At 41.4% G+C, this 288,358-nt stretch overlaps 9 protein-coding genes across 19 annotated transcripts in view; 7 read left to right on the forward strand and 2 right to left on the reverse strand.

Annotated features, from left to right (window-relative positions):
* Positions 1 to 27,422, forward strand: part of LOC128894947 (discoidin domain-containing receptor 2-like) — a 232,764-nt gene extending 205,342 nt beyond the window's left edge. Inside the window, exons 14-21 of the mRNA XM_054157062.1 lie at positions 2,801 to 2,924; positions 6,189 to 6,340; positions 8,670 to 8,983; positions 11,614 to 11,805; positions 14,941 to 15,033; positions 18,345 to 18,486; positions 24,795 to 24,944; positions 25,605 to 27,422. Coding sequence (XP_054013037.1) covers positions 2,801 to 2,924; positions 6,189 to 6,340; positions 8,670 to 8,983; positions 11,614 to 11,805; positions 14,941 to 15,033; positions 18,345 to 18,486; positions 24,795 to 24,944; positions 25,605 to 25,766 — 1,329 coding nt within the window. The 3' untranslated portion in view covers positions 25,767 to 27,422. The remainder of the gene's footprint in view (positions 1 to 2,800; positions 2,925 to 6,188; positions 6,341 to 8,669; positions 8,984 to 11,613; positions 11,806 to 14,940; positions 15,034 to 18,344; positions 18,487 to 24,794; positions 24,945 to 25,604) is intronic.
* A 61,923-nt stretch (positions 27,423 to 89,345) lies between these two features.
* LOC128894948 (discoidin domain-containing receptor tyrosine kinase B-like) lies at positions 89,346 to 209,021 on the forward strand. 2 transcript variants are annotated; one of them, XM_054157063.1, is made up of 17 exons: positions 89,346 to 89,808; positions 141,997 to 142,131; positions 177,063 to 177,165; positions 181,121 to 181,352; positions 183,115 to 183,262; positions 189,771 to 189,935; positions 190,619 to 190,752; positions 192,483 to 192,690; positions 194,169 to 194,264; positions 199,791 to 199,966; positions 200,682 to 200,853; positions 201,697 to 201,953; positions 202,657 to 202,794; positions 203,885 to 204,192; positions 205,189 to 205,423; positions 205,553 to 205,702; positions 206,248 to 209,021. In XM_054157063.1, exons 2-17 carry the CDS (start codon positions 142,041 to 142,043, stop codon positions 206,395 to 206,397), a joined length of 2,763 nt encoding a protein of 920 aa, XP_054013038.1. In that variant the 5' UTR covers positions 89,346 to 89,808; positions 141,997 to 142,040; the 3' UTR covers positions 206,398 to 209,021. The 2 variants fall into 2 exon arrangements, with proteins under 2 accessions (XP_054013038.1, XP_054013039.1); XM_054157064.1 differs by having other exon boundaries at positions 199,797 to 199,966.
* A 2,120-nt stretch (positions 209,022 to 211,141) lies between these two features.
* LOC128894946 (uncharacterized) lies at positions 211,142 to 215,011 on the forward strand. The gene is made up of 3 exons (XM_054157061.1): positions 211,142 to 211,441; positions 212,410 to 212,526; positions 213,721 to 215,011. Exons 1-3 carry the CDS (start codon positions 211,366 to 211,368, stop codon positions 213,843 to 213,845), a joined length of 318 nt encoding a protein of 105 aa, XP_054013036.1. The 5' UTR covers positions 211,142 to 211,365; the 3' UTR covers positions 213,846 to 215,011.
* A 15,686-nt stretch (positions 215,012 to 230,697) lies between these two features.
* LOC128894869 (BTB/POZ domain-containing protein Tiwaz) lies at positions 230,698 to 267,045 on the forward strand. Of its 2 annotated transcripts, none has more exons than XM_054156900.1 (5): positions 230,698 to 230,927; positions 251,550 to 251,633; positions 252,007 to 252,210; positions 264,847 to 265,052; positions 266,143 to 267,045. In XM_054156900.1, the coding sequence occupies exons 2-5, from the start codon at positions 251,605 to 251,607 to the stop codon at positions 266,652 to 266,654; spliced, it is 951 nt and encodes a 316-aa protein (XP_054012875.1). In that variant the 5' UTR covers positions 230,698 to 230,927; positions 251,550 to 251,604; the 3' UTR covers positions 266,655 to 267,045. The 2 variants fall into 2 exon arrangements, with proteins under 2 accessions (XP_054012875.1, XP_054012876.1); XM_054156901.1 differs by lacking the exon at positions 230,698 to 230,927 and adding an exon at positions 251,037 to 251,094.
* An 8,039-nt stretch (positions 267,046 to 275,084) lies between these two features.
* Positions 275,085 to 276,954, forward strand: LOC128894827 (uncharacterized). The gene is made up of 3 exons (XM_054156839.1): positions 275,085 to 275,709; positions 276,422 to 276,644; positions 276,708 to 276,954. The coding sequence occupies exons 1-3, from the start codon at positions 275,706 to 275,708 to the stop codon at positions 276,952 to 276,954; spliced, it is 474 nt and encodes a 157-aa protein (XP_054012814.1). The 5' UTR covers positions 275,085 to 275,705.
* Positions 276,893 to 278,629, forward strand: LOC128894828 (uncharacterized). The gene is made up of 5 exons (XM_054156840.1): positions 276,893 to 277,766; positions 277,846 to 277,942; positions 278,010 to 278,094; positions 278,162 to 278,314; positions 278,408 to 278,629. The coding sequence occupies exons 1-5, from the start codon at positions 277,436 to 277,438 to the stop codon at positions 278,627 to 278,629; spliced, it is 888 nt and encodes a 295-aa protein (XP_054012815.1). The 5' UTR covers positions 276,893 to 277,435.
* Positions 278,630 to 279,120: 491 nt separating this feature from the next.
* LOC128894505 (uncharacterized) lies at positions 279,121 to 282,072 on the forward strand. 2 transcript variants are annotated; one of them, XM_054156270.1, is made up of 6 exons: positions 279,121 to 279,787; positions 280,147 to 280,701; positions 280,779 to 280,965; positions 281,047 to 281,444; positions 281,584 to 281,794; positions 281,861 to 282,072. In XM_054156270.1, exons 1-5 carry the CDS (start codon positions 279,246 to 279,248, stop codon positions 281,786 to 281,788), a joined length of 1,887 nt encoding a protein of 628 aa, XP_054012245.1. In that variant the 5' UTR covers positions 279,121 to 279,245; the 3' UTR covers positions 281,789 to 281,794; positions 281,861 to 282,072. The 2 variants fall into 2 exon arrangements, with proteins under 2 accessions (XP_054012245.1, XP_054012246.1); XM_054156271.1 differs by having other exon boundaries at positions 281,864 to 282,072.
* A 113-nt stretch (positions 282,073 to 282,185) lies between these two features.
* LOC128894506 (uncharacterized) lies at positions 282,186 to 286,550 on the reverse strand. 2 transcript variants are annotated; one of them, XM_054156272.1, is made up of 6 exons: positions 285,549 to 286,550; positions 284,255 to 284,470; positions 284,103 to 284,182; positions 283,608 to 283,700; positions 282,543 to 282,782; positions 282,186 to 282,460 (listed from the first exon to the last, which is right to left on the reverse strand). In XM_054156272.1, the coding sequence occupies exons 1-6, from the start codon at positions 286,008 to 286,010 to the stop codon at positions 282,202 to 282,204; spliced, it is 1,350 nt and encodes a 449-aa protein (XP_054012247.1). In that variant the 5' UTR covers positions 286,011 to 286,550; the 3' UTR covers positions 282,186 to 282,201. The 2 variants fall into 2 exon arrangements, with proteins under 2 accessions (XP_054012247.1, XP_054012248.1); XM_054156273.1 differs by lacking the exon at positions 283,608 to 283,700.
* A 244-nt stretch (positions 286,551 to 286,794) lies between these two features.
* The window catches only part of LOC128894507 (peroxisomal membrane protein PMP34), a 4,212-nt gene continuing 2,648 nt past the window's right edge, over positions 286,795 to 288,358 (reverse strand). For all 7 annotated transcript variants that reach the window (XM_054156280.1, XM_054156277.1, XM_054156275.1 and 4 more), the window contains 4 exons: positions 288,073 to 288,186; positions 287,510 to 287,757; positions 287,326 to 287,393; positions 286,795 to 287,250 (listed from right to left, as the gene is read on the reverse strand). In XM_054156280.1, the coding sequence (XP_054012255.1) occupies positions 287,106 to 287,250; positions 287,326 to 287,393; positions 287,510 to 287,757; positions 288,073 to 288,186 (575 nt within the window). In that variant the 3' untranslated portion in view covers positions 286,795 to 287,105. The remainder of the gene's footprint in view (positions 287,251 to 287,325; positions 287,394 to 287,509; positions 287,758 to 288,072; positions 288,187 to 288,358) is intronic.

The raw sequence follows: 288,358 nt of genomic DNA on the forward strand, positions 1-288,358 counted from the left end.
TCGCGCATTAAATTATTCGCCCCGTTGCGCGTCGATCACCGAAACACGTTCGGTCTGGCCGAAGATTTCCATACTACCAATTACGAACGTTTCACTGCGATTTTCACTAGGCTCGGGCATCGAACAAACAAGGTCGCAGCCGAAATTAACAACGTGCAACGAACTCTACACTCTTGTCTGGGTCACGGTTCGCACTTTGTCTCGGGTCATTCCAGAACATAACAGATCGATCTGCCTATTGATCTCCTCGTCGGGAAAACCTCACACTGCTGTTGCAGGACTTTATGAATATTGTAGGAGTCTAACCGAAAAATAAGGCACGGGGATTCGAACCCACGATCCTCAAATCCACAGTCGACCGCTTTACCTACGCGACCAATCCCGTACCCCACGTTTCGTGTTATTTGACTCCTTATTGTTGGGTATGGGAGGCGCGGACACTACAATATTGAGCCGATTTAGTTGCAATCTTTGATGCAACGTTTGTGGATTGAATTGTCTTCTGAGGAAGGTAACAAATGACCTTCGCTCTAAACGATAGTATCAGTAATTTTTAAATTTTGTGTCTTTAATTGTGGACACCAGGTCTGAAAGGGTTAAATAAAGCTGCTGGTACTATACAAAAAAACATTTCTTATCTAACACCCCGAAACGATACATTTCACATAAAATTAACTTTGAACCGATGTTCTGATCACCACCGTACAAACACTCCGGGTTAGAGAATTATACGTTTCCAATATATTCAGTTCTACCACAGTACGTTCATGTTACGCGACACCCACCCTCTCCTCGGAGCAGCTCCCGGGATACTAATTTTTCGCGAGAGGAACGGTACACGATCGCAAATGAAATCAACGCGATCCGTGATGCAACAGCCATAATACCTGGCAGGCGAGTGAACTCGACGAGAAAGGGTTGATCGAGCCATCAGCGGGAACGAGCAGCCGACGTTGCTTTGAATACCCGGCAGTAAGGGCGGAGGAAGTCGCGACAGGACTCCAGATAGCCCTAATGGCGAAAGAGAGGCGTCGGATGGAAACCCAGATGACAGGAAGACGAGCAACGTACCAGAAACGGTGGGCGATCAAAGAAAAAGGTGGAGAGGAAGAGGGCGAGGAAAGACGGCGTGAACGGGTGGGAATCGGGCAAAGAGATTCGAGTAGAATCCCAATGGCTAAGTGGTTATCTTATCTTAACGGCGGCGGTGCAGCATCTCGCCCAGTGAGTCACCCCTAACGCTTCCTAAACGGAAATTAACACCCCTCTACCCTCTGGTGCCCTTCCAGCCGAACCGTCTACGACATTCGAGCAGTGGGCAAGGCGAAAATCAATGGATATTATGTCGCGACCGTGGAGACTCGCGCCCTCGACACGATCTCGTTTATCGATTGATAAAAAGAACGGGGGTGTGAGATCCCGCTTCCGACAGCGAATTGTTTGTTACAACAGGAGTCTTAATTTCCTGAGCTGACGATCCTTGACCGGGGCGTTCTTTTTTAGTCGCGTTGGCCACGACACACGGTCTTCCGAGGGAAAGCTGCGGTCGATAAAAACCGGCCACGCTGTAAGCACGAAACTATCCCCTTCGACAACTTTGAAGATGATAAAAAAGAATGTACAGATCACTTTCAATGTTACGATTGTAATCTCTATGCAGATCCACCTTTAGAAATAAGGACTTTTTGCGTCCTTGTGTGTTGTATAATTAATATATACGAAAAGAATCAGTTCAGACTTAATGATACGGAATTTATCTTGAAATTCATCTTCGAGACTCGAGCAGTACGAAGCTTCTATTGCTAGTATTCAATAAACTATCTAAACTTCGAGTCTTGTCACTGAACTTGGCCTTCGTTAGAAACCTGCAGCCAGCCAAGCGAAATTAGAAAAATAGTCGACTGTTTACTTAATTAGTCGAAGTTGTTTCTCGAGGACGAGCTGTCGTGACCAGACCCGGTTACTGAACAAATACAAACGCGATCGCAACCTGGATACCCAGCTCCGACCTTCTATTTTTGGGAGCACGACACACGGTGCTCGAGATGTGGAACAAGGTTGCATAAATTCTGGATACTTTTTATCATTCTTCCCGTGGATTAGAGCTATCGATTCAGATATTGGACCGAACGTTAATTATTGACGAAAGAGCGTGGGCCAATGTGTGATCCAATTTCCCTGACTGTTAGAGCGAGCCGCAACTAATAATTACTCGATGATATGATAAATTTTATTCGCGGGGAATTACCGTAGCCTCCGTTGAATGCATATCGATGCGTTGCGCAGACAATTAAGCCGCGTGAAATTATCAGCAACGGTTCCGCGGTTTCGTGGCTAGTTTGACGCGATCATTTCTGGTGTCATTTCTTCCCGCGACGAAAATATGTTTCACTGAATAAATACGGTACACGATCCCTCTACTTTTTCTTCTAAACTTTATTATTATACAAAAATCATTGGCAAAAGTGCACTGAATCTGTTGGTGTTTATTTTGATGGACAAAATTAATTTGTAATAAAAATACATGTGTTTAAATCTTCTTTACAAAATCGGACGTTTCGTATGCAACAACCTAATATTTTCTCTGTTATGACAGAAAAAGTTTGTTTAATGATAAATGAAAAATTTAGTTGGGAAGGTCGCGAGTATTGAAAAGGAGGTAGAATGGGATGGGGGGTGGGTGAGACAAAGTGACGGAAAGTTCTGGGGGTAGCATATCGCTTTTACCGCGCGATATACACGCGCGGCGTGTGCATAAATGTCAGGTGCATTAACGGCAACGTTCAATATTCGGCCGCAGGTCTCCGTGCAGGAGGAGGGTGAGGACAAGGGACCAATTTGCCCTCCGCTTCCGGCGCAGTACCACGCGGCTGCCTACACCACGACGACACCGCAACTACACAAAACTATCACGGATTACAGCGGTTGGTAGCGACGTTAAGTGCGATACTTAAGCCTTTCGAACTCTGCCTGTGCATGCACGGTTAGGCCGATTTAAATTAATTCAAACAGAGGTTGCTCGAGTTGCGCGATTATCAACGCCACACATCGTAAATTATTGCCCGGAAATTATAACGCGATATAGCGTTGCAAACGATTTCGTGTATTCAATTTTTTCGAAGCTTTCGAATGTCGGAAGTAATCGAGTGCTTTGATCTTTTTTTATTCTATTTGTTTAATTTAATTCGGAGACGGTTCGAATTTGATAGTTATCAGACGTGATATATTATTGCAAGTTGTTGATTGCTGCAAAGCTATAGACCATCGAATGCGAAACAAAAGTATTGTGTAAATGTTTGTTATTTATATATTCGTAAATTGACAGAATTTTCTTGATCAACATTACAAATGTTGTTTTTGTTGTGTTCTCCAGCAAGCAGATTGCGCGATAGAGGGTTCATTGGTCATGCATGGATAGTTGGATTAATTTAATTCAAACAGAGATAGTGGAGATTCATATTTGTCAATATTTAGCGTAATATTAATTACTACAGAACTACGGACAATTGAATACATTAAATCCGGTGTTATCGCCTATCGAGCATTAACGGGTGCTTAAGTTATTTTTAATTATATTTACGTTTAATCCGATTCAAACTAATTAAGGGATAGTGGAAATTTGCTGACTATTATAAACCTGGTAATACAGGTGTAAATTTTAATTACCATAGAACTACTGCTGGATATATTGAATTCGGAGTTTGTCTGCTCAAAGTAAATAAATGTCTGAAATTGGTTCATCTCGGTTTGCTACTTAAGATTGATTGAAATTAAACTATTGGGTTGGTGCATAATTAACCGCCGTCCTTTTTAAATTTTATTATGAAAAAATGATCATGAAAATTCGTAGACTCGTGAACTCGATAATTTATAGCGTCCAACTATTTCGTTCTTGACTCAAAGTTGAACGACAAGTCCGAGGACAAAGTGTTGTAAATTCCAGGCGAACAATTGCTATGACGAATCGGACACCGCGTTGGCAAGTAATACAACGAACGATTTTAATCCCCCCTGTACCAGTTGTGCGTTGAGCCTTTTGCACTCCACCCCCGCATGCACCGTTAATCCGGTTTAAATTAATTCAAACAGAGACAATTGCAGTCTAACGATTATTAGCGCTACAATTTCCAAATATTGTTGAAAATTATTGCTCGTCATAGAGCTGTCTATAGGCAATTTCAGCGAAATATCAAATTCGTTATTAGTCTCGACAACGCTCAATGGCACTCGATATTCGTTAGAATGTTGCGTGTTTTAATTAAATAACGGGAAAACACGGAACGAGTGGCTTTCCGTCGCGGCGCATTATCGAGTTTGCGTTCCAACTAAAATTATATAAAATCGCGAGCAGACTATAGGTATTGGTCGCGACGATAAACGCGCAACACCTACCGTGATATGCAAGCATGCAGCGTTCGAATTAAATTACTGGCTAATGATCGACACATTATTATGGAGTTCGTGGTACTTAAGCCAATACTTACACGTGCGCCAAATCATTATAATGTTCAACGTGATTTATCGTACCTCGGCACCGCAACGGTACGATTACGATCCACTTTAACTTTTGCGCAACATTTTTCGTTGCGAATTCTGAAATTTGTCCGACATCTAGACGCGGTAGAGAGATTAACGATCTCACTGTACTGATCGATCCTCGAATGAAGGTTTTGCAAGTTCCAGGTCAGAGTTGGGCAATGATTACCTTTGCAATAATCGCTTAAAATTGCTAGGTTAATCGGTAATCAGAAACTCCATTCGTAATCTGCAGTCGTTAATCGGTACTTCGTAATCTTCCAATGGCTATCGTACCTAGACTAATCATTAATCGTGATTACCGATCGATTACTCGTAGATCACATTTTCCTTTAACGTCATTCCAGAAGAAATCGTACTCTGGTCGCATAATCGCAAACACCGTGACTACGGTGTTGAAATTCCAGAAAACAAGTTTTGATGACCGACGCGTTTCCGAGACTCTGTTCTTAGCTTTACCGGCGTCGACATAGTTTTCTCCTCGTACTTGCCGCAGTCTGTCGAGCAAAACGCCGAGCAAAATTAATTCGGAACTAACCGCTCCAATTAAAACTTAATTTCATTCGTTTAATAGTAACTCGGAATATTAACGGTTGAAGACGTTATAACGTAAAGCTGAACATCCGAAATTCAGATAACTACGTCGATTCCGGTCAACGAATCCTCAGCATACAAAGTGTCCTTCAATTACTGGCACTAGTGGAAAAAGTAGGTCTCCAATAAAATATTAAAAACATTTGTAATTTAAAAATATTGATAGATGCAAAACTTTGTCATTGAATGACTATTGGTTGCTGAATTTGTTAAATAAATTGCGTAATAGATATTAGTCACGTTTGTGTGGCATACGAAGGTAATAATTTATCAAACTGTGACTAATGAGTTCAGGAAAGCAATAACTCCTCGTTGGTGGCGGGAGCAAAATAGAACAAAGATTTATTAATTCCCACGTTTTGGATTGTGATGCAAACATTCTCCAGGACTTATTCAAAATTTAACATCACTATAATTGACTTTATTAGTATAAAGTAACACGAACAGACTTTGTGGGATTGATGATGGAAAAATATTTATTGAATTAATATATTAAATTGCAAAATGTATCATTACTATCGTAGTCTGACGAATTATTACATTATTACATTCCTATCAAAGCCTAGAAAATTCGATATCATCCATGGTCCAAATATTTAATAATTCGTAAACCCAACTAGCTCTGCAAAATAAATTTTCTTCAAACCAAAACCCCCGCGCAAAGGGTGATTCTCCAGATGCACTGTTACAGGACACCCTGTAGAGTCTACCAAGGATACAGAACGGGTTCTCCACAGTTTCACGTGAGAAAAAGATTTAATTGCAAAAATCGCCAGCTCTCGAGACCGATCCGATCGGACCTTCGTCCCAGAAAGATAAGGGAAACCCAACGCGTCGCGGCGGACACGGCACGTCCGCGTGTCGGAATAAAACGACTCCGATAATAGAAAAGAAAATGACGGAAACGCTTGTTGGAAAGTTTCCCCGCGGAGCACGCAAACGCGTACAGTTTAAACCGTTCGCTTGGTAATTTCTTCGCGTGCGCGTTCGCCGTCGTGTCTCTCTAACCTTGTCAAAAAATTCTTTTTTCCTTTCCGCTCGCCGGTATCACCGAGCAGGGATCACGGAGGCGCAGCCGGTTATTCCGCTCTTGCTGAACACGGCGATCAATCTTGCCAGGCCAATTCCGCCGGTTCAAGAATATCCATCTAATCCGCCACCCATACCACCGCCGCCGGAAAAGTATTACGCCAGTACGGAGATCTGCAAGGTGAGTATCAAAAATGTACGGCAGACATGCGATCCGTGACGATTAGTCCTTCTGCGAGAAGGTGGAGTGAAGGTGGAGGAAGAGGGGGCATTAATGCGGGCCACTTGGGGGCACGGAACTGTGTCAAACGCCTCGGCTTCGTGACTCCTGGATCTTAGGAAGCGATCGCGGCACGCGGCCAGCCGCTTGAATCGTTTCCCTTTCGAGGGTTGCCGGCCCCGCGAACTTCTCCAGGTTCCTCTTAATTTCTTGTTGTTTCGCCGCGATGCTCTTCCGTACCCCTCATTAATTCGATTCTGTTCGACTTTGCCTCTGTACGTCTACGGTGGCGATCCTCATCGAAGCTTTAAATTGTTCGCGTTATTAACTTGTGTTGATCGTAATGAATAAATGACGTACCAGGAATCTGGGATAAACCCGTGTAGAATCTCTTAAATGAAATTCAATGTTTGCGTTGTTCTATTTTGTACAGATTGATGCGTTACACACGGTCGATCCTTTCAGACCTGGCGTCCATAGTTGAGGACACAATATTTAAAAATCACCGACATTATACATAGTTTAGGGCGAATGTCTTTATTTGTGCACATGAAGGAAGACCAGTTTTCTGCGATAACTACACTATTAGAATTTTTTTCTTTATTTTTTTCATACTAATTTTAGTCCACGTTAACCCTAAAATTTAAATTACATTTGTACAAGAAAGAAAAACAATTCAGGTCCGAAAGAGCTGAAGCAGGTACATATAACTGTGTTAATCCCAATTTTGATACAGAATAGTACAAGCCTGAAGTATAGCTTGGCCCAGTTACCAGATTCACCTAAGCGTTCAGTTCAAGGTGACCAGCCCTAAGTGTTTCCAGCTCGCCGAAAGAGCTCGCCGAAAGAGAGCGATCAATGGTCTCGCGTTCAGAATATGCTACGTTAAAACACTTCGCGCGGAGAATAATGAGGCTTAATGGATGAAAAACAAGGCAACCGCGGGAGGAGGGGGGGAGGGACACTATCAATCATAACTAATGCGAGACGTCCGAGGGAAACGTCTTTCGTGGGCATACACTGATTACCGAGCGATAATGTAAAGGGTGTGGTTATTGATTACTCAAGTTCCCCGTGGCTTTACGCTTATTTTCATCTGATTATGCCGGTCGTTCCCCGTGGTGGTCCCGCACGATGAATAATGTTATTCGTCGGCGTATTTACCCAAGAAATATTGACCATGATTTTTATAAATTTGCCACCTAATTGCGCCCTCAGATTAAGGATAACGTAAGAGCGGTGGAACAGAGGGGTCGATTCGCAGAAAGAAATATTAATGGCGAATGCTTGGTCATGAACATGAATAATGCAGGGTCGTAATTAAATACTTAAGGGATTCGCTGGGGTAACCTATCGAGGCGATCGGAGGGACTAATCGTACTACAATAGACTGGGCTGCACGCAGAATTCATACGTGTAAAGGGTGCAGTGGTAATGTTAAATGGCAATCGAAGATGATTACGAAGGGATGATGTTTATTTAAAGATACTATTTAAATCTAAATTCTCTTTGAAGCAAGGCCATAATAAAAGCCCTTAAAACTGTTAGAAAAAATAATATACAACATACATACAATATATAATATACAAAATGTAAGAAAGTAAAATAATAGTATCGAGGGGTATGGTCGAAAAATTACTCTCATGGACATATGAAGGTAATTTGATATTTGGAAATGCCAGATAATCCCATAAATATTCGTACCCTCTATGTCTATTGAAGAAGTTGGACTAAAGTAAATAATAGTTTCGATATTACCAAATGAATGTTTCATTATAAATATGCATATGAATAAGCTTACATACGTATATATTTATATACACATGTATTTATACAAACATACACATTCGAAAATATCAAACCTGCCATTTAATTTAAACAAATTTCTTTAATAGACATAGCGAGTACGAATATTTATGGGATTGACTGTATATCATAAATAAAGTCTAAAGATTCCAATGTGCATTGAATTAGTAACAACTGAACAAATTTTTCAAATGAATTGCAAAAGAATCGAACATTCTTACCACGCACGCTTCTCAATTAACATTAATCCGTGCACTGAACCCACCTCTGAGAGCCCGCTCACGCTTTCAAATGTTTTCTTTCAATTACACCTTTCGACAAGCCGTGTGAATTGAAATGAAAGATACGCAAACCACAAGGTCGCGCGCTCGCTGCAGAAATAATACCGCGTTTATTCCGGATTTTCGTTGTTTCCCGCATATTGCCCCGTAAATACCCCCGACCCCCTTTTCTTTTCATTGCGACACTTTGCGTTTCATTGCAGAATTCCCTGCCGCCGTTGCCGCCGTCGCCGACACCCAGCACGCCACCGCCAATGAGCGCGAAAGCCTCCAGTAGCATGACAAGCTACAGTCCCGAGGATATGCTTACAGAAGAGGAAGACGAGGTGCCCGAGTGCATCTTAGACTTCCCCAGGGAGAAGCTCAACATCGTTGAAAACCTCGGCTGCGGATACTTCGGCGACGTTCACATTTGCGAGGTCGACAGGTTTCCCGGATACGACGAAGTTTTCCGGAACACCAGCAGCGACCTCGTGATCGTTAAGTCCCTGAGACCTGGATCCTCGGATGCGCTTAGGTAAGGATCGCGTATTATCATCAACTGCCTCCCAGCCGGTGTATTAACCCCGAAATTCGCCGGCACTAAGCAAATAATCGCGGAAGTCGAGGGAGTTACTCCGGCTCCGGGATTCCGCGACGCTCGAGTGCGTCGCATACTCGATGGAGTATCGCTGATGCACCGGGATCGAAGACTATGTTAATTATTTCCACGTCATTTCTGTCTTTCGATATTTTAGCGAGCGCAAAGTACCATCGTTACCACTCGTTGCATATTTAACTCGCAAGAATTGAAGCAGCGCATTAGAAACTGCCATTGACAAACGAGCAAACGGAGATTAGCGTTCCCGTGCACTTTTCAATGAAAACACGCAACAACGTATTTACCAAAGTAATCGAGGTTACTCGGTATATTTCCTTCGCACGAAACTAATATTTCACCGTCGAACGTGTCTTACGGTTCCAATGCAAATCATGTTCGAGCCCATGTGTGCCATGGATTCGCTGGCTGTCTAGGCGAGTGCCACGTGCTCGCTAAATTCGATATCAGCTTTCGGTACACACCTGTACTCGAGGAACAACGCGGTACAATTGGGAACCGATAAAGGAGCGTCCATAATTAAATTCGCCAATGGAAATGAATCGGACAACACGTTATTGGAACATTCGTTTAAGTTACTAAATACAGTGGCCCAGGGACTATTGAGCGTGCGATATTTTACGACGGAGGAAAATATGGGCGGTATAGGATAACGTTGGAAAATTATCCGGGTCGATTATAGAGTGCTACTCTGATTCATTTATTATTATCTAGCGGGAGGGGCGCGGCTCGTACGAGGAAAATAATGGAAATATAGGACATCGATAGAAAATTATCTCAATCGATTATATCTAGAGCGGCACGTTAAACCGGTAATTTGATAACGGGGACGCAAAGTGATTTTCGAATATAATAACACGGTCCACGTATTAAGTTGGCGCGACGCCGATAATGCGAAAGGTGTTTAAACGGTCACCGACTGACGCTTAAACGGATAACTTGTTCGCTAGTGTTTTCCGCGACTCGCGGCACAGGCACCTACGATTGACAGAGGCCCCCTAATTAACTTTGTCAAACTTCACCTGACTATCCTTTGAGGCCGGCTGCGCTACCCAGGAAATTATTTGAACTTTGTCGAGCGGTTTACAGTGCCCTTTTCACCAGACTGCGACGAATTTGAGTGGTTAGAGGAAGATTAACGTCGTGTCGTCTGTTTTAAAGCTTCTTAGAAAACGGTCAGGTTGTTTGTAAGTCGACTCAAGCATATTATGTACAGTCAATCTCATAAATATTCGAATCTTCTATGTCTATTAAAGAAATCTGTCTAAATTATATGATAGGTGCTGGTATTTTCAAATAAATGTTTTATTATAAATATGTACATAAATAAACTTCACACTTGTATGTATCGGTAATGAAATATTTGTTTGGAAACAATAAACCTATTATTTAATTTAGACTTTATTTGATAGTCATAGAGGGCACGGATATTTATGGAACTGACTGTATATTATTTCAGAGAGAGAAGAATCACGACAACGAGCTGCAAAGCGGAAAAGGAAGAGAAGGAGTGTTTTGTTGATATATCCGACAATGTTGCTATCTATGGTTTTTTGACAGTAGCCAAACATTGACGCGATATTCCTTTACCTTTATTACATTTTTCTCGCTATACTGTGGGGCATGCTAGTTAACTCGCACGAAAATTCGATGGTAATCTTGCCGCAAAAGGTACATGGGAAACGAGCGGTTTTCGAGCATGCGAAAACCGTGTGTTCTAGAAGCTTATGCATCCTGCCGTTTATTCGCGATAATTGTGCCCACAATTAATTGATATTACGCTCGCGGAGGTTTCAGGCGAAATCTAGTCCGAGCATCGCTCGTCGTTGCTGGGAAAATACTATTGCGAGTCGTTTCGCGTAGAATCAAAAATGTCATGGAGCGCTATCTTGGATTTTGCTGAAACGTAGGATTTTTCAACGCGTGGAAAAGCATTCGTGGAACAATGGTACTTTAAAAGAATGTTTGACCATGTACTTGGCATGTTCAGGTGTAAAGAAACGTGTTTACTTAATTATAGATAAATGTCGTAGCTTGTTTTCTCGAGTAGACAAGCAATTCGAGAAAACACCAGAAATGATCCCTTTCTACAGTACAAGAGACTGTGTACACCTTGGAAAGTGCCTCAGCGCAAACAATCGATTTCCGAAGAGCACGGCTCAGAAATAAGCGGCCCTCGAAGGGCTTCTTCTCATCCAGATCATAAATATTAGACAACCGAAATACAAGCGGAAAGCTCTATTAAACATGAAGCTCACAAGCGTCCTCGAAACGATAATCTCGGTAGTAGCCGTTATCCCAGGCTCGGTGTTACGTAGCTTCTGCCAGCTACAATCCCTCTTTCATTCTTCCGTTGTTTTCCCAGAGTCTCCGTTCCTCTCGCTGCCCTCCTCTCCCGTGGGAGGGCGAGCCACGGGACAACGACACGGTGCCCAGACAGAATACTCGCATTATTTCCAGTATATCCGCGTGTCCGTATTCAATACATCCCCGTTAGAGCATCCGGCTATAAAGATATTACTTCCGAGTGCCCCCCCTGTATTTTCCAGGATAGAATTTCAACAGGAGGCAAAAAGAGCGGCACGTTTGACCGATCGGAATGTCGCGCGGCTACTAGGCGCCAGCCTCGAAGACGACCCCATGTGCATCGTATTGGAAAACGGCGAGTACGGGGATTTGAATCAATATTTGCAGAGCCACATCGCTGAAACGTCCACCGTGCACACTGCCAAGACACTCAGGTACGACTAATTACCAGCGCTCGAGCGACGAAACAGTTTTGCCCAGTTGACAGAGTAATCCTGCGATTAAATCGAGCGGAACAGGGCTCCCCACTTTGGACTCTTGCAGGTATTGTTGGAAGTAATTCATTGGTGGACTTTACCAAGCAAACTTGTACCGATAAGGCCTTCCGTATTTTTTAGACCACTGCATGTGGTTCATTTTGGACGTGGAAGTAAGGATGCTTTTAATTTGAATTTTTGTATTATGATGACTGATAGGCTGTGAAGCGTTTCATGGATTTTTATTACGTTGTATGTATCGAGAATATTTGAATTCTATTAGTATAAAACTCTGGGGTCACAGATTTCATGAATCATAAGAAATTCGTAGAATTGCGGGTCTTCTGGGTTGTACAATAAGTGTCGCGGAATTTAATATGTGAGGACAGCTTAACCCTCTCTTGCATAATGTGCTTGATAAGAACTGCTAGGAACAGAATCTCTGTAATGTTCGTTGAGGAAATTTTCAAGTATTCGTGATGTTTTCATTACTCAGTTTTCAGCTTCGATCTTCCTCGAATGATAAAATAAAATTAATCAACGTGAGCGTCGTACTACTAAATATCATTGTAAAAAGAAACCACATTGGAATATCCCTGTGATGTTCAATATCAGTTGGTTCTGTGTCAACGAAAAAGTTCAAATTTCCACCAAACAGCAGTTTCACCGATAATGGTCGCAGGATTACTTGCAAATGGACGTTTCATACGTTACGAAGCGGAGATTAATTAGCTTCGTATATTACAGCGCGCCGGTCGAGCTTACAGTCGAAAACGTTGTTTGATTTTTCAATCACCGAGGGGGAGGATGCAGCGTTCGCGTTCCGAGCTGCGCGTGTGTCGAAATCGAAATTGAAACAACGACGATTTTTCTTGTCGTTGAATTCGTGTGCGTGACGAATGATATTTCAGTTAACGATGACGCCCGTCGGAGAACAATGAACCCAATTTTTCGATTTTATCGTTGCGAGAACCGTCAGTTCCAATCACGTTCGAGGCGCGTGTGGAAATGCGGCATGTCCGCGAATCAGTCGAAAGTGCTCGAAATACGAGAAATCGGCTGAAAATGAGAGGTGAACGACAGAGAAGATCCAACGGTGCACGTGACAGCTGTCGGTGGACCGTGTTTTTCCCGTGCCGTTCGCTTCCTGGTGGTCGTTGCAAGCGGAACCACCGATGAAATCGTTCTTCCTTTTTATCTTGGCCCGAACGGTCTTCAAAGCAACCAAATCTAAAGATCAGTGGCGATTGGAGCATGACGAATAGTAAAAGTTGAATCACGATTAACGTTCAACCCTGGGAGCACTCTTTAGTCTCAATTCTCAGAATAAATTGCAATAATAATCTATTGAAAAGTAGATGTCACGATAATTTCATGTTAACGAAGGAATTATTGTAGTCTTTAAGACTTTTATTAAATATTTAATAAAATTTCACCATCGCGTCTAAGAAGTTACGCTTCAAACGCGCGGCATTCTATGTATTCACTTTTTTTTATTATATATTTCCTTAGGTCTATTTTATTGAACGCGTCGTTCGTCAGAATGACCGTTAAATCGATGTACAAGAATCCAAGCGTAACAAATCAATCCTGTAACTGACGGAATTAGGAACCTATACGCCGGTCAAAGCTACTTGATCCTGTTAATTAAACTCACGACACAAACGAAACTATTTTCATTCGCTCCGTAAACCGGCGTTTCAGGCGCTGCCAGTTGCCGTACTCGCTAAACGGTTCATTCTGCGCTAAATCAATCACTTCTTGCGCTCGATGTCAGGGGTTTTGGTGAAATTGCAATATGGCGTAACCCACGTGAAATTAGCGAGAGTTCGAGTCATCGTTTCGCTCGTTTCCAATGCGTTCAAATACAACGCAAGGTGGATCTTCGTTATTTTGAGAAAAAATGTAGCGTGGAAATATGTAGATATTACGAGAGATGACCATGAATATCCAGATATTTTGCTTTTCTGATCGTTCGTCCTGTGCTTTTTTATCAAACTCTAAACCAGCAAAATGATCGAACTCTCTATAATTTAATACGGAATACATGGTATTTCAATTCCATCAAAATCCCTAGCACCTCAAAATGTGACGGATCCAGAGTGGCATGAACGAAATACAGTTAACTAAAATTGTTTCAAACTCTATCGTCACCCATCACGCTGGATCGAACTATCGAAACACCTTCGAGGCTGCAATCGAACAGTTTAACAGTCGGTGAAATTCAAATTCGATCAGCCCCGTAAACATTTTTCGCTGCATAACCGATACATAACCGGCAGCTAATTGAAATTTCGTGTTATTTACAGAACTCGGCTCGCGAAAACGCGTCTCGCAAACATCACGACGGAGAAATAATGAAAACTCGCTCGATGTATTTTTCGGAAGCGAACTAGCTGGTGAATCCGAATGAAATATATCGTTTCTCGTCATGAACACGCGCATTCGACGATATTCACCCAAGTTCCATTGGCGTTGGTCATCCCGCGAACAAATAAATCTGCTCCACCGCGTAATCCGCTTGTAAAAAAGTTAGCCGAAAAATAGTCGACCCTATTATTCGAACAAACGCATGTACTCGTTCACTCTTTGTCGCCTATTCGAACACTTATTGGATCCAGTCGTGGACTGTAGAAGATTAGACTGACTGTAGAAGAAACTACGTCCTACGTAGATCAAAGCATAAGATTCTCGATTATATTCCACGTCGAAGAAATAAAACCTCATAACTGCTCAATCGCGAATAAATCGCTACACTGTGTTAAACATCGATGATGGAGAACGTGCCACTCGCGTCTCGAATGAAAGTAGCGAGATAAGTAAAGAAAAAAAAAGCGCGGAGCTCGTTTGTACGTCGGGCAGAACGGAACGCAGGAAACGATCGATCCGTCGAGGCTTTTGTTGTTAATGCAAATGGTCAGTCGGCGTGCGTCTGACTGTACTTTAAACCGTCGTCATTTGCGGTATTGCCGACCGATGGAAACGACTGTTCGTGTACATAACGCGATACGTACGTATCGGGGGACGTACACATTGATAGAGTTTCGAGGAGTAAACTTCACGATGGAAACGTCCTCGTTCTTCGTGTTGCAGTTTCGGCACGTTGGTTTACATGGCCACGCAAATAGCATCCGGTATGAAACACCTCGAGGAAATGGACTTCGTGCATCGGGATCTCGCCACAAGGTAACGACAGTCTCTCATGGATTACTTTACGACAAACTTTGGCGATCAGTCACTCGTTCGACGATACCCCCTGCTCTTTACTTTGCGTAAACGCGTTTTCACGTTGATGAGAGCAACCGCCAACCACGGAGGAACTTTCGCTCCGAGAGTGTATAACTATGGCTGCTATCGAGCCTCGATCCTAAATTTGCCAGTAATCTTTCTAAAATATTTCTTAAATTATAATTGCTCTTCGAAGCTCAACGTTATGAATTCTTTTTTAACAATGATAAATTTACAAGAATCTCACAAGTAGTAATGTATGAAATCTCTCTATTATGGAATATAATAAAGAGTTTTAATAAAGATTTTTAATAAAGAGATTTCCACATACAATTACGAGATTTACTTCAACTCCTATACATCAATACAGGAGGTATCGATTCATGGAATTCCTTTATTATACAACATACAGTATAATAAAGGAATTACACGCAACGAGATTGCCATGAATTTATTAATAAAGAAGAATAAACCTTCTCATTATAAAAAAACCAATCCAACGTTTAACTTCGAAACATAGTAATTAGCGTCTAATTGCAAGGCACCAGAGTGTTGTTATATCATCATAGATGTCGACAGATTTCATAATTAGTACGCCCCCGATTTACACGCTCGAGTTTCTTCTCCAACTGCGCGTCGAAGTACACATAAATCGCTCGAGCGAATTATGTCAGCAGTTCACCGTTACGAGAGCGCCCCTGTTTAAGGACGAAGTTTCCCAACCCTTTCTGTTACGATTTCGCCCAGGTCTCCAGCCAAGGTCCTCCTACCCTACCGCAGCTTCGATTTAGAAACTCCCCGGCGTCGACACCGCTGGCAACTCAACGGGACGTTCAACGTGGCGGGGCCATTAAAACTGAACAGGCTGGGAGAAGGCCGGGGGATGGTCGGGGTCACGTATTCGAATTATTAACTCTAATCATAAACTTTAATTATAATGCCCCTCGGCGCAAGCGCCGGCGTCGCATAAACGTTGGAACACGCTCGACGCGACGCGGCTGAAATTAATTGCCTGTTGATTTATAGAAACGAGTGTTGAGGCCAAACGGCCCAATAACCGACCACCCACTGGCGAATAAAACGATGGATATATGAAACGCTTGCCAGTCCTTTGAACCGTCCCGATTAAACGAACAATTCGCCAGGCATTGTCGCGTTTAGCGCAACAGCGAAAGGCACCCTTCCGGAAACCTTTGACGTTCGCGTTATTAAGAGAACACGGGAGTTACACGAGCGTGGTTTAGATTATTCTCTAAAATACGAGAGGTTACACGAGCCGCGCGCTTCTGTTCGCGTATGGTTAAAGGCTGCTGGGCATTGCGAAGCTTTATGTTCGTTTTCGAGTACTATGCGAGAGCGGACATGTATCTCGCATGTTGGGATGTTATGAGCTGGGTGGACTTAAGATTTGAGATATACTCGACTGTCATTGTACGTTACTGTGCATTTTCGGTAGATGTTAGATTTCAATAACAGCATTTTCAGCCTCATCAAGGTAATCGAAATTAAATGGCCCTACCAAATAAATTATTCCAGAGTGTACGGTAGATATGTTGAATTGTTTGGGAAGTCCATATCAATTTTTGGTAGGTGCTACAGGTCTGAATAAATCATAATGCTTGACAACAAATAGCATGCACAGATTTCTTAAAAGGTGGAAAGGTTGTGAACAAAATGGTACCTATGTTATTTAATAAATGTATATTAAAATTCAAATGTGCCTTTGAAGTTTTCTTAAACATTGACACGAACTTTCCGGACAACCGAATACATTGTGTAGTATTTTTTATCAACGAGAATATCAACAAAAAATCTCTTCTATATTATACAACGCGTTTGAATAACACCAGCGGCCATATTGCCCCCAATTCCATTATAAACGGGGACGCGTTGGATTCTTTAAAATATTTTAATCGTACCATGCTCGTTACCGCTCGTAATAGATATGGTTGGACGCTATTAATACTGACAACAAAATATACTACGGTGCCTGCAAGTGCCGTTATTTTGCCGCGTAATCGAATGCGGAAACCGCACTTCCCTGCTGCGTCCTGCTGCAACAGGGGAGATTACTTAAACCGCGTAATACAATTTTTAATCGCCCCCGCCACACGTGTCACGTAGCGTTGTTTAACCAACGGCGTGAAAAGTCGCTGGTGAAACTACCAGAAGGCTCGCAGATGTCTCGATCAGCCACGGACGCCAAGGGCACTTCGCGACGCACGTAAAATAAAAGCGTCGCGGCAGTTAGTAAACCGTTCCGCGATAAACGCCTGGTTTTACGTGCAAATCAGCGCGAAACTTTGGTCAGCCATCTCTTTCGACGTGCTTGGGAACCTTTCTGCCATAGGCTGCTTAAAAGCGCGGCTCCCTTTCCCTCGAAACACTCTTCAGGAATCCATCGCTGGCGAGACGATGCTTTAAAGCGCGTGGAAAGTCGAGGAGCACTGAAAGTATTCCCTTCAGGGATGGAAACTGTTTCAACTCTTATGAGAAAGCTTCTAATGTTTCTCCATGTGTCTAGTTCTAGAATTAATTTCAATAAATTGTATAAGGACGAGAATAAATCAGAAGTAATCAACAAATTAAAGAGAATATAAAGAATATAAAGAAGTTTTTTTTTATTTAAATATATGGCATTTATTATTTGACCAGTTTTCTCTTTCATCCAGGTCCACCGTGGACCCAGAATCCTTCCAGATGTAATTTTTCTGTCAGAATGGATCGAAGCGCATCGAACCAGCACTAACAGTCGGAGAATATTCTTTCTTGAGCTTACGCTGATCCCGCTCGAGGGTCGCGAACCGTGCTTTAAGCGCGTTTCGTAGCAATTCACTCTACGTGTCCGAGTGACAGAACAGGGGAGACCGAACTAATCCGCTCGACCTCGAAGACGGATTATCTCGTGAGGTCTGCTGTACTTTCTTGCAGCACGGAAGTTGTATCGTAAATACCAAGGGTCGTAGGCTCGGGACAGAGGGTTCAGGACGAGTGACGAGAGAGCCAAATGGAAAAAGACTTAACTGCCGACAAATGGATTGAAAGCTTTTTTCATTTGTCGTTAACATAATGCAGTATAACCGTGTTCTAAATAAAATAAACAGTACGAGAGGTTTTGGCTAGCGACGGTCTAGTTTGATATTACCTTTGGAGAGGAGTAAAAGAGAATTTAAGAAAATTACATCATGGGACATTAAGTTTTACACATTATTTTTATAAGAAAATGACACAGGGACTAATCTAAGGGTGGGTGGGTGGGGTTGTTGCAGAAACTGCTTGGTGAGCCGTGGTTACACGGTGAAGGTATCGGATCTGGGTTCTGGAAGAAGCGCCTACGCAGCTGACTACTTTCGAGTCGATGGTCGACCACCACTGCCAATTCGATGGATGGCCTGGGAATCCATGCTGATGGTGAGTGGTTAATCAAGGTTGCAGGCCAAGAGTAAGATAATAATTCACCACGGTACTAAATTTATTTAAAAATTCAGCTTCTTCAAGTCAAACTCATATTGGATCTCATAAATACAGGGTGTCCCGTAACTGATAGTACAAGCGAGTAGGTGGTGAAATTTTTTTCCTGGAAATCTATTCATCGATCTATTGACAACGTTCACGAACAAGAATAGAGGTGATATACAATGAAATTCGTCGAGTTGAAGCTGATCCAAGTGCACGCGAACTCGACAAATTTTGAAACTTATTTGTTTCGAAAATGAAGGGCCATATAAAAACAAAATATTCTACATTTTCGATTCAATTTTTCACGTAAAATCACCCCCTACTCGCTTGTACAACGAGTTACGGGTCACCCGATATAATCTATTTATCTTATTCACGAATTCCAAGCATTTTATTAGTCACGTTTCCCCACTGTTCTAATAACGCGTAAGATGAAATGCCACACGTTATTTTCAAGTAATTCTTCGACAATTAATCGAACAGCGCGAACTGCGAATGTCCCGTATATCGTGTTCGTTTTCAACCCAGTTTTGTGGCCTAGACAAGCTTAAAACGAATGGACCGAATTTTGTCCCTCTTTGTTCTACAATTTTCACAGGTGGGTAAAAATGTTTCACCCGACGCTAGTTCCGATTCAACAAACCATACGATACCTATCGCGCGACTCTGCGACTCGAAATGTCCCCAATTGCAGTCGTTCCGCAGCGCGAGGACCGAATTAGGTTTCGTCGCAGTAGACGCCGCGAGATAAATTGTAAACGATTTTCGTCCAGCGGTCGAGGGTTTGGGAGGCAAAAAAAAAGCGAGCACGATCGAACGGTTTTATATCGTGCCGCTTCGGTCAGTGATGTTTAAATGGACCGTGGCTGCGCATCCACGCGATGAAACTCGGTTTGGTTTTCGTGAATACTCGCTCGTCCGTTGTTTAGCCTGTCCGAAATCAAAGTCCCCCGCGCCCCCCACGATTTCGCGCTCGTGTCGACAGGCGATCAATTTTTTCGTCCAATATTTACCTTTAAGATTCGTTGAACACACCGTTTTGGTAAGTTGAAACAATAGCGATCATTGTTTAATGGATGGCTTTCGCGAGCCTCGACCCGTTTTGACTTCGAATCTGCCTCGATCCGCCTGGAGGGAGGGATCCATTTTAACTCTCATCCGTGTTCAGAAACCCATCCGCGCTGATCCACGCGGATCCCCAGAACTCGAAGTGGATTCGAGGAGTCGAAGCTCTAGGCTCAGACTAGAGCGTGCAGATTAGGGAGCATTTAGATGGCTAATAACCCGAAACATTCACTTTTTAATGGTACTGTCTAACTATCCTCGAAATCAGGGAAATTTGTTTGTTTTGTTTTGAGTCTCCTGTTTCACGTGAACGATTTAAGGAATATGCACATCCAGAAAAATTAAAAGGTTGATCATCTCTGAAGGTAGATCACTGGTACGAAATAAAAATTTATGATTCATCCGTATCACTGCCAAATGAAGCAAAATTTGATTTAAATCACTCAAGACATAGAAAATGCTAGAGAATAAATTAAAAGTAATTTCAAATTAGTTGCGGGCTCAAACAAAACCAAAAGCATACTGATATTTCCTGGCATTTCCCTCTGTCTCTCTTTCACAGCATAATTTTCTAATTTTTAGTACCCTACAACTTATACTTCGGTCTATTCATTTCTAATTTTCTCCTTCATTTCCTCTGCATTTCGTTCTTCCAATCGTTTCGCTTCTTTTTAAACGGTTATTCGGCGTTCCGACGTATCTAAAGAGTCCCCTATGCAATAAATAAAACGGTTACCGTGGGCACGGGTTAACAATTTTTCCGCCACATTATCCCCCGCTAGAGAGGGGGAGGGACGATAGTTATCGCGTCGTTCTCCCAAAGAAATATGAAACGGTTAGTATCCACGGCCTCGTTCGCTGGGAATGAAGTCGCGAGAGTACGTATTCCACGTAGAACCTCGCCGCGGTCACGGTGAATTTATTGGCAGCGCACGTTATGCCAGTATATCAGTGTAACGAATGGGGGTTGCGCTTCTACGTTCGGTGACGTATTTTATTCGGTAGCATCCTGTTTTTAATTTCTCGTACGTAGCCGTCGATATCGTCCTGTCGATCTGCGAAACCGCGAAGCGTCAGTCAGTACTGTCTGCGGTCGGCCGGCATTAGCGAGTCGAACTTGCTCGCCAATACAATGCTCTAACTTTCGGAGTTCGTGTTTGATGTCAAACGAATTTTTCCTGCTTCGCGAAAATATATGAATATGTCCTCATTTTCGAACTGATTTTTTTCGCAGGAAAACGACCAGCGCGAATAATACTCAATTTTATATATTGGATTCTACAGAATGTTTTTTACACTTTGACATTTTTTGAATATTCAGGATACGAGCGCGCTTTGTCTGCAAAATTCGGTGAAGTATATTTGAAAATAACAATTTCAATGAAAAGAATGTAGTGTTTTAGAAGCTGTTAAAATTTCGAGATAATATACTGGTTACTTTTGAAAATATCTCTTCTGTCAGTGCATTATTCTTCAAGCCATTTTGAAACAGACCATATTCCCATTACGATCATTAAAAAAACGATAAAGTGTAGCAAATATACTCTACAATATTCCATTAAAACTTCAAAATATTCTCGCAGGTAGCTTTCCCGCAAAAATTCTAGTAAGACCATCTGATTTTTCCCCTCGTGAGTGGGAATAGTCTCAACGTTCCATTCGGCGAGTAAAGCGTGAATCCCAACAATTTCACGAATATTCGGTAGAGGGAACGACGAGGACGTCCATGTTTACTCTTCAGGTACCCCTGGGAACGCGAGTCATGCCTCTGGGAAAAGACTGGGGGCTTCTGACAATGGGGATTTTTCGGTGTTTCGTGGTCGCGTGCGCGACAAGTGGAATAAGCCCGTGCGTGATCAGACGTGACGCGGCAAGCTTCGAATCCAATTCCTCGCGCATCAGTAACCGAGATCGCGATTATTGGGTAAAACACGATCTGTGTGAGAATCAGGCACACCGAGAGGGAGATATTCACTTCGGATACGTACTTCAAAACGATTACAATATTTCAGGAATAAAGTAGATCAGAAATTCAAACGTGAAGAATTCACTAGAATGAAAGATGCAGTCATAAAATTAAATACAGTTTGAACTAAATATAATCTAAATATATTCATTTGGAACTTTTACAAAGTATCCAACGTGTGCTTATCGTATGATGTCCAAATCATAGTTCAGATTTCAGTAATTAAATCTTTCAGAAATTACCTACAATTACTGTGAGCTAGTAGGGCAGCCTGTATAGTTTCACAATTACCGCTGATTGGTCGCTAACGATGGAAAGGAATTCTAAGGGTTTCTTCATTACGTTCGCGTTGGTCACGCGTTGCGTCTTAATATCAAAGGTTCGAGTCGACTTTCTCGCGAAGTTTACGACACCTGACCGCGGGACATTAGTTCACGCAGGCGTTGAACTTAATAAAGTCGAACGTTAAATCATTAAATCGACGCTAATTCCGAATAATTCTTGGAACGACGTTTCACGCTGAACCAGGGCTCATTTCATTAACGGGACACAATGGCGGAGGTCAGATAAACGATGGCAATAATGAAACATTAACGACGCAGTCAATTCGAAATGACTACGTGAACGACCGGCAAAATACTATATCGCCCGCTCGTTTCCCATTTAGTCGAATTACCATTTAGCTATCAATTTGCCGCTGCACGGATTTCATTCATACGCGATTTCCGATGCTAATGGCCCCACGTCGGTAAGTCGATCGACGCTTCGATTCTCAGAATCAACGAATCTGGGCCGTGAGGAATCGAACCAGGCTGTTTGCCGTGCAGCGAGTTACATCACATGCAATTTACAAGCACCTAGATCGTCCGTGGTATTCCGAGTGTTGAGTTTGTCATCCAAACGCTTTTAATTTCGTAAAAGGCAATATTTTTAAACTCCCAGGGAATTAACATATGTATTTCATTTGATCACTGATCCGAACCAGAACAGAGAAAAATTGATGATTCGTTCCAATTAATAGCGAAGACGGTTTAGAGGTACGATTTAGATGATTGGTAGGCATTAGGCAACTCTCTTCTAATTGGAAAGCGGATTCGCACGCACGTGTGAGTGTTCGAGTGTGGCAGTCGAGTACGTTTATAAGGTTCTCGTAACACGCGTGATCCGTAAACTCGCTGCCTGCGCATACAGTCTTCGCCCAGGATGGAGTAGTTGCTTGAAATTACGTAACTAAAGCACTTAACTTGGAGTAATTTCTCGTCAAGCAACGATACTACCTGCCGCGCCTCGTCGTCCCCGTAAATCGGTTTCAACTTCGAATGGTACCTGAGCGACGAAAGTGACGAGAAAATCGTCTCCTGCTCCCCTCGCCCTCTCGTTTTGACCTCTTTATCCGTCCATTTTTTCGCCCGTGGATCGACGATAATGAAAAATTGACTCCATTACCGGAACAATTTCGCTGCCACGGAAATGGAACGTTTTATTTACGACTTTTATCGTATTTTAACTCGGACTCGTTGATTGATTGTACGCGGGAAAACGGGAATCAATTAACCACGGATAGAACGCTTCGTTTCTCGATGAATTCGAGGTACGACGCTTAGGTACCGCTCGAAATTCGCCAACATTTTCCAAGCCGTTTCCCACCGGTTTTTCTCGGAACGGAGAAATGCGTCCCAATCGAGGAAACCGTAAGACACTGCCAATTCCAAAGAAATTGCGGAATTGCTGCGACAAAGAAAAGAGTCGATTTTTAACAGAAATGCCTTGGGTGCGCTATATAGAAGTATAAAACTATAGAAATTTTCGACATAAAAATAATTCTGTTTTGCGTGGAGTAGGTATGGTAGGTCCGTGTAATATTGACACAAGTATTTACTACACGCATTTCTACACGACTTTACGTGTTACAGGTGAGACACGCGTACGCGTATACATGAAGGCTCTAATTTATATCTGCATCGTATACTTCTCCTCTCTACGCGATTAGTTTTAAAAAGTCTCGTTTCCAAGTGAGTAGTCTCAAAAAATTGTTAATCGTGGCTGGAAGGGAACGCGAGGAACGGCGACTGCTCGCGAAATACCGCAGCGTTTTCCGCGCCGTTTCCCCGTCGGTTGGTTTTTCGTGCTTAGGAGAAATACGCGCGTGCCAGCCGAGGGAACCGCAAGACGCGTCACTGCCGATGCGAAGGAAAGGGTAAAGACGTGTAACCGTTTCACGGTGGTGCTTTCTCGTCTGAACTTCGTCGAACTCGACGGCGCGCACAGTTTCCATAAATTACTCCTAGCTACAGTCGGGACTTAAGTTTCCACGTTGCGCCCAGATCTTCGCGCCGGTTTCCCCCACGAAAGGTTTTTCTCTAGCGACAGCTAACCCATTGATCGTTATTCCACGTTTTACGCTTGTCTTGTTAGCCGACTCTTACCCAGTAGCTGTGGCAAAGCGTCTCCAAAGAAACGGAATCCTTTTGTTTCCGTGGAACAACGCGCGATCGCGGGAATATCGTTTGTCCCGGGAAATTCTGAATATTTTTCTCTCTGTGTTGTCATTTCGCAGCGGTACTGGATCCCGTAAATATTGGCCTCCTCGAAAATAGGTCAATATGAAAATGGTGTTCGTGTTGGCCACTCTGTTTGCCTTTTGTGAGGTTTCGAACGTTTCGACTTCACGCTTTGCGAATTAAATTTTACTATTTTATAGAATGCAGAGATGTATTTATAGCGATAATCATCAAGTTACAAAGGGTAATTGTAACATAGAAGATGGAACGACAAAAAGGTGAAAAGAACGTTGTCGCGAGTTCGTTCTTTTTAACTTTTTGCCGTTCTACCCTTTATGTTACAATTACCCTTTGTAACTTTATTATTATCGCCATAAATAGCCACGTTTGTTCCCAACGATAGGCAAGAAGTACGTGATATTAACAATAGCAATATTGTATTTTATTGGAGACAATTGTTCTTTCTCGAGTACTTTTGCGCTATTCTAGTTTTTCACTCGTCGTTAAAAGCCCCTCTCCTACACAAAGACAATCTTTTACACTTCAATTTAAAATACTGTTTTTATTACTTATAATTGAAAAAAACAGTCGAGACATAACTTACCCTTAGCCTTACATAACATCCAATGAACTACTGTTTCGCAAGCGTATGTCGATCGTTGCTAAATTGCCAACGGATGACGCAGGTACGTAAACGTTTGACAAATTATTGGTTTTAATGCCATCAGGGAAGACACACGTCGAAAAGCGACGTTTGGGCTTTCGCGGTGACGCTCTGGGAAATTCTAACATTCGCGCGGGAGCAACCGTTCGAGGAGCTCCCCGACCATCGCATCGTCGAGAACGCGACTTATTTTTACCAAGAGGACGAGAGGAGGGTAAGTATTCTTCCCTATCTTTCGTTCATTGTGCTCGCATATACTCAATCTAATGTGCGCGATAAGTACCTCGCGTTAAATGCCCTCTAAACCTTTCACCGCGGTGAATGACGCCATTCGCATCCTCTTTCAGACTCTCGATTACACTTGGCTGGCTCTTACAACTCGCTCGAACAATCTCGCATTAGACTCGGGTCTTTTGAATTTCCTCTAATTTTCAGAAACGGCAAATGGGAGGTTTTAAAATAAAAATTAATTCCAAATGGTTGAGTTTCGGACATCTAAATCTTTCCCAAGGCATATTTATCGTTTGATTTAAAAATAACTTCATCTTTAGTCTCTTCCTTAACCCTTTTGTGTTTAAGAGTAACTGAAAGTGTACATATCTTAAAGTCGAAAACTCTGTCACTTGTAATACACACATTCCCATATCAGTGGAATTTTCTTTCATGCTCATAACAGACTACAGTTGAAAACAGTCTTGTCATCTAAAATACTTTATTCGGTCCTTGCAATTTATTACGTTTTCAACTGTACAAGTATCAAAATGGGTCCAAAAATGAAACTATTTGAAATATATTCGTATCGAATACCTTTGAATGTATGAACCAAATAGATACATTGTGTATAATCTGTTCTGGTTCCACCTGCTTGTCGCAGATCATCCTCCCGTTGCCCAAGAACTGTCCCAAGGACGTCTACGACCTGATGCGCGAGTGTTGGCAACGTAACGACGTGGATCGACCGAATTTCCGCGAGATCCACCTGTTCCTTCAACGAAAGAATCTCGCTTATAAGCATAGCGACACGAACGACACCTGATACAGAGAACTAGAAGGCTGGAACCTCATCCGGCTTTCTATGATCGGCGAGCTGAATGGAAATTGGTGGCACAGCCCTTCGACGACCAAGTTACACCAAGTCAGACCAAGTTAGTACCTAGGGTGGCCCACCGTTCGAGATGACGATCGATGAATCGTCTTGGATTGAAAGGTAAATCGTCGGTAAATTGGTCACGTTCATCCATCAACGCGGAGACTGATCGAGTCGTTCTCCGTTTTGGAAACGTATCCGAGAACCGATCCTTGACGTTGAGCGCTATCATAGTATACGTTGGCGTATATACCATGATAGATCTTCTATTCCGTGGTGCCACTCGTGGTGAAATTTTCAGCAGTCAGCATACTAATTCCATATCGATGTCTCACTTTCACGACTGTATCGTGATTCGATCGGTCGATCCAGGAGAATCGTGTCTCAAACATTTGTAAATCGTGTTCCTTCGAACGTTCGTTGCGTACTTTTCGATCACTGGGTACGCGGAGGGAATCGTCTAGATCAGTGTTTCCCGAATTTGTACATGGAACGCTGGTGTTCCATGAAAAAGCGTAGATAACGTTTAAGAAAATAAGGTAAAATAAATTTTGCATACTTGCAGCGTATAGCACTTTCATATTGTTGTAGTATTTAATATTATTTTCTTTTCAATTATTAATGTACTAACATATTAATCGTAACGAAGAGGTAACAGTGTATCGATGTATGGTTACTACAAGAAAAATGTACAAAGTAGTGACATTCATTATTATTAATTAAAAATCATCGTTATGCAAACATAGCTTGAATTTTCAACGGATTTGATCGTTTTCATGTATGTATTTTTATTTTGATGTTACTTTCGAAGATGAAATTTATTAGTTTCGTGATTCTCACATCGAGAAATGAGTGCAAACGTACTGTAAATAGATTGCGAGATGTAAAGTGTCCCCGTGGCAAAAAAGTTTGGTAAACGCTGATCTGCACGATGATTTCGTGTCACGACGTCCGGCACGAAATGGAACGTTCCTATCGTGGGCCAATAGATAGAGAGCACGTTCGATAAATCGCACATACGCTATCCTGAAATTGATACTGTCGGCAAACAAGCTTATGATACCCACCACAACGGCACTCGCGTCACGTTCAGAATACACGCGGTCAGGACTTTGAAAATTGTCGAAGACGCATCCTTTTCTTCGCCCAGAGATGGGTCAAATTCTCACGTATTAAACGAATAAACATAATATTCGACCTGTCGTTTGTTCGATACAAATCACAAACTGAAATTATAGATGGAATCAAATTACGTGTCACATTGAACAAACAACAGCTTGTCTGGATACAGTCGAATAAATGTTGCGAGTAATTCGCTACTTAGAGCCTTTATTCGCTCGTTTATCGTTCGAATAAAATTCTGCGCATCTCTGTCCACGCAAAGTCTACACTTCGCTTCTTTACCTCGAGAAACGCGGGTGTTCGAGAACTGAAAGGAAGCAATTTCTAAATGGTAATAACAAGACTAACAATTTGTTCGATAAATCGGTGATAAGCTATCTGTTGGTTGATCCTTCTTGAAACTAGTGATGTTAATGTACGTTTCTAACGAATCGAGTTGAAAGATAATTCAGTGCGACGGTAAGACACCCGAGGGTATTTGTAGTTCGTTAAAGTGTCGAGAACGAAACACGGGCCGAGTGCCGGCGCGCGCTCTATTTTTTATCTCCTACCTTCTTTTTTTTTTACGCGAGACTTTAATTAACCGCCGCTGACGAAGGAAAAACTGGCGGACGCACGCAGATTTTGTATCGTGGGTAGTTCAGGGCGCATTGGAACTTGAGATTGCCGATTATGTTCGACGGAGGGTGCGCCAGCGGAACGGACCAGTGTCCCGTGACTGGGCTGGTTTATCGAAAAAGAGGGGAAAAAGTGGACGATGGGGAGGAATTCCTCGGGCCACGGGCTTGCGTTAAGTTCCCTGAATCCAGAGATGGGCGTCATCCAGATGAAAACGAAATTATTTAAATACAAACTCGCGTGAAGGTACTTTACGTTTAACTTGACGAATAACTTACGAATACGGACATTTTTGTTCTATTTCACAAGGTTCATTTACAAACATACAAAGTTGGAAATCTTACTCTAAGTTGAAGACGAATCAATCTATCCGTCGTTCACCAAATAAAGACGACTTCAGTTACTTTTTTTTTCGACGACTAATGGATAAATATCACTTGAATTTTTTATTTCGAGAGAGATCCTGTCCATCTCTGAAACTACTAAATAAGCTTAAGATGCGCTTAGCCGAAGTGCATGAATGTTTGACAATACCACTAGAGGTTGCAGTATAAAATTCGTATATATATAAATATATAAATATATATAGCGTGTAAAGAATGTTAACGGATTAACCGATAGTATAAAATTATTAGAGAACGTCGATTTTAAGGCTTCGCATTCCCCTCGGCGGTGTGGCGACCGTTTTGCGCTCGTTAACCCGGTATATCGATTCGCAAAACTTGGTCGCCGTCCCGAGAACCGAATCCAGCAAAACCACGGAGTCGAATGCATCGTGATTCCTGGGAGCGGAGATAGGGGATGGGTTGGATGGGGACGTAGGAAGGAGAAGCTCTCGTGTGACCTGAAGTTAAGTTTATAGGAAGGAATAGACACGGTCCATTTACCCGATGGATATTCCCGCTCGTTTCTTGGACGTATTTTTGCCGATCTGTCGAAGATCGACGAGAGCTTCGACGATACGTAGCTTCGCGGCCAATAAAACGTCGATTTTTGTTTCCATTAGGATGTCCCGGAAAGTATTGCGCGTTGTGCTCGCTTCACTTCGCCTCTGAGATATTTTTAAATCTTTTATCGAATCGAGGTGTGTGCGTTCATACATTGCTGGAAAACTGTTTTTAAATATAAAATACCAGAAAGTATAAGAAATTTATCATCTCGCTTTGCTCCGTTTCTTCGGCAATTTGGCAAAATGATCTTTTTAGTATCTTTGGTTCTCAGAGAAGGAAGTTGGTTTGTATTCGTACTGTTCATGAATAATGCAAAGTTAGAAACGAAAACCAAAGAAATTCCAAATCGATTTTCTTTTTCCTCCAATGTAATATGTTTATCGGGTACAGGACCGTGGTCAGCGCGGAACAAGGAAAAACTTAATAATTGTTAGAGGACGTTAGATCGCAAGGCGTATCGATGCGTTGTTCTGGAATTTATAACGTTACTGAACAGTCACACTCATGATCTGTAAAATATGAATCACCGTAGAAAACATAAGTGATAAATGTGCACGCGGTTGAAAATAGTTGTGCGAAAGGACCAACGCCCTCTTGAACATTTCTAGCTAATTTACGTCATATAAAAAAACGTAACTGAAATAATCAGATATTTGCTCGATGCAAGATTATCAATACATAAATCCTCTCCAAGCATTTCATCGAAAACCTAATCCAGACCATTGATGTTTCCGGTCCTTGTCAATAATAGAACTTTTCTTTTCGCTCATGAATGTTTAGTTTACACATACGACATAAGAGATTTCATAGAATAAAGACCTACCGAACAAATAAAAAATGAATGAAAAATATCAGAGTCCTTTCGCAGGATTAGGTTCGCCGTGAAACTAATCGAGAGGTATCATTTTGATTATGAAAATTCTACGATATTGTCTATGACACGACGTTGGTAATTTAATATGATATAAAACTAAGACCGATAACAGTGAGGAATACTGCCACTCTATTAGGGAACGTATAATATATCCAGCGACACCTAAGTCGCGGAATTTCATTTGTGACCTTCCTTCGTCGAAACAATGAAGGAAAACGATAAAACGAGAACGGGTATTATGCTCGGTCGTGCAGGACTAGTCTAGTTGTGTCGCAGGGGATCGATGTACATATCCACTTTGATGAGCTTAATGAAATATATTGATGGCAATTTTGGCCGACTTTGTGGACGTTTTCTGCACGATCGAATGAACGAGAAGGCGTGCATGCAGTCCTTCCTACAAATTGAAATGAAAAACGAAAGAGAGTGGTTTCCACATTAAAGTTTAATGACGTTTCGTTTAGGTATCAATGCTCTCGTTAAAGCCATTATATTCACGATGGAAGTATACGTGATATGTTTTTCTTCTGCATAACGAAGCAACAAATTAATATAATTTATTTGAAACAAACCAGTGAATGCTCGTTTTTTAACGTGGCATATCATGTCCTATACAAGGGAGAACAAAACGAACGCCGAGTTGCATCGAATTTTGGACACGTGTAATATTCGAGTACTAACGAGACCATTATCTTTGGAATTCCAGTGGAACGTATTCCTTTTCATTAACCATTTTTTTGTACAAATTTATTGGAATTTATAGCACTTCCTATACGTTTCACGTTCGATCAATGGGATTGTAACGTAACGAGATTTTTTCGTCTAATTAAATATCGAGATGTAAAATGATTAAATTGGGTGGAGCCAGTGTTGTTAATTAAGTACATAATATCGTGCCATCGACATATCATTTGTTTGGGCGAAGAAAAAATTAGACGTGACGAATGCGTGGATCTCGATACAGAAATAAAACACAAACAATTGTACGCGGAGGAATTTGATTGTATTGTATATATCGTGAAATTGAACATATCTTGCTCTGCTCGTTCCTGATTGTTCATGGCGAAACGTTTCTTTTTGTAGGAAGAATTCCTATCGTGTGAGCCGAGTGTTTGAGAGTGAGAGTGGAAGAGAGAGAAGTAAACATACGCAGGATGTCTCACTCGTTACTGAAAACCTAATTATTTTCTTGTGAGGATGTGAACAAATGTTTTGTATATAAGTTTCGTAGTTTTGACGAGTGGATTCCTACAGAAGAATAATTTTACTTTCAACGTGATCTGTTTCAGAAGTTTTAAAGCCACAGATGTAAGTATTTTTTAATTCTCTCTTGCATATCGTACTTATATTCCAGAACTTAGTATCAACTTAGAAAGATCTTGTGGATAGTCATCTGACTTGTTTCGAGTCAGACACCCTGTATATGTATACACACATATACACGTTGAAAATCGTCGAGGATTCATCGACGATGAGAATTCATTGAACTAATCGTTTCCACTGTAGCGATAATCTTACGAAGCGTGAGAAACACTTTGTACAGTTTGTAATAACAAAACCGCGAGTATATGCGGCACATTTCACTCATCCGCTGAGAAAATGCGTTACTTAATGTTCCCACGATGCGTTTTAATTTTCAAAGGCGAAGACGGGATCGACGAACGAACGATTACGTTTAGAAACTCACCAGAGACGGGTAAAATTTGACTCGATAACGAGTAAAACAACTTCATAAATATTATACTTTCAATTATAAAACGAAATGATATTTTATCTTGAACAAAGATGACTGTATCGTGCATTCATTCGTCATCTGTTATCGGAATCAAATTTTGCTAGTCTCTGAAATGCACTTGGTTGTTGCATGGATGATTGTATACAATGTTTCATTCATACTTCGACGTGTGATAAGTGAATATTTATATCGTCTGAGCATTAAATATTTCGGGAGCAGGGTGTCTCCTGTGGAACGAAGTTCCAGCAACATTCAATTGACCGTTCAATGTTCAAAGTCACCGTAGAACCACCCACCATTCCACTAGGATCCTAAAAACCTGCAAACACATTTCTTTATCTTCTATTCACGAAGTGGTTTTCTATTTACAATGGTGGAAGAAATCTTTAGCGACCAGTTATCATCCAGTTACATTAGGCAAATATAATGTTCTAGTTTTGTAGAGATCCCACGATATTTCCTGTTACAATTCAACGCTTCCTCATATCGGATTTCGTTTTCGGCCGATCCGCTACGTAATAATTAACAAACTCGGTTCGCGCGTTCCGGTAACGTTCCCGTATATTTAGAGAACTATTTCTTCATTTCGAAATTAACCGCTCCGAGGATGAATTACTTCGCTGAAATTAAACATAAACTAAAATTGAAACTGACCCGCATAACACAGCCATTAATCGTGCAACGATACTATTACCACGTACGATTGGAAGATTTAATTACGAATATTCGTTTGGAATTTCAGTGCTACACGCCTTGTCATCGGAACATTTCTCGAATGTCTGTAATTCGATTATGCGACGTTTTGGTTGATGTGATAAAGATAGATTAAATATAGACTCGTGAATTGATCTGACAGAGGCCATCATGCTTTTATCTTTAATTTCTACTCATGACATTTCCTTCATCTGAATTTTAAATTTTCCTCACTTACAAAATATTCTCCGTCTTTCCCTTCCATATAATATTAAAAATCGCCAAAATACTCAAACTATTCCAAGAAGTAATTCAATTTTCTCTCTGGAAGGAGTAGGTAATCGTATCGCAAAGGGGTTGGAGGTTGTCGAGGGCTCGAATTCGCGTTTATTATCCAGGAACCGGAGCTGGTTCCTTTGGCATCAAGCGAATCGTTCTTTCGTCCTCGAACATCGGTGGTTCCCTCCTCCCGTCTCGCCTTTGTAAACGAGCCTTGTTTTCCCGCGCATATTTACGCAATGGAAGCGTTCGGTTTTCGTCGCGAGCCACGGGCCGGCGGTCACAAACAAAAGTCGGATCACGGAAGTGCCGCGTACACGGGAATTCACGTTTGCCGATGGAATTTAATATCCGCTGCCTTCGTTATGAAACACGATCGCGCTTTTTCTCCCCTTTCACCGGCCGCCCGCGAGCTTTCGTTTTTGCAGCCCCGATAGCGGTGCAACATCGAATCGATAGCCAAGCTCGAGTCGCCTCGACGGATTTCGACAAACACCGATAAACCGACTATCCCTCTGATGTGCGAATTCTTCCTTCTCGCAAAACCACGACAGAACTAACGCAGCCTGGTCATTCGAGTGTCCTTCGTTTCTAAAGCAAATTTCGTTTCGTGAAACGTCGAACACGAGCCTGGCCGCGTCAACGTTTCACGTTTGTTCTCGCTTGTTCGTTGAGGTTTGGCTATAAACACCAGCAAACGTTTCGTTGGAGGGTGAAACACTCTGACGTTTTCGGTTGCAAAGTTTTTTTCTGGGAATACTTGATTGGCTCATCCTGGTCCTTCAGATTTAATCTTTGAATACTGTGCGTGACTCATAAGAGTATTTAAAGAGTAAATTTGAAAAGGGGGGAAAGTGTATAGGGCCTCAAAAAGGTAAAAGTTTGACAAGTGCCTGACTGTGTCGATGAAATCAGTGGATATTATTCGATGAATTAATCGCGTCTCCTTAATATTATTTGCAATCTTCGAAACTCTCGTGAATATACGAAAAACTGGAAGCTAGTGGAAGGGCAAATCCCAGGGTTCGTCCCTAATGATTGTTTGGTCGGAATCCGCTCGGGGAGGCGACGAGACGCTACAGCAAATGAGTGTCGCTGATTGGTGGGTTCGCAGCGATGTCGACGTACCTGCCAATCTCCGCGTGTAAATATAAACGGCGAAATGGGTTGTAAATAAGCTGGCCGCGCGCGGTCGCGGGTACAAGGCCAGTTATCTATTGTTATCGGCGAGCGTATTGACTATCGTGCGTGGTAAACACTCGAACACCTTCCACCTTTCCCTGTATAAATGTGTCAGTCACCCTGTATTTAATACGTTTGTACATAGCGATTCGTTTTCAATAAATACTCAGCGCTTCGACTTTTATCACACCCGTTTGTGCCTTCCCTCGTGATTGTACCACAGTGTGTCGTCGGCCGTCTTACGGGCAAGGTATCTCGACACGTCTTGTCCGGGAATTCCGAGACAGTGTAATACGGTTAGTGGTCCACGATTCTATTTCACCTGTTTTCGTTTTCTTTCGTTTGTTTTGTGCAATTTGGCGGATTACACGAGAGGAATTTCCAGCGCTGGAATTTCCACGAAGAATTCTCCCGGAGGATCGTGATGCCTGGAAGGTACGTCCGAATTCTGCTATTTGTTTCCCGACAATTTATTGCTTCGAACCATACGTGTAGATCGTATAATAATTGCAATAATTAAAAGTTCCTTAGCTATCCTACATGACATTTTCTGAGAAAATTACAGATCGTTTATAGTCCTTTGATTTTATTAGCGACTACCATCATCAAGTGTCAATTCTGAAAGTGCAGAGTGTTGTTTTAAATTTTGCTAGCGTAATATTAATCTAGTTTATTTTATCACAAATTCGTGCTACCACAGTAAGCGTTCTCTTAGATTCTCTTAAAATAGTATATCTTTTCGAATTCTCCAATAACACGTTCAAATGATAAACTGAAATATTGAGGATTACTTTTTAATTCATCTTAATCCCTGGTAGCTTTTCCGTGGAACTTTCTATCGAATATAAATTCTCTAAATTTTATTTGCGTAATACGTTTCCGATTTTCGCGTGCACGTTGGAAGCGGCAGGCGTCAACATTCAAACGACATCGAATCGGTTAATAGCTGAAATAAAACCCCCGATTTCCGTTGGAGAAAAATTGATTTTAAATCAAATCCATCCAGGCAAATAGGAATCAAGTAATCCGAAATCCGCTTACAAGCGAATCAAATATAGCTGATTCGCTGGTTTATCAAACTGAAACTTGTTTTTGGAAGAGTTTAACAGCAGTACGCGTTGGAAAAATATTTCATTTCCGTATGCCCTCGTTTTTTCAATGCGGAGATTCCTCGAAATTCTTCCAAACCGATCGGCTCAGGCAGCAATTCTTTTTTTAATCGCACTGGAAAATCGAAAGATAAATTCTGTGGTACTTCGACGCTATCTGTATATAAAATAAAACGAAATATATTCAAATTTAATCCGTGCGAGGGTAATTAATTGCTTATGCAGAGCCTGAGTGTATATTAAGATTAAACATTATTAAACATCGCTGACTCTTGATATTCTTAATGTGTTATTCACATTTGAAAACGATTTTCATTTTCACCTGACTGGCCAATTACTTTATTCAATTTTCTTCGATTTATACACAACGAAAGAGTAATAATTTGTATAAATTCGACCAAGAATGCCAAAACTATCTATTTAAAATCTTTAATTTACCACATCTTCTACTTATTAAATTGATCATTTCTGTGAATTATACTACGATATCAAATAGTGTATCTTCAATAAAATTGTCCGATCGCTATCCTATTTCCGCTACAATTCTAAAAGAGTCTTCAAAGAGAACTCAAGCTCAACTTAACTCCTCGTCGCGCAATTTCCACGTGCGTCGGCTGACATTTCCCAGTCGTCGTCGAGCCCTGTTCCTCGATGCGTGAAAACACGACCACCGTGGCTAGACCTTCGTACGATCGCTATCGTGGCGCTATCGCGATGGATTTGCAGGATGTGACCGACCATCTGATAAAGCAACGACGGACAGGGTGTGTGACATAGGTATCGAGAGAAACGGAGAGGAAACGTAGGAAAAGAGCGTAGTATCGCGTGTTCTTCGTGACCAGACTGCGTGAAAACAACCCAAAAGGTGAGATGTGGGAGAGTTAGAGTCACGACTGCGACGTTAATCCGATATGAAACGCTCTCGTGCCCACTACCACTCAAATTTTCCGCTGGATCACCTTCAATGTTGCGTATTATTTCGGGCTACGTTATCGGCCTCTTTCCCGTGGTTATGTTTACGCGATGCAATAAATATCGTGGTCTCAGGCTTGATAAATTTTTATGTGATAATCTAGACAAACAAATAAAATGTTTTCTCTTCAAAAGTTCAGTGACCGTTTCAAAAGTATTTAACACATAATGATTGGAATGGCAGGTAGTATTGCAAAAATATGCCTAGTTTGACTTTCAATTTTTAATTTTAAATACGGGCAAGAGATATAGGGTAGTAGTTGGAGAAATAGGAAGTAAAAATATTTTGTTTAACGAAGGGAACATCCGAAATTGTCGATTTGCATTTTAAATGAAGTCTGTGTCAACACATTCGCGAATTTGGCGCGAAGAAAGTTAGAGGGTTAAGTGTGACGAGGGTTGAATTCGGGTATAACACGTTAATCCTCCAGGACACGTTTCACGGTATCCTACCTAATCCTTCTATCGAAAGGAATTAGCCTTCCCGAGTATGTGCACGGTACATCGAGAAGAACGGTGTCTAATTTTTTTGCACGGTTTACGTCCTATGAAAACCTCAGGGATCAAAATGAAAGGGCTGTAATTCCGTATTTCTGTACCAACTTTTCCAAACTTAATATTTTAAACATGTTCTCGAGGAAGATTGCAATTCATAATTCGTCTGAGCTTTGGAAGCTTCGAAGCATAAGATTATCTACGTTAAACGTCACTGGATGTAATATTACATTAGTTAAAATCAATATCCTGTAGAGGTTTAACTGGAAAATTTGTAATCTGAAAATTAGCATTAAAGTTCTGAATTTCGTGTAAATGAAACTTCCGAAGCCTCGATATTGATATCGGCAACAAATTTGTTCAATTATCGAGCCAGCATGCACGAGTAATATTAATATATAATCGATACCGATGCGATTTTGTAACATGGAATTTCGATTGGCATTTATATTTATTTGCTGGCAACAACGACGAGAGAGCTGAAAATTCTATTTCCCCGATAATCGATCGTCTTCCCGGACATTTGAATAAAACACCCTGTAACAGGATACAAAATGAAAAATACGTAGAAGGTGTACTTGCAAAATACGAGTAACATGAAACGAGCACGCGAACAAAAATACGGTCACGGGCTGTTTTCGTTAAGTTTCCGTCTCGCGTGGAATGCCGCTTTAATTCAGCTCGAAACGCGTAGAAAACATTTCATCGGATTACAGAAATCGAGAGGCAAACAATTTTGTTAACGTTCGCTCGTTATTAACCAATCAATATTTTTTTCTGAAGAGTTGCGGCCGCGACGAGTTTTATTTTAGCGATAGAAATAATTAATGGTTTCTAGGAAATATAGACGAATGATTTATTCATCAGACGCGAAAGTATTTTCCATTTTTAATTAAGGCAAAAAGTATTGGAAAACGTGTGTAGTTTGTGTGTTAATGGAATATAAAATATTTTATTGTCCCAGAATTTAAATATAGTATAAAGATTGTAATAGAAATCGAAAATTTATGTCTCAAACCAGGACAGTTCTATAGCATTAAAAATTAGTTAAATCGTTAAAAATTACAATTACAGTCATTTACTCAGGTGAAAATTTCGAACGACCTACGAACAATCGCACGATTTCGTATGCGGAATAAACATGAAAAGTTTGTATTGTGGAATGAAATATTAACGTGTCGCGTTTCTATAAAATACAGAAGAGCGATTTATATATCGGGAATGAAAGAAATATTTTCCACGTCACGGTGAACAAGTGAAAACATGACTGCTCGTTTGAATAAAGATCGTAAATAAATCGCAATACGTTGGTCTGTTTCGTTATTTATTAATTTTGCTCCGTCATGATCCACTACAAAATAAAATAATTCAACTAAAATTGTCGATCCAACGATTTTAAATTTCAGTTTCTTTTATTACAAATACGAGAACGAGAACGAGAACTCGTGGAAACGGGGATCGACTGTATATCTCTCTGGTGGCGTGGGTGGTAGATGCCGCTACGGACGGAATAATTTACAAACTTATCCACAGATAGTTTACGTCTGGAGGTAGTCTGTTTGCTAGACTCTGACACTTTCTCTTGCGAACGCTAGTTTATTCATACAAATACTTGGCCTCCCTGATTTGTGAATCTGGTGGTCTTGAAGGGTTGCGGATCCCAGTGGTTTCGTATTAGGATTCTAACTCTGTTATATTTGCTCTGTGATCCTTAGAACCTTAACTTCTAGCGATATTAACTTTCATAATCGAGCACATTTCTAGATCTAATACTTATAGAAGTTCATTTGTATGAGGGAGTTTTAAAAATATAAAAGAAAGGTAGGAGGTTCTCTCTGACCCGATCCATTTGCGATAGATAAATTATTATCGATCCCTTAACAAGAAAAATTACAGGGGTAGTCATAGTTACGTGGTTTACCCTGCACGGTGCATAAATACAGTTGCGACAGCGACCGACATAAATTCGAGTACGGGCCACCCCTTAGTTTTCTTTTCGGTGAATATACGGGGCACATTTCGACGGGCACCAGTAGATCCCTAACTAAATTAATCCTTTTAATATGAAAGTAACAACGCCCAGTTCTGCCGCTTACACCTGGTGCTTTGTAGAGCGCGCAGAGCGACGAGAAAGAGGGAACAAAAGCAAAGGGAAGAAATTATTTATCGCGTGTGGTGGTTTGCCTTCCGTTTAAAATAGCCACCGCCCCTACCCCTCGCGTGCTAATGCCCGAGAAACCGTGGAATAATTAAAACTGACTTCAGGCAAGTTTCAACGTCGTTTGATCCGTAACTTCCATGTGACAAAAATCGTCCTTCTCTCGCTATTAATTTTTCATGACGTTTTAAGCACGTTTCGATGTTGAATCCGCGAGTAGCGCCAAATATAATTTTCGGAGTGCAGCGACTGTGTCTGTATTATCTGAAATTAGTTAGTTGGAACACGGAGCTTCTCCAAATTTTTGTATAAATGATTCAGTGGATTTTCTATATCTGTATCTCGTTAATTTTCATATTCAATCTAGCTACGGATATGAAATCAGATCAGGAATACATTTAATAGGATATATTAATCACGTATGTGGTCAGATACCTGCTACTTTGATTCAATGTGTTATAAGACATTTTAAACGTATTACTTGTGAAATTAATAAACGTTATTTATTGGTCATTAGAAATATACCCATGTTAGACGATATGGTTCAGAGGAAATTTCTATTAATATTGCCTCCTGTCAATTTACGATATTTGGTGTATACAACTATAGTAATTTGTATTCTGTGTAATAAAAGCCTTCGAAGTCGTTTTGTCGAAATTTCACAGCCGTCATTCTTGCGTTAGATCAATGAATAAACCAAGGAAAAATCGTTATTGATCGGATCTACATGCGCACGGGGTCTAAATAATAATCGAGAGGGCGCGCGATGGCTCACTTCGTTGTTCGTCAAATAGAAGAAACTAATCAATCAATAGTCAATTTATGGATAGACCGGGGCACTCACGTGATTAACCAGCTCGCATTGTTACATTTCCATGGCGTACGCAAATTGTTTATACCGGTTCGAAGTTAATGGAGAGAGCGATTCGTGCGGCTCGACGTCCCGCGACCCTTTTATTTCGAATAAATTCCAATGATTGTTTTTCGCTGCCGAGGAGAACGGGAATTTTTCTCGTCGTCGTGGAAAATACGCGTTAATCCGAACAATTCCGCGCGCGTGCACGTCGGGGCATATAAAAAAACATGAGCATAACAAAAATATATCAAGTTGCAAACGTGCGATCAGAACTGAAATTCTTTGAACGAAATAATTTTAATTTTTGTTAATGCTTTCGCGCCGCCATTCGCGCTCGGAGAACATTAATTGCGACTGTTTGGGTTTCTCATTATGTTCTAACCATATCGATGCGGTCAAATAGAAAAAACTCGCATTCCATGTTAGCTCTTCAATTATTGATACAACAAGTTTCTAATTAAAAAAGACCCTTGCACCATGCAAGCAGTTCAACATTAAACAGAGAAGAAAATGTCGAACCTATCGCTCTCGTAAACTCCTACACGCTTGTCCAAGATGGTCGTACTCGAACGCGGTCCTTCTATCTTAAGGAAGATCCACGCGGGGAATTCAATAACCGCCGACATTGTTTGTCTGCGAGTGTTACTCGTTATTATTATTTCTCTGAAAACGAAGAATAACGTCCCGGTAACATTCGCGGAGCGTTTCACTCGCTTAACGCACTAACGAAAAGGAATGGTACAATTTTTTCGCGTCGAGGTGGATAATCATCCGGGACGTTCTTCGGCGTCCCTATTAGAAAGTGGCAAGGTCCGCTTCGTCGGGAGTAATTGAGTCCCGCGAATCCGCCTTAACCGTAACGCCTTGGCCCACGGAAAGAAGCACGAACAGAATTATTGGATGTTTGCTCGTCGAGGGAGTAGCTTAACGGATGAGGACGTGAGCGGACTTTCGACGGCCAGGAAATAAGCGAAAGACCCGAAATGTTCTTGCTCTCCGTGTCCCCCTGCTGGCTATATTTCACCAACTTTAGAGGACCTGACGCTGGGAGAGCGATCAGTGACTTCGACTGGATCACCTAAATGTGGTCTTCAATTTTCTCTCTTTCACTCGTATTACTATAACAGCTCAATAATATTTGGTGTCCACGCATCCTTGTGATCATCACATCCTATTACAACTCTATAGAACTCAATAGAACTCTCTACAATTTTATAGAACTCAATAGAACTCTCTGCAACTTTATAGAAGAGTTCTCAAGTCCTTGCCTTGACTGTTATAACTGCCAATTATTCCATGTCTCATATATTTTGTATTCGAAATTTCACCTCAGCTAATTTTATATTTTATATTTGATCTAATGCTTGACGTGCCCGCAAATTCAATTCCAACGCGATCCATCAGGCAAATATAATGATGACCGGAGAGCAATTGATTAAACACCCTCGTTCCATAGATAGAAGGTATGGGTTGTCAATGGAATAATACCAATCGGACGTTCCCAGTACGGCAGAAGTAGTATCGGACTCGAAATAGGTCCCGATAAAAGCCACGATGACGTTGACGTTGACGTGAGCTCTCCACTAACGAGTCGGAAAAGAGCAGGACAGGAAAAGGCACGCGTCGAAAAATACCACGTCGAAAGGGACGAAAGATTTTTCGAAGCGTGGATACTGATCGTTACGATAGTTCCGCCAATTTACGCGATTCCATGGCATCACCATCGAACGTAACAATTTTCCAGAAACGTTGGAGTAGGGTTTCTGTTGCCGTACAAATTCCAATTAAATTCATAGCCAACGAGTAGACATTACACGATCGTTTTAATCCACTCGGAACGCAGGACGGAGGGCGGGGTGTAGCTTTCGCGTATCCTTTTACGAAGAGTTATTTTTCACCGATTCACCATTATCAATGGCTATTCAATTAAATTAATCGACTTGCGACCCAATGCGACCCGCGGACCTTTTTCGCTGACAAAAAATAAACCGCGTAGTCCGGTTTTTCCATTCACAATTCGCGATACTTCGGTCCCTTGAACACTTCGAAGGGAGCATCATGCATTATTGATCGAGTCTGGTATAAATGCCGCAAGTTGGCCGAACCGGCTGCAAGAAATTCATGCCCTCGACTCCATCGAAGACGCCCCTAGCTCCTACCTACGCGATTCTGGTCGAAGCTGAAGATTTTGGCTGTTCGGTATCCTCTCGTGAATTGTTTCAATCGTTAAAACAAATAACAAGTGGACAAACAAACAGATAGCACTTGGATACTTAAGGTTGGAGTTTATATACTTTGTGGAGTTGAAATATTAATGTTTCTTTTATATTAATGGAAAAAAGATAGACAAATTGCATAAGAATAATAGCATATTGCCCAGGATGCCCAAATTTTGAACGTTCACTACTTTCTGCCTTGAGAGTAGTAGGTATCTAGTGGAAACATTCTAAATAAGTCAGACCACCGTACGACCGCCAAGAGTAGAGGTCTTAATAAACTCATACTAGCGTTTGGAATAACGTCACTTTAAATAATATATAGAATGTATTATAAACTGAGACGAGGCACATATTTATAGGAGTCTTTTTATAGTTACATGATAAATTCATATAAATATAAATTCGTAGGTCCACATTTTACGATGGAGTCGACATGTAGTATAACACACTTACAAGGTTCCTCCAGTACAGAAATTCGAAAAATCATCCAAGTTTCATTTCTTAGAAACATCTTCCCGAAGTAGTAGATTCAACGGTAATATTTCTTTGGAATCTCAAGAACATTTTTATATCAAAACGATATCGACCGAAGTCTCGACCATTCGGGTTTTCTTCAACCTTTCACGTAAATGAACTCCCTGTGAAATTTTCTTAGATAATTTTACGAGATTTAGACAGCTTATGTTTTCTTATAGGGACTAAGTCAGATGGAATAATAACTCTATAGATAACCGCAGTGGAGGGTTAAGAGTCTGGTTATGTTAAATCGATCCAAAACTCATCGAAATCGAGTTTCTATTAGTCCAGCGATCGAGTGACTTTTCGAAACTCTGCACAACCGCACGTTTCCGAACATTCTAATAGACCAGTGGATTTGGAATGACAGATTATCGATGAAGGGGAGCACGCATTGTCGCGGGACCGAGCCTGATCGAGGAAAAAACGGAAGACTCGTCTGTTATCCTCGGTGAATCGAAAGAAACATTCTTCAGCGAAGCATGCCGCGATGTTACTGCTCGCATGATGGATGCGACGGAGATTACATCCTAAGGATGCAGCGTTCTTCACGTTGCTGGTAACGTTGGGAATAATTGAAAGCGGGGATGCTTGTTGTTGAGGCAGATCAGCGGTTCTCAATCACTTTTTTGCTCCTGTGCACCCTTTTCACCGGATTTCAGAATGACATTTCCTTCTCTCATATTGCCTGACTCTAAAGATACATTCTGAATAATATGCACGTAATATTTTATATTTTTGTGAGGTAGTAGATACATGGACAAAGATTTAGTATAATTCATATCCTGCTAATAAAGAATAAGCGTAGATCAATATTAAATAGAGATAGGAATCTTCCACAGTTACTAGGTAATATTAAATTTAGAATTTAATTCAATCTGTGCTACTCGAGAAATTGTATTAAATGTCAGCGATTGAATTAAAAGCGAACAACAGTTGCACAAATGATACAGAATCCACAGGATATCATTGTTGAATAGTGTTCCCAACCCCGAAGCCTCGGAAACCCTAAACTTCTTTTTTGGTTGAGAGCCTCTGAAATGGATGATACCTAATGCACTGGAATAGATTGCGCGATAAAGGCGAGGGGCAGATTCGGTACGAGTTCATTTTGGTCGAAATAATATTGTTCGCATTACAAAGTAATAGTAATCACGTTGAACGAATTATTGACGGTTGGTTAACGTTGAAATTAAAATCACCCGGTACATGAAGATAATTACGTTGTACTGAAATACTATACAACATAATAATAATGGTAATATCACAACCTGTTAATTCGCCACATCGGTTTTTACATTTCGTATTACTCGTGTCGGAATTTATTGAATGTTATGAATAAACCCTAGCAAATCATCCAGATGTGCTTCTCTTCTAAATTTATGCGGGATCTCTGTGCAAATATTAAATGATACATATACATTTATTATAACCAACGTACATTCTCTTTCTCTTATCTTTATACAATTTTATTCATAATCACGACTCCCACTCGTGTTTGTGTTTACTTTCATTCTTCTTTTCTGAAAGTGTCAACTAGCGATATACTGTGTCCAACTGCCACCTCTACCTTGGATTAAATCTCGTAGCATCTTACCCAAAGGAACTTCAATACACCAAACGCGCCACTTTTGATCGAATTAACATTTTGCGACGGCGAACGCATTGTTCCCCTCGCGAAGCATTCACCGAATCGAATACGAGCGCGTTCGCCGTTGAAACTCGACGGAGAAACTTAACGGAGAAACTTTACCGACGCGATACCGAGTATTTTATCCTGGTGTGTTAGGTAATTTATTCGCGTAGCCATCGTCGTAAGTTTAAAGTCGCTGGAGATGAGTGCGCGGTACATATCGAATTTACGGTAGAGCATTTACGAGCGTCGTCGCGGAATGCGTCCGTTTCAGTTTCCCTTTATTACGGGGCACCTCGAATTAAATTCGCGCAAGGACGTTCAATCACTTTATGCATATAACGTGTAATAACCGTGTTCGTTTCGATGCCCACGCTAAACGCGACGCGAACGATCCGGCGAAATGTGTCCGCGAAATTTCATCAGCCGCTGTAATAAAATTAAGGGGGTGAAGGAAGGGGCGAAAAAGTACGCCCGACGCGTAACGAATTTCCATATCGAAAACACAGCCGCACGGGTCGTCGACTTTCAATTTACGATGACTCGTGGTACCAGTGTCGCGTAAATTTTGAAAAATTCTGATGAGAAATATCGAAATCGATTAAAATTCAAGGAAAAATGGATATGTGTCTTTTTTGCAGATTAGGAAGTGATTGCAGCGGTGCTTTTTTTAGTGCGTTAGACTGAGATGTGGAGCAAATATAACTGTAATTGGTTTGAAATCTACGTGTCATGACAATATTCGAAGAATTTTTATGTGTTCCTTTTGATTTCATTTAATGCATTTATTACACGTACATAAAAGGTAGACCTACATAGCTAATTCATGTCATAGAATTTAAATTAATTCTATACCGTGTGAATTCTATATCGTTTGAATGAAATGTACAGCATTCAATGGAATTTCGATTAATATTACTTCGACGGATTGTATAACGTTTTAGTTAATTTCGCAATATTCAATTCAATTCTATACATTGAAATTAACTTTCTGGTATTTGACAGTTTTTCAACTAATTTCATGATGTCTAAATGTATTTTTGATTGCTGAATTTCATACTCTTATTACAATGGATTATTGATTGCAAGGACGGAATCAATACTGGATTGTCCATAGTGGAAAATGATTAAACAATTACTCATTTTCCATAATGTAAACTTGCCTGTGCATATCGACAGTATGTTACCTGTCGCCTTAGTTTGTTGATTTAAAACAAACCATAGTTTAAATTAGACACGAGGACACGTGCAACCAGCTCGTTTACTCTTGGGCTAATGGTTACTCTTGGTTCCCATTCATCCAACTATGATAATGCGTCTCTTCGAACGCATTTTGGACCACGACTCGCAAAAGAATTACCCTAATAGTGGTCATTGAATTTAAATTAAACGGAAGAAAGAAATGCTTGAATTTTTGAGCTCGTTTCTCGCGTCGTCGAAAAGAGGAAAAAGATACTTTAAATTGCTCTTCTAATTTTAAACGGTTCACCTTCGAAGTTCCACTAAATTTCGTTCCCTACCTTGGTAACGAAATTTACGAGAATACGGGAATTATCTCTATGAAAGAATGGACCGAATTTTGCTATGACCTGTGAAAAATATAAGAGATGTTTAAAACAGTAAATTTTACATAAAAGCAATGTTATCTGAAATTAGATACAAACATGACGTCGAATAGTTGAATAAATTTAATAATTGCTGTCACGTTTCTGATTTTAACAAATGACAATGAAAACCTGAGTCTGGCACGATCAAGTTATTATTCACAAATTTCATTTTTATTTTCGAGGCTTCTTCAGATCGAAAAAGACTAAAATATAGACAAGAGTAAAATCACTTGAAATTGGCCAATACAAAAAGAAAGTAATAAAGATGGTTTGATCCAATGTCTTATGACGTCACTTCCTGACCATTTTGCACTAACTAATATCCGTGAAACTGGCGCAATTTCTTTTCCAACCGCATTATTAACTTCTTTAACGAGCAGCGCGATGTTGAATAACCCAATTCCGCCAGTCGCATCTAATTTATTCAACGCATTTTTAATGCAAATATACCGCGTGCCGAGTGTACTTGCCGCAATAACGGGCGGTCTGTATTCGTTTATATACGGTGGACCTCCAGGGAAATTATTTCAAGTACAGTTTTCTTGGCCTTGCTTAAGAAGCTGTCGGTCAGGAGAGCACACCAGTCGGACCAACGATTGCTCTTTAAAGTGAAACTTTAATCGCATAAGTGGCCCGTCGCGCGACAAGACGAAACAAGAACAACAAAACGAACGATCCAGCCAAGAAAAAGAAGGGAAGGAGTTCAGTTATCTTTGTCTTTGCTGTGAAATGCTTCCCTTTGTAAGAAACAGCGCGAAGTATGCAAATGGGACAAAAGAACTTAAGAGATGGATAACACCCAACCTGTCGCGAATTCTAACAATGTTAATTTGGTAACTGAGACATAAAGATATATAATGATTTCATTAGATGGATGAATTCATGACAACATAGTTCAGAAAAATATAACTAGATCTTTGTATACTACAACCGTGAAAATTAAATTTACTAAATTAATCACATAAGGTCATTTGTAAAATTTGACGTTGAAGAAGGCTAGTTTCCTTTTGCGCTCCGATGAAAAATGAGTGTGCAGAAGTTCTACCGATAAACTGACCTGGATCCACGGTGTGTGTAATTTTAATTGACCGAAACAGTTAACCATCAAAATGTTTTTGCGTGGCAGGGAAAGCTTGAGGGCTATTCGCGTGATGGTGTGCCTTAAAGAACGAGGGAAATGTATGTGTGGAAATTAATCAAAGTCATATGGGGTCGAATAAGTTTTGCTCGATTAAGCTCGAAATATTTTCCGTGGTTTTAGAGATAAAGTCAGTTACTCGATCTAAAAGATATAATAAATGTAGTTAAATGAGATGGACTGAAATGTAATAATGAGAAATAATCAAGCAAACCACCCATTAATTTTTTCCAGGTTTATGTAACCGGCATCTACTACTAGGTTCAGTAGGTAGAATGAGATTTTCAAGTTTCATAGCGCTTCAATATATCCCAAGGAGTTCACTGTATTGCTTCCATCAACTACACCTTATGGTATTGACACATTTCGAATGCGGTAACCTGGAGGTAAAGGTTGAATCCATGAAAATAGTTACTTTCCTCGTGCTCGAAAAGACGAACGACTCGAAAATGTTGCACTAAAGAAACTCCACTTTGTATAAACTTAACCACTATTGAAACGAACCACTCCCTAAGTCCTGTTATGATTTCATACACTAGTGTATCGAGGAGCTTTCCTTCTGCAAACAAAAACAATTGAGTTTCTTTTTCTCACATTTTCATAAAGTTCAGAACTTCAAAAGCACAATTTTCAAATAGCGAGTTCAAATTTTCGAGAAGGGTGCTTTGAAATATTTATTGTTTAGTAACAAAATGTGTGTCTCGTTGAGTAGTCGTGGTATATAATAATTAAACATCGTCTTCCACGTTCACTTCCATACAAAATACAAAATTTGCTTCGAGAAATGAATCCAACAATAATGATTCATTATTGCGGTACAGTCAAAGACCGTTCAGTTGCGACCTCGAATCTCCTCTTAGTTCGTCTAATAGGGCATAACCTTTTAAAGGTAAAGAGGTTTACGAGTCGGTGATCTCGATGCCTCGTGACCGCAGGTCGATCGATGTCTCGAACGAACGTGACTAAACGTTTTCTTTTTTTTCTTTCTTTCCTCTGGCTAGGGTGAGAAACGAGACGCTGGCATTAGCGTCCCTTCGGCGCCTCTCATAGTATGGGTTGCAGGTGCGAAAATTCCATTTCCTTCCGCTTGTCACACGGCTCGGCCACAATTTTCGTTTTTGGCGTACGTGCGCCAACCCTGCCTTTAAATGTTCCACGAGAGGGGTGAGATCCTTGGAGTCCCTGGTGTAGAACGTCCTCCGGAGCCTTTTACGCCTCCCTACCCTTCCCTCTTCTCCCATCGTTCGACGTAGAGACGCGATCGGAAAACCTTACCGGCAACGTGCTCGAGATCAATGACGAATTTACTCGACGCGTGTCAGCCGACGCCGTGAAGTGTTTCCTTCGCGCAGCCAGGGGGTATATCGCTACAAAATGCCGCTATTTCGATGAAATTCAAAGGAGCGCTGTGTACGTTACGCTGCGAAATTCGTCGATTCGCTCGATTCATTCCCTCCAGACAGTGTGGAATATTAGCGAGAGGGGAGAACAATTTTTTACCCTTGCAGCAACAAACAGAAACAAATTTTTTACTACTCGAGGGTTGGAACCCTTTGGATTAAATTTTGATGGTAAGATAGTTTGTTGGGACTGATACATCGTTGATTAATTGTTTACCTGGCTCCAAGAATATTTTTTTTCTGTCAAATACTACCTGGAAAAACCTGGGAAAATTTTTCACAAGAATCTTGCTTTCCTCTATAAAATCTTTTTAGCATACACACAGTCAAGTAACAAAGTAGTGCTCTGAATATTCCCCTGAATTTCTTATCACTTCCAAAAACCAAAAAAAAGAACGTTCCCTAAAAAGTCATACTTTCAATTTTACCTATGCTTAAGTCCCAAATTCTGAAATATCCCTAACATATACTCCTACCTACATACAGACAGTCCCTTAAATATTCGTATCTTCTACATATATGTCTATTAAAGAAATCTCTCTAAATTAAATGATAGGTGTTGATATTTTCGAATAAATGTTTCATAATAAATATGTACATGAGTAAACTTTACACTTGTATGTATTAATTATGAAATATTTATTTGAAAATATCAAACCTATCATTTAAGTTAGACATATTTCTTTAATAGACATTGAAGATACGAATGTTTATGGGACCGACTGTAGATCGTAGAAATAAATCATCCAGCACTTTGTCGAGAATTTATTCGCGTTACACGTCAAACGACACGCAATTACCTCCGCCGGTTCATTCCGCATTGATGTGTATCGTGGGCTGACGTGCTGTCTACTTGTCTTCAGTTTCTCGTTTCCTGGCGGTTTATCTTCACGGTACATTTGCCTTTACTTTCCCCCCCTGGACAACCTACGATTTGCTTGCACCACTTCAAAGTCGCTTACATTTTCCTCGCAAACGGCACCGATGCGATGTCTGGCCAGACAAGTGGAATAAGATCGTTCCCCGACAGACAAACGGCACGCGACGACTCCCTGACCGGGCAAGTAGAATAAGGCCGGCCCATGGTCAGACAAGCGGAAGGAGATATATTCTTGGGCGGACGAGTACAATGAGCTCGATTCCTGGTGGAATAGACGTTGGAAAATCAAACATACGTGCATATTTTGACAGACTAGTGGAATAGGAATAGGAACAAGAGAATGGAAAATTAATCTTATAATTATGGAATATTTATTCGAATTGGTGGTAGCATAAGACTCTATAGGGCACGTAGTTTACGTAGATCTTGCAGAACTATCTTTTTAATATAACTTTTGATTGTCCCTTGATAATGTACCTGATTGGAAACCTAATACCAACAGCCCTTGTAATAATTTTACAGGTCTCAGCTAGTTATTGTTCAATATTAGTAGTAGTTAACTCGTGGTATAGATAATACAGACAATATTTCTGGTTTAGTGAACAAAACATGACTTAAAATTTGAAGGAAAGGAGTATCTTCTAATATGCCGGTTTTCTTATCATAGAGAAAGTTCAAAATATCACTTACAAACACGAGTGGTTATTATCAATCTTGTCCAAACAAGTGAACAAGTACAAATTTCGTACCTTGTTCGAACACTTGTTCGTGCATATTAATACAAATAGGTAATATATTGTGCCAGCTATAGTTTCTATACACAGCCACCATATTATTGCAAGAGAGAGCTTCTAATCAACATTCCTATTCACCTAACATTTCAACAGGCACGCTAACTACGGAATTCAAGACCCATCGCACAGCGTCGGTACTCATCAGGTGTCTGACTAATCACCCTCCTACACTACCCTCCCCCACGCCCGGCCACGTATTGATTTATACTCCTTAGCAGGCGAAATTGCCGCCACGGTCGTCGTTCTTCCGACGCTGGACGACCGCGAATGGCTTTCACATTGATCACGTTACGCGTGACTCGTCACGACGCACACGTACTCGCGTGATTCGCGCATACTCGTGCACGGATGCCTTAAATCACGAGGTCGCGTAGAAACGCACGCAGCTCGCACATTGTCGACGTCCTTTCAGAGATACGCTGGGTCAGATTAAGCAGTAATATGTTTTTGCGAAATTTATTCAAAAGATTTCCTTTGTAACTTTGTCGAGCAGAAAGCTGGCGACCGAGAGTTACTTCTCGAGTGCAAAGAATTTATACAAGCAAAAAGCAGGAGGATATTTATAGCCAAATGAATTAATTTAGTTTTTTGAAGTTACATCAGGATCTGCAACCAACATCCTATTTACTTTCAACATTCCCGAAGACCAATCAATTGTTTAAAAGTGCCTACATACCCTTAACATTTTCACGACCACTCGTTCAGGTTTCAGGACCCATTCACGACAGGACAGCATAAAGATACACGTGCACGCGCCAGCCGTGAATTTATGAACGCTGGGGCGCCGCCTTAATTTTGAAATTGCTTGGCACGCGCAACACGCTCGCTTTTCTATGATTACGTAGAGGATCCACGTGGGCGCGGTTGCTAAACGACACGTATCGCAATTCGAGTCGTAAGTGATAGAACGCAGCATACAATAATAACAGTGGGGTGACGCGTAACGTTATCATGTCCCGAAATGAATTTCTCCCCCGTCGCCGTGGGAAAAAAGTCGCTTAAATGGATCGTGGATCGAGGATTATTAGCGATGGCACGAATCCTGCGTCACGTTGTAATTAATTCCACGTTAAGCCCGTGTCCACGAGCTACTACATCGGCTGGTGAATATTTTTATACCCAACCTTCGCCGCGTGCGGCGCGTAAAATATGTTCGCCTTTAATCCCGCGAACTCTGTATGAAATTTTTGATTGATGGATTACATTTGTTAGGATGTAAAATGTTGAGTGTGGTTTGGGTGGGACGCGATATTTTACAGGCGTCAGGCGCCAGATTGATTTCGTGTAACCGCTGAGTGAAGGTGATTTGTGGCTTTGCATTCGAAGCTACTGCTTTAAATCAATTTATAACAAAAAGGAGAAAAAGGAAGGCGAGCGACGATGCATGGGGAAGGCATTCTTTGAAAACTCGTTTGAGTGAGGAATGGTGGGGTGTCAATCATCCTGAGATTCCATATGTTTGGCCTTTGTACTTTTAGCAATATGCATGAGAAAAAATACAAGAGGTTTAGCACAGAATGTTCGTAGCACAGAGTGGAGAAACTATGAACTGTTTATTGATGGACCTCGTCGGGAGATATAAAATTAACAAAGTAAATCAAAATAAAACTCTGAAAGTTTCCCAGAAATAATTAGTCAAATAATTCCTCACTGTGCCCCAAGTCCATCGTTATGATTTGCAACCTTCCAGTGCCATGCTTTACGTATCGAGATAAGTATGTACGTATGTACGTGTCGAGATAAGTGGAGGGACTGCCACGAATGCGGACTCTCGTTCCAAACACAACTAATTAGTAAGAAATCTGGTCTCGGTTAGCGTTACATTATGTTGATGTCACAGCAAAGTGATTACAATACTCTTTCTTCATTCACGACGCTTTGCGGGCGGCACACTCGAGCTCCCTGCTCACGGGTAATACGCTACTAAGTGTGTACTTACACGAGGCTATTAAATTTCTGAGTGCACAGCGACCACGATACACCACTGCTTTAATTTTAAACTCTCGCCCCTCCTCCTCGCTCTCTCGTTCCCAGGCTGTCGTTGCCTAGAACTTTAAATTCTCCACGAATCTGCGACAGTATAACGGAACGACCGACGATGTATACGCATCGCTGATTCGCTGGAGAAATACGAAAGAAGGTATAAGCCGTGCACCGTATAAAAGCGACTACATATTTCAGCTTTCAGGATCAGCCCGATACCCTTCCACGAGCGGAGGGACACGGTCTATAGAAATTATCGTCACGACAATTCCCTAAAAAACCGTCGCTCGCGAGTTTCTTCGCGAAGAGCCCCTTGGAAATTCGAAGAGTTCCATTTGGAAGCGGTAGGACGATGATTCCTACCCTTGAAAAGTAAGGGATGAAGAAAGCCTCCGAACGGTCAGCATTCATGCTCGGTATCTGGGAGTTGAAAGAAGCTCGAGTGGTGCGCCGAAGTATCTTGATCCGTGCGTTTGGGGAATGCTGCGTTTAGCTTCTTCTAAGAATCCACGATGGATGTGCTTTACCTCGAGAAAAATTATTAAGTTGAGAGGTTTGAATATAATCTAATACCAGGAATGATTTCTTCCTCTAATTAAAACAGCAGCAATTACGAAACAAAACAGAGAGCTTACTTTGGATCCCATACAAATTTTCACCAAAATCAGCGACTGAAAAATACTGTCGCGACATTTTCAATTCGAATTGTTACCTGTACGCCCAGTCGCCGTGCTTACTCTGAAATTCGCAACGTAATTTTATTCGTCTCTGAGCAGAGGTATACCCCGACAACGTGGAGTTGAAAGCACTAGGTCAGACTCCCGGTATACGTGATAGCTGTCCAATAATCCCAAGAACTTTGTAACGTTATCGTATGTAAAACATTACCAGTTTAGCGCTGCCGGTGACACCGTAGCCACGGTATATTTAATTTTCACAGTAGTACGCAGTCAGGATTCTCAACAATGGTTCCCGTTTTCTATTACAGAGTCACCCAGTTTTCCTGCGCCGCGCCAGTTGTTACTGTTTATCTCTTTTCGCCCGCACGTAGCAAACGTTTCACCGTCCCTTTGAGTTGTAGCAACCGACCCTCCGCACCGTGTAGGTGCATCGTGAATGATTAAGCGTACGGATGTTTTAGGGTTTAGGGTCAAAAATTGACGGTGCTCGGCGTCGTGAGCACCTTTGAAAGATGGTCGACACCAACGTACGCGAATACATATGTGGCAGGTTTGCGATGGCTCGATTAAAGCTCGGCGAGTCGTGGGACGGCCTTTTATCGCTGTGAGGGCTGTGGAAAAAATGTAAAAACACGAGGAGAGAGTAGTTGCGTGCGAAAATCAACTGGATTCTCGCTATTATTCGTCCACTCCATGCATAGGATGCAAGGTATTCGGTTAATTTCAAGGGTGAGGTAATCAGATGTAATTTTATTGGATAGAAACGAATTAATGCATTAATGAAAGTTACTTCTCGATAATATTCCTACAGTTCTATTCACAGAAGGAAGAACCTACATAGTTTTCGTTTAGTTTAGACGTCGTAAATTTAATTTTAAATGTAATGTAAATAGTCTACCCTCGAGCACTCTTCGAAAATGATCTTAAACCAAGAATCCGAAGTGTTCGAAGCGTGGAATAAACGCTGAAAATTTCACGAGGGAAAAATTTGCGCCACGTTCACTTAGAGCGCCGAGTATTACGGAGTTTCGAAATGGCGGTCGGAATTATTCAAGCGTGAAAGGTCAAATGCTCGAGCGTGTGTAATTCATTAACGAATACACGAAAATTTCACGTAGGGCAAACGAGACGGCCACTGGCGTTGGCGACGTGAACCCTCGAGCTGTGGCGGAAACAGCGTTACACCTAACGACGATACCGGGGCCAACGCTATACTAAATTCAATTTTCAGTATCTTTCCATCAGAATTCCTTCCAAGCATACGTTACACTCGGCGAAACGAAGCCGTCGTCCATTGTCAAGGACGATATCCGAGCAGCTTTGCGCTGAGGACGTTGCTTGGCACGGGAATCCCGATACACGCACAAACCTGGCTCGCTCAATCAGAATTTAGTACCGTGCATGAACAGACACGAATTCCATCCGCGATCGTACGCGATAACGCGTGTCCGCGGAAGAAACATTCGAGGAATCTGTTAATAGTCTCGAGTCACTGAACAACGGCCTTGTCAAATCATAAGCGTCGCGTGCCTTCGAACTCATTTTCAAAGGAACGATAGGCCAAGGGGTCGTGCACGTGATCTCGAATTTCAGAACGTCGCAGCGGTTGAACAAGCTCTAAATATTGGTGCTCTTCCTCCCTCACTTTCGAAAATATTTTGACCAACTCACGTGTTTCTTTATATTTTATTTCCGCTACGTAGATTACCCTTTTGCTTTCTTAAAACAATATCATTCTAATAAAAAGATGAGCCAGGTTCCGAGTAAATATTCACTAACTAGAAAAGTAATTAAATTCACTTAAAAATGAATAAGTTCATTCTATATCCATTCTCTGAAACCTTCAAGTTACAAGAAACTCGATGCAGACGATCTACATAGCAAACTGCGCACAGCAGCGGGGTAAATTAAAAGCAATACCTAACCCAGAAATTAAAAGCACACTCGATCCACACGTGGAACTAAAAAAAAAGAAATTCATTTTTCCCCGGAGGTTCTTTCGAATCGTGTGATCGAGACGGTCGCTGGTAAATCTCTCCAGCAACGAGAACTTACGCAGCAACTGTGCTGCTCGGTTGGCCATTACAAATCTGGCTGGTTCGCTTGTTCAACTATTCTGTATTTACTCGGAATAGATGGAATCGATGCTCATCCTGCACGGTGCCGCTATTTGGGCACGTTTCTCTACGTTCTGAACTTCGTGGTACGCACGGTACACGCGGTGACCTATTTTAATTTATGTGGAGATGTGATAGAGCGATCCAAAAAATATTTTAGGGCATCATTCGTTGAGAAGTGATCACTACAAAACTAAGTTTCAAGCATGATAATATAAAGATCAATCATTTCGCTCACCAGTCCAGAGGATTTCATCGTATAAGGAGAATGAGACTGTGCGTGATCAGACAACCGGAATAAGCGTGGTTTATGGTCAGAGTAGGTTGACTTGACTAGGACTGTTCCTGTGCAGGCTAGTAGAATATTCTGGTCTGGTCAGACTGGTAGAATATGCATTGTTGTAACCAGAGTAGGAGACATACGCGATTTTAGTCAGACAAACAGAACACGGACATGAAATCTTATTTTCGAGATTGGATAACGCTAATTGAAGTAAGTTCTCCCAGTCCACGTCAGATAACATTCTTTTACAGACAAGATAACGACTAGTTTACCAACTATATCACTATACTACATACAAAACTGTTATACCTGTTTTTTTTTGTCTTATTACAAATGAACTTACAGTGTACAATAGAAGGTTAACGAGGGTATAGAACATAAACTTAATAAGGGAAAACAGATTTTCCCAATTGGATACCAAGAATCGAAACGGGTATTCTCTGACTGCACCAGGAAATGCACTTTTACGGCCAAGATAATAACCCAATCAGTTATTTAAACGATAATGCGACTACACTATGCAGCAAAATCGTTACACTCGATTATATGAGACATTTTATAAATGAGCTGGAAGTATGTGCGCCGCATGTATCGGGGGTGTAACGGTGGAACGTATTATAATGTTTCTTGGAAGCTGGCCAGAATGCAAGTATTCATACCAGCGTCGGTTGCCAAGCGCACAGAAACGTCTAAACGTTTCCCGTGTAACCTATACTTTTTCTTACGTACCCAGTCGCTCGAATATTCAATTGAACTATCATCGTTACCGGGACGATCGAAATGTCATTGGGCAAACCCGTGGAACGTTATGTGCAACGAGCTGGATCGCGAAACGCGCACCAGCGTATCCTTAAGTTTCTCATCCCATTCGTGAGATACTTGTATCTTTTTCAATATCGAAATATTGGAAAGACATTATAGTGTCAAAGGCCGAATCACTGGATATTTACCTGTCCACGTTCGATTATTAGTTAACAGTAAAATCGTTAACCCTTTGTACACTCGTGTGAGTTTAAAGTGGAAGTGCCATGTAACGTCACCATTCTGGCTGATTTCATTTCATAACCACTGGACCATGGATGTTTGTGCATTTATAGCACCAAGTGCTTATGTAGGAATTATATAAGAAAATGTGTGAGGAATTCAATGCAAATATATATAATATGTGTGTAATAAAAATAAATCACACTGTTTAGGAGCGATTTAAATCTCAATTCATTTTCTGAATATATAAAAATATGAATTTGCATTGTCGTCTATAAATACCTATTAATATTTCCACGCCACAGCATCGATGTTATCTTTTTGTATCCTGAACAGAAATTGTTGCCTGCCTGTGACAAGAGAACAAACGAAAGAGTAAAAAGAAAGAACGACCTAATTCACTATTTTCGAGGAGAGAACTTGAAGAGAAAAATAAAAGACCAGCTGTAGAGATGCCAGAAAAATATATAAGAAAAGGGGTTGGTCGATTGGTCGACGTTTTTACATCGTAGTGCTAAGGTGTTCCTGAAATAAAATGCTCGAAAATGCGGTGTACACCTTTGTTTAACTTCAAATGCAAACTGCTTCGTGGATTTCCATACGTAGCAGAGATATGTGCATGACATGTGTGCATGTGCGGCACACATTTTCTCATTCCAACTTCCACGGAGTTACGAGCCATTTTATTTCAAACGAATTTATTTGTACATTGAAATTTAGGTATTAATTTATATTCCACAATAAATGTTTACTACCGAGTTGTATCATGATACAGCATGACACAGCAGACTACGTTACATAATGAACAAGACAACGCACATTTATAAGATAGCGACCCGCCAATATTTCCATATCGTACCACTTTTTCTCAAATGCTCTAAAAAAATTGGGTTACAGAGGGTTTAAATGCGTCATGGTGGGGTAAACATCGACAGCGTTGTTCCAAGGCCTCGAAGTTGAACTTTTACCGAGGAAAGAGTCGCGAACTCGTATGAACTACTTTTTCCTCGTTGTGAAAGTTGTTTTCCCGTACACGCGTTATTCAAATTTCCATACAGACACGCGCGAAATCGGCAGCCACCTCCCAAATGGATGCCTATTCGATTTTCTCCCTTCCCACATTTCTCTATACGTCGAGAAATCTTTTTTCCACGCCTTGCGCGGCACAAACTGAGTCACAACTATGACGCGTACGTTCCATCCACAACGCTCATTTGTATGCGAGTACACGCTTTCGCCGCGAGACGGGGCGAACACATATCTCGACCAGGCGTGCTGCAAAACGACGTATATACTATCGAGCTGACGACTCGGCTGTACCGAACTGTTTCGCCGAGTATGTGCTAGATACGCTATTATATTGTGCCGCTAGTAGCTCACGTTCGCCGATAAGGTATCTCCCCGCGCCGTCTTTTAAGTCTCTCGAATTTCTCTTGGCCCATTTTCGAGCCTGCGATAGGACGTTAGCTTCTATTGAAATTGTACTGACCGTATCGGTCTGACATATCTCTAGGAGGGGGGGGGGGGGGGGGGGGAGGAGGAGGAGTTACGTGGTTTACGCTATTTTTTAGCTCGATAGTAAATTATATCAAAGTAACCGTAATAAGATCAATTTTGACAACTTAAAAACACCTGACCCAGACCTATCCCAGCACTATGCGATATTTTATGGGTCACCATAATGATTAGAAAGAGTATTGTTTGTGTTTGAAAAGGGGAACTTTCAAGTAGAAACTTGTAAGTAGAATCAGTCCGTCAAGTGTCAGACAGTACAGTAACAGTTGTACTGTAATTCGAACTGGTAAAAGAAGACACCCAGCGACCTGCGCGATACATTTGTTGGATTTGGAAGTCCTCTAATTATTTTGAACAGTAACTGACGTATCGGTGTTTAGATAATTCTGCGCAAATGAGGCTCCTGACCGTAATTGTTAATTGTTGGAGGCACCAGCATGTTTAGGTATCATCAGTGTTGTTATTATTTGCGATATCTGGCTATAATGGACATTAATTAAAATTCAATTGTATTTTGATTGTTTTTATCAATCAAAAGAATTATTTAACGGTAAACGGATTTATGCATAATACTGCAATTTAAGACGTTGATTAAACAAACGACTTTTAATTATGTAGTAGAGAGGAACTAGTTTGGTAAGCAAAGATTGCACAACGGTGCATGTAATTTACCCTTTGCCTTCGCTTGTTGTGCTTTCGGTATTGTTTAGGAACATCGTCGGAGAGTGTTTGTTGTCTGGCCTTTAGGGTACATTTGGAAACAGCTGAATACGCTTAATCGAGTTTGATATTGAATCACAGTCTGGTAGAGATGAAAACTGATCTCGCTATCGCTGAACGTTAACAGGCGAACGAGCAGCGGTGAATTTTCGAATGAGGGAATAGCTGAAATATCGAGGAACCGTGAATTACGTCCGTAATATATTGTAGTTTCGGTAATAAATTATTTGGTACATTTTACATTCTCGATAATCGCGGGATAATTAATAAAAATCTACGAGAAGGTAGGATATATTTTCAAAACATATTTTCAAAAGGTGTCCGGAATGTATTTGGTTCTTCCATAATTATTTGTCCTTTACATCGAAACCGCAATATTTTGTAGCAATTCCTTTTATAGCATTATACTCGTAGATATTCATTCATAGAATTATACTCGTATTATTCATTGTTTATTTTCATCTTCCAATTCGCGCATACACGTCCTGCGCCGACGGACTAAAAATGAATTCCGGTGATTATTGAATATCGCGCGCTGTCCTCGATAAATTTATTATTCGAATTTAATTAAAAATAACAAATAATTACGGTGGGCAACAGCCAAGTTCGTCGGAGCAATCAATGCACAAACGAACAATATTTTATTGTCCCCGGGTATTATTTTTATGATATCGTTCCTCGACGCAGAAACGTCGCTGGAATGCGATTGTTCGACGGACCACCGAGCGCTAAAAACGCCCCTTAAATAAATAATAAACGTTGATGCATCGATGCAAGTAGCGCTATTCCGCTGGCGGCTCGGAGAGTGCGCTGTCCTGCGTCGCCTCGATCGATGATATTAACGTTTAAATGGAAAATGCACGCCGCGGTAAAACGGCAGTTATTTGGGTCAGACACGGATATTCAACGCGTTGATCGCGATAACATTATTACTCGATGAATAAGACCGATCGCGGCGGAACGCCTAGGAACCTGCGCGAACCATAAGCGTTCCTTTCCACGGACCAAGAATTCCGGAATTTTTGCGAAATAGCCACTCCGTAGGAGATTCGATATTGTAGAATTTCATGGAATATCCGCGAGAGGAACCTCCGTGTTCCAGCTTCTCTGGCTTCGCCCACGGAAACTGGATGCCTCTTTTCGACCAAACCCTCTCCCTCGTGACGTTTCTCTTTTGTGACCTCATCCCATTTAACCACGACACCTGCCACGTTCCATCTTCGTGAAATTACGAGATTGGATGATGAGAATCGAACCGATCACGAGACGAGCGTGCTAGTTCTTTGGCGGGCTCGATTTGGATAGAGTGGAATTTGTTTTTATTTTGCAAGACTACAAAGTATTTTAATACCTGATATAATATTCACTCGCCTTTGGAAAAGATTTACAAATATATGGATTCAACATTTTGTGAATTGGATCTTCTTCAACAATTTTAACACGTTTGCGGAATTAGGGATCCTTGTGACAGCACAATCACAAAGTGATAAACACTTGAAAAACAACATATTCTGATTGGGCACTATAGCGACAAGTGTGATTATTAAGCATCGGCATCAAATTAATCCTAACTTCGCTTCCAATTATTTCTCATTAGTACACTACCTTCGGAATAATATTTTTCACGAAAACTACACAGGTACAAAATTCAAGTTTGAATGATCACGACCGAGTTCGTTAAATCTGTTTATTACGTTGAATAAATTATGTGTCGCTTGTAAGTGTAGGGGGTGAATATGGATGCCGCGAGGACAGGGTTACGTTGAAATGACGTCGGAGTTCCGGAGGATGGAATCTTCCAGCTCGTCATGTCTGGGCTTCTCCTTAAATCTTCATTTCTATAAATCCGTTTTCTCGTCCCGCGGCTCGAACACAATGGCGGAGGGAGCTCCGGTCTCGGGCCAAGCCTGGGATTCGTATTAATGATCCTTTCATTCCGAAACCCGGCGCTGGGTTCATCCAGCGGGGAGAATGTACCGCTGGGAACGGCGGGGAATTAATATCGTGAAAAATTCGTCAGTCATAGCCTTCCGCGGTTGAAACAGTCTCCCAAGTGGCCAGCTCGTGATTTTGTAACGGGCCATCGCATTTTCCCCAGTCGCGAATCGATTAAATCTGTTTATCGTCGTGCTCGAGGTCTAACTTATTCATTTTTTCATTTCGTTCCATTTGGTGACACGTCGTATTATAGAAAACAGGAATGGAATGAAGATAAATATTTGAATAAAGGGAAGAATTTTTATTATCGAATGATCGCTAGAATAAAGTCAAGTTTGGATGATATCCGTGGTCTAGTGACATATCCAAATTTGAAATTTGTTCACAAAGAGTGTCACTTTTATTATTTTGCAATGCTTATTGCTTATTCATACATTTATTTCGATTGTTCTAAAAATGACGCTAGACTGTTGATACGTTAAAAGCTATTTAATCAAGACTGTGCAAACTTGTTCTTCTCAATGTGATAATTATTTGTGAAACAATTGTATTTAATTTTGGAAGCTTTTAACCCAGATACGGGTTCGCGTGTTTGTCTTCAATTGCCATAGAATATTACATGTTTACGAAAATACAGAAAGGCTCAGCTGGAATAGGAAAACGGAAATGAAAAATTCCCGGTCCGGTGATACAAACGTCTGCGTAAATTTGACAGGAAATGCTTGAAATATGCGGACTGCTTAGAGTTTAATAGAGCGGAATGGTCTTGGACTCGTACTTTATATCCAAGTGGCGAAGAACTATTCTGGGTGACGTTTTATGCTTCGAGTCGGTAGTATTTCCTTTTGACGAGTTCATGAGAAAGTAACGTCGAAGTTCGAGAAGCATCGCGGCAATTTTCAGAAAGCATTGCATTTTCAGTAGTAATATTCCTCGAACGATTATTCTAGCGTGTACAGAATGCATTCTTTGTTCATCTCCACTTTAAAAATACTAATAAATAAATCGATACCCATTCTGTCATCACTTTATGCTTCCCATGCTCTTTAGTATAAAAAAGACAGCCACGGTGACGTTGCCTTAGCTCTGCTTCAATAATCCGTGCTGAAAAACGAAAGACCCAGGGTTTCTTCACAATACTAAAACGCTTTATCCTGCGGAAGGGTCCGCGAGTATATCCGTTCCAGGTTTCGCGAGCATCAGCTGATCCATCAAACGCTCAGCTGCCGCGAGACGGTGTTCTTTGTGTCCCCGCCGAGAGTATCGAATCTTTTTGCTGAGAGAAGGCTTGCAAAAGTTCCATTGACAAGCTTCACCGCGCCTACAGGTGTAAACCCATAAGCGGGGATCACCGATCTTAGATTTCGCTTAAGATTTACGAGGGTTTTCGCATCGAACCCCGTTTCGTTCCCTCATAGTTCTGGTTTCTCCTTCGCCTCGTTCGTGTATCTTCGTAACCGAAGGAGCAGCTCTCTCAGCGCGGCCACGCAAATTTATACGGCAAATAGTAATCCCTTTCCATCGTTCGGAATAAATCTACCGAGGCTGAGACACACCATAGACGTAAACCCCTCGTCGTTCTCCGAGTGCGAGGACGTGCTTGAAATATCGCGTCATTTCTGTCTCGTTCGCCTCCGCTCGTTGTTTCGGCTTTTATTCACCTCCTGACACGCTTCTCTCGCGTTCAGAATCTACTTTACCCAATGGAAATCGAAGGGAAATAGGTATTCTCGGGCAGTGGACACTGTCTTCACGTCTACGAGGGTCGGGTGACATGAAATAATACTTTAGATCAAGTCTTAGGTTCTGGATGTAAAACAATTTATTTCTGTAAATTGCACCAAATTTATTTCTGTTTGGTGCAATTTTTTAGAGAAATTCTCAACCTGGCATAGCGAGTTGCAGAACATTTTTAATTATCCTTAAAATTCTCAGGAGTTGTTGAAATTTGTTCAGATTACAATTAAATTTACGTTCTGTCTATTTTTGTCGACATTAATTGCAAGACTATACGCTAATTGTAATGAAATAATAGTCACCAAATTGTTTCACGGGATAAGAATCTAATTTTATCTCTCAAAGGACTGTACTTTATTCCTGGATTATATGTCTAATTTTACTTTGATAATGTTTACGTTGCTTTGTACACAATTAAGAACGCATCATTATCCAGATTAAATAAAACGCAAAGGTTTCACTGGCATGATGGAAAACACTGGCTTAGCGCTAAGACTGCATATAGATCTAATAATACTTCCTATTAGCCTTCATATTACATTGCATAAGTTTCGTAAATGAACCAGCTCGTTAACTCGAGCATCTCGCGTCGCGAAACTTCTTTCGGTATTACGTTTCCACTCTTCCAGGCCGAGACGCCTCGGAACACGGAACACGATCCTCCGGTGAAAATCTTTTTTAATACTCGGACAGTGTGCAAGAAAAATAAGTTGGCATCGAAGACAATAGAAGCAACGCATTAAAAGAACGTTCACGAAGAGAATATAAGTACTTATAGGTCCTTGAAGGCAAGAAAATGAATTTGAAAGCTGAGGACAAAGAACAAAGTGTAAGGGAGTATTTAAAAATGTACGACAGGGGAAAGATAACAATATTTTCACGACAATGTTTGGAAACAACAAAGTAAAGATTTCTTGGAGGGAACTGCAATCAAATTTGGAACTTTCCAGCCTCCTTTACGCGATGTTTGTGATATCTAGTGAAAATCACGTGGAATGATCGGACATTGCGACGGAATAATAAACTGATCCTGAGCAACAAAGGAAATGGGAGCGACAAGGATACTTGATGATATATATTTCAAGGTTCCACGGGTGCTATTCAATTTTTATTCCCAAAACAGATACGTTCTGGCGTTTCGAAGTAGATAAACACGATATATGATTCCGTATGGGCTCAATTTACAGTTCCCGCACGTTGTCGTTTCCATCCTGTTCGAGAATAATTTCGTCTTTACCGTATCTACGCCTTTATGTCGGCTTCCATTTCATACAGTGTTATATATCCTTTCAATTCATCGAGAATAATATTTCTCAAATGGGGAAATTCTGAAAATTAAAAAGGAGTTTATTATTTAAGTATTAGATTACTAACAATTTAATTAATACTTTGCATGCTTGCTTCCAGTCTTTATTAAACATTTTACGTAGTTAGACAGCTTCTTAACAGGCTTGGACACGTATAATTAAATATTTTCACCTTCGTACTTTTGATTAAATTCGCTATAAGTTTCCCCTTTGTTCTGAAAATGATGTTCACCAGTTAAGACCTATCAAATTCAGAGGAACTTTCTTTGATATACGGTTGCCAATACAGTTCTTAGACTAAACGTTTACCAATACAAGATGTGTGAAGTATTAATAAAATGAGGTTAATTTTAATTCATACAATATCTATTTATACGCGTCTTGCACCTAGACGAAAGAATCGTCTGAATTCAGAAACTAAATATTCCCAGGATACGTACTGATTCCAGCCAATAACCGTCGTCTTGCAATTTCCTGCACAAGTCGAGTGCATCGCGTCATTCAAGGCGTTCCGAAGCGAAGTGGCAAATATGAAACTTCAAATGCCAAAATTTCCTCAATTTCACCAGCAATCGAATCGTACTAATTTGGCTACGTCTATATTTGGGCTCTCCAGATATTCCTTTAGCCCACATACAGCGACTAAATTGCTGTCTCACAAATTCATCTCAACGGATCGATTAGTGTGCCTATCGAGTTTCAAATTCGTTAATTGGAAATGGGCAGGTCGGATTTAATGGCGAAAACGTAAACTGCAAGTGTACTTAAAGATATGTCGCACTTAATCGAGCGAGAAGTGATTAAATTGTCAGATTAAATCCACTATCACGTGTTTGGTCCCAACTTTTCGATGTGTGCTACGTTTCCTTCATTTCGCCAGCGGTTAACTGTCGACAAACACGGAACGAATTTCGCGCTTCAAGGAAATAATTAAATCCGATCCGTTGAATAAATTTTCATTGTAATGTCGCCGCAGCGGGAACGTATCGAATTTAAATCACTTTCGCTCCACGTAAAATTCATCTGCGCGAAATATGAATTCGTTGAACGACCATTTTCAATTTGGAAAAAAAGAGGGCGCCGCGCTTCGTTGCTCGCCCGGTCGCCTGTGTGCGCGCAGCAAATCGAAATTCGCTCGGTCCGCGAAATGGCTTTTTACCTTGAATCGCACCCCACATTAGCTTTTTGTTTCGAAAAAGCAATGTTCCTTGCTTGCCCATATTTAAAGCAAAGCGAGTTTGCCGCGCGCTCGAGCTATGTGTCATGTTTCATCGTCGTTCTACTGACTCAGATGTAACATGGAATAAAAAACATTCGATGAAGAATTTATAGGAAAGAATACAAATTTTGTCAATGAAACAAGAGCGTGTACAAAAGGAAAAAACATTATTGGATGGACACAAATGTTTAGAAAGTGTTAAAAATTTATGTATGAAAAATGAGAGACATCTATATGAAAAAAATATATTCTCGGCAATAACAAGCTACTATAGAAAGAAAGAATAATTGATCACTTATAAAATAACACCTGGAAGATAATAACCGACATCTATGAAAAAAGGTGTATTTATGTATAAAAGTTGCAAAGTGAATTTTATTTCACAGCACTTTTATTTATTTTATCTTCGAATCTCAGGAGGATTTTCAGATCGAAAGTGCGTACACAGCGTGCAATCACTAGCGACGGCAATGGGCCACCGTGCGCCGGTTTATCGGCATCAATGACCCGTAATTATAATTAAACGTTAATCACGTAGAGCCAGATTCCGCGTGTGTCCGTCGAAACGCGATTGCATCGTGTTAAGAGAGAGTGCTCGGGCGTTGCAGTACGGAAAGCTCGTTGCTGGTCAACATACACGTATTTTACAGTCGTTACGCCGACGGTCCTTGTAGAATTGCTTTCGTGGCACGACTCGGTTGGTTCGGGGACGCGTTTACCAGGAATAATACCGGAACACTCGATAGGAACGTTGTTTTTCTAGGTCGCGGCGGAAAGGTGCGAAAATACTAGCGTGGAAAACACCTCGAATATCTTTGGTAAGCAAATTCTTTCATTTTAAGCGAAAAAAATGACCTGGTGGTGTGTTACGACTCAGTATACACTTGATGCTTCGGAATTCGTAACTAAAGATCGTCTTTCTCAATACAATGATTTTTTTGTCTGGTGGTGCTAAATCCAGTTTATATCCAAGTATATTTAAGCAAATTTTTCTATTCTCACCGATATTAATTTTATAAATATGAAACCTATCGACGTTTTAATCTAACAGTACCTGTGATAAACCAAAAGATAGTAATCATTCCCCACGTGTAGTTTGAAGATAAATGAAACTGTCGTACTCGAAGAATCTTGGAACAAACCGAACGAGGTGGGCCAGTAATGAATTTAGTAGGGACAAAGGACAAGACATTAAAAAAAAAACGTACGACACGGTGCCGGTAAAAATACTTGCACGACAACGTCTGAGAACAACAAAGTAAGCAAAGATTTCTCGCGAAGAAGTTGCAAACAAATCTTCAACTTACCAGCCACCTTTCGCTTATCTGTATTCGGTGGTCGTTCAAAATTTTACTTGGTATTCCATGCTGCGAGGCAACTTTGAATCGTGTTTTCTGAAAACTCGGTTATTTCTACTCGCGCCCGTTGCACAATGAACAACGAACATCTGTCACACACTGAACAACGCGTGATACAAAATTTTCATTAAAGTTTTAATTAAACATCCCCGTTGCCGGAACGCGAAAGAAGCGATTATTTCGAAGGACCGAACAAGTGTCTGATAATATTATGTAAGACTGTTGTTGGATCTAACGACGATATTAAAATCCGAAATTTCTCGGAAAACGCAACACCTGTGCACAAACGCGACAAAGACGACACTGTATATAATTACAGATTTTCTACGCAGGGATTCGTCGTTGCTTCTGACGGTTTTAATCTCGAGTAACGTGTTAGTTGTTTGAATACATATTTTTTCATACTTCTTGTGATTCCCATACACGTGTGTCTCTCAAAGTACGTATGACGAATGAAAAGTCATTTCTCGTTGTGAATGTTAAAACAGAAGCGAGGGTAAATAACAGTTTCTCGGTTTGAATTCGGTGGAAATGTAAATAAATTTCCACCAGCGGACGAGTACAAGGGAATTAAATATTACTTAGCATGAATAATTTTGTTTAGTTTTATGTTTCGAGTGGGTTACATATTACTTTCGCGTTTCGACGAGGCAGTTGTGTCTACAGTGCTTTACGTTCATTACCCTCTCACTGGCAACGGTCAGAAACTTTTCGAAACCGCGGCACTGCGACGTTGATTTTTCCGTCACCGTCGATCGATGTCGGTAAAATTTCACGGCAACTGTCTTCTTGTAAATTGCACGCCCGCGTTATGAATTCGGAATGTTACCCCGACGATATTTCCCGCGATAAAGATGTACGGAATGATTTATAGGATCGCTTCGTCCACGAAAGTGGAATTGGATACGTAATATTACGTATGCTCACTTTTATTACTGTGTATATAATTTAACGACTTGCACGTTTTAGTGGCTAAGCCCAGATCGTGATTGCATTGCATTTCTGAAGGCGTCACTCTCTACTCACTACTCATTATTTTGTATTCTCTATTCTCCGCTCATTGCATTATTCATTGATCTTCTTTGTATCTTGTACCTTGCTTCACAGCAAAAACCACAGAAATAGCACCACCTTTGAAATTCCAATATTTCTCTTACAATTACCGCATTATCAGTAATCATCAACAATATTTAACATGAAATTTTGACTTCCTCTAGAGAAAGCATAATTTTCCCCAACGAAATAATTTAATCTCCTACGATTCCAATACGTTCACACATTCGACATATTTGTAAGAAAGAGCGTCACTCTCAGCTCGCGTAAAGTTCATTAACGTTATTGGAGGAGTCTATTCATCTCAGCAATTATGGAAAACGATCGTCCACGCATCTCCACGCGTGGACACGTCCAGGCGTCGGATTCACCTGACGCAATAATCTCGAATGATGTACTTTCGCGGCGAGTGGCTGGGAGTAAACCGATTACCGAGCTGCCTGAAAGAGGGTGGGCGCAGGGTGCAGAGGGTCGAATCAAATAAACTTATTCACGCGAGCAGTCGAGAATACCGGCCAGGAATCGCTCGTTGCATTCCATGGACGGGTGTACGCTCGAGACGTGTTTTCGAGTGTGCCGACTCCAACGACGCAATTCTTTCTTTGTCATGAATAGTCGTCAGATAAATCTTTCTCTGTGTCGCTTCGCGTGGATTCGAGAATCTCTCGTTCAATTGTTTCATGCTGACATTTGAATGTGGAAATAATGAGTATCATGTTCGATTCAGAGAACTAAGTGGTGACTAATGAGAATTTCGGGATATATTTGATTGAGATCGTTGGAAGCAGATTGAAAGGATCTACGGGGACAAAGGAAACGTCAAAGGATTGTTTAACAGTTCGTGGCTTCTCTGAGTCATGAAAGAGTCCGCGGTATCCTTTGCCAAAAATTTATAGAATACTTTGCTCAAAGGAATTTACTATTGTCTGGCCATAGACGACCGCGGTCTACTTAGTCAGCCATAGTTTTCGAACGTAGTTCGTGTCTGGAATAGAATGTAACATAGCCCCGTTTCACTCGTTTGATCGTAGTCGATTCCACTCTTAATCCAAGGTCTTATTCTACTTGTCTGACTCTCGGCGCACCTATTCTACTTGTTCAACCTCCGACCGTTCCAATTCTACTTAAGTCGGTATAAATTATATTTCTGACACTCGACGCCTCGATTTATGGTTTTAGAGGCTCAGTAGCTATTTTTTTTTTTTTTTTTAAATTTTAGACGAATTATTATCTATTTATTTATTGTCGCATTAGTTTGTAAGCCATTAGCGACCATTATGAATTCCATGGTCAACAATTATATACATATGTGGGTCATAATATGTATAATTAAAATAAGTACGAAATGACTTACGGTTAGAATATCTAATTCTTACATCTAACAATAATTATAAATACTGTTTAGCATTAAACATATATTTTAGAAGGTTGTAATTTCTAGTTAATTCTTGTTTATATTTCTTTGGAAACTTTTGAACGAAATGTATTGCTGTATTCGCCTTTCCGAAAATAAAGACACTACTGCAGTGAAGATGTAATCGTAAGAGTAGTATGAAAAGGACAATCATCTACTCCACTTTCAATAAAGCAATACCTATTCAAATATGCAAACGATAGCAAAGCACTTTCAACGAACACCTATACTCTATTCTATCTATTAATTATTCATGTCGATTAATTCCTGAGTCACGAAATTCATTTTCTCGGGTCCTCCCTGTCAATGAAAATGATCGAATCCTCAAATCGTCGTCAATATGGTCCCCAGAGCTACTGAATGACGTCGGTCTCCGAGCCGTCCGCCTCCTAATTCTAGTCGCGAGGACATGATGGAAATTTTGTACGCGTCTGGGAGAAGCGTGGCGCACGTACGGAAACGTTGCACGCGTAGCAGGATATTCTAGGAGGTGGGTGAGTCCTCGATGCCAGGATGGTCAGTTAGACCACGCATGCATATGATGTCCCGCGGGCCAGGAGCGGGCTTCTCCGAATGCTCTCACGTCACCCAATTCGGATTCCTACGTACCACGAGGAAACGAGTCGGTTTTCCACGGGCGATACCCGTTACTCCAGGCTTCCAATAAAATGGAAATGTCTCTGCTGCTGACACCGTGGGACGGGGATCAGGAGATTCGGTTAGGAGCCGCGGGACTACTTTATTGTCCCGTGGCGAGGTAAGCAGCATGTTGGCACGCGTAACATATATGGAAATAAACCGTGGAACAGGCACGTCCGATGTGGGACACAACGCCATCCATCCCTTCCTTTTTCGCGCCATTCGATGGAACGCATTGAGTGCTTTTCATGGGAGCAGACCTGTCGGCAGCGCCGTTTACGTTGCCGCTGTATCCCCGCAAACAATTGAACTGGGACGTCACGAGGATCGGGATACGTGTATCTAACGTTTGGAATGCGACGTTTTTCTGCCAGGTCGCGTCGATACTCCTCCAATAAGAATCCCTTTTCGACGGAATTCCATGGGAACGCGATGGAAACATGTCGAGGTCCATAGATACACCTTGCGTCTTTTTTTTTTTGTCTTATTTGTCTTGATGCGAGAGAATAAAGTAGTTAGTGTTAACGATCATTTTTTAATGGTTAAATCGTGAATATTATTTCTGTTAAGTTTTCTGAGTTGAGAAAGTGGCAGATAAGAAATATGAAGAATGCTTGAGAGATAAATAATAATTAATAATAAGGTGTTGGAGAAAAACATATTTGTACGACGGTCTTTAACGTTTTCGATCTTCATTAGAAGTATGACACTATGATTTGATATTTTACGAATCTTTAAATGAAGGTTTTCCTTTATCTTCATATAATATTTATATCGTATGTCGTCCGACCACAGGACTTCGATCATATATATATATATATATAAATTACCAAACTAAAATTTCCATCATCTCCATATATAAATTATGTATTGTATTTCCGTCCAAGCTTTGTATTGCCATCATATTTCGTAAATCTTCAATGAAGAATTTCTATTATACTCACATTAAAATCATATGTCATTACGTCGGGATAAAACGAAATTACAAAAATATTTGCCCGGGTATTTAGTAACGCGGGATAACGGGCTATTCTGCTTCAATTTGAGTGAGCCACAAAAAGCAACAGAGCCTCCAATAGAAGCCGATATTTTCGGGTGAATATTGCATTCGGCCGAATGGGATTATCGCGGCTGTTTTCAATTCAATGTGGTTGATCTTTATATCGAATGTTGTTAATTAGCGATTATATCTTGGCACGATGGTTGTTTTCATTCGACGATACCTTTCAATGAATCGGTAGGTGCTACGGTTACGAGCGCGTAATGAAAACACTCTCGGTTTGGCCTTGCCAATGGGAACGTTGGACGTTGTGAGGTGCGGTGATTAAAACGCTTAATTACTTCACGTCTGGATTTCCACTAACGAGATGTGTTTCGTTATTTAATTTCGTAAATGCGCAGTTATTCCTACTCCTGTTTTGATCTGGCTAATGCGCGTTGATATGCATAAGAAATTACGGTACGAAATGGCGTTCTGTTTGAGAACATAATAAATCCCTCTCCCCCCATGCACGACGCGTAATCGTAACGCGACATGACCATGTTAAAATAATAACGCGTATATGTAGCGTATAAATACGGTACTCGTACAGTAAGTCTTATTGACGTTCGTTTGATTTCAAAACGATTACTCGAAACATTACAACATTCGTTACATTTGTTTAGTTACGCTCAAATACATTGTCAAAAGAAAGGGTTTTCCTAAGTGAAAATAAAAACGAAGTAAAACACTACATATAAATTATACAGTGTATATAAAAATGATGTTAACAGTTTCTTGGTACCTTTACATAGAATTTGTCCATTCAATTGTTACAACTTCGTGTACACCCAGGTTCCATGGACGCCAAATACTTCCGAACGCCAGCGTATATCGCGAGAAACCCGCTTTCTGCAAACAACGACAAATATTTATTTGCTTTCTCTTGCTCCGCAGACGCGTTAGGTTTACGATTATTGTGCAAACGAGGTGAAAGACTGAGAGAACGGTAGAACGTGGGAGGAAGGGCGCAGAGGATGCTGTTATCTGACACATATGTCTCCGTGAGAGATGTGAACTCTCCATTTGTGTTGGGCTGCGTTAATGCGTTTCCAATAGCAATCTGTTCCAGCTCCAGCGTGTTTGCTTTGAATAATTAGTTGCGCGATATTCGATGAAAAACTTACTACTTGGAAATTTCTTGTACTACGATCGACGGATCTGGAGTATGAAGCAAGCACGCATCATGTACGTACACAAATTATCTCTAGTTCTTATGGCTTTTTAAAATAAGCTGCAAAGTCATTCATCCTACCTTGTTATACTTAACAAATTGGCATTTATTAATCTCCTAGCTACCTAAGTTTTACATTTCATGTTTCATTTCATGTTTACGTACGTTACTCCATTTAATAGTCTCTTCAAATCCTGTGTATAGGGTACAGTATATGCAATTGAATAATACTTAATAATACAAAATTATGCACTTGTTAACCTGTGCTTAATTATGTGTAGGTTCAGCTGCCCAAAAGTATGACATTGGTTCAACATGGTGAATCATTGAGAGGATCTTACAGGTAAGAATATTTAGAACAATATTTTTATTTTATAGCACGAGATCTAACACGTTCGTTTTATAAAGAGTAAAATAACGAAGTTTAAAGGTATTTCTTCGTTCGCATCGAATTGAATATGTTTTATCGGACAAGTTATGCTTGATGGAGATTAAACAGGAGCAATTGTCTGGACACGGGGGCGCGCAAGTCTTGCGCGCAGACAATAATAACGGTTTAATTGAATTACATCGACCGCAACACTGAGGCGCGTCCGAAGGGACGCGTCAAGTGCTTTTCATGAGACGCGACGGTGTCTAGTCTACCGTAATTATTGTCCCAAACTGTGGCCCCCTCGATCCCTTTGCAGCGACATGCCGAGTTAATATGCGTCCTCGAGAACGTCACGTTTTTAATTGAAGTCGAAGGTTCGCCAGGTTGAGTGAAGAAGGGAAACAAGATTTCGATCCTCTTCGTTGATTTTTAAAATGTTTGTCTAACCACAAAAGGTATCATAATATTTTACAATTCTAGAAGAGAGAAGATGAAAACTTCTTTGCTCCATAACAATTAATTGATGGATGGAACAAGTTGGTTATAAAATGAACATGACCACAACAAAAAATATTGATACATGCTGAAAACATGAAATAAAATACAAGCGCAAAGGGGTGCTACCAAAAACCTTAAATGTAACACCAAAGATAAAACAAGAAACTAATCCTGTTGCTTGAAAATGAGTGCACTGAAAAGAAATACACCGAGGTTCCGACGAGTTTCGCGAAAAATCGTCGATGTAAAGCCGTGTTTCGAGAATGGACAAGCCGTTAACTGTCGATTCAATTCTTGTTATTGTAAACGCGGTAACGAATAATGTTATTGAGAGCACGAAATCACATCAGTTACGTTTGATAGGTCGTATCAAGGGCTTTTCGTCAGACAAAGCTGTCCGTGTCCACTAGTTTTGTCACGGACTCCCCGTTACCCAAGGGGGCTGCAAAAGGATTACGGGGTGACACGATGGACCACACATTCCGCACATGTGCGACGTATCCGATCCTTTCACGTTGCTGTCACTGCTTTGATAAATCGGAATTAAACCGCCCCCCCCCCCCCGTAGATACAGCGCGCGCTGTTCGTGTGGGCGATCGCGTCTGTGTGCGGAGAATGTGTTCCGCGAGATACAAAAGAGCCTCTCGCGGACACGGAATTTCGATAAACGTACCAGAGAGTACCAAAGGGCGCGAGAAAAATTGATGGGAACATAATTACTAAAAATTGATTTCTAGCCAGCAGTATGATATCGACAGCATTTCGCACTCCCATCGACAAATTTCTCTGAAAGGTATACACTGATTAATAGAAACGATTTACTAGTAATTTTGGTTGCTTATCATTTTAATAGATGCTACAGTTAGATCTTAGTTATTGCACTGTATTTACGTGACTTTCTGTAGCAATTAAATGTGATATAACGTATACTAGATTAACTTCGTCAATTAATATTCCACGTAAAATTGAAATTACGATACTTTGTTTTTATATATCTAATCAAGCACCGAATTCTACGTGTTTGTCGCTGAACGGTCGATACCTCCTTGTCTGAGCAACGGTTAACCTATTCCACTCGTCTGACCATGAATGTCAACCATACTGCTTGTCCGGCCACTGATGGGGTTATACTACTTGTATCACTCGTGTGAGAACAATACTGGTATCAGTTATAACTCTGCAGCTAGAGTAATTGATAAACTTAAAAAAAAAACAGTTATTGCTCCACAAATTCTAAGTTTCTTTGGATCAACTGCCCTACTACCAACACTAATTCGCGAACAAAGATACAACACAGAAGTACCTACTTTGCCTACTTTGCCTCGCGAACAAAGATACAACACAGAAGTACCTACTTTGCCTATAAATAAAGTAAACCATGTATTTGGTAGTTAACGTACCCTCTCGGCAAATAAAAAATTCTGATTCGAATCTGCATGCAGCAATTTCGGTTTATATTAAGTCACAAGCAACGAAAATGAACCGTGTCGTGTCAGCGTCCGCTTTGATAAATTTCATCCCCTGAAGTCGGCCAAACACAGTGGCGCCGGTCTATTCCCGTAACTTCTATAATTCCATTCGAGCATCGGTGACGGCTCCGCTCCGGATATAAGAAACACATTCACAGTCGAAACGGTTAATTCCTGCGACTGCGAAGCAAAGGAAACTTTCAATCCCGCGCGACGCGGGCGAGACATATTCGAGCAGCGACGTCTGTATTTATAGAGCGTCGAAATTACTCATGCATATGCATCGTTCCGTGGTGGAGACCGTTTGCTAGAAGGAAAAAGAAGGAAGGACGAAATGCTGCGCTCCGACTGGGAAACCAGGACCGCGTTTAAGCGTGGCGTTACGGGGTACGAGCCCCTGGAGATTAAACGAAAAGTTGTTTCACTTACGAATAGTAAATCAAAGCACGAGTAGGGATAGATTACCTATTCGCAATTTACTGAGATTGGTGTTTATACGGTATATTTACGATTATGCAGTGCCATCATACTACGCGAGTACTCGAGTATTCAATATATTAACACTTGTGACTGGTGTAGTGTTGAGTTGTGGAAATTATATTGAACAATAATTAATAATTGAACATAAAACAAAATTCTACGAAGACAAACTACTTCCAACACAGCTTTAAGAAATTGATTTCCAAGAAATTTCCTCGTTTTTTCACATGAAGTTCACTTAGAACTTTCCTTTCGTGCACAAAGTTCAATGACATTCATTTCAATGTTCCATGACAAATCAATAACTTGCATTTTGTCAATGTATCGATAAGAACCACCCTCCCTCAACCCTTTCACATTATGAAGGATGCACACTATTACGAAGAGCGTACACCTTCAAAAAGTGGACTTTCTTTTCGTGAAAATATTAAATCTTCCACCGCAGTAAAAGTCCAGGGTCCCATAAAATCTTAATCCAGCTCTGAGGGGAAGATGCATTTATTTCCGTGTACACGGACGAACGCGCGTTCCCCACCGCCGCGAACGTTTGCGCCGGGCAAATAACGCGTGCGCGCACTTATTTGCCACCCGGCGAGATTATTAATCTACTTAATTGTGTTTGCCCGCACTCGTTCCTGTTTTCTGCTCATACCGATCGCGGCCAAGCGTTTCGGACGTTTATTCGCCCGATATTTATTCGGTGGCGGCTAAACGCCGACGTGTTTACCTCTCGGCCGCGAATAAATGTTGCCGTAATTGATTATAATTAATACGCGATCGCACGGAATTAAATTAACGGCCGGCTTTCGATTACACCTGGACAATATTAACCACTTAGTGTCTGCACCTAAACACAGCGAACAGTATTTCATTTTCTGGCCGTTGATTGAACGTCGAACACAAGGAAATTAGATTTAATTCGCGTGTTTGACCATGACTGGTTGTTTCTCCTTGATGTTGCCACGAGGAATCAAGTACTGTAATAGCATCCAAACTCCCTTTGAATTGACTCGAAATGAATAAACATATATATTCAAAGGTTTAATCCTTTGCATTCGAGGACTCTTTTTCTGGTATTTACCAGCAACTCGAAATGCTTTCTTAACATTCTATTGACGCGAATGCTAAGCTTAGCAAAATTGACTTTGAAAATGAAATCTTTAATCTGAGATTTGAGAACCTGGTCACCTTGTCTCACAGTGAAGTCCCGAAATAGACAGAGAGCACAAAGTGCATCCCTCTCCCGCCTCCAAAATTAAATTCGCGATAAAAGTTCCCACCGCGGAAATGGATCCAGCGAAGATGTATCGTTGACGTTCGGCCCTTTGGATTCCCATCGGGACGACGAGTCGAGCAATCGCGAGTCGAACGTTTAAAATCTCGATGTCGTTTCGCGGGTTGATACCGATGGTCGCGTCAACTGCGATGCGGCTGCAGCTGCACGCCTGGTTACACGCCGTTTATCGCGTCGCTGAAAAAGTTATGATTCCGGGTTAAAGAGACGTGCGTAAAATAAAACCAAACGAACGAGTGCACAGGGAAAGGGCGCAGGGTGGCCAGTGGAAGGGGGAGGATCACCGGGGAAAAAATAAACAAAACGAGAGAAAACGCAACGACCAATGGGGGGAGAGAGGAGCGTCTCGCAGCTATGTGCAATTTCGCGGTCGGTCGTGCGTGTGTATTGTGTCACTGGCGTGTCAGGAGGAGAGGATGTAAAATGCGGAAGAATCGCTCGTTGGGAAAGGGAGATCGAAGGGGAACGAGGTCGAGGAAAAACAAATTGAACCCGCGGGATTTCATTGGCGCGAGCACACCGGCGCTACCTATCCCCGTGCCACGGTCAGTTTCCGTCGAGTTATTTGCTCGCGGGCTACGGATGAAAATCGCGGATAGGTCCGGGATCGGGGGAAATTTGTTTCCCTGCGAGAGTGAAAGTGATGGGAAAAGCGACCCCCGATCGAGGCCAATTCGAACACTACGATAAGGATAAGAGCGAATTCATGAGTCGAATTAAGTTTAGTTGAATGCAAGAATATATTTTCCGATTATAAATGATGGTTAGTAATTGAAATCAATTATTTTATTTACTTTCAGAGGCAATAAACGAAGGGAGGTTACAATTGTTCAATTGTCCCAGATTAATAATTATGCGTGAAAATTAAATGGAATAAAATATTAATGGAGTTAAGGAGTAAAGTAAATTTTACATAGATTAAATATATGTTAACACCCTTCCATTTTTCTAGAGTAAACCTCACTGTAATAAATTGAATCCCGTAATGTGTATTCCATATCAGTGGAATTAACTCCTTCGGTGAGGTATATCAAATATTTCCACTTCAAAAAAAAATTGTCCCTTCTACAAACCAGACTGGTCAGAACAAACCACGAGTTGTGTGTGTACCGCAATTTGTAAATTTCAGAAGGTTGATGATGGTTCGAGCGATAGTCGAGCCGTCTAGCCAAGACGTCTGTGACTTCGCGAGATTTAATTATTCGAGTTTCGCTAGACTATAACGATTTCGCATGGTTGTAACAGGAATCGCGTGCTCGTGTTTTTCAGTTGTTCGGGGGGAGAAAGAGTAAAAGGAACCGCGTCTTACGTGGCAACATAGTTTAAAAGACCATCGATCACGCCAATGCGTCAAACGAAACACGACAATTTGCGGCGGTTTCCAAACAACGTGCCCCGTTCCCGTTTCCGAACTCCGCACAGGCGACGAGGAACAATTTCCACGCGAATTTGTTGCCTATTCACCGTCGCCGTCTCTGTTTTCGGAATTTTTCCCCCCGGTTTGGAATTTTGATAAATTCTGGACCTCTTGGAAACCTCGTTGAATACTAACGAAAATAATAACAGCAAACGTGACACTGAAAAATAAAACGGACGATGGCTCCGTGAAAGGTTACATGCAATTTCTCTTGAAACTATACGACGATAAGTAGACCTTCGGAAAGAACAAAGCGAATTATTCGAAAGATATTCTCTCTTGTTTCTCTTGACCAGCAGAATATTGGCGGATGTGCTCTTTGTATAATTATCTATTCTATTTCTGCATGTTCTGTAGTTTGATGTATAAATTGATTCACTTTCAACGAACGAACGAAATGCCTCAAAGGACCATTTTCGAATTAATTTTTGAACGACCCATCTGCAAATATTAATATGCGAGATACATGAATCGCCATTAGGAAGAGTCACTTTGCCAGAAAATGGGTTTCACGAGCGCCAGGACCTTGAAAAGGGAACGGACAGCGTAATTCCGAGACAAACACGCGTCACGATAGCGTTCGAAGTTGGATAAGCCCCGCGAGGAAGGGAAAAGATCGAATAGAGGAGAGGCTGGATCTCGGACGATACGGAGCGAGATCGTTTAAAGTCGCGAACAGCAACGTGGTAAAAAGTCACGCTAGCTCGGTCGAGTTGCCAATATCTTCGTACGGATTTGTGGGTACGGTGGGGCCCCTTCTTCTTCGCCATTCGTACCACTTCGGCCGAGATATCACGGTAAGTTTTCAGCGGGCGTAGCTGCCGGCGATAAATAACGCGAGGCCGCGTTATACGCAGTCGCCTGAGCCATCTAAATCGGGGGCTGGATCGAATAGAATTCCTCGAGAATCTGCGCGAAATGGGCTCCCCCAGTTTCCGTAACAATTTTCGAAATTTATCGGGAACGGGACTTCCATTGTCGCGTAAATACGAGTGCGATCTGCGATCGTCCCGTATTTTTTTCAGATTGAAAATTAATATTCGTGGGTTTCTTCTTTTGGTGGAAAGTACTCCGACGTCGATATTAAGGAAGACATCTTCCATGGTCGGTAGGAAGGTAGATCATGAATAAAGATAAAAATATAAAGTTGGTGTCACAAGAGAATCGATTCCAAGAAGATAGAAACTCTAAGTAATACCTGATTGACTCCTTCAACTTAGTCTTCCAATCCTTAAGTATCGCCATGCTTTTTGTCGACACATTTATTGGTTGAATATAACATCGATAAATCACTATTGTACAATACAATACATCTCCGTGGAGGTAGCGAGGTAAAGTATATGAATTATTTCTCCATCGCAATCGCCGTTAAGTACACTTCCTAATCGATAAAAGACGGGGCTGGAGGGCCAGGGCTAACCCTAAGAGTTAATAGAGATCCGGTGTTAACTAAGCGCCGTAATCCCGAAGGCCGCAAATGGTCTAAGGGCCGCAGAATTCCTCGGTGACCCCTTCGGTCATATAACCCGGCATTTATTACGAAAGATTTTGGAAATCCATCGAGCGCTCAGGAGCGTCGTAGCACGGGCAGGAGGGTAACACAGTGGTTACCCGTGAACCGTACGAGGGGCATCCATTAACTAAGCTCGTAATCCCTTCAGTTAAGTTAGCACATGGTGCGGCCGGCAGTCCATCGTTCGTGCACCAACACATAAGCGTAGCCCTTACCCTCCGGTTGATCTTCCTCTCCCTTTACCTTCATCATCCTGTCTCTGTCTCTCTGTCCCGAATCCATCTTCCCATACGAGAAACCGACTACCACACCCCCTCACAGTCTTCAATTTTTCCCTTAACTCTAGCTCGGCGCCGAGGCGCCATTAGGACGCTCGAGGATTTCGCGATTTATTAAAGAAACGAATGTACATTCTCGATGAATTCGAATGTGAATCTGTTGCATTATTATTTAAAATCAACCGAGCCCTCAAGAACTGTACACTTGCGAGTAAATGTAAGAAGAAAGAGAAGGTCAAGAATATATAGGAAAATAAAGAATAGCAACCCGAAAATAGATCATCGATCCGCGTTATTGAAAAATTTAAGTCTGCACGACTGAAAAATAATATCAAATTGGAAACTGTACGCTTGAAAGCGCATCGTGGGAATGCGGTGGTTGGTCATTGAATAGGAACGATCAACTTCGTCTCGATCCATTCGTGGATCCGACGTTTTCAGTCTTCCAGATTAAACGGCGAAAGAAGCTTCCTTGTTGTTTAAGCGTTTCGGAGAGGCAACAGACACCATGACCAATGACCGCGTTCAACTTTGAATAATGAAGAGACGCTCGTCTACTTACACGGATCCTGCCTTACGAGCGACTGTACGTCAACCGCTCCACCTGCTCCTTTGCGCGAAGTGGAATGGAATCCAGGATAAAGGAGTAGTTGTTTGGGCTTCAGAGACTACCAGTGTAGGATACGTGGAACAAATTTGGTTCGTTAAATGGTGATGCTGGAGGACAGGCAGAGAAAAGAGGAAATGTGCTGGAAACTGTACACTGAGGCTGATGAATAAATCGATTTTTTTATATCGACACTGCGAGTGGTATTGAGCATTATTTAGTCTCAGCAGACCTATGATTGAGCTATGGATTCATACAAATTTTTTTAGAATTGGTAGATTCGATTAAAACATATTCATGATATGATGTATCTTGGCGCGAAAATAGTACGGTGTTTAAATTCTGTTTTTAAGCTTGAGGAAATGTTTAAATTCATGGCAGAAATTGCATTTTGAATTTATTTGAATTTGGCTACCCCTGCGGAGAGCATTTTAAATTAAATTTTACAAAATATCAAGTGAACTGCATGACCAACAACAGTTACTCGACATTTTTATGACATAAATATCGTCTTTAAATATGAGATATCTTTCTGAATTTCTGCTCGTACACGCAAATTGTTCGCGATACTGTTTCCCCCTCATCACGTAGAATTACAATGTCGTTATTAATATCGTATGTACATTTTATCCGATATCCTGCTTGATACCAGAGTATGACTTAATGACGCGTGGTCTCCTTAATGACCTAGTATTGTGTTCCCTGCTAATGTAGCGGCGACAGAGAAGACCAGACCAGCAGAGAAATTGATCGTGGAACTATGCTGTTGCGAGACATGTGCGATCATAGTAAACTGGCGGCTTAATCAGTAGATAGACGTAGTTCGTTTCCCTAACAATTCACCCTCTTCTTTTTTTATTGCAAATATGCACAATATAGTACTTAACTAAAACCACTCGAAATATTTTATAAATATTACACTTTCCACTCTAAATGGAACTCGTAATCTATACTAATCGTAATCTATACTAATATTATAAAGAGGTGAAGTTTGTTTGTTTGTATGGAATATGACTATGGATGCATTATCATATTGAATTGTGACTATACTTAATCGATTCAGTTAGGTATTGTACGATCAAGTTATATATAAACTGTGTGATCATAGAATCTCTAATAATACTCCAAGTTTTTAAAGGTTATTCCTAAAATTCTGTGTAATTAAGTATAACAAAAGTATACAACCTCTCCAGATCAATTACTCAAGTATATAGAAACCGAAAAGTCATGTACCATTTTTTAATTCGATCATTCGTTATAGAGATAGAAGCTATTGGAGTGTACTATTGAGATTAAATTTGTAATATCGTCTTAATTTTACTATGTAGGGTAGTAACAAAAATTTATAACCTCGTTACGTGAATTGCTCATACATATAGAAATCAAAAAGTTCTTTACCATTTTTTAATTCGATCATTCGTTACTGAGATAGAAGCGATTAAAGTGTACCATGTTGGGACTCTCGACGCGGCCCGCTCGGAGCTGGGCTTTGTTTACATCTGGGTGCGCGCGCGTGCCGTTGCACATGATACATGCGCTCGCGCGCTCGCAGTCACGAGACTATGCGTTCGCGTCCACACAGGACAGGGTTCAGTACTAGCATCCACGCAGTACAGGGTTCAGCGCTTCCGCGCACATGGTCCACGCGTTTGCTCGAGCGTAGAAACTTTAACTCCCAATATCTCCGTAACGAAAAGTCGGATTGAAAAATGGAAAAGGACCTTTCGATTCGCATTGACACTAGGAATTCATCTTTCAGAAGTATTCGACATTTTTACTAACAACTGCTCATATTTTTATATAACAAAAGCACGGATGAAAAACTGAAAAAGAACTTTTACTTTCACTTTTAATTCTGAATATATATATTTAATATATACATATATAGAAAAACTATATCTTCTTTCTTAGATTATCTGTAAATGCTACAATAGACTCGTGATGACAAAAGCATTGTACCACAAGGATACAACTGTGAAAAGAATTAATAAAATATCACCATTGTGTCTAAGAAGTTACGCTTGTAAGACGCGGCATTCCACGCACTCACTTTTTATGTATAACGATCTTATTACAAGTTTGCAGCCATTAGCTTGATATTACTTGCGACGAAGGACTGTTCATCCAGACTTTGAGTCGTTGAATCCATCCAGAAAATAATTCGAGAAAAATTAATATTACAGTAAAATCATATTTCCCACAATTGCGTCAACAAGTATTGTTAATAATTAATTTAACTATTGTCAGAAATTAATTTTTAGTTATTCTAGTTAATCTATATAAATATATGGACAAATTTCTCAGGATTAATGTCTCGAATGAATACTTCTTGTGAACTGTGATTGTTATTAATATTTAAGGGAAGTATATGAAAATATTAGTCAGACTAATATTTCGTCCAGATATTTTAACTACATAACCATGTGTGTACAGTAAGGGTTTCTTTCTGTCCCTAAATTACATTACAGTTTTATTTTTCATTGGTACTGTTTTACATCCGTATCCTAGTTACAAATGAACAACGTGGAATCCGGAAATATCAAATATCCGAATTTCGTTAACAACAGGATTTCGTCGTGTAACGTTACACGTCGTTGCTCTGGGAAAATATTTCGTGTATTCTGAATCGATGCATTGGTACGTTGAAAAATATTTTAACGAAAACTCCTCTCTCGAAAGTGGTGTTTTTGACTGATGAATAACAACTTTGTTCGGCAGACAATTAACTTCATGACAGATTTTTGAAATTCATTTTCTGGAATCTTCGTAACCATTCTTTCTATTGTCAGGTATCTTTAACAGGAAATTATTACTACGAATATAAAATATCTAAAATAATCCTTTGCCGCGATTTTTTTTTCAATAGAACATTTCTTAATTTTCGTGAAATAAATTGTTTAATTGACAGCTGGAGCAAAGCCAGTATTATTTCGCTCTATTTCTCTTCCGTGAAATTAGTATGAAATGTAGTAAGAAATTTCATTATTCACTAAATAAAAAGCATTCGCATTTTTGTTCCCGGAAAAAAGGCAAACAATGTAGCAAATATCCCCGACAATCTATTTGGATTACGTATCTAAAAACATAACCAGCTAGGAAGAATTAATCACGACCCGCACAATGAAACGGATATGTATTCATATCTGACCATATTTTCAAACAATATCACGCGGCCAGTTAAACGTTGCCGTTAGGTGTGATTTTCAATAATGCTATCGTTAATCGAAACTTTTATGAAAACGTTGCCGAGTTCCATTGAAAAATTATTCGCCGTTGTTTCATTTAACACTCGTTTTCGTGAAACATTGACCCCGCTTGCGTTTAAAAGAGCCGATGCGTTGTACGTTTCAGATCGGAATCGAATCGAATTCAAATCGGACGATTGGATTTTTAACCATCCCCATTAATTGTAGCGCAATTAGTGCAAATAGGTGCCAAAGTAACAAGTTCCTTGGATTTTCAGGATTATTTTTAGATTCTTACTTGTTGGGGATGCTTAAAACGACAACATCAGGGATAAACGTTTTTAATTCCAGTTCGTAATTATTAGTGTTTCTCATCCATCGAAGAACTCGAGAACCCCAAGTCTCGGTGCGCCTGCGGTTCCGCTAAATCGTGACGCAAACCAACGCTCAATTGCGTGGTAAAGCATTTACCTCGTGCTCCGAGCAGGCCACTGGTATTACATACAATTTTCTTCGCATTACGTCTAATTGACCGTCTGATGTCAGTGCCGGCCCATCTCTTTCCGCTGGGTGTATCGATCCTCGAATTACACGGTGATTACACGGTGCGCCTATACCGTGCATGATTTATTTCTGCGCCTCGTTCTCTTCATTTTACACGGAACCGTAATTGCAGGCCTAATGAAAATCATTCTTTCCATTCGATTTGAAGCGTGCAGTATCATTCCCATTGATATTCGAGGTAGTTGTGTCGACGAGTGGAGGAGAGCTCTAGGAGAATATTTTGTTTATGTTTTGATTATTTTATATTTAAATTTCCTAGAAAGACTGTTTTCAGTACAGGGTTGATATTGAGTGGAAGGGGTCGATATTTAACAATTTTTTCTATCAATACTAAATACCTGATATTAACGTCTTATACATAAGTGTATTACTCAAACATACTTCGAGCAACATTTCTGCCAATTTTCATTTAACAATATCAGTCTAGACAGTAATCATAATTATCCTCGTACCAGGCTACCAAATGCTTGAAAATTCTACGTTCCCAATACTCAGAATGAAATTAAAACCCCTAAAAAATCCAATCTCGTTATCATTCTACCTACCAATTTAACGAAATAATGATCCCTCGAGAATGGTAATACCTCACCCCAGGAAAGAGGTTCAAACCAGAGGGAATCAATGTTTCATGGTCGAAGTTCGTTTCCAGGCCGCGAGGCACGATTATGCGTGCGTTTAGCGACGATAATTGATCAGGGAAGGGCGACCAGTTCCGCGTATTAAGTTGTTTGCGTTCGAAATGACGCGAAATTCACGATCACGGATTTTCATGTCCGTCTTTATTCCAGGCAGGTATCGCGTGTTTATCGACGATTTATCGTGTCTGACTTTCGACGGCAAACATACTAATTCGCTTTCTACGGAAATAATTAAGGCGCGGCCGTGTCCCAGCGATGTCAGACGGCGAAGTATAACGAGGGTATCGGCAACACGATAATCTTGAGACGGCCGAGCTGACAGTATTTCGATCGGGAACTTTCCACGAAGCTCTTTGTGTTCGTCGACGCGAATTGTAAGAAAAACTCTAAGAAACGGCCGACAAAGACGCGACACGAGACACTCACTTGAATTAATGGAGGGCAGTTGATTTTTAATCCGCAAACGCTTTTGTCGAGGGGGCGATGTGGAAACGATAATAAATCTGAAAGTTGATTTGCAATATCCCTTTGCGCAAGGCTCTCTAATTTTATTAAGAAATAGAGGACTTTGCGTATTATTTTTCCTTTGAGTCAAAGAAACGTCCTGGTTCGATTCAATTTTATGAGAATTGCGTCAATTTTCATCTTGGCAACGATTGGAGGATAAGTGAAAGCGTCGAAGATTGTGATCTTGATCCTGGTTTGATGAAAGCACAGTTTGGAGATGGAGTAAAATCGATCTACATAGGTAGTAGAAACGTCGGTGGAATAGAAATTTCTCTCGCCACTGTATGATCGATAGTCATTTAACGACATGTGTTAGTCAGATACCTCAATATTAAAACAAAGTAAAAGATTTTTAATTTGGCCAAGAGGGCCAAAATAAAATAACAATAAACGTTTCATACAGTGAAAGAATTTCAGCATGAGAAAGTAAATCCTCGAAAGTAATCATTTTTATAATATTCCCTCCGAAAGATATAAAAATTACTTCTCTACATTAACTCTAAGAAACTCACTCTTTGAACACCAGTAATGAGTTTCTGAAACAGTGATTTCGGCAGCCCCATTTCATCGGAGCCTGAGGCACGCGTCTTTTTTGGCTATATGATAATGCACCATTGGCAACAGGATGACGTTAACGTCATCCGGGACAGTTCCGAAGTATGGAAAGCAAGAAGAATGTCAGCAAGCCGTTGTCGGAGCAGTCCAGCCCTTTCACACGCCTAACGAGGTATATATCCACGGCGTTATATGACGAATATTTAGTACAGCGTGCCGTCGACGGCAGTGGGAGGGCGTCGGGACGCTCGGACGGCGCCTGATATTTGTCTAGAAGCGAGCGAGCCTGTAAGCTTAATTGGAACCGGCCGACTGTGCCAGTCCTTTTTACGAAAATCCCAACGTTCCGCCGCGATATCGTACTCCTGCGGGTCCTCTTAACGAATTTATGCACACGCCCGTAATAACATGGTCACAGTCGTCCCCCCTCTCAACTGGCCCTACTACAGGGTGGTGCGTTTTGGATCACCTGGGTAGGGTAGCAAAGTGTGTCTCAGGTAGAAACTCTTCTAGTTGTCGATTTGACTATAGAATGGTCTCCAACACTTCTTAGGAGACATCCTCCATTAAAAGTAAAAATGGATTTTTGTCCCTAAATCACGTGATTTAGTGCATTCAAAATTATGTTGTTTCTTTTGTTTTCTATTCTATCAAAGTCTTATAAAACGACTACGTAGTCACAAGATTCTGCTTTATGTCCTTTATATCTTATTTTATTCTTAAATACAAATACTATATTTGTATTGGGTATATCGTACCCAATAAATGTAGTAAATCTAGAATGATCGAAAGCAACATGTCAGAAGTATTCTGAACATTCCAAAGCTGTGCACTATGTCTCGAGTATAGCCTGAAGACCACCGCCTCTTTCTTTCCCATTAGTAAAAATGAAGGATTTATTCAGGCGACCGGTCCTAAATGCCCCACCCTGTATATCGCGATGGAAGAAACTGCACGTGAGGCGTAACGTCCCCCTGCTTTCACCCCAATAACACGGTCAATTTATGCTCCGCGGGGATGCCGATGTTTAAGTGAGTTAATGAAAGCACTTCCGGGATTCGTTACATCGCTCCCTCGTTGTTCTCTGTTATTTACAATTATATCCTATTCTGGGTACACGACGCCTGCACATGTGGCGAAGGTATAGTACATACACGACTCATTTTCTCGCGTGCACTCGCGCTCTCGCCGGACAAATTAAGGGGGTATTCTCATCGGCGAGAGGAACCCGTTCTTTGTAAACTTTTCTTGCGAGAAAAGTGTGGGCAAAAATGAATTCTGATTTTAATATAAGATTCTAGAGTGCAGCGATTTGCGTTGTTCCTTGGAATGAGTAGCTAAATGGTTTCATTGTGATAAATTATATTTTTTTGAGGGCTGACGAGGATCACTTAATCCATGATGGATATTTAATTGATAGAAATGAATATTATGACTTCAACTGTAACTTCTTTGCATTAGTAATCGTTTCTTCTGTATCCTCCAGAATCTTAAAAAAAAAAAATAGTACAAATTTATGGATCGACCAGATATTAGTTAGACGAGGTGTGCATTACATCCATTCCTCTTGGCATACTTGATCCGTTTAATTCAACTTTTACCTCGTAAAACCGACTCCATTTGACCAATTAACCACGATAACGTAGTCGAGGAAGATTTCCTTCGAGCAGCGAACGAAGGAAGCGGAAACTACAATTTTGGTACAGATTTTTCCTCTCTTCTTAACGAACGCCGCGAAAGTGGAGAAGGAAATTTCGCAGAGCAGCTCACGATTATATACGGAACACCGTTCTCTTATTTCGCGCGAAGGTATTTCCATTATAATCGCTCCCTACGGAGCAAACGGTTAACGTTCGGCGGGAAACTGCAAAATTGGCTCAGTATCTCCCGTCGATATGCGTGTATCCAGTGTCAGCGCCAAGCAATAGAAGCGCAGAATGAAATTCAACCGTTAAAATTCACCGACGATCGATTTGATGAAAAAATATTTGAAAAAAAAAAAGAACAAAATTCACATAGATCGCTCACGGGCGACCTGAATTGCATCTCTGGAATTTCCAGATATTTCTACTAAGAAAGTTGCAGTTAATGTTGATTTCTCAAAGCGCAAATATTTATTCAAGCAGGCTCTGTTGTTCGTGTTAAATAAATTAGACTGGCCCGAGTAGCTCGTGATTGAAAATAAACGAATTTCCAGCCTGGTCAGGGTTACGACACGACGAAATGGTTTCGTGGTCGTTGTGATTTCAGAGACAGCGTGGTAACGTTTGCAAACGGATTGACGAATCACGGACAACCGCTGTTTGCCTTTGTCGACCACGCGTAACGTTGAATCCGTCGTTGATCGACGATTATCGTCGGCGACGTGCGTCGATCCACAATCGCAGCCGACGAACTCCGGCATTAGCGAACCATTCAACGCGACGCGTGCTCCTTCTCTATCAATCCACGATTTCTCCAGCGAGCATTTGCAATGAAAGTTGGAAAATTCGGTGTTCATTGATCTTCGGGACAATCTTTAATTCGGTGTATTTTTCAGATAAAAAGTACACTAGATTGCGTGTTAATAGATGCAAGAAATAAAAGGACGAAGGGATAATGTATCAGCATTTGAAAAGAGAAGCTTGGGAATCGATCGTTAAATAATGACGAACCTTTAGACTCATGTGCAAAGTTTATTAGGTTTCATGCTTCGACGTTTTGATTTTCAGTCAACTTCAGAATCTGCACTTATTACTATCGAATTTACTGACATATTTGATCAATTCATTCTTATTATAGTTTTTCGATTGAAAATTAAAGAAATCTACCATACGAAAAAACGTAGTTACATATTATTGTTCGACTACTCACAGTAATACTAATGGGGGGAAGCACTGTTGCTCTTCGTGACACTCGTAGACGTCGCATCAGCATCGAAGCTCTGTTTAGTGTACTGTCATGGCAACGACATATTCGTGACACGGTGCAGTAGCTCGAAAATGATCTCCGTTGTCGAAGCTATTCAAGAAGGTAATGATAGTTGTTGGTTTCTTTGAGGAACGTTGTATCGTTCACGCTAAGAGAGTTACCGTGCCGAGGTGTTTGCCCCTGAGGAGTATACTTATCGAAACAAAACTTGCCCATACTACCACAGACGTACGTATGTACGGCTTCTCAACTCCCAATTGGTAGAACACACGTCACTGATGTCGTTCTATCAATAGAAAGCCTAGTACCTCCCTCTGTGCGTTTGTGGTAGTATGGGCAAGTTTCGTGCAACGAATGTACTCCTCAGGGGCAAACATCTCAGCTTGGCACGGTATGTTTTGGAACAGTGGTTGCCAACCTTGAAAGGTGTTGTATAAATTCTACAATTCTCGTAGAGCTTCCGGGGAAATCTTAAAGTTGAGCATAAGAATTCGAGGTAAATTATCGATCACTATCAAATTCATTGCTGTAATGGACTGGCTGACGACCAATGTCCTGAAGGATAAGAGACCTAAAAATATACTTCCGACAAGAAGAAATGATATTAAAAATGATATTATTCGACCAGAGTGTGCGTGTGATTAAATAATTTTGCAGCAGACATTTGGGAAAGCTGAGGAAAATCGGTGAATGGTTTCTACGCTTCTGGTCTGTGTGCTGCGTACCTTACAGTCTAGACTTTCCGGTCTAGCACGCACGGCAATGGCTCCCGGGATTTTAGTCCCCCATCTGCTATTCGAGAATCGTCAATAAGGTAGTGAAAGAGGATAGAATGTATTGTAAAGACCAGGAAGAGAGGAGTTAAAGGGAAAGGAATAAATTTTAGACTATTTCTATCTCTATTAATATCAGTTGAATGTTAATACTTGTTCATTTGATTAAATTCCACACCAATCTTCAAAACAAAAATTCAAAATGCTATCCCATTTTGCAATCAGCCTCCTTTGATCGTAACACTTATTCTAGGCTATAGGATTTGTCGTTGGAATTATGTTTACATTGGCAATTGAAATACCTACAGAAATGTAGGTGCTTGCAAACGACAGTGGGCACTGGCTACACGCTGCGACAGCATCCTGACAATGAGACTGTTTTGAATTGCTAACGACTGATTGGTGTCCAACTGCGTTCTTTGATTGGTGAATGCGATCTTGCCGATGAGTCACCGTTCTCCGTCTGTGGCGAGTCAATGTGTTCTTAATGGTAACTCCAGACCTTAACCGTTGGCAATTTTATACACTGATGGTGGTGCTATATTCAATTGGAAAATATACGTCGCAGTGGGGATATCGAGTTGTGGTATGAAAGAAATCTTGATTCTTTCATCTGAAAGCTATTTCTGTCCACTGCGTGATTCCTAACTTCCTGACTTCGAGTAAATAATGTTTATTTCAATGCAATTAGAGTCATCATTTGTCAAATTTTATTTAGGGACGAGAATTTTTTTTCCATGCGGTCATCTTAGGAATTAGAATACCCTAATCACCGCGAGACAAGAAGAAACGTCACGCAAAGTTAGTCACAGCTGTTTGACAAAATCACACCATTGACAAATAATCGTTTTATCGGTTAAAAAAAGATGTCCTACCTCGCTGTCACCGGAAGAGAACACCGTCGACCCTTCGCCAAACGAGATTCACTCAAAATCCCTCGTCGATAATGCAATCGCAGGGAGGCCAATATTGGCGGGAAAAGGAGAATCGGGAACGACGGGGACACGCGTACGGATTAAGGTCGAACAAGACAAAAGGACAAACTAGTCGCTGAGCTGGAGGACCATCCCGGATTCGGTTCAAATCGGTGCCTATTCGAGCATGGAGTTGGCCTGGTTGAAAATCCCGCAAAACTGGCCGAATGTATTTTTTTGTTCAACATCAAAATCCAATCTTCGAAATAACCTAAAGCAATATCCGTAAGCGTCCAATCGTGTGAACTTCTGCACTCGATTTTCATTATTTCTAATATCTTTCACTCTTTGATCTACAAGGAAACGAGGTCAAGGAAATGCAGAAAATAATTAATGCCCGAATAACAAGTTTTTAGATTTCCTAATTTGATAACTTCCTCTATATGTTTCGATTGTTAGAGAAAAAAATATTGTTTGTCGTTACATATTCTTATGGATAGATAGATTTGAGTTATTATGTTACATTTCAGTAATTGGATTTTCGAAGACATCTAATAAGATGAAAGTAATACTTACCTGAGGTAGAGACTAGCACCCTACAACTCGTTCAAGAAGTAACCTGCTACCTAGTGCACCTAACATGGAGAATTTTCTAAAGGTGTACATTCGAGAACATCCCGTTCAAATAAATAAAAAAGTAATATTAAATCGAAGTGAAATACGAGCTGTGGTAAGAAAAATATGTTTTCTGTTAATCATGGGAAAGCTCATATCTAACCAAGACCAAACCCATACCTTCTCATGAAAATTATATTTTTTAATTTTCGTTATTAATACTAAGTAGGATACTATATTTCTTCGTCATTTAAATTATGATAACCTCGATAAATTAAATGTTCTGTACCGTCAAGAAATATAAAAAAAACAGCATGTCTGATACAGTGGTACTTTGATAGATTTCAGGTATCTTTAACAATCGAAATAGAAGTCCATGAGACACGCGGGTAGACCGACTGCTCCTCTCGTAGTGCCTCATCCGGTCTCGTCCCTTGCGCCCTCGTTGCGTCGCCCTCCCACCGCGTACTCGACTCCCCCTCCCTGCCGCTCAGCCCGTAGTCCTTTCCCCCTCCATCGAAATCGATGCTACTCGCGGATCGCGAGTTCAGTCTGCGACTAGCCACCGCGTGTGCAACTTCGCTCCCTCTTTATCGCATTGTTTTGCCTTTACCTTTCGTCGCCCCGCTCAATCCACCCCCTTCTCGCGCGACGTTACGCGTACACAACGGGCCGATCGGCGTTCTCGCGACGATCGTCGTCTACAACGCGCGATAACGGGTGTCCGTTGCGAGATCAAGGATCGTCGATCACGTGTGACGTCCCGCGATCGTGGAAGTTTGAAACTCGTACACGTACACACGAGAGAACGACAGCTGGTAACCGGTAAAGAAATCCTGGTGGAGGACCATCGGAATGGGTATGGTCGTCGAGATGCAGAGGAAGATATTTCCTCCGAGACAAGTCTGGAGAACGATCCAGCGACGATCGGATGTGTAACGAGGCGCTATCGTCGAGGATAACAACCAGGCAGCTCCGGCTGTCCCCGTGCAAAAAGGGATTCTTCATTGGGTGAGTGGATGAGAATTTCAAGGAACTATTTTTACCGCGAGCATTGGAACCTTTGTGTCTGGTGTCCACGAAAGCGTGGTTTCTTTTCAGAGGTATAATATAGGATTAACAAGAGAATGTTCACGCAGTGAATAGAGAATGTAGAAAGCTTTAATTACTGAAAATATTGAAGCTTCCTGGTACACCCTAGTGACCCTTGGACGCTCCCTTCTCTGAAAGAGGGTATACCATGAAGAATAATATTTAGAATGTATTAATTTGCGAAATTAATTAATAATTCGATGTTTGTCCCGACTCATGCGTCATGTTACGCGAGCACTGCGTCGGGATAGACAAGCTCGTAATTAACGCGTAACGAATGCGAACATTCGCCCAGGAGTCCTGCATAGTTGAATGATCCCCAGTTTCGGCCGATCCAGGTCATCGCGAAAATATTTCAAAACCATTGATGTAAAACCGTAACGCCAGCCGACAGCTCGTATATACGCTTTGAAACGAATAGAGGAGTTTACCGTTGGATCAGCCACCGGCCAAGTTTATCATGGACGACATTCGTTCTTCCATTATTTACGTTGGCGAAATTCGTGTCCTCCGATCATGGTTGGTTACAAACGTGGAGAAAAATGCTCGATGGACGTCGAGTTAGGATAGATTCCGCGGGACAGGCGAAATTGAAATACGTCGTTGGGAAATAAATTTAATATCGCGTCGCTTGTAGCGCACGGCTCTTTAGGTAAACTTAACCTGTAAATTACATAAACATTGCATGCAAATTGGGCTGATTCACCCTGCGAGGGAAACCATAGAGGCAAGTTCGCGTGTTTTCACACTAGGGAAGCTTAGTGCCGACACAGACGAAACGCGGGAAAGCCTCACCCGTCACGTACACCCACGCATTTTAAGTCCTCCTTAGACAATGCAATTTCTATTCATTCCCGTTAAGAAACCAGGATTAGAGGCCGCAACCCTCGTCACTGGGACGCAAGAAATTAACGACTCGGAAGAGCTGGAAAGTTCACCGCCCGGGGTACGTGCGCTCGAGTGAAGTAGAAGAGCGTACGATAGGTCGGACGGTCGGGTTTATCGTGACGTTTCCATTAACCCCGCGATACTCTGGTTAAAAATTTTAACACGGTCGTTTCGATAGTCTATCTCGCCGCGAGAGCAACGTAGGTAAATACAGGTGGTGTGCGTTCTTTTTTTGTGGATTTCTCTGAAATTGAATCACTGTTTAGTGCTGGGTCTACGAAGTGTTTCTATTCGACACGTTCTACGTTATTAATATTTTTATTTATATTTGGCGAATTGAATGCTTCGAGGCTTTTACCATTCATTTTCAATATTTCTATAATTAACCAAAATATTTTCTCTGGATCCATATCAAGAATAATATCCATATTCTCTAACCATGGCAACAGGGAAACAGCCAGTAACTCCGTGACGATGAAATCGATGTTTACCGAAAGAATGGGCTAGCACTAAAAATCAACAATCTATATAATCATCTGGTGATCCCCAATCGCGTAAATTATAATAATCAAAATATTTCGAATATTGTCAAAATGGGTGGCGATTCAAAAACAACTACTCCCTATAAAGTACACTTATCTACCTCCAACGAAATAAAATTAATTTTTCCTCCTTCCTACCCCCTCGTTCGCTTCCTTCGACCACCCCAATCTTAATATTGCGACGATCGTACGTGACCCCCGCGAAAGTTTGTTAATTAATCGCTTTGGAAATATAATCCGCGTCGAGTGTAACTAATCAGGGAGAAACTCGGTCGGACGTTGACGGGCATGTTTGCTGCACCTATCACGTAGGGGGATGGAAATGTAATTTGCCGGGATAGAGTTAGCGCCGTTGAATGCCGTGGCCGAGCTTCGCCCGCCTGTTCTGCCCATCAGCCCCAATCTCCTCGCGGCGCGCCACCCATTGATCGCCACTACGGATTTTGCATGTAAGGATCCCCGTGAGTGCAACCGGGGCTACTGGGGGGTTGGCGGAGACTTTGGGCATCGCGTGGATAACGTTTGCGTGGAATTTCACGGGGGCGCGGCGTTGCGATGCAGGAAACTCGTTGGAGGTTCGTTCTCCAGCGAAAACGCGATGAAATTTGTGTTCCTTGATCGTGATGGCGGTGGTTTAATTTCGCAGTGGAGGAGGGTTATTTCGACCCTCCAAGGTCGATTTATTAATTTTCTTGGCTGGTTTTTAAATGAACTCCAATTTTATACTATTCGAGAAAAGATAAATTTGTTGTTTGTACAATTGAGAATTATTTAGTATTTGAATTAAATTCTATGTGAGTCCATTATGAGCAATCTTGTAAAATTTCCTCACATAACTTTTTAAAGGGTTGGTTTTATCTTTCTCCCAGCTGAGAAATGAGGACCTTTCCAATAGAGGATTGATGAAATCGATTGTTCTGTCAACTGGATATCGTTGACCCATCTAGGTAGTAAATGAAACTGAATACTTTCTGTAAATTTTTGTCTAAAGTAATAATATTTTGAAAAATCTATAACACGATACGCCGCTGACTGGTCAGGTTGCTCTACGCAAAATCATGGAACATGTCTGAAGAGGTGAATCATTAAAATGAATAGAACGAATTTTTTTATCCGGGGAGGGGTTAATGAACGAACGTAAATGTACGCGTGTTTGTGTGAGTGAGTTATGAATGATCGACGAGTGCAATTAGTGTTCGAGAATTGAAGACTAACGAGCGGAGTTCGAGCCAGAGAGCTGTAGAATGAAGAGTCGGATCAGTATGAGGGCGTAGAATTAATATAGTCTCATAGTGCAAAATGAGGGAGTTCTATAATGTAGAATTATCATTCCAAATCCAAATTTATTTTAAATTCATCATTAACGAGAAAAAATGCAATATCACTAATTTTGTGGTAATTTCTGCTATAATAATTTTTGCTATTATTTTTGTTATCTATATTTCTCGTATCTCAATTTTTTTTCCACTCAACTTACGTCGACTAATAATACAAAAATTGGAGCAACTCCTCCTACATGGAAACGGTTTCATTGTCGTACTCGTCGGCGAATTCGCTAGGTGGTTAAGCTTGCAGTTACGATTAAAAGCACGATGCATCGGGCTCGCTATCTATTTGCATATAGGAAGCTCAGTATAAATTCGGTGGTTACACTGCGTCAGATGCAATAACGTAGGACGACGCATTGCACGTTAACACGTGTGCAATTGCGAAACGGTTACGTACGATTGAACATACGACGTGAAACGATTGATCATGGTCGATTATATTCGTGGACTGGCGTTGATCATCTTTTTCATGTCCTTGCGTCGATCCAATGCAGGTGATTTAGCAGGTACTCACTTTTATTAACACTGTAAGAAATTACATAAAAAATATTGCACAATGTTCAGGAATCAAAAAGTAATGTCCATAAATATTGGAATTTAGTAAACGTCAACAGTACCTGAAAAATATTTTAGTAGGAATAATTATCACATTTTAAATATTCGAAATTGAAATTGAATAAAATAAGTCTATAAAATCAGTAACATTCGCGTGCACCTGTCTTGAGTTTCCACTGAACAGATCTACAAGTATAAATTACTGTCTCTATGTACTTAGTATTTTCATTGCAATTGTAATTTGCAGATGCATTGTTGCATCAGCGATAAAAATGCGGTCGTGGAAAAATAGAGGTTGGTAGCCTCCTTAAGTTCAAGTGTAGTCCAAATTGATTCACATAAGTTTTTATGCCTTATAACAGTTGAAAATTGACCGAAGGTCGTCAATTGGGTGGAAAAATCATGGACCACGGGCCGCGTGAAACCACGGTGATAAAATCACGCTCAGGAAGGCGCGTAGGCCTAACATTAGCGTGCGGTATGCGCTACCGTTGCGGTGCAACAATACAAATAGGGGCTGCTTCCGGGCGGGACGCCGGCACGGCATGGGTTCACGCATCGCTTACTCATTGCTGAACATCCGGTCGGAGTTGGTACCGCTTTTCAAAGCCGCGAAATTTGCTTTAGCTACCGGGCGCGACTTTAAAGCGCCGTTTTCGGACTACCAGCGGGCAAACAAGGTTTGATTTCGTGTCGAGCGACAAGTAACGGTTCCCGGCCGCCGACGGTGCACACGTACAAATCCGTCGTAATGACATTGTCGCGTGATGGAATGCGCGAGCTTTCGAGAGTGTTTCGTACGAAACGTGTTGTTTTGTTTCGACGAGAAATTCACGTCAGTGGCAGCTTGACAGGAAATTTTCAATGGGTTTTATTATGAAAGTCTCAGATCTAATTTATGTACTTACAATATAATTATAACGATAGGAGTTATGGAACATTAATGGGGGAATAGGAAATGTATGGACTATTTCAAAGTTTCTTGATAATGGAGTTTCAGTTGGAGTTTATTAAAACTCATTTCTTTATTTAAGAAAGCACTCTAACTTCAGCTCTCTTCAGTAAGAAACCATCTAGAATAATAATAGAATTTAAATAATTCATACACAAGTATTGGAATTGCCTGGTACTTTAAAACTATGTACAGTAAGCTAAATTCTTGAAATTCAAGGTAAATATTTTAAGATAACAAATATTTAATTTTCCATCGCCCAATAAAACATTGAATTTCCAAAATTTGGATTTAACGATTAAAACATTTATTCGCCTTTGAGGTACAGAATTGAAAGGTCATTCATCGTTCTGCTTTCAAACGCAATTTAGACAGAAATGGTCCATATTTGTTTGGAACAATGAACTTACTTTCCAATTTACTTTCGTTTTGTAACCTTAGTTCTGAATCTTGTCTATTAAACAACAAAGCAAAAGCTGTTTAACAGTCGTTAATCGAGTACCTTCAACAGAAACAGAGATCAAAACAGGGAAATATCGAACGTGGATGACAAAAGGGGTGCGTGATAGTTTGTTAAAAATGGAACACGCAATTTCATGAAAATTCGGAAACACGACAAGCCATAAAATAGGAATAAATCTTTGATAATTGTTTCCACCTACATATCTCGCGCAAGTTTCGCGTCCCAGCAGAATTCCTAATGCTTCTTTAACTTTGAATCCAATTTCGCCGAAAACTCGGCGAATCCAGCGTGTTCCTCTTGGCTTTCGCGCGGCTCCGTTGAAACGGTTAGAACATTATCGTAACAACGTGACGAAGTTTGATAAAATTCATCGGTCCCCTCGTCTTCCGTTGAAATTGTTGCCACCCCTCGAGTGATCCACGTGTTTCAATGGAGCGCAGGAACAATTGATACATAAATCACGCGCTACGCGTTCGCGGGTTATAGGGTGGGGATGATTTATCAAAAAACGCGCTGTTTTACGAAAAATAAAACGAACCGGCGTCGAAAAAGTCGCGCTTTTTTCACGATTAATCACGCTTGTTTACGTATGACCAGCCGAGGTCAATATTACCTTGGGTAACGTGTTAAAAAAATTATTGCACACATTGTTCATTCTTTCTCTATTCTCTCTGTTTTATTTACTGAAAAGTAATACCAGAATCAGAATTGTTTGCTTCCATTCCTATCGATTTACTTTCTATTGACAGAATTATTATATTTATATTTCCATCCTGGTATAGATAATATAAATTTACTATTTTTAAGGAGGCTGTATCTTTAATTAATAAGCAATCCGATTTGATCACAGAACAGTAAAATTATCAATGATCGAAAGCTTTGAAGTAAAGAGAGTACGATCATCGGTCCTATACCAGTACAATAATTAGTATGAATTCATTATCGCTTTCCAGCGTCAACAAGTAAGGTTAACCTTCCCTATAAGCGCATAAGAAGTCTGGCTGGAAGCTCGTCGAAACGGAACGTGAAATAATTTTATTCCCTTCTTCGTTCGTTTCTTCTATTTGTTGCGAGATCGCGAAAAATACGCGGTTAATCACGGCGCTATTCATCGCATCAGAATTTATCGCGACGGAAACTTTTTCGACATTGTTCATCGGCGGGATACGCGTTTTCGTTGACGGTTATTTACGCGGGAGCGAGAACGAGGCCAGGAATCGCGCGTAATTAATACCCGACTCACGCGTAATTAGTCATTGAAAAACAATGTTCAACGGTACAATGACAGCGACGCGTTCCTTCGATGCGTGTAATCGGGTTTAATTAAAATTTATTGTTTAACACGGATTAAACGTCGGTGGGAAAATAATGCACAACGAGTTGATATCATTCATTAACGAGCTTTTGAGAGTGTTTCGAAAGAGAGAGAACACGTTCGAACGTCGAATAATTGCCAAACACGAAAGCAATTAAAGAATAGATGAAACGCGTGCGATTAAACTTGAAACGACGAGGGGGAGGGGGCTGGATTCGCGTGTTCGAAAAGAGAAAATGGGAAGCGCTAGAACAAATTGCAACTTACATTAAATAATGGTGCTTTAAAGATTATCTCTCATTTTATGAAACTAAGCTTTTTGGAATATTACGTATTAATGGATAGGATTATGTGCTAGCCTTTTTCCTCTTAGGTATACAGTATAAATAATTGAGAAAACGTGTGGTACGATTTATCTAAGTTCTTCATCTTTTAAAGGTAGGGTTTACGAATGTTACACGTTAATAAAGAAGGTTATTACAATTGTTAATACTCAATTCTCCCTAACACTTTTCTCCACCAAAACAAAAATTAATAGAAACATGTTTTCATCGCCGGCACATGCAGAACCCATACAATATGTATTTCATAAAACAATTAATTTCGCATACATTCAACCCTCTATTCGCACATTCATATATGCCGCAACTCCATAAAGTCCTCGATCAACCCTCGAACACCTAATTTCAACCGCGAACCAAATAATCGTTTTTCCCCAAATCATATTTCCTAATTTTATTAGACAGTGAGAGGGGTTAAATAATTTGGGTGGAACAGGCGCCGGTTTACGAGTCTGGGGTGGCGATAGTTTATCGTGGAAGCGTTATTCGATTACTTGGAGGGAGTTATAGGAGCGTGCGTGCGTGTATCGCGCGCATAGGCGCGTTCCCGCGTGTCAGGTGTGCTCACTTTCGGTCGAGAAACGCCATCTGTTGCGTCCATCGATTTACAATGCCTCGCGATCGTTATTGACGGCGAATTTATCGGGCCGTAAATAAAATTTACCGTCGGCAAGACGCACGGAATGGTGTTCAGGGCGCCGGCTGCAATCGATACACTGCGAACGATGTTTGACGAATTTGCGGTATCCATCAGCTCCGACGTCAACCCCCTCGACATTGTCGTTTATTTTATTCCTTTTTTTTCTGCCAGACGAAAGGAACAGCAAATAGGGTTCGCGTTTCTTTGCTTACCGGGAAATTTCCTCATTTTTAAACCAAACATCCGACATAAAAATGTGTGGATCGTTGGTGGTACGTTGAAAGAGTAGTGCATCTTCGAAAAGCATAAATTGTATATTAACGTAGTTGTTGGTTTTTAAAAAAATTGTGAAGTGAATGCTTGGAATGTATAAATGAAAAGAAAGCATTAATGAGCTTCTCGATAAATCAGAAATAAAGGAGATATAGATTTGCATTTATTTTTTATTTATTAAAACATGATGTGTTTATCCATTTATGTATGTATTCTTCTATAAGTGATGACACGAATGTTTACAATACATTAATTAAAACGTTCCAGATTTGGAATATCAACCAAAAGTCTTTGTAATTAATCAGACTGCAATATCAAACATTTCTCTTTAATACCCGAAATGGGAAATAAAATTGCATCTTGTTTCAGCGATTCCCCAATCCATTTTCTCGATCACCCCGTACACTGCGTCAAAGAAAACTGTTTCCATAAAAGTACGTCTCCTTGAAAATTCGTCACGTTCCGAAGGGCTCCGTTTCCATAATACTCTTATGTATCATAAAATACATTTCTCCATTGTCTGATCGTGGCTGTCCTTACCCACTTCGTAGTTACGGCGTAACTCCCGCGACTGGCACGGTGTACTCCACATTCTCACTTTATCATCGGCAATACAAACGTCGTGAAGGAACGAAACTATCGCAATATTATTCATTCGTTATCGTTGAGACGCCACGTTGCATTTTACAGCGACGTTTTCAAACGTGTCACGTTTCCCTTGGTAAGCGGTGGATGAGGAACGCGGTTAGAAAGAAAACGCTGTCGTAAGGCTCGTGGATTATCGGAGTCGCAGCTAATTAGCCACGTTCGTTCTAAATTTGTTTTCTAACCCCGCCCAGTGACGGACCATCGATCAATGAGACGACGATGATTAGTTCGACTCGCGTGTCATTAGAACGCTCCAGAAGCAATAAGTCGACGGGGCTTTTTCATTATTCGCGACACGTAGCCGGAGTGCTCAGTTGAGTTTTCATTTCTCACGTGCTATATCCTCTTCTCTCACCTCTCGAGGTAGCTACAACAAGTGACTATTAAGCGAATGGCAGTTGACTAGTTAAGTATTTATTATCGCTACTAATATACCTTTCGTAATAGGAGTTTTGATGAAATGAATAACATTCGTCGAATTTGTAATTAGATTGTGTTTGATTGCATCGGTCGAGTGTAATTGTTTAGATATTTTGAATTGAAATTATCTCGTCCCATGTTTGCGGTCTACCTTTCTTGGTCATTTTGAACTGATGTAACATTGCAACAACCTCGTGCACCTCGTCACGTAAAATATAAAATCTCTAGATCGAGAACAATTGAGTCAAATAGAGAAATACATTTATATAAATAAAACTGAATAATTCTTACACTGATCATATAAGTGAAATTTCTCACTCCTACGAGCAATCTGAAAAGATTCTCATGTTCCAAATTACTTTTCATTCAATTACGAATTCTCGTTCGCGTTAATGTTACTCATATTTCCTAAGTGTACCGTGCTCGTGCAGATAAATTCGCGCAAACTTCCACACGAGCGTGACACGTGATATTATAAAAGCCTTTCTCATCCTCGAACGCAATAACCAGATGCTCGAGCGGGAAAATACGGATCCACGGCGCGCAACCAAAATAGGGCGTTTCATATGTGACATGTTTTTTCGACTTTAACGAAGTAATTGAGTCGCAGTTCTCTCTGCGGAACATTTCGCAAAATTAGTTTCATCCACCCGCAAAGATAAACATCCCCGCGCCGAGGCATATTACACATACCTGGACAAATTCTGTTCGCGAAGGAATCACTGGAATGTGTCAAACGACGATTATTCCAACGATGAAAATATTCCGCGAGAAATAATATTTGCCGGGGGGGAAATATCCGAACGAGGTTTTCCGCGAATAAAAAATTTTTCATAAAAAAATTGAGCTTTTTACATTCATTAAACACGATTCATGTTTATTAATTGAATGATTGGGCTCCTTTTTGTACGTTCCATGTAATAGTAGAGATATTTCGGAAATATTTGAGGGATATCGATGTGGACTGAAAATTAGTATCGAAACTGAAAATTACTGTTACTTCGAAAGTAGACACACTCAGTTGAAACGAAAAAACAATATGGAGAATGTGAAATTTGTTAGTTTTTGTGTTAAATGATGGAATAATTAATTTCGTGTTGAAAGCATTTGGATAATTCATACAATGAAAAGGGGGCACGCGCAGCGACAAGAGAAATTACTTTATCGTTGATTAACAGGGATTGCTGTGGCGCGAGATGAAAAAGATGAAGTTTCATTTATTGGCAGCAGTTCGTTGAGTACCTGGTTAAATTTTCCGTCGTCGTGGAACAGTGAGATCACGAACAAACCCGACCGCAGGTATCAGATGGTTTTTACCATCCGGAAATAGCCGGTTTCTCCTCATTAAGGGAATTTAGCTCAATCCAGAACGGCGTTGCTCGGCGGGACTATTCAGAGAAAGGACGCCCCAGCTCGCTAGGGATAGTGGCTGAGCAAGGGATCTATAGATCGAACACTGATATGCTGAGCTCACTTGTGGAATTACTCGCATTCGTCTGACCCAGAGTTTCACGCACGGCGTACAGAGAATAATCCTGTATCTCGTTCGTCGCTTCACGATCCGATTCCCAGCGATGTTGATGCTCTGCTGTTCGTACCAATCTCCGACTATTTCTCTTTGTCTCTATCTCTCTCTCTCTGTGTCCCCACTTCCCGTTACACGGAATTGAATACGAAAGGATTAGCGGACTCCGGAGTAACACTTGCTTCCCGATTACTTCTACCCTGTTCAATTCTCTTTGGAACGTGTCTGAACCACGACCTCCGACTTGGAAACGTACAATATCTCGCGAAACTCTTAGGCCACATTAATGGCGCGAACTTATCGGAATTTAGTTTCTGGGAAGAAGAGCTGGATGTACTTGGTACAAGAGTTCCTTTGAATGTTCAGTTAGCGGAGATAGAGGAGTTAGAGGATATTCAACGTCGAGGGGCAAATAGTTTATTTGGTCAAGCTAGGAAGTCAGTGTTACAATAAAAGTAATGGGAGCCTAGTCAGAAAGCTTCGAATAACAATACAGAAAACGTTAAGCATTTGCACTCGAAGCAATCCTCACACGGACTAAAAAATCTTGCTGTTTAATACCAAATTGGTATAATTTAGAGTTAGATTTCAGTCGCATGCGATCAGCACACACAATAAGCGTCAATATTCCTCAGTACTTTATAATTTCTTTCTAAAGCAATTTAAAGAATCCCAGAGTACAATAACACAGAACTTCTAATGGATCTGTCCAAAACTCGGTATCCCCGAATATTTAACAGCACAAAATCATCAATTTAAAAAGTTGATTGGATATGCCATCGTTAATGGTTTACGTTTGGCAATTGACGTCTAAGGTAGTAAAACGATTCCTTAAACAACGTTCAGGGGGTGACCCTCGCGCAATGGGGCAATTAGCACGACGCAAATACCCACGCATCGCTAATATCTGAATAGTTGAAATGCTATATAGATGCACAAATGTGCATTAGCAACGCGCACCGCAGGATATTACGCGATGCTTTACGAGAGGCAAAAGCCCAGAAACCAATATCCTTAATAATGCACAACTGCGGCGCGGATAGGCGGTAAATTAAAGTCGGATATCGCGAGGATCGCGAAATGAATTTCGAAATCAGTTGGATTTCCCCGTGTTACCGTTCCTACAGTCGAATAGGTGGGAGCTGGGAATGCTTTGTTCGGGCACGATCAGATTTTGAAAAGCCATTATAGCCGGGCCTGGCCCTACGCTGCCAACTAAGGCTTTCAGAATCCCCTTTGGGCTCGCTGGGGAATGCTGAACTTCTGGCGAACTGATGGCGCCTGATTGGCTCGTTAAAACTGATCCGCGATGCTCCATTCGGATATAATAAATTTTGATCGAAATATCGAACCTGCAACGGAATTGCTAAATACTTGGCTCTCGAACGTCTGTTTCCTTTGGCTACATGTTTTTAGAATTTTCTAAAACGTTTGAATACCTCCAACCAATCGAAATCGAGTAGTTAAAGAATCAAAGATAATCGAGTTAAAGGAAAAAGAAGTACGAAATTATATCAACTTTTATCTCGAAAACTTCAAAATTCTACAAAATACATACATAAAATAATATTGATGCATTATTAAATCGAATTGATGGTGTATTATAAATGTAAATGGAATAAATGAATTAAAATTCAATAAGCGTAATATCCACAACAAAATATAAATGCTCGTTAAAATCTGCTCCCGACAGTTTATATAATGTAAAAGTATCCTACTGGAATTTCGGTTTGCCTCGTGGATCGATCGATCGTGCAAGGGAAGACGCAAATTATCGGAATTCATGATTGCTTGTTAATTGTTATTGGACGACGCTGAGAGGCGTAGAGGCGTCATTCGAAGGATCAGGCTCGTGGAGTACGTATCATTACGTCGCGCATCGGTTAATGACTGCTTAAGATGGACTTCGAGTGCACTCGAGGATACCGAAATTTCCTCCTGTCGAGCAGGAACTGCTCGTCTGCCTCGTTAAGATCGTTCAATGATACGTTAAGATCCACTTACGCTAAGTCTAGTCGAAACATTATAACTACAATACGGGCTACGATTGCTGGTACATGCAGCTACAATTGTTAGATGGAGCGTAATTAATGCTTTGTACATAAACGGGTAACAATTTAGTACTTCGTGGCGTCACCCGAGAATGAATGAGAGGGATTCGTTGTTGAACTGGTCGCTCGTAATACGAGTCTTGAAAATAGAGGTACACTTGCAAGAAAAGTCTTATGAATACAGACGAAAAAGGAATGCAATTAATTCTGAATTGAGAGGATTCAGGAGGCAAATGAAACATAAAGATCGATTATAAACTGCATATCTGTATATTAATTGACTCAGAATGGTAATAACAAAACAATTACATACAATAATTCAACCATCGTCGCAATATAATTGCACTTACTGTCTTGTGGTCCCTAATTGAATTAAAAATAATCATTGTTGGAGAAACGAAATATGGAAAGGGAAAAAGCTGAGGGATCAAAATATTGACTGAATTTGTCTGGTGTTTTGAACGAACAAGAGATAAACAATTTTTTATCAGTTACCGGTTGCATAAAAAACAAAACCTGAAATATAGAATGAAATATTTCACGGTGAACAAATAGAGATAGCTGTTCAATCGGATAAACGTCATAAATAAATTGCCATACGTCGGGATTTATCGTTATCTATTATTGCAATAAAATTTTTCTCGTGTCTAAAGTATGTTAAACATAGAGACTAAATCACCATACGTCGAAGAGAGGTACGGGACGAGATAAATTAGAAATACCAACGGTAAATTAGGCGGAATATTTCGAGATGTCCAGATAAATTCCACGCTGATAGAGGAATTTGATGCCCAAATATAAAAGCAGCAGAACATCGAATCCGCATACTTTGCGAATTCAGGAAGAGATAATTAGAAGCTCTAATATGCTAAAAATATTAATTGTATAGCCGTTAAAAGTTCGTATAATAATATCGACGTTATGAAAATTCTTGCGTCTAAAATTATTATCCACGTATTAATGTTCAACGCTACTCGCCCTGTCAATGAGTATTTCTTTCGCAAATTAACAAATCCTCCTGTACAAATACAATTTAATCAACTTAGCATCGTGTCGCCACACTTTGACTTCGTTAACGTCTCAGCCAGTCAATCTTGGGCTCCACACACTTCGTGTCCGCAGAGTCGTTTGAACGGGACTCGATCCCTCGGGCAGGTTCAATTACAGCCAACCAGACTGACCATAAATCCATCAACCATTACACTCAGTCAACACTGTCGTCGTAATCGAACGTTTGGAAAGGCAGACTGTAACTGTTTCGCATAACAACGCTCGGGTCACGAAGAATTCTTGGATTGTGTCTCCTGAGATTTATGGGAAAGCAAATCGACGAGGAGAGGGTCAATAATGGAAAACATAGGCTACATTCTGAGAATATTGCTTCAATTGTTAAACGAATTACTCGACAGTATATAACGATTCCTTGGGTCTCTATTGTTGCTACAGGTAAAGGATCTAACAGACACTGAAGAGGCCAAAAACGTCAAGCTTAAATGCTCCGAGATCTCCAAAATATTGTTACTCCCGATGCAACAATATACGTCCACCAGCACAACAAAGACGCCGCCAATAATGATAATACTTCGCCCTCAGGAGGATCCTTCGACTTCACCGAAGGAGCAGCTGGCCCTTGAGTGGTCAAGCTCTCGAAGTCCAGAGCCGCCGTTGATACGCATCCGTTAATAACGGCTTAAAACCGACTTTCGAGTCCACTCGAGAATGTCGAAGTTGGCTCCTTCTGTTGGGCTCGTCCGCCTCGTTAAAGCTATGGCGGATAGAGGGGGGCCAGCTAGACGGTATCCAAGCTCTGTTGAGCGGGGGCAGCCGTCGCTACTTGGAAAGGTAGCGGACGGGAGAGTAGATTGAACGCTAGCTGCCGCCAAATTGCTTTCGGGATTATTCGCATCCACCTGACTGTTTCCAGCCTGGGACGCCGTGAGAGGACATAAAGGATTGCTCGCCGGAGACGTGTACGCGGGATATGCTCGCCTCACGACTCGTCAGCGCAATCTGGCCAACGGCCAACGCCCGACGGCACTTTTGACTCGTACGACGTGTTAGCCCCTGAGCGATTCCGTGTCGGGACTAATGCGAGCCGTGGCGTCGATACGGATAGCGGGGGACCGTTGTGATTAAACGTAGCTGCTCTGGAAAAGGACTTTCGTCATTTCCGCCAGCCTGACGTGCCAACTCATCCTGTCGGCGTTTCTGGAGCTTCGGTGGGGGAGACGTCGAGCGTCGACAGCCCTTCGCTGGACGAAACGTGTTTAATTCACAAACTCGGCGGACTGTGTACAATTGGTGGAAATTGAGCTGGTTTCAGGCGACGAGCTGCTTAACACTCGTGACTGATAATGCGCTGTTGCTTGAGACCTGGAGTTTGCGAAGCTTTGATGTATTCGCGTGCATGTCCTTTGGTGCACGTCTTGAGACGAGGGAGCGTCGACCTTCTTCCGGGTAGGGACCTTGTCGGTGGATGCTGAGCTGCGTTCATCTGCGGTATGTGTAAATGAAGATGGTAATGGTAAATCATAGTTTAGTAGAGCTGTGATTTCGCTATGTGTCAAATAATAGATGGAGTCGTCGGAGCGATCGATGCAATACTTCTGAAAGAAATTTTAAATTTTAAATTGGACAAACTCGAAAAATGATTGAGGTACACGTTAAACGTTACTAACAGATGGTGCTTTTAACACCCGGAGAAATTCAGCTCCTGAACTTAGCAAACAGTAGCAAACAGTGATTGCAATTACGTAATATTTTAGATGTTAAAGATGAGTCGAACCGCTAGCTGAATAAAATACGTTATATTTAGTGAAACGTTTTCAGTGGAACGATTCGGTATAATAAATACAAAATAAATTACACGAAACGCGTAAATATTAAATTTGTTTTTGGTTCATCGAACCGGAGAGAAACGGGCGAATACAAAATTTATTTTAGATTTATTGTACCGCAGAGGAATCATGTAAACATAAAATTAATTTTAAATCGTACCAAAGAGTGCTGAAAAATCAAACGAAAATGCTTCGTGAAGCATGATAATTTTTCTTTGACATTCAAGGTGAACGGTGTAGAAATGTGTAAAATATTGTGCTCGTTCTTGTTAAGTATTATTATTTAATAAGACTGAATTTGAATTTAACGAAGGCATGCTCGGACTAACGACACGTTCAATTTCCTTCGCCAAACAGTCGCTCGTAAAAGTCATTTTAAAGTACCCCCGATCTTGACATGTAGACGCGCACTAGAGGGCATAAGATTGGGGTTTTTCGGTTAACGTAGTGACGGTGAAATTCCTCCCCGACGTCCACAGTTTTATTGGGAATAATGGAATATAAGCAGCCATAGAAGGGAAATGGATCGAGTGGTGAAGTTATTACTACGTTACGACAGCAAACTGCACGAGGCGAGGATTGTTGGGGACTTATCGCATGAAATTCAACGAAAGCACCGTGGGCTTATATGAACCCGAGCGAGCGGCAAGATTTCTCGACGAGGGAAAAGAATTTTTATCAAACTGGGGCTCTCGAGCCTCGCCTGGAAAGGGGAATTGTATTCAACTAAGAGAAACATACGTCGCGGAATAAAAAGTAATTTTATTATCCAATTGCGCTCGTACGATCGCAACAATAATGCCAGTGCCAGGACGAGCAATCTTCCGAAAACACCCGTAAGAAAACGGGATGCGTAAAAGACAACAGATGAGAAAGGGAGATGGAGAAGGAAGGATTTGGGAAATATTATCCAAGGCATCTCGCTCGCTAAAGAGAATTTTCTGCCCTGATTTGACGTATTCGCATATCGTATTCATGCATCAATACACCGGCGTGGGCGAGGTCAGAATTTATGAAGAATGATGCATATCGGAAAAGCAGTGCTCTATCTTACGATCGAACAACGATATTTCCGCCGGGGCGCATAAAGCCTCGGAACGATATCGTTATATCACTCTGCTCGTGCCTTGGAATCCACCTCCCACTAGGGACACTGGATAAATAATTTTTTTTTCTCCGCTGAGGGAGAAAGTTTTAACATTCTATATGACGAACGAAGTTTTCCAACTTCTGATTAGTACTGGTGATTTTCGTGTTCATGATCTGGAGAAAGAAAAGGAACATTTTAACGATACTATGAAAATTGTTTCGTTCTTTATTGTACTGCACATTTTCGGGATACAATACGTTTATATTATTAATATCTTGGATCAAAATGAAAAATAAATTGAATTTAAATTAAAAGAAAATTCTAGAAAGGAGTAATAAATTATTTTCTATCATATGGTTCTATGTCTGCGAAGAATAATTGTCCACGGTTTGGTCCTGATATTATTTTCGAAAATATTCAAGTAATCACCGTTCACAAATTGCTACCGAAACTGATCCGATACTAGAAACCTTCGACGCACACCAAAATGGAGCTCACGTCACCACAGCTAATTGTTCCCTCCGTTTGGCATTCGATAAAACGAGGGCTTCAGGTTAAAAAATAACAAAAAAGAAAGGATGATCGATAGAACAAAGAAATCCATTAAATTTCAATTATATCGGTTCGATTACGGCAGCTACAAACTCGCGCGAGAATGTCTGATAAATAAACCGACGACCCTCAGGTATCCAACTAATGGAGGCCTCTTCCAGCGTCGCGATAATTCCAATTTCGACCGGAAGTTTCTATTTATTCGGGCCGGTATCGGTATTCGATTAATAACTATCGGCCGTGAAATAATGGGATAACTGAACCGTCGAAGGAGGGTACAAGCGAACGGAAGATAAAAGCCCTTCCGTAAGTCTAATGGGCAATGACGCGCGATAAGATTATCGGAATAATGTAACGTGAAATTGCATTAAATTTAACTCGATATCAATCGCGCTGAAAAATGCTGAAATCGTAACGGCGGAATCGGGCCGCTCGCGAGCGTTAATGCCTCGCGATTTTCCACGTTTTATTTTTTTTCCCCCACCTTTCCTTTCTGCCTTTTTCGTCTGTACTTCATTCTCGACGAGGACTCTCGAGCCGAGAGGGGAATATTTCACGGTTGACGCCGAACTATTGGTCGGGCGGGGACCTAATTTTGTTAGCGATCTAGCATTCGCCGCGACTGGCAGGCAATCAGCTCGCGAGGACCCTTGAAATCGGTCCATAAAGGGGAATTGGTCAATTTGTATCAACCGATTCTCGCTGTTATCGATGCTTGGGACTGGAAACACGACGGTGTATGCTTCTCTCTTATAGTTTTTTAAATATGAAAACGACGCTTGAACGGCGACGATGTTGGCGACGTAGTCGATAATTGAATCACAAGTTTGAAGACACATAGGTGGATGATAGGTACACGATAGTCATTCTTGGTTTGGTCGAAACAAAATTCTCACTGGAGATTAGGGACTGTACTGTTAAATATTTTCGATGTTTATAGATGTCTTATATATGGGGTTGCTCCTCGTCTAATGAGACTACATATGATGGTGAATTTATTTGCTCCTTCGAACTATTACGTATTTGTAAGACGCAGGAACCTTCTCAAAACATATTGCACAGAATGGTACATAATTAAGTGTTGAACATTATATAAAATAATAAAACATTGCAAATTAGACAAAAAGATAAAAATATGTCAAAAATATTTTCTCAGCCCAAGGAATATAAAGAATGAATTTCTTGAAGTCAGTTTCGAGACAAAATTGTACATCCCACGAGTAATACTGCATGAAAGTAACGATGAAATGATCAAGAATATCTAATGTCTGTGTGTGAAAGAGTGAAGCACCTAGTCGATAGAAGAAAATTGGATCGAGAGCGATGTTTAGCAGGACGAATTGAAGGCCGAGGCTCGTCTGGACATCCTCTTTGAATTTCGACCGAAAAGAGACTCCTTGGACGAAAAGTGTCTTGCGAGTTAGTGCATTTAATAGAATACGCTCAGGAGGGGTGGGAGCTATACGTGGTCTGTGGCTCTTGAAAACGGTATCAGTCGTTAGTGGATTACTCGGCTCCGTGAAAAGAGCTCTTCCGTCCTTTTTGACCGGACGCTTTGAGGGGTTGTTTGAAGAATTCAGACTTCCATGTATTTTGTGCGCTCGCATTGAACCGCGCTTATCCGTCGGATGAACTATTTAAATGCAAATCCGAAAGGTTGACGGGGCGAAAGGCATTAGGAATTATTTTCCATTAATCGCGGGCAACCACGGTGTATTCAGTCGATTATGGACAAAAGACGCGCGCGATATCTTGTTGAAATTGAATTGAGGCCTTTCAAAACGTCCGCGGCGTGGTTTTTCGATCATCCGAGATTTCACTTCGAAAGACCAAGAAACGGCTTTGAAAATAAGAAAATTGTGAAAGCAGAAATTTACTAGATATATCCGCGCATGAAACCCGATATCCCGTGGAGTTCTTTCTGCGCTGCGAGGGTGAAATTATCTCTCGGGTATTTATATGTTCGCGAGTTAATTAATATTTGAGCTGGATAATAAGCGAATGAAAGTCTCTAATAAAATGCTTGGCGTGGCATCGTGTAACTGTTATTTCTTTCGTGTTTCGCTTAGTATTTCATTTCGTTTTCATATAAAAGTTTGATACTGGTTTAATTACCTTTTATCATAATTAAAATAAAGTCACTACCAATTGGACTTCTCGTATTTTTGCACGTTTAAACATCGCTTTTCCAATACCTTGTATATTTTTTGAAGAAGTATGAAGTATCAATAATTTCTTAAATGTTTTGCTGTTTTCGAGATAGTGTTCCATCCTCCACGCTTTGTCACCAGCGAAATCACAGCGTACTCGAAAGCTCGAGCAAACACCGGTGGAACGAACCGCAGACAGAGAAACACCTGGTGGTGTCTCCTCCGCTGATTGTGCTTGCTCTTTCCTGTTTTCCACGTTCCAAGGAGAAGATAGATCCGATATCTTCGCAGAACAATCACGACGCGGCACGAAGTCGGCAGCTGTTTTATCGGCGCCGAGATCTAACTTTGGCCACGAAAGAATCAGAATCGTCCGGTCGGATCGATTCACGGGCCGCTTCCGTCGGAAACAAACTGATAAGGGTGATAAGGGTTGAATCGAGGGGTGGAAAAAATTCTCGCCTAGCTGAAAATTTCAAATACCGAATAAAAGAAACATTAGTTTGTTGCTCGTTAAATAAAAATTAGAATCAATGATTTACGATACCGCATGAACATGAAAAATTCAAGTGTACATTTAAAACAAGTAAACCTTAAACTTTGCTCCCAGGTTCCATCACAGGTTTGCTTTTGCCAAAGCGATCTGAAAAAGCATGAATTTTGAAAAAAAAAACTGTTATAGGCCATCAGGTTGTCAGGGGGCATGCGTGTTATTTTCGCGTGTGTATACAGCCGCAAAGAATGAAATGAGCACACACAGGAGGTAAAAATTGCACGAGGTTGTAAACCCAAACGGTAATTGAAGTATCCGGATTCAGGCACGTCGCTCTTAATCGGTTTTACGTTTTAACTGTGTTACGTTTAAACGATTTCTCGTAAAAACAAGCTCACTGTCCGATGGCAGGACGTTTATTTCAACTGTTTTGCGAATCGCAGCCTGTTAGCTTCATCGGATTAAAGAGAAGCTATTGCTGCGAATGAATCAGACGGGAAAAGGGTGACGCGAGCGTGTTTACTATGCGATGACAGCGGAAATATGTGGTTTCGTTCGCCGAGCCGAGGATTTGGAAGACAAACAATCGGACAATGAATCGGATAAGATGGATCCCTTCGAATATACGCATTGTAGCCCAATGAAACGCTGGAGACGAGGTGTCACCTAATCCTCACTGTAACCTCGTGCGATCTTTCAAATTAAACGCGAATATCGGTGTGTTATTACCAATTTTGTCTATTTCTAGACCAAACATTTTCTTAAATACATATAGAATTATTTCGATATGCTAATTAGTGTTTAAAAACGAATACAGAGCGTTTTCGACCTCTATTCGTATTCAGTAATTCAGAATGGATTTTATCTTCTCCAATTTTGTAACCTAGCGAAGTATATTAAAAGCCTTGAACGATGTTATTACGTTAAATTTCTCCAGGCATCGCGGTTGATAAAGAGTTTAATTTCCAACTATGAAGAGTGTGAATCCTTTTTTTCTGACGTGCTCGCTGATAAAATAAATTGGATAGCTGCTTCGCAAAAGAAAATTCCGTAGCGACTTGAAATTTTCATTATGGAACCGTCAATCGTAGACTACAAGGAACTTTCCTCGAATTTAGGAAAAAGAAGATCTCTCATTAATCGTTATCTTGTAAATTTTGCTCGAATAACTTGGCACGAAATAATCAGGTCACGCGTTGCTCTCGCGGATGGAAGTTCGACCCCGCGTGGCTTTGACGAAATTTAGCCGCGCGAGCAGGGAAGCGTTCGCGGAAAGAAGTTGACGGAAAAGTCCGGGCGCGATGCGCCCGTTTCGTTAATGGAAAATTCGAAATATATTTAGAGGGAAGAAAGTTGCACGACGATCGAGCGACGCTCCATTTCGTTGATGTAAATTCAATTTAGGTGCCCTGTGACGAATTTATTCTCAACAGAAACGTGCTCTGCGAGAAACATTTCTTTGAAGAAAACCGGGTCGTTGTAAAATTGGGAGAAGTTGCTTGTTCCAGAAATTTTACAGGCTCGCGGATTTCCAATCGCGTTATCTCGCCGGTGTTAAATTGTCTCCACGAGCCAAGTATCGTTCCGGAGCTGGTTTTTAAGTTTGGCAGTATGAAATATGTAAATTTCGCGAACTTGGAAGGGGGATCATTGGGGAGAACGACGGTGGAGCATTCTCGCTGCAATAAATGCGGAATGCGGGCCAGTTGTTATTTTAAGGCACGAAATAAAAGTCGATAATTGGACTCGATCCAATGCTCCGTGCTGGGAAACTGACTGCACGACGCTAGGCATCGAGTCAACGAAACGACCTCAAAATAAGCGCTGTCTAGGCAAACTTAGACTCTCCGAGAGAAGTGGAAGGCGATCCGTCAAAACTTTAAACTCGATATTCGCGAGTGGTGCTCTTTCCGTTAAAAATCTTCTATCGATAGTTTCCGTCTGGAAGTTGGAAGTAATATTTTGACCGTTTAATTTCTAGTATCGCGCTCTGTAGGCGATGTGCGAAAATCTTCCATCCGTGATATAAGTACGTTTTAAAACCAAAGTTCACTTTATTGAATAGGGAATAGCTTCTTCAAAAGAACCGTTTTTCTTTTTTTTTTTACATCATTAATTTTACTTCATTTTGTTGTACTTCACTTTTATGTACCAGACACCTTACATCTTTTAAATTTTATATAAATTACATTGACACATACACTTTCATACCTTATCATGTGCCTTTCATACACTTCAATATTATATTCAATCACAATCTCCCGAAAATCTCTCGTACATTTATTTATTAAATTCAAGTGTAGCATTCAAGTGTTAGCATTTCCGATGACAAACCAAAGAATCGTAGCGTGGAATATTTCTAAAAATCTTCCTGAAGTGAAGATCATCCCTCATTGATAAAAGAATTAAGAAAGATAATCTCTGAATCACACCCGATGCACAAGAAGCTCCACTCCACGTTATTGTCCTGGAATAAAGCGAGTTCGAAGGTGCCGGCGTTGTCCCGACCCCCTGGCATGCATAATTCGCGGTAAGCTTTCAATTACTTAACTCCTCCTTTCATTAAATTCCACAGTCACGCTACTCAGACTTGAGCCGCGAAACTATTCTAATTCGATGTCTGGTACCCCGCCCAGGTAGACGCAGCCAGGGGAGTAAGAAGACGCAGAGGGGCGCGAGTTTACAACGCTGTAACCAGAACTTTCGGGACGACACCGAATCAATTAAAAGGCAGCCGACTCGTGCATCGTGAAATTTGTCGGTTCCCGCGGATACCCGTGACGGAGACAACTGGAACGCCGGCGTTGGGGTATTTATCAGACCGCGAAACACGTGACGCGGAAACTGTCGTAGCGTTAATTCGATGTTTCGCGGCGGCTCTAATCTGACGGAAGGAAGGAGCCATCGCATCTTCCGGGAGTTAAACGCTAGTTAGACGGACTTAATATCCGTGGGAGGACACGTCGAAACTTTAAACTCGATTCGTTCGCCCGACATTCGTCGTGGAATTCGTTTCTGGACTGTTGCTCGTCTACGCTTGCGCACGATTTTCTCGTAATACTCGCAGCTTTCATAAATTAATTACGAAATGGAGTAACAGAGTCGCTGGAAGAAACTAGGCAGTTTCTCTTAGTTTCGGAATCGTTTTTCCCATGGAAATGTTGTTCCTTAACTTTTCTATAAGTCACTTTTGGAAAAGAGTATCATGGGACTTTGGGGTTGGAAACTCTGGTTCAACAATATACTACGAATCGATCATTTTTCGTAATTGGTGACAGGGATTTTCGAGAAATTAGAGTGTGATGTAGTCCATGAATAACTAAGGGAAGTTTAAGTTATCTTCCTGAGTTTGTTTGTTTCAAAAATACGACACGTTGAATTTTGCGATTTAAAAAACCACGGTATAGAAGTACAGAGTTTTTTGTTTTATTTTATTGGGACGACTCTGTGCTACCGAATTTTTTTTCAACTCGGGAACTCCTTATTTGCAGCGTGAACATTAAGGAACTTCCAAGAAATAAAGTTATTTCTCAGGTGGCTGTTTTATAATTAAATCAAAAGTTTGAAGTAGCAAGCCCAACAATTTCTCCTTCGAAAAATTGAGAAAAAACTGCATACATAATCTAGCAATTTTTCATGCTATCTATATAAAATTTTTACTGAACATTAGGAACTCAAGAGTACTAGTTTAGAATCGAAAAATATATTTGTGCAACTCTGCTTGACTCGAATAGACGAGAATCGCAAAATTCAGCGTCCCGTATCGTTTTAACAAATCCGAAACCAACGATGATAGCTGGAACTCCCTCCAGCTTTACGCAGACTGCGTTATATTTCAATTTCACCAAAATCCCTGGCATCGACCGCAAAAAGTGATCGATTCGACGCAGAAATAGAATCTCGCGTTGTTCTGTCGATGACGGATGAAAATTGAGGTTTTGCTGTTTGCTGGCGTCGAATTTCTGAAAGAATTAATCGTTTCACGTGGTAACGTGCGTAACGGGAAAGGTAAACAGTCGTAACCAAATACTCTCCTGGAGTAGCGCGGTTTCTGACGTGTACTAATGATATCAGCGACTGTTGGAAACGAGAACCACCACTTGCTTCTCGTTTTTTAATCTCGTGCAACGAAGGTGCTGCTGGGATCTAATATAGGTTGCACCAACACAATAAGACCACAGTAATTCTAGAATATCGCGCGAAGTGTTTCTCATAAAACGTAACATTTTTCAAGAAATAATTCGTAATAACAGAAAATCATCTGTGGTCCTCCAAAGCATCGACGTTCTCCAACTTAATAGTCCACTTCAGGTTTCGTGAGAAGTCGGTATTTTTCACGAAATTATATCACGTAAATTTAGAGTATTAAGGAAGGGAAATCTTAATTTGAAACAATATTTTTTTTATCAAACCCGCTTACAAAGTATAAGAAATAATACAGACTGAATAAATGACAGATAACATAATTATACATTGGAATAATATCCTATACGTGTAACGTAATAGTTTATGCCATTAGTTTTTACTTGTTCCTCGAAATTTTTCTGCGTAATTAACTGCGAAACTCGAATTTAATTACTGTTACTGCCAGAACTAAAATTCTGTCAAAATGTTGGACGAATCAGAATAATTCACGCGCTGGACATTTCATTCCTGGTTGCTTTAAAGTTATGCACAATTGTAATTGTACCGAACTGTATTTGATTTCCCACTGGAGCTTGCAAATTTTCTAATCTCGTCTGTTAACAGCTGAAATGCGACGAAATTAATGAAATAATAATACCCTATGAGACCGAATGAACTTTTCAAAAATGAATTCAAGATGTACAACGCATTCATTTTCAAGTAGATTCTATTAATATAAAATGTAAATTCACGTGGCCTTTCTAAGAATATCCAGCAGCTGGGACTCGAAACACTAATTCGAAACTTTATTCGTGAATGATTAAAAAACAGAAATAAGGTAATTTGAATAATACACTAAAAATTATTAGAATATTCTACTTACCTAGTACAGAACTTTTTTAATCTACTACACGCCTTGTTTGATCAAACAATAAGCCCGTAAAAGAATACACTTTTCGCATCGCTGGCACGACTACAAATTAACTCTGGAGTTGAACCAGCTTCGCAATCGAGACAAGCGACTGCATCGTACAACGGTAGAGAAAGACTGAAAGACAATAACCGTTGTCTCGATTATTAAACGCAGAGACCACTGTAAGCGAGACTGGAGTCGAAGACGAGAAGCTGGGGGGTAGCTTTCATCCAGGAACAAATATTTTCCTTGATTGCGTTCGTGGCGTTGACACGCACAATTGCGGCGTATACGAGGGATCGGCGAACATAATTCCCGAAATTAATTATACAGCGAAGGCGGTTAAAGCCGCGGAACGGAACACGGTGACGTACAAGGTGGAAGGAAAAATTAATGAGCTCGTAACGGCATAATCGGTGGCGGACGTCGTTAAACTTATAGGTCAGTTCTGCAACAAGAACGGGGGAACGATTAAGCAAATCGTGCGTTGAAAATCCCAAGAAATAGATTCCGCAGAGGGAAAACCATCGGGGCTTCCGAGCTTTTTAATGGGGAGTACGATTTACCCTCGTGGCCGAGCACGAACAAGAGTCAAGGGTTGGGAGAAAGCAATTGGGGAAGAAAGGTAATTTAAGCATATTATATGTGTTGCCAATATTAAGTAATACTCAAACTACGCGAAAATGAAGTACAGAGATTTGACAAACGTAGTTTATTTATCCAAAAACAAATGTGAATGTGGACAGAAATAATGATTGCTCAGCCAGGAAGAATTCTTTGGTATTCTCTTAAATCTAAAACTACTCTATTGATCAAATCAAACAATATATCCAAGAATTTTTTTTCAATTGAGTTAAATAGTTTAAGAAAATTATTTGTAGCAAACGTGCTCTTCATCTAAAAGGCGATAAAATCAATACTAGTGTAAAGAAGGCATTTTAATTAGAATTCGAGTATATGTATGTATATAAAGCTACAAATTTTACTTGTTTGAATGCCGAAGAACCAGTACACAGTGAAAATGATATCTGCGAATTAATTGTTGGCCCTCCAAGGCAATCCCATTTGGTTTGTTTGTCTCCTAGTGCGCAAACAACATGCTTGTTACACGTACGCGGGATCCGCATTACGCGCAGAAGAAATTTTAGATTTCCTTTGGTTACGTTTGTGTTCGCCGAGCAAACAAACCGTGGCTCATAATTACCGATATTACTCTCCTAATTAATTGCACAGAAAAACAAAGGTAAGGGAAAAAGTGGCGGAGCCGTGAAAGGTGGCAGGTGAAAAGCGCGGTTAAACGCGAGATGGAAAATAAACGAGCCCTCTCGCGAGAGTCTAATCGAAAAATAATTCCAGATGGAAGATAGATTGATAGAAATTGCTCTGGGATAATGGTATTCCTCAGGGACATAAAAATATTAAAATATGCTGGTCCTACACGTTGTTCAATTTTCATTTTCCAAGATTGTGTGAAATACTTGGAATTGTCCAGTTCATAAGGGAATACGAAATTTATAAATATAAAAATAACGTTACAGTCAATCCCATAAGTATTCGTACTTTTTATGTTTATTGAAGACACTTGTCTAAATTAACTGATAGATTTGATGTTTCTAAATAAAATTTTTATTATAAATATATGTATGTGTGAAGTCTGTTTATGTACATATTTATAATGAATCATTTAATTTAGACAAATTTCTTGAATACACATAGAAGAATACATATGAGACTGTATAGCTTTAGTAATAAATTTTTTCATAGCAAAAGGCTTCGGTACAACAAAATTTCAGTAGAGTAAAAAAAAAGAATCAGTTATAAAATTGAAATCTATCGCTCCGTCTCGTTGAATACAATTTAAATTATTTAGAAAAGAAAACGTAGAAAGGACACCTAAATTATTTTAATTTCCAACCTAAACAGGCATCTTAACGACACAGACAGCGGAGCTTGGCTGGTCAACGTCACCTCGTCGAATATACGTCCATGATAAGAGATAAACCGGGAAGCGTACGTGCCCCACGAGCAGAAATTCTGTTTACGTGTAGCAGTCTCGTCGTGCGCGCAAAACTGTTATAAATCCACGGACAAGAAACCGCGGGAAGTCCAATAATGGCGGGTGGGTGTTTAAATGCGAAACAAATTATCCCTACCCGCAAGCTAGCCAGGGTAAAGTGGCCAGGCATAAATCGCGACGCGTATCGTATACACGCGTGCGTCGGCTCACTACGCGCGGTATCTCCGTCGACGCGCATGGAGATTTCATTCGTGAAATTAATCACGCACCTCCCTTCTCTCCTGATGCTGAAACACGTCCCTCCGTAGCGAGGAATTCCCGAAATTTCAGAGGTAATTAGAAACGAAGTCGCAGGAAAATTCCCACGCGAGTGTACGCGTCATTAATTAGTGATATCGCGGCTGAATGGCGAGGATCAGAATTAGGCGCGATGAGAGACCAGGCGAATGTGATTTAATAGAACTTGTCACGTTTGAACGTTGTTCACGTTGACAAATTGGTCACTTAGGCTTCTTAATGGCTCGAAGCATTGTACTCGTTTGGATGAGTCTTGTAAGGCGATTGTAAGATGGGAGATGTGAACTTGTGCTCCAAGACAATCTTGTGATTGATGTGCTTGGCAAGACAGAGACAAATATTTGATTTAGTATTTAATATTGACCTAGAGAGTATTCTATAACTCTTGAAATATCGTGCACATTATTTTGGATGATTGCGTCGTGGGAGATTATTACGTATTATTGCTGGGAGATCAAATTTTAAATTAATGAAAGAGAAATGAACTTCCATTCTTTGAGTCCCATGCACCCTTAACCCATTACATTCTATACAATTTTATTTAGTATTCGTAGCTTAGTAGTAGCACTTTTACGATGTCATTTCTCGCAATTAAAAATGTCTTGTACTCTCCAAGTAAGAGTTACTTACTTATATCACACAGTATATTACTAAGACCACTTATGGAAGACTACCCTTATACACAGAATAAGAAAGAATAAGATAAGTAAAATAAGATTGTCTTATACGACGAATCGAAATCTTATAATAAACTTATTTTGTAAAATTTGTCTTATTCTACTTATTCAATTCGATCTATATTACAATTGATAAAACTGGAACTATATTACAATGTTAAAATTCAGTTACAGTCTTCGCTTTCCTCAGTCTTCCAGTTCTCCATTCCCTACCAAAGACTATACTATTCGTAGAGTTTTCACATTTGAAACCACGACGGAGATTTCTCTCTTTGTTTCTCATTTTGCTCGAGATCGGGGGCAATTTTCACACCGGAAAAGTCACGATAAATATTCCCGAATAGGTTATTAACTGCGAACGTCCTACCTTGATATTTTATAGTCGCGGTAGCGGCCGAATATTTCCAGCGAATCGCATTATTCTAAGCAGCGGCCAGGCGGGTTTTATCTGCTCATACCGATCAAATTGGGGGAACGGTACACGAATTCCCGTGTTCGAGCACGAATTTTGAATTGATCGTAATCGCGCTCGTTTTACGCACGCGAGTCGGTGTCACATTTGCTCACCTGAACCACGCCTCGAGGAGGAACCACGAAAAATGGGACTGATCTATTCGAAGAGTATTGAAGTTCAATATTCCTGTGGTACTCGAATGGTTTCATTAACAGTTCGATGTACAAACAGAATTCTAATAGTATTTGAGTAGTTCAGTGTTGAAACAGTATTGGAATAGAGTTGAAACAGTTCGATAATCGGCTAGTACTCGAATAGCGCAGCATTATATTAGTGTCTGAATAGTCCAACACTTGAAACGTATTGAAATAAAATTCGAATAATACTAAAATATTCAAGTGCTCCGCCAATCTCCACCAAATACTTGTAACCCAGAATGTTTTGAATGCCTACAGGAGTATTTTGACAAATGATCTCCTCCTGTTGCAACATCGTATCGCTTAAACTGTTGTGTACAATTATGAAAGACATTGTTTGGTCGATGTTACGAGCGGCTGTCACGGTAGCGTTTCGTTCGTAGAACTTAATCGTTTCTCTCGCCTTTTAGCGCAGAGCGGGGTCCATCAAGCATAAATATGCAATATCTTTATTGCACGTTGATCCTTTGAGATCAACGCGGAGCGCTTTAAATATTCAAGGGGAAATTGTATTCAGGACGATGCATAGCGCCCCGTCGCTTGCGTGAGAGGCCGAATGATATTCTTCAGGAAATGCAACTCCCCGCTTGTAACCGTGAGAAAGTTTTCTCCGCGTCGAAGCAACCCAAGAGGCAACAAGCGTTTTATTCACCAAGACGTTCCGTAGCTCCCGGGACTATCGACTTGGGTTTTATAATTTCATGGGAACGGTGGCAGCGTTCCGCGATCAAACGGAAGAACAGTCTCTTGTCTCGTCCCTTTCAAGCTATTCGAAATTAAACCTTACTTATTTATTTGTCCATTCAATGAGGTGATCGGCTTTTGTAAATCTGTATGATGAAGGAGATTCCCCGCTTTGGAGGCCCACACAAATATTGAATTCTAAAAACACAGGGCAACTAAAGTATGTTTGTTAAATTACTGAAATTTTTGTATTCCTTTCTTTTCACATAAACATATAGTAAGTTACAGGAAGAGGAATGGGTTAAAAATATAATGTATATTGATTTCTGTACATAGTTGCGGTAGTGGTTCAATGTTATGAAATACTCCATAAAAGGAACACACGATCAATATCCTAGCATAACAATTAAACTTTTTTGAAACTAGCCTACATTGAGGGTGTACTAGTCTATATTACGGCGTGTCATTAAAAAAGTAAGCCGTGTAAACCTAACCAACAATTTTTCAGCGTTAATTTGCGAAAGCATTGAACAGACACAATTTACTGGTCCAAGTATGAGGATGACATTTACATAAACAGCTACTCGCTTTGCCAAATGTGGTGGCTAGTAACCTAGACGTTAATGCGGCCTTAAACAAATCATTTAAAAAAAAAAAGGAAATTCTTCAGCGTCTGTGTCACAGACCTAAACGCCCAGACAACCCCCCCACTCGCGATATTTCCAATCGATCTTAAAGAGTTCGATCCCACGTGGAACAAAGAGGCGCCCCTTGGTGAATTTCAAGGATTCCCGAGGTTAAAAGATTTGAAATCCGATTACCGACGAAGGTCGAGCCTCTTCGTGCGCGATTCGAGGTACGTGGCATAACTCGGGGACATAAATCATGCAGAAGGCCGCCAAGAAAAATAACAGACATCCTTCGCCGCGAAATTTGCCTTAAATGGAGCGGGGCAATCGATATCGCGGGGGTTCGTGCGTCCCTCCGTCGATGGAGAAGAAGGAGGAATTAATCGTGGGGGTCCGGGGGTGGATGACACGAGCGACGGCGTTGGCGGAGGGATGAAAAGTCGAGCGGAAAAATGCGTGGATAAAAGTAAACAGGCTCTCGTATTAGCGGGTTCGCATGGACTGCTAAAGCAACTCTTTGGAACACGGCGGAGGGCTTGACATTGACGAATGAAGCAGGAAAATGGTATCCTTGTCGCCCTTTGTAACTCGCTCGCTTTCTTTCTGCCCCCTCTTTTCTTGCTGCAAAATTTACTCGCCGTGACGACGACACTGGTAAATATTTGAGTCGTTTATTACAGGAGTGGTGTAAGTCTATTTCGCAAGAAGATTTTCGAGATACGTGTTGATTTCGGTTGATCGAGAATAAACGATGAACATTTTTGAAGCAAGGTAAACATGAATAGATGAAAAGTTTACTTCAAAACATCCTATTATCTTTCTTCTATATTATTATTCTATAGATATTCACAGAAATGAATTTTAATTCAGTTTCAAAGTAAAACACTCAAGGGATTTCTGAACAAGTTTATTTTAAAAACATGGAAAATATTCATTCTTTAATGAACACAATTTTTGTTAGCGTTTCGAAAAGAAATAGAAATCAATTTGGAAGACAGCTCGGACCAATTAGTATAAACAGAATCAACGTCACGACTACCTTCCGAAGTTACCTTGACTTTCATCCCTTGGCCAGGATTACCAAATCTAGCTTCCCTCTGGTCCTCCGACCACTGTCGTCTCGACGCAAGCGCTTCGAACGAGTTCTCGTGATCTTTGCGAATAAACGAGTTCCCCATTCTCCGTTTCGCGCTATCGCGGATCCACGGTGGCGTTGAATTGGGCCAAGGAAACGGTGTCGGTCTGATCGCAGCGGTGTCCCGGCTACATTTTCATTCACGGTACATTTGCGGGAACAAAAGTCGTGGAAAAATAAATAGAAGCAAATTAGTGAGCTCGATTAAACTACCCAAGGCGGTGCTTTGGAAAGGAACGCCAGATAGATCGCGACATTGACGAATGAAGCGGAGGAAGGTATCTCTTACCCCTTGGTTCTCGACGTTCAACCAATCCCGTCGGTCGTTCCCCTTCGCTCTCTCGTTCTGTAACCTCTCTCCCTGTCCCCCTTTCGCGTTGCTTCTTTCGTTTAGTCTGAATACCTCGGTCTCCCTCTCGCCATTATGCTGCATAATTTACTGGTGGCGCGATGGCGGTGGTTATGCCACTGTCGGCAGCGGCAAACCACGGCCACCCCTACCATCGAGTTAACCACTCGTAGGGGAACGAGGGTGCCGAAGGACCCTTTGATCCTGCGATCCCCACGACCTGTGTTTGCATTAGCCGTAAAAAGTGGGCCAACCGGGAAGAGGGCCCCCTCATCCGAACACCCTAATCCTCAGTTGAACGCTTCTAATCGCGCTAAACCGCCGACGCGCCGCCTTTGACCGACCTCCATTGTCGTTTTTCTGTCTGCTTTGCCATCCTAGCACTTTCGTGTAACGTTTTTGATAACGAAATGGCTCCAAATGCAAACAGTTAAATGTATCGTGAAAGATGAAATCGTGGTGCATAGAGTCTTCAAATGTAAATGTGTCATGCAAACATTAAAGGGAGAGGTTGTACAAATTTGGACCAATGGAGAGTTTTAGCTTGAATAAAAGTCAAGTGTGGTGTCACACCGATGCAATTGATTCCAATTACTTGGCCAACGATTCCATAGAAATACGAAGGTACTTTCGAATTCAGGTCGCTTCTCAGTTTATTATAAATATATGAATTCTCCCCGTTTCGGGGGAGAAAAGCGAAAAACATCGGAATATTTACATACTCGCGTGGTTTTCTTTCATAACGAACGATATTAATTATGAATTCCTGACCGTTCCGAGTTTATCGTTCGATAGTTAGAGGGTGGGAAATGTTCGTTTCGAGAACACCAGCGACAGGGAATTTATGTCTTTCGTGAGTGGCGTACCCGAGCGATAAGACTAATTGTCCGAAACGCAGTAATATTGTACCATAAAAAAAGACTGGCAAATGGTATTAACCGGTTCGAGCATCTATTCCCAGCGTAACACAGCGGTCCTCGACGTTTATCGCGAGCAAATGAATTGCTGTCCCGAAGTATAAACGTAATTTGCCCTCCCGTAAAGGGTTTCTTCGATCATTCTCGCCTTCTCCGCCACCTTTCGAAGGCAGCTACGTATCTGCTTTGAAATCGAGCCGCGCACGTAAACGGAATTACACGGTGTTTCCATGAAATTGAAAACTTCCACTTTGTAATTTGCAAATGTCGCGGGGCAACTTGAAACTTTGCAGTTCGTATTTTAACCAGGAGTGACATGAACGACCGTGATGGAGGGAAATAATTGCGTTCACTTCGTCCGACAGTTTACGAGCGCCTTATCGTGAAAATGTCAATGTTCGTTGTATATTACTCTTTTTACAACTGAAAACTAGACGCTCGAAGATTAAAGTAATCGAGACTTATCGATGCTTCCGTGCTCCGCGGTATTTCCTTCTCGGAAACTAGAAATATTATTGAATCGCGATAAACTCGCGTTTGGATATCCGTTTTTCATTATTTATTGAACGTTTTTAGAGCACGTGGTAATTTATGTTGGTGCAGAAGAGACGAGCCTTGAAGGATTGCCTTAAAATAGAGCTCGAAAACCTCCGACACGGAATTAGGAATAAAATATCGTCCTAAAGTTAATATTCAAACCTTTAATCACTATCATGAATTTCAGATCAAATTCATGTTTATGGAGATGTTCCAAAGTAAAAATAACTTTTCCCCAATATGATAAATCTGTCTACATTCTTATGAATTTTATGATAGATCAAATTTATATTACTAAACATATTCTCAAACATTTTTATCAGAGGGAGCTTACTGCTCCTTCTTTTTTTTTAATTAATTTCAAAGCGAAGCAAACCACATTGTTCCCTGATTAAAATACCGAATTCGAAAGGTATCCTCTGTCCTCCGTTAACGTGGATCAATGTTCCCGTGGTGGAAATTCGTTCGAACGAATCTCTGAAAATTTCCACGCGTGCAAATGGAAAAATGGCCCACGGGGATGGAAATGGGGCGCGGTTGGATATCAACGGTAGATATTCGTGGGTCCTTCGAGCGGTCGCTTAGCGAAGTTTCCTCGCGTTCGGACGTACCTGATACTTTATCGCGTAACAAATGGTAGTTCGATCGTACGTAAACATTTCAGCTTTCCCCCTCCATCCCTCCTCCCAGTCCGCAGAATGGATGGCGTTATGGACTATCGGGACCGCAGCTGCGCTCCTCGCTTCGCGAGATATGGAATTAATAAAGCGGCGGTTCGCGAGGGGCTTCGTTCGACTTCCCGTGGTTTCATCGTAAACGTATAAATACGACTAAACGCATTACGAGATACCTGGCAACTAATTATCGTGCCGAGATGAATCGCATTAGCGGTTTTCCCAGAAACATCGGAGATCCGCTGGAAACTGTTGTGCCGAAACTGTTGATCCCGTTGCAGTAAGTTTTCGTATCGACGAACTTCCCGTTTACACGATAATTGGCACGGGGCGCAGGCAAAGGTAAATTTAGAGAACGTATCTGGTTCATGGTGCGGCTCAAGGATGGATTTAGATATTTAATTAAGTGTCTACGTTTCGCCAAGGAAGGTATATTTAACGTGCCCCTCCTCCGAGTGACGTATTTAATTAATTCTAGGAAATGTCGAATATATAATTTAATATGGCGTTCCTCTATATAAAGAACTGCTCTTTAATCATGTCTTGATGATTTGGTCATTTTTGTAATGCAACATGAAAATGGTCCTTCTCAGGATTGTTTAGTAATACTATTTAAAAGTAAATTAATTTCCTTTCAAGCTCGCATATAACGATACAACACCTTGTATCGCAGAATAAATATTCTTGCAAATTTCTGCTAGGATTCAATATTATTTAGACTATAAGAAACTTCAAAATCAAACATTTATCGTGGTACTTATGTTTGTACTTTCATAAAAATTAATGAATTTTGCTTAAATTTATTTCCTTTGATACTTGACTTTCATAATTAATTTTTTTAGTTCCTCAGTGAAAAGTACTGTTACCCATATATGAGTGATCGAATAAAATTGTAGGTAAATCATACCAGTTATTAATCGTAAATACGTCCATAAAAGTCCATAGAATGTTTCCATCTCAATGGAGTGTATCCCTGCGCCATACCTAGCCTCGCGAAAAACGTATTTTAATTTGTGCTCGAGTCGCATTTAACGGCTGAGGGGTAATCGATTATTAAATTTGCGACTCGGAAGAGAGGCTTAGTAGATCGTCGGCAAAGGCGAGCGACGATACGAATATTTTTACACCGCGCGGAACGTTTAAGAACGTTGACCGAGCCGGCGACCTTTCTTCCCTTCTTTTATTCATATTCTTCGACAGAGGCGGATAATGCGCCGGCGGGCCGGGTGCGAGTACGCGCGCGTTTACGCGCTCACGATGTGCGTGGAGGCGAGAAAACGAGAGACAATGACGAGGAGCGGTCTGCTCGATCGAATGTGAATAATGTCCGATCGGCATGGTAACGTCGCACGCTGTCGTGCACCTGCTCGTCGTCGGCTCTCTTCCGTTGAACTTGTTGCCGTCCTCGATCCCGCTTCCCGTCGACTACGCCTCTACCTGGATTTAGTAAGAGCTCGTTAACTCGTCGACTTCCGAAAAATTCCACGATGGGACCATTGGCGAACAGGAAGAATGGTATATAAATTTAACAAGAAATTTGAATGCACTCTGGTTCGAGAAGGTGCAACACAAACCACTCTATTGTGTTACAATCACAATAGATACGTATTGATAGTGGAATTAAATCAGAGATCGAGTACATAGTAGATATAGGCGAGATTCTGAGGGTGAGAAACGGCCTCGTAAAGATTCTAAAAGATTCAGGAAGAGTCTCGAAGTTTCCTTATAAATTTAGTCTTCTTCGAGTAACAGACTGGCAGTTTCATTAAATATTCATTTTTACAGCGGTCTACTTTCCGCTCCTTTGTGTCGCCGCCATTTTAGGGAACAATTACCGTTCCGTGAAGCGTATTAATTATCAAAATGCTTCTTCTGGCGAAAGGGGTTGTCGCCGCTCACGTAATCGTACATCTTGTAAAGGATTCCCGACCTATTCAGCCACGTTTTCATCCTGTAGCGATCATCCATTCTCAACCTGTTTGCGAACTATATTATCCAGCAGTGTCAAAGAATTCCTAAAGAAAGTTAGTAGCTTTGCTGAACACGAAATGCAACCTTGGCAACCCCTTCAGAGGTCTCCTTACCGTATCGTTTTAAATACCAGATGATACTCCAGAATTTTTAAAATGAAACTTATAAAGTACATCAAATCCAAACTATGCCTGTATATTAATGCATATTTAAAGCGCACTCTCAAATATTTTCAAGTAGAAATACTTTTTTACATTCAGAGTTGTCCAACTACTTCGTACACATTCGGCCGCTCTCCTCTTTCAAAGGCCAAGGATCTCGCAGCGCCCTCGAACCGCATGTTCCCCGCATTTTTCCTATTTCGGGGCAACCAGCGGGCGCTACTTTCGTCCCTTAAAAGTGTCGATCGCTTAAGCTCGAAAGGCGTGTTTAGAACTATCGGCTTTTTCGAAATAAAGTATCATGGAAAAGCGTCTCGGTTGTTCAGACGCGCTGCAAGCGCTCAACGCGTTTCGATGGCCGACGGTGTGGCGTGGCTCTTGAAGAGCTGACGAAGGAGAAAGGGAACGGGCGAGAGGGGGTTGTAGGATCGAAGAGAAAGGGTAGCGATGGACTTTTTGCAGAGAGTGGTCCTTAAAAAGAGGCGCGACTATGCGCGGGATGGCCACTTGCCGACGATGAAACGTCAGAAGCCGAAACTGCTCCGGCCGCAGCAACTCTCCGGGAAAAAGCGTGTGCGCGATGCACTCGTAACTGCAACGACGATAATGCCACTCCGCGAGTGCATCCAAAGGGAACTGACGAAGCGTTAGAATTTCAAAAGCCGCTGCTGGACTGAAATGCATTGCGGGAAACCGCGTTCCCGTTTCTTTATCCCCCATTTTTTTCACAACATTTCGCTTCTCTTCTACGTCCCGCGGTCTGAACCGTCCTTTTTGTTTCCTCCTCGTCAAAGTTGCACACGGTTTAACGTATCCATGTAGGTATGCAAGTACGTATGAGCGGATGTATCCAAAAATTACCGGTGCAAAGTAGAAGCATCTCGTGGAAGAGAAGAACTCGTGTTTCTAGCCGTTGAGCATTTGTCATTAGTCGAAGACAATAATGCTCCTTTACTCTGGATAAAGAATAATTAGGAGGATTTATTTTTGGTAATTAGAGAGGTGCAGAGACATGTTTTATTTTCAAATTTTTAGTCTAGGTTCGTTAATTAAAAATGTGTTATCGATGGACCTCCATTTCTTCAAGTAATTATCTAAACAAAATTCAATGGCTATTTACATACACCAATTACTAAATACTCACTATACCCCAACACTTATTTCGAGAAGCATTCGTAGCCTCGATCTACTTTCATTTCGAGGCTCACTCTTAAGCAACTTATGCAAATGACCAGAACATTGAACCAAACATTTTGCAGAGCATGCAAAACACAACGTTTCTATTAATACTTTGCTCTCCTTTCAGGGAAAACTTGCGAGACTTGAATAGAAAATTATGAGCAATTTAGAATTCCCGACAAACTCCCAATGCCGCGTTTCGAGCGCGAGCAACACGTTAGAAGTTTTGTTGGAACAATTTTAGAGGAAAAGGAATACTATTTAATTGTCACGGACCAAGACTTTAAAGGGGAAGGTGTGGCGTTTACTTTTTAAAGAAACGCTTTTCCCGCCCCAACGTTGCGCCGAGTTTATTCACTTTGATATAAGCGCACTCCAGGCGTCCCTTGGGATCTGATACTTCTCACCCTTGTCTTGCTTTTCTCTTTCCCGTAAAAAAAAAGGGAGACGGACGACGGCAACTAGACCCTTTAAGATCTTAGAGGCCACTCGACGCGACGATTCCACGAGTGTCGCAAAACTTGCGTCGCCCGACACCTACAAAGAATATTAATTCTTTTACACGACGAGGATTGTCTTTGCTACGTTCGGATACTTACAGTAGCTTGTGAATATTGTGTTTGAAATATTTCCAGAAAATGGATATTATGTTTTAGGGATTTAGAATCAATCAGAATATAGTCTTAATATTATTGCAGAAGTACATTTCTTTTTGCCACAGTATTTTCTTGAATTCTATTATACAACAAGCACTAAGTTGAAATGTATTAACGCGACTCCACTTAATGTATTTTATTTTTTTTGTATAATCTGCTATTGTAGAATTTATATACTGTGTCGACAATGAAAACAATTTTTAAAACCAGAAAGCATTAAGCAACATATTCCGCTTCCTCCATCCTTCGAAAGAACCTAATCGAATTAAAAGAGGATTAGCCAATAATTATAACGAAAATCTCGTCGAATGTTATGAAGATTTGCCGAGTTATTCCCAGCGGCATATTACATTAGCCCCCTAATTTCCGCCACATTAACGAGCCGCACTGAAATCTACGCCCGGTCGCAATTTGCCACGCGCGTCGAGTTGCGATTTTAAATCGAATCACGGCGAAACAACTACCCGCGCGTATGCCCCATTGGCATTCTGGATGGATCCCCCGACGACGAAAACATTCCCTCACTTTCCAGCGCGCGCACGAGCGTGACTGCGACACCATAAAATTAATTTCCGTTCGTGCACGAGTGTATCTTAGAAAGCACGCCACTTGCCCTCGGTACAGCTGTCGAAATTAAGCGGTTCGTTAACCCTTTACGGTCCTGTGTCTAGGCTAGTTGTTCTCAAACACTTGGGAAAATAAAATTTATACATCTCAAGTGAGTGGCAAGTTAAAAATCTGTGCACCCTCTGGGGTATACTTTGCTTTAGAATTGAACAATTAATTTTTTTTACGAAACACTTATATTTAGGGGCGAGGTTTCAAGAGTTTTTATAATAAACACACGTGATTCTAAAGGAAACAGGAAGTCCTGAATAGAAACTACAATTTCAAGTGACATTGCTTAATGAACCCAAGAATTTTTAATGTGGGCAAGAGTTCGACGAATCTAGAAGAAAAAAATTAAGAGAAGTAGAAGGTAATAGAAATAAATCTGACTAGAAATTCGCGTGAATCAGCTACAAGAAAACACGATAACAGCTTTAACCGGAGAGACGACGGCGGGAGTCGATCCTTCGAAGTCGCACTTGTTCCAAGTGCACCGGGAAATCTATTTTCCCGTCTGCCGAGCGCGCAGCTTGAATTCTGGGGGCTGAGCTTTGCGAGTGGCGCCTCGAAATTAGTAACATCCAGCGTCATCAGCGGTGCCACGACGGATGAAACGACGGTGCACGCTTCATCTGCAAGAGAGCTCGGATATCAAACGTTTCGCTTTAGCAACCGTCCCTCTTCCCTCTCCCTTATCCGCGTAACCTCCTATGCTTCAATTAATATCGCCCTCCTCTGCATCCATCTTGACGGTAATCTTCTTCCTTAGCCCCCCTGCCTCTGCCTTCAAAACCCCACGGCTCTTATATCCAATCAGTGGGCGTTCGCTCGCTCGCTCGCTCGCTCGCACGCCAGCGATCTTATCGTGATGCGGCGTCTAGTTTACAGCCATAACGTTGGCGTTAAACGAGCTGACGACAGTCGAATTAAGAGGGCGAATTGCGAGCCGTATTAAATAAAATTAAGAGCACCGTCTCCCGCGGACGGTGTGCAAACCAGCTCGTGATATTGCCACCGGAGATTTTATGAATCTTTCGTTTTACGACACCGTGGAGGATGTTTAGGAAGCGACGCGTGACAACGGGACGCGAGGCATGGGAGGAACGGGGTCGTTACAACTGCTGACTATGGGACTGGTATGTCCATAGGGTTTAATCATCTGTTTTAAGAGATTTTACCAAATTTTTGTCTAATTTAAGTGCAGGCAGAAACAGGTAAATAATGCGTGTACAGTGAAGGAGACTTGGATCACACCTGAGTAGCTTGAATAATACTGGAAATACAAACGATTCATACCGAGTTCGCTTGGCTTTTGAGGGTACGTAATCTCATGTCGATTATTCTTTTTTAGGTCGAAGGTGTTGAAGAGATTTGAAGAATAGTTTTTAAGAGTACCCGTTAAAGGACACTCAAGAATAGTTCACTTCTTGAAACTGAAATCTTTGATCTTGCGCCATGTGTTTCTTCAATACAGAAGCACCTTTAATACGTCGTGTGAAATGTTGAAAATACAAAATTATCTTGATTAAATTCGATAACAGTTAATTCCGTCCGTGTACTCAGAGCGAGGCAAATTCTGGAATGTAAGTGAAACAGGGCGATTCTTCGAATAAGAGTACATCAAAAACGTAGAATAACATTTTTCTGTTCGAGGCTCCATTCTCGACAAAATCGATACAGAAACTTGGCCTGCGCGTCTGACCATTTCTCGTTATTTCTATTTTAACATTGGCATTTATCACCACCAGCATCGATGGAGATGTCGTATCACTTGTTTAATATCGATATTATCATCTGCTAACCAGCTAGAACCAGTTAAAATAGGTATAATACTTGTGTCAATGTTTGCAGACGCCAGAGGAAGTAGAAATAGCGAGTAATGGTCAGACGCGGCTGTCGAGTTCGCGCTCGATCGCACGCATACTCGATGAACTTTTAAAATCAATATTCTGGAAAACGAAACGTCGCATGAAAAATTGTATTGTACATTGTATATCTATTTGTACGTGATTTTATTTCTAATGTCAGCTGCATACATATTTTTTAATTTATTAAGGTGTAAAACCACTCTAGAGGCAGAAGAAAGACCTAAATTTGATCATTTATTTTGAGAGTGTGACAAATGGAATAGAATTTCTTTTCAGAAGGTTTATTTAACACATATTGAAGAACGAAAAACAATTTTTTTATTGTCATTTTCATACAAAATGACGGCGATACTGCCCGTCGTACGGTGGGAAACGGCTTTCAGCGATCAAAAATCGATTTTCGTGAATTCAAAAAATGGAAAAACTGTTTATGTAAATCGATAAAGGATAAATTTCTCTTTAATGTAGTGCAATCCGTTTTTTTATATTTGCTTCCGTTTTGTTGTGGTGCGCATTCAAAGGCAGATGAAATTCGTCCAAGCAAAACGCTTACGATATTACTTCTGACTTCAATATACGATTCTAAGAAACTTTGCTCAGAAAGACGATACTCAAATGAATTATAGTGTTTACTAGATTTGTATAGATAGTATTCAATGCATAAAGTAAGTCAAAATGTTAACAACTTTTTAAATAATAGGGTCTGCTTGGAGAGAAGTACATTTAAGTAAAATTGTAACTTTACGCATGGTTATAATGGGATGCATATTCGCGTGAAAAAATGTCGCCGACTCCGTCGTTGGACGCCATTGGAGAAATTCTGATAAACGATTCTGAAAAATTGAATCGGGCGCCGGGGCTCGGTAACTTTTTATGATGAAGAAAAATTCGAAAGGGAGAAGGGAGAATGGTATCTTTACGCGGCACGTAGAGACGGGATCGTTTAAAGAGGTCCAACGTATAGCCGATAGAGGTGGTAACAACAATGGCGGCAAAATGTTCCGGGAGCATATTTCTCGCATCTTATCGCAATGGCCGCTCCTAGCGAGGGAAATTCGCCTGTTCGAGATGACGCGGCGCGCGTTCCTCGAACTACTTCTGCCCTAAATGGTAACTTATGCGTGCTATTTCTGTCGCGGTGGAACGATAATGACACGGCGACTGCGTCGATGCGAGCGTTCCACGCCGGAAAAAAAAACAGGAACAGCACGCGCCTGGCGCCCGCAAATCGAGTCTCGTTCCCTATTCAAACGAATCGAGCAATTCTGATTGTGCCGTTTAACGTTTAGCTCCCCCATTGAAAATTAACGGAATTCATAAGCCGTATCGTTGAAACGCTCGTCGGAAGTACGCGCACGAAGGGATTCCCGTTGGTGGACGGATATGAGGGAAAACAATGAATCGTCGATAAAACATATTCATCGGTCATTACCAGAGTTTATCAGGTACGTACATCTTGAACGCGGACATGGCATTAATGATTAAACGTAATTCCAGTAAATTGCACGCCGCTTCCGGCGAGCAGGCTTTTTTAACAGCGTGGCGACACGAAACGCTACGCACGCACCCACTGGCGTAGCGTCTGATACTTGGACCCTTGGGACGCAATTTATCGTAGGGTCTGTTTGAAAGGAATCCCTTTGTTTAAAGCATGTATAATAATCTGAGAAGGTTGTTGCGTTTAATTTCTTGATTTGTGAGGCAATAAAAATCGAAAATTTTTGGTAAGACAGAAATAGGCTTCGTTCGTATTAGGTATTTATTATAGGGTTCGTACCAGAAAAAAACATTGATAGTAAATATTAATCAGAATTTGACTGATATTGTTCCACACATAATCTTGTATTTACTCAAGCGAACGGAGGATAGTTTTGCTGCTTTGAATAAGCTGTTATTTGTTCAGCCTGAATGCATCGGTCTCCAGAGGGTGAAATTAATTACTTAAACTTATTTGTATTGTCTATGATATTCCGCACGCGTTTAGGTACGCTATTGTACGAACCACGCTCATACATGGTTCTGGAAATCCCTTCACAACGCGCATTCACCGGTTCGAGCATTCGTTTGCAACCCCTTAAATCGCAACCTATTATCGGGGAATCGCTTTGACTGCTAATTGTCAATAATTACCGGCCATAATGCTCGTTAACGCGTTCGTCTATAGGATATTCCGTTTGGTATTTTAATCTTCGAGTAATTCCTGTATTAGATAAAATCTTAAGCGCGCCCTCGAAGAAGAATTAATGAGATGATTACCACCCCTTATGTACTTAGTGTGCCACTGGGTACGCGTATGGACCACTGGATGCTAGTACACCTTTAATTAGCATTCCTCCGTGACTGGTGCATTTCTGGGGTTAGGTTTGGGTTAGTGGTTCCATCTTTGTTGCACCATGACATATAGATTTTTCACTGAATATTCCGAAAGCGATATCAAGGGTACGTTTTACTAATATTAGATACCAAGGTGTGCCGAATGAAAGAAAACACTGCAAAATAAACTATCTATTATTTCAGAACTACATATTTACTAAGTTGTGATATCCTTTCGGAATATAAAGTGCAAAATCTATCTGTCCAGAAAGTTTCGTACGGAACTGTACTTTATAATAGTTTCCTCCTCTCTTGCAGTATACTTAAACATTTTTATTTTTTATCAGAAATTACAGAAATTCAACTAACGATCTATTATACCAAAGAATCTATTATTCATTTCCTCTAAAAACACAGTACTAAATATGTTTGATAAATTGCGAGAGCGGTTTCGCGGAATCGGAGCGAAATTTACTGACAGAATTTACAGACGTTGTCCATTAACGATCGAGCGTAAACGGAACGTCGGGGTCAGCGTCGCCAGCGCGACCGGTAACGATAAAACACTACAGGCGACGCCAGGGGGTTGAAGGCGGACAAAACGCGACGGTGAAACATGTCGCACGCGTTTCTCACGCGTTATCATAACTTCAGATCTGGCGGTTCGAGGCGTCGTCGGTGCTCGCGGAGCGGTCGAACCGTAACGTATGCACGTCGCTTCCGACCATCGTTGCACGGATACGAGCACACGCGGCCGTATCGGCGCCGGCGATAAGAGCGCGCCGACCGTGCGCGTTCAACGTTCGTGGCCGAAACGGATTTCTTCGTTGCTGAACGCCGCGCGCGGTGTCATTGAAATGGAAACGGGGCCGATAAAATCTGGAATTTTACGAGAATGCACCAGGGGAGAGGTTGTTCGGCTGCCCGAGCGTTTTTCTTGCACGTGAGCGGGGGGAGGAAACACTAAAATGGGGAAAAAAACGTTTCGCTACTTTTAGCGTGCTACGCGAAGGAGCAGTTTTTCTTGAATTTCTAATGCACATGATAACAAAGTATAATAGCTCGTGGAATTTTGTATATTGATGGGTCAACATTTTACGAATATATGTGACAAAAATATGTCTGCCAGTAGTATTTCTCTTTTTATTTATATTGTGATTACTAGACTGCGGATGATTGTGTATTTATTGCAAGTGAAAATGTGAGAAAATGTACGGGGACGTGTATAAATGCAAAAATATATGAAATGTCGAATAATAAAACTCGTAAAATACACGTTACACTGTTTAGAATGTATAACACACTTTTCTTTAAATGTCAATTCTTCATCTGAACCTATAAAAAACATGAATTTACATGAACCAGCGTAGCCTAGCGAGTACAAATGAAACTCTGCAGATTCGTAAAACAAAAATATTCGGCGTGTATTTTTCTCATCAACTGGGATTCATATTTAAGGGATGAAATTACCCATCGAAATATGGGTTAAAAATGTTTTACTCTAATATCGCGGAATATATTAAGTTTAGACAAAAGGTTTCTGGAATTTAAAACAGAGGGAAGTTCGTAACTCGGTGAAGCTGTATAGGTATTTCTAAAATATGAAATTTAAATCCTGAACGTAGGATCTGGGGCACAATGGGAGTGCCTTTTATTACATTAGACGACTCGCGCAGCTTCTTTACATTATTCCCGACTATTTCACCCCCGAAGCTGTAATTCGAGATAAAACTTTCGAAGTTAAATTGCAACTATCTTGAGATTTTTTTATCATGGCGGTGATTATAAGTTGAAACGCGGACTCGAGTTTCCTGGTATCAGGATCGCGGAGCGGTGGAATGCTTTACATAGCTTGACGCCGACCAGTGTAACCTTGATGTAATCGTCTATTGACTACTATTCTAAAATAATTCATTATGCCTAAATACATGTATGTATTCTTTCGTGTAGATTAATAATAAATAAGTTATTTATAATAATCTCATGCTCGAATATGTATCGTAATTGGTGAATTCATTACTCTCCATTCTTTTCTGTTAATCTTAAACTCAAAAATTTATGTGAAATTTATTTTACGTTACATAAAAATTAAAAAATTCTCTTGTTTCCACCGCAACTGTACCACTCCTTAAATATTAAAAAATAAAATTCTCAATGAACCAAACTCAAAGCTCTAAAACAGCACTGTCCACGACACGTTTACCGCCGCCACCATTATGCAAACTGTTCCGCGAGATCCGCAGGATGTGCCGCGTGCTTTCAGCGCAATTTCTAATTACAAACTCGCGAAATTAGGAATCAACGTAATCCAGGAGAATCAAACGCTTTCTACGGGTTGCACTAACCCAAAGCCCCCGACAGTTTCGCGGCGAATTAAAGATCGCAGTTATCGCCGTCGAACAATGCGTCGGTTCATGCTAGTTAGGCGTTCAACGCGTCGTGCGCACGCCATGCGTGGGAGGGTGGCTGCGCCGAACAGCTAATGAAGACCCCGCTACGTTTCACGCTGTCGACATTGTCGGCGGTGTGCACGAGGGTTGAAACAGAGACTCGTTACGTTGTTCGGTTAACCTGGCGGCGTTTTGCATGCACGTTGTACAATTTTCCTCCGCGGTGGCGGGCTATATCATCGCGATAACGGCGTGTATCGCGTTCCATTCGCTTGAGTGTCTCTCCTACTGTTCTTCCCACCGGCGGATGCACCCGTTTACAGTCCAGGAGTCTCCCACAGGATCCCCCCTGTTCGGTATTGGTTATGCTTAATGGACAGTCGAATTTAATGGACAGTGGATTAATTCCCTACACTAGGAATCTTTTGAATAATTAAGGGAAGGTCATATTTGAGATTATCTTTTCAGAGAACTGTTAATTAATTTCGAATATTGTGCATGTATTCTTCATCCCACGAATGATAATTTCAAATTTAAATGATAGCAATAATATCTTGATATCCACATAACCATGTTCCTCTTGTGACACCAAGCACCCAACAGTCTCTACTTGGTTTTTAATGTGAAATGAGACCAAATGAAACTATACAGTCAAAGATAGCAGGATAGTCAGGATTTGTTGGTTAAAGATGTCTGCTCACGCACCAAAAAATACACGACTTTAGTTTTGAAACACTGCGCATCGCGCGATACGTTTTCAAGATGGATGGGTTGTAGATTGGATTTATTCTTCATTTTCGTTTCTGCCATTCACTCGTATTTGTAACTGAATTCTAGCGACGCGTGACGAAAAAGCAACTTTAATTGCGTTAACCCACTTTTTAACTCGCCACTCGATCATGCGTTTCCTTCGATTTCATGTTTCGTCGATCAAATTTATATTGGAAGCACAAAGTTACTTTGCATTGTGACATTTTATTTCCTACGTCTAATTCTATAATTTCTATAGTTTACGAAATTAAATTTTTAAAGGAGAACCCACATTTAGGGGCAGGAATGGGGACACGAGGTCCCTTGTGTTTGGACTCTAAAAATCTAAAACGCGCCCTTCTTCACGGACACTAGCTGTTTGACACATTAAATACAACAACTAATTAATATTAATACTTTCACTTTGACCTCTGAGAGCCTCTCTGCATTACTCACAAGAGCTTTCTTCTGGCACTGATCATTTAATTGTTAGATAACCTCTTAGAGTTAGTACGATGTATTATCTACGATTTGTCATCGACTAATAACGACTATCTGGTGAAAATTCCAACAAACAGCTGACTAAATGTTAACTTACGCACGCCACGTTCAACGAATGGACGCGTTGCGACGCATCCAGGATCTCGTGTAACGAATACGTGATCGTTTCGTGCGTTTCGTGCCTCGCAAGGCCGTGAAGCGCAGCTGGAGGCACGCGGTCAGATCGCGAAAGCTCGCCGCCGGTGTAGCGTAAAATATTTAATGACATTTATGAAGGCTGTGAAAATTTCAACAGGCTCCCCGCCGAGTGCGCGTCGAGACCATTCTCGATGTGTAACCCAGGCGAGTTATTTATCTCCGTGCGAACGCGGTTCCACGTTGGACGAGGAGAACATCCCTATTATGAATAACCGATGGAAAACGCGAGAACGATGCAGCTTCCTGTTGTGGACCGAGCGCCACAGCGTCGTTGTAAAAACAATCGACGAGTGGCCTGCATTATTTAGAACGAGATAAAACGCGCGATAACTGTTGCCAGCAGAGTCGCAAATGAATTTAAGAATTAATGGAATTAATTATCCGCTTGGCACGAAGCTTAGTATTTATGAGAGGATATTTTCTTTGGTTGGGAAAAGCTGATGTATCGCGGGGCTTTGTTTTGAATTCGTGGAAGCAGAGTTTCTCATTTTTCAAGGAAGAATACAAAATTCGGTATTTAATTATTACTTCTTGAGTATACTTTAGTAATTTTATATTTTCTTAGCTTGAGTTTTTCTGAAAAATTGATGTGAAGAAAGCTAGAAAGCTAGAAAGCTTCTTGAGATCTACTCTGTACTATTTAGGAACAAATTAAGGACAATTTTTGCTAGCCAAAGGAATGTAACTAAGAATAATCTTCCTAATAAAATTTCTAAATAGAAACCCAACTACCTTCCATTCCTTAATTATTTACAAGTACTCCATCGCACCTACATCTCATCAAAATAAAACACTGCACAACTTCGCTTATTAATCAAAATCGCAAATCAAGAACGTCTCGTGAGATGTCTGAGGAAGGAAAAAGATCATATCGCTATGGTGGAAATGGTATTAAATCCACTTCGTTCGAATGCTTGCAAAGAGGAGCTTCCAGCTTAATGAACTCCATAAACGCTCGCGAGTATTAATTAATTATCGTACACCTGATGTGATTCGCGTGCCGGAATGAATGCGGATCCGCTCGTTTTGTTTTCCTTCCGGGGAAGAAAGAGGCGATAGTTCCAGATGCACTGGTGGCTTGGATAATAACGCGAGCTCGCGCTGGCGCTTACGCTGCGTCACGGTGGTTCAAGACAAACAGCCAGGACTTATCGAGAATATCGTTTATCGATACTTTTTTAATGCCGCGAGCGCGACGATGCAACGAGGACTAGATAATTCGGGAGTGAATGAACGAGCCGCATCGGTTCCACCTGCTCCTAAACGTCGAGAGAATAACGCTCCCGAGTTGAGTGTCGGTGTCTCACAGTGCGCTGAAGTGAATTCACTGCGCCACAAAAATGATTCGAAGCATTCCAGTCTTCAAAGTGACTGATTTCAGTAAAAATTACGTGCAGTAAATATTTTGGAGTTAACTTCTTTGATATTTCTGCCCTGTTCTCGTCTTTCCTTTACGTTTACTTGTGCAGACATTCCCACTTCCCATTAATTTCTAGTTATACATCTTATACAATGTCTAATCGCTTTCAATCGTTCAACACTAAGCTTACAGTTTGATTACAAGTAGCAAAATAGCAAAGATAACAAAGTACACTGTACACTGTTGTATTTCTATAGAAGAAGAATTGCCTATTTCAAAGACTGAATTTATCAATCTCAAAGTGTCCTCTTCTCCCGAGGACCCAAGAATGATAAGTCATGTGCTCCGCGGTAATTACCCCAAAAATGGTTCCATAGTCGTTCTCGCTGATAAATAGGCTCACATGAAACCCCGAAGCCAAAGATTTAGCGGTACGCCAGAATACATCATGGAGGAACGGAGAGGGAGCCTAACGCCTTATATAAACAGGCTGCCGTTATCTCCACAGAAGAGATAGACGCAAGAAAGCCGCAGGACATGCGGCTGGGAGGATATTCCACGGCAAGGGTTCGTGGCTATACCTAAAATGGTAGGGTAGGATCGTCAGGGAGGGTGAAAGTTCTCTTGGCACTCTTATGTGCCGCGATAGCTTAAAACCGCAGGGTACGCGATAATAGCGAGCGATAGGTCCTCTGGGATAGGCCCCGTTCTGCCAACTATTCAGGACGAAAACTCCCCTGGGTGTACGTCTTACATGGCGGACAAGCAACCAACAGTGGGCATATAGATACTTCCGCAGCAGGATTCCGATTTCACAATTGCCAGGAACAATATTGCCTCGACAGAATGTATCGGCTATTACCTCGGGTAATTTGCTCGAAGGGTGCTCCTGGAAAGACTAAAATTCAACTCCTGGCGAGGGTGGTGTCTGGTAACAGAATACTTATCGCTCTGTGTATTTAATCTTGCCCCTCGACTGTGGAAGGATTGTGTGATAAACCAGAAAATGAGTCGATTATCTCCAATTTTTGAAAAATCTTATGTACAGTGGGTGTAGAAAGTATTCGTACACCGATCAATTTCCAAAAGAAACTGTGTAAAAGTGTAATTTATTAACTTATTTTTTTTATAAACAATGACATTCTACATATTCTCGGAAGTCTCTAAGGTAGATATAGTCCAAACAACATTTACTAGTTAATATAATTTGTGAAATTAACAAGAAAAAAACAATTAATCGATACAAATGTTGAAGCAATAAGTATTCGCACAACTGTTTAAAAGTACTTTACTGGAAATTTGATGTTTTCTAATACGTACGGAGTAATAAACTAAACTGTTTACCTTACAAACTCTACTGTAAATATTTCGTCATAAGAATCGTACAAATACTTATTTCTTCTATACTTTTACCTACTTTTCGCATTTTTTTTTGTTATTTCACAAATTATGTTAACTAGTAAATGTTGTTTAGACTACATTTATCTTAGAGACTTCCGAGAATATGTAAAATATCATTGATTATAAAAAAGGAAGTTAAGAAACTACAAAAGTTTTCACACAAAAGTCTTTTGGGAAATTGATTGATGTACGAATACATTCTACACCCACTGTAAGTGTCAACGCACTTAGTATAGTCGCAACTTTTTATATTTATACCCTTTTGGTACGAACATTAGTATCTCTGGTAAGTACTAATCTTGACCCTCCCATCAGCAGTTTTATTAACCTTAAATACCTACGTGTTTGTGATCTCTCTATAGCTCCTCATGTTTTGGTTCAATCCACATGAAATTTACCTAACCCAATTTCGAGAGACACGAGTGGAGCCACATCATCTTCCAAGTGACCCAGATCTGGCCGTGTCCGGCGATTTTCATTAACGGATTTCCGTGTTGTGAAATTTCTATGGGACAGCTCGTACGTAGCAAAAGTACACCGAGCTGTTGCTTCTGTGAAAGGGTTTGTGTGGTGTTACATATGCAGCATTAGAATGAATGAGCACTGAATGTGTAAATAGGGTTCTTATGGGAATTATACCTTCATGGTAACTCAGTGGTCGAGTAAGCTTCGAACTCGTAGTTGCCAAAATACGGGACTTGAGTGAATTCGATTATAAGAAGCGTATATGAACGTCTCTGGTTCATAATTATGGATCATTCAGGAGAAGTTGGCCTTCGAATTGATGCATTCATCGATGCACGTAACATCACCTCACCACTTTAGGTACGTAGGTATTTGGTTGATTGTTCATTGAGTCACTTATTTATCTGTTCGTCTAGCCACCTCATCATTTTGTGATCCTATTATTTAGAAATAATAATATACCACGCATCGATTCGTTATATCACAATAATAATAAATAAATAATAAATTTCCACGACTCGATAATGAAAGGAGCGTGGTGTTTCGGCACCTAAGCGTCGACCGTTCAATCCGCTCGTAAAACGCGCATAAGTGAGGCGTTGCATTTCGGCGGAAAAGTTTGAAACACAATGCGGTTATCTCGCCACGCATAACCCGACCCCGAAACAGGTATCGCCTGGGATCTGTCCTGCGGGATTCCGTGGGGGTGGTATTCGAGCTGCTACAATCCGCAAGTTTCACTGACTCTGGCCGAGGAGTCCATAAAATCTCGAATGTATTTTGCAACGGCAGCAGAAAGAAATTGCCCCGCAGTCCTCGTCATTACGGGGGGAGGGGGGGGGGGGGCAAGTCTTCTGAAACTACGCCCTGGTCTCGAAAAATTCCACGAAACCGTTCTTGACTTCTTTTAATGGCGAAACTTCCTGGGCGATATCGGGCTCGTTTCTCTTCGCTGCCTCTTTCTAACTTCGTCACCCTTCTAATTCTGTATCTCCTGTTCTCCTTTCTGGAGCAAGAGGGACGACCGGGGTAGGCGAGACGAAAGTTAGACATAAATACGGTTAAAATTCTTCTTTGGATAAAAATGTCGACTAAAGTGTTATTTGTTCGACGAAAATTCAAATTTCATTTGTAAAGTCAAATTATATTTCACGTTGAACCATTTATGGTTATACTATACTCGATATAGTATAGTAAAGAATCATTTTATTATATTTAAGGAATACTATTTCTCAAATTATTCATAATATATACAATTACTAGTTTTAGGTGTTATTTTTATTTATTGTATGGATCATATATTGTAATTAATTATTATATAAACCACTTCTCATCTGTTCTAGAAAATTCTACATGATTTTGGAATAAATGTAACGATTGAAAATGGTGATCATAAGGACACCAATAGTTATAATCGAGGGGGACATTAAACGCGCTCTAGTTGGTAAATTTAAACGCGAACTTTATAGCGAGGCATTATGGTAATGACGCCAAATATCTTCGATGAAGTGTATTACGTACTATCAACATATCACACAAGATAACGAGGTAGCGCCGTCATATCGAACGATCGATATCGTAGTGGCACGGGTACCTTTAAACGTGCCCATCTAAACGAGATGTATATACATGTACATACCTATATCTACATGGCCTATCAACGGAGTCCATGAAAGAGCAATCGACGAGCCTCAAGCGTACTCGACTAATCGCGTGCAAGTAAAGACTGTTCGGCAATTATTTGGTATACATTTAATTACTGCTCGGCCGATCGCACCATTCTCACTGAATTGGACCAATATAACGAACACGAAACCTCTGGGAAATTAGCATATTAATTTACTCAAACAATGAGATTAATAATTGAACAGTGCGAGAATCATTTCTCGGGGCTTGCATTACGTGATCAAATTATTAATCCTCATATTAATCCTCAACGCACAAGAAATAAATAAGAGAGGAATAAAATTTCAATTCTGAACCGTGTCAGAAATTAGTTACCGTAGCACTCGAGGGTTAATTTGTCGCGAGAGGCGTAACGAATACACACAAGGGTAAACGTTCCTCGCATACGTTCATCCCTCCGCAAAAGGACCAATGGTCAAAGCGGAACGTATGGAGTCCCTTGTAGTTCCGATACAGTCGCCGACACCGATGTGTCCCAAAGAACAAAAAGAGGCCGGCTAATGACAATCGTCTGGACATTCCCCCAGCAATCAATTACGTTTCCCACCATTAATTACGCTTTGTCTAGATTCCAGAAGCGATTCGAGCGAAATTCCTTTCTTTATTTCGACGATAGATGAGACGAGTGGCCACAGTCGAATGGTAGCTGCGTGACCGTAAGAGCCGTTTCCGGCTGCGGTAAAAATGGAGCAAAGCCAAAGGAATGCCACCCCTTTTCTCTCCGTCGTTCTAACCCCTCTTAGCTCTTTTCGCGTTGGCGACACGAAGGACGAAAAAAAGTGCATGGTTGGGCTAATTGAGCGGGGACTCGATTACGAGTCAGTCTCTCTGTTTCTCTAGGCGACACACGTACCACGGAGACCACCGGGGGGTGAGGGGAGGGGGGGGGGGGCCTCGACTGGTCGGCCAGGACCGTGCCAAGCAAAAGAAATGTCCACAGCCCGCAGTTTCACCCTTAACACGTTCGCCGCTGGTGACTTTTTATTCGCCTCCCCTTTCGTCAACTTTAATATTTGCCAACACGGGTCAGTTACACACCTACCGTCATTAGATTCTCGTGTCCAAAGAAAAGTGGCGACCCCAGACTTTGAAATTACAGTTTGTAGATATAGTCTATACGATATTTACTTCTTTCATTAGTCGTTCGAAGACATTTTTTTGTATGGCGGGCCATTCTTTGGAATTATTGCTATTGAAATTAAATTAGGGACGAAAAATTAATTATATTGAATTAAAAGAAACAGGTGAGGTAGTTTGACATTTTTGAGGGCTGGTTTTTGTACTAGACACAGGAACGACCGATGCTTTTATCGAGTCTAAAGGACAACGGAGGTGATATTGTTAGGGCGCGATGAAGGTTGAATTGTGCGCGTGTCGCGTGGAATAAAGAAGGGATGATGAGGTATCTCGGGAGATAGATGACTGTTACGATCGACGGTTGCGAGAAGAATGTAGGTATTTTGTATTGTGATGTATATTGAGGCGCGAAGGTTATTTATTTTTGAAAGATCAAGTTACCCTGAAGGTTTAATGGCATGATTTATCACGGTTTGCAAGGGAGAGCTCAATTACTTGTAGTCCATTACGACTAATAAATAATATTGAACGCAGACTTTAATATAGTAAAGACACGTTTAAATATTTAATTCTAAACACTTCTCAGACGTTTGCATTTGATTCTATCTGCGTAAATTAAAATTTATCAAGAGACAAAGGGCTACTAATGCAATCTATTTGATTTTTATTTTGAAAAATATTTCGCTTGATTTTACTTGAATAGCCAAAGACTACTGTATATTCTAGTTTAGTTATTACAATGACCCTGCCACAGTCCCTTGAGGGAAAATTCCACCCCCTATTTAATACTCTACAAATCTGATCAAGATCAAACAATCTCGAAAGTACATGTGTTGCGATAATTTGTGTTGCAGGCAATCGACACGAGGTTCCATGAAGACACCACCCCTCAGCGACCATGAAGACTGATCGCCTGCCAATAATTGCCAAGCTCTGTGCACTGCTGACGCTGTTCGGTCCGCCTCGCGATGCCCGAGCACTCGATATACGTGAGCGACTTGTTTCACATTGCCGTAGAATATTCTACTTTCGGACGGTATCCCGCGATACAGTAATAGAATTATACGGCGCTCGTGTTTTATTCAGATTTCAATCATTCCGGCTCACTGTTACGTATGGTTGGCAAATTTTAATAGTCCATGAATATGAAAGCGAGCGTCGTCGTGCGGATAGAATTTCATTTGAAACGACACCGGCTCTCCTCTCGCGTCCAAACGGTGTCACGAGACGTATTATGCTCGACAATATCTATTAAGTGTAGTGAATTTTGACACCGGATTCAATTATTACGGCAGATTTGGCTGGCCGTATCGCGGCTCGAGCCTCGTCGCGTGAATTTCATCAATAGTTCAACGCTTTATGAAATTTACGAATAATTAATGGACACGTTAACCGTAACTGTAGTGTAAGAAGTAATTTCGGTATTCTGGTCGCGATATTTTCTGGAGAAATTACGATTGCGAAGGAAACGTTGATAGGATTCGAGTGGAAGCTCGCTGGCGTATATAAATAAAAACAAAAACGTAGTTGTGTTCAAAGTAGTGAGTTGAATAATTTTTTAAGAACATTTTGACTTTGTACTACGTCTTGGGAATTTGAACTGTTCAGCAATTGGAGTCTTTAAAGTAATTAAGTGATCTGTATCACGTTTGAAATTGTGAAGATATAGTCCCTTTAATTGGCGATGTATTCATTCAAAAAAACAGTATCTTCCACTGCACTATTTGTATCAAATACTGAAGTACATCGAACTATAGAACACCTTATATCTCACAATAAGCATCACATGTTATTAAATACCAATTCCTTTTCTTCATTCTACGAAAGAACACGAAATTAATTACATACGATAACAAAAGGTACCCGCTACATTTGCACGGCTGTGATATTGACGTTAGAAGAAATGGTTGAACAGACTTCAACTCGATTTCACCCACAAGGTAGACCTTACTAACCTACGTGCTCCACTACCCGCTCCCACGAAGGGCGAATTAACCCCTCAGACACGGGTTCTCGAGGTGCAAAGCTACATTTCACGAATTCAATTTCCCCTTCGGGCCTTTTTTTCGAAATTGAATCCACGAACACCTCGGTTGCATAAAGAATAAGAATTTCGCGGCGTAAACCAGGTCAGAAGAGGGATGGAGGCTCATCCCCGGTTCCTACCAACGAATTTCCCCGGGTGTTGCGGCTGCGGAGCGCGTTCCTCGGCTGGAAAGTAACCCCTTCGAAGCCTTCCTTTCTGTCTTCCTCCCTTCTATCCCCTGCTACCCTGCGCCGGGCCCGCGGCCGTCAAATTTTTCATCGGGAGCAGGTGATCTCCGAGTTTTTATTTTCCTCCGACCAGTCTACGGCGATGGGGGTGCCATCAGTCTGAAGTAATGACTCGCTATTCTACACCCGCCCGGGGGATCAATTACTTTGAATCTAATGCGACAGGATAAATTGCATCCCGCGGAAGAGTCTCGCCCGTCCCCTCCCCGATCCTTGGCGCCCACGCAACCGTCTGCACCGGGGTGCTGTTACACTTCTTCGCGCCTAGGTTCTCGAGTCCACCACCTCCTGCTCCCAATAATTAGTTTGCAACCTGTTCAAAAGGTGCAAGAATATGAACCAAATTACTTTATTATTGCAGTGGAACTGCATTTATCTGAACATAGCTGTCCTCCAATTTAAATCCTACCAAGATATACGATATTCGCAGTCAAAATCTTAAAATTTCCTTCATTTCGAAGCCGTTCAGCTCTCACAGCCCACGCAGAATGTGTTGCTCGCTCTCCTGACATGGATGACGCCTACCGCGGCGTCCCCTGCGACGCGGTCGACGGTCAGGGATGATTTTACGCCTGTAAGGCAGCCTCATCTTCGGAAAACAACCTCCTCGTTATCAGGTTTCTACATCCCATCTCATCGCTCGACAAATTGCCAATAAGCAAGTCCCATCGATTACTCTCTGTCGGCGTCCTATGTATATTAAATGCGCCGGGCTGTTGCTGGTTCTCACTGGGACGAGCTTTGATTTTTAAACAGCGCCACCGAGGGATCGATGATTTATCGGTGTACAATATTACGCGCAGTTGGAAGCTACTGTTCGCGTGGTTTATCGGTTTTTCCTGGTCTCTGTTCGACTTTTAATATTAACGGGATATTCTCATTGGCAGCGCGGAGAAGGTACCTGTTCCTTGGAGAATTTTTTGCGGGAACGGTATAAGCATGAATAATTTCTAAATTTAATACAAGATTGCGGAGGAGTAGTTCGTAAACTCTTACGTTTTTTTAATGTTGGGAATACTAGTATATTAACCTGGGAAAAATTGGCGAAGTAAGGACTGCGAATGAAACGATAGTGAGGGGATAAGTTATTTCGTAAATAATGATTATAACACTGAATATACTATCATACGTCGAGTATAACATTGTTCATTACACTTCATCCTCTCTTCTGATTTTAGCTTATTCAGATTCGGGTTTAGATTCAATCTTAATAATTTCTTGCCAAGAACCCTTCCTACGCTGCTTTGAATAATTATTGAAAAACTTCCCTGTTGAGAGAATGTCTACACCTAGAAAAATCACGAAAAACTACACGTGCAGAGTTGGAAATTCACTTTCTCGATATATTTCCGTTAAAAAAAAATCTCAACCTTCTCCAGGTCCGTGACCTAGACGGGCCACTTACCGAACTTTCACCACAATTTCCAAAAGAAATTTACCAAGATTTAGTGGACGAACTCCTTTCGTTGGGCGATTATCGGTTGAGGGAGCGACGTGGTTCCCCATGAATCCTCCGAAGTACTTTCCAAGTTTTCAAGATTATCGGTGTTTCCGCGGCGGCACCCGTAACGAAGAGCCTGCGTCTGGAAGTATTCCTGTGTCTCAGCCTCTCGTCACATACCTGGAATACCGTTTTGCCCTCGCTTCGGATCGGGCGAAATTCCGTTTACGTTTGCTCGAACCATTGAAACTTTTCTTTATCCCCGACGCCCATAAAATAGACTTTATACGTGCCTCGAAACTCCTGATGTATTCCGCAACTGTACGCTCGACTTTCGACGTACGAAAGTAAACGTTCTGGCGTCGAGGGTTGAGAGAAAAAAAAGTGGGAGAAGAAAAAAACGAAACTCCTAGCTCCCTGGAATACAGGCGTTGTTCCCTTTTCGCGTGGAATCGGCTCGATTACGCGAGTGCCGGAATGGGGTTTCTGGTGAAAAGGGAAGAATTAGCGGCGCGAAGAGGGAAACGAGGGTGAATCGACCGAGCGAAAACAGGAAAACGAGAAACACGTCGGGAATTGTTATTGGAAAATTTTACAATCTTCCCACGGAAATCTGCTCGATATATTCTCCGCGTTATCGATATTCCTCTCGCGCGATGGGTTCTTTGGGCGTAAATGTAACATTTTGGGATCAGGTGTTGTCGATGGAGCAAGTAATCAGTTGCTCGTTGGGATAAACTAGATGTATCAGGTGTAAGAATCAATTCGGTGGCTTTCTAAAGCGAACTATGTCGTGTGATTAGGTAGACTTGATAGGTTGGTACTCTATCGTGACAAAATGACGAGTGAATACGAAGACAGAATTAATTTCTAATTTTTATTCCTAATATTTTGATCAAACCTTCGCTTTTCTCATCTTGCAGTTTGTGTGTTTAGCTTCTTCGCAATGATTTCTATTTTTCTTTTTTCTAATCGAGCCAAATAATATTTAACATTTGATCAATTTCTTGCTCCTTTTCCTCTTCCCTTAAGTGTCAAACGATAATTCTACGAGTGGTAGTATTTTAATCAAGCTTTTTAGTGCGAGCTCAAATACCACAGGTTTATTTAAATCGTGACGTTCTTGGTTTATTCAAATCCAGACCATCGCAATTTAAATAAACCAAGATCATCTTACTTTAAATAAACGCGTGCTTAATTAAAGTACACACACGGCACATGAAATAGAATACCAAGCTCTAAAAAAAGAAGACTCGCCTAGGTCGCGAGACGGGATCTTGAATTCTAATTCGTAAATTGAAATATTAAATACCACTGTCGCGTTTCAGCTGCTCGGAAGATCGACGGCTGTATCCTTCCCCCCTTCGAATGAAATATTAAAGGGAACTAGGGAGATGTAGGTTGAGTTACACAAAGATGCTTGGAAGGCCACTCGTTTCAAAGACCATTTAAGAATTTTCTTTTGTTGCGCGTCAGACGTACATTCTCCTACACAATGCGTTCGCTTTAAAAGCGGTAACTCTTTCAAATGACGCCTGCTTTTGGCGTAACAATGTATTTTTCCGTCCGTCCGATGCCAACAGCGCCTTTCCCTTTGACCGACCTAATTGCGAGCAACGTTAGAAAGTGAGTAAAAGAAATTGTTTTCGTGCCGAAACAACCCCCGACGTATGTACGTTCAACTTTCAACTTCCAGAGGGAAAGGAACGGTCAGACGTTTGCGTTTGCACGGTCGTTGAATCGCGAGAGAGGGGACGCTAGGGAAAACATTTTCAATCGGAACAGGTCTTCCGTGGCCTCAATCATGCGATACTTTTCCCGTTTACCGGCGATCTGGAGCACGCCGTTTCTACGATGAACGACAACATCGGCCCATTTTGATCCTATTGGTTTTCCGAGCGATACGAAAGCCGGGGGCACTGATTACTCTCCAGGAACCAATGGAATCAATTGTCTAGGCGAGCCTCGAAACGCTGACGTCGATACACCCGGACCGTTCCGTCAAACTCCATCCGAAAGGATCGCATTTCAAGAAGATCGTCCTTTACGTAGGTACTTCGGAGAAATATCCTCGACGACTTTGGAGAAACACAGTCCACTCTTTACTTAATTGGATACTATGGAGTACTCGGAACAATTTAACGATTCGTGAGTTAATTGGGAGCAATCAACGAGTCGAATGTGCACGGTACTCTAGCGATTACAGTTGTGGGAAGATATGAAAAATGAAACATTAATTAAATTTCAAGTCTATTATATTTTTCTATGGCAAGGAATGTAATAGAAAACTTGAAAAATACATTTCTTGGACCTGCACGATCTTACAGTTTACACAAACTGTCTGTTCTGTCTGTCCTGTCAATCTCGTTTAGCCTTGTTTGACCATGTCTGGCTCGTCAGACCTGCTTCGTTTGTTTTGTCTAACTAGGTCTACCTTTGTGCGGACTTTTAGCTCTCGTTTCACTTCCATTTCATTTCCATTTCGTTTTAATTCCATGCCTCTCGTTTCCTCAGACGTAACCTAGATTTAAAATAATCACACATCACTTTCCAAACAATTCATTAACCTTAAAAACAAAAACTGTATAAAACCTACATCGAGTCAAAATTTAATTCAAATACGTTCAACTATAAACAAACAAAAAATATGGCAAGCATTACAGCGATTCAACTTGCTCGGCATCAAGTTCCCTCGACTGACCAGTTCGGTCTGGAGAAAATCGCGAGTACAGAAAGGCCTGTGACAGTGACGGTCAAAGGGGTCTGGGAAAACAGAGGGAAAGCGAAAGAAGGGCAGAAGCGAAAAGAGCAGGGGGAGCGGAAAAGGTCGACAGCGCGGGTGGAAGGCGAGTTCAGGGGCGAACAACCATTGTTGCGAGCTTTCGTCGGGCGTCAAGGAGTTCTGCTTGAAGCTTACGTTTCCCTCGTTATGGTAAATGGTCTGTCTTGGTGGTTGGGCAAACAGTCGCACAAAGATAAGTGCAAGCACGGGACGCACCCGGCCGCCATCTCGAGACGCTTTCGAGGACTTCTGGCCTTTCTCTTTGTCCGTTCTCGTCGCGGTACCGCGGACTCCGCGACGTTGATCCTCCGAAAGGTGTCCAGTCGGGTTCCGGGTGACTGCTGAAACATGCATAAGAGCGGCCATTGTTCCAGGGAAAATGATTACTTTGCGCCCACTCGGGCGAACGTATGAGAAACGTAGGCGTCTCGGTGGATTCAGCGCCCGTTGGCTCCCGAGTTAACCGATTTGAATGACAAAAGCGCAGATAGGTGGTTAATGTATCATATTTGAGTTCCTGTGTCTGAATAGACGGCGACACCGCCTGCGGGGGCAAAGGGTGCGGCGAGATTCAACGCGCGGATCCAGCGTTTGCGCGTTAATCTTTAAACTTGACGCCGACGTCGCGACAACGACCGCTTAACTTACGAGCTTCGTCGACTGGATGCAACTACGAGCTTGGAAGTGCATGGTTTTTATAGGCTTGCAAGTTTTTGCGGGTTTCATTCTGGGGTGATGTCGCTGGGTTTGCGTAAATTCGTTCTTACAGGAATTATGAGAATTTGTAGCTGGCATGGAGATTAAAATGAGGAAGTGCTGTATGGGGGGATGCTTGTAACCACTTGTTATCTGAAATTCAAACAGATTTACATGTCAGAAATCGAATATGTTTTTAAATGGATAGATGTGAGAGGATTTAGATTGGAGAACTTTAACCCTCTCCTACGGTCGGGTGAAAAACGATCGACATATTAGTTCTGTCGTTAGGTTTTTGCAACTGTGAAGACTGAAATCATCCGAAAAAAAAGAAAAGTAACGATACCCGTGTTTCATGCAAGACATCTGTAGGTTGAGTGCCTGTAGAATTTATTTACATGTAGACTACGAATATTTATGCAAATTTATATATCCGCAAATCCAGAAAAATAATTGAAACTTAAATGAATGTGTCTTATCTTCTATACAGTATAACATGTAGTTTATATACTTTTCCATTTTGTGTACGTTCTTAAACATTCTTCCATATTTTCATTTGCCACGAATGCATCAGGATTCGCAATCTATTTATAAGCCACTTTTTCGGATGGAACATAGTATACTCGAGGCATAGAAACAGCTATCCATCGCCTCGCCAATAAAACCTTTCTTCCTCCCTCTATGAATTTTATCGACCACTCAAACCTTTGCTTAAAGTTTCAAAACACTTTGTACATGCATCACCTTTCCACTCGGCCACCATTCACACCGTGCTCTATGAAAAACGCACGGTAAGTATCCCATGAAAATATTTTGCCACGTGACCCCTCCCTGATTTAATATTCCGTCGAGATACTCGCGCTAGGACCGCGTAAACTCTCTTCGTAGGAACTTGAGAAAAAGCCTTTTATTATTCTCGACGTCCATTGCCATAGACGTTGGGTCCGTTCCGGAGGTAGAAGGTGATCTATACATTCTCTTCGAGGCGAAGAGTTCCCATAAGTCGAGCCGAGACGGTTAACAATGTTAGAAGTTCGGTAACTGGGGCAAATTGGTCAGAGTGGAAGATTTCTGCCCGTCCCGCTCCAGCTTTCCGGCTGATAACAAATTAGCCAAGTTCGATATTCAACTTCGCGATGATTTGGACACCTCTAACGCGACTCCCGATCGTATATTCGCGAAAGTGTCCATTGACACTGCCATTTCTCTCTCGAACACGAAACTTCGACGTTTTAAATAATGATCGGAACGATAGGACGGAAAAGTGGAAAAGTGTGTTTGACTTATTGTATCAGGTTTATGGTAACGATAAAATTTATTTGATTGTGGATTTTATGAATTAATGGCGTGTGTTAATAATAAACACGCACAGAATGCATTTAGATAAATATTTCAGATATTAATGTATATATAACATTAATAATCATATTGGACACGTTTTGCAATAGAAAATATTCTTGATCGTTAAAATATAAATGAGAAAATTTCCAGAGGAAGGAAGGTGTATTGTTATTCGGTGTCATAGATGCTATAATGTTTCAGGCTCGTACCACGGCGAATGTATTTAAATGCTACTGAAAAAAGCCCTAAGGCAAAGTGAATTTTTACTGCTTAAGATCAATAGATTAAATTTAGAGGAGAGTCCGACATGAACCATTCATGAGAATGAAATATTTTTGTCATAAATCCGGGTCCTTATCAAAGTTTATGACCAGATTAGTGTAACCTGAATTATTCAGAAGGTAGAAAATTCTGAGATTTACCTTGCTTGCCATAACGCTTATTTTATTGAGTAAGCGTTCTAATTTTCCCCGAGCATATTGTCCTGGAAGTGAACTCGGATTAAACTAACCCGTGGTCAGACTCCAGGTTCTTGCGGTGTGCTGCTGTCCATGAGTCCCAGTTTACGATACTGCCGGCAATAAATGATTCCCTGGGTCGAATGCTTAATTCGTCCCCATGACAATCTCTTTTCTGACCGCTATTTTCGCTACTTCCGATTCAAATACGGTCAGCCTCGTGTAATAACGAATGTCGAACGAGTTTGAGACTAGAAACGTAAAACATATTGGGTTGTATGGAAAGTCCATGCCGATTTTTAGTAGGCGGTACAGGTCTGAATATATCGGAATGGTTGAAAACAAATAACATGTGGACATCCCCTTAAAAGGTGGAAAAATTGTGGAACGAAATGGTACATATATAATTCAATAAATATATATAAAAATTCAAACGTGTCTTTGAATGTTTCTTAAAAATTGGCACGAACTTTCTAGACAACCTAATATAAATACATAACCGCGTCACCAAACGTGAATTTATTCGTTGTTACCTGAACATACGTTTAAAGTATTATTAAAACCTCGGATGGATAACGGCGTCATTGTTGAGTTGAATATGGAATGGTTAAATATTAAATGAACCCATCTCGGCGGTTTAAGATCCACGCGGTAGCGATTCTAATTTCGTGCAATTAATAATGAAATCCGTGCGCGAAATATTCGACGAACAGTCGCGCCCGAATGCGCAAGAATAAATTGAATATGAACGAGGGACAAACGTAACGGCAATTATGGAGGTATTGTGTGCTCGTTAGCGCGAAACAATAGCGGGTAATGTTGCAATTTATTTCCAGCTGCTGGTTTTGCATTCGATTAAACTTCAATTTTTCCACCGTCGTCGTCGGCCGGAACGTCGATAACTAGAATCTAGACGTCTTCCCAGCCACGACTTTGACGACTTGAATAAAACTCGTTCCTTTTCCCTCGCTGCCCTTCTCGACCTTTTTCCCATTTTCCAGCCAGCTAGCTCCAGCGTCTAACTTCCCGATTCAGAATGCGGACGAGCTTCGTGCGGTCGTGCTTCAATTCCCCCTCCGATATTCTCTTTATATTTTGTTATTAACCTTATCGGATTGACAATAATAAAAATAATGAGAGGAATATGATAAAAATGTTTAATGTGGTCGTCATTATTGTTGATGCACATTGGTGGTGATTTATATTGCTTCGAAAAGCAAGTAGAAGTGGTTATGTGTGTGCACTCTATGTGATTCTCAATTTTTTCCAAGACTTTTATATTGTAGGCAGTCTCTTATATTGTTTACTTATATAGTTACTCTTCTCTCTACACATAAGTCTTCTTCGCTCATTTGCATACTTTCAACTCCCATTAATTAATACATACATCTCCATCAACTATCGTTCTCCCAAGCATTCTAAATATCCTTGAAAACTTCCCAAAAGTTACACTTATATCCATTTCGTCTTACAAGGCCCACATTTATCCAAATATTTACTTTCCTATTGCATTCGACATTCGCATACGTCTCGTAGCGACACATCGCTTAATTCGAAGGGTCACTCGGCCAGTTTGCATTCGAGGGCTTAGCTACCGTGTTGTATATCGTTCCCAGAGAAGAACGACTCCGTCGTTGTCCAAGCAACCCCGTCCCCGAGCAGTTTCTTCTCAGCCAACTGAATCGACCGTCCGTGACGAAAAGCTTCCCGGCTTTTCGCGGATTTGAAATGCAGAGCAGTTTTCCTCGACTCGGGAAACCTGGGGCCGAGCTGGAAACGTCGTCTTGTCCGATCCCAAAGTCGTGTCGTCGGTTAATCTTCGATTCTCATCTTCTTCCTGGATGAAAGAAACTTATCCGACCGGTGATGCCCGATCTTTTCTTTCCAGCGGGGAATACTTTCTTTTTTTATTCGCTTATTAAACTTTCCTGGTGATATAATACCGCGGAGGCTGATTTGAAATGAAGATCACAGCTGAATTACGGCTCGAGTGGATGGGGAGCTCTTAAACAATAAAAGCAGGACTCGATTTATCCAACGTTGAACCCTCTTTTGGAATATATATTCTAGGAATGGTATTTTTATGTGTATCAATATAGATTTGTATTATAAATGCTTAATTATAAGTCTGAGAGATACGTAGTATATAAATGTTCCTTTATTTATTTATAGACTGTGAATTGCGTTGATTTATACTAAACATATGCCGAACGAATGGAGAATATGTGTATTTATGCTGAATGAAATATTCATATTATTTTGTTAATTTATCAAATGTGTTCTGAATATTAGCATAACCAAATGCATAAAATCCGCGATCTACTTTTGCTGCATTTACAGTCGTTTGCACAATGGTTGGTCGAATTACTGGATACACATGTTAAAAGTAAATTATTTTGAGATAACCAAAGCAAAACATTAAATTGGTTCCACTAAGGCTGTTTTACTAAAATGCTTGGATCCAATTCTGGACACTGTGTACTACAAAATAGAGCTGTGATGGTTCCGAGGATTCAGTGCAAACATTATTGTTTCGAACGATACCATTCCAAGTATTAACTAATAAGGCTTGTGCAAACTACCTATTTTGTATGTTTATCTACTACACCTCGAGCCCGATGAAACAGAGGTAGAAATTGGGGATCAACAATGCCATTGTACGTAGACATCTTGCAGATCTCGGCCAATCTAATAGAACCTGACAAGATACGGATCCGTTGGGAGAGACGTAACACATTCAAACAGGACAAAATTCAACAGAACTTCTTGCAACCACCGGAACACTGCCAGGCTTGTCAGTAGAACGCAAGCTGACGTTCAATGCTTTAGAATACTGACTCGACTGTATCTAGCAAAATTCAACTGAACCCAGCGAGGAATATATCGTCATTTTTATCAGAGACTCGAGAAAATCATGCGTCTACTTATTAGCATTTTGCTTCTTGTTGTTCTCAAAATTTGCACCTAAAATGTTACAACAACCTTTTAGAGGAATCTTAGGAAAAGTGAGACCACGTAGTTTATTCGAGACTTTCTGTATATACTGCTATGTATATTACAGCGAAAAAATAGTGTTTCATAAGGGCAGCAGAATTGTTGACTCTACTTCTATTATCAGAAACTAAAATTCTATGATTAATATGGCAATACAATAAATGTCAAGTTGAACGTGAATGAACAAAGTTTTCTGTACCTTCCATTCTTGAAATTATCATCTCCTGCAGTTCGATTATAATAAATCGTTTCAAAGTGGTTTCAAACAGTATTTCACAGGATATATCTTCCACATATCGTTTTACACGCTACACAGGGTCTGAATACATTCTATCGAGATGCCTCTTTGGTTTCTAGGAGCTAATAGACTCTAAGCTCCGCAGACTCTCTGAGTATGCCTCATCGCATCAAACCTAATCTAATCAATGCTAGCAGACTAGGGATTTAGAAACGATGACTCGATCGAACCAGTTTCCCGCCAGGCCAAAATCTTAGTCCCGGCTTGGTTCAACCATGTAACCCTTTGGCGTAGCGAGTTTCAACCCTATGATACCTAGAATCCCATCGTAGAATTTTCGTAAACCAACACAAAACTTATGACGTTTCGTTCTTCAACTACTGAAGGACTCAACAACGAGTCCTCTCTAGGGGATTCTGCTGAAACTACCTTCTGTAAAGGGAACCTTGAGATCGGATCTCAGCGAGCTGGATACGCCGTCTAGCGACTGAATTGGCGATAAATGTTTCAACGGTCTCCAGGGTGAGGATCTAGATCAATCCTTGGCAGTTTGGGGTTTTAGTATGAACTAGAAAAGGGTCAAATACTCTTTGATACAGATCCTTATGCGACCTTCGTAGTAAGATACAACAGAATTATTCAAACCATTTTCTGATGGATGCAACGGGAAAAAAACAAAGGAGTGGCAGGTTCCAGGAGGAACAAAAGTTATGGCGTTGTAATGACATTATGACGTATCTTCTATTACTCATCTGTGCGCCAGAAACTCCCCAATTCCACTCCCCAATCCATTTTATTACAAAGCGAGCAAATAAATTGAATCGCCTTCTTGAACCCTGTTTCTCACCTCTCGTGTTCGAGAAGAAACGATCGTAGTTCCAGATCCAAAGGAGGCCACCGTTTGAACGGCTAAAAGCCATCTAACATCCCAGCGTCGCTCGGGGGACCCAACGGGGTCATCTCGCCTCTCCGTGGCCGTATCGCGGGTTAATCTTCGATTCTTATCATCGCGAGGGTCCGAGAAGCCAGCTTAGACCGGCTCGCGATGGTCCATTGTCTTCTCGGTCAGCATCTTTCTTTCGGTTCCCAGAGTTCCCCTCCCGTCTCTCTTGGTTCTCCTTCGGTTACAGGACCAGATACGCACGGGCAGCTAACCTCTTAACGTGACTTGGGGAGAAAAAGGGTTTATACGGCGGCAAGGGTGGGCGGGAGAGCGTAAAAGGGCGTCGCGCTGGATGGCTGGATAGAAAGGGGAGGGAGGTTGATGGTGAAACGAAGAGGAGGCCGCTGAAAACCATCTTCCGGATAACCGTATTACCCGCTGGCATTGTCTACGGCCAGCCAATTCGAAGTAATGAGACACAGTCGGTTGCAGAGAACAATCGGGCTTCCACGGCGTGCAGGAACCACGACGTGCCTTCCTACCTTCTCCCTTCGCTATCTCTCCGCTGCTCGTCAACCTTCTCCACCCGGCTTCTGATTCTGCCCCAGTCTCTACGCGACGGAACGATTGCACCGCGATGTCTGCGTTTCGTAGCTTTATTATGGGACGAGGGAAATTTTAATTCGAGTTATAGAATGTCGTCGTGGAGAGTCTCCGCGAGCCTTCGCTTATTAAACGAAGGTTTATTGCTAAGAACCACCCTTGGAAGATAGACACAAGGGTGATTGGAATGAAAATACGTAGTAAAGTGGATGAGAATTGTTCTGATAGAGGTGCATGAAATCTTGGAATTTTACAGAAAGCAAGTGTTGAATCAGTTGAGGTGTTGGCTGTAGTTGAATTGGAGTTACGGAAAGAAATACTTTCGTATCGACGAGAAGGCCCAGATTAACCCTCTGCACTCGAGGACATTTTTTCTGGTATCTACCAACAACTCGAGATGTTTTTATTTAGACTTTGGCATTCTACTGCCACGAATGCTAAGCTCAGATTGAATTTGAAGATGAGATCTATAATTTGTGATTTGAAAATCAGGTCACCTTTTCCTCGCCGACAATCATTTTATTGACACTTCGAGTTTAAAAAAAAATAAAGTTAAACAAACATTATTGCTTGTTGATTAACTGCGTCGGATCTAGTGGTGATCGAGAGTCACCTCTCGAGTTATAGCATCACGTTAAGATGTAACTAAGAGTCACCTTTCGAGCGCAAACGATTAATGCCAGTATGAGATGAATGAAATCTCTGTGATAACACATCAGTTCTATGGCAAGCAACAATTCGATCTCCACGTTATGCTCGTACTTGAATTGTAAAAAGCGCCATGTTCATTCAAACAGCACTTGTGTCCCTTTCGACGACATAATCCGTCTTCAACTATTATTTCTCTCTCTCTCTCTCTGTCTCTCTCTCTCTCTTGCTTCCTCTTTCCATCTCCATGCTCAGACGCCCGTAATATTATATGTACGCTAACAATCGCGGTGTAAACAATGGCGCGTCTTCGGGACCCGAGAAGGAATCAGCGTTGACTAATGAACGTAAACGCAACCAGGATCCCACGGTGATGCCGACCCCGCAAGCTCAATGGCCCCTCGATGGTATTGTTCTTTAAAGTTTTCGAGAACAGAGGGAAATAGAATTGCGAGATTTATCCTGGGTGGAATCGAGGGGGGATATATGTGTTAGAAGAAGGTGTGGAAATGGTGGTTGAAGTGAAATATTAAATCATTTTAATCAGGTTTGGCTGCTGGGTTTGGATTGGTTTTGTAGCTAATGTTATATGAAATAAAATTGATATGCTTGATGTGCGGGTAATTTTATCTTTATGCTTTATTTATATAGGTTTAATTTAGTCTCTGGTATTATCAAACATGTTTTTGTCTTCTCTGAAAGATGCATCACCTGGAATAACATATAAGCAGTCGAATACTCCAATTTTTTCCCTATTTAACCACCCAAATTTTGATTTTCCTTCGAAACAATAACAAATATATTGAAACAAACACGTATCTTACTGTACCCATAAAACATCCTGTGTTAAACAAATAGAAAAATGAAGTTTGCCCGGGGATCGGGTATCATTCTATTATACTTCTTCTTCCTTCTTATTGGCTCGTAAAGAAGCCATCAAATTTGCCTCTCGTCGCTCGCATCAGGTCTCGTGAGATCGTCTCCTCTTCTTTCCCCTCGCTCTGGAATATGCATTCATCTTCAGTGGCGTATACAGACTACAGTACGCGTCATATACAATGTTATGTATGTATACGTGCTGTCATCTGGCTGCACCAACCTGTCATAGTGTAAACAATAATGCAACGATGAGACGCCCGGAAAAGCGGAAAATTCAAACTAGTTTAGAACATTTTTCCTAACCGTTATTCATACCAATTTATCCTTTCAAAAATGATGAAAGTTTTTGCATAAAAATGAGGAAGCAGAAAAAATAGGAAACCAGCTGAAACCAGCGACGTGGTTGATTCTACCTGGCTGTCCTTAAAAAATTTATACCCGATATTATCGATCGGAGTTTGCATTCAGAACCCATTCCGGAATGGCGTTTCCTGTCACTTTGTTCATCCACTCCTTCCAACTTCGTAATCAACGTGGTGACGCCTATTAGTCGTCAGACTGGATGTCCTCTCGCCAGCCATTATTATCTTGACTACTGATTTCACCTGCAGGTACGCGGTTCTAATTAAAGTGTCTGAAGTCTGTCACTCTCCGCGAGACAGCGCTTTCAATGTAACCGCGAGGTTTTTTCAGCCACGACGGCTCGCGAATATTGAAAACGATATCAACTTGACGAAAAGCGAAAAAAGAAACGAAAGAACAGGAAGCTGCTTTCATGTCGCTGCTCCGCATTATCGTCGAGCTTATCCGACGTTAATGAGGCAGGGCACGTTATAATAATGGCTACAGTGTTTTGTGACAGAGATACCTTTTGCTCGTCGTGTGTGGATATTCCCATCGCCTGGGAATAACAGACGAGTTCCTTAAGTATCCTATTTTTATAGAATTCGAAACGACGCGTGTATTGTATACCAAAGACATCGGCTTTTTCAGGACAGACTTTTATTTGCTGAATCGTTCAATTTATTCGAGGTATACCGATGGTAGAGTATTTTCTAACCGTGACGGTAACATCCAGTGACAGCGTGGATCTACTTTGCGCCACTAATTTTCTTTGAATATTCCACGGAAATATTCAAATATTTCCTATATGTGCCAGTAGTTCCCAAATATTTGACCACATATTGATTCTCCGTTGACGGGAACATTGCAATTTATTTACAACATCCAGGCCAACGTACGTGCTGAGAAAATCAATAAAATGCTTCGTCCAAAAGAGATAACCTTTTTGTTGGTATTTGGGGTAGGGCGTTGCTTTTCGAATTGTGACTCTAAGAGAAGTAAATTACGTTCGATTAAACATATTGACTGACCAGGAATTTTTATGTTTATGTTTCTATACTAAAAGTAACAGTAAAGAAGTTTGACTAAATTAAATAATAGTTTTGATATTTCCAAATCAATTTTTCATTATAAATATGTACATGAACAAGCTTATACATGGATATATTTATATATACATTAATATATTTATACAAACATACACTTGAAAACATTAAACAAACCTACCATTTAATTTAAACAAATTTCTTTAATAGACATAGAAGGTACGAATATTTATAGGACTGACTATTTCTAACTATATCTGTCTCTGTAATTAAGAGAAGGAGGAGCAAACTAATGAATAAAATTAATTCTCTGTTACAATAGTAGCCCTCCAAAAAATTGCAGTAAAACCATTGTTAAAAATGACATACTCTCAAAAAAAAATTTTAAGTATGTCTTGATAGTTCTAGTGTTAAAATATACGACTCCATTTAAATCAAGTAAAAATGTTTGCACCGCGATTGCGTATTCGTACAAGCACTTTTAAAATGTTTCGCTTGTAACATTCCCGAATCTTCAAATTTCAAATTGCTCGTATTTAAACGCTGCCAAATTTTCGAAAGAAAAATGTAATAACAATGAGACGGCCAGCGCCTCGAATGGAAAATGAAATGGAAGCGTGTGCGTTTGAAATAAACGCCAGCAGATTTTTTTACGACCCGTTCCAGCGTAGATAGCGTGCGCAGAAGTATGTTCAGGCGGCTGCTGTAGGTTTATGCGACTAGCCTAATAGGACTGCTGATACTCAGATCGAGGAGATTTCCTCGGGATTTAGCCTGGCACACGAACGTCCCAAGGGCGGATGGCATTCGCGGGCGTAAAAAATTCTCGTCGCCCCCGCTCCCGACCGATATATTCGAGAATATTTCACCGGTTGTCGCGGAAAACGGGCTGCGGGAAAATGTCGCGTGCGTGCTCGAGCATAATGCTCCCCCCCCCCCCTCTCCTCCCGGGCGAATACCCCTGGTGTCTGGGAGAAATTCGGAAAGATATCGCTTAGAATTAATTTACGGCGCACCGTGACCTCCGACGTCCTCTCACGGAATAAAAATTTGCCCGCGATGGCGGCTGTTTAAACGCGATAAGAATCGTCTCATGGCCATCCCCGTGATTAATAACGCCAACGAAGGACCAACCGAGGCAAATTGCGCCCACCCTTTGCGGCGATGGGCTTGTGCATGCCCGCGCAGGAAATTTTCTGGGCGCGGAGAATAAACGAGCGTGTCTACGCGATTTGTTTAAAACATGACGGGACGGTGAAATATTATTAACCATCTGTGAGTTCGTCTGGGTTTGAAGCTGCGAATAGATCAGTATGAATGCTTGGAAAAATTATTATTCATTCCATTTCCTCTTCTGTAAATGATAATTTGAAACACTCCAAAGGTAATTAACAATAAACCTGCTTTAGTGGAGAACTTGTTCGATGCTTACTTCAAGAACAGAGAACCTTTGAAATGAATACAAATATGTTTTAAATGTAAAGCTTTTAAATGTGATTTTATTTTTGTACTTTGAGCAGAGAATTTTGAAAAATGCTGGCTCGAGTCAGCAATTAAATGAAATGTTTACGATAATAATACGGTCAGTGGAGCGGTAAATGAGCGGGAATGGAGGACAGGGGGATGAAATGGTGGAAAAAAATTAACGTTTAATTTATACCGAAAGTCGGGAGTGTAATTTCAGTCGGAATTTTGCAAACGGTCGCGGCAAGTAGAATAAGCTGCCAAAGTTTGGTCACTTCTTTCTAGGGCACCCTGTATAATCGGCTCCGCGAACTTTGTGGAGGTTAACAAGCTCGAAGGTATTTTTGGGTTCACAAACCCGGCCTGAACACTCATTAAAAAACATACTTCGCCTCATTTGCACTCCTTTACGCTCAACTCTCTCAACGTTCCCGGCTTTGTAGGATAACTCGGAACTCGGTGAAACTAATTCTGCCACGGCTGCGATACTCGTGGGAGGGAGTACTCGTTTCGGTGTCCAATTGGAGCAGAAAAAACATAACGTGTCTCCCGCTTCGGAAGATTCTCGAAACCCGGTCTATATCGAACGCTTGAGCCTCAAGTGCATGAGAGCTCCAGTGGAAATCTCAGGGCGATATTTACACTTGGAAGGTTTCCTTAACCCTTCGAGGGCTTCCTGCACGTAAATCCTGGTGGTATCCATCGTCGGAGCATTGTATGGCCAACACGAATTCTGCTCGACTGTCATCGAAACTAATTTCTACCTTTCAAGCCCCCTTTATCTCAAATTCACCTCCCCCCCCCCCCCAACCATACCAATATGGGGACACTAACTGCCCCTACAGTTAACCTTCTTTCCCCAAGCCTCCAGATTCGTCGACTAGTCGCGTCCATTAGCTCGTGAAATCAGGTCGACGTGCTGCAAAGAGGAAAAGAGGCTCTAAAAAAAAAGAGAGACGGAGAAATGGAAAAATGATCGCGAGGACCCTATAAAAATGCCGCGGTTTCTAGTCGACGCGCGAAATGGTTTAATGGCATAGAGGTAGGGGAAGGAGGGAGGATTGAACAAAAAAATTTATATATAATTTTATCGACATATTTAAGGTAGATCCACGGTATGAAAAGATCGATCCAAAATTTCTAGTAAATATTATTCTAATTATCTTAGCAGTGGTTTCCCTTATTGAATTTATTACATTATTTAAAGAAACACATGTCTCCCACACATTTTCATACTTTCCTTATTACCACACACTATAAAAATCCGTAAAACCGCCCATAATCCTTCCCTTCTTCACCTCCCACCCTCTAGCAGCACTACGACGTCCATCTTATTTTTAAACGAGGTTTATAGGTTAAGGGTTTGGTTATAAAACAGCTCTCGTTAAACCTCGCCCATTCCCTCTGGCATAACTGCTGTGTACATATATATTTCATATTTATTTCAGTCATGGGATGTCCTCTCATCAGTCATTATTATCCTAGCTACTGATTTCACCTGCAGGCAGTTCTAATTAAAGTGTTGGAACTCTGTCACTCTCCACAGTGACAGTGCTTTCGATGTCACCGCGAGTTTTCATCCTGACGAGTTGAGAACGTCGAAAACGACGCCAAACCGACAAAGAAATGAATCGAAAAACAGGTTTCACGTCGCTGCGCGGCATTATGGTTGAGCTTATCCCACGCTAATGAGGCAGCCCACGTCATAATGATGGACATAATGGTTTGCGATATCATAGTCGTTCTTTGTATAGCTAATTTTCAATAAATAACCTCTTGTTTCGCGAATATTATATTACTCGCATAAACACACCCCTATTCTACACACTTTTATTTCAAAATACACGATCATCGCGCATCGTTGTATTTACTCGACAATATACCGAGGTAGAATATTTTGTAACCATGACAGTAACAATGTCCTTCGTGTCAGTAATTTCCTTTATATATCCCGATATTCGAATATTCGAATACCTATGCAAAAGTACTTCCCAATTTATTTACGAAATCCGGAACAGTATGCGAGTTCGAAGAATCAATACAACGTTTCATCGAAAAGGGATTCCATAAATTTTCCGTTGATCCTGCTGGCACAGCAGGAAACACGAAACTCTATTCGTTACATTATTTAATGATCGACTTAAAGATGGGAGCTATTAATAAATTATATTAAAAAAAAAAAAAAAAAAAAACAGAAAATAAAAATTAAGAAATACTTGACCGTTTAAATGGAATAACAAGTTTTTGAACATAGACACATTTCTTTGAAAATAGCGTTAAATGGTTTGGGAAACCCAGAGGTAGAGACTCGACTCTCGTAATTCGAAGCATGCAACGTCAACGCAGACAAATTGATCAAAGAATATGATAATAAAATTAGCCAGCTAATTCGAGCAGGAAATTGAATTTGAAGCCTGAGCAATTAAAATGGAAAAACAGTGCGTGGACACAAGTAAATTGCGTTACGAAATCGTCAGGACGAACACGGAGAGTATTAGTCGTTATGGAATAATTTTATTCCATCTCAGTCGCGTCCTTTCTAGATCGCGGCTCGAACGCGTGTCTATTCGCTCGCAAGGGATGGAAAAAGAGTTGGCTCGGCCCGGTTGGAACAATTTCTGTTTACCGAACGGAGCACGGAGCGCGCCCTAGTTCCGCGGCAACCTTGGGAAATTGAATTTGTACTGTGTACTTTATGATTAGTAATCTCCTGTTTACTCGTCCAGCGCGTTGTTATCTCTCTGGTTGCAAGTTTTTCTCGGAAATTAGTGGAAGACGCCAGGTCGGGAGTGGGGGGGGGGGGGGGACAGGAAATGTCAGAGGTGAAAAGGACGCTGAACTCGCCGCATTAGAGGGAAACTTTACTATCCTTTGACTGGAGTTTACGCTCGCTATCTTCTCGTCTTTGCGCTAGCCAAGGTTTCTTGTTATGTCCAGAAATATGGCATAACTGTCTCGTTCTTACCGTGACATCTTCGAAATCGATCGAGCATCTTAGAGAGAGAGAGAGAAATCAGAAATAGACGGAATTTAATTCAAAGAGAGAGAAATCAGAAATAGACGGAATTTAATTCAATCTATTTGTGCATCGTGAAATGTTTCATTCTCCTATACAAAGTCTCATTTTCAATGCTCATTCCACTACGAATATAGAGTAACATTGTTTTTATAGGACCCTTTCTTCTCGAATACGTGCGGCTGGGGAACTTGGTTAGCGTGTCTGACTATTTCCTGCCTATTCTAGTTACGTTTCCAAACATTCTCAGTGACTCGCCATTGCTTTAATTTAAATGGTTTGAAGATACTCAGCTCAGCAACAAATAGATAATACCTAAACGAAACGTCAGACACATTATTCAAGTCGTACTAAAGCGAAGTACCTCCTCTCAGTTTTCAATCAAACTTCACATACTGGTAGACCGACCAAAAGTGAAGACTGTGTTTTCTACGAATGTTTTTCTCAAGCACAGGGAAACAGGGCCACCAGGTGCCCCCGTTTAGATTTTCAATGCACTCTAAACATTCATTCGTCATTATGGCCGACGGCGTGATACACACACCAAATGAAATTCGTCCGTCAACGTAATGACAATAAATTTCTGTCCCGATGTTTTTTCGTCCGTGATTTTCCATCAACCGCCGGGGTAACCGCCAATGGTGGGCACGAGTATTCATTTTCTATGAAAGAGCGAGGAATTAACCGCGAATAACGTTAATAACCCGACGTAAAATAGACCCGCTGCCTGTTTAAATTTAACTGCCCCGGCGAAAACTGCTTCGAAATTGCTTCGCCAAGACCGCGGCTGGAATTCCATTGTACCCGCGGCCCTCCCCCGTGTAATAGAGAGCCGCGGCTGTACCCTCTTTCTCCCCTCTTCTCTTTCTGCTCTCTCTTTCTTCCTCTCTACTCTTTAACTTTACGACGTTCTTCCGACTCGCTCGTTACAATAAACACGCCGTCGCGATGAACGCTTCAGAAGTCACTCCGGAGCGCACTGCCGGTTTTAATATTCCGGCAAAGTGGCCAGGAACAATTACACGACCGGTCCCGGGCTCTTATTAAGAGGACTCCGTGTGTATCCATCGGAAAAGCGAGACCTCGGTTGCGGTTACGCCCCGCCCCTCCAATTCGAATGTCCCGGCTGCCGTGGCAAATATTTGATCTCGCGCATGCACCTCGGGGCCGACGAGTTCCTGCGCCACGCTTGGTAGTCGATGATGAGAAAAACACACGAGTCTGTATGCCTTTTGTGGAGTTCCGTAGTGGGGGATTTTCAAAAATCGAGGAGACGAGTGGTGTTTAATACATTAACGATATTGTATGTAGGCAGTTTTGGTAGGTATCGTTTTTTTAAAAGAGAATAACATGGTATTATTGACTCGTATTTTATCAAACGATGTGGAAGTACCTCTGATCTAGAACATGTAGAAAACCAACATCAATTCTGGAAAAATCATCGCTTGGTACTTAATAAACTCAAGATTCGTAAATTAAGACACTTATTATAAAAAGATTTTCAAAAATTCAATCGACTAAAGACGTCATAAGAACTTGAATTTGTTTTATTAGGGTTAATTTACAGATTTCCATAGCTATCTCTTCTCATCCTTCCAGCTGAAAATTGAGGGAAACAGACAGACTTACCGCGGGATATTTAAAAAAACCTCCTAATTCGAAAGATTGTTCGAGAAATTACTCTCCCCAACGCCACGACGCGACAGTCCCGCGACCCTTGCACGCACACTTCGGCCCGCGATTACTGGGAAATACCCGAGTATCGTAGAATTAACTTCGCAACTTCAACATTGGTTCGGTCGTCGTGGCTGCGCCGAGCTCGTAAATAATAATGAAAGCGGTCGAACGCTAATTGAACGACGTCTTCGACAGAACGCGAACTTTGGAGGTTCCTGTTGCATGTCGTTGAATCGCTAATTAGGTCTTCGGAAGCGGGACCTGAAATCGATTTATTTCCGGGACTGAATGCAGAAGCAGCCTCGGGAACGCCAATTAGACCGATCGAGCGATCACCGATTAATTTACGGCCCATGGATGAGTCTTGTCGTTTCCTTCGATTAACCCATTTGCATCCGTAAGTGGAATAATCCGCGATTGTCAACCATCGCTGACCGTGGGATAATACGCTCGCGGCGATGCTCACTTAATGCCAGTTGATTGTTTGCAAGTGAAGAAAAAAAGAACTTTAAAGCCAACAGTAATAATTTAGACTAGAATAAAACATAAAGGTGGAATTATAGACGATCGAGTGCTAAGTATATTTCACATGATGAGCACAATGTTCGGAAGTGCTAGTAGAATAAGCTAGACATAGTCAGACATGTTAACCAAGGCATCCAAATCGCACGCGTACGAGAGGCATAGTCAATGGTAACATACATACAGCCATATATTAAAAACAAACCAATTCCAAGTGTACAATTCGATTTAAAAGTCTGGTATGAAATTGGAAATTTAGGGCATTCAAGGGTTAATCTAGAGTTATAAATGATCGAATATAAAAATAGAGAAATATAATAATTTCTACACATATATTCCTCGAACCATCTAACCAGGTCTGACCAGTTCTAGAAGTCTTGCTCTACTCTCAACGTCCGACCAGGTACGAACCCATTCTACTTGAGATATCTCCGCAGGTATAGTCTCACCGTCTCATTCTACCTGAAATATTCAACTAAATACAGTTTCATTGTCGTATTCTGTTTGAAAAGTCTGGCCAGATACGGTTTCCCGGCTCGTTCTACTTGAAACGTCTGGCCAGGAAAGGGGACGGTTCCGAGCCATCGACCGTTCGGAGACGTTAACGCGAGCACGTCGACGACACAGAGTAGAACGACGTCGCGGCCGTTTCCGTCCTTTCGCGTAACCGGTCTGGCAATTCGATGGAAGGACAGAGACTGGCACGGCGTGGCACAACGGGAGACGTCGACCACGCTCGCGGGGGAACATTTCGAAGACGAAAACGTATCCATATGGAAATACACGGCACATGCATATGTATGGTTCGCGCGACTTCGTACCAACGCGCAGGGATCGTCGTCGCACGGAGAAACCATCAGTCTAGCAGTAATTTTACGTCGTAAATGGATGTGGTCTGACCGTTAGGTGAATTTCTTACGTGACATCGATCGCCGATACTCGAATGGGTTTCTTTTTCTGATTTCTGGGTGGTTCGTGTGTCATGAAAATGACTGAAACAGACTTCGCCGACCAGAATTCATAGATACTAGTTTTAATCGATACTAATATCGACCGTGATATAACCTGAGTTTAATTGTGAAGATAATTTATAGATCTATCTCCTATAATTTTCACGCAGGGACTGTATATCGTGATTAATATTAGTGTGAGTGATCACTACGTTAAGCATTTCTATGGAGTTTTCCTCATAGTGAAGGAAGGTGTGAATCGCGAAGAACCATTGGATATCTGATTAAAAAGGCAAGGGCCTCCTCCACCTTAATCCTTTCCGAAAATGGGAGATAAAGAGCTTGAGTCGATCGATCTCTACGTGACACAGTTTTGCAGTACGCGTGAAATATTTAGAATGTCTCTATTGGCTCGCGTATATTGTTCCCCGTCCACATCCGCAACCCTTCGGAAAAGTCCTGGGCGGAGGCACATCAGTTTGCGTTAGAAGTTACACTCGAAACTAGGACTAGAATAATTTACAAGTCCCTGGAACTCGGTAAAAGAACAATTCACAACTCGGTAAAAGAACACCTTGGAACTTGCCGAAAGGATGGACTTGGAACTCGGCGAGAAAGCGAACTTGCTATTCGATAAACCGCTGAAATTGTTCGAACTCGTGTTAAACAATCCTGCGTTTTAGAATTCCGAATTTATGTCCATGCAAAATTGGCAGGAATTTAAATCGTTGCTCACACAGAAGAAAACAAAGAACCAACTCCCTAATGCATTCTGCGTAAATTTTGTTATAGGAACTACAAGGAATGATCACTTTCGAACATTTTCTTTATCTTTGAAACGTCACGGTCAGTATCGCTTTAAATATCTCCAAAGAATTCCTTTCCTCTTTGTTTTAAATGTGACGCATACATTGCCCCAGCGGTCCTCCCGAAATGCCGTTTCTCTTGTCCGACGGTTAAGCTTCGTGAAAATGAGGACACCGTTAAGCACCCCGGAATGATTTACCTCCCTTTGGATTATAGCGTTCTTATGTTCTCGCGCGAGCCTCGCCTACATACGTGTTCTTACCAGCACCCGTGTGTTAAAAAATTTATGGGAGGCGTATTTGGAACTGCTATTCGTTATCGACCGGTATTTACCGATTCAAATAAATTAGAATACCTTGAATTATTGGGCTATCAATTCTCTCGCGACATGAATTTTCTTGATTTGCCGCGAAAATGATTGGGTCGTCGCGTAGTGGAACGTTTATCCCATTTAGAATGGCGGTCAGTATGTCTAAATACGAAATGTGAATAATAGTTGAATTATAGTTTGGTAGAATAATTTATAATGATTGTGTAACTTAGTATTTTAGCAATTTGATCCATTCCATTGGCAGAGATCATGGTTGTGTTCGGTAAGTACGTCGCAGTAGAATAGGTCTGCTTTGGCCAGACAGATTGTAACGTTACTTTTAAGTAACTCTAACGTTACTTTTTCTCACTATTATATCAATGGTTTAAACAACAGAATTATATATTCAATAATATCATTGTCACTATTAACCTTCTAAGACCCGTTTTTTTTTATTTCTCAAAAAAGAAATTATATCCTGCTTATACGTGCATTCCTAAATTGATCAATATCTACTCTAAATAATATATATAACTGAATCCTACAAAATCCTATAGAATCTCTGTTATGTAAACAAAATGCTACCTCCTTTATTTCTTCTGGAAAACGAGGAAACAGTTACGAAACGAACTCGAACAATCATTCGGCCGTGTTCGCGCTGCGCCTCCTCAAATGCGGAGCCTCCCCACACGCCTTCGCCATTTTCTCTAATTCAGTTTGCAAGCATCGGTATGCTGCGTGTCTCGCATGTCTTCGAAGCCGTCGCTAAGTAACAGTTCTCGCGCTATTGTTGAAATAGGAGAATCTCGACGCGGGAGGCTCGCGGTACGCGAGACGTTTCGTGGATTCATTGCGACGCATTCCACGTCGAACTATTCGTCTTACGAGGTGGCATGCAATTTGGCGGCGCCGAGGATGCGACTGTCAGAAATCCGGACGCTTCGGTCACAGCTGGATCCTGCATATGTATTCGCGCACGCGACTTCACGCTTCCTCCAAAAAGGACAACGTTGAGATCGATTATTTCCTGCGATTGGTGGCATGGATTTTGTTAACGGGGAAATATAGTATTGTTCGAATGTAACTGAGGGGAGTTTAAGTCATCGTTTTATTGGGAAGGGGAGATTATTGGGGAGATAGGGAATTTTGAGTTTTGGGTTAAAGGGATCAGTAGTTAATTGAATGAATTGAGTGAGAAATTTTTTTTAAGGTGAAGTATTGAGTAGTAAATGAAAAGTTAGGTGGGGTTTAAGTTATCGTTTCGTTGATTTTGGAGTTGTTTACAATCTATGAGATATTGAATCTACAGCTAGATATAAATCAGGGAAAAATATTTTAAGTACGATTTTAAAATTGGTTTATGGCCTAAAACGCATAGCTGATAGGATGTTTTATGGAACCAACGTGACGTATGTTCAATTTCCTCAATCATTAACAAATGGCAACATAGAAATAACTAAATGAAAATCATAGCTACCAATTTCTCTTTATGACTCAGTACCATAATTTTGTACATAGGCTACTCTGGTTCTCATCAAAACAAATTCCTAATAAACGTATGAATTAAATCTTACAAGCTCGCGAACTATGTACATTCTAATTCTCAATCTATTCTCCGTAAACATAGTGTTCCCTCGATGGCCCCTACAATAATGATCGTTCTAACTCGCGTCACTAACGGCGTTCGTCAGTATTCCACTGTAAAAAAAAATGAAGCAGATGACAAAATAGTTCCGTCGGAAATTGCGTGGCGGTTCGAATTTAAAGGGACGCGAGAACGTCGACGGAACGAGTTTTTGCGACACGATGTTTAAAATCACAATTGCACCCGGTTCTCGACGAGTTCTCCAAGAAGATTGCATTCGACGAATGCTTTCATTCTGTTCCGTCGACGATCCAATGCGATTTCTCGTTCCACCCGGTCGCCGGCGTTCCCTCTAAAAGAAGTTTATCGAGGCGGCTACTCCCACGCGCGCATCGAGCTTGCGCTTAAGGTTGCATTTTCTTAAAACTTCTCTAATATTTCCGGTTGGGCCTCCTCCGGTGCACCTCGTTAAAGTCCATTCCCATCGGCGCGACGCCCGTTTCTCGTTGCGCATGTTGACGAAACACTTGGCCTGCAGAACGCCATTAAAAGTTTTCATATATACTTCCCTGTGCATATACGTATATGCACGATACACGAATGCAGGACGGAATCAGGAGAATCGAGGAGGGGGTTAGGTTCTTTTCTCGACCGTGGAGCTTCCTTTAAACGTCTCTGACGAACACTCGAATCACTTAGTCCTGTAGACATTCGACGAAATTATTAGTTTTCAATTTGTCTATTAGAACCACTGCCGCGTTCAAACAAATTATCCACTTGTTGCGCGTCATTAACAATTGCATTGCTTTCGTACGTTATGTTTGGGGAAATAAATTTACCATTTTGAGGGACTCAAACGAAATACTAAGGTTATTAAGTAAGTTTATGTAGGATTGAATATATTGCCCTTGTATTTTCATTTCTATACTTTGTTTTCTATTTACTCGTGTATACCTTTGGTTCATTTTTGCCTATGTTTTCATTATCTTCTTTATTTTAGTTACTTACAACCTGTACGTACTTGAAGAGGATTCATAAATTTGTCGACACTCATCCATAAAGTTAATGCGCGAGACTAAGCATCAGACTCGTGTTTCTCGAAGACCATGCCCTATTTATTCGACGAGATTTACAAGACTGTTCTTATGAGGTGACTTGCATCTATCCGAATAATCCTCGCGGCGCCAAGAATCCCTTTTCCGGCGAAAACAGCGCGCAAGAACACTCAAGAGTTTCAGCGAGGCATGCACTGTGTCGTTCGGTCCACTTTGGTAAGCGTTACTAATGAATGAAAATCCGGATTGAAAACTTTCCTGTCACCCGCGCCACTCTCGAACAATCGGCTTTGGTCCGCTTCTCAAGCACGGACGCGTCGGACAACAACGGTCTCGTTTTTCCATTCCTATTCCCTTCGTCCTCGTTTGAGGAATTATGCCACTTTTGCGGCGAAAAATGAACCGCAATGGTTCTACATAGAATGTTCACAGTGAACTTATCGTATTATTTATATGGAATAGTCAAAGTTACAGTAACAGGTATGTCTAATTAAATGATGAATGCTTACTACATATTAGCTTGTAAGATATAAATATTTGTGATTCTTTATAGTATTTTTAATTATATCTGTAGAATTGAATTATGAAGAATAATACACAAGATTGTATACGTGTATAATACAAAGCACACTCTTATTTTAATTTGTACTTTTATTTGGATGTAGTTGTCTGTTGTTGAAATTTTTGTTTAAAACCCCACCGTGTACTTTATTCACGGAAATAAAATATATCGCAAAAGGCTTACGGTAGCGTAGTAAAAAATTCGTGAAAATACGGTCCGTTTCGACGCCATGAAAGCATAATCCCTTAAAATAAGAACGTCCGTCTTCCGACGACTGCAACGTCCACGCCAGGTGAATACGACGCCCCATATACACGTTCTTCCCGTCCGTTTCACGGTAAATTTTCCCTCCCTGTTTCACTTTTTCACCTTTCGTTCCGCCTTTTTATTTCGTTTCGCTTATATCGGTTTCGCTTCCTTTGAAGCGATGGGAGCGCCGTCAGGTGTCCCGGCTATAATCCTTCGAACTGAACTCGAACGGGACTGCAGGGACGACCCCAAAGGTCGTGGCCAACGGCGCAGAAACGATTCCACGAACCGCACTTGACCGCTCTTTTATTTTCACGGAATTCCACGGATCACCCGATTCGCTAAACCCCGTCCACGGTGGGATTGTCCGACGGCGGACAATGTGGAGAAAATTCTCTAGATTTTAGTTGCGTCGCTGCATCTGGCCCCTGCATCACTCGTTCCCATAGTCGAATTATTCAGAAGCAGAGCGAATAAAGGACCGAGGTATTCGAAAATGGTTACGCTTCACATTCGATACTAGAGCCTTCAAAGGATCGTTAAATATTCAGATTTTTGTTGCGATTTTAGCGTGTAGAAATCTTTAGAAAGGGACGCGAAGGAAATAAGATTATTGAAATTTAGAAAATATATGGGGTACATTCTGCTGTGGGAGTTCTTAAAACTTCGATTTCATCGTAAAATTGTTGGTAAACAACGTCAAAAAAGGGGTTAGTAACAGGGAAAGCATGAAGCATGAAGAGAAGAGCAAATAAAGAATGTCATCCCTTAACGTTTTCCGTTGCCTAAATAATCAAGTCTCCCTTGTGTTAGATTCAGAACCAGCACATCACCTTTTACGCGCAACCTTATACGAGCACCCAATAAATACTTCAAACCATTAATGAATGAAAAGTGTAATAAATATTCTTTTTCCCCCAACCACCGCCAAAAATTGGCCACTTTCGAGCTTTTCGACATCCCTTTCCTTCGCCTTCGGTTTAATTCCGAGGCCAACGCGAAATTCCACGACACCCGGGCGAGGGAGGTACTCACCAACCAGCGTTACACACACAATAGATAATTCGAACGAATTACATCGTGGACATAATGCACCCTAAATTAGCAAAGAATCGCGGACGCGTTGCAACTGCATTTCCGGATGCTGGCTCACGAGCAGAGAAAGGCACTTTGAGAGCGCTCTAATTCGGTACAGAAAATAAATTGTCGGAAGGTGCTCGGCCGTGTCTCTCCTCCCTTCGACCCTCCTCTTTCAAGAAGCACGCCCAGGGACTCGATGGGAGAGAATGGTAGGGCGAAAAACGAAACGGAAACACGGCGGAATTGCGTGAAAAAGCAACGGGCGGAACGGTAGACCGAGTGAGAGAAACAGTGGAACGGGAGGAACAGAGGGGCGATGAGACGGGGAAAAGGTGCTCCCTTTTGCGCAATTTGCCCAAACGTAGGAGCAAATTTTCCCAGTATACAAAAGCGCTCGACGTTTTAAAGCACGGGGGCCACGACTTTCGCGATTGTCGCGTACCCGCACCATCTACCCATTTCTCTTCCTTCAGGACCCTCTGCCAGCCTCCCCCGCAGGGCTGACGCCAGAGTAGCTGGAACCCTGAGTATTATACGGTTGGATACCACGCGAATAATAATTTAATTCGTTCGAAATTTTCAATTATTAATTACTCATTCATCAGAGAAATCCTCACTTTGTGGCTTGTTTGAGAATTGCCGTGGGACTCTCAATTATTATCAATTTTAAAATAGAAAATTTCGAGACATTTTGTGTATACAATGACACTTAGAATACTGAATTGCCTAGTTCATAGCAATAACGTTATCTCCATGAACACGTTGCTCGCCGCGTCACCTATATATGAGTGACAGTGTTTTCCACTGAAGAACTAAAAGAATTAATTATGAGAGTTAAGTGTCAAAGAAAATTAACTTAAATAAAATTCTTGAATTTCGATGAAAATACAAAAATAAGTACCACAGTAAATGTTTGTTTATGAAGTTTCCAATAGTCCGTACAAAAAATTTAATTGCCCTAGAAATTTTCAAAAATGTTACTCTGACAGTCAACGTGTTAATTAGGGAATTTTTCCATACCTTGTCAAAGCACCCCTCGTGCGAATTGTGCCCAAACGAAGCGTTCGTTTTCAGTGGAAGTCGATCCTGACTCCTCGTTCGCGCGTTCAGTGGCGTTAGAGGGTTGCTCGAGTCGTGAAACCACGTACAGGGTGAATCGAGACGAACGAACACGAGCATACGTCGGGAACGTACGCGCGTCCCCCGAGGCTCGCGTTATTTTATGTCGCTTGTGACTCGAGCGTCCCCCCAGCCCCATCCACCCGTTTCCGTTTCCATCACCTGGCAGGCATCGAACGAAACACGAAGACAGAAGCAACGGCCAGAGGGTGAAAAGGAGGCGGAGGCAGAGTGGCGTTCTATGAATACGTTTGGAAGTTCAAACGACTATGTGATTTGCATGTGTCTCCGAGGTGAAGCGAGCTGACGACGAAGGGTGAGTTGTACAGGGGTGCGCGGCGCCCCCTTTCGCTCTAACGCGACAGTCCTGGCGTCGTGCAACCTGTTCCGTCTGAACGCAACCGATGGAATGGTGGAACCTGTATTTTTCTTCGCTCCGATGTCGCTTGCGCTCCGAGGGAACCCCTCGAAGATACTGTATTATTCACTGTGCATATAGACACGCGCGTAATTAGAATACGATTTTCTGAGGATGGCTCCCTGGAGTGGCGTTCGACGTTTCTTGGTAATTGTTTCCGACTAACGAATCGAAAGTGTTTTTATCGATTATATCTTGGGGGGTTTTGTTAAGTGATACAGTGTAACGAAAATGTTCTGTGCGAAGATATTGTAGGGGTGGTGAGCTCGAGGAATAATATATACGGGGATGGGAAATTTCGGATATTTTGTGTGCTAGGAAATTAATGTTGCATGAATATTTATCTAAAAATTTATTCATTTTTAATATTTAACTGAATTGCAGAATAATTTAATAGCTTGATTTAAATTCGAAAATGCTGAAGATAATTTCTGAATTTGTTGCAAAATTGAGAGAAAAATTACGCATACGAAGGAAATAATTTTATTTGTTTGCAAGATTAAATGAAATTCACGCAGTAGTTAAATTTAATCGCTAAGAATCCTTTAAAGGTGACTGTTTGGTACAAATTATAATATGAAGTATTAATAAACATAAGAAAATCATATGTAACATTTATTTTATACAACATAATATTGAAAATATAAACACGTATAAACATTTACTTGTGTTAGGCTACATTATTCAATTTAAATCTTTAAACCATCTTTGAGAATTTTTTTACTATTATACGTTTAAAAATTTGTAAACGGTACTCTCCAGAGGTTTCCAGGATGTATACTTTGTACGATAACATCTTCGTCTTAATATTGTATTAAGGGTTGTCGAACCAGCTTAACTCGATTGGGATAACGTATTCGATAGATTGGAAACCCCAATAAACATACCGACCCGCTTCATATCAGTAATAGCAATCAGAAGCTCTCGACGTGACTGACACGTGAATGGACAGTAGAACGTGACCTGCTTATGGTCAGACATACACCCAATATATCTGTTTCGACCTGGGCCAGCAGATACTTCTTACGATCTTCAAGGGTAACTAGAAATGACCTAGAAAGGTTTAAGGGTGAAATTACGAATCGAATCTCTCCAATAAGAAAGAATTTGGGAAAAATTATTTTAATCCAAACCTGAGAATTGTTGAAAAGTAAATAAAAATTAAACTTAAATCACGAGACTCGATGACCCAGGTGTACCAGAAACTAAAAATTAAATGTTAAAATGTGCCATTGAAATAAAAGACGACAGTTACCTCGCAGACGCTGGAACTAAAAAGATGATCCGAATGAATCCTAGCGCACTCCAAGGTTTGTATGAGAAGTGCTCCGAGGGAAAGGGGAGGGGACAGTATGTAATTGCAAAGCGGAATTTATCTCTACGGTAAACGTAATCTCTACGTCAGCTCGCGTACAAGAATTCCGTCGCGGAGGTCTCCTCCCATCTGTTGCGAACCGTCCCAAGCATCCAGAGTCATCGTTGGCTCGGAGTGCACGGCCACTCATAGGTGCTTTAAATCGCCGTTCGCCGTGAAAGGAGCGCACAAATCATCAAGGATGCTTGCGACATCAGTGCTTGTAATTCACCGCGTACACGTGCAGTTCCGAACGATAGGTCGAGGAACGCATGAATGCCGCCCGAAGACTCGACTCTGAATATTTCATTGAAAGTTCTTACAACTTCGGAGCGGTTACCTCGACTCGCGAGATATACTTGTTCCCTTGAATCGCTGGCGTATCCAACGAACATGTAAAAAGGGAAAGAGATCGCGTTTCAATGCAAATTGAATCTCGTATTCCTGTTTTCGTCGCAGATCTTTAAAATCCGCGATGTATCTTCTTCCGAGAGCGGCAGCCATTACGGTCGCGAGAAGAGGAAGAGCAGGATTCGTGGAGGACGTGAATCGAGTGAATCGAGGAGGGATGGCTCTTTTCAAAAATTGATTTTTATCTAGCGTTTTTATGCTGCTTGGTGTTTTGAACATATGTGCACCAGAATATTCTGAATTTTGGAAAGAATATTTTTAAAGACGACCATTATGTGTCGACTAAAAATGTTTCGAAATGATCGATAAGGGTTGAATTTTGACTGAAATTGAAAAGTATCGATGCCTGTACACAAGAATGAACGAATGTGGCAAATAAAAAATATATAAAAAAATGTGGTGAACGACTTCAACCTCAAACGGAGGAATAGATGGATACTAAGAGGTACCCGTATAAATATTCCTATAGCTGGATTAATGTTTCTTACGGATGGATTAGTAACGAACCTTAATAGTATCCACAAACTGGTGGTTTCCATCAATCTCCACAAGGGTAGCGATGTTTATTGCCAGGATTCTTTGCTTTATTTCCGCGGAGAGCAAAAGCGTTGGATCGACTTAACCTGCCAGGACGGCTTACTCGGAAGGATTTCCCTAAGAGGATTGATTGAAAGGGAAAAATAGGGGGACGATTTAATCGACCAGAAGTGAGCTCGCGATAGCGAGGCTACTGAAGCCAATGAGAGGACGTACAAGGCCGACTCTGTTAAATTTTAGCTAAAATCAGAGGTTCCCCATGGGTCCTATTAGTGCATTATTATTTATTCTATTCATAAATGATAGAGAATAATATTTATAAAATCTCAATGCTTTATTTGAACTTCCCAAAGACAGACCTTTTAAAATAAGATGAAAGCTATATATTGGCACGACGGTAATAATTCGATTATGAATACAGGTAATAATATATTTATAAAAATTGCAGGCTCGTATTCTTGAGATTAACAACGATTGATGCGTGACTCGCCATTCGCTGGAAGATTTCACGATTGATCCCGAAACGATTGAAAATGCGTCTTCCGCAAGAAGCAATCGGACCGTCGATCCCTTCTCATCTCGATAATGTAAATTTATTCGCGCCGATTAATCCTTCGCGCAGGATTACATCCGTCTCTTCGCGGACTTATTCCAACTAACGTGGATTTTTAACGTCCAACGAAAACTTTAATGGGAAGATTATAGCACTCGGAAGAATATCCTCGTGGAACATCAAACTCGAATGAAATTGAAACACCGACGGAATAGTCGGCGGACTAATAAGCGTAGCGATTGGAAAAGTAATTAGAAAATAATTATTTGTCTTCGTTTTGAGTCACTGACTCCGATGGAAGCGAATAGGTTAATGAACAAAATATTGGAATATAACTGAGGATAGGAAGTAAGGAATTGTACTTTTAATGAGAAAGAGTCTTTAAAACTGCTCTTAAAATGGCGAATCAAACACTAATTTAATAAATACTCGATGGCAATATGTAACCAAGATTGAAGAAAATGATTTATCTAATATTTTTAACTGCTACGGTACGAATTTCCCGATCGTTTTGCAATACCGAGCGACTCATTCACGAATTCACGCCTCTCGTAGAAAGTGTCAAGGTAGTTCACCATTGAAGTGCTATCATATGCCTTTCAAAATGGAAGTTTGCTGTCGCGACAAAATGTCTTCAGAAAGGAGTTCATCGAGCCAGCCGCTATAGATGTCAAATATTTCGCTGAACGCTACAGAATCGAAGTATAATAAATCCAATACAGCAAAGAGCAACAAAAATTCCAATTTCGAGGTTCTTTAATATCCGTTCCATTCGAAATATCGATACCGGCGATACCGTATTAATATTCATCTACATATATTATTATTACAAACGCGAGTTGGTTGCGGTGCCAAATATACAGAGTGATCGAATAATACCAGGACAAAAACAAAGTATCAGCATCTCGGAAGAATCGATTCTTCGGCAAGAGAAAATAATTAAGAATTGAATTCAACTTTCGAACTATTCTATTTTCATAGATCAGGCTAACGCTCATCTAGAATAAAGGGTCATTTGAGGACTCTATTGATGTTATATGAAACTGTTTTTCCCCTAGTTGTATGTCTTGTACACATAATTCTAATATTTCTAAAAATTAGCAAAATAGATTGAGGCTTATCTGGGTTAAAGTGTCCTGTTTCTACTGGTTCACCCTGTATATCGAGGCTTCTCGCGTCGACGACGCCAGCTCGATCATTGAATTTCATTACTCTGAATAGATTCGACCGACGAAGGAGTATGATCGAAAGATTGAAAGCCCTTTATAATACCCGAGCCTTATTAACCTCTCGAATTTACATTTCCGCGGCGCGCGAGCATTGTGCGCCAGAATCGCGAAACGTCATCGAGGGGCACCGATTCCTTTCCCCGCGCCTCTTCCACCCACCAACGTCCGTCCATTGTACCCAATTCCACTGCGAATCCAAAAGGCAGCTTTTAACCCATTCGCTGCCGAATAAAATTAGTTGCATTTGTTATGGATAACCCAGAAACTCTATATCTACAGTAACATACTTTAATTGTTTGAAATTGGTTTGCACTTCGTGTAAATAGTCCAAAGATACGTTCGGTATGTATTGATAATAAATCACATGAAAAAATGAGAATTAAATGGTATGTTTCAGGATCATGCAACCAATCGTTGGGGATGGAGTCTGGTCGCATACCGGATTCAGCCATCACGGCGTCCTCGTCGTATGTGGCGAACGTGGGTCCACGGAATGCCAGGTGAGTATTTGTGTTAAGTATCTTGGGTAGTATTTCTCTTTGGAAGCTCCAGAACATTTTTCACAATTTTATTTACATACGACTTCGTTTTCATCGTATTTTTCAAGCTTTTTCAAGAAAGCTTGATTTACACATGTATACCTCCCTACATGACAGTTTATGATAAATTTAGAATCGATTAGAATCGTGAAACGTATATTTATATATGAATAAAAACGAATGTTAGGTTGAAAAGTTCCATTAATATGAGCGACACATTTGGTGTGACATCACTGATTATTTTTGCTCTTATAAAACATATTTTTAGAGGGATTGTATTTTATTCAGGTGTGATTTTTCTTGTGGCGTTACATTAATTTGGCCACGTCCGTACGTGGCGCATTAAACGACGTCGCGACTGACTTTCCAACGTGTCGCCGCCAAGAGGACGGATCAAACTGGCCCACGACAGACACGCTTTCCACATTAACTGTCTGCCACGGAAGCTGCTTGCTCCTCTTTCTCCACGTTTCACCCCCGTTTGCTCGTTTTTCTTCTTTTTCTTTGTGCCGTTTCTCCGACTCGACCTTTCAACTACCACGGCGTTCACGAACGGATGAATTTTTATTTTAAAATAACGAGCGTTTAGAGTGAATGTTTTTAAATGATAGGGGGATCAAATATTTTCCCAGGTGCATCGTAGCACGAAGACGCTTGTGTCTTCCATGGCGATCAATATTTTTTTACGAAAATTGCGAGGAATATTATTCGAAGTGTGTTCTTTTAACAGATATATAAAAGAACTAGATTAAACATCTCACGTGATCATCAAAAATTCTCTCTTGTCGGCACTCTTTCAATTCCAAGACTATTTTGACCGTCCACAAAATTTGTATTTAAATACAAACATCAAAATACAACTAAAAAGGGAATCCTTTGTTCCACAAAAATTGCAATCAGAGACATAAATTAAACATATATTTCACCTCCGACGAATACAAAATCTCGCCTCAAGTTTCGTCAAATAAACGTGACAAACAAATTCTTCGTCTCGAATACAAATTTTCTAGCTCGACTACTTTGCGTGCAGTTAATTTTGCTTTTAATCGTATTCGACCAATCACGGTCGACGCGTTCACGGATGAAATTAATCGAAGGCCCGGCGCCGCCTCGCTTCGCGCGACGTCTGCGAAAACTGGTAGAGGAAGAGCTCTGTACGCCCACCCTCGGAACGGAGTAACGCGCGACATTGGCAGCTTTGAGGGAAAAATATTATCCCACGGTAATTGCGTTGTTATTGGGTAAATGCGGCACGAATGCAATTCGCGTGATCGAGTATCGAGCGCGACCTTGCTCGCCTGCTGAACGTGTACTTTTCGCCGATTTTCCCTGGAAAACAGGACTCGCGCTCGTGTTTGAGCGATTACACGGTTTTGGCTCCGATTCCGCGTCGCGCTATGTTTCCCAACGGTGTATCCAAGTGGATAACCGAATGTATCGTTGGCTGGATAGATGGATAGGTATTTATTAGCCTGTGGCAACGATATACCCTACGGACGTGAAACGAATCGGTATATAATGGGTTACGATCATAATGTAGTGCTGGATCGATAGTGACAACAGAGGGAGAAGAGTAATGGAATAGTCGCTTGAGAGGTTTGGAAAATTTAGGGACACTTAAGGGATTTTTTAGCGAGGAAACTAATGAACGTGGCGATTCTTAATTTTGTATGTATATTTGTTTATACCTTTCCGAGGTATAGGAATTTTGTCAATGCTATTAATAGATTTCTGTTACATGACTTAATTGTATTGTGACTGCGTCTCGAGATGAGTAAAATAAAAATAGAATTTCAAGTTTAGGATGAAATACTGGTTAGGTGAGTTAGTAAAAATTTAATTGTTTAATCGAATAAACATCATGGATAGGTTGTTACTCGTTGGTTTTATTCGCCATCTATTAATCGAATGAAATATATTGCCTGTGTCTGATTGATACGAACGTCGTCTACTTGAACACGATCCCCAGTGAATTCAGTAGTAGTAACCAGACTGTGGTCAGACCGGCGAAGGCGCCTTGCAAGCGAACACCAGTCGAACAACCTAGCCTTCAAGGGGCACGTCAAACGCTGTCGTAAGTCGTTACCAAACCGTGAAACTACTCGGAAATGTTGAATTGCAATAAATGCATACTTAATAAATTTCTAATTAAACGATTAGGATATTCAATTAGTAAATTCCTTAAAAATGTTCAACATTATGAAGATACGCGATTGTTTAAGTGTCCAAGTTCCTAAAACATGTATCAAACAATTTTCTAATCATCCAACGAATACAAGGTACTAAGTATAGTAACAAGTACTAAGTGTTAACTACTCAGCCAATAGACGCAGGAAAAACGCAGGGCGAGTATCTGATCAGCTGGCAAGTTAACTTCGTTATTAGGTACGAATAATGGGAGGGCCGATAAGTGGTGAAAGTTTAGCGAAGTTCCGGTCGAATCGATTTAGGACGAACGTGGAACATCGACGACCGAGGGGCTAGCGGAGGGCAAACAGAGAAGAGAGACATGAAAAAGAACTGAATCCCGGATTCGGTGTTTGAGTACACTTCCCTCGGAGTCAGAGAAGTTCTTAAAACCGGCGAATGGCCTGGTGAATTGTTCTTCCCTGTTCGAACGATTTCTTAATGCCCAAGGAAGGCTATAATTGTGACTAGGTAGCCTATTCGCTCGATGAGTTTATGAAACGTTAACTCCTCGATAACGATACATTTTTCTCGAAGTATAATCAATTTCTGATGGTATAATAAAAAGTTTTCATTCCTAATATTGTAATTTACATTGCACCAAATACTACTCTTTACGTGAATTCAAAACTGGGAACGCATTTTGTACTCGTCAATATTCTAAAAAACACATAAGGTGTTAAGAGGTAGAATTATATTAGTAAAGTAATTAATCAATTGGTATTTTTCATTTGGAATCACTGGATGAGCCGCCAATCCCCATTTTCACGGTTCTGGTTTAATAATAACTGGCTTATTATTCGATCAAATCGTATGAACGAAATCACATACTACCTTCGCGAGTGTGCTGTTTAACACAAAAATTTTCAATTTGGTACGTGACGTAATCAATCTCAAAAAAGAAAGCTCGAGTATTATCTATTTTTACGAGTGCTACCGCTCCAGGCTCGCCCAGGGCGCGAGCCGAAATATAATATCAATTAATTATGTCTGTCCAATTCGAGGGAAAAATTACCACCGGTCATTGTAACGGGAGATATGGTGAAACGATCCGTGAATCGAGCGCGGACGAATTTGACGTCGCTACATTTTCGGTACGATTATTATTGTGCAATTTCAACCATTCTCCATGGGAGACGAATTTTCAATGGAAATGGAAATTGCATTTACATGCCTCTTTTAAGCAACATCGCCGCTGAAATTTTAATTCTTGATACCGGACGAATCAATATTTTACGCGTTTCATCCATCGATTCCGAAACTGTTTATATTTTAAGAAAATTTCGTCGATAATAAGATTCACGAATCTGTCGTTTTCATGCTCTCCACTTCTATCACTCAAAAGCTTAGTAAACCTTTGAATGTACATAGCTTTAAATAAATTCACAATTAAGTCAAACAGAAATACACTAAATTTGAAACTTCGCTCGCAAGAAAATTTCCTACCACTTGACCCAGTAACGAAAAAGAAGGCTATGCACGACTGCCCCAAACGAGCTGAACCGTTTAAGCACTAAAGAAGTTGAACTATAATCGTATAGTATCCCTTTAATAACATGACCAAACCTTGAAAAAATTCTGATTAAACTTCAAAGCTTCGCGAAGTTTTTAGTGAACCCGAACCCACAGTCTCGAGATTTCTGCTCTCGCTGCAATAATTAATTTATTCTTTCTTCCAAGAAGAGGGTAACCTCGTGTTAATTTTTTCGAAAAATTGTGTCAAAAACAGATTGCGGAAGGAGAGAGCCGGTGGTGGCTGGTGCCCGAAGAGCCAGGTAGAAAGAGGGGTTCGCGAGTGGCTCCAAGTGGATCTGCCAGGACCTCACGTGATCACCGGTGTACAGAGTCAGGGTCGTTACGATCACGGCCGTGGCCTGGAATACGTCGAGAAGTACACCCTCGAGTATCGACGTCCTGGGTTTACCGAGTGGCGGCGATATAAGCGCTGGGATAACAAGGAGGTACGTGACAGGGTGTGGGGTACAGACGTGTGTTGACAGTGGCGAAGAAGTACAAGTCAAGTCGAACGATACCGAATAACGTGGCCGCAATCAACCGTCCCCCTTATTTTCCTTTCGCGAATTAGTCACGGGTTTGTTCACCGCTACAGAAGCGATCCTGGCAAATTGAACGTGGCGCGATCAAAGTGGGTCAGTGAGGCTCTCGTGTGCCTTCCCACGGTTGAAATTAGGAAAATTCTTATGTAGAAACAAATTTTAAAGGAGGTATAAACAACGAAGTATTTTCGAAATAATTGGCTTCATTTTTTCCATTGTTAGTTTCATTGACGTGAAGATATTTGTTTTGAGGGGTTTGAGGTTTGTGTTACTTAGTTCTATTAAGAAAGGGTTACGTGCAGTACAAAACTATGCTAAAGGAAACCTAAATCACAAATTAAACAAAATGTAGAAATAGTTGACTTATATATGGGTAATGTGATATGTTCATTATGAGTACTGATAAGTGGAAATGCACTTTGCTAAGATTCTTGTGTTTTTATGTTTAACTTAAAATTGGATGCTTGTTGATCGAGAAATTGGAAGTTAATTTGAATTATTATACGTGTGCAGGTAAATTGGAATAATACACATTTCGAGAATTTTTGAATTGCTGCCCGTATAACGCGCCTTGAATCGAGCAATTATTTATGTAAACGAAACAAACAGTAAATATTCGGTATTTGACACGGAAATCGAAGTTTATATATCACGATCCAAACGCCGCGATACACCCAAAAAGTGCAGTTGCACCCTCTTCTTAAGTTTCAATTCTTTTTCTATCTCTGTCAAATTATGAATTTATTTGAACATCCACGGTCTCTACATAAGACTAAATTAGAATACGATCTCATCATGTATGCACAAGACTACATCAAGATTGGGCAATTGCACCCGAATTCTTCTGAATTCGTTCCGATGAACGAATTACATACTTGATTATAACCGATCAATCCGATATTACTCACGGCTGGTGACGTCGTAGTCGGATAATTTATGCAATCCGTATTAGACGGGTGCATCAACCGTAGCATTACCTTCGTCCCGGCGCAATCATGATCTACGTCTAAACGACGCGGACGCGCGCCAGACCTGAGATTCCAAGCTAAGTTGATTAACATCGACGTCGATTCGACATTCCCCAGGTTGGTGAATCGCGTTCGCCGTCTCTCGGGTGTTCGCGAATCGCGAAACGACGGATCGACGCCTATTGTTGGTCGGATACAAAATCGTTTCACGAGCGCTCGGGCTAAAATAATCGTATGGCGGCTCTTGCGGAAACTGTTACTCGACTCGCGGCGACGCGGGCCCATTAATCCCGCTGTGTAATTAAATCAGCTGAATTATCGCAATTACCTCGATAATTATACGGCGTTGGGTATATATATCGTGGAAACACGGCACGGCTACAGATTTACTTACGATTTATTGATTGGATATATTTTATCGCAAGAATCCCAATGATCTTTTAATTTGCCTCATTTTCCGCGATATTGTTCATCCGAAGCAGCAGAATCGATGTGTGTATGGAAAACAGATTTTCAGAAAATCTGAGCTCTCTGTATTTTGTTATTTTCTTTGGATTTATTTGCAGATGAGTCGGGTTATTAAAAATTAGAATGCAAGTTAATTTGAACATTGGGATATGTATCTTGTAATATCGTGAGTCGGTTTTGCATGATACGACTAAGTACCGCTCTAGATATTTTTCTTTGTCTTTTTCTAGGTTTTGGTGGGTAACAACGACACCGCCACCGTGGTGTCCCATGAATTAGTGCCGCCGATCTTCGCCAGCCAGATTCGCATTTTGCCCTACTCCGAGCACAGGCGGACCGTGTGCCTTCGAATCGAGCTGAGAGGTTGTCAGGACAATGGTGAGCGTCTAATAAATTTATCTTTTACGAGTCCATTCCTTAGGATTATTTATACAAGTACATTCCTTCTATAAGTAAATAAATACTCAGAATTAGTTCACTTCTAAGCATTCATTCTGAAATGACACGCTAGTCACTTCAAATGCTGAAAGATTCGAACGGTAAGGCCAGGAAGTAACGTGCCTCGGTAAATTTGCAATTCCACTGTAAGGTGGAGGTACTGGACAGTCGGCGATTAATTTCCAAATTGCAATTTCATTCAATTTGGCCGACAAGACGACTGCAAAGGGAATCCAGGGCGCCGCGGAGTCGGACTGCGACTCTGATTCCCATTAACGCTCTTAACAACGTTATACGAGAGCGAGATCATTGGCTGCCTCCCGCTCGAACGGCCTGTTCATTTATTTTCGACCCACTTCTGCTACTTGAGCGCGTTTAATGGAATCGATGCCGCGGACATTGTTCCGAACGTGAAACAGGTCTGCGACGGACAGCGTCGCGTTCTAGTGCCACGCAATTCCTCGGATATCCTGTGCACGCAGCGTGTTCGCAACTCTGAAAACTTTCGAACGTCCGCTCCACATCGGACGACGCCTGAATACCGCGGCTTCTATGAGTAGAATTCCGTGTCGTCGAGTAATAAGGGAACTGGGGGCGACATGGGCGTGAGTCGAGTCTAGTATTAAAAATAAATGGTAAAGGAGCAGGTAACAGGTAATAAATAAACAACTAAATAAATATAAATAAATAAATATGTAAAATAAATATGCAAGGGTAGCTACATTTTGTGATTTTAGGTTCTCAATTCTCGATATTGTTTGGATCCATTTGACGATACCAGAAATTGAATTGTATTTTATGAACAGAAAATTGCTCTTCCGCTATTTTTTTTATATTTATTAATTACTTAATTGTTCGAATCATTTCCAAGTAAAATAAGAACGTAAGTGTATAATATTTATCAATAAACGCATAGACAGTAATAATGAAAGTGCAACCTTGATATTCGACAAAGTACATGCATCGAAGACTATCGATAAAAACAGAATCATCTCGAGAGCAAGTTGAAGATTTGAAAGGGTGGAAGGCACATTTTTTCAGTCCACTCCGCGTAATATCTGAGACGCACGAACGCGGAGTGTTTTCTCAATGCTTTCAAACGAGCAAAGCCTCGAACGATGAATCAATTGACCCACATTTCGCGTACAACGAGTATTAATATTTATGAACGACACGTATACACCGAGATTAAATACAATTTTCGTGGAGTGCTGTATTTAATAAGTCGCCGTGAAATAGGGAAGTATGAATGCTAATTAAAAGCGAGCAATAGTGGCGGCCACGAGTTAGAAGACGCGAAGCAGCGAGATAAAAGCGAAAGAGTCCTTCAATTTTACATCGCCGTCCTTATCGCGCAAAAATTAACCTTATACTTGTCTCTTCCCCTCGTCCCATCCCTTTGTTTGTTCATCCACCCATTCTCTCTCTCTCTCTCTCTCTCTATATATATATATATATATATATATATATATATATATATATATATATTTAGAAACTAAAATCCCTCCGTGGTGGATAACAATTTTTCCGAAAGCTATTTTTTGACGTTTCAATCTGACGAAAAATAATCGGAACGGCAACACACAAAGCAGCCGTTTCGCGATTCTGTCGCATGTAACGAGTTTCCTTTATGCAGGGGCACTTTTATCGCACGATTAAATAAACTCTCCACTCCTGTTTGTTACTTACCGAAGTAAAAAGTCAAACAAAATGAAACTCTGTAATTGTTCCCGTTCACTCAGGGGTTGCTTTTTAACCAACACACGGTGTGTTCCAGTATCCAATTTTATCGCTAAAAAGCTGAGGGATTGTCCATTTATAAAAGTGAAGCCTTCACAGGTCTACACAGAAACTATTCTATGTCAGAAACCATACGATTCTTTAGTGGAACTTTTACTCCTATCATCCAGTACAGAAAAGATTCAACCCTTTCGAACCAGATATCCATTGTAATCTACGCGATCTATGAGAATATTTTTTACTCCAAAAGTATTGATTTTTTAACTCATTCACTGCCAACTACGATCTATCTTATACTATGCATAACAAATTTGCAAATTGTATATAATAATAATTTTGTTTCAAACAACAAATTTAATTTCACTCTTTAATATCAAAATAATAACGTTGATTACACATCTGTATTGAATTTTTGCGGCCAAAGTGAAACGCTCTAAATTTACCTAACAGTCATACGGGTAAAAGTAGTTAATGTTACGAAATTACAATTCAGTTGGTTTTTTACAATGATGCACTCTAAGCAGGAGCCTTAAAAACAATATTTTATTTGTGAAATATGAAAAGCGCGTTCCAGGAACGAGGAGGTAATCCTGTGTACCGAGTCACCAAGTATAATCTACCCCCGAAAAGCAGACTCCAGTTGGGGAGAGAAACTTTTCGTACACGGTTGTTAATTGTTTTCATTATAATATTCCGAGGATGCAGTGTTCCATTGTAGCCGACCCGGCACGATGAAAAGGAGAAACTTACACCATAGAACTTTCGGCTCGGGTCCGACAGGGGGCTCGGTTCGAAACTGGAAAGCGGCGTGGGCCTTTCCATCCCCCCGTGACGCAAACTTTACAACGAAAGAGGCACACGCGAAGATACACAGAGGAAACGGAAGGAACAAATTCGCACACATTCCTCCAATATTTTTCCTCTCGGTATCATGAAAATCTCTTCGATTTCGGAGTGTTCTCGTAACACGTACTTCCGCCACGTACTTACTTTTTGCCAGGGGGAAACGACTTCTGTAAGAGGAGAACGACCGCAACGGTTTACCTCCCTGGGATGTAGAACTCTCTACGGTTCTGGATCCACCGTGTAGAATAAGATTGTCGAATGATTTACATTCCTCGCGAGCACGGGTCGAGCATTTTATTTTGTGTGGGGAACATTTTCGGCTCTTCTCTTTTCATTCAACCGCTGCAGAATGTGTTCAGGTTTAGAAATGAATGTAATAGGTGCACTCTTTTTTACGAATTTTTTGAGAACATTACAAGCTTTCGGATTTGTCAAGTTTACCAAGGGCGATTAAAGAGAAAGAGTTGCATAGATGATATTTGAGAGCAGAAATAAAGTATTTCTTGGAAGAAATTGGAACTTTAGCAACTTTACAGTGATATAGATGGCGGTAAGTGATAATCTCTCGATCCTGAAGATTAATAAATACTCGTTATCGTGTGAATTAAAACGCTTGCGCTTGTTACGAGAAAGTCTGGTAACACCGACTATCAGTCTTGTCTGACACGAAAGTCCCGTAGACCCCGACCGTCGATGATTTCTGGCCCCAGTCACGGCAGCTAGAGCACGATAGCAATTTTCATTTATATCGGTGGAATGACATTTGCACCAATGACTCTCACGGGTCGACAGCGTTTAAGGAGAACAACTACGGTGAAAAGCTGCGAGAAACGTGTGCGAAAACATCGAGGGTTAAGGAGGGCTAGCTCGAAACAGGCGACACGAGAGGTTTAGCGCTATAAGAAGTGTTCGGAGCGTGTGAGATCGGGCTCTAGTGGGCGGGAATGTCGGATTTATGGGGGCCGTGCACGACATCTGGTTAAAACAACGCTCAACGCCGTGCCTCCGGCCAATGAACACGAACGATTACTCCCAAAACGCGGGCACCAAAGTGGAAACACGTTCGACGCCGAAACCCACTCGCATCTCTCACTCGCGAGCAGAGTAAGCGCGATAACAGCAAAGGAAAAATAAAATTAAAATTATGGGGTGATTATTTTCTACCTAGCGTTCCTTGGGGAAAAATTTAGAATTAATCGTGGGCATATTTGTATTGTACGCAACATTAACCCTTTATGAGAACCAGGTCACTGGTTCTGCCCTATAAAGGGTTGTGGCGGACTGTGTGCCGAAACAGAGGCCTGGGTATGTGTGAGTGAACGAACTCGTGGCCCGTCAATAATGATGTCGCGGGAACCGCACATCGGTCGGAGGAGCGATCGGCAGAACCTCCGATCGAGGAGTACATGTATCGCCGAATCAATCGGCTCGCACCTAAGCTAGGAGCATGATATTAAATTTTATTGATATTACTGTTATAAAGCATTCGCATTTATTCACGTTTACATCCCAAAGGGTTAAAAACTGGTCGGTACAAAGCTGTCTTATAAGATGTTTCTTCGACAAAATATTTGTCGCAAATTGCAGTAATTTTCCATTCACGAGTGAATGCCGCGACGGGGGTAACATGCCCCGTTTTCAACGGTGGCAAGGGGGCGAAAGTGGCTGTCGAAAATGACCCAGCCGCGAACGAGGAACGCTGAAGGAGCGGATTGATTTCGAAACTTGTTACGAGTGCACTCTTCGCTTTTGAGAGCGACTTCCCGAGAAATTGCTCTAACGACACTCGATGGAACTTCGTAATAATTTGGGCGGGCGGCCGCGGGGGGAAGATTGCCAACGTAGATTAGATTAGCGAATTCCCGAATTACAGAGTAAAGTCGCGGTAACGCCGGGTATGGAGTTCGCGCGAGGCGTGCGTTTAATACGTATGTTGCGAAAATTGGTCGACTATCGACGGGCAGGGTCGTTAATGGATTCCGAAACTGATAGAAAGTAGGGAACAGTGCCGTGCCTATGCGCACCAACGTCAAACGGGGTGACTTTGCACGAGAACTTTGGTGGAACAGTGGCTTTTGTCCCGATAGATTACTAACGTCGCTACACAGCTCCTGTAATACAAACATTTCGTTCTAACTTGACAGCAAGGGAGAAATAGCTCTCTTTATTAAAATAGATTGAATATTCTTCTTTGTGTTGATATTTAATTAAGTAGCTTTGTAGCAGCAAGAAGAATATTAAAATATTTTACGACTATTATCACAACTACTTGTGTCTTACACAATATAATAATGTAAATAGAACGTTGAGATCAATGAAATTAAATACAAAATATCAGAACAGAAGACGTATTAACAAAGAAAAATGGCATTGTTTTTTGTAACGAACATCAATTATTAAAATTTGTTTGATCATTTTACTCAACTAGCATCCTGTTAACTCACTAAACTAATATATCGCCTAATCAAGTCAACAAACATTATCAACATAATTTAAATAAAAAAATTCAAAGTGAAGCACTTCCCATTCCCCAGAGTACTACCATCTTAAACACATCTGAAGAACCCTGGCTTCGAAAGCTAAAAAATTCAGATTGCTCTGTATCATGGAACTTCTGCATCATCCCCTAACAAGCTACCCCCATGCGATGCATGCATTCGCCAACTTCCGTTTGACCTGAATTCAAATAAGACGGCCGGTTTTTCCGTCCAGAGTTACGATTCGAAATTTTCTTCGCGCGGCAGCCAACGGACGCCCCGAAACTCGCTTGACCGCATCGCGTGACACGGTCTACCAACCGCGGACGTATGCACCGTGAAATATTAAGAGTAGTTAGGCGATTCTGAGCACGGCACAGCGAAGTGGCCGCGGCGTCGTTTTTGCTCGTTCATTATTAATTTTCTCACAGCGAGCACTCAACCCCTCGACACGCTCGCGACACTACGCGCGAATAATAATATCCGTGACCCGTTTGACAACTGACCCCACTCCCTTTTCCTTGCGGAACAACTTGTTCAATAATTCTTGGAATCCTGCGTTGCGAAACTTGTCCATCGATTGGGATAAGTTATTCGAGCCTGGAGTTTTTACTCAGGGATTCTGTTTTAGCGAGAAGCTTTCGAATGTGGGTCAAATGTGTGGTAGAATGATATGGAGTGCTTCGATTTGGAGGGTATACGCTAGGGATAGTAGTAGGAGTGAGCTTTGTAGAGCTAGTAGCTGGTAGTTATATTTAATTTGATAAATCTATGTAAATAGCAATATAGCTACAGTAAAAATGGAGGAGTTAAAATTTTCAATTTGTCGGTCTAGACACCACTATTTTTAAAGTATTCTAAAGTCAATGCGCGAGAAGAGTACCACTCCCCCTCTTGATCAATAGTATTCAGCAAAACACGCGTTTAAAGACACTACCAGCGTCAAAGTTCCTACTACAGGTGGAGTCTGTCACATTCTCCTCACGAACCAACAGTACCCTCAACAGGTTCTCGTATACATCCCTGTAACGCTCAAAGAGCATACTGTCAAGTACACTCTCGCAAATTGCAATCGAAAAGAAAGTCAATTTTTTAAACTCGCCACCGAGAACCCCTCCTTATCCTCTCAAAAGTTCACCGTGAGAGTCTCTTTGAGATCTCGAAGTAATCCCCTATCGTTTGGGCATGGAAAAGTAAACTGGTTGGCGAAACAATACCGTCGACCAGGTGATTCTTCCTTTTCTTCGCCCAGCTCGCGACACCCTCGCGTTCTCTTTGTTTCTCTAGGCAAGAGAACAACGCGTAAGTCGGCCGAATCGAGTTTGCTTTAAAGGAGAAGCATTGTCTCCGAGAAGTTGTCACCCCGAAACTTCGTCATGTTTCAGGTGGTGTTGTGAGATACACCGTGCCGGAGTCCCCGACCCCAGAGCTCAGCGACATTTCGTACGACGGCAAAAGGCAGGACAACTTGTTGACCGATGGTTTGGGCTGCCTGGTCGATGGAGAGGTGGGCGCGGATAATTACAAGCTGGACATGGGGAATGGAAGAGGTAAGCGACGGACGGGCAGCCAGGAGAGCATTCAGCCCTCCATCCGAAAGAGGTTTCAGGGAGGTATCAGAGATAAAAGGTAGTGAAAGAAAAATCTCTTCAGAAGAATATGTATTATTTTAAATGGGAGGCTTTTTTAATTGTGAAAATGGATGGAAACACTAGGGGAAAATATTAATATTTTTCTGATTCGAGGGAGGAATATTCAGAAACCCAAAATTCTAAAATGGGAGCACCCTGTATAGTACACAGAAAATTTTGTTAAGCGTCCCCCGCGCAAAACTACCCCCATTCAGCTTTTAGAAGCAATGCAATCGTCCATTATTCGCAAAACCCAAATGACGGGCGTTTAGCATTCGACGACATCGAGTCCTTATCGTTGCTCGACACCTGCAAACAGACACTGCGGGTAGATTAAGCGAGCGACGCTTTACAAAACAGAGGGTTAGGGGCTGAAAGCGCTGCAGGAAAGGTTCTTGCACCCCCCGGAAGTTACCTCGAACGGAATCAATTCAATTAACGAGAGAAACAATAGATCAATCGGTGCTCGGGGCTTTAACTTCGATTCACTCCAGAACGAAGTTGTCTACGAGGCCGGAATGAATCCGCGGTAAATCAATTCCGGCGCTCAGGTAACGGATGCATTCATTTTTTTTTCTTTCTTCTCGTTTTTTCTCTCGCAGGTACAGGTTGGGTCGCGTGGATGTGCGACAGCCTCGACGACGACTACGTGGAGCTCGTTTTCGAGTTCGAGGTAACCTGGATCTTCAAGGCGGTGCACATCTATACCAATAATTATTTCTCCCGCGATGTGCAGGTAATCTTTTAATGCATTCTCTCTGGCGAACGTCTCGCGACGCGCCCGTAAACCTTTCTCGCAGCCGACGCCCGAAGATAAAACTTTTAATGACCCACTCCCGTCGTTAGACGCCCGCGATATTTTCCAAAGGACGAGATTACGAGGCCATATCCTGACCCCCGCGATTAAAATTGTCCTGACAGAATCGCCCGCGATCACCTGAAAGGACCAAAACGAATTTTATATGCAGTCGGAGTATCGAAGAGGGTGGTTTACATTTGGTTGCTACTGGCTTGCTGACTCGAAAAGGTGCAAATGGTCCATAGAATATAAAATAGTATTTTAAAAGTAAGGACTTCCATTTTATTTTTATTTATTTTCCGGTGCCCTATTTCAAAGTCTTATGCAAGCTTGAGCAACCCAGGTTTACGCTTATATTTCCATGTTAAAAAATACTACTTAATCCTCGATAAAGTGAATCACAAGCACGAAATGATTTACGTACAATAAGGTCGCGTTCAAGTATCGGCGCCACCGAATGTAAAGAATCCATTACAGTTTTTTTCGACGTCTCGATGACGTATAAATAAGTCGACAGGGAAAATGTCCTGTCAACGGGGCGCGGATAAGGCTCAAGTGGACCGAGATGGATTAAAAATCAAGTCTGAACTCTGCTCGATGCAGGCACAGTGAAATGTCAATGCGATAGACCGGATGGATCGCTCGTATCTCCTTTCATCTGGATGAAAGGCCGCGCCATTAAAACCGAGTCGGCCTTAAGTACCGGTTATTGCTTACACGGTGAGTTGAACGAGTGGTCCATCAACTAACGCCTATTAAGGCGTTTATCTTTCTTCTTCTTTCCTCGGCTGCGCGAAAACTGCTCATCTCGCGTGCGGAGACATTGTTACGTTATCAGACGTGAATCTTCGTGAACAGCTTCACGAATCAGCTTCGTGTTTTAACTATGAAAATGTCATAGATAGCACAGGGTTGAAAAGAACACTGCACACTGTTAGAAAAGAAAAAAACGCGGTACCCTATTTCTTTCAAAACAACGAACAGAGGAACGTCACGCTCGTTACCGTGCCCCCCCCCCCCCCTGGTATGATACCGATTGAAGTTACTCGATTACGCGAGGTATTGCTCTGCCCGATAATTAATACACCATTTAATTTGTCGATTATCGTGGTCTAGAACGCGGGATATTGACTTTCACGTACAATTGAGCTGACATTATTGATTGAAATTTAATAGGCATTTCTGGGGCTATGGTATCGTTTACTATTGATATTGCGCGACCTGTTTTATGTATATTGTTCCAAACGTTGTAACCTTACTTTGCCACGTTTGAACCGACCCGGAGCTGCATCGATTCGCGAAAATCGCTCGATATCGTTTCAATCGCAATCAGTAACGATAACAGGGTTATCGTTAGTGCTTGTGGAGGAAGGAAAACTATCGTCGATATAGATGCAATTATCTGGAAAACGTGCGGCTAGTATTTCTGATCGCTGTTATTTTACTTTGTTTAATAGCGCGATATGGGGTTTTTACGTGTCGTAACCCTCTTACTTTAGAATATTAAAATATTTTCAATATTTTAAGAGGGATTTAAGAGGGAGGAAGATTCACTGGAGAAAGTGGCTCAATAGCTAACGAATGGTATCAATTATTTTGAGAAGAGCATTCTACGATCCTACGTTTATCTAAAATTGCACCTGGACACTGATTATTCTATGTACCAGGTATTCTCTAAAGCGGAAGTCTGGTTCAGCCCCGATGGCGTCACCTACGAGGAGGAACCACTGTCCTATTCCTACATACCAGACCTCGCCCTGGAGAACGCACGAAACGTCTCCATAAGTTTACACGACCGCTACGGGAAATTTCTAAAGATTCACCTGTATTTCGCCGCCCGATGGATCATAATCAGCGAGGTGACATTCGACGGAAGTAAGTTTCCTTCTATATTTGCGCCTCCATCGATCACTCTCCCCTTTCCTCTGTCCCCCTTCGAAGAGCGATCTCGAGACGGCGTTGGATCAACAATTTTTCCCACACCCTCAGAAAGAAACCTAATTTTTATTTTATAAGGAAAACAATAATGAACATTCAAATACTGTCCCTAATACTTTAAAATTGAAGAAGAACGACTAGTTTCTATTAGACGTCTCACCACGAAAACGTCATCCCGTAAAACATCTCCAGTTCACTTTCCAGTGATCGATTCCCTCCTGCTCCCAATTGGATACATTATACAATAGAGGATTAATTCGACCCTGTCACGAGGCAATAGTCTGATTAATCCCCACCTTCGTGCTCGTTACTTGTCGCGGAAAGCTCCTCGAAGCGGTGCCGCGCGTAATTGGAGAACACTCGTGCGATCATTGGGTTGGGATTTATCAAAATCACGGTAACTTTCGAACGGAGGCGCTTAATTACCATTCACGGCTGGCGACATCTCGCCGTGATCTTGTTAAATCGGTAATGAACGAACCTATAATGACAGTTGGATTATCTCGTTCCGTATGCGTCCACGAACGTACTGTAACTTTTTATTAACGCTCGTCACGTCTTCGCCTCGAGTATCTTCTGCCCGCCCATCCTTCCAATTTCATCGAGCGATCCTAATGATCGTCCGAATTAACGTAGCCATCGTTTCCCCTCCTGCGTCCCCTTGGGAAATCCATGGGAATCGGCGAAAGGAAAACCGACGTTCCGATATGTGAACGAAATTTTGCTGTTCTCCTTTTCCTGGAGTTGTTTTTTCTTTTTTGCAGGTACTCAGGTGTTTCAATACGTAGTATTTTTAATTTAGGAATTATTATCCCGTTACGAGTACTTTTCCATAATTCTGTTATTATTTGTACAGTTACATTCTTCCAGTAAATTTTAAATTTGTAAATGGCACAGTGCACACGAAGTTAATTTATTATTAAACGGTACTAAATAAATTCCAAACAGAACCGTGTAAATCTGCCAATGTTTCCCACATATATTTTTACGCACTGCTTCGGGTAAACAACGTATAAACGCTCCGAATTAAAAAATACAAAACCGCTTAAATTAAATACAAATTTGTAAAACATTCATGCAGTTCCTGATGAACAGTTTTAAAATGTATTAAAACGTGGAGTATGCACGATGGTTAATTGAAAAATGAAACCAACAACGTTGAATATAGCAGCTCCGTTTTATCTAAAAATTCAACTGTTTTGTTCATTGAACGTTACCAACAATTGCTATGGGTTGATTTTTTTTTTTTTTTTAATTATACCTACCCTCCCATACCTTTGTTTCGAGCAATTTTCTTAAATAATTTTGCGCCGTTCGCGACTGTTTACACGGATTTTTAATGGACCTAGGCGAAGACGCGTATTTCCTCCAAAATAGATTAAGCGTGACTCACAAGATTCGTTTACTTATTCCAGTCAATCCCTATGAAAACACCACCGAGGAGTCGGCGTCCGAGATCAGTAACCGAGGAATCCCAATGAACCCCGAGGTGGATCTTAACTTGCAAACAAGTAAGTGACTCGACGGCGGCGCATTTAATTCGTATCAATCTCGAGTTAATTACACCCGGGGCATTCGAAACTTTCCTTATCTTTCTCATCCAGCGTACCGCGTCGAGTGGGGGACACGAACTTAACTAATCACGAACAACGATTTTATTACGCAATTGCGATGCATTTTTACTAATACGACAATAGAAGTTGCTAATTGCGGTCGTGAGAAGCAACCTAGCAAACATTAACACATATATGCACGTTTAATTTTGAAGCCATTTGAAATACACTAACGTGAAAATAAAGGCTGCAACTGTGAGTGAACTGTGACTCCCAAGTAAGATGTAACATAACGCAATTTATCCAAATCAAGTTCAGTAACACAAAACAGCAACTTCGTCTCAAGATTGAAAGATATGGCTGGTTCGATACCAATTTAAATTTCTGTTCGTATCGAGCGGAATAATTCATTCCTCGAGAGATTGAAGGTGCTGTACGCTGCGAAAGGGGGTAAAAAATTCCTGAATAATAAAACGTTAAGTGCTACGGACTTCCTCGTTGCACATGGTGTTCCTTAAGCTGTATACGCAGTTTCATTTCAACTCCCCTCACTCCCCAAAGGGGTAATCGAGTTGCGCATTAAAAGAGCGAATGATCCAATTGTCCTATTTTCCATTTCGCGGCGATCTAATTTCCCCGCTTGCCAATACCGGGTCGGGAAATTAATTTCCCAATTTCTTCGTAGCCGTCGTCCGATTATACAGCGGAATAAGCCCGCGATAGAGTTCGTCCTCTTCCACTTTGTGAATACATAAGGTTTGTCCGACGAAGTAACTTCATTAGCGAAACCAGGCCGCCATTCTTTGCCGAGGAGAGGATACGATTAGGAGTCACGACGAATGCGGCGCAGGGGAGGGGAACTTGAATAGTTTATAATTCACGTAGCAACTTCGTCGTAACGTAAACAATTAGTCGGATTAAATGGGTGGTCCAGGAGGCAAGGAAAGGAGGACACAAGGGGGCTGAGGAGTTGAAAAGAACTGGCGTCGATTTCACCAGTGCCGACGAATCGATTTCATCAAACGATATCTAACTCGGAGCCTAGAGATATTTTCAATTTGCAAGTAAAAAATAAAATTGTCAATGTTGGTCGAGTTGTACATTTTCTCAACTTTTCATGTTCGGAAATATTACTTTCTCGAAAAACATTGGTATAATAATCTGAAACTTTAAAATGGCATTAAATATGTACATTTCGGAATTAATTGAATATTTATAATGCATATAGTAACATTCAGTCTCCCGAGAATATGGCCTTGCTGTAATAATACAGCGCGTGAACATCGGTGGATGCTTTCTCTAAAAATGTTCAAAACCATAACAAACCAATAAATTTGTGATTTCAGTCACCAACCAATCACGTTTCTTTTGAGTAACTTCGTGTACGAACGGCCTAATAGTTTATCGAGATATTAGACCACATAAGTTTTGTCCCGCTAGATCGCTGAAATATCACACTATGCGTCGAAGAGAAAGTGGGAAAGAACACGAGCGAACGCCACGGGCATAAGTAGGCAGTTGCTAAAAGACCAGAAAAAATAATGGAATCTCATCTTCCATTCCGTGTGTCCAGAAGCTCGACGCTAAATGTTTCCTCTGAACCGTCGCGAATAAAGGAGCAGTTTCTGCGTCGCACGTGGCCGCGATTATCCAGTCGAGAAAATAAAGAAGCACATCGTTAGACACGGCCGTAACGAGAGAGGTATATGAAAGCCCGGTTTTTGAACATTCCCTGCGCAAAGAGGCGGAAAAATACTCGCCGTTAGAAAAAGAAAAACGAGGACGAGCGTGAAAACCGTGCACGATTCAGACAAGTTCGAAAACGTATGTTTCCAAGTGAAAGCGTGGGGGCGGCTTTTCCCGATTACCTGAGACATCGAAATTTAGGAAAATGTGTGAAAATACTCGAGGAAATTGAACATGTTTTATACAAACATTGTTTAGATGAATACAGAGTAACGATGAGTAATAAACTATTTATCGACAAAGCTTTGTCTCTGTCTACTTTCAAGGATTGTGATGATAAATATTATCATAAATTTCTATCTAGAATTTCGCAAAATGATGTCAATGAATTGCTTGTTATTAAGTCGTAAATTGTTCGGCACGGAATGTAGTCACTACTCTACTTTACTCTAGGACTTTTAAATAACAGTGGGTGCTCCAACGATGAAATCTTCGTTCCGTAACAATTTCCTCCTGGACCGTTTCGAACAGCCCTGAATAAGAGTTTTTATCCGCAGGACTGTTTGTTTTCACCGCAGGACTTCCTCCACAAAACGAAGGGAAAGAAAGCGAAAGATAGCAGAGGTGCTTAATGACTGGATAAAGAGCAGGATTAACGTTCGAGTCAGGGAAATGCTGATCAATGTAGAATAAACAGTTAGTCGGGCGAAAGTCAAGAAGTAGAAATGAGAACTGCATTGCGATGGCTAAAGTTCGATAAAGAAACGCTTTGGAGCTATTGTTTGACGATTCGTGCAAAGTTTAAAAAATTCTTTTCGTTGTATAAATTCAGAAGTCACCCCTACGGGGTTAATTAAAGTACTACGTTGCAATGACAAAAGTTCAACAAAGAAATGTTTCGAATTATTGTTTGCCAATTCGTTCGAAATTTGCGGAAATTCGTCGTCCAATAATTCTCATTGTCCTAGTGTTAGAGCCTGTGTTCCCTCGTTTGTGTAAATTCGAACGTCCCGTCTAAGGGGTTAATTAGATCCACCCAGGTGTAATCGCGTGTTCCCTGGACATGGGAGATGGTCTCGCAAATCCTCCGACGCCGTTTTCGTAGGTTTGTTTCCCACGAAATCGTTGCAAATAAAACAGAAATCGGACGCGCGATTGCGACGTCGTGGAAACAAGGGGAAAAAGGAGACGCAACCGATAGTAGTACACGCGGGTGGATCATGGGGGTTGGAAAAAAGGGAGCTCGCGGAAACGAGAGATAAGCGGCGTAAGAGCCGAGAGAAGGACGAAAAATGCACGTAACAACGAAAAGCCATTGGAAGCGCGCACTCGTACAGAAACAATACAAACGGAGTGCTGTTTATGCCTGTTGATATTATCGTTCGTACAGCTCGGAAAGAAAACATTCTGCAGCAAAGAAAAGGAACGACAAAAACCGTGTACAGTTTTCTTTTTGGGTCTCGACAGAGTTGTACGAACTTTCTATTCGAATAACGGATGATGAATAAGAACGACACGAGATTCGTTTGCAATATTCAAGGGAAGTCTCCAATCGTTCGATTTGAAATGTAATTAACGAATCGTTCGTCAACCTCTAGACGTAAAATTTATCGAAACATTTTCGCTCTATCTGGATAGTAAACGAATTTTGTTTGCAATTGCATACGGAAAATATCGAACATAAATGAGAAAAGAGGACGTAGCATGCAAGAAAAATTTGTTAATAAATGACTAAATATTCGTGGACGAAAGTAGAAGAATCGAAATGCACGTTTCCAGTGTTTTTTATGCAGAATGATCATCTCCCACTCTCCGTTCCAACGTCCTTTCGTACCACTCGCTGCAGGACATCCTCTACAGAAAATGCAACTTCTAAAGCATTGTTTTATCCTCGGCATTAAATGATCGGCAATAGAAATTTCTGAACAGCGGATAAAATTGATTTTTCGCCATTTTTTTGAGCGTTTGGGATCCTCGTGCAGCATCACTGCGGCGCTGGGCGTCGTTCGAGCGGAAAAATAAACCGTGGGGGGGCGGGGGAGAGCCACCACCTTCGTATCTCTGCAATTTCGACTTTAATTCGCGTGAGCGCGGAGGTCCCCGCGGACCTAGCAGCGAGTCGACCCGGAAAATCTACCCTTTAAATCACGATCTCTTTTCCATGGATCCGAAAAAAGAAAATAGACAGGGATGCGCCAGAGGGCTTTTAATTCCTTTCCACTCCCCCTCGCCGTTCCACTTTTTTTTGCCCTTCCCGCTACTTCGTTCTGTCGCCCTTTTTCGCTCCTGCGACGCACTTCCTCCACCTTTTCTCTCCTTCTAAGTGAAAGAAAATGTAGAGTTTTATCCCTGTTTGCTCCTCGACGTCCAACAGTACACGACAAAAACAATGTACACGTTTTATTCATTATTCAGGGTTTCAAGTTCACGGTAAAAGCACGCCAATCCGACTGGGGCCACTTGACTGACACCATTAATCATTGCTTCGAATAAATACAGGCCGAAGGTACCTTTTAGGGTTTTCCTTGTAATTTTAAAAGGAGTTTTCCAGAGCTGAAAGCTTCCCTGTAAACAATAACAAGAACGTTAAAGAAGTGTTCGGTGGATTGAATTTTGACTCTAGCCCTTTGTTCCAAGCATCAAAGAATCATAGAGCGATATAAACGATTAGGTAGGGAATACAGTGTCTTTATTTATTGAATCCGTTAGCGTTTCTCCATCAGCTTTCGAGCGTCTGGAGCCATTGTGCTGTGGCTCGATCGAGGAAAATCGGTCTCCGAGTTTCTGGGCCGACGTCGAGATCTTGATCGCCACGCGAGGCCACTCGGCCTTCTTATTTATTTCTCTCGTAAAGCCAACGTCGTGACGTCGCTTCCGTTTCAGCCATGCTCGAGGCCCGCCGATAAAACACCAGTCGACCGACGTGAAAAATTAGAAGAATGTAACGGCGTATTGTAAAGTCGCTTTATCGAGGCCCTCGCGTTTCGTCCCCTTCTGGCTCTCCTTTCTTCCACCGCTTCTTCTGCTGCTTCATCCTCCGCTTCCTCGTCCCCTTTTCCGTTCGATCCTTTTGTTTCACCCAGCGAAATGCCGATTAGCCTTTTCAACCCGTCGCGATAAAACGCTACGGGTTTTTAAGCGACGCGAAAGGGTAAAGAGAGGCATTCAAAGAGCGTTGCGTCCTTTATGGCCAATAAAACCGTTTCCGGCGGAAACAGTTTCGCCGGTGTGATTCGGAAGGATCGATTTCGAACGGCCATACGAATTGTGGGGAATCGTTACACGCTCATCGACCCTTTTTCTGGCGAAATTCCAGATTATTATAATACTCGGTTACAACGATATTTAAACGAACGAGGAATTTTCAATACATGTCTTAATTGTTGGTTTTGAAACATTCCTTTCATCTTGGATTGATTTTTACGCCACTGTACATTTCTCTTAACGCTTTAGTATAACACTGTTTAAAAATTTACAGATAAAATGCGTTAAACAGGCCTAACTATTCCAAATCACACATAATGAAGCACTGGTCTATTGTTGCTGCATTAATTCATATGTACGTAGAAGAGAAAATCATCAGAGTTGCGAATAAATAAATAGTGACGTGCAAAGTTGCAATGGTGCATATCTGTGTCAATGTCGAAATTAACATCTATTTCAAGTTTGTTTAGCATCCTCGAGAGGAATTGAAATTCGCGTGTTTTTCTTTTAATTGAGTGCCTATTTATGCGGTAAAGGATAAAGGTACAGTATGATTAGCGAACGTTTTGCATTAAAGAGGACCGTTTGGCATAGTTACAGCGGCTGGAGAGGGTCAGGAATATTTAGAGGTACTAATAGGTGTTCTGACTGCCATTATCCTACTTCTTCTGCTGGTGTTCGTCATTATTCTACTTCTGAATCGACGGCAAAAACTTCAGAGCTCGCCGACCGTGTTGAAAAATCCATTTGGATTTGCCATAAACATGAAGGTAAAAGCTAGCTCATAAATATGCCACAAACTTTTCTAATTTGCCGTTAAAAGTCCGCAAACTTGGCCATCCTCGAGTGACACGAATCGATGTGAATCCTTTCTATGAAATGGTGGTCCCACTTCGATGATTCTCTGCTCCCTTTCGTATTAATACTTGAAAAACTATTTAAGGGAATATTCCTCGTCTGGCTTTGAAAAAACTGGAGCACTTTTTAAATTTCATGAAACAAGAATTATATACGGTATCGGTTTTAAAACTACACTATCGATACATATCTTATTAAAGTATATTCGTATATTCACGTAGCTATTCTAAACAGAAATCCCTCGATGTATGTTTTAGACTCAATAAAAAAAGAATTATTAATTCATGCAATCAAATTGAGTTTGTGATTTTCCTTTGAATGGCATTATTTTTATTCACATACATTACTGTCGCATTACTTTTCCATAGCACTGACGACTTCACCATGTAGTTCTGCTTCCAGCAAAGTTTGAAAAGATTTGCCACCTCCAATATACGTAGTATACTCGACGTCTACGCCTTAGTCATGTTATATTACGAATTTCACTGAAATCCTTGCAGAAACAATTTTTCCAAAGTGTTGAACCGGAATACTCCTTTGAATAAAATTGAAGTATTTATTATCGATTGCGTGTGGTCAACAGATTCCTCTGTAGTCAATTGGAACAAGCGATTCGATGTTTTACAGGGCCTCCTACTGAATTTAACCCCTGGTGGGATGCTGACGGAGACTGCCAATCACGTTTCACCGGACATGCCAGAGGACGGGAGCATGCACGAATCTTTAACAATGGAACAATTCAATTCACCCCTTGTCAGCCCGCAGTATAAATCTACGTACGCAATAGTCGCCACTTCCGGTGAGTTTTTAAACGTGGAATATTCTACTTCTTATTTCGAAGGACCAGAACAATTTATATTCCTCGAACACTTATGGTTAAACGATTTCGCCAAACGTGTAAATTTGACGTTTACATATTTTCAATTTTCTATTATAAATCTTGCCTGAAGAGGCAATTTTGCGAAACGTTCGATCAATAAAGGAGAGCTTCGTCTCTTCGAGACGGACAAATTTTTCACGTCATCAAAAGCAAGCAAGGTACCCGAAGCGCGTATATTTTTCACGTTTATTTGCCTACGCGAATCAAGAAGTTCTCAAAGTGGTGAAATGGAAAAGGCAGAAAACTAAACTCCTCCGGGTCTTTGATGTTTTTTTTTCAGTCCTTCGACGACCGAACGAAAACTTCCAAATATCATACTCCGAAATATTCGTGGACGAGCTTCCGTGTGTACAAATTAAGGGATGATAATTGCGCAGGCTTCGAACAAGTTATTATTTATTTGACGTCACGAGCCTCTATTTTAGAATCATCTTGAGAATCCACAAAGGAGCGAATTTAATACATTAATATATACAGATGTAGAGATCTCTATAGTGCAAGTAACAATCATTAAAATTAAAGAAGATAAAATGATAAAAAATACAAGTATTAATTTGTGTTTGCTCGAATAATTCTTTCCTTGCTCAACTTTCTGAATCTCGCTGTTTAAAAAATAAGTGACTTCCAAAGAAGGTTCTAAAGTAACGATCCAGACGTAAAATAGAGCTTGCAAAATATTTCCTAAATCTTTTTGATTTTTCTTCGTCTATGTGCGAGTAGGGGAACGATGTAGAAAGTTGGTAAAAATCAATTTCTCCCCAGAATCCCCGAAAGATTTAAAGGACGTCTCCGAGGAGAGCGTCCGACTCGACACGAGGCCAGAATCCACCATAGGACCGCCTAGTTGCGCCTCGTCGCCTACCAACTCCCCCGCACGTCATTCTCAACACTACAGGACCCTTCAAAGTTACACCAGTCCAACTGCGAAACTCAATATCGCGGCTACGTCTAATCACCAACGGGACGTCGATCAGATCCACTCGAAACGCTGGCACACAGCGCCTAAGGAGAAACACAAGGTTAGTTTACCATCAACTTGCCCTCTATAGCAGTGGTGCACAACCCCTTTCGCTCGAATAGAACAATATAATCCCGTTTGAAGGCCAAATAGAGTATTTCTGTGTGACATAATATGAAATTAAATTTAAAGAGATTTATTCAAAGGCTTATTTCCTCTCGAAATGTTTAATTTGATGTTCTCTACACCAAAGCGCTACAAAAATCAAGCATTTAATTATTGTAATTAATAGATAACATATAATATATACGGTTATACCTTATTTTAAAATAATGTATTTTCATAAATTTACTCACGTTTTGCTATATTTTTGGTTGATCAAATAACATGGTTCCTGTGTGCTTATATTAACCAAATACGTAGTGACTGTACTCATAAGTATCATATACATATTTTGATACTCTTTAAAATAGAGAAAAAATATATGAAAATTGAGAGGCTGTTCCTTTTACCTCTTTGCTTGTAGACATTTCTAAAATTCCCCATTCTCATTAGCCAAGTAACACAAAGACAACTACAGTCAACGATTTATTAGTATCTGAGTGCAAGCTTCCCAATGATATATAGTTATGTTACACGTATCATATATCGTTGCAAGTCTTGCAATCTCAGCTTAGTGCTCGTGATATATACCTAGCAATAAGACCGTTTGAAAAATGGCAAATAGTTATGGCACGGCTCACCGAACCGCGTTACGTTCGCAGATACCCGCACCAGTCGTCAGTTGGAACATCGCGCCCAGCATGAACAAACCGTATAAGTGCAAGGAAATAGAGCCCACCAATATACCACGACAGTGCCTGCGTACGACAGAGAAACTTGGCTCGAGGAGCATCGGCGAGGTACGAATAAACAACGGAGAAACGCAATTCTCGTTTTATTAGTTAACTTCTTCCCTGGTCATTGATAATTGTTCTAGCCAAAATACACTCAGGTATGGGTCGTTTAAATTTGAGTTTGGATAGTCTCTACTAAAATTATGTCAAACGGTGAAAAATTAAGACAGCTCGAAGAAGATAGAATAATCAATTTGAAAGAAAAAAAAATAAGCTCAATAATTGAAATTATTTGAGTTTGATTTTGTTTTTAAATCATGTAACTCGAAGAGTGACGGTTAGAATAGACTTTTCTGTATAACGATTTTGCAATAGTGGAACAGCGTGGATCGTTGCCCGAATATCGCGAGCCTGTCCGATAATCGATATCAGTGGCGTTGTAACGCGGTACTATTACGACTCGACAATACACCATAACAGGGAACGTCTACAAACTACACGGGAAACTTTGCGCGGTGAACATCGAATAGAAACGACAACGAGGTTTGGAAGATAATGCATTTACTCTGTACATTACTCGCAGATAATATGTGTACATAGTCGCAGATTTCCGTATCGATATACATCGAGGGATTCGCCGATTTACCCGAGCATTACCAACGATGGTACGTCGAGGATATTGTGTAGCGTTCGCTATGTAGTTCCGCTAACTATTAATGCGAGTACGCGAATTATGGCGCGAAAAGTATGCAGAACTAAGAACTTTAATGAAGTAGGCATCAGAAAGTCGTTGAGTGGAATGAACTTTTAAAGACTGTTAACAAGGCAAGCTGAAATTAGGAAGTTTAGCTCTCTGTCAAATTGAGATCTCTAGTTAGATTATATTAAACACGTAAGGTTGAAAATCATACCTAACGCCCCCAAATCCTCCACCAACCAAAAAAAGGTCCTACTAGTCAAACCATTAGAAATTAATACGTGGATCTACTTAATCCTTCAGAATATACAACCCCTCGAGATCTCCGCATTTCAAAAGTACCATCACGACTTCAAACACCCATCCCGAACGAAAAACTAGATTTCAACTCGGCAACCTCCGCTCCTGGAGTCGATACATCCTCTCTGATCTCGATAACCCGTTTTTTCTCGTCCACAGGCGATAGTCTGCGAAACCGTCGGATTGGAGGAGACCGTGCACGACGCCCCCAGATTGGTCGTGGCTCGCGTGCCAGCTTGCACCAGCGACATACGAGCGGGCAGTGGGACGGATCAGATGCGGGAGGTTCGATTTCTGTCGTGTCTGTCCGATCCAAACGTGGCCAGGGTCTTGGGAGTGTGCGCGGTGGAGCCGGTGCCGTGGACGATCATCGAGTACACGGAACTCGGTGATCTAGCCCATTATCTTCAGTACAGTGTGCCACTTACGGGAACGCTTAGGCCAAGCTGCAATTTGAAAGCCCTTAGGTGAGGTTCTGGCTGTTTATGACAGAGATACTAAAACGATACACGCTTACGAGTGTTGCGAAATGGAATCGCGATGATGTCCCGTGATCACTGTAATAATTCCACGGGCGAATATTCACTTATCGTGGCTGGGGCTCTTGCTCGACGAAATTTCGATTCGGCGCGGTCGTTACTTCCGCGATGGATGACGCCACGGTGTCAGGGAAGATGAAAGTATCTGGAAATCAAGGTGTGAGCTTCGAGGACTCGATTCTGAAAGACTTATTTGTTAATTAATTTAGTTACCCTCTTTGAGAGCAACTGGGGGCAGTCACACCTTTGGGTATGTTTCTTTCTAGATTTAAGAAGCAAAAGAATGCTCGCAGTGAGTGAGATTAGAAGCAAGAGAATGGTTCACGTCACATTAGGATGGTTCGCGATCCTTTCTACGTTACTGTTGCGAAACGATTAGAGTATCTACTAATTAATGAACTATCGATAATGAATTTATTAATTTTATTTCTGTCGATATTTATTTCTGGAACCTATTTACTCAAAGTTCCAAGCCACAGAATATGTGATTAATCATCATTTGGAGCTATTGTACTTCCAGAATTATTTACGAGAATCCTGTTCCCGATATGAGCGCTCCTGCATAGGCCTCTTAAATTGTATCTGCCAATAAAAACTGACAGGAGTTCCTCGGATGGAGCATTCGTTTGAATGATACGACAGCTGACAGAATCGCGAAACCTTCACGAGTCGACGTTCGTAAATCTCGAAAACTCTGTCCCCTTGGCCAAAGTAATGCCGGAACTTGTAAATCAGTGACAGCGGCGTGTAATTAATGGTCGTTACCGGTAATTATCGATACCATCGGTAATAAATTCCTATCCGTGGATGGTCCATGAGACGCATTTCCCCAGATGCGCGTCGATACACATCAAAATAAAGTCGTACGAGCGATTCGATCAGTTAACGTCGACGAACCGTAACCGTGACATTGTGTGTCGCCAGTCAAAGCTGCCTGCTGTACATGGGGACGCAGATAGCATCGGGCATGAGGTTCCTCGAGTCGAAGAATCTGGTACACAAGGACCTGGCAGCCAGAAACTGTCTAGTGGGACGCTCCTACACCGTGAAAGTGACCGACATAGCGATGTGCAGTGACCTTTACAAGAAGGATTACAGTGACATAGGCGGCAGACCGCCGGCGCCGATCAGATGGTTACCGTGGGAAAGCATTCTGCTGGTAAGAATAAATTGATTTTTCGCTCACCCTCTTCTCCGTTCCGCGATTTTCTCCTTTTTAACGAGCGCCCACCCGGCGACACTGGTAAGAATAATCGCGAAACGTACTTGCGGCCCGTTTGAATTCCAGGACAGGTACACTTGCTCGAGCAGCGTTTGGTCCTTCGCTGTCACGCTCTGGGAGGTGATGAGCCTGGCCAGGGAGAAACCGTTCCAACATCTGACCAACGATCAAGTCATACAGAACGCTGAGCACATGTACTACGGAGCCGAACTGCAGGTATATTTTTTTGTCGTGAGAAACCAAGCTCCTTTGGTTGCTCCAGCTCTTGAGTAGAATTTTTGACGATGGAAGTACGGCAAGAGATCAGATTCTTGAGCTTACACCTTCTTCGTTATGTATTTTAAAGCGTAGTTTTTTAAAATGTTATAATATTTTAAAATATAGATTCATTCATACGTATTTACAGTTAATCCCATAAGTATTCGTACCCTCTATACCTATCGAAGAAATTTGTCTAATTTAAATGATAGGCTTCATGTTTCCAAATGAACTTTCTATTATCAATATGTGCATGAATAAGCTTCACACATGTATGTATTCATAATTACAAATTGATTTGGAAACATGATGCATTCATTTAAATTAGACAAATTTCTTTAATAAATATAGAGTGTACGAATACTTATGGGACTTTATTAAAATAAAAATTCAAGCAGAGTAAAATTCACGCTACAGAGGGTTGCATTTAACGTTAATCGCGGTTTAAATACAACGTACCATCGCACCACCTTATGAAATCTGACGAATTCCGCTCGTTTCAGATCTACCTGCCGCGACCGACGATGTGCCCCGAGGAGGTGTACAGGATGATGTGCTCGTGCTGGCGAAGGGACGAGACCTCGAGACCCACGTTCAAAGACATTTACACGTTTCTGAAAAACATGATCACGGACTACCGACCCGGTGCATAAACGATCCCAGTTAACTGTGATAATAACGAACGGAGTATCTCCTTTTAGCTGACGCCGAACGTCGAAGAAGTCGAACCGATCCCCCGAGTCGAACTCTTCCCAAGTGTACAATCTTTTAGTGTGCATGCGTTTTGGGAGTATCGATCCGCTTCCATGATCGAAAAAAATGTGTCGACAGTCCTAGGCGACGATAACAGAAATTTCGCTCTTGGTTTCTGCCACTGATACGTCGTCCAGGAAGAACAAGGGCAGACACCGTGCCGGAGAGTGCGAGTAATCGTCGCCTCCGATGTTTTCTAGTCAGTTCGGTCCTTCGTATTCCTACGAGAAGTGCTATCGTGTATGTACATACAGTATTCTGGAGACTGGCGACGCGTACGCTACGATGCTAAGCACCGATAAGTCTATCCACTTGTACATACGAATCTAGATATCGACGCTAGGCAAACGCAGGGAACTTCTCGCGACGGCTGGTGCCTCGAAAGGGGGCTCGATCGTTCCTACCGATTTCAGAACGAAACGAGATCACACACTCGTCTCGTCGAGTCGATCCATGCTCGATGCGTTGGATCGTGTCGCGTAAAGTTGCTACTTGTGTAGAGAGAAATATTCATTTTGTTTACCTGGCAAGGTGTTGGATTCAACTGGTAACATTAGGCTGTTGATATTATGTTAGACGAAACTGTGAAAACTTTGTTGACGAATATAGACATTGTATTAATTAAGCTTTCGATTGATAGCAATTTTTTTTAAAAAATGCAGTCCTATGCAATATAAATGAAAACTTGAACTGCCTTCGTATCCGAAACCGAAACTGAATAATTCAGATACAAAATTAAATAAAACACCCTTGTCAAGTAAACAGTGCCAATACACTGCACAACCTAGAACCTGAAGCACAAGCAATCCTTAATTGAAGAAAATTTGGCGACTTCGCGCGGTACCAACCAACGACTCGTGTGACGTCGAATCGAATGACGTTTCCGGTTGATTTTCGGATTAGTTTCGTTAATATGCGTTCGATCGATTCGATGGAATCGAATTCTCGAGGTGAAACGCCCGAGGTTCCTATAAGCGATCGCGGGACGACTCTAGATGAAAATTACGTCTCACTTGTGTACATTCGAAGGTAGCAAAGTACTTATATCGTTCCATTGTATTCCTTTCCGTTCGAGAAAAAAAAAGTAAATAAGAATGAAGAGATCTCACTATCTTTAGCGGGCGGTAGACTCTCGAGACCCGACTGTAAGCCTGTTCTTCGCGGGAACGCGACGCATATCCACGCTCCTTCTTTGATCTACGATTAAGGGCAGATGTCAGCATTGGGCAGATTTTCGACCTAATGATCGACGATGGCGATTGAAACGGTTAATCGTTGGTTGTCGTGCACGATTGACAAATGGAGTGGTGGTTAAACGATGGTTTAAGTAATCGTTATTCGCTGTGGCCCATTTCTGATTGGGTTAATGATTAATCTTCAATGACTATTAACGTTGACGTTGGTCGATTAATTTTAAATTAGAGTTTCATGCAATATTGTTTTATAATGAAATGTATAACCACGATGCTGTTTATAAACAGTGGACTGAAATAGAATTAATCTATTTCCAAGTATAGTAGGGAAATAATGATAGAGAAAGATATAAATAATGACGACTGAAAAGTACAAAAATCGTGACATTCGGACCTTGATTATTTATAATAGTTTAACCATTAATTCTTCTGTCAATCGTCAATTGTCTTCGACACCTAAAACATCGTTAAACCTCTTCAGACAAAATGTACCACATTTCAAAGCCGCGCAAAACTCATACCATAGCAAACAACAGACGACTGTAATACTTTTGTCCATTTTTGTACTTTCGCTCACTAAAATGCACATAACGTGGCATCGAGTGAGATAACTGCAATCAAAAACCCGGCCATAAGACAAATAGAAAACAACCGACGAATATTTGAATGTACGATGAAAGAATACATTAATACATTTGCATGTATATTAATATTAATGTATTCTTTCATCGTGCATTCAAATATTTGTCTATTGTTTCTCACGTGTGCACATTTCTTCGTAAGCTACAATTTGTAAAAAATATAATCAATGCGAGGAGTGTCTTTTATTTTGTTTCAAACTCGTTGACGCGCAAAATGTCGCAGACTAAACTAAAAATAAAATATACACTTGTCGATTTAATCAATTTTACGTACATAGGTCTGAAGGGGTTGATCAATTTGTTGACTCGACGAAATTAGTCGATCGATCGACCAACTCTGGCGAGGATTCGCAGGAACGTAGCGACTGTTATGCTTCGTGAGAAATCGATACACACGTTTTAGGCTGGCGCCTTGCTCGAATTTTTCGAACCGCGAACGAACGTTTGAACGCGACAATGCAAACCAACTTTTGTCGATTCGACGCCATTAGGGACGATGGACCGCTGCTGGTCGTGAGGAAAAGAGAAAAAAAAAGGGAAAACGAGTTTAGAGTTCGCTCTTGGTTAAGTGCCAAAACAGAGTCAGGCGTTCAAACGTTCCCCTCTGCACGCACCTTTCTGTAATTCTTAAGATGGATTCAAGTATACGTTCAAATGATTAACAATAAAGTACCGAGTATTCCTTTCTGACTGTGGCTACATTCATTCTTTCTTTGCGTCGGGGACGAATTTATATTCATTACAAATGTACGTGTTACGTTAATTGAAATCCTTTTTAACCACTTAACTTACAATGTCGTGTCAGAGACGTGGTAAGTTGACCGACCCAAACATCAACAAGACGTATCAGAGACGTGAATGTCCCGACGTCTGACCGACACTGTTACCGTTTACGGCGCGCGTTATTGGAAATTAAATCGTAAGGCAAAGTGTCAGTAGGTAATTTAGAGCACCTACACCTTGATTCAATATTTGCAAATGAAACAAATTTTAATCTAACCTCTCGAGGTCCTGGTCTTCGAGCACCGCGCTCCAAAAACAGAACTGGTCGAACGGAAGTAGTAGATGCGCGTAATTGGTGCGCGAACAAGTACTCTGGAAGCAATAAATTATCTGTTACCATTTGGGTGACTCGCGATGGCAGAACAGGTTGCCCGCTGATTAAAGCGTATGTATTGTTGCAACCATTAGCACCTTTCCAGCGGTGACCTGAAACAGGGACAATGTTAACACATGATCGAGTAAGTGAGCACGATTCTTTTCAAAAGCCGACAGAAAGATAAACTTGAGAAAACGCTGGCGTAAACAAAATTATCCGCCAGTTCAACCGAATCCGTCTTTCACCGAAAGCGAGATAAGTCAGAGATAAAAATAAGATCACGTACAAGGAAAGCCCCGCGCCATGTTTGCTTATTAACGCTTGCAATTGTTCATGGAAAGAATCTTTCCTCGAATTTGAGGGACGTCGAAGCGAGTCAATGCGCGCATCGCAAACAGTCTGCACCCTTGAAAAAATCCTTTTCTGGAAGTCCCCGAGACTGGTGTGCATATACCGCGTAATAACGAGGCCAGCAAAGATAAAACAAAGTTTTCCTCGGTAACGACGTTACCCGTTTACCTTTGAAGAAAAATGTTTGCCTGTTGAGAAAAGGATAAGATAACGCGTGAACGACTTGCTTCATAAAAACGGTAAACAAAAGGAGTACGTCCTTTTAATCGCATGACCGAGTCACCTTTAAAAAAATGTTCCGAAAAAAGAGAAATACTAAAAACGTTTCGATGGTTATGGTAAGGAGCCACAGATGACAAGGTTGAATCATCGAAAGGCCCGAGTCACTTAAATGCATATCTGAACGATACGGATGGACCGCTACTCAGTGGTCCAAAGTGGTATCTTTAAAGCAAAATTCCATGCTCGATCGGATTCCTACTAAGTCGATATCTTAAAAGGTTGCCAGAACAATCGTTGGTTGGCCAGGCATGACCGACTCCACGAGGTAGTTCCATTAAAACCACGGAACGCTCATAAATCACTGGTAAACCTTTTATCGGCACAATTCGGATAACATTGCTTCACGTCGAGAGGAAGCTCATTAATCTTTCCCTAGCGAAGTGCATGGATCCGGTTCGATCATAGAGACATGGTCGGAAAATTGATGGGGATTTTACAGAGGTGGGGAAGGGTGGCGAAAAGGGTTCTGCCAGACGTGATCTCGTATCGACTTGATGGCTTTCAGCAGTGGAATGACATTCTGAGAAATGGTTCAAAAAATATGTATCGTTAATACATATTGGGTTGATTCATACGTAACTTTCGCTGTAGATAACAAATAATTGTTGGTAGTTATTTTTAGTTCGGTTGCTAAATGGGAACAAGTGATAATAAACGATAGTAGTTATATAATTATGATTTATCATGTAATATGTTTGGAAATAAATTGTAAGGTATGAAATTGAAATTATTAACGAATCAACCTAATAACCGACGTGCAATTCTTCTTTTACATATCTATCTATATCATCTAATCGTTCGATGAATTAAGTTCTTTGATGTTATGTTAGAACATTACAGAATAATGTATCGATACTTTGTTGATTCCTACTTGGTATCGTTTTCCCACGAATAGAACACGTTTTCAACATCTACGATAACGCTTGCATCAGAGCAATAACACTTCGATACCACACGTCGTAACGGTAATAGCGATGGAATATCTGCGTTCTCCGAAGAGATTTCCTTATATCGAGCGCTGTCGATTGCTCGAAGGGGAAGCACGGACGTTCAGGAAATCACCTCGATCGATCGAGGTGCTCGAAGACGGAGCTAACAATATGTTCGTACACTGGTTCCCCCGATAATGAAATGCACGACGACAAAACGGCGTCGAGCGTGCGCGCGTGTTTGGCCCACGCGAGTGTGCGTGTCGCGTAACGCTGGTCGCTTACGTTTATATAATGCCAAGAGCCGGGAAAGTGAGACCATTGAATCGTCGACTGTTAAAGAGACACGCGCACCTCGAACATCAACGACAACATGAAGAACAGTCGAATCAAGTTCTGTCTGCCTGTGGTTCTCGCTATCCTCGTGCTGGCCACTCTGCATTCCATTGGTAAGAAATCTTTCATCTATCCATTTTCATTCCTCTGAAAGTTCCTGCCTTCGAAGTCGAAGATTTCAGCATCAATTTCCGTTATCGTTGAATTTAAACGCCATTTAGTATCGAATGTACGAATTAATCGAGTAACAAAGTGTATAGATATAGATAAGTGGTAACTTCTTTTATGCGTAGTATAAATATTCTGAATGATCAATTACGCAATTTATGTCTATGTTATCATTATTACATGTAAGTGGGAAAACGTTGTGAAATCTCGAAGCCAAACAGTATTACATACATATGGAAATAAAAGTCTTATTGATCGTTGATAGACGGTAATATTATACAATTTATTAAATAATTTGTCGAAGATGATTGCTTGTAACGCGTAGATCCAATTAAAAACGATGGGAAACGCCGATACCACCGTGTGTTTAATTATCTTTATTGTATGAAATGGTTGTATAAACATTTATTTCTTGTAAACAAGAAGGAATCTCAAGGAAAACTCTTGACATTTTCTATTGCTTTCCCGTGTAACCCTCGCGATCTTTGTTGTTCGGCGTTTAGCTTTAATTTCATGGATTATAGATTTCACGACGAGGCTACATGCAGACCCAAAAATAGCTACAGGTTCTCCTTTGATCGCTCGGAGAGCGAATGGCTTTCTTTACCGCAACATAAAAGCGTCGCGGTAAATTGAAACATGTGCCCCAACCGACCCCTCAACCCTTCCTTTCTTCCCGCCCTACGATCCCATACTGTATACTTTGAGAGGGAAGTGGACAAAATTTAATTCACTGTTCATTTAGATTAGTTGATATGTAAACATACAAACTAAGCAGATAAAAAAGTCAATTGTTTAGAATCCAGTAAAGCACCGAATCTTTAAATATATTCAGCAAACTCGATAAAAAGTCCGCGTTATCAAAGAAAATTATTATTTCGAAAGATTCCACACGTGAAAAATCTGTTTTCAGAGTATGTAGCTGCTGAAAGAGTTTGTCGTCCGGAGAACTGTTTCGATTCCTCGATGTGCGAACTCGTGCAGGCAGGTGGACAATGCCCACAATCGACTGACACGTGCTGCAGCGTAGGTACGTTCTCTTAACGTTTCGTTACCGTTCGTGAACGAAGCAACAACTGTAGAACCTCGATTATTGTCCGAGAACTTTGTTACTTGCGTGGTGTCCACAAATAGAGGGGATGTATGCTATGCAACATGTAGTAGAGGGGATATACTGGGGGGGACTACAAGCCGCTGAATTGGTTCCCTCGATTATTGCCTAAGAACCTCGTTAATTGCATGCTATTGACAAGTAGAGCTGGTTCATGGAGTAGGTAGTCACTGCTTGTAACTTAATCCTCGATTATTGGAGGAGTTCCGAGACTCAATTCTTGCAACAATCGAGGTTCATATCGTCGAATCGTGCCAACGAAAACGTAAACGAGACGTTTCTAAACTCACAGCCTGAATTGTTGTCCTCTTGAATTTGTTATTTTTCTCATTGGTTACACGTGTCCGTTATTGGTTGTACGCCAGTTTACGTTGAAACGTCACGCTTTCGTTTATTCGTGTCACGGCGCAAAGTAGGTACACAAGAGCGATGGTAATTACGCGGCGGTAACGATAACGTAACCGTGCGCTACCACTGGATATAGCAATTTCACGCTCCCCGGTACCGGACACACGCAACGCCCGTAATTTCTACTGTGCCAAATCGACCATTCTCGAGATTCACTTTTGCGCGCCGTGAATTTCGAACGACTGACGAGTCAATTCATACGTCACTGTCCGCACTTTCACGAAACATGGCGCCTCGTCTGTCGGAGCTCTGACAACTATGACCAAGATTTTATTTGAGTATCAAATGACGAATGAAAGCAACATATCGAAATTTAATCGAAATAATCTTAGAAATAAACGGTTAAATTTTTAGCTGTTTATTCTGAAATATTTTATTCTACAATTCCAGCTCCATGCGGGTAACAAAGTTCTTTATTGATTGATTATGAAAGTGAGGTGTTTAAAAAAGAAAGACTCGTAGAAATTTCATGAGAACTCATCCGAATCAAATAAATTCACTGAGAGAAAAAAAGATCGAGTATCATAACGACGCGATAACGAGTAAAGTATAAAACGAACGTGCGAGAATATATAATAATAAAACAAAATACGAAATAAGAGTGGACGCAATAACCCGTTTAATTAAATTCAAAATAAAATTCACCGGTTCCTCGACATTCCGCGCGTTTCCCGTTATTTCAAGCGACGTGATTTCTGTCCGCAGTGAAAAAGGAGCACAGAACGCACTGCCACCAGCACGGAGGCGAATGCATGGACAGCTGCAACAAAGAATTGCAAAACCTGGTTAGCGATTGTCCAGCCGACAAAGTCTGTTGTACATTAGTTTAAGGCAATGTTTGTTCACCTTTTCCAACCTCACGGCATAGTTTCACGGTGGAGTTTAATGGAACATTCCACCTTTGTATTTGTAATTTCAAACGCTGAGAGAGAAGGATGCCTGGCTCGATTATTTATATTCAAAGCTAATGCTTCTTTGTAGTAACAGTTTGAAAAGGTATAGATAATAGAAATTCGTCGGATCTATTGCCAAAGATTCGCTATTCGTTAGTTTAAGGGAACACAGAGAGCTAAGTTAACATAAGCGATTGCGACAAGCGGCTACGGCGTGTCCGTTCGCGATGTTGCGTGTAATAACGCGAACCCAGACATGCTGCATTTGTTTGCAGCACGGTGGAAAAGCCACTTAATTGGTTTTACAATTACAACGGTGCATGCACGGGGCGAGGACTCGACGAACGAATGAAAAATCGAATACCCCGCGAGATAATTACCAAGGCACGAGGGATCCGTCACGAATGTGAACTCGTCGACGATAAATAGCGCGAACGTACGCTGAAGACCTACAAAGAACGCCCCTGGATGAAATTCAGACGTAGAATTAAAGTAGAATGTAGATGAAATTCAAGCTCAAGCAATTTTTGATTAACACAATTAGTAATAAATCATTGCTTTTTTCAAGACTGGAACATAATTTGAATCGTACATACTTACGTCATTGAAACACTTATTCAACTACATAAACATCATATATTTTGATGTATATAGAGTATACGATGCTTAACACGGCTAGGAATATGTTTTTTTTTTTATTTTTGCAAATGATACGTAAAAATCCTTTACTTTAAATAGAAAGAATAATTTTCTAAAATAAATTACGTTTGGAATTCCTCAATGCCTTGTATGCCTTGTAAATAGGACACTGCCACTCACGAGTAAGAGAAAAGAAAATTACAGAGATTTCAACGAGAACTTCGATCAAATGAATTAATAACTGATAAAATTGTTATTATAAAAACGCAATTTATGAGCTAAAGAACACTCGTCAGGGGCATTCTTTACAGTTCCTCGCGGTAAACCTGCCACTCGAGCGATGGATTTATTGTAACGAAAGAATGTGTGCGAGAATGCGTTGCGTTAAATGTTGCACGCCTACGTGGCGAATATGTATTTATAATAAAATATGTGTGCTCAGGAATTCTGAATTTATTGCTCGACCTTCTCACCCGATAGGAGAGCGCGCGATTTATGTACTCATTCAAGAATGGGAATTCTCGGCTTCTGCTTCTCACGGAAATGTTATCGCGGCGCTGAACGTATTTCGTCCGATAAAGCAGGCGGTGACATAACATCCTCGAGAGATAGCTGGCAGATCGTAATCTGCGCCGAACAATGAATGAATCATAGCGGAGGTCAGTTACCCGTGTAATCGGCCACTTTATGCGTCTCTCAAGAGTGTTTCTAGGTTAAATCTGTTCAAGATTCGAGCGTGATTTAAAAATAAAATTGCTCTACGTGAAGCAACACCTGTCGATAAGCCCTATTAGTTACAATTTTCTCTAGAATAATAATGAAATAGGAGGAATGTGAATATAAACATTTTAAATAGATTAAGAAATTATCAAATTGAGGGATACAAAATTGAAGTGCAGCAAATCCTACATAATGGCAAAGTGAAATCAGAAATCACCACTTAAAATTCAACGTCCCCAACCACAAGTTCAGGTAAGAGGAACTGGTTACCAACGATGAATAATATACATTAAAAAAAAGTTAACCGTTTCTTTTGATTGAAATCATTACCGGAAGTAAATTGATCCTCGGATCGATATATCCAGCCGACGATAGAGCTTGTTAATCTCTCTCTTTGACGGCGTCCTCGGTAAATAACAGAACGATCAACATCGTCGTGGCACGTAGCTGGGCGAACTGAAAAATACAGGAAGGACGCGCAAGAAAATGAAGAGAAGCAGGAAGAAATAAGAATTAGATGGAAGGGGCACGCGTTGCCCCGGGCGATGCAGCTCGAGCGTTTCATAGAGCGCGAACGCACGCACAGGAGATTTAGGACCGTGTTGGTCAGCCCTCGAGGGGTTCGCTCGCAAAGAATCGCGCAGCACAGCGGAAAAAGGAGAAGTGAACGCCACGGGGCTCCTATCGTCGGGCGTATGAACATCGAGATAAGGAACTGGACAGTGACGCGTTCATCGATGTGAATTAATGCCGTAAACTGTTCCCGTGTAAACGTATAACACGGCCGAAAGAGATGGCCACGTCTTTTTAAACGCTGGAATGAATCTCCGTCCACGTCAATCGCGACCGAAGCGGAAATAAAGAAGCAAAATAAAAGCGATACCTTGCCCGCGGCGATACACGTCGAACATGTGACACTAAATATAGAGACACGCTAACGCTACGAGGCGACGGAACGGTCCGAAAGGTAACGATATAAAACGTTCCACCGAAACCGTAGGAAAGCACAATATAGGAGAGAGGAAAATTCTAGGTAAAAACTCAAGCATGCGGGACTGGTCGGAAAAGTGGAATAGTAGATTAAAAGTTAATAATGGGAGATTGAATGATAATAAGGAGAAGCGGGGAGCTTTCGTGATAACAGTAATTTCGTTAGTTACCTTAATCGTTACCCCTACTTATCCCTAAATAACAGAGGAAATGAAAAAATCCTAACAAATAGTGCAAACAGAACTAATATAAAAAAAAAAATTCCACGACATCTCTCACTCGTCATTCCCGGTTTCGCCTACCCCCCTACCTACAGCTCGAGGCTGCGACAGCCCGCGAGGCAACGCAGAGGGAACGGAATTATCAAGAAGAAGAATACCAGGTACGTAGGCCAAGAAGAAGATGATGAAGAAGGGGTACACCGTGCCCGGAGCGCTGCAGGCAGATGCCAGGCACGTTGGTGCGCGTACTTACATATACACACGCGTAAGAGCCGTTTCGGTTAGCCCCCGGGGCCGGAGGCGCGGAATCATGCAGCGTAGAAGAAGAAGGAGGTCCTCCCTCTCCCTCACCACTTCGTGGCCTCCGTCGTTGTGTGGAAGTTGCCCTCGGGGGCAGACGCGGAGGTATACCCCACCACCAAGTACGGCGGAGCAACGGTCGTTCCGCTGCGGGCACGGAAACGAGAGGAGATAGCGGCGAGCTTCGTGCACGTCCTCTGCACCCTCTCCTACCCCTACCTCCACTGTGAGACGGGCGAGGGCACGGAGGAGGGATTCCACGGTGCCCTCAGGATATCCAGCGAGACAATACGCTCCGTGAGCCCTCGGGCGACTTCACGACGGACCGTGCTTCTCTTCCACCTCCTCTTATCCTCCTTGCTCTCCCGTTTCTCTCCTTCACCTCTAGCTGTACCCCCTCGTATCACACATTCAGCCCTTTTCTTCGGTCCCTAGGTGCACCCTATTCTTTATCATTCTTCGCGAACGTCCGCGGCCTCCCCCAGAAGTAAACTGATGTTTATTGGGGACGGCAGCAAATTCAGGTGTGAATTTTAGTGATCAAGGTACAGTTATAAGGGTACGAATTGGAGAAATATTAGGTTGTTGCATATGAAATGTCCGATTGTTTGATCTCGGTAAGTTATCTTCATTTTGCCACGTCATTGTGATGGCAGATGTTACTTGTGTATAAGAGTAATTTGTGATAAAAATGCAATTGTTTAAATCTTTTCTACAAAATCGGACAACCATACCTTGGAATCCCTAACGTTCCATTGAATTCTATCGAAAAAAGAACATCCTGGATGGAGTTTCTTCTTTCCCAGTCGGAAATTCCACTGCCATTCCTTAATTGTAATCTAAACGCGTCGACGCGCAAAAACGCGTTCGACACGCTGGTGATTGGCGTTTCAGCGCGCGTCGCAAGCTGGTAGGTGCTCGAATGATATATCGCGATCGATTAACTCTTTCACGAGCAATCCATGTTCTCCTTGACGATTCCATAGCGACCAGCGTCTATATATCGCTCGGTAATTGCGGCTGGATAAGGAATCGTCGTTGAAAAAGCGCGTCGGCGCCCGCCTCGGTTATTTCTTTGCCAACGTTCGCCAATCAACGTCACATGTCATCCGCGTGGCCACGTATTCTCCTTCGCTATCAAGGAACACCGCATGACTGTTTCAATCCTCGATCGAAGAAGACGCGCTCGATTACGTCGACGTACGAATGAATGACGCGTTTATGAAAGGATTATTTCCAAATATAACTTACAGAAGATGATTCGAGAGGTTGATCAGAGGTTGATGATTCCGAGAAAACGCATGCAATTAAACGACACGTAAAATTAGCACATTATCCAAACGTGCTGATTGAACATGACGATTGTATACAGTAGAATTTTGAATCATTCATTTGAGATAATAATCGAATATGTACTTGTCGAAATTTTAACATTTTCGATACTTTTCAATGAGGAAAATATGTTGGTTTATCAACACTGTTCGTTAAAGAACGATGGTAGAGTACATTTCTTTAAAAAAAAAAAACATACAAATTAGAATCCACACACATGTACTCACTATAATTCAACAGAGGATGACTGGTAACTTTCGTGCCTAATACAAGGACCTCTAAAAAGAACTGCAAGATCTATCGAACGGTCCTCAACTTGCTTTAGGTCTCACGCTCAGGGGCAACGTACTCGTCGCTATCTAAAACATATAGCCACAGATAGATGAAATCCTCTCCAGGATCCCGCGAACAAAAGTCTGACCGCGTCATCAATTATTTCCGTCGCAACGAAACGCGCCTTCGTCGGCGGTTTTCGACCACCCCCTGGCCCGCAGTTTTCTATTTCTCCGCTCCCCAAATCCCCGGCGACACCGCCACGGCGACTTTTTCTTCGACACCCGAGGCGTCGGTGGTGAGACGCCCGCGAAAAATGGTCGCGCGCTCAGGTACTTCATTAATATTTCATTTCGTTGCTTATCGTTACCGCGGAGCCGCGCCGCGACGCGGAGGCCTGCCCCAGGGCATCGTTACTCCCTCCGAGCAAGCATACAAGGCGGGCGAAAAGGTAGAGAGCGAGAAAGGGCGAGGGCCACGGGAAAGAAGGGACAAATATAGAGCGGGCGCAACGAAGAGGAGGTACAAGCGAGCCGTAGTGCACTTTATTACACCGAAAGACGGGAGGAGAGACCGACCTTCGTCCCTGAGAAACAACGGCGAACTTTCCGCGCTCGTAATCGCAATCCTTGTTACGACCTCCTGTAAAACGACCGACTCGCCCCGGCGACCCTTATCCGTCTCCACCGGCAAAGACAGACCCGACAACCACCCTCTCGAACCGATTCGACGTAAACTGTTGGGGCGTATCCCGTGCTCTCCATCACCGTGGCCATTGGCAGTGTTGCGCTAAACTATGGCGATAAGGAGCAACCTAGGAAACGTCCTCGGAAGGGTAAGGGTACTTTAGAATTTCGATTCTCATTTCTTTGGTTTTCAAAAATTCGATTGCGTTTCACGAATGGTTCGTTATTTAACATTTACCTTCCCTCGAAACAGTATTTTAAACTTGTATGCAATATTACGAAGTGACGAGTGAATCGGTTGACTTGCATATTACTTACACGTGTCTGTATAACGTGAACCCCATAAATAAATTACCAATGTCGTTACTTTTTTTGTTAAAAATACATGATATTTTAGAAAAGTATGGTTTGTTGGAAGTCTGAATGTCAAATTTGTCTTTGAATTTTTCTTAAAAATTGGCACGAACTTTTTGGACAACCCAACATATTATCGACCTATACACATGTTCCAGGAGTAAATCACGAGCAACCCGCTCTGTTTCTTCCGTTGCACACCATGCAGAACCACAATTCCTACAGTACAGACATTCCTCCCCCAAGTTATTATCCGATTTGCTTACCAGCGACCGTGTTCGTCGATCCCTTTCAAAATGTTTCGCTTCTTCGATTCCTGATAAAACCGAATCGAACAAAAAGCGAAACCTTCGACACCTGGGTGGCTCGATTCCTCCCCCGAAAAAACATAATGCACAGCCACCCCCGGACACGTAGAGCAGCCAGCTAATTCAGCGACGCCGCGGTTTCGCGAACAATGTATGAAAATAACCCATTGCATACTTTTACTACGGCGGTTCATGTCAGCGTGGTTGCATTGCGATGAATGCGAGATACCCCGGGCAATTCCCTAATTGCAGTGAGAGGCAAACGAAGCTGGAAGGAGAGAACGGGATGGTCACGACGGTGAATTAAGAGAGACGACGAGAGAGGGAGGGGAAGAGGAGGAAGACTATCCAGCTCTTCTCAGCGATGCTGCGAGCGGTCCAGGACGCTCCTTCCTCGTCGCACCGCGAGGATCCAGCGTAGCCCACAGCTCCGCGTTCGCCTTCCTTCTGTGGTCGTCTCCCTTCTCGCCATCTGCGTTCACGAACTCGCCCTCTTCGTCCCTCTATCTCTTCCTCCCGCGACGTGTGCAAGCGCTTCGAAGCGCTCGAACGCCCCCGCGAGCCAACACGGGCCAGCGCCTTCTTCGTGTATCACCGTCTCCCTCGATCTTCACGATCTCCACGAGTCGCCCCGGGTCTCGACTGCCTATAAGCGGACTTCACGGACGGAAGAATAGGGAACGGGCTGCTTTCACCCGCCGTCCCTCTCCCTCGCGTTCCCCTGCGTTTTCCCCGTCCTCTTATTCCCGTTTTTCGGGATGGAAATATCTACATTTCTCCATGTTTTCGCTGTTTCCTTGTGAAAAACACTTGGACCTTCTCGATCTACGTTACGTGGCTCTGCCCCAACCTCTCGAAGTACATCCAGAAGGAAACAGGGTGACACTCGCCCGGTTGATCAGCTCTGAAACCCGTATTTATAAATTGGAACAAATTAATAAGCGCAGGAAGCAACGAAGCATCGAAAAGAAAACATACACGTTCACTTGCACGCGGAGAAACCTTTTTATGGTTTTCAATTTATTTTCAAAGCAGGTTTGTCGTGCCAGCGAAATTATCGGGTTTTCCATGCCGGTTGTTCATTAATTGTGCGCCCGAGTGGAGGGAAATTATCACGGATGCGTTCTTCCGCGAGAAAAAATTCCAACGAATTGGACGGGAGTGGAAGGGAGCAGTCCGCGTACCGAGCGGTAGAAACAAACCTGTTTTCCTTTTATTCGCCGGAGTGCTCTCGCATTCTGGCCAACAGTGCGCGCGTTGTAATCGCAGGCATCAATCACCTTATCGCGGAGGACCGATCTCGGAATAAACGATAACGCGCGCGGTAATCGCGCCGCCTCGCTCGTTGACATCGATTCCACTTGTACGATGGCTCGGATAGCTCGATCAGATCGTGATATTGATTAAATTAACGAGAATCTTACGGGTGACGTTGACACGTTATTAAGAAGTCGGGCTACGAGGTGTAACGATCGCCTGCGGACAAGCGCGGAATTAAGGCGTAAGGCTTTAAAGTCCCAACATTTTCCAATGGCGATGGAATTGCATTACAATTCCTCGCGTTTGTTTCTTTATTTCATAAGGGTACGTAATCTGTTTCATGTCGATTACTGCACCTATTGATCCTGGCTTGCTTGTTACGAATCGCCAGTGTACATATGTTTTTTCTGCATATCACATTTACATTGTTTTACAATCAAACATGGCTACCACCCCTGAGGGCTGCTAACGTTTATTTATGTTGGTACACTCTGGGTGTGGAAACCAAGTCTGTAACAAATCAAGTGGAATGTTAAACCTGTTAGGAAATTTAACACTTCAAGTAGAAATGATGTACATATATACCATCGGTTAAGCAACTCGTAAAATTAATTTACCAATTCACTTTTCTTACGACACTACGTTTACTTTTGGTATTGGATGTCTTAAAAGGGCTTGCAAGAGGACAAGTGTCTCTAAAATAAATAAATACTGCTCCTTAGCAAAAATAAATTTAGATTTCGCTTGTCACTTTCCTCTGTCCTCTTAAACATATTATTGGGAGTCTAGCAGTGGATACTTGTAATTCGGGGTCCTGCAGGATCTTATTCCAGGGCTGCCCGCGGGGAATTACGTGGCGTGACGATCCGGGTAATAGGCTAGCGAAACTTTTCTGCTTATTTGATCACCGTAGAACTCGCTCGCGAAAACGATCCGCGGTGGGGAAAAGCGAAACTTCGACGCCTTGCATGTAAATCTCGTTTGCGGCGCAGAAAAGTGTCGGCGCGAGAAGGCGGACGAGTTTAAGCCTCGCAATACCAAGTGGGGGAGGTACTTTGCGCCCACCATGTTACTGGATTGAGAATTCCTACTGGAATATATTTAAAAGTTCTGACAAAATTAGATGCGATGCAAAAATAGCTCTGTTTATGCAAGAACATAGATTATAATTTAAAAATGTAGAATAGATAGATATATACATGTAGGTAGGAGAAAGTATTTAAAACAAAACTGGTGTATGTGACTGAATTGTTGAACGTCCTGAAAAATTCTATTATCTTAACAAGATTATCTATAATTCTATACAATCTCGAATAGCGTTTATATGTAATATAGCGTTTTCATTTGTAATCTGGTACTTTATTTTAAGCACTGTATTCCCAGATGTTTCCGCACAGTTGTTAGGAGTTATAGATTGTTATTAGGTGGGCACAAAGTATCCCCCTCTGGTAAACCATGCAAGAAAAAACGACTTGGTATTGCGAGAGTTAAAAGCGCGGCGTGGCCCTCTGGTGCCGGTTAATGGAGTGGTTATGGGAGAATTATTAGACGAGTACGAGAAATTAATTGCTGCTAAGCCTCCTCGTTAAACTTACCGAATGGATTGATATATAGCCGTTGGTGACGATAAAATAAACCCAAGCGTTATTGCACTGTAATTTTCTTTGCCCGTTAATTGATTGTTCCTTGGCCAAAACGCTTCCTTGTTCACTCCAGAAACGTCAGTTTTTAACTGAATGGAGCAAGGAAATGCTGTCAAGTGAAACAGAAGAAACGATTTTAAGAGAAATCGTTTATATAGGTCTTGAACTGAAGTTTCATTTAAAAATTACCTAGACCAAAAATTCTTTTTCTATTATTACAAAATTATCTTCATTTTTACTACTCTTTTACTACATTCTTAAAAATAGTGAGGAGAGTTTCAAATTATTTTCACATTGGTGGGAGTCGACGCAAGCAATCTTCGAAGATTTGAAATTAAAGAGTAAACGAAGAGCGAAATACGGAACCTCGAAGGAGAATTAGGACCCGTGATAGTCGACTTTCGAACTAACTGACCTCGAGCGAACTTTCCGCCTTTCTCCTGCAACGTTAACCCTTATGCTGACGGGAGCGACGGGAAACGAGCGTTTTTGGTCGACGAAGCGGATTATTGGAAATTCAATCGAACCAGGCCGGCGCTTAATATGCGCCCGATATCAAACGTGAGTTATTGAAATTCATGGGGTCATTAGCCCCGGTCCTCGCATGCGAATAACAATATACCGCCGCGGTTCCGCGCGAACGATTATATTTATATTCATTTTATAATGGCCGGTAAATTATTAATGCGACGCGCGAATAAAAAGTAACCGAAAACACGAAAATTATATACGTCCGTCGTCCGCTTTCCATAATAATATAATTATACGGTCCCTTCCGCCGATCTGCGATACGAATTTTATATCGATTCGCCGCGTTCGACGATCGTGACGATTCTTCACGCGATTCGAGCCATCGATTCAACGGAAGCTGGGAACGGTTCGCGAAACAACCGTGACCCTGCAAAAAGTTTCATCGAAGTATCATTATTTCTCATCTGGGCATAAATTTCATAGAAGATAGAAGAGTTCGTGAACCAAATTGTAATCGGATTGATAGAATGATATGGTATTGTTTGATATTGGGTACACAAACGCAGCCTCAATTTATTCGGAATTAATGTGTACGATTTAATTTTTATAGTGTCTATTTTTCAACACATTTAGAATGAAATAATAATATCGAAAATTGAGGTGGAATTATAAAAATGTATACGATTTAAGTGAACAAAAATGAAATAAAAAAGAGAAATAAATGCCAGTTTTGTAGCCAATAAATTAGTGTAAATGTAGCCACATAAAAATCTTTGAAACAACGGGGAAACATAAAAATATTAAATCCTCGATATTATCGACTCGAACGACAGCATGAAAAATTAAGAAGGAAACGTAAAACCCATAGCAAGAGGGCCGAATACAAATGTGAATTTCAAAATAAAAATAAAACGCATAAAACTGAACGACGACGAGAGAATAAAGAATTCAGACTCCTCCAGACGGTCATCGAAAAGTCCCAAGACACGTTGATATTACTATTATTACAAACCGTACGAAACGCGCATAATTTAACGATCTGATCGTTCCCGGGTCCGTAAGCACGCCGTACAGAACGGTGTCCCCGATCGCCGTGGTCCGAGAGGTATTTCCAACGACAGCGAGCTATATACATATCCGCGATGGGTTTCGTGATCGCGGACGGCGCCTCGAGGGCGCTTAATAAACGTTATTGGCGGGGCCCCGGTCGCGCTAGGTGGGAGTTAAGGCCCAGAGCACATCCCACGGCCATCTATGGGAGCCGCCTGCCTTTCTCAGGGAGCGTTCTCCGCCTTACGTAAGCCTGAACGCCGAGAGAACCGTGGCGCGGGTCCGACGCGGCGAGGAGGAGGACGCAGTCGAAGAAAGAGGGAAAGCAGGGAACCAAAGAGAGAAAAAGGGGCACCGCGGACGAAGAGAGGAGAAGGTGCCCGGGGGCTGTCTGGAATCTTCTCAAAATGATTCACAGCCTCCGGTAATTTACATTCGCTTGCGTGGGTGATCGTCGGGGATCGCGGTAGGAGGGGGTGGTTGGGGTGGGTGGAGGAGACGGAGGGAGAGGGCAGGAGGCCGTCGGCGATATACTCCTCTCTTTGCCGACTGCCATCGAAAAGGTTAAACATACACCCACAAGAGGTCACGTAACCAAAGAAGAGAAAGACCGTTCGAGCTACCTTCCTACCTTTCCCTTCGACGACGGTGGCATACATGCGCGCCGGTGCATGTACAGCTCGCTGCATTACGTACGAGAGCAGGGGACAAGAAGAGGAAGGGTAGCTGGGCTGCATCCTGCGGTCCCTGGCCTCCTCGCGCTGAGCCGCTGCGAGGTATTTTCTTGGGCGCTATCTTCTCATTTTTTAATAAAAAAGAAATTTATCTGGTACAACTTGTTTTGGTCTTCGCATAACAATTCATCGACACTGGCATTAATAATGGTTTCGATCATCGATCTTCCGCGGGTATGAAATCGAAAGGATTTGAAAGGAATAATAATGATAATATATGCACAGACCATACAAAACTGCCTTTACCTTTAACTCTAACTGCCTAACCCTCTATATCTATGTAAAGAAAATCTAAATGCTATGATTGGTTTCATGTATCCAAATAAATGTTTCATTATAAATATTTACGTCAATAAACTTCACCTGTCAATCAAACATCAAACCTGTCATCTAGATAAATTTCTTTAACAGACACAGAGAGTACGAATACTTATGGGACTGAGTGTATACTAACCTAAAAGGATTCTTCCCACTGATTTCATTATTATTATCAAACCTTTCCATGTGTTTACCTCTGAATACCAATAAAACTAACAACACCTAACCTTCTCAACATATTACAAATTACCTAAGCAAAATGATACAACTAATTGAATACTTTTTTGTCCATTTAGTCCAGAGTTTAGCAACGCTTTCAAGAGGCTCCGGAGACCTCGCGTACCCTTGGTCGATTCCAGGTACGGGATTCAAATGAAGGTACTCGCAGAACCAGTTGTCCGTGTCATGGTTCTTCTACGTATTCCCGCGAGATAAAGCGGTATGATGCGGTGGTTAGACCTCCGTTTTACCTCTACAACCTTTCCCTCATTTTTCCTACGACAATTCCGTTTTCCAGACATTCCGGGTGACCTTTGGCCGCGCGAGGGTCAGAGGTTCGAACAGCTTCGTCCGAGGCTCCGCGAAGGTAGTGATCATCGTTACACAGCAGCCGCAAAGGAAACATTATGACACGCGCAATCAAGCTTGCAATTAGCCGCGAATGCGAAATTGGCAATGCACACAAGCGTGAGACACCATCCGGTGAACGAGGAGTCCTGAAGATGACCAAGCATCGATTCCTGACTTTTTATCGTCGTCCGGCCTTGGACAGAGTGACTGGAAGGGACAGTTCTTAATTGTGGATATAAAAAATTCGAGGTTTGTGCGAGTAACAGAGAGTAAAAGTTCTTTTTGAGTAACCGTACTTTTCGAGGCACTTCAAAATAACCTAAATGATGACTTAAACCCCTCCCAGTTTGAGAGGAACTACATCAGATTTCAATTTCAGGAATATCCTTCATTTCCGAATACCCGAGTCGTCGACTTCAGTTTCCACCAATTTCGACCAAAAAGATAAATATGCTCTGCGAAAGTTGCCAACTTTAGAGGACTGTTCATTATATACTATTTCTTAGATACTTTCGAATCCAACGAAATGATGACTTAAACCCCTCTCGATACTACATGGCCTACGTCATATCTCAATTCCATAAAAATCCCTCGCATCTACCATCTTGAATTTTACTTTCCTCTAATGTTTGCCAAGATTGCCTTCACAAAGAAGTATCTACCTCCCAAATCAGTTTCCATTAGACTTCCTGAACAGTCTAGTATTCCTGAAAGAACCTCGAATTCAACAAAATTATGACTTGAACCCCTATCCTTTTTATACAAACTATAGCATACTTCGGTTGAAACGCACTCTGTTATCGAGTCTAGAAGCGACGGTTCGACGAAAAGGGATCGGCGCGTGCACACCTAGGGACGCATCTTCGATTTAATTGCCCAGGATGACTTCCACTGTGATTCGTACAATAAAGCCCTCTATCCGTAAAAGGACGTAGCGAAACGAAAGGAGAGAAAAGCAACGAAGAGTAACGGGCAAGGGGAAAAGGATAGAGCCAGGCAAACCGAGGCTCTCGCCTTGGGCACGACACGACCCGTTTCAAAGACACGTAGGGCCAAACCAGAGGGCAAAGGGGAGGAGGGAAAGAGGCTTCTCCCTAAAATATGTGGACCCGCGGGCAACACTCGGACTCTCCTCGTTACATCCTGCTGGACGCCTCGGGCGTATACCGGGTCCGCCATGCCGGCAGTCTGTATATCGTATGATACAAAAACATCACATTATTTTCTTCTTTCTTTCGCTTGAATCGTTGTCCCTAGCCCCGTCTTCCTCACTTTTCTTGTTCTTCGCCGCGAACGAAGCGAGAACCCCGCGGGGCATGTGACCACCATTACGCCTCCCCTCCTGCTCTCGCTCATCGTTTCTTAGTTTTCTCTCTTCGACCTCCTCTTCCTCGTCCTGCTCTTTGCTTGCACCGCAGCGGTATCCTTCCTCGTCGGTTTCGTCCTTCTCGATCGCTGTGTTCGTTAAACGATTCGAAATACTCGCCGATTAATTATACTCGCGACGCGTGACGGATTTTTTAAGGATTCGAGGACAGAGTGGTCTAAAAAACGGAGCAGCTGATGAGTTGTCGCTGATGCAAATGATAGAGATGGCCTGACTTTTTACAATCATATGGTAACTAGTCCAGGTACAGAATCAATTGAAAATTAATGCTACAGACTTAACACGTTGACTGCTAAAATAATATATGAAAATTTCTACAAGGCTAAAATTTTATTCTACACAATTAGATAGTACGTAACCGAAAATTCGTGGTAGTGATTATTTTTGCAACTTCCTTAAAATTTACCAATCCTATCCAGATTTATTTTCTTTAAGACATCACCTTTAGAATTAATTTACTTAATTCTTTGATGAAAGTCCTTGTCATCCATATATATATGGGGGACGCGACGTAACGATCAACGTGTTAATACTATTTAGTTCAAATATCGATTAATTTGTCGACGCACAGGTAAGCAAAAATTTTTGTATTTTCAGAAGGAGGAGTAGAATAGGTATATCTAATAGAAGGTTAAATATGGAGTATGTCTTAAGGATACTTCAAGGTCCCATCTCGTTTTGTTTCCGAGTTATAGGCACACCAGCGTTCAAACCACTTGTGTGTCAGTTTACCTTCGAATCGGCTACTTAAAATTACCACCTTTCACCTGAATGCAAGCCTGTGGGCGTCTCATCATAGATCTTACGCATTCGAAAATCTCAGGTGTTGCGTACATTTGTTGGCAACCTTGTTGAATACATTGACGAAGTATTCCCGACGTTCTCCCAGGCGATTTACTTCGGGAAGCTACGCATAATCCAACTCTTGAGAACCTACTCGTAAATCCACATTTGCACCTCCCAGATAAATTTGAGTATTTTTCACGTATCAATTTCATTACGAAGACGTTCGACTGAATGATTAGTGATGTTCGCAAAAAAACGCTATGACAAAGACAGGCCCAAATCAAGAGGCATTTCAAATGAGCCTCGAAACGATCGAAGCAATCCCTTCCTCTCCTCGTAGACAACACGGACCGGAACCGTATATACGAGCGTCACTTTGTCCCTGACGAAGTTAAGGTTTACGTATGCGAGCAGCATCGTCCGTTGGGTTTGGAAGTGCCCGAGGCATTCTAGAACGATGTTGTCGGCCGTGGCCGTTTTAGCCTGGAGCGGCTCAAATACGACAGAAACCGAAGCCACGCCGAGGCTTGGTTCCCTTTATATCGGCCCTCGCCAACTGCCCCATTATTCTCGATGGCCGATGGCCAATCGTATCGGCGAAGTACCGACTGTAACTTTACGAGGACGAAGACTGCGCCGTGCAGGACGCGCTTGGAAAAGCTCCAGGTGCCACGCCGAGACCGCCTCGAGAATCGCCATTAAAGCCTTCTGTGTGCATTATTTCTCCTCTGTTTTTCTTTCCGTCGGACAAATTGCTTTTTCGAAACGAATCGTCCACCGTGGGGGACCTCCGTAATCGGGACACCCGTTACGTAGGCGCTCGGTTTGTTTTCAACACCGAACAGTAAATTACAAAGGGGTCCAGGTAAATTTGATTCATCATTCCTTAAACCTCCTTTATTCCTTAACCTCTTTTTTAAATTAAATATACCTATCGTTTTCTTTCTGTTTTTAAGAAGATTAAGAATTGTCGATCAATTTATCTGTCAGTGCATCCAGTCGTTCCAGATTCAGGTTTTTCCTCGATTTCGAACACCTCTTCCTCGTTCTTTCCACGTGAATCTCACCCAACGGCGACAATATCGCTCCCACATTGTAACGAAGCGCGCCGATTGCTCCTTGCGCAGGATAATTTATATAGTGTGCAATTACTCTAACTCCCCTGGGAGAACTGAAAAGGTAAATGAACGGATGAGTACGTAGCCCCGGCATACCGTGCATACTAAATATCTCATTAGTTAACTCGAAGGAGGATTCGCAAATTATTGTTATTACTATAGCGTTACGTGTGAACCTTATAAACGGGAGGTACAGATAGAGCCGTTTATCTAAATTGTTTATCGAGCAAATTATTTTCGAAGTAAAAAACCTACTGATTCGGGTCGCTATATTTATGTTTATATATATCTTTATGTCTTCAACAAGTATGTGGTAAGGAAAATGTCGAGTTTCCATGACATGGAACTACATACTTAGCTGGCTTCGTGCAGTTCTCTCGGTTACGAAGTAACGAGTATTTAGTCTCGGTGAACTCCCAATGGCATCCCTTGCACAAAAAGGACCCGATCGACGAGTGCGCTGATGAAGATCTAGCGGTTCGCGTATCCGAGGTACTCAAAGACGCTCGAGGCGCTTATCATAGGCCCGCGAGGCGCTGCGAATAGGCGGTGCATGCCAGAGAAAGATGAAGAGGACGACGAACGCGATAATCTAAATTAAAGAAGCTAGACGCGGGATTAAGGGATCGAATCGGGGAGAGCGCTACACCTCGGGCGGTCCAACGATGGAGTTGTATCGAGGATTAAATTTCATTTGCATCTCGACAAAGTTGCTCCATTCTCCAACTCGATGTTTATCTGCTCGTTGGACAAACAAAATCGAAAGGATCGAGATTGGAGTCCAATAGGGATGGTTGCAAGGTACGTACGAGATAAGTACAAACGATATGCTTTGGAGGTACCCTTTGCACTCGAGGCCTTATTTTCTGATATACACCTCAAAGGGTTAATAACTTCTGATATTGAAATTGACACCACGTCATGTCACCCATATGTGGGTGATAGAGCTTTTCATTAAGAAACTTTAACAATTAATTTCCAAAGGTAAATATTAATAAAAACAAATCTAGACAGAATTCGTAAATTTCGATGAGAATACAAAAATAAGTAATACGACAAATGTTAAGTTCTATACTTTCTAATTGTCTCGAGACAAAACTTTAGACAACATTTTTGCAGACCTTTCCATGTGAATCAGTCTGGCGATCAACGTGTTAAGTTTCTCTTTTCAAGAAAAGATGAAGAAAATAAATTTCTTCGCTAAGACAATCGATAAATAAAACGAAGACATCGAGTCTAGTCTTGCTTGGTGGTGGAGACGTCGCGGGGTTGGTGTCGCGAGCCTAATTAGCTGCGGAAGAGGAGCCCTTGGAAAAGAAAGCATCGCTGGAAATAATAATAATGATAAAGGTGAATCGAATTGACCGCGGGGCATTCGTAGGAGGGGTTGAAGCCAATTGACACACAAGCAGAGGGGCGACCTCGAGGCTGGGCGCAAGAGGATTGCAAGCTCAGGGCGCTTACCGAAACACCGCGAGCTGTCGAAGCGGGAGAACGGCATTGGGTGGCGGGGAAGGACGACGTGGAGGTAGCCTAAAGCGAAAGGGGGGGGAGGGGTTTAGTCGCGACTGGCGCTCAGTGGGGAGGAGTAGCGCGAATGCTCTGACACTAGGGAAGACGCTTCAGTCCCATTAAAGCTGCGGTGGCGCGCGGCTCGCGCTCGTTTCACCCCTCGAAAGAAGACACGTGAACCGTGACCACGTGGATCTGTGCGCGACACACGAGCACGAGCTTCCCGCGAAAGCTCCACGGTGGCTCGAAGGTAGTGTTCTGGTTCCTGGCTGACAATAGAGGGATTGTGGATTGCCAACCGTGGACGCGAGAACAACCGTCAACCTGGAGCCCACGTGTCAAAAACGGTGAGTGTGGCATCTTTTCTCCTTCACCAGAGATAAGGAGAAGAATTATTCGTGGTCACGAGATTTTGACAAATTTTAGCGCGAAATTAGGAGCAATTAAAGAGCTCCTTGGACTGATGAAGCCTTCTTCGAGGATAGAAAAATTCCTTATTGTATCCGCATACGTCACTGAAATGTAAATCAATTATGATAGTAGCGATGGAGTAAATTTGACGTTTCTTAATACAAACACTCAAAAAGTGACAAACCGCAAAATGTCTTAGGTACGAGACCTACTAGGAGACATGCTCTACGAGATCCAAGAGCTTTCATCCCGATTGGTCAACCCATCTCGGCATAATCGGTGAACATACCCCAAAAAAAAGAAGGAGTAACCTCCTCTCGAATTGAGTAACCTCCTCCTTTTCGAAGCCGATTAGAAATTAAAATTTGACGTTTGTGGATATACCACCATGTACCAGTCTTGCTCCGAACCACAGAATTCAGTGATTACTGTTATTACTTTTTTCATGCAAAAAATTGTGTGTCGTTGAGACAGTGTGTGTTAGGAAACAGTGTTGTCCGGTTGAACTTGTGGTTTTGAAATCATAACCGAGCTAGCCGAGAACAAAAAAGATGAATCGATAAACAGCGACAGGATTCGCGGAGGAAAGCAATTAGAGAAGCCAGGGGAGCGTTGGTTTGGTCACGATTTATCTAATCAGTCGGTTTACTTTCGCGCCGATTGCGCGGCAATTAACTGCCTAGTGAACAATTTATCGTGGCTAGACATAGTTAGCAGATAACGCCGAGTCGTGCCTCTCTCCTAGTCTAACGGCAGCTTAATACTCGTTTAACGAGGCTAAACGCGTCTTTAGCGAAATTTTTATGCAACGTGCAGCTTTCACGAGTCGAAAACTCCCTGCCTTCAACGTGATCCGACGATCATGATCGGTGAAACGACTTCCGGATCGAGCGTTTAGGTCTGTTGGCGAACGAGGCTCGAAACGCGAGGGGAAAAAGAAAAAAATGGTGGAGATCGTGCTGTTTCCCTCGAGAACGCTGTCGAAATATCGCGTGACAAATCGATATCGGAGCAATGGAAATGGTAACGAAATACTTTCTAATCGAGCTGCTTGGAAAACCGTCGAGATAGAAAAATTTTTCCGATAATGACGCGAAACGGCGGCGTTTTGGGTTTGGAGAACGACATTATGGCTTAGTTTAGAAACTTTTGATACGGTTATCAAGCTGATCCGTATTAAGCGTTAGATTATGTCTCTTGTTTACATCGATCGTATTAAGTCACATTAGTTTAGACTTTTAAATAGGAAAAAGGTACACTGAATGCTGTGGCGTGTACAATAAATAACAGTATATTAATAAATAACTAAATGGATATTAATATTGAACATGCATCATCACGTATGATTATATTTGTAATTCTGACGATGCAGCAAGCAAATAGAAGAAAATGTCTTCAGAGGAAATTCAAATTTATAAGGATGAGACTGTGAAAAATGTACCAAAATAGAATTAAATTAATCATGCAGCAATAGAATTAAATGGAATTAAATCCAATACAACTGATGCTTATTTTAAATATGAAATATCAAAGAATATGGCAAAAAATAAGGAGTAATGAGTTTTGGCAAAGAATCGTAGGAGAACATTTTACAGAAATGGACTGGATTTCCAACAGTTCGGTGTAAGCTAGGCCATTATTCGTTGAATTTTATGCTAATTTTCGATATGCTTATTTTTTAACACAGACCTTTGTTTCTGTGGTTAATCTAACCGAACGAAGAATGCGTGTCGTAAGTAACGCGATTATCCTCGAGACATCGCAGTTGGAAGAAGCATAATCGACTCGCAGTATTTAATCCCGCCTACGGAGGGGGCTCGAGTTCACAGAAACCCAAAGACACAATGATGTTGCCTCGATCCCAGACTGCATTCCGTCGTCATCGAACAATGCTTATGATCAATTATGCATCTCCCGTTGCACGCGGCGACATATAATGCCGCGCGGAATCCGCTTTCGAGAGCTAATGGAGTTCGAGTAATTCGAGACGACGGCCGCTCCGCTGTCCGTTCGCGAGGCTTGACAATTTTTTAGTTTTCTTTCGACGGGGGATATAAACAGCTCTAGAAAGTTGTGTTCGAACGTGGCTCGAGAAACGGTGTTCGAAATTTTTAGCGATGTTTCATTAAAAAAGGCCATGTAAACCATGGTGGTTTGATTTTGATAAGTTAGAGAACTTGTCATATATTTTCGAGACTATTTACTTCCTTTCGTCCAGAAAGATCTAATTCAGAATTGCAGCTTTTTCTTTCCAAGAATGGTCCAAAATCTCAGAAATTCAAAAAAAAATTCAAAAACATTAAAGTGATGACTTAAACCCTACCCTATTACATCTAGACAACGTCTCAGCTGAATTACAAAAAGATCCCCGACATCGATTAGCAGAAATCTATCGATTTGACGTGAATCGACCCGTGGGATGTTTCCTTTCCAACCAGTACGCGAAACTATAATTATATCTTGAAATCAATTTATGAAACCTTTCGAAAACTTCAATACCGGTCTTTGAAATATCTTTGGAACTGGTTGGAAACGAAACGGTTGGCGCAAACGCAAATCCTTCGGACGGATTGTTTATAGACAGTAAATGTCACCGACCAGTACTTGATAGTTTAATTTCTCCATGGGATTTGACTGCGTCTCGGCATGACAAATATTGAACGTCAATTTTCCGAGGGGACATCGTAATTCGCGATTCCTCCGACAGTACGTGCCGACACTCGCATCGCTCGTCGAATACGAGGAATAAATTACACGCACCCATCTGCCTTTTCACGAAAGCCGGTATGATAATCTCCTTACGATCGGATGAAAAGATAAAAGTCCTTCGCGGAGTTTCGTAAGTCTGGTTCCTAGTAGAAAATGGTTTAAAATAAACACATAAAGCCTTGTAATCTGCGCAATCAATCCAATTTTAATTGAGACTCTTATGCTACCAATAATAAAAATACCAGTTAGTAGAGGTCTAAGCTCAGCTACAGGAGGCTAGACGTTACTAGGCTCAGTTACAGAGGACTAGAGAGTACTCGGCTTAGCTACGAGTTCATATATCCGAGGCTAAACATAATTTTGTTCGTATAAACGAGGTTCTACTGTACCTAAAATTAGAAACGCAGTAACCATGCATGGAATTAATAAGTCTCCCAAAACTATCACGATAAAATCATCCTATATTTCAACGTTCAGTTACTCTTGAACTTTTACCCATCCTCAAAAAAAGAGAAGAACTCCAAAATTTCGTTTCCCGCATTAATAATGAATACCAACCCCATTTCAAGCTCGTTCCGCGAGAGGAGTGTTGGAAAATACGTCGAATGGGAATAAAATCGGGCATCGTCAAATCGAACCGACGCAGAAAGGGGAAAAAAGTACGTAACGAACGGGAGTACACATTTTTCATTGGGATATCCGCGGGATATCCGGTTCATTTGAAATAACATCTGGAATTTCGCGATAGCTACGGCTCGAAAATCGGAAAACACCGGAGATGGTGGAAACTTTTCAAACTGGTTACCAGTGGCGACGGTGTGGCGGCGGTCGGTCGACGTACCACCGATAGCGAAGAAGGAGAGCGGGGGAGGAAGGGTGCTTGCCGCTGCTAGCATTTCAGAACGGATGTGGAAGGGATGTGGACTCTGTGGAAATTGTGCTGGGGCAGGAAAACGGGGGTTGGAAACTGACCCGGGGGATCGCCGTGGGCGCAGACGAGCTCTGCAGTTGCCGTAATTAGAACCGAGCGCCGGAGGCGTCTAGCCTACGGCTGACGGGTCTCCTGCGGACCGAAATTATTCATGAAGCCGCGCCACCCGCGGCGAAATTTTCCCGTAAATATTTTCCCTTGTCCGAGATATCGGGCCCGCGATTCACGCGTGCACGAATACAGGCGCAACTTCGACCTGGATGCACTCCACAGCGCTTCTTCGGAATTTCTGCTCCTGGAAATTCTACGCTAGAAAATGAAATTTTTATCGACGATTTTAATGGATAGATAGATAACACTGACACGTGGAATTATTGGATCCTTTAAATGGTTGAACCTCACTCTTAATTTCTTAATTGTAGCTGGAATTTTATTTTATTTTGTACATGTGGTTTAGAAATGGGATTTCATTTTATACATTGAACAATCCAGGTCAGCTACCATTTGCATATGTAGCTGTTTGCTTAACCCCACTTCTCCCTAATATGAAATAAAAAATTCAAGTATGTTTGTCATTTTCCTATAATTCCTACTATTTCTGTTCACTCCAGATGAAATTTCATTTAGTTATTCTTCATGCTCTGGCATAAAGTATAAACACTTTACTTTATTCACCTTCTAAAACATCGGAATCTTAAAAGTGTCAGTCCTGAATCATCTGTTATCCTTGGTGGGAGAATACACTATTAAAATCATATTAACGATCAGTACCAATAATTACCATTTCCCTTTTCTATTTCCCAACTGCTATCATCAACAAATCCCAAACAGCAACCTCCTGCTACCATGCTCCAATGTCAATAAAGGAAAGAATAGAACCATCTCTACCTTTTTACAATACCTAACATTCAAAGACCATTATTAACATCATATTAACGATCAGTACCCATAATATCGATCACCGATCATTACCATTTCCGTTTTCCATCTTCCAACTGGTATAATCAACAAACCAGAAACAGCAACCTACTACTACCATGCTTCAATAATAATAAACAATAGCGCGGGACAATTTGTACCATTTTACAAGATCCGACGTGCAGAGGGCGAAAAATGTCGCGAGTGCATCGCGATGGATCGATCGCGGCGCACACCTGGCCGCATCGGCGGGAACGCGTGTCGCAATCGGTGCATGTTTTGCGCCGCATGAAATTCCTATCGCGACGGGTACGCAGCAACGCGCGCGCCAACGTCTCGGTCAGAGTTTCCGTCTGGTAGGGTAAGTAGGTGAGAGTACGTGGTGGGAATGAGCGAGGATGAAATGGAGCAAGACATGCATTGGCGCGTGTCGGGAGTGCCTCCTCGGCCCTCCTGCGAGGCTGTGCGGAGCCTGGCTCGTGTTACGTGGGCAGGCTACGTAGCTGAATACTTCAACATCGGGCCGCTGTAAGTAACGACGCGTGCAACCGCTCGTAGGCAGGCGCATACAACCTGAACCCAACTGCGATGTATTGCCACCAGGCCTGAGAGAGAGAAAGAGAGAGAGAGATTGTGCTTGAGCTTGGTTTATCGAAGTGCGTAACTGAAAAGTTCAGTTTTTACACTTGATCCATACGTCAGTATTTACAATTATTCCCATCCTTCTTAACATTGTTTTAATATCGCAGTATCTCTCAGCACTCGTGTCTGTCGATACTCACTAGTTCCCTTATAGCTCGGGTACCTCGGAATCGCTAAACCCGTATTGTAGCTGCGTACACGCATGCTACAGTCCCTGAGGGAGAAAGAGAGATTTACACCGCGAACCTAACTCTTCAAACCATAAGCAAAGACAGATGGAAATCAAGTTCTGAGTTCTTATTTGTTCAAGCACTTTTTTTGTGTTTTAACTTAAAAATCTAGCATTTTCAAACTGTAGTTCCTTAGGTCTCCTAAAATCAATGCAAGTAGTACAGGAAGTAACACAGTGGACATAGACAAGTGACAGTATGAATGGGATGGTCTTAGACTATATTTAGAGCATATCTATATGGCGCCGCTAACAAAAACGAATAATTCAAAAAACAATTTAAATCTCATTATCCTATCAGAATAACTAAAAGAAAAGGAGGGAAGGATATTTCACTTTCCTGAAAGAACCCAAGAGTTATATCCAGCCGAAGTGCACGCAGTTGTTCACACACAATTCTACACGATTGTACAATTTACTCTTTGTGCAAGCATGGAGAATTGTTTTTAATTGAACATTTCGTAGGCATGGTACGCGCAGCCTGTGATGCATTGCCACCAGGCACGACGGGGAAAGATTTACACCCGACTCTCCACAACCGAAGACAGACAGACAGACAGAAAGAGAAAGAGAGAGAGAGAGAGCTCTGTCGTGTTACAAGTCACTCGGTATATATCCTGCGTGTCCTGGCCGCGGTCTTAAACGCTCAAATACAGAAAAATCGAACGACAGGATTTATTCGACGATAAAAGAAACCAGCTCTGCGACTGGACGCGACAAGCGTTTAGGAGACTCTGCTTTTGTGAGACCGTGTTGGAAGGCACGCGAGAACTCGATCCTCCTTGACAGAATTATAACCGACTCGAGCGATAAAGTTCATTGTGACAGGGTATTACACGCGTGGAGCATGTTTTCTCATTACGGTAATCGCGTTCGATTCCTCCTCGGCGCTGTTCGAGGAAATCTTACCTTGATAGGACGATATAATCGCGCGATAATGAGCGCACTTCGTTAGGAGTTAAAGTAAGAAAGTACAACGCACGTCATCTAATAATAATTAATCAGGTTTAAACCATTTACGACTACGGGAGCCTCGTCGAGACGTAAAAATTCTAGAATGGAAAAAATGTTTAATAGAATATTCCAACAAGCACGATACACAACTTAGATTTCAACAAATATCTTTATACCTCTACTTCTATATTTCTGTTTGGATTAAAATCTTTGTTTAAAACTTCTGTATAATTTCCACGCTAGAAACTAATTTTTTTAAAGGTCTCAGTGATTCAGAATCTATAAAAGATTTGAATTTTGAAATTTACCTTGTTTAGAATTTCGACGAATAAGATTTCTCAGATGAGCACCAGCCTCAGCCGCGAGATTTACATCATGGCTGGTTTACACACACGCGAATACGTCGGATGGAACGCGACGACGCGGCGACTACGTGGAGGATGAAAAATATAGAAGACTAGGTAGAATTTATTCGCCAATAAAACGAACCTCCCGTAGGCGAAGCGGACAGTTAGGATTCTGGATTTCAGGCAAAAATATCGTCACCGTGACGCGAATAAATTTTCAACGACAGCGACCGTTTGATTAACTCGACGCAATTAAATTTATCGAATGGAGCCTTGTAAGACTGCGCGAATCTGATAAACGATCGAAGCTTTCGATTTATGCTCCATCGAACCGCTCACATTGTTGCATCGCTTTTCAAGTTAAATTGGATAATGACAAAGATTTATTCGCGACTTTGTGTACATTACGATAATTTGCAAAGAGAAGAATTGAAGGTTGCACTTTCCAAAGCAGATATTGATAATATTAATTATCAGAGTTTATATTCCAGGATTACTTTGAGTGATAACTAATGTATTTATAATATTACGTTTATAATATTAAAAAAAATGTCAGCGGTAGGATGGTAATCGTCATTGCTACGATTTAACAGTGAAACGTAACGTTATTTTGTTATTCAATTTTGTTATCATTTTTGTTCAACTTCACTGAAATCCAAGTACAGCCCATAATGTTGATAAAACGTAATATCGATGTAGGATATACGCGAAAGCCGAGAGCAAGTAAGTAATGGATTCTTCCCAATAACAATCGAGCTTTTATCTGCAATAACATTAATGTAACTAAATATCCGACTGATGGAAGCTTTCAGTAATTGAAACAAGTTAATAAGAGATTACTAAAATTCGGGAAGAATAACGTAACAGTGGCCTTTGGAACACTAACGTTGAACTGCAACAGTTGCTTGCATCGCGAAGTCTGGATTCACAAGCGGATACCCAGCTTAACCTGGGATAATTCGTTGAAACTCCGGCAGAAACTGTTGCGAAATTCGTTTTACCGTGCAGAGCTATGCAAAACTATCGCCGAAAACACTCACGGTAATTATCGTTAAACATGTACGCGTAATTTCGCTACTTTCGCGTTACTTCGCGTGGAACGTATCTTTTTTATCACGAGGGAGAATTCACTCGCGAATGAAACTAATTAGTGAATGACGAACAAAGGGAACTCGGGGAACTTTGCTCCACAAACAATTAATAAAAGGAGCCGAATTAATTAAACCCTTGCTTTGTTTTTTCGTCATCGATAATTAACTGTGAATTACCCGTTTAATTTACTCCTGGGGAAAAGCTGAAATGAAATCATAATTATGAGTGGATGACAAACATTCATTCAGGAATAAAGATTTTCGCTATCTACATTGTATTTACTCCTAAGTATAACCATAAAAAATAAAATCTAGAAGCACGATATTTTGAATAAATACATATTGTCAGCACAAAAGAATAATTATTAGTATTGTGACAAGTAAGAGAAAAAGGGAAGCTGCCTTAATAACTGCATTATTCATAGATATTTAGTCAGTGAAGGAGACCTAAAGAAAACTCACTAGGAATATGCTCGATCATACTACTTATTCTTCATTACTTTGTACTATCGACCAGCGCTAAATTAAATTTCATTAATCCATAATCTATTCAATTAAAAACCAGAATAGCACTAGCTATTCAGCTCGCAGCAAACCAGTGTAAAAGGGAATTTTTGATCCGTCTTAACGGTCGATTGATTGCTCAACGAAATATCCCAGCGTGATGGATCGCTGCTTAATTGAAGCTTCTCTAAACGAGAATTAAGCGACAAGCACTCCGGGTGCTCTGAAAGGATAACCGAGACTACGTGCCAGGCCACGAGCATCGATGAATTTCAGACTACCTACGTAAGTGTTCGTTGGTAACTGCGAGCACAAGCCAAACCGGTCGGCACGCGCTTCGACCATCCGCTATTGAAGCTCGTGCATGCACCAAAGAAAGGAGCCAAACCTCTCCTCCTCGCGTCTTCTTCGTCCTCCTCCTTTTGCTCTCGCACCGTTCTCTCCCACTGCGCCATCGGGCAACACGGGCCTTTTTTATTTGCGCAACCGTACAGGTAATCGCGAGGGACAATGAACACGCGATCGCCCTCTTGCTCCTGACATTCTTTGCCTGGTACACATTCGGTGACATCGCGTTCCTGCGTCGTGTTAAACCTTCCTCGGGCCTCTTCTTCTGCGAACGCGCCATTAGCGTCTTTGCTTGGGGTATAATGACACTGTGGGGTTCTATGACAACGTTTTTTGAGCGCCACCGGGAAAATGGGGGTTTAAAGCGTGTAATTTAATTAAAAAATGTGGGTTAGGTTAGCTTCCCCTAAAGAGAATAATACCCGTTGCACTCGAAGTATGGCGTTGTACTTGTAGATGCCAAAAATTTCGTCTGTCCTGTATCCCTATCACTTCCAATCAAGTGAAAAATCATCCGTATCCTCGAAAACCAGAGTTCTATTCTGGCATTTCCTTAAAATAGCTAACGTCCTATTACTTCGTCAAAGATAAGTTCGATCCAAGCATTTGCGTGGTCGTCTCACACCCTCTCGATTATCCACGGATTCAGCGCCGTCGCCGTCGCCTACACGCGACAGGCTCCTATCGTCTTCCTATTTCCCTTCCGCTTCTTCTTCTTCCTCCTCATTACGCTACGTCCTTCGCGCACGTTGCGCTAAGGTGAGCCAAGAAGGCTTCATCTATCTTGCGAAAGCACCGCCGCTTATTAAACCTGGTAATAACTACCGTGCCGTTCCTCGTCCGATCTTCAATCAGCGGATCTAACGAGTTACTCGCGGAGTGGCGGATGTGGGTCAGCGCGAAAGCTCGCACCAAGGGACTCCCTCCAGCAGTCAAGGACGTTCGCGGAGGAATGTCCTCCGCATCCCCGGATCGAGGATGTTGGATGAACCCAAACACGAACTTGGCCACAATGATACAAATGCTGTAGAATGATTCTGATCACATATGTACAGGCAGTCCCATAAATATTCGTATCTTCTATGTCTATTGAAGAAATTTATTTAAATTAAATTGTAGGTTTTCAAGCGTATATTTGTATAAATATATACATCTGTAAGCCATTATTTAATCAGTCAGACTTCCATGTGTGCTCCGTGCCCTTTGAGTAAGATACTCAGACATTTCGTCGGTATTGTACTGTAGCAATCAGTGTATCGGTATGAGTGTGTCAATTGGCTTCTGAAGAAGTCAGCTGCAATGCTAGTTGGTGTTTCTTCCAGGAGTAGGAATTCTCGGTGGACTCCTCAGTGAAACTCAGAAAATATTGCTTGAAACTTCAATAATACTTAGTTACAATTCACCTTTGCAAGTGTCTCTAATGCTAGTGTCCGTAAAGACAGAGTTTCATCAGATTCTTGAGTCCAATAGTCAGCTAATGGATAACTCTCCAATCTTTAAATCTATCCTGACAAATTAAACAGTGATCTGTTACACTAGATCTAGTACGCAAAAATGGCGCCAGATTCGAAGCACGTTCAGGCGATCTAATTCTCCGCAGCGCGCTTATTATCGCAACATAAGCGCGGAAAGTTCCGTTACGGAAACACTTCAGTTTGTATCATAAATTATCGAATGGGATTGACCGGGGCTACGTGTGCGCACTCCGCGAGGTCGGACGCTCTTTGGGATTGATGCGCATCGAAGGGTTTATTGATCAAGCCTGGTCGCGAACGTGTTTGCACTTCACGGTAATTATTCTTCTGTTTGTGCGTCAGCTTGGCATTTGTTGTTCATTTAGCTGATTGGATAAAATAGGTGAAATTGAATTTACGCGTCTCGCGGTCCAGTGGGTACGCCGACATTTCGCGTCGTGCCTCCACTGGGTCCAAATGTGTACATTATTTTTATGTTTGAAACCATATGCTCAATGGAAGGTATTCAAGCTATAATGTAACGTCACGAGCATTGTTTTAGTTTTTTTATGCAATAGAAACGAGTTTAGGAAAAGCGAGTCACCCAAAAAGGGGCCACTTAATTGAAATAAACTCGATCCAGTCATGAAACGAGGTTGATCGCTCCTCTAAGCTTATTTTAATATTCAAAGATCGTTAGCAGTCGCTGGTGAGAGGGTCGATTAATCGATAAGTGCAATCGATTGGTTTCGCGCAGTCCAATGTGCCTACAATTCCAGAAGCGACGAGACAGAGTCGCAGAAGAACTTATGGATAACGTTGATCCTAGATCGCGGTCATTTTCACGCCTCGGTGAGCAGCTGTATCGAAGTCATTCGAAACAAAAACAATTCGATAGAATCGTTCCAGTTTCCACTTATCACTGAAAGTTGCACGTTCTACATTAAAAATATGTTTTAGAAACCGATGTTTTTTAACACATTGGTCGCCACGTCAGTCAGAAATGGTTAACAGGATTTTTTATTAACCAACTAAAAGATCAATTCGTGATGAGATTCGTAAATTTGGCGAAATTCAAAAATTTGATACTACGTCGAAATGTTAAACGATCTAACTTTCGATAGTCTCATGACAAAATTTGTATTTTATAGAAATTTTTACGAATTTTAGCTCAATAGCCAACGTGTTAACTGTATCGTTTCCACAGCGTGCACAACAAATAAAATCGAGCCCCCTTTTGAACATCCATTTGCCACCCACCCCTATCATCTCCGTATTAGGTGATTCGTTGCTTCTTTCGGGCAATGGAAAAAAAGTAATTGGAAAAACGAAGAGGGAACTGCAATAACTGGCGGGTGATTGCAATCAGTGCGATTGACCGTGTCTCGCAGTGGAAGAGCGAAATCATGCACAGCTGCGCATCGAGAGCAGACGAACGGAACTGAAAATCAATGCAAACGTAATGCAAAGAGGAAGTTAACGAGCCACGAGTGTTTCGAACGGCGTTCTCGCGTCCGCCGCTAAGTGCACGTTTATAGGCCGCTTCGCGATCGTCGAGCGTTAATGAAACGCGCTAATGATCGACAGATGTGCCTGCAGTTACGGCGTTATTTCTTTTTCTGTGCTATTCTGGGAATGGAACGAGCTACGAGCTACAACGTAGAGATGCAGCCAAATACGGACATTGACTTGTAATTCGTTTAATTGAAAAAAAAAATAACACGTGCCATGTACTCGTTCAATCTCTCTAATGGTTTGATTAATGGCAGCGCAACTGGCATAGATCCGGCAAGGATCACTCGTATACAGAACTGCTAATTAAGCACACTTGGAATTTTATCAAATGGAAATTGTTGAAGATTTTGGTCTTTACACGATAAATAATAAATGAAAAACAAGAATTCTATTATTATATAGTTTTAACCTCTTGAGGGATACTCATACATATGTATCTTTACTTTGCATTAAAATTATCGTTATTTACGATCACAATACCTTTCAGAATTAAAAAAAAAAACTATATTAAAATGAGACAGCATATTTTTACATCAAAATCGATTTACAGATTAAGATTGCTTTCGATGATGTATATTCGATTAAAGCGAACAAAAAATCCATTTAATAATTCATCCCTCGAGAGGTTAAATAAATATGCAAGAATTGTACGAATACCACTTTTTTTTTAAAAAACAGTTTCCAGGATAATACCACTTTAATTTTGTTCCTTATGGTCCAAGAAGTGGTTATTTCGACGGAAGGGTGAACGATCATAGCTAGGATAAGCATTTATGCGAGTTTTATACGAATGAAATATAAATATGCGAGGTATAGGACAAGACCCTGAAATGAAACAAGTATTCACCATTATGCAGTCGGTCGAGTGGTTCGCCGGGGTCCTTCGTACGCCCACGCAATTTCATGCTCCTCAAGGCTCGTCAGGACGCGAACTATATCGCGTTTGTATATAGTCAAACGCTTGGAAATGGAGACTGTATTGAAAATGATATAAAATGACCTAATTGTAGCTTTGTTTTGCTCTGAGCATGAGTAACAATTTCAGTATTAGGATTGTTTTGGGACTGTTACAATGGAGATTCTATTAAATAACACATTTGAAGGAACAATTATAGTGTCATCGAACATTCTCGGCGAGTAAGATATCGAATTCGTTGGAAACGATATGCATTTACGTAAAAAGTAACTTGAGGCGGACTCAAATAAGAAACAAATGAAATAATAAAATGCAGTAACAGGAGGCACCTCCAGGGCAAATAAGAAGGCAGGCTACAGAAAAATAATCCCCGGAGACGTACATTACACAAGAAAAGATAATGAAGTTACTCGACGTTCTAGAACTTCATTGATAATATTACAACAAAAATTGTGATGTAAATGTCAAATACTCATCTCGGACAAATGAAGACTTGAAGTCATCATCACGCATTCAGATATAATTTACTTTTTATCAGAATGTAAAAGCGAGAATGACATAATATTATAGATTCATTCTACTACTCCTTCCTAGAGACAAAAATATAGCATGAAATGTACTTCTTTATTACAATAGCAAATTTTAATACTCTTTTAGATACCAACGAATGAAAAATGTACTTTAAAGTACTAAGATATAATTCTAACAAAAGTATTCATTCCTGGAATCCCGCATAAATAATTTCCCCACGGGTCAAAACTGACACAACTCCTTCTTGCGCTACCTTCCGTCGTCCCATGGTTAATTGCAGACACTCCGAGCCTCGTCTGCGATAATAAACTAAAATTAGAGTCAAAGAAAAACAGGATAAATATCCTCGGCGTCTTCGTCCACGACCTCTCGATTATCACGATTCCTCGTAGCGAAAAAACAGTCTCGTAGCCTTGCCGAGCGAGAGGAGTCTCGACTTCTGGCATTAACGTGACCCCACGGCGTTACAATAATACTACCCACGGAGGGAAATGAGGCATTTTCGAATTTGCATTCGCGACAGCCGCGGGCCACCAGTGTCCTCAGCGCTCACGGAGCCCGCAGCTCACGGTTTCTTGTACAATTCCGAAGCAACGAATTCAAGAGGCAACGAGCTGCGCACGGGTGCACGTCGTGGGCGACCAGGCTCGGAGTTTTCTGAATTTGTAAGCTTGTGTACACGCACCCCGTATGCGTGTGACGTTGACCCTGAAGCGTTGGCCAAGTCTTCGGATAGGGTGGACCCATGGCTCCTGAAAGGAGAGTCACGAATGCTTTTGTCCGGACAAACATTAACATATGAAAGTTTTATCGTCCACGGTGCGCTGGGATTCTTCACGAATTTTCCAAATTTCTAATCTCCAGAGTTGAAATAAGGGATGATGTTAAAAAGGGGTGAATTTTGGGGTAGCTGAGGCAGCGAAGTTATTAATAAGGAAACATTCTTTTGATTTGGAGGAATTATAAATAATTTTCAACGTCCTCCTTTACCACGTCAATTAAAATTATCGAACAGAACTACATATAGTACCGCGCCTCCATACCCAAGAATAAGGAGTCAAACGAGAACACGAAACGTAGGGCAGAGGATTGGTCTTGTAATAGTTGAAACTGTTTATTACCAGAAATCGAGTTTATTTCCCGCATAATTTATGAAAATTTGAAGCTAATTTTTCTCAAAACTCGAATTTGTTTCTCTATTTAATTGACGAAATAAAAATTCACGGTGAAACTGACGAGAGTTTGAAAGCGATCCACTGTCGCGGCTCTAATTTCGTCGATGGTCGCTGATAGGTATTAGAAAGTCGAGAACCGTGGGTTCGTTCCATTTCCGTCCGTTTTAAAAGGAGTATAATGTCCATCTAACGATGTCTCAACTGTCACGGTTGAGCATTTGAGATTGAATAGACGCGAAAATAGATAGCGTTGTACTAGGTTGCGCTTTAATTCGATATCTCGCAGATTCTACCGGCGAGCCTAATAATTTCAACGATAATGTTGCGGTCAGGAAACCGCCCATGCAGCTGGGAAACACTGTTTCATAACAAATATTATTCGAAGAAGATCAGTGACTGGGCGAACATAACGAAAATCATGAAAGGGAAATCCATTGGGCAGACCGAATTATATTTTTCTCTTTATCGATTCATGCGTGGTATCTTTTTATCTGTTTAAATGGAAACAGACAGTCCAAGGTAATCTCAGTTCTGCTAACCTCACTGGCGAGGAACTGTGTTACACCGTTCTAGGTTAATATACTTAAAAACACGTTAGTCTGTAAGCGAAACTCAATTTTCTGCGTCAAATTCGATTAAACAAGGTAAAAATAATCTCTTAGCTGGCAACGATAAATCAAAATATGTAGAAATGAACGAGTCAAGCGTGGCTGAATTGACCCACATGGGAATTATCGACACTTTCACAAGCGACGCGGAAAACGAAGTTTTAAAGACTCGCTAATTTTCCTTCCTTGAAACATGTAACAAAAATATATTTGCTGTGGATATCATAAATGTGTAAAATTTTGGTCCTCGAGGTAAAAATTCACGAAGAAATACCTCTTCTTATCGTTCTATAGACACTTCTTTCAGAGAATATTCGAGTATTTACACGCGCCGTTTTCCAACGTGAATATGTAATAGCCCCGCGGATATAAGTAACCGAGGAATAATTTCTATTCGACGAATAACATAAAATTCACGCAGTAGAGAATTAAGTATCGACATCGGTGTGCATCTGGTTATCGAAGCACCGAAGTGGTAGAAATACGTTTATGGGCCCAGTTTGAGGCACTCGTGTCGAGTCGCTTAGTATTCAGAGCGTGTATTAATCAGTTCAAGTATACGTACGCCAAGAAGTAATTCCCATTCGAAGGGTAATATAAATTTCACGTAACGGAGGGTTGGGTTTCGACATCGCTAATAGTAATTCAATCACCAGAAACGCCTTTATACGTTCGACTTTAAACGTAGAGATTCAAGAAAAAAAAAATAGATTTCTATTTATTACATAAATAAACATTCTAGATTTTCAAAAACTATTATTCTAAGAGAACTTAGACGTCACGCAAAGTACCTCAAAGAACAAGCCATACGAAAACCACATAAAAACTCTAACGAATTTTTATACAGAAATTATTTCCTGCAATCTCAATTACGTATACAAACGCGTACATACTCGTAATAAATTTGTGAATAAAGCCATTATTTTCAGCGTTTTATTCGAGTCTTTCCTTCAAGTAGTATTCGCGATTTCTTCCACGGTTTCGAGCCTCACGCAAACACCAAAGACTTTCCGTAGGAAACGTTGTTTTTCGCGTCGATTTCCAGTTGGTATCGTCGACGGATCGACGGGATTTTCACGCGCGGCGACACGTTTTCCGGAAATGCGTAGTCCCGCGCTCGACAACAGGCAAATTTGCATACGCTGACTGCCCCGCGGCGATTCTGCGGCGTCCAACGCTAACTTAACTGGTGGACTTCTAGCCAGCGACGTCGTACACGCGCTGAGGACACGCGCGTGTCCTCAGAACGTGTTAGACGCCTCCTCGTCCGTACCCTCGGGCGACGCTCATCTTGAAGGCGCACGTGCATGCAGCTGGTCACTTGGAAACACGCTGCCGCTCTGCACACAAATGTCGCAGAAGAACGCGACAAAGTGACTGCGACGATCACCTATGCAACAAGAATGCGCCTTCGTCCTTTACATGCTACTGCGTAGCTGTCTGCCCAGTATCGGGCACATTCTACTTCCGCGTTTGGTTACAGTTACGCTCGCACGGACAAGGGCGGACAGTCCGCTGTATACAGTATCGAAGATGAATAACTTTTTCAGCTGTTTTTGGAATTGTTTGAAATTATTCGAGGATAGTTGTTCCTTGTGTAGAGCAAACAAAATAAGTAAAAAAGTCATATAGAAGGTGGAATTTGATTTGGTTCGGGAAGTACTGGCAAATTGGAATGATATTAGTTATATAACTCAAATATGTAGTAGAATCGTTTGCATTATTGATTCTATTATTACATTTATGATATGTTATTAAATAATAAAATTGATTCGTGGAACCAAACAGCAAGTGCTTCGAACACCCTCTGGTATTATTTCTAATACTACAGGCACATTAGTCCTGAGCCAGTACAGCTCCTATTTTCCTCACTTTTAGTATAAAAATTTTTTCGCAATTTTCCTCCAATAACAAAAACGTCACCTGCCCGTAATTTTTCATCTCGCTGGCCAGTACTGCCTGGCACCGTTTTAATTTTTGCTTTCGAAATTTCGCACCGCGACGCCTCATCGCGTTAATTTTTTTTTTTTTTTTATTTGCTTTTATGTCCGAGGCACTTCAACGATGTGATCTGCGTGCATTAAAGTGTCGTTCAGCAAACGCCCCCGGGGCGTTGCGTTCATTATCGTAATGCGCGACCGTGTCCTATCTTTGTATGTTGGCGATCCTCGCTTCCACGCTGCGAATCTTACACGAGACGCGACGCAGTTCTTTTCCGCGATGCGAAACGTCAAAGAGCTGGCCACTTTAGAAATTACGTTATGTGAAGTAATAAAAAGCGATACTTGGAAGTCTTAAAACAAACACTGTTTAAGAAGAAGTAGAGAATACAAATTTGTATAGAGAGCAAAATGATGATTTTTTGTTTTGAATCACCTTCAGAAGTACAAACATTTCAATAAACTGTAAACTAAAATGTATGACCTGAAAAAGAGAATGATAGTCTTGCAGTCAACTTTGTGAATTTCAATGTATTTAATTGTAATATTCATAAGTCTAAAAATGATGCTGAATAATATTAAAATACTATGACACCTTTGACATCATTTACATTACACGATATGTATTAAGTACTAAAGATAATATTTAAAAATAGCAAAGGCAATTCGAGTGGACCACCCTATACATCCACCTGCTTTCCAATGAACCAGGTCGGGAGCTAAAAACACATGAAATCTAGAATACCGCGTGTCGATAATTAACCTCTTTCAGATCACTCTCGAACACGATTTGCCGCGCGATCATGATACCAGGTTAATTACGCGTGCATCGGTATACTGCATCTTTATTAGTGGCACTTGCATACACGCGAGTCGACCGCCCAGAGGCATTCGAATCGTGATGATCGTTACTGCGCCGATCGCTGCGACGTTTCTTCGTGTCGGTATCTTTGTGATTCGACTATTTATCAAACGTTCCAGTATCGACTCTCTCGCGGGTCTGTGTCTAATACACCGTGTCGGGCGTTCTTTATTTGTGGCTCGAGATAGAGATTAAAATGTGGGTCAATTAGATAGATCATTAGAGATCTATTACGCTATGGAGGCCACGCAGATGTGAACGGTACTTCGTTGGCTCTATTAGGAGAGACCTTTACATCGAAATTCTTATTTTAGAAGAGAAACGAATGAGACACTTTTCGAGCAACGTATCGACGAACTGACTTCTCATCGCGTTACGCGTTAATTTTCCTAGTGGTACTTATCTATTCTAGGAAAAGAGTTCGGCTCAATCAATCCTGTGCGAGTTGATGCTGGGTAGTTGGAATATGTATATCAAATTTCCAAATAAACCATTTGTTTATTACTCTATTTAACTAAAATTTCTCCGAGGAACAAAGATGGTACCAAACAGCCACGATACTCACTCATCCATACATTAGGACCAACTAGCCGTGAACCATGCATCGTTTCACTACTTTTAAGATTAAGATTCGTTCCTTGTTAGTTTACCATCGGAAATTTTTCATCCACGCGAGAATTTTGCTCAGTCTCCGTCTGGGAGCGACCAAGAAAAACCGTTGCATCGCGTTTCGCGTCGCCCCGGCGGCGATGCGCCACGGCGCATGCTGGTGCACCGCGACCAGGACGAATAAGAAGGGAAAAAGGAGGAGAAAAGAGAAACCAGTCCCCCTCGCCTTCGTCCCCGTTGACGTCGTCGCAGGAACTCTCGCAGACTTCACAGGCTGAAAATAAATATCGCGGCCGCGACGAGAACCTTCTTTCCGTATCGAGTTTCGTGGTCGACGGTACTTCGGCTCGATTATTTAATACCCCCGCGATATACAGGGTGTCCCAAAACTCGTGTAGGAGCCAGAAATGGGGGTAGCTGAGACGATTCTGAACAATAATTTCCTTTGCAAAAACGTCGGTGGAGACTTCATTTTTAAATTATTACCGAAAATCACAGGACCCGATTAGCGCGTGATCAGCCGCGAGAGCATAAGCTCGAGCCAGGACTGGCTGGTTGCGCTAGGTCGTTGCGTAGCCAGCAATCTTCAAATCAGTATCAAGAAAAATCTAAACAATAGCCATCCACTGATTCGAGTGCAACTAAACATTGGACCAATCTATACTCAAGTAAAACTATAGAAACAAGAGGTGATATTCAAAGAGACCCTTCCACTACAATGGCCACAAGATCCTTTCACCATTAGAAGATGAAAAAGTCGAACAACAACCTTGTTTACCACTAGAACGTAGACATCACAGAAGCTAGCGTTTCATGCTCGTGCCTGACCTCGTCAAATTGCCTCGAATTAATCTCCACGAGCCCTCCACCCGACGAGAGTAGCTAGTACAACCCTAAGGCTGTGGTCTCCGCAGTCTCGTGCCTAAATTCACCACCGAGCCCGAAAAGTAGCCCGGGTATTAACATTCTCGACCATTATTTGGGGTTAGCTCTACCGAAAGAGAACAATCGGTCAACAAACGAAAGTTCCTAGGCGCCATAGTCTTCCTCCTCCTGAAACTCGTTCGTACAACTCCTTGTGTCAACCGACACAAATCAATTTCCTTTACCTAATTCTCCATCCGGCTCTCTCCAGCTAACCCGGAGCCATCCCGAGCGGAAAAATTCGGGGCTCAGCCACAGGAAGGAGGATCGTCCAAGGAACAAAGCGCAGGAGTTTTCGTTGTGTACACAGGCTGGAAATGAGTTCGGGATCTTTTTAAACCACCGTGGCCTCTCCACTTTTCTCGTTTCTCGAACCCAGTCGAGTTTGGTTTTCCCCTCGGCCGCGAGTGGACGCTCGTTAAATATTGTTTCGCCCGTTAATTGCCTTATTAATACGTATGAAATTTACGAGTTAATGTTCCGGTTAAACCGACCACGTGGTGGAGTAGGCGAGGGGGGTTTCGGAGTCGTTACGGGTCGTCGGCTCGACCGAAAACAATGCGCGGCTAAATCAGCCTTATCGTCGCCAGCGACCAACCGTGAGCGTCGATAAATTAAATCAAGCTCTGGGCGATTGAAATCGGCGCGAACGCGACCTCGTTAGAGGGGAAAGTTCCGTGCTTAATGTCAGCGGCGAACGAGCAACGTTTTGACTTCTAAATGGCAGCTGCAACTGCGTCCGAGCGCGAAACGTGGACAATCGGGATTATCGGCCGGGAAAAATGCATCGAGGAACACGTGCTGACCGCATGCACTCGCAGTTTCACGCGGGGGTGGACTAGAAGGTGTTTCAAAACCTTTGATGACGTTCTGTAGCACTGGAATATTTAATCATGGTAGGATTCTTTCGTATTTCGTATTTCTTTCGGAATTTTAGTGGTTGGCCTTATGGTAGAGGTACAATGATTAAAAATGAGTGTTAAGGTACGATGTGTTTGTTATAGGTGTATGAAGTCCTACACATTGTCCTATACGAAGTCAGTTCCTTAATGAAACTTGTGGTAAACAAGTTATGCGCTCGTATTTAATTTGATCTCGTATTTAACCCTTAGAAGCCTGATTTTCCAAATTAAATTTTAAACAATAACTATGTATTTATTATTTGAACAATTTTGACAGCTGAAGTTTATTTTTTTTTTAACTTTTGTTCAAAAGAACATTATGCAATGGTAACATTAAGGCATTTAAGGATTAATAATGAATAAGAATGATTCAATGCATGAATTAATATGTCTTTTCTCTAAGAAATTACGTTGTATACACAGGACGTAACGTGGTGTTTTAATTGCAGACGGAAATGTGAGGCCGACGGAAAGGAGGCGAAGGCGGAGCTGCCACAACGCAATATGTTCCCTAGCGCTCAAATTAAAATGAGGTAAATATACCCTTATTTATGTTCCATAGCTGAAAAGAGACGCACGATGCATCGTATAATGCAAGTAGGCTTGTTGCGATTTGTTCGAGAACACGAGATAATATTAAATACAAACGTCTACCAATAAAGTTTCAAAAATGTGGATCAAATAATTGGATGAATTATTTATTCGATATCTCAAACAAAGAACGATGGGGATGTGTGCATTTTTTAGTTTCTTTCACATTCAAATTTTCTATAAATCCATAAAAATCCGAAGTATAATTATTAATGTTTTTCAAAAATCGTGTTACCTGCATCCACATCATTTTTCCTACAAACGTCAGAGGGAATGGTGCCTGATGGTGGCTAATGTCGAAAGTATCTCTGTCAGATTGCTGTCGCCAAGCAGTTCGCCGGCCACGTCGCCCACAATGTCGAATTCCTCATCGCCGACGCCTCCGACGCCGGCCGCGCCGGCCTACAACCAGAAGATGACCGGAATACCCTGCGTGGCGGCTGCTTCCAGGTACACGGCCCCGGTTCACATCGACGTAGGCGGTACAATATACACGTCCTCGCTGGAAACGTTGACGAAGTAAGCACACGCACGCTGCACGCACACTCGCGCAACTCGCGAGTTTCACCTGAATATTTATAACACGCGAAAACCCAGCGTCGAAACGCTTAATAACACGCGAGATGCTGGAGCGCGGTTTCGCGACTCGTGGAAAGCCACCACTGCCGTAGAACGACCACGCGACTGTCATTCTAATTTATTACGCGCACGAAAGTGAAATCTGAGATAATGAATGTCAGATAGAGTTGGGAATTATTTTTTCTCGTTACTCGAAACACGAAAGACATTCCAACAATTTACGATTCAACGGAATTCCAACCGAGAAAAGTGACCTCGACTGAACGGAGATGGCCGAAGTTGTTGTCAACGTCGTATAGCGATACAAAAAAAAGTAGGAGTGTTCATGCTTACGTACAAATTGCTGAAATTTCCGTTACGATGGGGAGCACGGATTTTATTTATCACTGTTCGCGGCGAGCAGTCTGAGTAATTCAAATTGCTGTCTCTTTGGAGAAGACATATGGCGGTCTTGGCGAATTTTTCTACGGACACGCGGCACGAAAGCGTCCAAATGACGTTACACGGTCCGATGATTGAGCGTTGCACTTCTTGTGGGCATAAATTCCGAATGACGCGGGGAACGCTTTCCAAAGTCAGGTGTAGAAACGTGGAATAACACAATTATGATCTCCGTGATTTTGATGAATAGGTCGAGATTGATGGCCACTTTTCAACACGAAGAAATAAATTCCGTCTTGCGACATCGATTCGCGCAATTTGACAACTCGCTAGATATCTTGAACATGATGTTGATGGGTTGATTGATCTCTGTACTTCTTAAATGACTCACGATCTACAAACGTTACAATTTATATTTTTTGACACTAGGTTCACAGTGATTTCTGATCAGATTTCTATTATTGAAGTAATGCCAAGTGAAGTCGATTTACTGAAATTAATCAGGAAGCTTGAACAAAAATCAATTTGGATATATGATTCTCTTTTAATATGCATAAAAATCAGCATATTGGCGAAAGATATAAACCGTTTCTATAAATCCTTCTGAATTTGAAAATCATACTCCGTAAACCTAATATTGAAGACTCTATGAACGTTGCAATTGCAACAGAGTTAAAATCCGAGGCTGACTGCAAACAAGCGAGAGATCGCGTGAGATTACGAAATCAAGCTGCTAAGAGATCTGGAAACCGCTCTATCTTGTCTTTGAATTAATTTCTAGCGCCGAGGTATTGTGTTCCCGCGAAAACATTGTTCGTTTCGCGAAGAATTCTGCCACGAGAGAGTAGAAAGGGAGCGTGATGTCCGGATCGCGGAAACGTGACCATCGACAACGCTCCAGGATGTTCGTAGTAGGCCATATCTCACAGAACATATCGCTCGCAATCAGGCACACCGTTACTATACCCGACAGTGTCCAAAGGCTATTTGCGATATACCCGTGCACTTTATGCATAAAAGAGACGTAACATGAAAGCACAACTGCGCTTTGCACCGCGGCGGAACTCTAATCTCCTCGAACGATCCCCAGAGCCCATCTAAGCGGCGCTCGATCGCAAAAATCTGTTCGACGATAACGTAGCCGAGCTAATTGAGCTTGCTTTGTTCGGAGGAACACGCACTCGGGGAATATGATAAAACGCCAAGTAGATATTGGCAAGGATATAGCATCCTTTCGGGAAAGCATTTCAAGTTTTCGCTGGCATTGCTAAACCCTGATTGTAAATGAAATGCTTTTAAGTGTACTTCTTTAAAGAGGATAGTTCTACTCTGATTTGAAAGTCGTGAAAGTCAGAATCTTATGAATCAATTGAATAATTAAATGACTAATTATTGGAGTGAGGATCTTATGAACTTCCGAAAATTAAAATTGTTGAGTAGTGTCTTCAACGAGATCCCCTAAATTAAAATTATAGTCCTTGTAGACTCTTCCGTTTAATTGTCGCTTAATTCGTCCCCTGATGCACCGTTCCCGTCCAGCATCGGAACGATCCAGCTCCCGATTAATAAATTTCCTCGAGTACGGCAGTCCCTGGTCGAGCGACTCCCACGGTAGCCGCAGGATGAACGCAGAGGATGCCCGCGTAATACGGTACGCAGGATGTCACGACAATACAGTTACGCAGTCATCTCGCGACGTTCACGTCGATGCTCGTTACCATCGACTATCCGTAAGCTAACCAATCTCGACGTGAATGGATATCTGGTGTCCCTGTCGGCTAAGAGAATCGTTAGTTGCACGAGATCGCGGGAGGATCGGGTACGACCGTTGTACGTCCGTGGGAAAGCTAATTCCAATTGACAAGCAACGACCCGTTATCGTTGCGTCGTTAACGAAATCACTGACAGAGACACCGAGGGCTCTGGTTTGTCAGTGGGGTTCGTTTCCCGCTATGATGAGCCTGCGAAGATTTACGAGCCAGTCCCGTTACCAATAGACGAATCGACCGAAACAATGGATTCGCGATTATCGCTCGACAACGGACCTGCCCACGCGACTGTGTAATTGTTCAATACTGTTAGTACTGTTTCGCTACTTCGAAATTCTGACAGGATCCTACGTGAAGTACTTTAAACTTTAGGCAAAAATTGCGGCAACGAGTGAGTGAATTTTTCACATAAATTGGCAATTTTTCTTTATTTGCAAGTGGATCAATCTTCTAAGTATATTTTCTACGCCTAAGTGCTATATAACGAAAAAATTCCTGTCCTGAATACTAACAAACAGTATAAATTCACATACCAGCAACCTTATCTTCAAAAGCAACAATTTAAACTAGACAGATTAAAAAACACCCAACGGTTTAGAGCGAACTACACTTGCGAAATCCACCATTGCATAAGATCGCGGCAAGTATGCGCGTCCAGGACTCCTCAACGATTAAGAACCATAAAGACGCGATAATAAATTCGAACGGTGTTCCGAATCGATCCGATAGCAACATTACAATCAATTAAGCGGGTTTACGCGTCGCGGAGTACCGATAGCTTCGCTGCAATTGGTATCAATTATCCGATAATGGGGCTAATAAAGTATGGAGATAAGCGTAGCAGTTGAGAGATAAGAAACAGGAGAAACGGCGGGATCCGATAGGTCATGCACGACCTAACCATCTGTTAGAAAATCGTTCGAGAACTGTCCGACTACGTAGTTGAAATGGCTCCGTGCAACGTCATGCATAAACCACGTGGGACGGTCATCTAATGATGCTTTTTCCAATAATTCATACAATTGACTGTTCGAGAAATTGACGGGAGATTGATTTGTTGGCCTACCCATTAAGGAGAAGACAGAATCTTTGCAAACTGTCGATTAGAGCTTTACAGAATTGCACCAGCTCAACTTGTGATAGGGTCACTTCACATCGAATCGATCTTTAACTAATAGATGTTTCTTCGTCCAGATTCTAGTACCAGAATCTTTGCAAACCATCATTTAACATTTTACGGAATAGATCGAGTTAACTAGCGATTGGATCGCTTCACATGGAATCGATCTACAAGCGAGATATACCGCATCGTCCAGATTCTAGTACCAGGGAACGCTGGAAGCGATAAATGACAAGCAAGGATAGGTGTCGCGACGCAGGAGCGAGGAGAAAAGAGGTGAACGGAGCTGTCGGTCGCGGATATCGTAGAAAACCGCCTCGACAACCTCTCCGTCTTCTTCGTCACGCTCGATTGCGGATTCCTCCCTCATTACATGCCGTCGACCTTATTGTTTTGTCGAAAGTATCGCGAGATTGCTGCCCCGCTCTCGATAGCGTTGCGGAGAACGCGAGGAAATCGCGCGGATGTGACCTAAGTCGAAAGGCTTCAGTCCCAGGACTACATGTCGTTCGTGCCACCACGTTACGCGTAACACTTTAAGTTCAACGGAGTCTACGAACATGAATTTTCTTTTGTCCTTCGCGTAACACATGGGAGACATTCGAGTTGTACTGGATCTGGTTAGAGAAAGCTGCAACTCTGAACGAAAACATGAAATATCATTTATAGAGAGAAAATTGAACTCACGTTCAGAGCTATGCTGGGATATGTAATACACACTGTGGAGCAAAAAGTTTAATTTTGAAATGTCGAGAGGAAGAAACACCTAATCATAGAAAAAAACTAATCATTTGTCTGCAGAGTAATGGATTGCACACGTGTCTAAGCATCGAGCAAAAAGGTAGCGGAGAAAGGCAGTAAAAGTCTGCACGTTGCAATCATTACGGTGCATAACGCATTGTATGATAAGTAAGTTACACCTTTCACCTATTAGATTGCGAAACAAATTGCACCTGAAACGCCCCACTCCGATCAGACGTCGTAACCAACTTGAAGTACTGTACCGCGTAGAAGATAATAAACTTGTAACATTTGCTGCAAGTAATTACAGCACATGCACAAACTAACTGTCGTATTCGACGATCGTCACTTTAAGTGACAACAAAAAAATTTAACTCAAGAATTTATCTAAATTCTCAAGTACCTAATGTTCTTATATTTAACTGTAGGTAGACAACTATTCGCACAACTAGTTGCCAAAGATTGTTCTTGTACCAAAGAAACCATAATTTCTTGTAATCCATTTCACTGGATATCGCAGGATAAGAGAGGACTGAGATATTATAATTATCGCGTTGAAAACCCGAGTAAAAAATAGTGTAATCGGCCCTGGCAATTGCAACGGGACCTCGAAACCCTCGACTGGACTACGAAAGCAGTAAATATCAATTTTCTCGCGAACAGATAAGGATCATCGATTCAATTAGAGATGGAGATGCGTGTATCAGCTATCAACAGCGATCTAGCAATCCGGGGAACGGTGCAAAACGATGCCCCACCCTCTCACACCCGTGTTACCCACGAAATTGATTTACGCTGGGTAAATCATCGCCGACGCGTAACGACATTGGCGAAGATCGCATCGAAGATACTCGTACCTCGCGGTCGAGACACCTACGAGAATTTATACGCCAGTCGAGAAACGAACGACAATTGCCTGCAATAATAACGATGATCGAGCGCCGTGATCGCGGACCGATAAGGCTACAACGTCGCGAAACGCAAGCAATCGTGAAAATATTCATGAATCCCTCGATGCCACTAAAACAATGATGCGTCATGAATAATCGAGAAAACGAGGAGATAGAAAGGTTCGCGTGTAAAATGTAATAGAAACGGGATTCGATATGATATCGTTATCAATATCGTTTGCGGCATCGATGTTTAATGCAATGTTAAGGCCCAAGAAGGGGCACAGAAAATCATGGATATACAGTTAGTCCAATAAGTATTCGTATACTCTAAGTTTATTGAAGAACTCGGTCTAAATTAAATGATTGGTTTAATATTTTCAAATAAATACTTCATTATGCATTTATACAGAAATAGACTTTACTTTTAATTTACTTTACATTTAATATAAAATTTCGTTAATAGATCTAGATGGTACGAATATTTATGAGACTGAATAAAGTTGAAGTTAAATTAGACTGCGTTTCAGGCTCTTGCTACAACTGGAGGAACAGCAGAAACGAAGATAAAAGTGTATCTTCCTATTATTTGTAAATCATTAAAATATAATGGTATCAAATTTGGAAACAACAAAATAGGAAGAAATGTACATTAGTAATCATACAAATTGGATCGTTAACGCCAAATGCCTTTGACTATTCTACAATAGTTATGATTAATTCAATTCGCTTCTTTTAACTTCCTTTCCTTTATTCTTGCGCGTTATCTTTACTGAGATCTTATACAGATCCACTTCTGGCTCTAACCTTCTCGTAATTCACCAGAACGATGCCCGAAGGTAATCGGTTCGTAACAACCGTTACAACATGAATGGGCGAGAAATAATTAATTACCAACGTCCCGCCTTAGAGATCGCGACGGTAAATGTCATCTAAGCCAGAGCAGTTTCGCGAGCACCGCGCATCATAAGGAACAAGAAACTACATAGATAGACCGCGCTCTAATTACTCGAAAAAACCACGTAAAACTGCAAATATTAAACTGACAAACGCGAGCACACCCACTTCATATGCCTACAGCGTACGTCAAAGGTACGGTGTTCTACAGAAGCGACCATTTGCTCGCGTCGTTCGATAAATCATCCGACGTAACATAAATCTCACTCGACGTGGCTGTCTCGAATTACTGTATTACAATATTCGCCCTTCAGAGAATCGTTTCTGCAAAAGAAGACCACTCGCGGGAGCGCGGAATCCGCATTCGTTCGTCCCTTCATATTTCACAGCGAAAACGTCCGTTCCGACGTAACCCGTTGCGGCTGCCATTAATAAAACCCGCAACGAAGTCGAATCATCGTATTAGCCATCTTTTCAAGGGTTATTCCGTTCTGAAATTAATGTTACGTGTTGGCGCGGTCGTTTCACCGTGGACATTTTCAGGAATTACGTAACCGACGATCATTAGTTTGCGCTTCCGGTATCGCATAATCCCTAAAACGTCGTCGATCATCCTGCGAAGTCCTGGCAAAGAGTTCGCCAGGCCCCTCGGGGTATCCCATGGAGATCCAACCGAGAGTCCTCGTTTCCTCACCCTTCGGTCCGGCACGTGCAATTTGCTCGACTCTGACAAAGCGATTTTGTATTGGTCAGAGCGCCTCGCACACGCGCCCAAGGTGCATCCATTGTTGCCTCTCACGGATGGAACACGCCGGCATATATTTTATGCATCGCTTGCACGAGCGCGTACGCGACGTGGATCGCGTAAAATTACCGGCTGAAGCAACCTCCTGTTGGAAAATTTCCTGGGAGATATTTGGGAATGCGAGGAGAGTAGGTCGATGGTGCACCTGAGCGTGGTTAGAACAGCGTGAAGAAACGTTTCTTGAACAAACGTTCTCGACAGGGGTGTCTTGAGTGTTGGCACGAGAAATTTGCGAAGGGGTTGAAGAGTAGAAGAATGGTTTCTGTGGTAAGAATTAGAGTGAAAGAGAAGAGCAACAAGTAGTTACTAGGTGGAGGAAGATTTGAATATCGGAGAAGGCTAAATTCGAGACATTTTCTTGCCACTTCTTGTAGCTATGCTACGGTGAATGTGATCAATGCGGTGATTATGCATAATCCCCACTAAAGTTGGTGATAATCCCCAACTCGTAATGGGGAATGCGATAAACTTGTTAATGCATATGCTGTCTACACGGAAGTACTGTCTGAGTAGGTTTGGACCTAGTTTTTTGTTGGACACTATCACGCGAGAGACTGCGAATCACAATATTTTATAATTTAAAACTAAAAATTCAATTAACGGTTATTTTAAGTCACATACCAACTTTAGTAGGGATTATGCATAATACCCAGTTTTTCACATTCACCGTAACGGCCATATTACAGAAAGATTCCATTTGAAAAAAGAAAAAGAAAATTGTATCTTGTTTGTAACTAGCCAATAGAATGAACATAGACAAGCCTAAGGTTCTCCATCTCTGATCTAGAACATCCCAGCACCTCCTGTGCAGAAATACAACCACTCCTATCGAAACTATGTCAAGCCATCGCAGAACTTCCGCCATATTTTATAGTCGAAAGCAGAGACCCAAAATCCAATGTGTTCGTATAATGCAATTAATACCGACGATCCTGCGCGATGGACGAACCTGACAGAGCAAGATCGGGTTCGAGGACGAACGGAGCGACGAAAAGGAAGAAAAAGGAGAGGATGAAGAACGATGGCAGCGAATAGATGCGGCTCGGCCGCGTTGAGAGGTGAAAAAAGCGAGAAAACGGACGGGTAACAAAAGGGAGGAAGAGCAGGATGTATGCGCTCGCAGGCGAAGAGCGCGTTGTTTGTGGCTATCCTCGCGCGGATAGGGTGGCTGTGCGGGGGAGGAAACGGTACCAGGGGCGGAGGACGAGCGCCGTGATTACCCCAGGCTATTTCTTGGGCCCACCGACCGACCAAGGTCCGATCCCGGGTCAGATCCGCTCGCTATGGGAAAACGCTAAACGATCGGCTCACATCACTCAGATTCCTGCTCTGCTTTTGGTACACGTGCACACGTACGTGTGTGTCTTACGTGACTGGCTTTACACAACCGCGATTATGTAGACGGGTGAACCCATGCCCAATTTGTGACCCCAAACTTGCTACAATGTTCCTTTCTCGAAGAACTCGAGGTTAGCGCTCTGTGGTACTTCACGTGATATAGAGATTAATGTTTTGAAGGCGTTTCGAGAGGAGAAGAGAGACGATATTATCTACTAATTTATTCTTTGAAATAAGTAATTATTTTTGAAATTGTTTATCGAAAGTCGTTGAGCTGAATTCAAGGTAATTTTCGATCAGCGAATTCACTCTATTCGGGAACCTGAGGTTAATCTAATTTTCTATATAGATTTGAGAAAAAATAAACATGACCTCTAAATACACATTTCTCCCGATCGACAATTTAATTCCAGTCCAGGTGGTTCGCCAGAAGCCATCCTGTTTGAGGGGGTCCCGCGAGGTTCGAGTCGCACATCCTGCCACCCTTCTTCCGTTCTTCCTCGTCCAGTGTATATCTCTCGGACACCAATCGTCGCTCCCTTTGTATTTTCCATAGTACTTCCGCGACAAAGCCTGCTCGAGCAGGAAATCAGGTTGGTATCAGGTTCCAGAACGACTAATATTTGATACCGTGTTTTTACAGCGCAGTTTTCGAAACGAGATTCGTAGAATTTTCATTTTCTCGGTCTACCAGCGCTTTCTTCGTCCGCTGCCGAGATTCGCGGCATCGAAAAGAGCGAAAGAGAAAGAGGGACCGTGATATTATCCTCTTCGTCTGTGTACACGTATAGCGTCGTACCTACCCCGCGGTGTATTCCCTTTCTCTCCCACCCCGTTGAAGTCAGATCGCCCACGGGCTCCACGAGGCCGTCGTTATTATATGTTATCGCCGTGGAAGGTATGGGAACCGGCCCGAGGGGGCACCGGATACCTACGTCGGTATTTCCCCCTCGTTGTGCCATAACGCACCGTCGAGGTACACGAAGAGAACCCCGAGTTCTCCGGGGCTCTTGTTCTCTCCTTCTCCGAGCTCGATTCTCCCGGCGGCCTTCCTCTTTAGCGCCCCCGTCCTCTCTATCTTTCTCTCTCTGTCCTCCTCGTCCTTTTTCCAGGCCACTCGTCTATTATATGCTAAATTACGACGACCTTCGGCCGCGCAGCGCGAAACGTGCCGGCTGGTATCGAAAAATGCATCGATGTATCCTCCTCTCCTCGCTATTGACACGATCAGCGCAGGAGTTCGCGATCGGCTCGAAGAATGATAATTTGGTGTCGAGGAACTTCGTTATAAATTTAGTGTTGGACAAGTTAACACGTTGACTGCCAGGACAATACTCTCGACAATTTCTACTGTGATTAAATTTTTTTTGCAGCCTTCTGAAAACTACGTAATCAAACATTTATTGTGGTATTTATATTTGTAACTTCATCGAAATTCAAGGATTTCGTTAAAATTTATTTTCTTTCACACTCAACATTCAGAATGAACTTTTTTAGTTCTCCAGCAAAAAGCACTGTCGCCCATATATGGGTGACGTGGCGATTAATGTGTTGAAGAAGGAGTGGCACTGTGAAATTTTTAAGTTAAGAAACGTTTCAAAAATTAGCCACGGACTTCAAATGTGGGGACACTGGGAACCCTTAAGTTTAAACTTCAACTGAGGAACATCATGGCGTTTCTTTATTTCGAATATGCACTTTTGCTACGAACACCAACGTTAACCCAATGTTTATGTCTCTGTGAGATCTCTTTTCGTCCATTTAAATCTTCCATAAAGCATAACGAAAATTTGAGAACATTTCATCGTACGGTTTCTTTACAAAGAATTCCTGAAAATACCTCTCTTCTTATCAAATTTAATCGAGCCAACAACGTCTCTATCTTATCGTGTGTCTGCCTTCTATTATACCACTAAAATTTGATCCACTTTCAGGGAACCCCTGATCGCCTACCCACAAACGTATTTTGCAGTTCGAACGAGCGCGAATCGTATCGCGTCTTTCATTCCCCGTCGCGGCTAGGATTAATTCACGCATGTTGGCGTCAATTTATTGCGAGATTAATCTCGTGACGAAACTCATCGCAACAGCTATGCATCGCGGTTGCAACGCTCGCTGTCTCTGTGTCATTATATATCGAGATGCAATTCTCAGATACGACGTATCGAGTGCGAGACTAGTCGAGCTCTCGGTCGGCGACGCAACGCGCTCGAAAATGTCACGGGGACTTTCTAAAGGAGCCGGAAAAGGTGGCGCGATCCGACGTCGACTATTTAGATTTACATATCCGTATCCGCTGCATCGATGCTTTTTAATCCTCGAAAGATTTTATTTGACCCGGAGGCAACTGATAAACCAGTACTATTTTATTTGATTGGCCCACAACTGGAAGCTTCTCGACTATTTGTAATCTATTTTGCTTTTTCACTTTCTGCTTTGTTTAATTGTACGAATCTGACGCATATTGTCATGCAAATATGAGTGAGTCAGTGAGGAAGTTCTACTTATAAGGGTGCAAAGTTGAATAACTTGACTATATCACTTATTGTACCAGTTTTACATTTGTTCATTCTTTATATTCATGTAATTCTTGCTTTATATAACTTTGTATTTGCATTTACTTTCAACCATCTCTTCATAATTCTCTCATTAGGTATGCCAGTAGTCTATCGGGGCCCACTGGCCCCCCTATAGCTCGGGTACCTCGGGGTTGCTAAACCCGTACTGTAGCTGCAATCAAACATAGCTACAGCCCCTGAGGGCAAATGCAAATACGATAATGCGTTATGTAATGCATTGTTTCTTAAACGTTCCATCGATGATGAGACACTTTCCAGCCTTCCAAGGTGTCTAACTTCCAGTCCAAAATGTTTAACTCTTTTCTCATATGTTTCGTTTCCTTTCTTTCATTGATTTCAACAAGCTCTCCTCTCGCAACGCTTCTCCTTATTCCTCGATGCCAGTTTTTTCTCTGTCTCGTATACTTCAGAAGGCATCCGCCAGCTTTCACGAAAATGATGGCTACGTCTCTCCCAGTCCCGCGGCGTGGTAGCCGCAATAAAGAGATGAAATTCGAAGCCGGCGATGACGATAATCGATCGTTGCCACGGGATTGAGCGATCGAAATCGCGCGCGTAATAATCTCAGGCTGCGAAGGTATTTTAATATATAATAGTTACACGGTGCGCCACGATCGTATCTGCGGTTCATTTGACGTCTGGGTCATTCCTCATTAAATTGGCCGTTTCTCTCGAAGGATTTTCATGAGATTCAATTATGATGCAGTCCATGTAAAAGTAGGAGGGGTTTAAGTCATCGTTACGTGAATCTCGATATTTTTAAAAAAATACAGATCTTCGAAGTCGACTTAACCCTTTGACCAATGCGCTACCTTCCGATTGCTCGAGCCATAGTAAATAGGAAGGTAGGAAGTCTGAACAAAGTACCAAGAGTCAGATTCGTGTTTATTCTTTATGGATTTCTTACTGCGAGTCTCACTAGTGGTTGTAGACCAAAGGGTTAACTGTAAAACTTAAGAACTTTGATTGTTCTTGTTTCACTCGCAAGATCCCGTTCTTCCCAGGACTTTCTTTACCCGGCAAGGTTAAAAATTACTCTTTATATCTCGTACGAGTAGGAGACACTGCTCGAATATGTATTACCTGATTGGGACCGTACTTCCCGTGTGAAATTTGAAAAATATCAAAAAGCGACGCGAGCAGGTGAGAACCCCCTACTTAGATCACTTTCTGGTTTACGACGAGAAACTGCCATTTTCTTTCAGACACACTGAACTGTTCTCTGAAGAAATCACCATTACATTTTCATTGATTCGATAAAATAATAAGTCGAGGGCCCGTCGCATCGATACCCTTTACTTAGCGGCGCAACGATCCATGACAAAACGGCGCATTTACGACGTGACGTTAATCGTCCCGGTGTGTCGGTGATCGTCAATTAAAGCGAACCGTGGACGCGACTTCGTTAAAAATTTCAGAACTGCGACAGCTGCGGCACCCTTGAGCCGAGGCGTCGTCTTTAACTGGGAGCGATTTTGGCAGGTGGCCATCGGCACCTGCCCATCTCAACGAGAACCTCGTCAATTCGAAAGCGTAATTTATATGTCGCTACACGGAATATTCGATCCTCCGGGAAACAACTTGGTGATTCATCGTTGCCAGTCGACCAACGAGATTTAAGACGATACGAAATGCCACGGGCCGTACAAGCTCGCGAACAACGTTCCTTCGCTCAGAGATGTAAGAATTATTAATGGAACTATAAACGCGAAATTATTGTACGCGTGTCTTGCTTCATTTGGGTAACTTATGTGAACGTGTTGAGGAAATCAACAACTCCAACTGCGAAAGGAATAAGAAAACAATGATTTATTGAATGGAGGCCTTCGGTTTAACGTTGTATTAGATACCCCTTATGAGTTGGTAACTCATTATGACGTTCTGTTGTTTGTTTTTGTTTGCTCTTGGTAAATTTATAGTGAAGATATCCTTCTGAGAAGGAGCACTATTTACTATTCTTAGAGGATACTAGCGTTAATTCTTAAGAAAACAATGATCTTCTTTGTTCTTGATTAACTTGTTCAAGATGTTAAGTTTTTAATTGTTTTTTTCGCAGATATCCGGAATCGAGGTTAGCAAAATTGTTCAATGGCAGCATCCCCATCGTTCTAGACTCCCTGAAGCAGCACTATTTCATCGACAGGGACGGAGGGATGTTCAGACACATACTGAATTTTATGAGGAACTCCCGTCTCCTTATACCGGAGAACTTTGCCGATTTGGATCTGCTGCTGGAAGAAGCGCGGTACTTCGACATTGCACGTAAGAGAATTTCTTTTCTTTTTCTCGATCTATTTTGTCCAAAAATGATCATTCGTACACTTCTCTGTGAATTGTAGAACATTTTTTAATTAACAAGATCTTACAGATGAAGAATAATCTTATTTTGACAATTCAAAATTTCTTGAACTTTTTGTAATTAATTTTACGAAAGCATACCGTTAAATTGAACAAAAGACGTTATCCAGAAAAGCCGTTATTATTTAATCTCGGACGAAAATCTGAACGGTTGCTGGACACCGTGCGCCAGACAGACAACTTCCTTGGCTTCTGTAGCCAGGCGAAAGATCACCGTGCAAAGTCGATAAATCGTGCTATCTGAGCGCCGGAATCTCTCCTTGGATCATTTTTCCTGCCATTAACCGGCAATACCAGCAGCTCAGGAAATTCATATTATACCGCATTAAACGCCAATATCTCGATAACGGGGAATCATAACAAACGCTTTCGTAGTCGTGGAATTGCAATAACTGTTGTATCGTTCGATCTCGTTAAATCAACATACCCCACTTTCTCTGGACGTTCCGAAGATAATTTTTCAATTTAGGGATAAACACGTTGAGTGGCTTAACTAATGTTATACTTTTCATTGCTATTTAAGGTACTCGGTCCCCGAAGTATACAGTAAACATAGTTTGCCTTTGAGGTACGGATATGCAAAAGATGCGCACTTGTGCTAAATAAATTGTTGGTATTATTATGTTAATTTATGAAATATTTATCTGCGTATGTTGTGGATGTATGAGTGAAGGAAATAATTCTTCGTGAAGTAATTAATCGAAGTTTTAGAATAACTTTTTAAAGATCGACTTTGTTTTACGAGGGCTCAAATATTTGAACCGTTTGATTTTTTTTCGAGTAATTCGCATTTTTTTCGAACAGTCCGTCGATTTCAAGTAGTTTGGAAATTCAAACGCTCGACTCGACTCGAACAATCAAGTCGAGTTCAAGCGTGGTAAAGGCCTAATGCAAGTAGAAACAGCGAGTCGTGGACAGACACGGTAGCTTAGCTCACGACGTTCCCAAACTATGCAACTAGCCCAAAATACAATCCAACGATCCTCTGTTGCAGCCATGTGCAGGCAGCTGGAGCAGATGAAGAAGGAGCGCATAAAAAACGGCTCGACGACGACGACGACGACGATGTCCTCGTCCTCGCCGAGTCCACCGCCGTCCAACCAACTGGGTAGCCGCGGAACGGGGTGCACGACGGTGCCCTGCAACCGGGACACCGACAAGCTTCGCAACAACGACGGAAACTGTAACTACGAGTGCGTCGCCCTCCACGTCAGCCCAGATTTAGGCGAACGAGTGATGCTGTCGGGAGGTCGAGCGCTGCTCGACGAGGTGTTCCCAGAAACTACCCAAGCTGTGATCGACGCTAGGTCAGGAGTCGCCTGGCACCAACAGGATGCCCGTCACGTGATCAGGTTCCCATTGAACGGATACTGCAAGCTGAACTCCGTCCAGGCCATCGCAAGGCTTCTGAACGCTGGTTTCCGCGTGGTGGCCAGCAACGGCGGCGGCGTCGAGGGACAACAGTTCTCGGAGTACCTGTTCGTCCGACAAGCCGTCAACACCTGACGGAGCACTGCGCACCAGCGCAAAACGAGCTCGAGGACGGTTCGTTGCATCCAACGCGACCACGACCCCGAGTGAGTTGTCCAGGAGAAGACTCGTCAAGACTGCGTCACGGGCTAATGATTCGATCGTTTCTGGCGACGATACTGAGCTTTCGGGGATCGTTTGACTGATGTCGCAATTGTGCGCTTGTTCTCGTTCCCCAGGTCGAGACAGGTGATAGAGGGGACTGTATCTTATGAATGAGTTCGAGGAAGGAAAAAGAATTGTTTGACTGAATGGTTTGGGGATCATTCCTTGTAGGAAAAATATGTTGCATTGTTTGATCCTTTTGATAATCTTACGACAGAGTAGAAGGAAACTATATTGTTAATATAATTTTCCCATGGTTTTACACTACTGATATTTGAATTTTTTTTTAACCAGTCGGCTGTGGCGTCCTCTTTTTAGAGGGCGCATCTATGTGTATCGTGAGAATCAAGCTACGATAGGTATAGTCGTCAAACACAGAGTAATATTGGATCGCAAAGATAGCTGTGTATCAGGTCGTCCCAAAAATGCATGCCACTTATGTTTCTGCTACTGAAATTAATATGTGAAACATACTCTTAAGTAACCAATGGTAAATCAATTTTACGCATGACGAGTATAATCGTCAATCACAGATGACTGATTAAGAAAACTATTAAACATATCAGTTTGACATTTATTACATACATTTATGCATGTTTCGTGAATGTACGTAAATTTGGTCAAGTATCATTATTCGTTTTTGTTGGATACCTGGTTGATTCACTGACGGAACGACTAGATTAAATAACCATCGCGTTCTTAGGAGGCATTCAAGATCGCCTGGAACTCATTTTATAAATAATGCACGTAACACGGTCAAACTTCCCTCGATTCAGGTTTCCGGCGAATCGAATGCCTAAACGTTTCTCGTTACCGGAAGTTCGAGCGTACGGTAACGCAGAGCTGGAATTTGCGAAGTCTGTAATTCGCGATGACGAAATTACCGTTAAAATTGTTTCAATATCTCGGCGAATATTGGGTTTGGTAACGAAATCGTCGCAGTTACATGTCGTCGAACGGTATCATTACGCACGCACGTGACCCACTTATGCTTAAGAACCTCGGGTGCGCCGGTCCTCGCGTTGATCTTATTTAATAAGGTGTACCTATATGTATTTAAATGCCATACTAATTACTGTAAATACCGCGAATCAACGTGTATCTATATATATATATACATATTATATATATATAAATATAAATATTCTATGTACTTTATTGCCGAAACTTGGACGCGGGAACGCTCGACAACGAAATTAATTCGCGTTGATCTCATCGATTTGTCGACCTCATCTCTTCAAGGACGAATTTATCAAGATTGAAGAAAAATTATTTAATTGGACTCGTTGTAAACGTTGATAAAGTGTTTACGCCAGAATGGGAATTGAAAAAAAAAACACTAAACGTAGATGTATCCTTGAAGAAATTGAACTCCCGTCTCCATAGTATTGGCGAATCAAACACGAGAGGATCGATCGAAGAGCACCAATGATCGAGTTTATCGATAGATTATCCCGAGTGATCGAGACTTTGTCGAAGTCTCGCGTGACTTCCGGCTCGGTTGTTTCGGTTATATTATGATTTACACGGAGAAGAATAGTTTCTAATCGACAGAACACTTACTGCGATAAATACCGTTTCGATTGATTTAATAAAATGTTTATTACTGGAAACCCTATCACCACTCATCATTTATTATCACCTTAAAGATGAAAAGAAAAAACGCTAACGTTACTCTGTGCTGCAACTACTCACACATTTGAAAATTCAATGAACTGAATTCAAAGTGGACTTTCAGAAAAAATTTGCCGACACGCCTTAGGCGATTAACATTGAATTTTTGTATTAACGGGCAAAACGACGCTGAATAAAGGCTACGGTTGAATACTGTTCCGGAAACGTGCAAAGCGACTCGCGATACGAGGGGGGGGGGGGGAAGCAACGAGTGTTCGCCGTGGAGCGGCTCTGTTCGGTTAAGTCTCGAGAATAAAAATAAAATCTGCCGTGCAACCAGACGGAATGAAATCATTAGTCGGACAATGCAGTTTCCGCGGCTTTCCTGCATAAAAATTTGATAGGCTTTAAACGGGTTACGTGATATCTGCTTTTGACTTTTCCCAACACCCGCGTCCAAACCCGTGCACCCAGCGACGTTTGGCTCCAATGAGTTTCGTAATCGCATATTTCTGCCGTATAATTGCGGGGAGTTCGTTATCTCTCAGAACGCGGGCGAAAAAGGAATTAAAAAAAGAAGAAACCTAAAGAAAAAACTAGTTTTTCAATTTACGTCCTTTCATCCGCGCTCAAACGTAAAGAATAAATTTCGCGTAATTCACTCTTAATTATTTTCCGCGCTTGAAAGTAAATTAATTTCGCGAACCTTTGTTTCCACGATTTTCTTACTAAAGGCAGGGTTTTGTAAGAAAATAATCGATTTGGAGGAAGAGTTACAGGGTTGAAAATGACTCGAGAAGACAGAGTCGAAGAAATTTTACAACCCCTTAACTAACAAAAGATTTGTCTAGCCCTACATGAAAATGTAGAGGAAGTGGAGTATCATGGCGAAAGAAGAAGAGGGATACGAGGAGAAGATAGAAGAGGTAGGAGGGTTTTCAGGGTGGAGAAGGAAAGGAAAGAGGAGGAGGAGTAGGAGAGAGCAAAAGAGCTCGGAACCGCGTTGATCACGTAACCGCGGGAATAAGGGATAAAGCGCACAAACGTCATTGCCTCGGGCCCTGTTTCCATGGTTACCGTGAACTCAATATCCGCGACGCCTGAGGGTAGCATGGGCCGCGGGCTGTCATCCCTCGAACCTGCTGAGCGGAGAACCGACGCTCCACCCTGCTATGTTCCTTTTCTCTCTCACTCTCTGCACTTTCCTACCTTATTGTTTCCGTCATATTCCTCATGACCGTCTTATTCTTTCCGCAATTCCCTTGTTTCCTCACCCGATAATTCTCTTTTCTTCAGAGATTTGCTTCTAAAATTGAATACAAAAAATTTAAATGACACATCGTGTGCTCGTACATTAGAAACATAATAATATAAATTGTGCAGAAGAAAAAATAGCGAAAGGACTTACAATATATAGCGAAAACAAAATATAAAAAAACGCGGAAAGTATTACAAGGAAATATCAACAAAGCTTTGATCAATAATCGCGATTCATTTTAGTTTCTTCAGAATTACCATTACCCACTCAAGATCCAGTGTATTTAAAATCACTTCATAACGAGCGGGTTCAATTCTCTCTTCCCTTCCACGACGAGAGTTCTCCGAAACCTCTGCATCTCCCACATCCCCGTGGTTCCTTCATCGTGGCTAACCCCTTCTGGCGCTCTCCATGGTTTTCCGTCTTCTTCGTCTCTGTCCTCTCCGGTTCCTCCTCGTCGCGAAAACCCTCCATCCTCCTCTGGCTTCCTATTGGACATTTTACCAGCCGCCTCTCGACGCGTTCTCCATCTCCGTCGAGCTCTGGCTTGATTATATTCCATTTCTGGATCGCCTCAGGGTCGCCTCAGTCCCGGGTCCTTCAATACACGACACCGGGCGAAGTAGCCTCTGGCTTCAAGGAAGACGAGCTTGAAATTTCGAGGATACCCCGAAACGCCACTATTGTCTGCGCGAAAAACTCCACGGGAGAATTTCCAATCTTTTTCGCGATGTCCATCCTGGTATCGGTACGTTCTTCTAACAATCCAGCCTCGCTAAATCAATAACACAATGATTTTCAAGGAATTAAATCCTTCGTAAAGGCTTAAGGTTTACAATATTCGTTAACATAAGTGAACTGTGGACGTTCATGCACAGTACGTGTATTAAACACAGTTGTTCGCTTTAATCGCAGAGGAAGAAATATCAATAAGTAGGCATGATTCGCGAAGAAAAAGATTGCTTCAATTTTTACAATCCCGATAGCACTCTAATATCGAAGCGAACACTTCGTTACTAGCTAAAGAATTTCTTTAAATAGAACATTGCTTTTTGTATTTTTCCAAGTACCGTCTGGAACGGTGGCCAAGGTGATACGTAATCATGGCAGAATACTATTCAAGGTATTATTACATAATCGATTTTCTAAAACGTCCTTGTATTTCAATCTCAGCTGTAAATATCAGTCAAACAGTTGCATGCGGAAACACTTGCGTTACATAAATTATTCGGTTGATACTAAAGTTGTTACAGTTCGAGAATTTCCAAAAAGTAAATAACGGAGGACATTATAGAATCGAAGACATACATTGCGAATTGTTTTGTAGGTACTCTATTACTTTATAAACAATTAACCTTATTTTTTAAAGTTTTAAACTATTACAGTTTGTATTGTAGGTTCCTAGTGTTTTCACTCAAATGAAGTGCTCCCAGGCGATGTCGAGACAGGTCGTCAGTGAAACATAAATTGATTAACGTATTAATTTATACGAAAAAGACTCTTAAACTACTCAACAGTATCTACAAATGCTCTTCATGAACTTTTTAATTAAATATAAAGAAATTCTAATTTTCCGCAGGAAATTACTGTTGCTATCTAGCGGTGACATACTGAACTATTTTCAGAGTATGATCAACGTATTATTAGGGGAAACGTCCAAGTTTCTCCTCGAGTAGTTTCGTTTCTTACTGATAGATGACGCCATTCACATAATACTTGTGGCGATCACCTGGTAAGCGGTTACTTCTTTATCGACTTAGCAGTGGATTATCACCTGAACTTTGACGCTTTGTGAACCGTATCTTCTTTATCGATCCAGAAGAGGATTTCATTTACCGTCTTCTGTTCCGTTTCTATTTTTGAATTGCTGTTTGATTTTGGAACTCCAGAGGTCACTTACATTCATACTGTGTGAGGATCGACCTTTACGACTCTCCGAGGAGTGGAGAGAAACAATTGACGCGCGGGAGAATCGAACGTGCGTAAAAATATTCGAAGAGACGAAATTGAGACGTGAAACGATCTACTAACAGAAATAAAGTTTTGTTGTGTTTATTATTGATTCGTCCAGAGTGCTGAGCGCCCACAGCTGCTGCTTCTTCTTCTTTATCATATATTCTTTGTGGGAGGCATTTCGTCCTAGGTCTGCTAGTGGGTTCATCAGTAAAGCTATACCAGGACCGACCAGCTCTACTCTTATGAACTTGAAGCCTATTTGAATTCGCGCCCGGCGCTATCGGCGACGCTAGTGTCACTTCTTTACGTACTATTGAGTTCATATTCTGTGTAAGTTTATTCTATCGTGTATGCGCCCGGCAGTAACTTGTTTGTATGTTTTCAGTTTGCAAGTAAATATGTATGCACGTGCGTGTGTGTATGTGGAGTGTAATGTATAAAATGCGTGTAAGTAGAGTTTATTGTATAGATTTTATATAAATATATACGAGATATAAGCATTTAAAGACAGCGAGAATCATGGTTCTACGATTCTCGCTGAATTCAAATGTTTATACTTTATTATAATTGTGTACATAATTATCATTTCAGTAGTATATAATTCACGAGAAAGATTGTGACGGTATTTTTTGTACATACAAGTATAAATAAATAATAAACTATATAATGTACATAAGGAAGAACTTTTGCTTACATTACATCATTTACGAACCGCATCTTCCTTCTCTTTATCATTCTTTCTTTCGAAACATTCTTTGTCCTCCTTTTTTTTCCTTCCATAATTTTTTTATTCAGATTAATTTGAAAGCAAGTATAAATACTACATGTATAGAACCCATCCTGTTGTTTGCGCACGTGTGTATGTCACTGATTACATGGTATGTGGTTGTGATGACACTGGGCGCCGTCGGTAGCGCCGGGCGAGAATTAAAACGGGCTTCAACGCGAAATATGGTATAGCATGATTAGACGCCTCTGTATGTTTGGAGACTAACCGGACTTATATACGAATGCAACATCTAACTGCTTGCGATAAATGCGCGGTTGTCCCTTCTAGTTGCTGGCCGCTGGTTGGACATAAACATGAATATCGAGTGTTCCAGCCAATGAAATCGATTGAAACTGTAATAAACTGTTAAATTTAGTTAGTTGCACTAGTTCCGTTGATAGAGATGGAGCCACAAACCTCAAAATTTTGGCGGTAATTTTAAAATGCATTGCGGGGTGAATATTACAATGTAGTTGATAACGATTCTATCCAAAGCGTGTGCATATAACAAGAAATCGTAAATATGGGTCATTTTCAAATTTGCATAGTAGAATTTACTTTGCGAAAAGTTTTTTGAATTTTTAAAAATACAAAAAAAAAGTATTCCTAAACTCGAAGTTGTCATTTATATATGTTTATCAGATTAAACCGTGTAACAAAGAAATGAGTAAATAGGCTTTACGATCTTCGCCAACTTCTTACATAAACGCTCTATTGTACGTTGTTTTTTCACATGAAGCATGCGCCGCGCATTCGAAGTAACGTGTAGTTATTTTGCAGACGGTGCTTCGAATAACAATGACCATTCGAGGTACACGGAACGGACTCAACTAAATGTCCGTAACATTCCTACTATACGAAGCGTAACATAGTTTCGTCAAACACTGCAAATAAATGTTTGTTACTGTAAGAGTCTAAACGAAAAATAAGGCACGGGAATTCGAACCCACGACTCTCGTATACACAGTCAAACGCAGTCAATCCCGTACCCTACATTTCGTATACTCGTTTGACTCCTTAGTGATGGGTATGGAAGACGCGGATACTACACTCGACCATCTTGAATTTACATTCGCCCTCGAATGTTCGTCTTTTCGATTTCTGTGTCTCAATGATATGCACATCCGTCAAACTGATCGGCTCTGCCAATAGGAAAATCGATTACAAGGTATAGCTTACACTTTTAGCAATTATAACCTGTTACTGCTTCAAAACAAAAGGACGACTATCATTTATTTGAATTTCAATATCTTATTGGCCGAGACGGTCAATTTGACTCATGCGCATATCATTCGGTGTAGGGTTAGAAAGAGAGGGAAATATATAAGTAGCACAGAACGCGTAGCCATATAGTAGTATTACATATATGCCTGTCAACACGATCAACACGTCACGATACCGTCGTTCGTTTGTCATCGTTGTTCGTCGTCACTGAACGATTCTCTTCGGTGTAGTCGCCACTGCAACCCTCCATCCCGGCTAAGCCACCAAATTGTGGAATTAAACTTTAGGAGTTGAAAGAAACGGTTAGTGATCCAATTAAACTAATAATAAGGAAGTCTATATTTAATATGTTTAATACAATGGTTCGTTAAATACTATGTTTAGTTCGTTAAACTGATAAGTGCGTGGCAAACACGACTTTCTACGATTAACAACGACTATCGACTTTGTGCTTTCGACGACCTCTATCGACTGTCTCCTCCTTCAGCTCTCCTTCGCTTTTGTCGCCTTTGTTTTTTGGGTTTTTTTTTACAAGAAGCGTTTTCGTCGCTGGGCCTGAGAGGGGAAGCGCGTTGCAGCCCTCCAGCCTACCATAAAATCTTAGCCTACGCGTATACACACATTAAACCCTTCGCTTATCCTACATTACCGTATCAGGGTCCTTAAACTAAAAGCAGGAAAGATGTACAAATGCAGGATGACGATAGAAAAACTTATCAAATTAGAATATGAAATTTTACACCTTTCGAAATTAATTATTTACAAATATACACTACCAGCTAATAATTTCAATACACCACAGTATTTGTAATTTTTTTTCGAGGAGGACAGGGCTTGAAAACAATTGGATAAATAGTTTTCTTAAATTTTGTAGTCATTAAAATACCCACCCTTAGTACACTATCTGACAAGTTATGTATATCGAGGATTTTACAACTATATGTTGATATGATTTGAATGATTGCAGATATCCTTTACAATATTTGGTAGTTGCTTCTAGTAGTAGCTTCCGAAATACGATCGGAAAATAGTTGCGATTCACGCGCGCCAACCTGGCATACAGGGTGTCCCAAAAACGTTGAAGGTCCTTGAAACGGGTGGTTCGGGAAATGGTATGAATCAACGTTTTTCTTGGCAAAAGTCAGGAAACCCCGACCAATTAAAGCGCAAGTATGCCGAAGGTCGGAGTATCACCGTTTCTCGACCAACTAGATGGCGTGATCTTCCGATTGCTCATACGCTACCGAGGGCACTCCTCTGGCGTACTCTCGCTATGATTGGTTGCGGTTTTCTGTTAATATCCGCTGGACGACATTTTCGCTAATGAAACAGTTGTTTCAAGAACCTCCAATATTTTTTGAACACACTGTATTTCCAAGAAGCGTATATATATATTCGAATACGTATATATATTTTCGGAGCGCATTAGCACGAGTCAGTCGAGGTTCAGCGCTGTACGAGTAACGTTGTAGGGTGAGTTTTCCGTTTCGTTTAAAAATAACATCTACATCGCGTAAACATCTAGTGTCTCGAACGAGTGGATTCGCTTTAATACAGTGAGTTGTCGTGATTCGTAACTCCACGAAAATAGGTAACGTTATTTCGTATATTACTTCACGATTGTCTCCGAAGGTGAACTGTCAAATACAAGTTGATGTACTGTGATTGCGTTATTATCGAAATGAGAAGAATATCGAATATCGCGAGAGTTTAAGAAGTTCGGGCAAACTGTTGGCGATAGAGAATATCGCTTGTGCGCGTAAGACCTCGTGCAGCCCTCGATTAAGATAGCCAGCCACTGTGAATCCGGTTTGGCAAAAGTTGCGATCAATAACTCTCTGTTTAGGTTAGAGCAACTGTTACTGTTCCTCGTGTTGTGCGTGTAACTATGTCACGTGCTTTCAAAAACTGTGAATTGACCGATAACTAATTCACATCACTACTTTCGCGTGCGTCTCATAATTGAGACCGCTCGTTCGCTTGTGAACACCAATAACCCATTTACGTTCGTGAACACGTGAACACGTTTTCGATACACGAATGTCGTTCTTTCGGTTGGCACGGTCATCTCTGAATCGCAGAAGTGGAGGTATTCTGCGAAATGGGTAAATAATTCCTTTAAAAATTAATGTTTACGTCGGTAGCGGACACGCGTGTGACTTCATCAATTTCGTGGATTCGTAATTTTCGCAATTTTAACGAAAAAGTACACCGGAGGTGGATACATACCCCATAAAACAAAAATTTCGGATTTTTAACAAAAGATGAACAGCTCTTTTCATTTAAAGTGTTACGAATATCCAAACTATAATTGGCACAGTCTATTGTTTAGTGTTTCCTTCTGCGGTCGTGGGAATTCCTTGAAACGCGCGATAATTGCGTGACCGTAGTCGTAGATAACACACAAACACACATTGGTTACGGTGACTTGCTTCATATTCATCAGTATATCTACATATAAGGTCAGTCGTTTCGTACACATCGATGAACGCACGTGATACCACAATAGCTACTAAAATCCCATATTTCACTTCGTTTGTTGATAATATTTCTTTCTAAATAAATTTCTTCTTATCGTTACATCATGTTTCCGATGCTAGACATTGCAAATTGAAACGGTCTTCCCTCTCCCTTCCTCGAGTGAATCGATCACTTTTGTACGACAGATTGAAATGTATTTCTTTTTCAACGAAAGAAGGGAAAATATACATAAAATACTTCGATATAAATTCGAATACACTGACAGTTGTGATCGATATATAAAATGGACGCATCTGGTCGTATTTACTTTAACGAAGCGACTTGTTCTATTTGCAGCATTAAATATGGAGCCCTCCTCCTCGAGCCAAACGATCGGCTGCATTGGAAAGTGCAATTATAAATTAAAATGCGACCATTTAGACAAGTTGACAGATAATATAAAGAACACTCTGGAAGACAAAGAGGGCATGAAAATGTTCAAAGAATACATAAAGGAACATAACACATATAACGATTGTGTGGAGCTGTACGAAACCTGCGACGAATACCTCAAAACATGGTAAGATTACAGATGAAGTAAAATTTAATCGATCGTTGATTAATGCTATCGAATTATTTTCAGGGGAAAGAATGAGCACCAAATAAAATCTCGGATCAAGACAGTCTTGGAAAAGGTGAACAAATTGGACGTTCCTGGGTTCGACTCGGCGCTTCAAACAAGAATGAGTACATTTGAATCGAGAACCGACTGGAAGGACGAGGCGTTTCAAATTTTAGGAGATATCATACTTCATTGTTTCAATTATTTGGCGTCTATCCACGAGAGTTTCAAAAAACAGGTGGCGAAGCCGTGCTCTTCGATCGAATAACGAACAAACGAATACCTCGCTTTAATCGTAAACGTCCATTGCACAACGACTTTCATGGATGTTGTTCAAATTTACAAGAATGTCGTACAATTTTAAATTGGATTCCAATTTGTATCCATCGAAAGACTGACTAAGCGGATGTACTGAACACGATTTACGCTAATGATACTAATGTGATATGTTATTTATATTATATGTAAATAATAACTGAAGCCACATCTCTTTAGTTATTAAAAAAAAAAAAAAACAATGTTCCTTGGGGTGAATGCGTTTGTTTGAACAGAGTGCAAGCGATATGTGAGAGCGAAGAAAGAATGTCTGTGATGCTTGAGCGAACGAATGGTTAGTTTCGTAAGCTAGTCCTGTAACAGAAGTCATAGAGACCAGCCATGCGAACGTCTCCTTTTTAATAAAAGTTAATATCTTAGTACCTGAGTCTCTGTTATTCACCTGTCAGCCACTACAATATTTAATAATAAAGATGTCAGATATTGGTGTTCAAGTGTTTTTTTTTTTTTTTTTATCCATTTCCTGGGCGATTTCAGTTAATATTTTTAAATCGTTGGTTAACAAGGCGTGTGGGAAGAGAGTTATGGATGGTAAACGCACGCGGAAAGTTGTTATTTCAGTAGAGGAATACATTAGGAAGGTAGACGGTATTCGCGATATCGTAAATTCGTTGGAAGAGAGCGTGACTATTTCTCGACATTTGGAGGCTGAACGATGGCTGAGGTATTCCGTTTTGAAAGCAAAGAATAAAGTAGTGTCAGATGATCTCGAGAAAGCGAATAAACGCAATAAAAGCATGTTGAGTACGTACACGAGGTGTTAATTGCGCGATGCAGATGATGTCGATGTTATTTTCTGTTACAAATTTATTACATTTTATAGATTTATTTCGACAAAGCGTTACAGACGTTCGTCTTGGCAGTGAAATTACATTGCCAGAGTCTTTGAAAAGAGAAGTGCAGAGAACTTGGCACGAAAAGTATAGACATTTACACGTATTAATAATTCATTGAAAGAGAACCATTCTAATTCAAATGGCCCGTCAGGTACGACGCTTTGTTAGCGCAAAACGAGCAGTTAAAGAATGACATCGCGCGCGCGAATCTTCTTCTCGAAGACAAAAGGAACGAAGTACGCTTATCGAAGCCTATAAGTGTATACCTATTTCCACTTCACGGATCTGTATAATAAATTCTAGATCGACGATCTTCAGCAGAAATTATTAAGTCTCGGAGACAAGCTTATCGAGCGCAATGAAGCCGTGGAAAATATTTGCAAAAAGTATTTGAGTCTGAAAAAGCGAAAAGACGAACAGGAGATGTTGCTACGCGGTTCCATCGAAACGCTACAGGTTCGAGTAGCTGGAGAATAAGCGCGATAAACGTGTTATAGTCGGTGAAAAAATGAAACTAATAAAGTAAAAAGATTTCGTGGTAAAATTTAGGATTCATTGAAAAAAACAAATAGCGTGGCTAAAAAAGGAATGTCTGGAATGTCTTTGATTCCAAGCAAAGATACGTTGCTGGCTCGAGAAACTCGACGCAGCGATCGACTAGCCTACGAGAACTCTCTTCTGAGAGTTTTGTTGCAGGAAGCGAGACATGGGTGCAATGCCAGCGAAAGCAGCACCCTTTCCTTCGAAAGGACTAGTGATAGGAAGGACTAGGAATAATGTAAGATCAAGATAATATTAAAGGTATCGGATGGATCGTATGCAATGTGATCGCGATTGTCTAAATAACTCAGAAAGACATAATAAATGAATATTCTTCCATACAAGTATTTATTTGACACCTATTTCCTTCCCTGGAATTCATATTCCAGCGCTTATGTCAGTTTTAACGCAGCGAAAGAGTTACAAAGAAGACGACCAGGTGTACGGGTCATGTTCCCCAACGTGGGGCCAACGTTTAAGGATATTATATAATTATCTAACAGTAATAACCGGATAAAAGAGTCACGACAAATTGGATTAGGCCCGATCGATGGGTAGTGCTTCACTATAAAAAGAGCAACTCTGTCGAGAGTCGTCTTACTTGGTGCTGGACAGCATCGAGACCACTTTAGGGTTCGATTCCTCTCGATCGCCATGTAAGTCCAGTTATTTTTAGCAATTGCTTCACCGTTTGTCATCCGTATCGAAAATCATTCATAGAGCATGTTTTAATACCTCGCCGATTTTCAAGCGCCATAAATTTGCACAGTTAAAGCCGTAACGAGGATGACTTAGATAAGGAACCTCAGATAAGGATTCAACAAGTGTACAATCAAGGAGAACAATCATGAAGATCTGGCAAACGATCGTCACGATCTACACCTTCGTCTTCGCTCCGTCGATTGCCCTAGTGTTGTTATGCTCGTACCTCTATCGACGCTTGGTGGACGTCCTGTTGTGGATACAGTTTAAAGATAAATACGTTGGCCTAATGGATGGAACCGATCGAATTTGGGCCGTGGAGGATCCTCCGGCCCTCTCGGTGAACAATATCCTGTTGATTCTGGAAAAGGACGCTCGTCATTCGAACGCAAACTTTTTGGAAAGTTTTCGCGACCTGGCGAAGAATCGCATACTCGCCTCCCCATTCGAAAAGCTGCTGTATAAGAGGAGGAATAAGTTTGGCTACCATTTCTGGGAGAGGAGTGACGATATCGATCTAACTGAACGAGTCAGATGGCTGGAATATGAGCGTACGAGCTGCGACGGGTCCTGCGACAATATTTACAGCGGTCATCTGAAGAGGGTTCTCTGGAACGTTTGCAATCAGCCCCTACCCGAAGGTCACACCGCCTCGTGGGAGATTCTGATCGGAAAATGTTGCCCCAGGTCAGTGGTGGGGCAAAACATAATTCATCGTTACGAGTACCGATCGTTCTAAAGACAAGAAACAAGAATTTTTTTAAATGTCATTCGATAACGATATTTATATCATATACTTTTAAATAAATCCCAAGAAGACTCGAACGAATACAGTAATTCAATTCTTGAACATCACGCTGGTAAACAATGTGTAAAACATTAAGTTAAAAAATATGGAGCTACTTAAAACCTACAAAAATCTTAAATTACATTTAAGAAACAATAATTTAATAATTTAACAATAATTTAAGAAACAATAATTTAATCCTATTCGAGAGGAACCATCGATGATGATCCAAAATAAACACTGTTCAACTCTGTCCCAGATCGAGCCACCACTATCTGCGAAAATTGGAGGAACGTCTGACCTGCAGAATCCGTATTCCCGTGTTGTTTCGCGTTCACCATTCCCTGGGCGACGGTATGGCCCTGCTGAAGTTCTTCAGGGAGGTCATCGTCGACGGGGAACCGATTCGAGAGACGTATCTACAGCTGGAATACACGAGTTTCAGAACGAACAACGAGGGGACGGAGGAGATCGCTACGACGGTGCCCGAGATAGGAAACAGACGTTTGCAGTGGTACTTTCAAAAGGACCTGATGTCTGCTTCTATGCCGTTCATCCACTTTGTCGTCTTCTGCGATGTCGTTAAATACTTGAGGGGACAGTTTGGGCATGGATTGAAGTATCTTCTGAGCGTCACTGCGGAGGATTTGAAACGGGAAATGATAGCACTCGCGAAAAAAGAAGGAGGCAGATTGAAAGCTTTCATCTTGGTTGATGTTTGGAAAACGGTGAAGAAATGGCTGAAGATGGCGAAGATTCTCGTCGGTGTTCCCGCGTGTTTGGTTCAACAGGCTTTTCGTAGCATGGACAAAAGGTTTCTTTGGTCTTTTATTGTATAGAAGATGGTTCCGTAGAAGGTTGCGCGAGCCATCTTTTGTATTTTTATTGCAGCGCTCTCCACGGGGCAGGATTGTCGGGGGAAAAGTTAGTTTCTTACTGGTTAGAGGACGATTTCAAGAACGCCAGCGATCAGAAGCTCTTCACGAAGATTCAAAACATAAAAAGTATCACGGGTGCAAGATTCGGGGACGTGTTCCTGGCTGCTCTGTCCGCAAGTCTGCACAAGTACTTTCTTAATGTATGTAACCATCGGTTTCTCTTTTTTGGTTTTGGTAGTTCGTTTCTATCTACTCTCATCGAACAATTTGTAATTGGGCAGATGAACGAACCTACACCGAATAAATTGAGCGTTATTCTACCAACGAAACTGGAGGAGTGGAGCGAAAATTTTCCATTGCAGAATAATTTCTCGGTCGGTATATTGCCGTTATGCGTTTCCCAGATAAATGGCAAACCGTCCACAGATCCAAGAGAGAACTCGCAAATTTTGGAACGTCTCGAGGACGTTAAAAGTGCGAACGACGCACTGAGAACAAGTCCTGACTACTTGGCCAACTTTTTAGTCATGAAGTACATTTCAGCCGTACTTCCAGAGAGATTTCTGCGGCCGATGCTAGAAAGCCAATGTACTATGGTGTTTAGCAACTTGGTTGGCCCTCAGGAAGCTAAAATTTTAGGGCACTCGTTGAAGAATATCGTTTTCTGGATACCAAACAGGTAAAAATTTCCTGTTTTTCGTAAAGATAGAGACATAAGAGGCCACAATTCTTATCTCGATATTCGCAGTTATTTTACAATGTACCGAAATAAAATTATTAGTAGTCCTGATTTAGTCTTTTTATGTAATTATTTGTAGGAGCTACACAGGAATCGGATGCTCGTTGTTAACTTATCGGGGTTACTTGCACATGTCTTTGGTTGCTGATAAGGCGTTGGTGCAAAACGACACAGCTCTTACAGAGATATTAGAAAATACAGTGAGCGAAATCGATAATCTTTACGACAAACTGACGTTATCGTTTTTCTCGAAGAAGCTCCGCAGGAGTATACAACACCCATGAAAAAAGGTAATCGTGAAATTATTTTAACCTTTATTCGATTAAATAGTTAATAATCCTTGTTGATGCTTTCAGCAGTCGGCGTGTAGGAAAATTGCGGAGTCCATGTTTTGGAATATCTTCTACGGAAACTTGTGATAAAAGATAATATTTCGTCCCCAACATCTTGTAAATATTTGTTTGTATGCAATCATTCCTTTTAAACCCTTTTTTAAGACGTTGTACACATACATTGTTACATACGTTGAATTAACGATTTCTGAAAAATATATTATCTTGAAAATGTTCCAATGTATTCTAATCGGCATACATTTTCCTATAATATTTTATAAGTTGCATAGGAAGTTGTACAATTCTCAGAGAATACAGAAATATCGAAATAACGAATTCAACGAAACTAGGGAGGTTACAGGTGATCAACGATTCGTCTTCAAAAATAAATAAGGCCAAAATACGATGTCGAAGAGGGTGTTGAAAAACGAGAATTTGGACCTGTGACGACTCGAGTTCTTCGAGGATCCTTTCACCAACGAGCTCGACTTGGATTGAAGAATCACAGGACTCTTCGCTTTCATCCGATTCCTACTCTTCTTTTGATTTTTCGCGTTGTTCCTATCGGACGAGTCATCCATCCCTTCCGAACTCGTGTCGACGTAATTTCGACGCTTTAACGGCCTAGTTATATTAGTACATGTTAATTTAAACTTTAAATCTCTGCAGCAAATTTTAAGATGTTTATAGCGACTATGATACCAACCATTTCGTTTTTCTGCATTCTTCTGGAGACGAACTCTTCGAGTCGCTGTCGTCCTCTTGCCGATTGGTGGAAAGGGGCTCGTGATCGGTACAAGAGTTACAGGGACAAGTCAGTTTCAGATTCTTCAAAATGTTCATCACACGTGGGTCGTCGACGTTGTCGATTGGTGATTCATCTTGATCGCCTTCCGCCTCGTCGTCTGTCTCTGTTTCCGAAGTTTTCCCGTCGTCCCACGCTACCCTGCGCGATACGCGAATAACTATATTTGCTTTTCTATCTGTCTTCGTTTACGCCGCACAGTGGGACAAAATTTCTGTAACTTTAGTTCTACTGGAAATACTTTAATGAAATTTGGAGGATAATAGCTGTACAACACTTTAATATTAAATAATTCTTAAAGCATTATTTATAAATTATGTAGATAATATATATATGTATATATCTAATCTTATCGCAAAATAACTTATAGATGAGATCTTGCGATTAGATAATACATAGGGACCTTTAAACGCACTCCGCTGATTTTATGTAGAAAGCGACGAATACGACTAATTTTTTAAGTGATCGGTAAAGATTAGGTAACAGTAATTACAAGCTGCATCTGATTAACGAAATTTAATGGTTTATTTTCATTAATATTCATATTGTGCAGAACATTTTACAAAAATAGAGATCTCAAACCATGTTTACAGGTTTGCACTTTAATTATACTCGACGAATTAAGGTTTCAACCTAGTATTTCGTCCACTTTTCTTTACCTTTATAATTGAAAATTATTTACAAATAGTATGGGAGCATATCTGAAAAATGTTACACTCACTTAATTTGGATTCATTGTCAATCACCTGATTCTTACGCTCGTCGTGAAATCTGTAAATTTTTCTTAATGCTTCTAATCTACAAGCCATACTGTCTATTAAATTTGTGATTATTCGTGGTTCAATATTGTACCATTCGTGATGTTTTTCCATTTCCAATGTTCTCTATCGCTTCTATCGAATTCAGGAAAATTGTTTTTTTATCACCGCGAGCCGTTTTGTCCCACTGTGCGCTGTTACAACTAACTTTGCATCTTTCTGACACGGTTTCAAACATTCTTCTTTGCAGGTGGCTCGGTTACCGCATTTCTTCGTTGAATCGTTCTCTGGCGTTTCGACGCTAAAAATTGGTCGAGTCGATTCGTCACTGTCTCCATTTATAACGAGAATTAGCTGACTACTACTATAGACGATTACTTTCATAACACATTGTTGACCGGCAATTTTACATAGAAGCGACTTCATGTCACCGGCTATTATTTCATAATTGAATGTGAAATTAAAACAATCTAAATAAACTCCAATAAACTTTATTTATATTTTACCAACATAATGAATTGAAACGAAATATTTTACATACATATCTCTTACAAAATTATAGAATTTTTGTGTATCTTCCTGGGTTTCATAAATTGAAATAGATAATGGAAGTGAAAACACAAGTTTACTCGTGATCGGTTAACAACGTTTGGGCATGAAAACACGAATTAACTTGTGATCGGTCAACAGTGTGTTAACTAACTTGTCGGCGATGCAAGACGTCGTGGGACCTTTCGAACGCGCTGGATCCTTCGCCTTGTCGCTTACGGTTACCTTTTTGGCCTGTGTAATTCGTTGTCAGTCAGAATTCGACTACTATTATTTTTCTCATGGTTTTTATAAGTTCTTAGCTACCGAATGAAACTCGTGAACCGTATGAATCGGAAATGCGAGGATCTTTGCCCGTGGTATTCTGCTGCCCTTGATCTGGAGTACTGGCGACTTTGCAGGACTACTTTCGCAGCTGGATCTCTCATCTTTCGGTTTCTTCTCCGAAGTTTGTTGTGTATCAATGTTCTCTATCGCTTCTATCGCATCGTTGACATTACTGCCATCTCGTGGCTTGTTTTTCTATGTATAATAAATCTTTTACAACATCTTACAAGGGGAGGCCGCGAACTGGTGGTCACCGATTTGAATCAGCTTTTAACACAATATAATACTCTACTGGAGAGTCTTTGAGCAAAGCGACAAGGCGTAATTTTACCAACATATATTTCGTTTCAATTCATTATGTTGGTAAAATATAAATAAAGTTTATTGGAGTTTATTTGGATTGTTCTAATTTCACATTCAATTACGAAAAATTTAATTTCAAATATATAACGTTGTATCGGTGCTTGTATTCTGTTCCGTTAGATTAGTAAAACATAAAATAGCATAATTTTATTCTAAAATCTTTATTATCAAGCGTTACGTCAGTGTGACATTTTTCAGACATGCAGTCATACTGTCGACTGTTCCAAATTACGTCAGTGTGACATTTTTCAGATATGCATCCATACTATTTGTAAATGATTTTCAATCACAACATTCAAACCGGACCAGAGAATCCAATTCAAGCGATCTTATCCGCACACAATTATGATGTCATCTTGTGAACAAAATCTAACGCAGCGGAAGATAAAACATATCGCGTTATCGTTTAACAAAATTGATATCTTCAAGAAAAAGGCGGAAGCGCAATAAAATTTCTATCTCTTAAAGATAGGAAGCATTTTGTACTTTGTAAATTGATATTATGATTAAATAATGCGTTTTATTTGCTTAATTTTGATTATCATTGTTCACGCCATTATGTTTGTAGGGTAAGTAAAGAAAAAGTTTCCTGAAAAATTTTGCAAAATTGCAAAAAAGAATCGTATTCAAGCCCGAAGCGTGCTATGCGCGGCCTTATCTGCACACAATTATGATGTTATCTTGTGAACAAATCTAACTGAACAGAAGATAAGTAGCGAAGTAGCGTTATGTTTTTTTAAATTAATTTTTTCTCAAAAACGCCAAAGTATTGCGGCTCGCTGCTTTGCTCAAAGACTCTCCTAGTAGAGTACTATACTATGTTAAAAAGCTGATTCAAATCGGTGACCACCAGTTCACGGCCTCCCCTTGTTAGTACAATTTATGATACACGAAAAGGAGAAGAGCAAACCTTTAACAAATTCGACGATTCATCGCCGTCGGTTGTGCCATTGTCGATGACGTTCTCTTTTTCACCGGTTTTCTTCTCTTCGTCGGAGATTCCAGGCGACGAGGTTGTATTTTTCGCGCCTTTCGAGTTCTTGCTGTCCGGAGATCGTACTTTCCCTTTTCTTTGGATACTCGACTTCGTCCCGAGTACGCGTGGTCTTGTCTGAAAATTCTTTCTTGACATAAGTCGGCTTCTTACGCGAGTTTTTAGGGCTCTCTTTTTAAGCGAAACTCCACTAACCATCGGGTAGCGGCCGTTCTTCTTGAGTTCGAGAAAATTCGGCAAGTCAGGTTTGCTAATAGCGACATCATATTCGAAAATTATCTCTGGTTTCGGGGCACGTTTCTTCCCGGTGACACGAGGCGTGAAGCTTCTTCTGGTCGTCGATGTTTCCTTTATCTCCCGTTGCGATCTCGCGCTCATCGTTTTCTCGACATGACTAGAATTCCATCTGACGAATATTGCGATATTTTAGATACAAATCAGAGCTTTCCCCTGTTCTATCGCTAGTCGATGTCAACTTAATCTAATCTCTGTCTAATACAGTGCAAATCTGCTTTCGCTCGAAGGCCAACGGCTAGTCGAAACACGCGGAACGCTTTTACAGCGTGATTTTATTTGCGAAATTTAATTTACTTTAATATCATGCAGCACTGATTTCCATATCGAAACCTACACGGAAGCCACCGACTCGCGCGTATTGGGTTCTAACCGCTTTCTTGCGCCTTTGCTTGGCTTCAATTTGTACCAGAGCCTTAGAAACGCCTTCGAGGATTTGCGTTCGATTTTCTTCAACGTCAAGTTTTGCTGGTCGACGGAGGTTACTCGTTCTGCCAGCTTATCGCTCCATTTCGAGGTCGTGTTTCGCGTTTGCGCCGAGGAAGGCGATGTCGTTCGATTAGGTTTACGACGGAACTGCGACTGGAATCGGAACCGAGGTTTCTTGAAATTCGCCAGTATTCCTGTTGGTTGACCTCACATTTTCCAGACGTTCACGAAAACGCGAAACACATCGTTGCGTTCTTCGGCGTTGTTCTTGGTTAAACAAAAGACGCTAGCAGAAGATTTCAATGCCCCTTGGATCGGTTGTTAATAAAGAATCACTTCCCCATTTCTAGTTTAGTGTTTTTTTTTTACAGTACATAACAAAATTTAGATTCTCCATTTCTAGTCTAGTGTTTTTTTTTTTTACGGAGCATAACAAAACTTACGTTAACAAATTTCGTTTTAATTGAAAAGTAAGCAGAAAAATTTACATTTATGAACATTTCTTTGAATCTATACGTATCTAGTTATGACATAGTAGTTGTTAGCGTACAAAGATTTGTATAATAACAAAGGGTTAACGATGAATCGAATCTGAACGTTTTAACACATAATTTTCTCGTTACATTTCATGGAAACACTGTTTTGCTTCGTAAATCGTACATATTTATATACCCTGAATCTACCGTAATAAATCAAACTTGGCACGGGGACCTAATCAACGAGTAATACTGTTCAAAGAATGAAAAATAATTATCTCAAGATGGGCCTGTGCAAGAGAACACGGAAAACGAATCTCGAAATGTTCTCGTAAGCCAAGAACATGAGCGCCGCTGTTAGAACGGTTTGCAGTAACTTGGCTTCCATTCCTTTGTATAACCCTGCTATCCCTTGTTTTCTATAAGGACAACAAATTTATTATTAGCTTACGCCAGTGTGTTACAGCGTTTTTCCTAAGTGTAAGTATACTCACTTCAAAATGTAGAGGAGAATTTCCAGTGTACCAGCATTTGGTGGAAGGGTTGGGTATTTGTGACCATGCTGAAGATGATAATAAACGGTATTACAATTAAATCATTAAAACTCATTTAGGATAAACAATTTATAGAAATAAACAATTATTCCAATTACTATTTTGAGAGACACTGAATGCCTACCCTGAGTTTCGATTGAACCAACTGCAACGGATAAGTGAGCCCAGTGGCGACCGTCTTCGCTATGGCGCCGATAGCGAAGAACATCCACGCAGGAGGTTGCGACCCACCCATGGATGCGCTGATCCGTCTCTTGATGCTCTCGTAAGTCATAAACTGAATTGCTGGGTTCATGACGAGCATCAAACTCGGCAAGGTCCCTGCCCAAAGGTTTCTCAGACCTTCGTATTTCCATATGTGAATAAGGCCATCTGTGAAAAAGCATGCCAGCCTCGCAGCGTGTGATTTTAAAAGGTGGACGGTGTGTGTACCTAACACCGTTAAGACGAGAGAAAACACTCGGTCTTGCGCGTCATGGAATAATTGTCTGCAGAGATTTCTGAAGTATAAGACTCGAACAAGGGACGAGGTTCTCGAGATTGAGCAAGAAAGTAGTAGGCCTTGCTTATACAAACACGCAAGTATGCAATTAATGTTTGCAGCCGTTTAAACGTTAATTAAGTATAAGTCTTAAATTAATAATACCGTTTACAACGTTCAATTTCTAAGCGAAGGACTACACGTACCATACAACGTATTGTATTCGTTATTGTTCCTCTCTGGCGTTTGACCGATGCCTCTCATCTTTAGTCTCGTATTCACCACCCATAACGGTGTGGTCGTGAGAACGTTGATAACACCTTGACAACAAACAATTCGATCGAGTCCACTTTTAAATAATGAAATTGGATAGGAGTGGTGATAAAGTATAAAGAAGGAAACGAGGACCTAAAATTATTTCTTATATCATTAAAATAGGTCTCCCACGGTCGATTCGCTACACTTTATTGGTCGACCCTGATATCTAATCTT

Source organism: Hylaeus anthracinus, unplaced genomic scaffold (assembly GCF_026225885.1).
Source record: "Hylaeus anthracinus isolate JK02 unplaced genomic scaffold, UHH_iyHylAnth1.0_haploid 4, whole genome shotgun sequence".
NCBI lineage: Eukaryota > Metazoa > Arthropoda > Insecta > Hymenoptera > Colletidae > Hylaeus > Hylaeus anthracinus.

Coding starts and splice junctions, on each gene's coding strand:
- LOC128894948 (XM_054157063.1), top strand. CDS start 142,041: ATGAAGACTGATCGCCTGCCAATAATTGCCAAGCTCTGTGCACTGCTG. Junction 177,166..181,120: donor GTGGGTCCACGGAATGCCAG/GTGAGTATTTGT, acceptor TGTCAAAAACAG/ATTGCGGAAGGAGAGAGCCG. Junction 190,753..192,482: donor ATTTCTCCCGCGATGTGCAG/GTAATCTTTTAA, acceptor TCTATGTACCAG/GTATTCTCTAAAGCGGAAGT.
- LOC128894946 (XM_054157061.1), top strand. CDS start 211,366: ATGAAGAACAGTCGAATCAAGTTCTGTCTGCCTGTGGTTCTCGCTATC. Junction 211,442..212,409: donor GGCCACTCTGCATTCCATTG/GTAAGAAATCTT, acceptor ATCTGTTTTCAG/AGTATGTAGCTGCTGAAAGA. Junction 212,527..213,720: donor TGACACGTGCTGCAGCGTAG/GTACGTTCTCTT, acceptor TTCTGTCCGCAG/TGAAAAAGGAGCACAGAACG.
- LOC128894869 (XM_054156900.1), top strand. CDS start 251,605: ATGTTCCCTAGCGCTCAAATTAAAATGAG. Junction 251,634..252,006: donor AGCGCTCAAATTAAAATGAG/GTAAATATACCC, acceptor TATCTCTGTCAG/ATTGCTGTCGCCAAGCAGTT. Junction 252,211..264,846: donor TCGCTGGAAACGTTGACGAA/GTAAGCACACGC, acceptor TTTTTTTCGCAG/ATATCCGGAATCGAGGTTAG.
- LOC128894827 (XM_054156839.1), top strand. Junction 276,645..276,707: donor GACGAATACCTCAAAACATG/GTAAGATTACAG, acceptor AATTATTTTCAG/GGGAAAGAATGAGCACCAAA.
- LOC128894828 (XM_054156840.1), top strand. CDS start 277,436: ATGTCAGATATTGGTGTTCAAGTGTTTTTTTTTTTTTTTTTATCCATT. Junction 277,767..277,845: donor ACGCAATAAAAGCATGTTGA/GTACGTACACGA, acceptor TACATTTTATAG/ATTTATTTCGACAAAGCGTT. Junction 277,943..278,009: donor CAGAGAACTTGGCACGAAAA/GTATAGACATTT, acceptor ATGGCCCGTCAG/GTACGACGCTTTGTTAGCGC.
- LOC128894505 (XM_054156270.1), top strand. CDS start 279,246: ATGAAGATCTGGCAAACGATCGTCACGATCTACACCTTCGTCTTCGCT. Junction 280,966..281,046: donor TGCACAAGTACTTTCTTAAT/GTATGTAACCAT, acceptor GTAATTGGGCAG/ATGAACGAACCTACACCGAA. Junction 281,445..281,583: donor GTTTTCTGGATACCAAACAG/GTAAAAATTTCC, acceptor AATTATTTGTAG/GAGCTACACAGGAATCGGAT.
- LOC128894506 (XM_054156272.1), bottom strand. CDS start 286,010: ATGAGCGCGAGATCGCAACGGGAGATAAAGGAAACATCGACGACCAGA. Junction 284,471..285,548: donor AATCGTCGAATTTGTTAAAG/GTTTGCTCTTCT, acceptor TATTATACATAG/AAAAACAAGCCACGAGATGG. Junction 284,183..284,254: donor CGGTTCACGAGTTTCATTCG/GTAGCTAAGAAC, acceptor CGAATTACACAG/GCCAAAAAGGTAACCGTAAG.